Consider the following 288,358-nt stretch of genomic DNA (forward strand, 5'->3'; position numbering starts at 1 on the left):
AGGAGAGCGTGGAGGCCATGGAATTGGTCCGCCTCTACCAATCCATCGGTCACCGAATCTGTTGTTGAGAAGCGTACGAACACTTCGACTGAAATGTGCAGGAGTTCCATCGTGCATGAACCACATGTTGTGTCGTACTTGTAAAGGCACATGTTCTAGCAGCACAGGTAGAGTATCCCGTATGAAATCATGGTAACGTGCTCCATTGAGCGTAGGTGGAAGAACATGGGGCCCAATCCAGACGTCACCGACAATGCCTGCCCAAACGTTCACAGAAAATCTGTGTTGATGACGTGATTGCACGATTGCGTGCGGATTCTCGTCAGCCCACACATGTTGATTGTGAAAATTTAAAATTTGATCACGTTGGAATGAAGCCTCATCCGTAAAGAGAACATTTGCACTGAAATGAGAATTGACACATTGTTGGATGAACCATTCGCAGAAGTGTGCCCGTGGAGGCCAATCAGCTGCTGATAGTGCCTGTACACGCTGTACATGGTACGGAAACAACTGGTTCTCCCGTAGCACTCTCCATATAGTGACGTGGTCAACGTTACCTTGTACAGCATCAACTTCTCTGACGCTGACATTAGGGTTATCGTCAACTGCACGAAGAATTGCCTCGTCCATTGCAGGTGTCCTCGTCGTTCTAGGTCTTCCCCAGTCGCGAGTGATAGGCTGGAATGTTCCGTGCTCCCTAAGACGCCGATTAATTGCTTCGAACGTCTTCCTGTCGGGACACCTTCGTTCTGGAAATCTGTCTCGATACAAACGTACTGCGCCAGCCACGGCTATTGCCCCGTGCTAACCCATACATCAAATGGGCATCTGCCAACTCCGCATTTGTAAACAGTGCACTGACTGCAAAACCACGTTCGTGATGAACACTAACCTGTTGATGCTACGAACTGATGCTTGATGCTAGTACTGTAGAGCAATGAGTCGCATGTCAACACAAGCACCGAAATCAACATTACCTTCGTTCAATTGGGCCAACTGGCGGTGAATCGAGGAAGTACAGTACATACTGACGAAACTAAAATGAGCTCTAACATGGAAATTAAGCGTTTCCGACCACATGTCCACATAACATCTTTTCTTTATTTGTGTGTGAGAAATGTTTCCTGAAAGTTTGGCCATACCTTTTTGTAACACCCTGTATACACGAATAGCCTGCAAGCCACCTCATGGTGTGTGGCGAAGGATACTTCTGGTACCACTAACTATTCCCCTCCTCCTTGTTCCTCTCACGAATAGCTCGTGGGAGGCACGACTATCAGTAAGGCTCGTATTACACTATCAAATTCCTTTGTCAAAGACTTGATCAAAGCTGTGATCAAATAATCGTCAAATATACCAGGTGATCAAAAAGTCAGTATAAATTTGAAAACGTAATAAACCACGGAATAATGTAGATAGAGAGGTAAAAATTGACACACATGCTTGAAATGACATGGGGTTTTATTAGATAAAAAAAAAAACAAAGGTCACAAAACGTCCGACAGGTGGCGCTGGACAGCAAAACTGCTACCGTGACGGGTGAGAGGTACGCCGATATGTTACAGAATCGCATCATCCCCAGCCTGGCTGATAAACACCTGCTGGAACGTACGATGTTTATGCAGGATTGCGCTCCACCCCATATTGCTAGACGCGTGGAAGATCTCTCCCGCGCGTCGTTTGGTGATGATCGTGTGCTCAGCCGCCACTTTCGTCATGCTTGGCCTCCCAGGTCCCCAGACCTCAGTCCGTGCGATTAATGGCTTTGGGGTTACCTGAAGTCGCAAGTGTATCGTGATCGACCGACATCTAGAGGGATGCTGAAAGACAACATCCGACGCCAATGCCTCACCATAATTCTGGACGTGCTTTACAGTGCTGTTAACAACATTATTCCTCAACTACAGCTACTGTTGAGGAATGATGGTGGACATATTGAGCATTTCCTGTAAAGAACATCATCTTTGCTTTGTCTTACTTTGTTATGCTAATTATTGCTATTCTGATCAGATGAAGCGCCATCTCTCGGACATTTTCTAAACTTTTGTATTTTTTTTTTTTTTGCTTCTAATAAAACCCCATGTCATTACAAGCATGTGTGTCAATTTGTACCTCTCTATCTACATTATTCCGTGAGTTATTCAGTTTTCAAATTTATACTGACTTTCTGATCACCCGGTATTTGACAAAGATCTTTGACGTAGCGCTAAAACGGGGTATTACACTGCCATATTTTTCATCCAAGTTCAAGATGCCTGACAACAACAACTTGTTATTAACCGCAGCAGTTGCATGTACCACAATTGCACTGTGTGCACGTGTGGAAGAGAAGAAGCGGAAAAAAAAGGAAACGTACCCGGGTGAAGCTGTGGGTTTTACGACGACACAATAAAAGCATTCAACAAAACTTGTTATGTGAGCTTATAGCGGAGGGCGTCAAGTCGTACGTTAATTACTTAAGAATGAATGAGCATACATTTCTGTATGTGCACAGTGAAGTGTGTCCTCGTATCACAAAGTACAACACTCGCTCAAGAACAGCTATATCTGTAGAAGACAGGCTCACTGCAACACTCCGATTCCTTGCTACAGGAGAGAGTTAGGTTAGTTTAGGTTAAGTCAAAAAATGGGTCAAATGGCTCTGAGCACTATGGGACTTAACCTCTGAGGTCATCAATCCCCTAGAACTTCGAACTACTTAAACCTAACTAACCTAAGGATATCACACACATCCACGCCCTAGGCAGGATTCGAACCTGCGACCGTAGCGGTCACGCGGTTCCAGACTGTAGCGCCTAGAACCGCTCGGCTACCCCGGCCTGCTAGGTTAGGTCAGATTAGGTCAGGTCTCCAATCTTCTTAATCTACTTTTGTATTCAGGGTGCCTCACATTGTAAAGCTCCTCATTAGCTTCACGCGTCTCTCTTAATTTTGTAGTTGTCGATACACACCAATTGTATTTACCGGCAGTGCTTATAAAAGCACTACAGAACGCTGCAGCGATGCTAGCGGTCCACGTGGTAACATGTCGCATTGCAGTGAACAGAAGACAAGTGACTTCTTTGATCAAATCTACAGCATGGCCCTAGATTTGATCAAATATTTGACGACATTTGATAAAGTTCCCTATTACACCATCAAATTTCTTTAACAAAGATATTTGATAAAGATATTGGACAAAGAAATTTGATAGTGTAATACTGGCCTAAGCAGGTGTTTAGGTACAAGGAGTAGTGGGGGAGCAGGGGGGAGGGTAGGGGGTTCGAACCTCACTACCAAATCCAGTAATTTTATTTATTAGGTCTTAAGTCGCTCACGTTAACCCAGCAGCAGTCACGTTAATCTCTGTTATACTTTTGGTCGTGCCAGTGACAGCTGTCACCCATCATTGTTTTCAATGTTATTATAACAATGATGAAACAAATACGACATACATGTGCATAATAATATAGGATTGTGATATGTTGATAGCAGACCTCAAGGCTGCGAGGGGTGAAATGACCAAGTCTGTAGAGGATTTTCAGCAACAAGCTCTATTTACCAGACATCGAAAAAACAACACTGGTAATAGCACAGATACCGTGATATTACGACTCACTAATAGTTCAAATAACACGTAAACTCAAAAATTCATCTTTCAAGCAGTACGTGTAACGTTTAAGAATACATATTTTAATTTTAAACAACTGGCTGTGATTTCAGTAAGAGAATTATTTTAACTTGGAACTTGTGCTTTAGCTTGTCTTAAAACTTAGCTGCAAAATACAGTTTTCATTTTTCTTAAGAAAAAAAAAAGAAAAAAGAAACGAAAAGCTTTAACAAAAGACTTACACATATTCTACTTGTTCAGTGCCAATGAAGACCACACGGAAATAAGGGGTTAGTCAATTTTATAGATCTGTCAGGAAAGCAACTTTATTAAAGTTTAATCCGTTGCAGTTTCATTGGTGATTGAAATATGCTTTTGTAATTTTCACAGTACATTCAACGACTTTTTCTTTAGGTTTCCTTAAAAGTGGAAAAAAATATTATCCAAAATTGGAGCCTGTATGTCTTTTTATCTGAATGTCTGTTTTTTAATTTGTTTGTATAATGCACTAATTAGTTTGTCAAAGTCAGAATGTAATGTGATATTGGGATGATACTTAACTGTAAAACTTCCCTGCAACTCCGTTGACAAAGATCAATTCTAGAAATAATTCAAAAGCCAAGATCGCTCAAATACCGATTACTGGATAACCGGTTTCAGCACACTAAAGGTGCCATCATCGGATCTGAATGTAGGTTAACATTTATAAACTATTTGGACGTAACGATACATGAGGCAGACTAACTTATACAAAATCATTGTCTCAAAAATTAAGACAATGATTTTATATCAGCTGGTCTACCTCATATAATGTTATATCCAAATGGTTTATAATTGTTAATCTACATTCAGATCCGATGATGGCACCTTTAGTGTGCTGAAACCGGTTATCCAGTAAACGGTATTTGAGCGATCTTGGCTTTTGAATCAATTCTACAACAGAGTGATCGCACCACTACCCACTATGCGTTCACTGCAAAAGATCTGTTCATCTTTGAGTCTAGTCATTATTGTACAAGAAGTTCATGAGTGATCAGGTTTCAGAAACAATTCTGTTTATCAGTATTCTGTTTTTTTATTGAACTTATGTAAATTATAATGATTAATAAGCCCATGTCTCAACTTTTGTATCTTTAAATCACCTGGTGTACAACTACCAACAATTATTCAATAAACGTTTACAACACATACGGCAACGGCCTTGCCGCAGTGGATACACCGGTTCCCGTGCGATCACCGAAGTTAAGCGCTGTCGGGCGTGGCCGGCACTTGGATGGGTGACCATCCAGCCGCCATTAGCTGTTGCCATTTTTCGGGGTGCACTCAGCCTCGTGATGCCAATTGAGAAGCTACTCGACCGAATAGTAGCGGCTCCGGTCAAAGAAAACCATCACAACGACCGGGAGAGCGGTGTGCTGACCACACGCCCCTCCTACCCGCATCCTCAACTGAGGATGACACGGCGGTCGGATGGTCCCGATGGGCCACTTGTGGCCTGACGACGGAGTGCTTGCTTGCCTTACAACACATTCATTAAAAATATAGTTAATAGGGTGTAATGGCAGTTTGTTGTTGTTGTTGTGGTCTTCAGTCCTGAGACTGGTTTGATGCAGCTCTCCATGCTACTCTATCCTGTGCAAGCTTCTTCATCTCCCAGTACCTACTGCAACCTACATCCTTCTGAATCTGCTTAGTGTATTCATCGCTTGGTCTCCCTCTACGATTTTTACCCTCCACGCTGCCCTCCAATGCTAAATTTGTGATCGCTTGATGCCTCAAAACATGTCCTACCAACCGATCCCTTCTTCTAGTCAAGTTGTGCCACAAACTTCTCTTCTCCCCAATTCTGTTCAATACCTCCTCATTAGTTACGTGATCTACCCACCTTATCTTCAGCATTCTTCTGTAGCACCACATTTCGAAAGCTTCTATTCTCTTCTTGTCCAAACTGGTTATCGTCCATGTTTCACTTCCATACATGGCTACACTCCATACAAATACTTTCAGAAACGACTTCCTGACACTTAAATCTATACTCGATGTTAACAAATTTCTCATCTTCAGAAACGATTTCCTTGCCATTGCCAGTCTACATTTTATATCCTCTCTACTTCGACCATCATCAGTTATTTTACTCCCTAAATAGCAAAACTCCTTTACTACTTTAAGTGTCTCATTTCCTAATCTAATCCCCTCAGCATCACCCGATTTAATTTGACTACATTCCATTATCCTCGTTTTGCTTTTGTTGATGTTCATCTTATATCCTCCTTTCAAGACACTGTCCATTCCGTTCAACTGCTCTTCCAAGTCCTTTGCTGTCTCTGACAGAATTACAATGTCATCGGCGAACCTCAAAGTTTTTACTTCTTCTCCATGAATTTTAATACCTACTCCGAATTTTTCTTTTGTTTCCTTTACTGCTTGCTCAATATACAGATTGAATAACATCGGGGAGAGGCTACAACCCTGTCTCACTCCTTTCCCAACCACTGCTTCCCTTTCATGTCCCTCGACTCTTATAACTGCCATCTGGTTTCTGTACAAATTGTAAATAGCCTTTCGCTCCCTGTATTTTACCCCTGCCACCTTCAGAATTTGAAAGAGAGTATTCCAGTTAACGTTGTCAAAAGCTTTCTCTAAGTCTACAAATGCTAGAAACGTAGGTTTGCATTTTCTTAATCTTTCTTCTAAGATAAGTCGTAAGGTTAGTATTGCCTCACGTGTTCCAACATTTCTACGGAATCCAAACTGATTTTCCCCGAGGTCCGCTTCTACCAGTTTTTCCATTCGTCTGTAAAGAATTCGCGTTAGTATTTTGCAGCTGTGACTTATTAAACTGATAGTTCGGTAATTTTCACATCTGTCAACACCTGCTTTCTTTGGTATTGGAATTATTATATTCTTCTTGAAGTCTGTGGGTATTTCGCCTGTCTCATACATCTTGCTCACCAGATGGTAGAGTTTTGTCATGACTGGCTCTCCCAAGGCCATCAGTAGTTCTAATGGAATGTTGTCTACTCCCGGGGCCTTGTTTCGACTTAGGTCTTTCAGTGCTCTGTCAAACTCTTCACGCAGTATCTTATCTCCCATTTCATCTTCATCTACATCTTCTTCCATTTCCATAATATTGTCATCAAGTACATCGCCCTTGTATAAACCCTCTATATACTCCTTCCACCTTTCTGCCTTCTCTTCTTTGCTTAGAACTGGGTTTCCATCTGAGCTCTTGATATTCATACAAGTGGTTCTCTTCTCTCCAAAGGTCTCTTTAATTTTCCTGTAGGCAGTATCTATCTTACCCCTAGTGAGACAAGCCTCTACATCCTTACATTTGTCCTCTAGCCATCCCTGCTTAGCCATTTTGCACTTTCTGTCGATCTCATTTTTGAGACGTTTGTATTCCCTTTTGCCTGCTTCATTTACTGCATTTTTATATTTTCTCCTTTCATCAATTAAATTCAATATTTCTTCTGTTACCCAAGGATTTCTATTAGCCCTCGTCTTTTTACCTACTTGATCCTCTGCTGCCTTCACTACTTCATCCCTCAGAGCTACCCATTCTTCTTCTACTGTATTTCTTTCCCCCATTCCTGTCAATTGTTCCCTTATGCTCTACCTGAAACTCTCTACAACCTCTGTTTCTTTCAGTTTATTCAGGTCCCATCTCCTTAAATTCCCACCTTTTTGCAGTTTCTTCAGTTTCAATCTGCAGTTCATAACCAATAGATTGTGGTCAGAATCCACATCTGCCCCTGGAAATGTCTTACAATTTAAAACCTGGTTCCTAAATCTCTGTCTTACGATTATATAATCTATCTGATACCTATTAGTATCTCCAGGATTCTTCCAGGTATACAACCTTCTTTTATGATTCTTGAACCAAGTGTTAGCTATGATTAAGTTATGCTCTGTGCAGAATTCTACAAGGCGGCTTCCTCTTTCATTTCTTCCCCCCAATCCATATTCACCTACTATGTTTCCTTCTCTCCCTTTTCCTACTGACGAATTCCAGTCACCCATGACTATTAAATTTTCGTCTCCCTTCACTAACTGAATGATTTCTTTTATCTCGTCATACATTTCGTCAATTTCTTCATCATCTGCAGAGCTAGTTGGCATATAAACTTGTACTACTGTAGTAGGCATGGGCTTTGTGTCTATCTTGGCCACAATAATGCGTTCACTATGCTGTTTGTAGTAGCTAACCCGCACTCCTATTTTTTTATTCATTATTAAACCTACTCCTGCATTACCCCTATTTGATTTTGTATTTATAACCCTGTAATCACCTGACCAAAAGTCTTGTTCCTCCTGCCACCGAACTTCACTAATTCCCACTATATCTAACTTTAACCTATCCATTTCCCTTTTTAAATTTTCTAACCTACCTGCCCGATTAAGGGATCTGACATTCCACGCTCCGATCCGTAGAATGCCAGTTTTCTTTCTCCTGATAACGTCGTCCTCTTGTGTAGTCCCCGCCCGGAGATCCGAATGGGGGACTATTTTACCTCCGGAATATTTTACCAAAGAGGACGCCATCATCATTTAATCATACAATAAAGCTGCATGCCCTCGGGAAAAATTACGGCTGTAGTTTCCCCTTGCTTTCAGCCGTTCGCAGTACCAGCACAGCAAGGCCGTTTTGGTTAATGTTACAAGGCCAGATCAGTCAATCATCCAGACTGTTGCCCCTGCAACTACTGAAAAGGCTGCTGCCCCTCTTCAGGAACCACATGTTTGTCTGGCCTCTCAACAGATACCCCTCCGTTGTGGTTTGCACCTACGGTACGGCCATCTGTATCGCTGAGGCACGCAAGCCTCCCCACCAACGGCAAGGTCCATGGTTCATGGGGGAAGGTAATGTCAGTTATCAGCATAAATCACAGTTTGTATAGCCCACAGTCTTCATTTCTCACTTTTTGCTTGTTACAAACAAATAACACAAAACACGTTTGTAAAATCACTGTTGGATACTTTTCCTTGGTGATAGGTAGCAGTCCGGAAGCATTGGACATGCGATCTCTTATTAGCATGCTGTCTCAATTGGTTTGCAGTACCTGCTATTTCACACACTGATATGATCTAGTTTCATTTAATTACTGTGACTAATGTCTTTACTAGCCTACCTTCGTAACAGGGTGAAGGGAACAAAAACTCAAATTCTGCAAGTTCTGATTTCTCTTCCATTCGTCCAGCAGGAGCAGTAACAATTAATGTAATCCAAGATCCGTTGTAAGTGTCATGATGTATGATAAGCCTTGGATGGTGACGTTCTGTCTTCATCTCCTTAATAATTCGGGATGGGAATTGACATTTTGATCAGTATCTTGGTTGCAGGAAATCGGTCCAGTCACGTATCATTGAACCATCAACTTCAACAACTTGAAAAGGAGTAGGTTTCGCACGTGCGTCTTTAAATATATCTGTCCACTCCTTTGGGAGCTCATCTTTTGTTTTACATTCGATGAGGCCCATGTCTTTATCACTTTGCAGGTATGAATGTCCTCTTACGTGGACTGTTACACGAATTGATTCAAATTGCTTTCCATGTTGGAGACGATAATGGATGAACCCGAAAAGGGTGTAGTTTTTGTTTTGACCACCACATGAGTCACAGATGACTTCCAAACTTTTTATCTCAGGATCCAGTTACGAAGTAACATAATGATGAAGGACAGAAACTACTTCATTTCAACCTTTCTTCCCTGTGGTTTCAGAATGAACATAAAACACTGCATTACAGTCTGAGAGGCTATGTACATTAAATAGATATAGAGAAAGCTGTAGACAATGTTGGTGCTGTGTTTGGTCATGGAAGATTTCGTTGAAAATCTACACATATCGATTCTGTGTTTGTAAACTTTCTGCTTCTCTGTCGAGATTGCCTTTTACGCTGATAGAATGCATCACCTTTATGGCGGTTCAGTTCATATTCAATCTTCTCTCTTTTAATTGTATTTTGAACCTCTTATCTTTCCTTTCCATCCATTTCGTGTGTGAGCTTTGAAAGATACATAAAACTTATCACAAGTACTGCATGTATCACTTCGAGGGAAACCGAATGAGATGTTAAATTTTGTATTAAGTATTTTACGAAAAGTTTCATATGATACGGAACTAGTAGACTGTGTCTCTTGAAACATGTCAAACATCTTCTTGATGGTGAGTTCTTCAGGCAGATACAGTTTCTGTTTTTTATTTATGATGTGATGACTGGACCGTCCTTTAAATGACTTCATGTGAGGGCAGGTGTTTTGCTCTTTTTCTGTTGAAAGTTTATGAACTTGGTTTCTGTGTTTCCCTCGTTTATCAACTGGCGCCTTGCCTTCATTTTCTAAGGAATTTTTGATAGTTTCTGCTGTTTTCTTTGAAATACCATGCAGTGATATGAAGGCCTTTTGACAAACAGACAATTCTGTCATAATGAAATTAAAATCACTCAAAGTAGCTACTGTCTCATCTCTGCGAGGCCGTTGGCGTTGTACGTTGTCAACAGAAATCATTCCTGTCAGGTGACAACATTACTAATTTCAGTCCTTCAGCAAGTTGAAATTGGATATTAATGTAGACTTCTCTGTATCAGTTAGCAAATCAGTATAACTCTTCTTGCAATTACAATGCTCTCCTATTTCATGTGACATTGTTCTTAGCTTTTTAGATACTTTAGGTTGTCTACTGTAGCTCTGTCTTTTTCTAGACTCACCACTGCATCTTGATATTCCATCACCAGTTGAAACACTGACCTCAGTTGGATTTAACATGAAATTCAATTCTATCTACCACACCACAAAGCGCTGAAGTGATTGTCAAGGCTGCCCTGTGTAGCACAAATCATGGCACGAAATTTAGTTCCACCACAGCACAAAGCAAAGAAGCTAATGTCAAATCTGCCCCGTGTTAGATTCGACAATACATAGGAAAGGTCAACAATGACTTTGCGTTGAACAAAGTCAACAATGAGACTTCCATAAAAGCAGACAAAAAAATCAATACAGCTCAGAAATCCGCACCTGCTGGAATTCACCCTTTCTGTCCGTGTATTGGGCGGACTTGACCATTTTATCCGTGTATACCATATTTTAATCTGGCTATAATTCCGTGACTATATTCATCACATTCATTTAAGTTCACCCAACTGAAAGTACATCTGATGAACTTCATAATCATACCACTAACTCATTTTCGTGAGATTTGGACATAATCCCTTCTTTCCGTGTAGTCTTCAAATACTTCAGACAAAATTATTTGACATAGGACTAACAAGCCTAGCGGCTCCGAAAGGGGTTCACATACTTTCGATAGTTTAAAACGCCCAAACATGATTTACAAGCTACAGTTTTAAAATCAGAAAATAATTTTTTAAAGGTAGAATACATGCATCAGTTACAGTACTAAGTATTAATTAAAGTCCAGGGTCTTCTTCTTAGACTTTGAGGTTTGCCGATGACAACGTAATTCTGTCAGAGACAGCAAAGGACTTGGAAGAGCTGTTGAACAGAGTGTACAGGTCTTGAAAGGAGGACGAACATCAACAGAAGCAAAACGAGGATAATGGTAAGGATATAGAATGATCGTGTGGTATTGATGACCATACGGTTCCATCCAGGGAACTTCGGCTGCCGCGTTATGTTTTATGTCAGGTGACGCAACAATGGGCGACTTGCACGTCCGTGATGATGCAATACTGGTGAGAACAACGCAACACCCAGTCCAAGAGCGGAGAAAATCTCCAACCCAATCGAGGACCGAATCGAGGTTCACTGCATAGTAGGCAAACACGTTACCACTCGTCTAGGCTAGCCGACGAGGATAATGCAATGTTGTCTAATTAATTCAGGTGATGCTGAAGGAATTAGATTAGGAAACGAGACACTTAAAGTAGTAGATGAGTTTTGCTATTTGGGTAGCTCAATATTTGATGGTAGATGAAGTAGAGAGGATATAAAACGTAGGCTGGCAATGGCAAGAAAAAGCGCTTCTGAAGAACATAAATTTGCTAACATCGAGTATAGATCGAGGTGTCAGGAAGCATTTTCTGAAACTTTTTCTATGGAGTGTAGCCATGTGTGGACGTGAAACGTGTATGATAAACGGTTTAGACAAGAAGAGAATGGCAGATTTTGAAATGTCGAGCTACAGAAGAACGCTGAAGGAGGTACTAAATACAACTGGGGAGAAAAGAAATTTGTGGCACAACCTGATTAGAAGAAGGGATCGGTTGGTGGGACATATTCTGAGACATAAAGGGATCACCAATTAAGTACTGGAGGGAAACGACTGGGGAGGGGGAGGGGGAAATCGTAGTGGGAGACCAAGAGATGAATGCAGTAAGCAGATTCAGAAGGATGTAGGTTGTAGTAGTTACTCTAAGACGAAAAGGCTTGCACAGGACACAGTAACATGGACAGCTGCATCAAACCAGTCTCTGGACTGAAGACTGTAACAAAAACAACAACACATCGAAACTATTGCGTCTGAGATTACTAAGGCTGAAATTAAAAAAAAAAAAGATACATGGCTTAAACAACGTAGTGGCTACCAAAAACAAGACGGCCTTTACTGCTTTAGACTTCATTCGTAATGATGCTAACAGTGAGAAACTTAAGGCGCATCTATTTACCATGGCCTAAAACTCGGCTGTGTCCTAGGGACATTGACTAATCAATGAGCATGTGTTTGTTTACATGAGGGTTACACGACGAACACAATCCGTGGAGGACTCAAATGGTTTGTTACAATGATAACAAGAAAGGTGTTGCAGTACTTAGCGTGATTGAGATGGTGTTGTTTGTCCATTTTACCTGAAGTGATATTTCAAGGTGATTATTTTTTTTTATATTTTGGAAGAGTGAAGTGCTGTTAAATAATTGTGTTAATTTAATCACGCTAACCTTTCATAATGATGTGAGTAATTTTGGTATCATCCATTCGATATTAACTTTTACGGTATATTGATAATTTTTACTTATGGACCGTCTGACAGCAACTGAATAAAACACAATTTTAGTGCCATACGCATTTCGCCTTTATTTTCTGCAAGGCATCATCAGTGGCCTGGAATATGTACATACGTTAGCTATTTAATTTACATTTTGGCACTGTGCCTATAGGTTATAAACAGTTCTGGTGATTGGTATTTCCTATTAAGTAGTAATGTTTTGAACTGTACTTACAGGTTGCGTGGACAATTTCTTACATATTACGCTCCTGTTGCATTTTTGGTGTTGTTCTTCTTCTTATGAATGGCAATTTGCGGTTTTTTCCCACATACCACAGCACTATGAACTGAACGCTTGTTTCAAGGCAATGTTTTGGTTTCTGTTGCCGACTGTAAAATGTTTTACCAAAGATCGAATCTTATTGCCAAACTTTCGGGTGTAATTATTGAAGTGCGTTTATATATATATATATATATATATATATATATATATATATATATATATATATATATGTGTGTGTGTGTGTGTGTGTGTGTGTTTTGGTGTGATATAATATTTTGTGCTGTGTGTGTGTGTATGTGTGTGTGTGTGTGTTTTGGTGTGTTATAATTTTTTTGTGCTCTGTGTGTGTGTGTGGTTTTTTTTTGGCTGAGTGTGTGTGTGTCTGGATGGTGTGGAGAAGAGTTTTTTTTGTTTTATGTTATCATTTCCTTTATTACGTGTAGTAGGGAACCTGTGCTGATGTGTGTGTGTTCATTTATCACATGTTTGTTTTCTACTATGGATTTCTGGATGTGGAAGTTTCTTGCGTTTGTATAAGATGTTTGTCATGGTTGGTTATTCTCATTATTTTCATTTCTTGTTCCATGTTTGTAGGATGATGGTTATTGTGTTTTAAGTGCTCTGGTATGTGCTGTGGCACCGCAAGTTGGCATTCATAAGAAGAAGAACAACACCAAAAATGCAACAAGAGCGTAATATGTAAGAAATTGTCCACGCAACCTGTAAGTACAGTTCAAAACATTACTACTTAATAGGAAATACCAATCACCAGAACTGTTTATAGGCACAGTGACAAAAATGTAAATTAAATAGCTAACATATGTACATATTCTAGGCCACTGATGATGCCTTGCAGAAAATAAAGGCGAAACGCGTATGGCACTAAAATTGTGTTTTATTCAGTTGCTTTCAGACGGTCCATAAGTAAAAATTATCAGTATACCATAAAATTACACGCAACTGACGAAGACAGGTCCAAAAACTTCGAAGATTCGATATTAAATTTAGCGGGTTCCACTAATACCATATAAATATTCTGTTCTACTGGCCCTTTAAACCCATTAAAAATAACGGCTGTGCCACAAAAGACGAACTTGTTGCGAAAAAAAAAATTACTTTAATAGCGGAAATGCGACTTCAGAAACAAACATTGTGTTTGAGATAAGCCGAGGAACTAGCTGAAGAAGCATCACGTTTCTGGGGAAAAAGAAAAGAAAATCGGCATTGTGATTTTTAAGATATCTATAAAAAATGCCACATTTTAAAAGGCTAAGGGGCGTGAAGTGTAACTTCAGTCATATGAGAGTGATTTTTTTTCTTGAGTTTGCAACCCATGTCTCAATTATGTGTTGAATGTTTTCCAATTCGTTTCTTCCTCTACAGTTTCTACCCTCTACAGCTCCCTCTAGTCCCACGGAAATTATGAACGGATGTCCTACCATCCCGTCCCTTCTTCTTGTCAGTGTCTTCCACGTATTCCTTTCCTCGCCGATTTTGCGGAGAACCTCCACATTCCTTACCTTATCAATCCACCCGATTTTCAACATTATTTTGCAGTACCGCCTCTAAAATGCTTCGTTTTTCTTCTGTTCCGATTTTCCCATACAACCCCTGTGCTCCAAACGTACATTCTCTGAAATTTATTTCTCAAATTAAGGAGTATGATATCAGTAAACTTCTCTTTCCCTCTCGGTTAGCCGTGCGGAGATAAAAATCGAAAAAAATCGAAAAAAGTATGTTACACCAAAAAACACACACTACATTAAAAGGCACCAGGCAAAGTATGGCCAGAGCATAAAGGTCCGTACAACGAGTAAAAGAGCCACATGATGGACGGCGTAGCAAGGAACTGTCATGGACGATAAACAGGTCGAGCACACAATTAAAACCCACATCACTAGATGACACTGTATAACAGCACCAAAACACAACACTAACGTAGCACACTGGTAACGAATAAAAACCTGGGAGGATCTTCAGGGGGGGGGGACAAGGGAAATGGGGAGAAGGGGAAAGGAGGCGAGGAGGAGGGGAGAGAAAGGGCGATGAGGTGGGGGGCGCACAGAAGGAGGGCTTGGAAGGGAAGAGATGGGAGAGGAATACAGCCGAGGGGGTGCAGGGACTCAGGAAGGAAGGAGGAAAATACACACTGGGCGAAGGAGGGGAGAGGAAAAATGGGGGCCCTGGGGAAGGGGGAGAACAATGCCAGCTTACAGTTGGAAGGAAGGATATATGTCATGGTGAAGTTCATCATCTGGGAGGGTGAGGTGCTGAAAATTGCCCTGATGAAGTAGATAGAGGGTATGGAGGTGGAGAGAGGGAAGGATACAGCGATGCAGGTGTGGCAATGGGCTGGGGGAAAGGAGGAAGGAGGAATCCAGGGGATGGGGGGATCAAGCCTGCGTACAGTGAATAGGATGCGGAGATGTTGGAGGAAAAGGAGGAGGTGTGGGAAGGGGATAAGGTCACACAGGAACCATGTGGTGGAAGGAAGGCAGATACGGAAGGCAAGGCAGAGTGAATGGTGTTTGAGGATTTGGAGGGCCTTGCAAAAGTGGGTGGGTGCAGAGATCCAGGCAACGCTGGCATAACAGAGGATAGGACAGATGAGGGATTTGTAGGTGTGGAGGATGGTGGAAGGATTTAATCCCCATTCCAGCCAGACAGGAGTTTCAGGAGGCAGAGGTGGGAATGGGCTTTCTGCTGGATGGTCAGGAGGTGATGGGTCTAGGTGAGGTGACAGTCGAAGGTGAGGCCAAGGTGGGGATGAGCTGGATGGGACAACCATAAAGGGTGAGGTAGAAATCATGGAGACGGAAGGAGTGGGTGGTGTGGCCTATGATGATTGCCTGGGTTTTGGAGGGGTTGAGATGAAGGAACCACTGGTTATACCAAGTGGTGAACTGGTCAAGGTGGGTTTGGAGGGCGTGTTGGAACCATTGAAGGGTAGGATACAGAGCCAGGAAGACAGTGTCGTCAGCATACTGGAGAAGATGGACAGGTGGGGGTGACTTGGACATATCAGCCATATGCAAGAGATAAAGGAGAGGGCATAGGACAGAGCCCTGGGGGCCGCCACCAGTGGATAAAAGATAGGGGAGCTGGTGTTGTGGAGGGTGACATAGGAAGGACGGCACGAGAGGAAGGAAGCGACCAGACAGACAAAATTGATAGGCAGGGCTTAGGTTTGGAGTCTAAAGAGGAGACTGGGATGCCACACACGATCATAGGCAGTTTGGAGGTGGAGGGAAACAAAAATGGCTGAGTGACAGGAGTTAAGATGGAGGGAGAGAAGATGAATGAGGTTAAGGAGTTAGTCTTCAGCGGAGAAGGAGGGTCAGAAGCCACACTGGGTAAGGGGAAGGAGATGGTGTTGATTAAGGTGCTGATGGATACGACAGGAGATGATGGATTCCAAGACCTTACTGAAGACAGAGGTGAGGCAGATGGGATGATAGGAAGAGGTGGCGGAAGGAGGTTTGTTGGGTTTGAGGAATGAGAGGACAAGGGAAGCCTTCCACAGGTCAGGGTAGAAGCCAGTAGAGAGGATGACGTTGTTGAGGTGGGCAAGGACAGTCAGGAAGGAGAAGGAGCTTTCTCTAAGGTGGCGGTAGGTGACACAGTCGTGACCAGGGGCCATGTTGCGTTTGGACTGGAGGATAAGTTTAATGTCTTGTGCTGTGATTAGAGTGTTGATGGATGGGGGGCAACTGTCCCAAGTACTGCAGACTAGGAGAAAGTGGAGAAGCGACCGAGGTACCGTCACTTTCCATGATGGTGGGGAAAAGAGAATGATCAAAGTGGGCATCATCTGGGATGGAGAGGACCTCGGAAAGGTGGGAAGCGAAGTGGTTGGCCTTACTGAGGTTGTCAGGAAGGGGGCGGTCGTTATGGAGAAAGGGGTAGTGGGGAGCGGAATGGGAACCAGTAAGATCATGGAAGGCAGAGCAGTACTTGGAGGAGTTGATAGAGAGGATGGCGTTGAGTCTTGTGCAGGTCTGGCGCCAGTCCCGTGGTGACAATGAATATTGGCAACAACCAGTGCCAAAGCATTGGTAGCCACAACAAAATGTTATGAATCCAGTCAGCCAAATCAGTACCCACAATGGAGGGAGCCGAGTAGATCACCTCCAACTGTAGAATCACAAAATGTGAAAAATTGGAGGTATCCTCGGACCCGAAACAGGACTTAACAAAATCAACAACCTAATCGCGGTTACTGTAGGCCTTCGCCAGGAAACCTAGACCAAGACTGAAGGCAATAGAGCTATGCAAGAGAACATCAACATGATTCGCAGTCAGGATGGTACGAAAATCGAAGATGAACTGTATCAAGAATCTACCGTCGCTAATCGGGAAGAAAAAGAAAGTATTCAGGCAGGTGTCAATGGAACCATCAATGGTGCAGCAACCATTATCCTCCTCAACACAGGTTTGAGTGTGTCGGTGATGAATGCATAATTTTTCAGCAAGGTAACGCAAATAAAAAGACGCCGATTGTGCCTGTTACGAATTGCAAAGTTGTAGCAGCGCTGGGAAAGACGACACAAATACAAATTGTAAAGTACCAGACACAGGCTGAGGTTTCCTTTGGAAATGACAGCGTTGTATGCACGTTCCTATTAATGGAAAACTTATCAAAACCGGTGTTACTGGGCCCTGAGTTTTTACGGGACAGAGAGGCTGTAATAGATCTCGCCCGGGGAACATGTGTACTTAAGTACTGGCAGCAACTATAACGTTGAAGCTGAATCGGGAGTTCGGTGCGAGCCTTCCGCTGACAAGAGGGTTAGGCTATATGTTGGCAAGCAAAAATTATTGGTGTTAGAGTACGATCACGCAAAAAAGTGTCGTACTAACAATGATGCACCGAATAACATGAGTGACAAAGGGGCAACAATACAGGAAAACGTGAAAGAGGCATCTTGCATTGATGGTTGACAGGATGGACAATTAATAAAATTGCTATCCAAGTACCATGAAGCATTTATAGATAGACTAAGTATCATAAAAAGTTATGTTTATGATATGAAAGTCTATCCCCGTAAGATCTATTGTGGAGCTTCATACTCGGTCCCCTGAACAAAGAAAAATGAAGAATAAAGTAAATCCGAGAATGTAAGTCGCCAATCAGAACTCCACAAGGCGAAATTTAATAAAGGAAACTAACAAACAGGAATACTGTGTCGATGAATTGGTACTACTAAGAACGCATCCCACGGCGTCGCTAATCAAGAGGAAGAATAGCAAATGACAATTATTGTACGAAGGACCATATAAAATAATCTCAATCCCACATGACGGATGTAATGTACTAGAGGACGTCAGTACAAGGAACCTAAGGGGACTGTATTATCATAGAGAAATATTTGCAGTAGGAAAACACTGTTGTGTCTCTGCGAAGATAATGCTACGTCCAGTGTAAATGCACAATTGCATAAATGTAAATATGTAAATAGTAGTTACAGTGAAAATGTTATCATAAGTGATTTCGTGAATTTATATGTACTAGTCTGTAAGCCTACATGTCAGTAGGTATACTGTAGTATTAATGAAGTGTAAAGAGTAAATGAGTCCTGTGTCTATGAACCTCACCTATCAACCTCACACGTGACGGATGTTAGTTGCGAGTTGGTTCATGTGTTTGTCTGCATTTGCTCTGTTTGGAGCACTTTCTTTTTTGTGTACCGGTTTGGGAACGTTTTCCTTATTCGGTTGTATTTGCTATTAGCTATCGTGAGCCTTTGTACTTTTAGGTGAACCGAACATGTACATCTGTCCCATAATCTGGTAATAATTCTAACAAGAATATGAATGAATGAGTATAAATGAACTTAAATAAAAATGTATGCTATCAAATATGTAAATGTACTTGTATCTACACATTTCAGTGATGATCCTATGGTCAGAACAATGTAGAGGATTCCAAGAGCCATCATGTAATCTTTTTGGCAGTATATGAACTTTGTCATCATGCTCTTACAATATAGAACAATGTGAACATGAACAAAGATCATTACTTTATGAAGTGTCAATTGTACAGGAGATTGTCTGTCGTGTGGTTGATGAGACACTAGCAGTAATCAGGACAGTGAGGCGTGTCTTACAAGAACTGTGAAAGTCTAGTGGATGCGTGAAAAACTGTGTTTTCGTTTAAGGGAGAGATGAACAATGATTACAGCTGTGGTCAGTGAACATATGAACGGCCACAGGGTGTTAACGTTAGCAGCAACGACGCGGACGTTGAATAACTGTTAACAGCATAAAAATTGATATAAAATTCCAGACCTGTAATAAGCTGTTGCGAGTCATCTTTATCCTGTCAAATGTAATGAGACAGACTGTACTGCCAGCCGCGTGGCAACATTATAATGCAACGCTGGTTCCGCACGCAATAAACAGAGCACACGATGGACACCAGACTGAAAAACAGTACAGTTTCGTACATGTGCATAGCTAATTAAAGTTGACAGTGAATCACTACATTCAAATGAACAGTGTTAAAATGCAGAACATCGTCCGAAAACAAACTGTAGTAATCCGTGTGAATGAAAGTGAACCTGAAATTAACACTTCTTCCACAGGATGAATTTAATAATTACCTTGTTAGTGACACCCATTTTCGACATTTCATGTACCCACCTTGGACGAGAGGAACGGAGAACGAGGGAAGCAGGACCTGCTGCATTAATACTTCCAGGTGGCAACAGATCCGTGCGGCCGGCGGCAGCCGACGCTCCATCCACGCGGTAGGGGGCGCTCCAGTAGCGGTCTATAGCTGCCTTCGATCCAGCGGCTCGACACGGGCGCGGCTACACGACGTCGTCGGGGAATCGTCATACGAACTTCTGTTATTATGAACTACATGAACTTTTAATTTTCATGTTGATCCTCGTTGAAAGACTCTTTTGACCTCTGGTACAACTAAACACAAACATAAATACTTATGTTCAAAGTATTTTCTGTAGTAATCATGACAAGCTTGACACATAGGAGTAGGTAACTATTCTCTCGAAGCCCCTAGGACGGTTTTGTTCCCGGTTTTTCGGATCCAGGGAACCCAGATGGTGGGAGGGGGGGCGGGAGGGGATACGTTCATCCTGGAAGTCTCCGCCGCATTTTCCAAGATCTTGCGGTTACTGAAGTAATTTACACAATCACATCAACACTAATTGTGTCATGTGTCAGTGTTATATCTGAACATTTCCATAATGAAAACAGGGTGTTAAGGAGGTGAAACTGAACAATAAGCAATGTGGATATGGTGGTTTGATAAAAAAATTACAATACATCAATTAGTTTTTTTTTCGTAGCCCATAGGGCAATGTAATAACCACGCCTATGTTTTAGTCAAAATAATATTCACGACAGCATTGTATGTGGAATGGGACTGAACATTGACATATTCTCGTAATACTAATAAAAAACACTTCACCGTTAATAAAATAATAAATATTATTGTCAATGTCATAATTTAATATTTTGTAAAAATTTATATCTCAGACAATACCCATGTAAAAAGATAATGAAAATCTTTTGTTATCTATGATTTTGAGAAAAATCTTTCTTCTTGTTCAAACTGTTGTACTCATAGAATGTGATTGATGTCTCATAACACAGAGGTCTATAAAAATCTGTATTATGTTGCTAACCGATATTTGAAAACAGAGTTTATGTGTTATTGAATCTTCTTTGTTCAGAGTTTTATTTCATTGTAATTCTCGTTCTATATAAATGTTAAGTTCTTCGCTTAGCTACTAAAGAGCGCTGCCATTAGTGGTACTGATTTTGCCACCTCGAATAACAGTTCCATTAAATTTGATAAACGATCTGCCACTAGCAAAGAGTCTTTTAAACAAAGCACTGAAATTACTGAAAATCATTAATCTTATTTAGTTCAGATTACTTATCAGGCATTTTGCTTGTTTGCTGGTTATAAATGATTACTTTTGTGAATGAACGTAGTGACATTTACACTGCTTGACAGATAACATTCCTGCACGTTCCCATGTGGAGGTTTCTTTAACAAGATAACGTTCATTAGCTGGAAAAAGCAGTGATTAAATAAAACCTCATTTTACATTAATAATAAGTAACTAATTTTAATGTAATCTTGCTGAACTTGTTCAACACAACACATGCACAATTACATCATAAGTCACACGTCAAGAAACAATGTATGTTGATTTCATTTCCAAAGTTAATTGTTCAGGAAATTTGTGAGCTACAAAGAACTTCTTCCAGAAAGCAGATGTCACGTATTGTCGCTTCTTCTCTGTGATGTAGAGATGCACTGGTGCTTTAAAACAGTTTAGTAAAACGGGTTTAATAGAAAATGTTGATTTAAAACTGTTTAAACTGTAGAATTTGATGTTTGTGAAAAGAATAATAGTGTAAGAAGACATTATATATCTAGTTCATATTGTGTACTTAAAACTCAAAATTTACAGGTATTACGTAAAGTAATCATTTTAAATCCAAAGGCATTACTTAAAGGGTTTGCTCCCATGATTGCAGACAATAGCTATGCATTTGGACTAGAAGTATGCCAAAATTAATAGCACTCCGTTTGATCCTGAACAGAGAGATTACTTGATGTGCCAAATAACTTCACATATAAGCATTCAGTAGTTGACAGCACTTCCTCAGAATTTGAACAGAGAGATCACTAAAACAACAAACAAGTTCATAAAATTAAGACACAGTTTGCAATATCCAGATGAGCATGACACTGAGTCCTCATCAGACCAAAGAAAGTTACTTTCTTACAATCATTTATACATGCTCGATCCGAATTATACCTGGGGTTCCACTCCATTGAGACTGGTTTTTCTGTTCGTATTTGAGCCAACCTGTTTTGGACTTTCGTGTGATTCCAGCCATGAGTGGACCAGTTGCATTCTGCCCTAGCTGGGGTTAGTGGTAAGTTTTAAAATCCTGGATGCTAAACGTTTGTTTGTTTCCAGAATGAGATTTTCACTCTGCAGCGGAGTGTGCGCTGATATGAAACTTCCTGGCAGATTAAAACTGTGTGCCCGACCGAGACTCGAACTCGGGACCTTTGCCTTTCGCGGGCAAGTGCTCTACCAACTGAGCTACCGAAGCACGACTCACGCCCGGTACTGCCAGAAGTAAAGCTGTGAGTACCGGGCGTGAGTCGTGCTTCGGTGGCTCAGTTGGTAGAGCACTTGCCCGCGAAAGGCAAAGGTCCCGAGTTCGAGTCTCGGTCGGGCACATAGTTTTAATCTGCCAGGAAGTTTCGTTTGTTTGTTTGTTTGTTTGCGGCAACGTTCGTTGCTGCATGCACACTCCCAGCCACTAGTTTAATGGAGACATGTGATCAGCAACAGCCCTGACACAATCCTTCAGAAACAAAACAACATTAACTCGAAATTCCTACAGATTTGCCTGAATCAAGTTGAAGCAAATTATTTAGTGTTGCTACATAGTTCATTCCTTTTCTTTCCTCATTTACATGAAGAGCCCTTCTCCTATACTGTGGGTCCAGAATGTTTGTTCCTTGTTGATCATTTTGGGCGTACTTTCCTTTAGCGCTATCTCCACATTAGCTGAAATCACAGTAATAATCTCACATATCTCCAACAAAATGGTACTGTCTGCTTCTGATCACACTTTAGACTCACACATAGGGATCAATAACTTCAAAGCATCTTCCATTTTTTGCAGTGTCTCATACTCTAGTGTGGCTGTTTCCACAGTCTTGTCGAACAGCATAGTGGAAGAGATTAGCTTCCCTGTTGCTTAACCAGCTATCAAAATCTATTTCTTCAACAGCCCATCAGGAGATGGAAGTTTGAGTGTGACAGATGAAAAATGGCTCTAAGAATTATGGGACTTAACATCTGAGGTCATCAGTCCCCTATACTTAGAACTACTTAAACCTAACTAACCTAAGGGCATCACACACAGCCATGCCCGAGGCAGGATTCGAACCTGCGACCGTAGCAACAGCGCGATTTCGGACTGAAGCGCCTAGGACCGCTCGGCCACAGCGGCCGGCTGACAGAAACCACACTGCTGTTTTCTTTCCTCTTAGCCACCAATATTGCATTGTAAATATGGATATACTTCAGAGACTCAACTACCTTCTTAATTACACAGTTAAGTTTATGAAGCACTTCTAGAACAACAATATCTTCTATCTACAGATTCATGCTATGCAGCTTATTTTGACAATATGCAGATATTGACAGTTTAAAATCTTGCCTGAAGCCAGCATACTTTGAGAATTGTCTGTTAACAACAGCAATGAAATTTGGCCTCTCTCTTTGACAGTATCCACACGATATGGGAAGTTCCATTTTCTCTTCAGAATTAAATGATGATGAGGTCCCATATTCCGTGGAGCGTAGGGGACGATGCAGGAGACCCACACCGACGTACTAACCAAGGTCCTAGCGGAGATGGTTTGCCATTGCCTTCCTCCGACCATAATGGGGATGAATGATGATGATGAAGACGACACAACAACAGCCAGTCATCTCGAGGTAGGAAAAATCCCTGACCCCGCCGGGAATCGAGCCCAGGACCCCGTGCGAGGGAAGCGAGAATGCTACCGGAAGACCACGAGCTGCGGACTCTTCAGAATTAATTCTCATGTGAAGTACTAGATCTGGAATAGTTATTGCGAAACTAACCATCTTGTGGCCTGCAATATCTGTCCAGCTAGCCACAATTAATATGAGTTAATATGACTTCTTGATCTTTCACGTAACAGCTGGCTGCACGCATTGGTATTCAGTGGTGGAAAGAATCTTGGCAGTATTTGGATTCTAGCAGTGGAAGGAATACACCTGCTGTATACATATCTTTGTCAACTCCTCAATGTGGACAGTTATAGATGGAATGCCAGACGATGACATATCACACTGACAAATATTGTGAATGCTTACTCAAGAGTGTCACTTTGAAGCAATTGATTCCACTGTGTTGTCTGCAGTTATCATTGTTTTGACTACTCACTAGGGTAACATATTTGACTCTACTCAGATACATGGTTTTAAATATTTAATTTTAATCTAATACCTCATATCTGATAGAAAGTAAATACTGAACAAACCTAGCACATTTTTTTCCAATCTTTTCTTTCTGGCTTCCCATTTAACTCTCTCCAATGTGGAGCAAGTATTAAATTCTGATTTGCTGTCTTCTCACGAGAACAGTGATTGGCATATTTGGGTAGTTAAAATTGAATATCATGAGAGGTAAAGATTAAAAGGGTTTGATTGTGATTTAGTCATGACTATAAAATTATTTTAAAATTTCAGTTTGCCCTATTAGAATGAAGTTTTCACAGACAGTGTTTACTTCTGTTACAACTTATGGGCTGAGCGGTTACAGGTAAAGCCATCTAGATACAATGAAGTTTCATCCTAGTTTGCAGGAGACATTCTCACAGGTTAATCACCTTGTTGATTGTTTACAGAGTTTATGTAACCCTGAAAGTGGGCAACAGTATCCGACTTGGTCAGCCATTGCACTACTGTTATTTTGTGAGGTTTCAGTGTGCGTTTGTGCACAGCTGCATAAACAGATGCTACTGTCACTCTTTATCACAAGATGACTAGACATTATTAATTCACTTAATCATAAATTTCAGGTGTGAAAGTAGATTTTCAACTAGCATAGCAGTGAAAGCAAATTTAAGGAAGTCAATAAATTTGGAGCATTACTTGCACTGATACTGGCTATCAACTGGAAATAAAAAAAGGTGGAAACAACCAGCATCAAACATCTCATTGGCTCATTAGTTCTTGTCTACTTTAAAAATCGGCACAAAATTTGAATTTTTTACTGTCTTTTAGAAAACAGAAGTGTTAATAGACCTCTCCCCCCATTACTTTTACCACTAGAGTTTACAAAGGTACTCACTTTATTGGGTGTATTGGCTTATATCTGATCTCATTGAAGCATAATAATCTCAGAAAAATCTACATCTACATTTAAGTGATTACTCTGCTATTCACAATAAAGTGCCTGCAAGAGGGTTCAAGCTGTCTTCAAGCTGTCTCTCTACCGTTCCACTCTCGAACGGCACGCGGGAAAAACGAGAACTAAAATTTTTATGTGCGAGCCCTGATTTCTCTTATTTTATTGTGATGATCATTTCTCCCTGCGTAGGTGGGTGCCAACAGAATGTTTTCGCAATCGAAGGAAAAAAACTGGCGATTAAAATTTCATGAGAAGATCCCGTCGCAACGAAAAACGCCTTTGTTTCAATGATTGCTCTCCAATTCACATATCATGTCTGTGATACTATCTGCCCTATTTCGCGATAATACAAAACGAGCTCCCCTTCTTTGTACTTTTTCGATGTCTTCCGTCAGTCCCACCTGATGCGGATCCCACACCGCACAGCAGTACTCCAGAATAGGGCGGACAAGCGTAGTGTAAGCAGTCCCTTTAATAGATCTGTTGCACCTTCTATGTATTCTGCCAATGAATCGCAGTCTTTGGTTTGCTCTACCCACATTATTATCTATGTGATCGTTCCAATTTAGGTTATTTGTAATTGTAGTCCCTAAGTATTTATACGTCTACTCAGATTGTCTCATATGTCGTTAATATAGATCAGGAACAATAGAGGGCCTATAACACTTCCTTGTGGAACGCCGGATATTACTTCCGCATTACCCGATGACTTTCCGTCTATTACTACGAACTGTGACCTTCCTGACAGGAAATCACGAATCCAGTCGCACAACTGAGGCGATACTCCGTAGACACGCAGTTTGGTCAGAAGACGCTTGTGAGGAACTGTGTCGAAAGCCTTCTGGAAATCTAAAAATATGGAATCAATTTGACATCCCCTGTCGATAGCACTCATTACTTCATGAGGATAAAGAGCTAGTTGTGTTTCACACGAACGACATTTTCTGAAACTGTGCTGGCTATGTGTTAATAAATCGTTTTATCCCAGGTACTTCATAATGTTTGAATAAAGTATATGTTCCAGAACCCTACTGCAAATCGAAGTTAGTGATATTGGCCTGTAATTCAGCGGATTACTCCTACTTCCCTTTTTGAGTATTGGTGTAACTTGAGCAATTTTCCAGTCTTTAGGTACGGATCTTTCTGTGAGCGAGTGGTTGTATGTAATTGCTAAATATGGAGCTATTGTATTAGCATATTCTGAGAGGAACCTGACTGGTATACAGTCTGGACCGGAGGCCTTGCTTTATTAAGTGATTTAAGCTGCCTCGTTCTCATCTTGGCAGTTGTTCTTGACTGGAATTCAGAAATATTTACTTCGTCTTCTTTGGTGAAGGAGTTTCGGAAAACAATGCTTAATAACTCTGCTTTAGTGGCACTGTCATCAATGACTTCTTCGTTGTTATCGCGCAGTGAAGGTACTGATTGCGTCTTGCCACTGGTGTGCTTTATGTACGACCAGAATCTGCGTTTTCTGCCAGATTTCGAGACAGAATTTCGTTGTGGAAATTAAAAACATCTCGCATTGAAATACACGGCATATTTCGAACTTCTGTAAAACTTGCGTTCTTTTAAATCAGGCATGCTTTTTCGTTGCTTCTGCAACAACGATCTGACCCGTTTTGTGTACCATGGGGGATCAGTACCATCATTTATTAATTTATGTGGTATATATCTCTCAATTGCTGTCGATACTATCTCTTTGAAAACATTCCACAACTTTTCTATACTTACATGATCAGATCGGAAGGAGTGAAGACAGTCTCTAACAAAAGGCGGTAAGAGCATTTTTATCAGCTTTTTTAAATAGATATACTTTGCGTTTCTTTTTGATGGTTGTAGGTGTTGCGGTATTCAGCCTAGCAGCAACTGCCTTGTGGTCGCTAATCCCTGTATTCGTCACAACACCCACTATCTGTCCAGGATTATTTGTTGCTAAAAGGTCAAGTGTGCTTTCGCAACCATTTAAGCTTCGAGTGGACTCATGAACTAATTGTTCAAAATATTTTTCTGAGAAAGCATTCAGTACAATTTCGGATGACGTTTTATGCCTGCCGCCGGCTTTAAACGTATAATTTTTCCAGCATATCGAGGTTAGATTGAAGTCACCACCGACTATAATTGTATGAGCGAGGTACGCATTTGAAATGAGACTCTTTTCTTTGAACTGTTCAGTAACTATATCTTCTGAGTCGGGGGGCCGGTAAAACGATCCAATTAATAGTTTAGTCCGAGTGTCAGGTATAACCTCTACCCATACTATTTCGCACTAACTATCTACTTCAATTTCGCCTCAAGGCAAACTACCTCTGACAGCAATAAATACTCCACCACCAACTGTATTTAATCTATGCTTTCTGAACACTGTCAGATCTTTTCAAAAATCCTCTGTGAATGCCCAGACCTTGCGGGCCGAGAAACTTCCTCTGGACGATTGCATCCGGCTCAGAGACATCATCAGCCACAGATAATGCGCAAAACCTGTTCGTCAAACGAACCGGGGAGCCCCTTCGATCGGCCCCTCGGAGAGTTTTTCGCTGCCTGCCAGACTTTGGAATGATCTCCCACTCGACCAAAGGTGAGGGGTCAACCTCAGTGCAGGCAGTACCCGGGGTGGTCACAGCAGTGGACTGATTGAAGGACACGTGGGACGTGCTCAACATCCCTCTCATCCCCACGTTCGATCCCCTCCAGTGATGCCCCTTGGCAGCAGCCTCAAGGTGTGTGACAGAAGCCAAAGCAGCCTGGAGCTGTGAGCAAAGGGTCGCCAACTCAGCTCCCATCTGTACACAACAACCACAGTTCCTATCCATTACTGCAATCGCTCCTGTTTGAAGCTTGTAACAATATGCAACAAACGAACGGTGTACTCGCCTTATTAGCAGCTGGAAAACGAATTACTCTCTCACTGGCGGTCTAACCGACACTGAGCTGTTCTAACCAAACAAACAAAAGCCTGTACGATACGAGGGTCGACAGCAATGGCGGTACTGTACACTACTCTGTTATTGAATTTAAAGGTTGTGCCTAGTAAGCACTCAAACATGGAAGAAATTACAAAAATAAACTAGTAACTACCCAGATAACTGAAAATAAGTTGCTCCTGTTTGCGGCTCGTAAAAATATGTAGCAAGCGAATGTTGTACTCGCCTTATTAGTGGCAGGAAATAGCGGTGCGCTCTCACTGACAGTCCAACCAACACTGAGCTGTTCTAACCAACCAAACAGAAGCCTGTACGATACGAGGGTCGATACAACAGTCGATAGCAACGGCGGTACTGTGCACCACACTGTTATTCAAATAAAAGGTTGTGCCTAGTAAGCACTCAAACACACAAGAAATTACAAAAAATAAACTAGTAACTTCCCAGACAAGCTCGTACAAATATGTAACAAGCGAACAGTGTACTCGTCTTGTTACTAGCAGGCACTAGCAGTGCTCTCTCGCTGATGGTCTAACCGACACTGAGCTGTTCTAAGCAACCAAACAATGGTGGCCTCTAGTTTATCATCAAGTATGACCCAGCCACTCTCTCATTAATGGCAGGACGTGCATACACCTGCTCAATATACCACCACCTTCATCAAGTGCAGAATGGTAATAACACTGGCTGAAGTTAAACAAACCATAGCAGATGGTGGTGTTTCAAGTTTGTAACCACCCTCAGTCAGTTGTGATGACTTGGCAGATGAAGACAGTGAGGTCAATTGAAATACTTCAAATATCATGTGAGAAATTTTACCTCCAGTTGCTTTGAACTCAGGGTCTTATGTAGTCTGTCATATCTCTTTTGTGCCTCATCAAATAATGCATTTGTCCCTTCTAATGTAGGCTGACAGTACGAGTTTCAGAATCATTATCATTACAAGTTGAATTTTTGATATTTCCACACTTACATATCTGATCTATAGATTTTTTGAAATATCGTGTTTCAAAAGGGTATATCTTTCACATGTGTGTGTTACTTTTTATAATTAAGTTTAGGATTATAGTTTTCATTTATCTTTCATGCATGCTTAATATGCTCTCCACTATATGCATGGCCTACATTCAGATAATAGTCAATATAACATGTGATATTATCTGACATTAATTCTAACATGTACTATTCTCAGGTGTCTGCTCAGGTCCCATGCTAATTTCTCCATGATATTGCAATAAACACATTTGTTGCCATGTTCAGGTGGTCTCTGATGACTGCTGCTCTACTCATGTCTGCTTCCTACATATGTTTGCCATTATTTCCACTACACCACCCCCTCCCCCATTATCACTTCACTGCCAACACTGCCTGTGCATCTTCTGCATTGGATAGTAGGGGGTGGCAAAGCACGGCTGCTCACTCCCACCACCAAACCAGGACCACCCGCCATGGAGGATGCACAGACAAATGACAGGAGTGAAGTGATGGAGCATTAATAGCCATATTATGTAGGATGCAGACCCAAGTAAAGCAGCAGTCATCAAGGATCACCTGAACATGGTAACAAGTCTGTCTACCATAATATCATGTGACCCAGCAAACATCCAAGACTACAATAGTCATACTTGTTCCACAGTTTTGCAAGCACATCTGGAGTTTCTTCATTCACTCTGCAATGGATTGGTTCACTCAAAGATGTTTGAAGGGAAGACACAGAAATGGTCATTCAGAAAATCTCACAAAAAGTGACATGAGATCAGATGATCTTTTGCAATGCACATTGGTTAAGAACTAGCTGCATGAGATTGAGTCCAACCAGCAACCATACGAATTGGCAACATACAACTGCCTCCAAGCTAAAATTTTAGTTTTGATCCATAAGCTAGAATTTTCCCCAGTTATCTGTTTTAATTCCTGTAGATGGTCCATCCTGTGAAGTCAGATGACTGTCTCTGAAAGACACTGTGTTATCTGAATTTTAAATTGTTGACAAAAACGTTACTGACTTTTAGGAAAAAGGACTTTTGTGTAGTTCTGTAGATAAGGTCACAGTTCATGAAAGCAGAAAACATTTATCAGCTGGTGCAGTGCAACCAAGATAATCAAATACAGTAGAATTCCTCATTATGATCATTACCTATTTTACATTTTGCTGCAGTTTTCAGCAAGTAAACAAAATTGCATCACCCTTAGAAATTGAGTTGGCATTTTATCCTGAAAGTGATGTTCTTCTCTGTCTACAAGTTAAGCACAGTGATCAGAACAATCATCAGTTTTTCTGTGGCGAATATTTCAGAGATTTTCATGCATTTATCTAAGGACATATTATAAACATCCTTGAAACATGGAGTGTGGTGAATGTGTTCAATTTCTAGTGCCTAACGAAAATAAAAATTAGAAAGAACAGTAGTATCAAGGCAGTATTTCTGTTCATAAAAAATATAAAATGTTTCTGTAAAACATTTGGAGCAAATTAAAAATGTATGAATATATAAGACAGCTCAATGGAAAAGTATGTACATAAAAAATGAGATCATTTTATTTAAATAAATTAATAACCAAACTGCTACAACACAGTTTTCAGGTCTGACAAGGATACATAATATTTCACTGCTGGTTATGACATTCAACAAAAGATGCAACATATACACTGTTTACAATTTAGAAACATGATAACAATACAAACAAATAGTTTTTTTCTGTATACATCACAACAAATAGGAGAGTGGGCTGACAATAACACAGTGTGGAGAGATTGACAGCTAGACTATCTCAGGCTGATTTTTGTAGGTAATGTGGCTATAATGTGAACAGCAGTACACAAAAAGTAATAATTTTTATGTGTTTCTTCCTTGTAATTTGAATAATAACTTTTCCAGTACTTCAGGAAATTTCTGCTATTGAGAGTAGAGATTGTGTTGCTAATACTGTTTAGATATGCAGTACGTTTTCTTTTGGGATTCTTAGTTCATAGTGAGACATTGTCTTACAGACATGAAAAACTCATTAACCATCTACAATAGGCAATGTTGATAATGACATATATTGCTAACTATGTAGTAAGTCGTTACATTAAAAAGTCTACTTTTTACATTTATTTGTGTAAGTGTAAACACACAGTCCAATATGTCTTCCCTTTCTGAAGCCTTGTTGAGATTTGTGCATCAACAATAGCACTGATCTTTATTAATTACTTTTGCATATATTTTACAATAGGAATTTAGGAGTGTCATTCTCTTTAATTTTTACACAGTGACTTATAACTTTTCTTATAGTGGATATATTAAGGCTCCATTCCATTCTTCTGGTTAATATCCAGTCTGCCTATGTATTCATAAAGTTTGGAAGCCTCTGTAATAAATGGAGCCCTTGAACTTACAAGTGAATATAAATATCTAGAGTATCATCATGAGTATAAGAAAATCAAATACTGCTGAAATCATGGTTTCAAGATTTAGGCATTTCTTTGGTAAAATGCTATAAACATTTAATCAAGATGTTCAAAATGTATCTTTTCTCAAATTATGCAGAGTTATAGATCTCCTGTTACTGTTAACCAAGTAAGGTCAATTGAATCATCTAAAATAAGGTTTCTCTGCTATGTAGGAGGATAGTCATTACTAGAAAATGGATGCAGTACTCACATTAGACTGAAATTAAATGTGAAGTTATTTTCAGACGCTATAAAAAATACACAATGAATTGAGCAGTCATGTTCAGCACATGGAAGGCAGTAGACTCACTAAACTCGCTTTGCAATACAATCCCAGAGGTAAACAAAATATTAGCCATCCTTTTAAAAAGTTTGCATGAACACTTTTGAGGTACAACAGGCTAATAAGTTCAACCTTTGACGTAGATGAAACTATATAGGTGCTGAAACTTCCTGGCAGATTAAAACTGAGTGCTGGACCTAGATTCGAACTTTGAAACTTTGCTTTGCACAGACAAGTTCTCTATAGGTGCTTTTCATTGAATCTGTTTGGATGTGGGAGCTGGAAGCAGAATCTCTTTGTTTAGTGATTTGTAATGATGGGGTACGAAGATGCGTCACAGTTAAGGCAGAGAGGATCAAGTACTCAGAACGAGATGTAAGCATCGCCCCTGTCGCATGTACAACTATGTCCTCGATTTTCAATTTGCAAAGTACAGCACGAAAAAATGAAACACACCATTCACTGGTCACTGCTAATGGTAGAGTTCTGCTGCATAGAATATTCTTTGACTGCTAATGTTGAGATGTCAGCCAACAAAAACACTACTGAACTAAGTCTCCATAAAGTACTTCTCCCGATTCAGAAGTAGGGAGTGGCTGATCGTATTGACGTCAGAAAATAACTTACACATGCCGTCCTGCTCTAAGACCAATGCACAGCAAGAGTGGTACATTATCAGAAGAGAGTACATGTTCCCAGTTTCCTGCAGACGCAGTTCTGCTGAAGTGTGAATAACAGGTGCATCACAGTGTGCGATTTGAATTGTGCGGTAACAAGAATCATACTCCAAAGTTAAATTATGTGAACAAAATGTTTAAATTGCATATAGATTCAGAATGAAATTCTGGCAGTATATGGACCAAATGCATTGTTGTGTCCAGCAGTAGTGAAATGGTGCCAACAATTTGACCAAGGCTGCACAGACGTGAGTGGTGGTGATTGGGAAGTCCTCATCTTGCTCTATCTGATTTCCGTTTTGTCATACCTGTATCGTTGAGGAACTGAACGCCTGATAGTCATTTACAGAGGCTTGGTGACCATGATGAAAATATTGTCATGTATATGTGTCACTTTGAATTGTAATGCACCATTCAATAATAGTTACTTGCCATAATAGTGTGTGATTCACTTTTCGAAGTCCACTCATATGAGGAAAAAGTGCTCGTATAATACTTGTACGAGGTGTAGTTAAAGTTTTAACTGTCACCTCGAAAAATTAAAATTACATAATTATTTTTTTTGTTTTCTTGTAGATACATGTCTGCAGTCCTGGTATACATCAAAAACCCCGCGTCACAGAACCGCAGTGTGACGCCAGAAGACGCAAAACGTAATGGTACAGCCCACTGCTAACGTGGACTATAATGGTGTACGATATTCTAGTGACAGTGTTGTCACAAGTACAATACTCTGTTCCTTCGGACATGCATATGTGTCTGAAGGAAGACACACTGTGGCGGTTATGAAATACGTGAAACATTTGCAGTTGCGAATATGGACAACCGTCAGCTGTGTAATGGAATGACGACACTCAAAATTTGTGTCGAATCCGGATTTCTTTCAATTGAAATGTGTCCTCTGTACGGGAATATACATAATGGATGTTCTAGAGCAGGCTGTAGATACACGATTGATGACACGACGAAGTTTGAGACTGGCCGTGAATCGTATTCGGATAGCCTTATGGTAAGGTAGCCACTCGGGATAAATGAGAAATCCGGGTTCGGGTCTCCGTCCAGCACAAATTTCCATTGTTGTCATTCCATTACAAAGCTGATGATTGGCCACACTCCAACTGCGAATACATTTCATTTGTAATGGTATAGTTCGTTATAGGCAGCAGGGGAAAAGTTTCAGCTATGTCAGGCCAATCCAGATGGAACTACCCCATGACACGCCACTTAGTCAATGGGTTCTTCTCAGGCATGCTACACTGACGCTAGAATTTCAGTCCGTACAACGACATGGACATGTACCTACAAATAAATAAATCAAATGTTTTTTTATGTTTCCGATGTGGTGATAAAAGCTTTATGACTGTGGTAGTATGAACGTTAACTGAACGATATTGTGCGACAAAGGAGCGTATACGACGGCTGCACACAGATGGAATGAATTAATTGGTATACTTCCATAACTAGACGGCTGGACAGCCTGTTGGCAACGAAACGAAGAAGTGATCCAGCGAGGCCGGTACTGACCAGCAGTCGTGTCAGTAGCGCTTCAGTATGTCGACGACACGGTCGTTGAGGAGCCTGCGCTGGTCCCTGGCGATGAGGAAGTCGATGTGGGTGAAGTTGTCGTAAGGCACGCGGAACATCCCGATGCGCCGCGGCAGCAGCTCGTAGAAGCGCTGCACCTCCTGCAGACAAGCACACAGGAGTGAACACTGTAGAGACGGGCAAACTCGTTCATCCTTGGGAACTAGTTCACTAGTGGTCGCTCTTTTTTGGGAATCGTTCATTTTTACTCGTTCACCGTTCATTTGTGCTTGGCATATGCTTCTTATGAAAAACTGAAAATTAGTAGCATAGATGACATGATGGAAGGCGCCAAGAGGGGGCACTTGCCTCCCCCCTTGAGTACAGAGTTTTTATTCGTAACAGAATTCTCACACACTTGTAATTTTCGTGATTCTGCAAAACTTCTCGTTTAGTAAACTGTAGCGTTATGTGTCTGAATGCAATGAAATAACATAAGGTGGTGCACGAAAAACCGGCCCCGAGTACAGACTGCTCTCCAATTACGCACGATTTGTTTACCGCTACGAGCAGAAAAGATAAACATGTAATAATTAGGCAGTGAAGAAATAACAAATAAGCTAACGCAAACAACAAAAACAGATGACGATTGATGGGCGACAATGAGCAATCTGGTACTCGGGGCCGATTTTTCGTGCGGCACCCTGTACCACTGAAATAATATTGTGGAAGTTATCGCATTCTCTTTACAAAATGTGACACTAGACACTCAATTATGAAGCTCGGGGCCGCGCGGGATTAGCCGAGCGGTCTCAGGCGCTGAAGTCATGGACTGTGCGGCTGGTCCCGGCGGAGGTTCGAGTCCTCCCTCGAACATGGGTGTGTGTGTTTCTCCTTAGGATAATTTAGGTTAAGTAGTGTGTAAGCTTAGGGACTGATGAAAAAATGGTGCAAATGGCTCTGAGCACTATGGGACTTAACATCTGTGGTCATCAGTCCCCTAGAACTTAGATCTACTTAAACCTAACTAACCTAAGGACATCACACACATCCATGCCCGAAGCAGGATTCGAACCTGCGACCGTAGCGGTCGCGCGGTTCCGGACTGAGCGCCTAGAACCGCTAGACCACCGCGGCCGGCAGGGACTGATGACCTTAGCAGTTAAGTCCCATAAGATTTCACACACATTTTAACATTTTTTGAAGCGCGGGCTTCATTCGGTTGTTAAGTCGTTCTGCCTTCCATAACAATGAAAATGCTCTTTTAGCTTGGATAAAAAAAAAAGACGGAAAATGGCCACTCGTGTGTGCCGTGCCGACTTCCTTTGCATGAGTAATAACAAAAAAATCTTGCCTTTTTACAAGTATTTCTTCTGCATTTTATCGAAATAGTGAAGTAAACTCATATGTCGTTTTTTTATCTGAAAAGATGTATGAATTACATACCACGTACTTTACGTAATTATAAAATACATTTAAATTACCGATCATGGACGCTGAATAGAGTACGAAAATAACCAGAAGTTCAGAGTTCGAAAAAGGTTTGAAACAGATCTAGAATGGGCGTGCGCAGCGAACAAATGAACAACAACTCGATACTGAACTAAACTATGAGCAGTCGGCAATGGAACTGCGAAGAGTGGCCACGTGAAGAAGGACGAGTCCGCCCCAACGATTCCGAGACAGACGGGAATGGGACCGAGGCTGGAACGAGACCGGCCGACGTGCCGTTGCGGGCATGAGACCGACCGTTTCCAGTTGCTGGGAACTATCAGTAGAAAGCCGCGACCGAAGCGAACTATGAAATCCCGTTCCTTAGAATTCTTTCCTCGGTCGTTCCGTTCATCGTGATGAACCGTTCCTTTGCACCCGTTAGTTCGCGAACGACCAATCTCTAGTTAACAGTCTACACTACCAACTTCCATCTACGTCCAGAGTCACACCAAGAAACGTCTACTGTTCCGCTCACTGACTTCTTCTCACGTATGTGGGCATGAACATCCGTAGAAGTTTATCCTAGAGGGAGTCATTTTAAAACTGACATTTTTTACATAGTTCATCCGATGAACTCATGTGTCAAGAACTATAGGGTGTTTATAAAGTCACGTATTATGTTCCAACTAACCACATTATTATGGGCTACAAACAACATGAACATACATTGAGATATTTTAAATACATATTTAGTGCATTTGAGTGCGATGACCCTGCAAATGTAAACATAAATTCCATCTTTTCTGTATATCTGGAAACGTCCTTGCTTACATAGTTGGCGTTATTTGTTTCACAGCTGCAAAATGTGATTTTCCAATTGTTGAAGATTATTTATTTTACGTTTACATCAATAATCCGCAAACTAACTGACAGTGTGGGGCGGATGGTACTTCTGGTACGTATATGTTTCGAATAGCCATTCGCCTGGATGACTGTGTGTCGGAACTTGACTATTGACCTAGCGTAAAAACAAAAAAAAACGTGATTCAGCCGACCACGCATAACGTTTCCGTTGATCTACGGTCCGGTCTTGGTGCTTCCGAGCCCACTGCAATCGTAATTGACGATGTTTAAGTCAACACGGAAGATTTAGGGTCGCAGATTGTGAAGCCATATGTTCAACAATGTGCATTGGACGGTGTTCTCCTATGCTTATAACAGTTTCCACAACGAAACTTTGTCTCGAAACCTGGCAGAAAAACCAACGAGATTCCGGTCGTATGTGGAGTATGTTAGCGGCAAGAAACAATCAATGCCTTCTCTACGCGATAGCACTGGAGATACTACCGAAGACAGTGCTGACAAAGCAGAGTTACTAAACACAGCCTTCCGAAATGCCTTCACAAAAGAAGACGAAGTAATCATTCCAGAATTCGAATCGAGAACAGCTGCCAACATGAGTAACGTAGAACTAAATATCCTCGGAGTAGTGAAGCAACTTAAATCACTTCATAAAAGCAAGTCTTCTGGTCCACACTGTATACCAATTAGGTTCCTTTCGGAGTATGCTGGTGCATTAGCTCCATACTTAACAATCATATACAACCGTTCGCTCGACGAAAGATCCGTACCCAAAGACTGGAAAGTTGCACAGGTCACACCAATGTTCAAAAAAGGTAGCAGGAGTAATCCACTAAATTACAGGCCGATATTGTTAACGTCAATATGCAGCCTGATTTTGGAACATATATTGTGTTCGAATTTTATGAATTACGTCGAAGAAAACTGTCTATTGACACACAGTCAACATGGGTTCCTGTGAAACACAACTAGCTCTTTATTCACATGAAGTGTTGAGTGCTATTGACTAGGGATTTCAGATCGATTTCGTATTTCTGGATTTCAGGAAGGCTTTTGACACTGTACCACACAAGTGGCTTGTAGTGAAATTGAAAGATTATGGAATATCGTCTCAGTTGTGTGACTGGATTTGTGATTTATCGTCAAAGAGGTCACAGTTCGTAGTAACTGATGGAAAGTTATCGAGTAAAACACTTTCTGGCGTTCTTAAGCTAGTTTTATAGGCCCTTTGCTGTTCCTTATCTATATAAACGATTTGGGAGACAATCTCTGCAGCCGTCTTAGGTTGTTTGCAGATGACGCTATCGTTTATCGACTAATAAAGTCATCACATAATCAAAAAACTTGCAAAACAATTCAGAAAAGATATCTGAATGGTGCGAAAATTGGCAGTTGACCCTAAATAACGAAAAGTGTGGGGACATCCACATGAGTGCTAAAAGGAATCCATTAAACTTCCGGTACACGATAAATCAGTCTAATCTAAAACCCATAAATTCAAATAAATACCTAGGTATTAGAATTACGAACAACTTAAATTGGAAGGAACACATAGAAAATGCTGTGGGGAAGACTAACCAAGGACTGTGTTTTATTTTTTCTAAGGTACTTAGAAAATGTAACAGCCCTTGTAAGGAGACTGCCTACACTACGCTTGTCCGTCCTCTTTTAGAATACTGCTACGCGGTGTGGGATCTTTACCAGATAGTACTGACGGACTACAAGTTCAAAGAAAGGCAGCACGTTTTGTATTATCGCGAAACATGGGAGAGAGTGTCACAGAAATGATACAGGATTTGGGCTGGACAACATTAAAAGAAAGGCGTTTTTCGTTGCGACGAAATCTTCTCACGAAATTCCAATCACCAACTTTCTCCTCCGAATGTGAAAATATTTTGCTGACACCGACCTACATAGGGAGAAACGATCACCACGACAAAATAAGGGAAATCAGAGCTCGTACGGAAAGATATATGTGTTCGTCCTTTCCGCGCGCGCATAGGAGATTGGAATAATAGATAACTGTGAAGGCGGTTCGATGAACCCTCTGCCAGGCAGTTAAATGTGATTTGCAGAGTATCGATTTAGATGTAGATGCAGATGTAGAAACACTTATGCCTGTCCCAGCACTGTCAGATTTCCTGCTGGTCGTCACCCATCCTCATTTACAGAGCGGGAACCCAACAACCTCAACGTTGCGTTATTACGGGTGGACGTCCAGCAACTTGTGGTCAACTCGCAGTTTCATCGTCCTTCGACCATTTTCCTCTCACGACAATAGCACGAAAATAGTTGACCAGCTTCGCCTTTTCCGAGATGATTGCTGCAAGACGCTTGGCCATACAATTTGACCTTCGTCTAAGTCGTGTCTGTCAGTGGATTTTCCTTTCTGGGATCTGTATCGTCAGTAGAATAATTCCCCATTCATCTCTGCTCTGTTCGATTCTTTTCTTACAACGCCACGTGTTCGCTCTACTACCAGGCGGCTTTCAGTATTGTGGTAATATTTTGGCTCATCAGTGTAGTTTGGAAGTAAATTAATTTGATTTCTAAAAGATAAACATGTTTCATTAACATATGAAAAGTGCATCTTTACGTTATTCTTATGGATATGGTTTCCACCATTTTTGAGTTAATCATCTTATATTGCCTCCTCATACCATTAAACCAAACGCATCCAACAAGAAAAGGTAGAGGACATTCACAAAAAATACTTCGATTCATGTATCACTGAAAGTGAGCTAGATCGACAAATATACAAAATAAAATCCGTTAATTAATAATCTTCGAAGTGAACAAACGAGAAATAAACTCTAAAAGGCCACCTATGCAGCTTCGATGCAAACTACAATTCATTGTTTGCATTGTTTGCTTCCAAAATTTCATATCGGATCATGCTAACGGATTTATTGGATTAATTTCGTGCCTTCTCTTTCTTAATTTTGAGTGGCACAACTCAAGTTGAACAAAATGTTATATAAAAGCTGTATTCTTGGGTTGTTTGCGTGAAGTGTATCACAAGACCGGCATTCAATTAACTGGATGCAAGAAACCTTCCAAGACCATTTTCAAATTAGTCGTTAGGACTGTTTTCAGCAGCCTAGAGCTGAATCAGGCTGGTCTTTCTCTCCCCAATCATTTTGAGAAGTTATTGTGGAACCCTCCCAAATAGGTTGCAAAATTCGTAACAGTGTGACTACATGTTTTTCTGTCTTACACTTCTAGGAATTTCGGATTATTCTAGGTTCTGGAGTGGACCATGAAATTTTACACTTCTCTTTTCTAGCGGAGGAACTACTTTTTTTTCTTTCTTACTTTTTGATCCATAAATGAAACACATATGAGTACAACTACAGTATTAACACTAGAGTGCTAAATGCAGGAAATGTTATGTGGTTACTAAACCATCGTAAATTTCACTACTCCATATTTTATTCAAAGGAAGTCATAACTTCTAATTTATGCGCTAGCTAATGACAACTATAATGTCTCGAGTGGTACATCACATACAAAATAAGTACAAAATGTCCGGTTTTACACCCTAAACTGACAATTCCTGGCTGGAGAGAACCTCGAATTGGTACCAGTGAGCCGTGTGCGGATTGCTTTCATGCCGTTTGTTCTTTGGCATTTCGTCACATCGAGTGGCGTCTTGTTTCTTCCTTACTTGCTGGTTTGCCTCCTTGAGTGGCAGTAGCAGCGCTTATCGATACTAGTACTGTCGTCCTATCTTTGGTGTGACCGCTAGTATTTCCGGGTGGTGGTGTGTGTGGTGGTCAGTCAGTTGGGATGGAGCAGCGAGGAAGTCTCCGCGCCGCAGGGCCAGGCTAGGGACTGATGGCAGCGTGCACGCGCTGTTGGATCGTGAGGCGCTAGCTGCGAGAGCGACTAAGTTCGTTGCCCACTGAACCTGGACGCTGAAGCTGAGTGATCAGTTAACCTGTTATGAAACCTCAACTATTGTGACATCTCTTCATTCATTTGCGGGATGTTGCTCCTTCGGCTAGCAGCAACATATTGTGTGTTGAAGTTGGCGAGATCTTGCAGTCGTCTTCCTATATTGTGATTAATTGTTAAATTGACTGTTACTTGCCAGTGAAGTGCACCAGCGGTATTTTCTGCCCTGTGGCCGTTAACGACCCGGTTACATGCCCTGGTTGTTAGCATAGTTTTCCGGCAGCGTGCCTTTCCTCATCGTGTTGATGCTGTCAGGCACAGCGTGTAGCTCGACAGTTTTGCTCAGAGTGGTTATTGTTCCCTTGGCTGTTTTTAGACACCAATTTCTGAAAACGTAGTGCTGTTCGTATCCTCGTCCTCGGCCCATATTTTCCACAGTAGTGCCGTTGGCCAGACAGAAGGGAATTAGATAAACTGTTGGTCTGTCCTTGGGCCGTCCTTAGTTTGGGTTGCCATCTGATTATTTAACTTCAACTCTTGTCTGCCTGTCTCACCTCACCTTACGTTTGCGGTACCTTCTCAGGCCGACCCTTGGAACACTTCTGAACACCACCCGTTCTGTTGGATTTAGATTGTGATTTTCATTTTAGTTTGAAGTATTGTGCGAGGCCTTCAGCCGTGTATTAATTCAGTGCTTTTTAAATTTTACATAAAGACCTTCAGTGATGTTAAATTAAAATTTTGAAGATTGAGTTTATTTTTAAAAAATTTCTTTAAAAATTTTTCTATCTGAAATTGTTTGTAATCCAGCTCCTAAGCCATTGGTTGTTCGCTGTGTTATGTGTGGCTTCAGCCGAGGATTTACGTGAACCTCTTTTAATAAGGCCTTCAGCTGTGTATTCTTTAAATGAAAACTTTTTACATGAAGGAAGGGATTCATTTTAAATTGTTTGTCTGACTTGTCGTTCAGGCCTTCAGCCGCTGTTTCAAATTTGTTTGTGGCCTTCAGCCGTGCAATAAGTTAATATTTCTTTAATTAGGCTTTTGGCTGTTCTGTTGTAAGTTTAAAAGAAATTTCTTGGTTAGAAAAATTGTTTATTAATGTATTTCAATTATAGTTGCCCTTCAGACGTGTGGGCCTGCTAGGGTGGCCGAGCGGTTCTAGCTGCTACAGTCTGGAACCGCGCTACCGCTACGGTCGCAGGTTCGAATCCTGCCTCGGGCATGGATGTGTGTGATGTCCTTAGGTTAGTTAGGTTTAAGTAGTTCTAAGTTCTAGGGAACTGATGACAGAAGTTTAAGTCCCATAGGGCTCAGAGCCATCAGAAGTGTGGTGTAGGCCTTCAGCCACTAATTGTTTTCAGTTGCATGTTTTTTTTTAATTTTTACCTTCTATTTTTAACTGCTTTTGATTTCTAAGCCAGTCCTTCAGCCATTCTTCTCTTTGGTGTGGTTTTGGGCCTTCAGCCCAGAAAACATCTCAAGTTTTCTTTAACTAGGCCTTCAGCTGTATTGTCTAGTTGTGATCTATTAAAGCAATGTGTAAATAAGTGGTTCTTGGTAAAATAAAGTTGTGTGTTTGATTGTGCAGCTCACAGTAAGTGTTTACGGCCCCATCCACAATAGTAACGTTATCCTGTGCGCTCTCTTAGTACCTATCAACCAGATTTCAACCAGCTTCAATAGTAAATTTTACGTGGGTTTTGTAATCTGTCGTAAAATGGCAATGTGCTTCAGGGTCTACAAAAACCGATCTGCCGTGTGAGCTGCTGTTGTCTCTAAAGTGTGCAGCAGGGAGAGGTTCTGTGTGCAGACTGACCTTGAAGGTGAGAGCGTAGTCGTTGTCGGCGTAGAAGACGGCTACGGGCGTGGAGTCGTAGTAGCGTAGGTCGAAGCGGGGCGGCGAGCTCTGGTTGTAGAAGCGCACATTGCCCTCTGGCCCGTGGTCGAACGCGCGGAATTCGTCTGCAAAGCGAAAGGCTGTCTGCAGCTTCTGCATAAACCAGAGCCGAAGTACATAGAAGGGGGGCACAAGTAGGTGAAGGGAGTGGAACAGGGTTGTATTCAGCCTGTACATTGAGCAAGCATTAAAGGAAATCAACAAATTAATGTGCAGGTAGAAGCTTCGGAATAAAATAGATAGGAAGTGCGGGGAAGTTAAGGCGAAATGGCTGCAAGAAAAATGTGAAGAAATCGAGAAAGAAGTAATTGTCGGAAGGCCTGCTAAGCACATAGAAAAGTAAAAACGACCTTCTGTGAAATGAAAAGCAAGGATGGTAACGTTAAGACTGCAATGTCAACTCCGCTGTTAAATGCAGAGGAGAGAGCAGGTAGCTGGGAAGGGAAAAAATTAGACCTCTGTGAGGGGAAGACTTGTCTGATGAAATGGTTCAAATGGCTCTAAGCACTATGGGACTTTTCTGAGGTCATCAGTCCCCTAGAACTTAGAACTACTTAAACCTAAATAACCTAAGGACATCACACACATCCGTGTCCGAGGCAGGATTCGTACCTGCGACCGTAGCAGCAGCGCGGTTCCGGACTGAACCGCTTAGAACCGCTCGGCCACAGCGGCCGGCGCTCACATCATGCCGGTAACTGCCAAACGACGCCTCCTTATGCCGGAAGTCTTCGGCCTCCATTGCTGATGATTTCTTTCAGAATATAAGAGATGCGTGGTTTGAACCCCGTAGCGAGGACGTTTTGATTACTAATCAGAGTTTCTACCCCTAAACTACAGCTACCTTCGAGTGTCTTATAAACACAGAGATACAGACTAACTCTCTCCCTATACTGCCCTGCTGCAGAAAGACCCTACCTCCTCATGTGCCCCAGTTATAAAGGATGAAGTGTGGAGGAGGTGCCTGATCCTCCTTTTCCCATAGGGGTGGAAAGGAAAGATGGTTCAAATGGCTCTGAGCACTATGGGACTTAACTTCTGAGGTCATCAGTCCCCTAGAACTTACAGCTACTTAAACCTAACTAACCTAAGGACATCACACACATCCGTGCCCGAGGCAGGATTCGAATCTGCGACCGTAGTGGTCGCGTGGTTCCAGCCTGAAGCGTCTAGAACCTGCCTGATGGCGTGACAGAGAAGAAACAGCAGTCGGTATAAAAGAACTAGGGGATCCAGTAATAGAATCAGAATTTAAAAGAGCGTTGGAAGACCTACTATCAAATAAGGCAGAAGGGATAGGTAACATTCCATCGCAATTTCTAAAATCACCGGGGGAAATGGCAACAAAACGGCTATTACGTTGGTGTCTAGAATGTATGAGTGTGGCTATAAACCATCTGACTTTCGAAAAATATCATCCACACAATTCCGAAAATTGTAAGAGCTGACAAGTGGGAGAATTTTTGCACAATCAGTTTAAGAGCTCGTGCATCCAAGACGCCGACAAGAATAATATACAGAAGAACTGAAAGGAAAAATGAGGTTATGTTAGATGATGATCAGTTTGGGTTTAGGAAAGATAAAGACACCAGAGAGGCAGTACTGACATTGCTGTTGATAATGGAAGCAATACTTAAGAAAAAGGAAGATACATTCACGAACCAGGTGTTTTTTCTTCAGGCCGCGGCTGGCAGTGATTGAAGAAACTCTGACGACAAAATGGTACGTCACGTACATCGCAAGTCCTCATGCGTTGCCCCTCATGCGACAGTATCGTGGTGCCGTATTTCAACAGGACAATTCTCATTCACACACGGCACGCGTCTCTATGTATTGTCTGAATGATGCTGGGGTATTCCCGTGGCCAGCAAGCTCCCACTTTTGTCTCCGATGGAACATGTGTGGGACCACTTCGGACGTCAACTCCGTATCAGTTCCAGTGTGCATAACATCGAGGATTAGAGGTAATATTTGAGGGCCAGCTTCTCTAAGGAGAGGATACAGTAGAGCAGAGGGACTGCAACGTAATAGCGATTAGTGGTCCCATACTGTCAAGTTCTTTGAAAATCGGACTCGATTTCGTTATCAATGGAAAAATGTCACATACCCTCTCAATCCGTTTCATTTCATTTTTTCAGGGTGCTTGGTGTTTTTGTCAGACATTGTAGTTTCACCATGAAACTGTTGTGAATTGGCAGGAGCCAATTCACGGGGTTTGGAGGAAGCCGAAAGGCACGCGTTTAAGCTCACGCAGGCTGGCGTGAGATCTGGAACAGGTAAAGTAATTATACTATCAAGAAAAGTACGTAGCTGCTGGAATACTTAACTTTAATCCATAATTGGTGAACATCGGTCTGACTGTACATGCATCCCAAGATAAATAACAAATGATAATGGCGCCTTGCTAGGTCGTAGCAAATGAGGTAGCTGAAGGCTAGGCTAACTATCGTCTCGGCAAATGAGAGCGTAATTTGTCAGTGAACCATCGCTAGCAAAGGCGGCTGCACAACTGGGTCGAGTGCTAGGAAGTCTCTCTAGACCTGCCGTGTGGCGGCGCTCGGTCTGCAATCACTGATAGTGGCGACACGCGGGTCCGACGAATACTAACGGACCGCGGCCGATTTAAAGGCTACCACCTAGCAAGTGTGGTGTCTGGCGGTGACACCACAGAAACTGTTTACATTTTTAGTGTAAATAAACGATTCTATGAGGAGTGACACGCAGTACAATTTCCAGGGGAAGTAGTAAATTCCGTCAATTTAGACGGTCAGAATTGATACAGTTGGGCACCATCCTCCTAGGGAACAGCGCAATTAGGACTTGGCTTCGATGCCTACAACTAACTCTGTGGAGATAGGTTAGTGTGCGAACTGGTTCTAACAGAGATCGACGATGACACCCAGTGGTAAATGTCGGAAAGCCTATTAATCAACAAAAGAGCGCACCTGGAAAACGTATGCTGAAACACAGCAATAAAAAGTTGCCACCACAATCTACAAGCCCACTCAGACTGATAATAGGACTGAGAATCAGGTTCTTTTACTGTTTTGTAGCTTCTACTTTAAGTTGTAGTACAGAGAATATTGAATATTGTAGTTAGTTACATATTCCATAGATTACTCGAGTGTTTCTTTTATGGAAATAATTGATAAGTGCCACACACAAATCACAAGAGTAACACGAGGTCAAATTCGTGATGTCTTTTCACAAATGATGCGGTTATCTCAAACGAAGTACCGTCTGAAAAATGCCGCACAAATATTCAGTTTGAGCTTGATAAGATTTCAAAGTGATGTAAGGATTGCGAATTTACTGTAAATGTTCAGAAATGTAAAATTTCACACATCAAAAACGAAAACACGTAGTTCAAAAATGGTTCAAATGGCTCTGAGCATTATGGGACTTAACTGCTGAGGTCATCAGTCCCCTAGAACTTAGAACTACTTAAACCTAACTAACCTAAGGACATCACACGCATCCATGCCCGATGCAGGATTCGAACCTGCGACCGTAGCGCTCTTGCGGTTCCAGGCTGTAGCGCCTAAAACTGCTCGGCCACATCGGCCGGCGTACGTGATTAGTTTTAACATTAATGAACATATTTTTTTAGTCCTAGCCACGCGACTGCACTTCAAAACTAGGATGTTTCATACCTAGTACCAGTCTGTAAATGAAAATTCGTCCATGAAATAGAAGGACTGTCGAGAAGAAATGATTTTAGGTTAGATTTAAAACTTGCTTCGCTATCTCTCATATATTTTATGGCATTGGACAAAGGTAGTAATATATTCTAGGCATGGACCTCACTATTCTTCTCAAATTGTGATAGATTATTTATGATGAATTTCATTACCGAATGTTGGTGCTGTGATGGTGCAATTAAAACGCCTAATTCCTTGAAGAGATACCTGCATGAAGACAGTGGATGAGCACCACATATTACTCTTACTGCTCACTTTTGTGCAAACAATACTTTCCTCGTAAGTGATAAGGTACCCAACAAAATTATTCCGTAAGTGAAAAATATGAGGAGGGTAGATTCGTTTGTTTCCAAGACTAGTAACTACACGAAGATAAAAGTAGCTGATCTAATTGTTTCAGCAGCTCAAAAATATTCGTCTTTCATTTCAAGCTTTCATCAATGTGTACACACAAACGGTAGGAGCGTTGTACCCGGTTTATTGATTCCTGCTCATATGCTACATCAACTGTTGGCATAACTCTATTTGGGTTGTCCGGAACTGAATCTAGTGTGTGTTCTCAAAATTAAGGGATAGTCGTTTTTCAGGGATCTGCTTAATAATTCTTTAAAAACGTAGTTAACTATCTGCTCTGTTGCTTTTTCTCCAAAGGGATTTATTGTAACACTAGTATCATCTGCAAAAAGTACCAGTTCCGTGTGACGGATGTTAAGTGGAAGGTCGCCCAGACATATACACTGATGAGCCAAAACATTATGACCACCTACTTGAAAGCTTGTTTGTCCGTCTTTGGAACGAAATACATCACTGGTTTTGCGTATCAGGGATCTGAGTGTTTGTTGCTAGGTTTGTGGATGTATGTGCCATTAAATGTCTAAGCATAGATCATGTAATTCGCGTAAGTAATGGGCTGCTGATTTGGGTACGCAGTGATGGCACCCGATAGCGACCCAGGTGGGTTCCATACGATTTACATCAGGCGAATTTCGTCGCCGAGACATCAACGAGAGTTCACTGTAATGCTGCTCAAACCACTACAGCACGGTTCTGGCTCCGAGACACGGGCAGTTATACTGCTGAAAGTTGGCATAACCGTCGGGGAAGACATTAGGCATAAATGGATGCAGGTGATTTGCAGCTGTCAGCGTGTCTTCGACTATAATCACAGATCCCACGGAAGTGCAAGAGAATGTCTACTACAGCGTAATACTGCTTCCACTAGCCTACGTCACTGGCGCGCTGCACGTTTCGAGCCGCCGTTCACCTATATGACGGCGTTTGTGCAGACGACCATACATGCAGTGTAGCAAAAATGTGATTCACCCGAAGAGCCAATACGTTTCCATTGATCGACGGCGCATCTCGATGGTCCCGTGCCCACAGCAATCGTAATTGACGATGTCGTTGGGTCAACACAGTGGTGATCTGCTGTGGAGCTCCATGTTCAACAATGTACAATGAACGGTGTCCTACGAAACACTTGTGCGTGCACCAGCATTGTGCTCTTTCGGGAGAGATGCCACAGATCACCATCTACCCTACTTTACAGAGCAGACAAGCCTCCGAACCCCACGTTCCGTGAAGAATCGTGGACGTCCAACCATTTAGCACCTAGTGATAGTTTCACTGCCCTACCTCTTTACGAAGATGCTCACGACAGTAGCACGTGAACATTCGACCAGCTTCTCTGTTTTCAAGATACTCATTCACAGGCTGTGCATAATAATAATCTGGCCTTTGTTAATGTCGCTTATCTCGAGGAATTTCCCCATTTGCAGCCCATATATTCGCTATGGTAATCCCCTGTATGCGTCTGCTCCACTTACATCCTTCTGTTACGGCATCCGACGTCGTGGTAGGCAATGGTCATAATGTAGTGGATCATCAGTGTATGTGAATAGTAGTGAGCCCAAAATTCAGTTCCCTTCGTGATTTCTCTCTAGATATAAAAATTTTCTCCTCTTTCATGGCTTTCCAAGAAAAAACAAATTATTCTTTACAGTTCATACTTCTGCTTCCCTTTACGAACTGAAGATTTCTCGTTAAGTAAAATGTCGTGTGACTAGGGTCTCCCGTTAGGTAGACCGTTCGCCGGGTGCAAGTCTTTCGATTTGACGCCACTTCGGCAACTTGCGCGTCGATGGGGATGAAATGATGATGATTAGGACAGCACAACACCCAGTCCCTGAGCGGAGAAAATTTCCGATCCACGCGGGAATCGAACCCGGGCTCTCAGGTTTGACATTCTGTCAAGCTGACCACTCAGCTACCGGGGGCGGACATTTCTTGGTGAAGAGGATGCAGAATGTTGTAATTGAATGGGAAGCTGACAGATGTAAGAGTAACTTCAGGCCTGTCCCAGCGAAGTGTTACGGGACCCTTGATGTTTGTGTTATACAGGGTGTCCCAGCTATTTTGTCCACCCAAAATATCTCTGGAACAATAGCAGCTATTGGAAAACGACTTTCACCGGTATCAATGTAGGGCTGGGGCCCATGAATGTACATATTTGGAAACATTCTAAAACTAAAGCATATGTGTTTTTTAACACAAACTTATGTTTTTTTTTAAATGGACCTCCTATATTTTTTCTTCAGCAATCCACAGCATGACAAAGTACATACACAATGGCGTTGATTGCATCGCAATATTCCCATTACATCCCGAGATATTAAGACGCGAAGTTGACGCTTGAAACACCCGACATTCGCTACTAGCTCACGTCCTGAGGCTCAGGCGTGAACCCCATGCTGCCCGTAATCGCGATGTGATTGACATGCGTAATCACACTTCCATACTTATCAAGAGGTCCGAAACGAATAATACGGTCTGCTGCCATCCTGCATTAACGTTGTACATTCCAGCAGGTATTTATACCATAGGCTAGGGGTGATGCGGTTCTGTAACATATCTGTCTACCGCAACGTTAGTCACAAAGTTAACTTCACTTATCGTTAATCCGTTACTAAAAAGGTAATGCCGTTCAACGTTAAAACTTTACTTTACTGTAGATCTAGCGCAAGTGACAGTTAACCATTCACTCGTAACAGTAAAATTCATTGTGATGGTTTTAGTGAAACGAGCAAGTGGACTAAAAGTTTTACCGTTGTTTGGGTAAAAATGTTTTTATTTGGGAAGTTCAGGTAGGACATAGAAGATGAATGTAAACATGTTTAACCAATTACTTTTATTATCACATAATTATCAATGTTATGTTTATCTAATGCGTTAAATGACAAATTGTTGCAAACAAATGTTTCTTAACATCACTGGGTAAAATGGCCCTTTGTAGAATCTTCCACTGTGATACCAGCACTACATACTAAGCATAGCGTTCACATCTCCTGCTCAGAGTGATGCCCATTGGCTTGCATACATAGGGTCACTCTGCGGATGAAGGATGTCCTACTTCGTGCTACTGTTTCCTCTTTGATAGCTGTACAAACATCAATAATGCGTTGCTTCATGTCCTCCGGTGTTGTTGGTTCATGGTGGTAAACAGCACCCCTCACTGCTCCCCAAAGAAAATAATCCAGCGGTGTAAGGTCCAGAGATCAGGCAGGCCACCTAACTGGGCCACCTCGTCCAATCCACCTACGAGGGAACTTACGGTTCAGAAGTCGTCGTGCTCGTAAGGCGTTATGTGCAGCGCATCCGTCATGCTGATACCACATGACCATTCTCCGGTTCAGAGGTACGGTGTCCAAGAGAACAGGAAGATTGTGTCGTATAAATCTGGAGTATTGTCTGCCATTTTGGATGCCATTTATAAAGAAAGGTCCGATAATGGTATCTCCAATAATCCCACACCAAACATTAACTTTCCACGGACGTTGATGCTCTTCTTTACGGAGCCATTTTGGATTGTCTGCGGACCAATAATGCATATTCCTCATATTGACAATTCTTTTGTTGGAGAATGATGCCTCGTCGGCAAAAAGAACATCTGCAAAAAAATTTGGATTAGTCAGAAGTTTTTGCTGAGCCCACCGACAAAATGTTACCCTATTGCGGAAGTCATTTCCATTGCTGGTGTAAATGAACATGGTAAGGATGAAATTTATGACGTTTAAGAATACGCTGTGCACTTGATTTCGACACACCAACTTCACGTTCAATTTGACGTGTGCTGATTTGAGGGTTCACGGCTATGGTAGCGAGCACAGCAACTTCAGCACGTTCATCTGTGCGTGTTCTAGGACGATGTCGAGGTCTTGGATTTAAGCTTCCCGTTTCACGTAGACGAGATGTGAGACGACCAAACATCCGGCGCGAATGCGATGGCTTGTCAGGGAATCGTTTTCTGTACAGTCGTTCTGCCTGAACAGAATTTCGACCACCTACAACAGGGTACAGTACAGGTATGTAGAGTAGGGTAAAAAACAGACATATTAACTTAATAATCATAATGTTCGCTAACAGTTCTATTAACAAACAAGCAATCTCATAACGTATTTCCCGTCAACGTACATTCTCCCTAGATCAGCAGCATTCCTACCATATCTTCATGTGTGTACATTATACTGTACAGTATAAGTTCCACAACACAACGTTTATTTACAATGTGTACTACCTCCGTGCCGTCACTAGATTACTCTGATGCATGACTACACTGGCAAGCAGTGTACTGCATGCCAAAGCAACAACAAATGGGATGCTCGGAGGATGGTGGAGTACAGGAGTTTGCATGGGTCGCAAATCATAAACAAGGCGAAGTGGTAACTGTGGCAGTAGTGGGAACTACGTTGGACACTTGAGTAGGTAGAGCCAGGCCCTGCGCGACAGGCACAATGGGTCATATAACGCATTAGATAAACTTTATTTTGGGTGTGCAGGATAAATAAGACAACCTGACGGGTGTACACCGATCGGTACTGGTTCATACTGTGTACGTAGATACGTAAAACGTGCAAGAGGGAAACCATTATGTGCTTATGAGAGTTGATGGCAGCAGACCGTATTATTCGTTTCGGACCTCTTGATAAGTATGGAGGTGTGATTACACATGTCAATCACATCGCGATTACGGGCAGCATGGGGTTCACGCCTGAGCCTCAGGACGTGCGCTAGCAGCGCATGTCGGGTGTTTCAAGCGTCAACTTCGCGGCTCAATATCTCGGGATGTAATGGGAATATTGCGATGCAATCAACGCCATTGTGTATGTGCTTTGTCATGCTATGGATTGCTGAAGAAAAAATATAGGAGGTCCATTTAAAAAAACATAAGTTTGTGTTAAAAAACACATATGCTTTAGTTTTAGAATGTTTCCAAATATGTACATTCATGGGCCCCAGCCCTACATTGATACCGGTGAAAGTCGTTTTCCAATAGCTGTTATTGTTCCAGAGATATCTTGGGTGGACAAGATAGCTGGGACACCCTGTATATTAATAACTCGACGGACATTATCAGTAGTAATCTCATGCTTTCTGCAGATCACATAGCTATTTACAATAAGGCAGTGTGTGAAAATAGCTGCACGAGGACAAAGTTAAATTTTGATGAGATTTCCAAATAGTGCAAATATTGACAGATATCTTTAAACGATCAGAAATTTAAAAAAATGTGCAGTTAACAGAAAGCAAAATCGTAGTATCCTATAATCAAAATCTCAACGTATCGCAATTGGAACCAGTGGACTCATACTACCACTTGGGTGTAACAATTTGTAGGAATATGAAATGAAACCATCCAACAGATTCCATCATAGTAAATCGGATGGCAAACTTCGGTTCTTTGACATATTGGGAAAATGTATCCAAAGGAGATTACTTACAAAACTCTATTACGAGCCACCCTAGAGTATTGGAAATTTGTGACAAGTTCCTACGGGACCAAACTGCTGAGGTCATCGGTCCCTAGGCTTACACACTACTTAATCTAACTTAAACTAACTTACTCTAAGGACAAGACACACATACTCATGCCCGAGGGAGGACTCGAACCTCCGACTGTGGAAGCCGCGCGAACCGTGGCAAGGCGCCCTAGACCGCACGGCCCCTCGAGCATTGCTAAACTATGTGCGAGCCATACCAACTAGCTCTAACACAGTATGTGGAACGTGTACAAAGAAAGGCAGCGCGAATGCTCACATGTTTGAATCGTGGAAAGTGTCACGGATGCTCAAAAATCTAAACTGGCAGACACTTGGAAATGAACACCAAGTACGCAGCAAGAGGTACCTTTAAAGTTCCAGAAATCAGATTAAGTGAGGAATCTATAAACATACTACAGCCTCCTATTTTTCGCTTGTATAGGTAACGTTGGCTACCGCATGCACAAAGATGTTCAAGCACTCAGTCTTCCTGAGAGCCATACGCGAATGGTACTGGATGGAACTCTGATACACGCTACATTGAGAAGTACGCTCCCCTATGCACTTCCAAGTGGTTTGAAAATTTTTTATATAAATGCCGGTGTAAAGTGTGAATCCACCGACAAAGTCAGTAAGCAACTGTTTCTGTTTGATAACATGTATCTTGAATAAGTGGTGCAACATTTTATGTGCTGAAGATGATCGGTAACAACACGAAATCACTTCGTGATTGTGTTGGCGCATTTCTTTTTGTTTCTTTTTTTTTGGGGGGGGGAGGGGGGGCGCTTGGTGAGGGGTGTGACTTGAGTGTGACAGCTATTTTATGAACTCTGCTTAGCAAGTACATAACTCACCGGCCTTGTGATTCTGCACGAAGTGGATGACAGTACGTGTCGACGTGCCCGACAAGATGTGCGTCAGTATGGACGGCAGTCGATCCTATAGGAACAGAGAAATTGTTAGGTAAAGCATCATATGAACTTCTTAACTACTCAACCATGTAACCCATTTAGTTTGCTTTTGAATACATTTCAGTCTTACACGTTGTACATGAACTGCAATTTGCCACAATTCTCTTCTACAAAACAGGGACAAACGCTTTTTAGCAATTAAATATAGCGCACTGTCCATGAAATAAGTAACACAAATATATCTGGAATAGCTTCAATGTGAAATGCTTTACAATACATTAAAATTTATGTTTTGTTGTGTCAGAGACAACTGCACTTTTGTGATGACTGTACAGAATCAAGATATTAATATATGGAACGTACAGCATTCATAACAACTCACAATTGCGATATTATATTGGATGTCAAGAATAGCCCAAACTGAAACCAAATGTAACTTATTTCTGTCTTCACTCCAGTTAGTAAGAAGACTCTTTCTACGTTAGCATTGTGAGCAGGACGGGAGAAGTAAACTTGGACTGTTTTAAGCAAGTCGGATCAGTGCTCTTTTGACATAAAGCTTTGAAATAAAGGTACTCACTTTTCGTAATCGATAATTATTAATCGTAGTTTGAACAGATCTGGCGGGCCTTTAAATTGTGTTTCCTTGAGATCTATGTAAAGGGATTGCTTTTTAAAATACTAGGACGTTTACCCAGCCGGACGAGATATTATTTAAACCATTTAAAAGTCAGGCAGAAATCCGGATTTCTAGGACGTATGGCCACCTTAATTGTAATAATTTAGCCTGTGTTGTAGAAACATCACTACCTACAGAAGCGATGTGGTATTTATATAAGAAAGGAGACAGAACATCCGAAAAAATTCCAGAGGAATCTCCCTTTTTCCGGTAATTTATATAATTATTGATAAAGCTTTGAAGAACCGACTTGAGCCGCAAGTGGACCCTCAGACTGGTGAGTGTCAGATGGAGTTCAGAAAAGGGAGATCTTGTATTGAACAAATGTGGCACATTGAAACAATACTACACGTCAGACGATGCCGGAACAATTTAGTCACGTTTGTGGATTTCAAAAATGCTTACGATACTGCTGAGAGATAAAAGCTGTTCAATAGCCTGGAAAAATTAGAAGTTCCAAAGAAAGACCAAAGTCAACATCAAGGAAACCTTATCTGGAAGTACCAAAACAGTGAAATTCATTGGAGAAATATCAGACTCATTCGAAATTCACACGTGAGTCTGATAGGGAGACGGCTTATCGCCTTGTTCAACATGGTACTGGAAAAATTTCAGAACAGAGAAAACATGTCAAATGTATTCAGATAGGAAAAGCGAAAGGGGAAAGTCACGGTGAAATGCTTGACCTCTGCATATACCTGGCTATATTAATGAAGAACAAAGATGAAATCAAACTAGCAGTAGATAAACTACATAAGAATCTTCTGCAAATCTCCTGTAAAACCGTACTCCAAATTTCCTACCACCAAATCAGCCGGAAATCTCCGACTGAAAACACACTCTGGAAAAACGTGACAGGTCACTCACTTCAGGTACTTAGGAGAAACGATCTAACCCACGCGACTGAATAACATCCCCAAGAAAAAAATAGTATTCAAACTGCCAAAGGCGTAGAAACTGATAGGATTCGCTACAACAAAAACCAACATCTTATAATACTAAAGTACGAGACTGCAGCACAGCTCTTTTACAACAGACGTCGCATGCAGGAGAAACCACAGTAAGTAGAGTGATGACAAAAATCCATGACACAGAGAAACAAAAATGCAAAATTCTTAGAAAAATCTACGGTGCTGTCCTCCGAGATTTAACTTAAGAATTCTGTGGACACGTATACAACATCACATAAGAATTTAGGAAAAGTCGCCTACAGTTGTACGGAGACCTAAGTAGGATGGATGAAAACGGACTTGCTAACAAGCTTTTGAACAACGTTAATGCAAGGAAATTAAAGATCACTTGGATAAAGAAACACAACAAGACCTGCAACAACTGAAAATTGCCGGCCGGGGTGGCCAAGCGGTTCTAGGCGCTACAGTTTGGAACCGCGCGACCGCTACGGTCGCAGGTTCGACTCCTGCCTCGGGCATGGATATGTGTGTTGTCCTTAGGTTAGTTAGGTTTAAGTAGTTCTAAGTTCTAGGGGACTGATGACCTCAGAAGTTAAGTCCCATAGTGCTCAGAGCCATTTGAATTTTGAACTGAAAATTTCGGAAGAAGGAACTGAGGACAGAAAACAGTTGAGAAGCAAAACAAAAAACGAGGAAGTATAAAAAGGCTCAGCGAAAGAAATAGAAGACGAAAGGACGCGGTGAATTAATGAAGAGGTTTTGGGAAGAAAGAAAAAGAAGAAAAAGAAATCAAGCTGTAATTGGTTCAAGTTCACATGCTCTCCTAAAGGGGGATAACCAAGATGTATGGGATACAGAAAATCAAATTGTGTCTTAGATCTTTCTATTGTTTTCTCGATTTGTCTACATATGATGTCAGTTGATATATCTGCTAAATCTCCACGAAAGAGAGGGAATTCTGCAATCATACGATTCAAGGAACGCTGAATGTTTCTAAATAGTACAACGAGTAGTTATTGGTTCGCAGTCGTCTGAGATAGTTAGTAGGACGTGTAGCGTTGAAAATAGAGGAACTATGTTTCGAGTTGCTTTGAATACTTGCAGCTGGAAGTTTAGACAGCTACGCACGTGAGACTGGAACCGAAAACATCGTCTCTGGATAACCGGGAACGCGTATTTGTTGCTCTGTATAGCAACACTTTCCAAATGCGTAAAAATGCAAGATAATGTCTGCAACAAAGAGAAATATCCAGATGTAATCCGATTATAACGTTAGTGCTAAGCTCCTACAGATTATCATGTCATATAACCATCTGCCGGTAGTATTGGCAAAAGACGCGATACGTGATGAACTGGTAAAACAAATTTGTAGGTAAGGCTAAGGCTAATGGGAAACATAAATTTCTTCGAAAAGTTTTTGAAAACGATTCAATTTTCAAACATGGCGTATTATCGCACAAATTGCTGATGTGACAAATTGTTGATTAGCTATCCTGCGTTTGGAATCCTTATCACGAAGATATGATAGCATCAATCGAACGAATTCAGAGACGCTTTGCTAGAGTCACAGCAGGACAGTAGATCTTAGATGGAGGTGTAGTGGAGAATTGCTCAACTAATTTAAATTGGAAATTATACAAGAAAACTGACGGTTTACAAACTCTCTAGAGCAAATTTAGAGAAGAAACACCTGCATTGGCTCCATCGTATTCCTCGCTTATGAGCCACGACGATAACGTATGGAATACAGGCGCACGACGAGGAGTGTCGGCAGTCTGTTGCCGCTCTCTATACACGCGAATGGAACAGGACAGTCATGTTAATGTTGGCGTGAAATGGCTAGCAAAATACGTATGTAAATGTAAGCTCAGAACAGATAGTAAGAACAATTCGTTTTTAGGATTATATTTTTGAACATGGCCTCGCATGCACTACTGAAACGTGCACATCAAACATCGTTTCAGTACTTCGTCGCGCTTATATGAAACACGAATTGTTCACTTAACAATAATAACAAGGAACTCTTTGCTTCGATTATGGCGAAGAACATTCGGTTGGTTACTAAATATCAACAATAACTATACTGATTCTTTTATGTTTGTGCATGTAAACTGTACTTGCATCAAAAGTAATTACTTTGGTTGCATAAAAGCGAAGAATTTACGCGATCAACAAAGCTCTATTACATATAAGTGCAATTTACATTTCGTAAGGATATAAAATACGCAACGGACTAACACTGAACGATGTGCAGTTCTAATTATGTACAAAACAAACAACGAGAAGTCGTTGGCACCCAGTTTCGCTCTCACACATGCGTTTATGTTTCTTTCCCTTGCGATGCTACCTGTACTAATGAATTTGTTTTGGTAGGGCGTAACTCTACTCAGGATATATGCCAGAACACCCCCAGAAATTTTGTCAGTGTAGTTCACGTCCATAGTGAGTTACTGCTTGTGAGCGTAACTTAGTGGTAAACGAAGATGTGCCAAATAACATCTTCAGAAGCAGCGAAACAATATCGTGCCTATTAGCGAAAACTGGCGTTTAAATACATTTACATCAACATCTACATCCATACTCCGCAAGCCACCTTACGGTGTGTGGCGGAGGGTACCCTGAGCACCTCTATCGGTTCTCCCTTCTATTCCAGTCTCGTATTGTTCGTGGAAAGAAGGATTGTCGGTATGCCTCTGTGTGGGCTCTAATCTCTCTGATTTTATCCTCATGCTCTCTTCGCGAGATATACGTAGGAGGGAGCAATATACTGCTTGACTCTTCGGTGAAGGTATGTTCCCGAAATTTCAACAAAAGCCCGTCTCTCCTGCAGAGTCTTCCACTGGGGTTTATCTATCATCCCCGTAACGCTTTCGCGATTACTAAATGATCCTGTAACGAAGCGCGCTGCTCTCCGTTGGATCTTCTCTATTTCTTCTATCAACCCCATCTGGTACGGATCCCACACTGGTGTGTAATATTCAAGCAGTGGGCGAACAAGTGTACTGTAACCTACTTCCTTTGTTTTCGGATTGCATTTCCTTAAGATTCTTCCAATGAATCTCAGTCTGGCATCTGCTTTACCGACGATCAACTTTATATGATCATTCCATTTTAAATCACTCCTAATGCGTACTCCCAGATAATTTATGGAATTAACTGCTTCCAATTGCTGACCTGCTATTTTGTAGCTAAATGATAAGGGATCTATCTTTTGTGGACTGGCAAGACAGCCAATCCACGAGGACGGGAGGCCGAAGGGCACGCGTTTAAGCTCACGCAGGATGGCGTGAGGTCTGGAAAATGACAAGGAATTGAGACTAGCAAAAAAGGTACATTGCTGCTGGAATACTTAACTTTAATCCATAATTGGTGAACATCGGTCTGACGGTACATGCATCACAAGATAAATAGCAACTGATAATGGCGCCTTGCTAGGACGTAGCAAATGACGTCGCTGAAAGCTATGCTAACTATCGTCTCGGCAAATGAGAGCGTAATTTGTCAGTGAACCATCGCTAGCAAAGTCGGCTGTACTACTGGGGAGAGTGCTAGGAAGTCTCTCTAGACCTGCCGTGTGGCGACGCTCGGTCTGCAATCACTGATAGTGGCGACACGCGGGTCCGACGTATACTACCGGACCGCGGCCGATTTAAAGGCTACCACCTAGCAAGTGTGGTGTCTGGCGGTGACACCACACTATCTTTCTATGTATTCGCAGCACATTACACTTGTCTACATTGAGATTCAATTGCCATTCCCTTCACCATGCGTCAATTCGCTGCAAATCCTCCTGCATTTCAGTACAATTTTGCACTGTTACAACCTCTCGATATACCACAGCATCATCTGCAAAAAGCCTCAGTGAACTTCCGATCCATCCACAAGGTCATTTATGTATATTGTGAATAGCAACGGTACTATGACACTCCCTTGCGGCACACATGAAATCACTCTTACTTCGGAAGACTTCTCTCGATTGAGAATGACATGCTGCGTTCTGTTATCTAGGAACTCTTCAATCCAATCACACGATTGGTCTGATAGTCCATATGCAATTACTTTGTTCATTAAACGACTGTGGGGAGCTGTATCGAACGCCTCGCGGGAGTCAAGAAACACGGCATCCACCTGTGAATCCGTGTCTATGGCTCTCTGAGTCTCGTGGACGAATAGCGCGAGCCGGGTTTCACACGACCGTCTTTTTCGAAACCCATGCTGATTCCTACAGAGTAGATTTCTAGTCTCCAGAAAAGTCATTATACTCGAACATAATACGTCTTCCAAAATTCTACAACTGATCAACGTCAGAGACAGTGTGAATACCATCGCGTATGGAGAACTTAGATACTAAGGGCGGCGGTCACCTGGTCCAGTTGCGGCAGGTCGTGTCCCATGATGTAGGAGAAGAGGGCGACACAGTAGCTGTGCGTGGCGGCACGTGGCGAACAAAAAGACTCGAACAGGCGCGCCATGCTAGGCGTGCGGGGGAGCAGCTCGAACTTGTTCACTCTCTCCATCGCCATCTGGAACAGACACGACACAGGATAGCACACTCGCTAATAGCGCAAATAGTACTCCAATTCTAAATGGACGAGCGAAATTTTGAGAAAAGGAAAAGTGAAGGAAGGACTCAAGTTTAAGATTTAACGTCCCGCCTACAACGATGTCGTTACCTATGGATAGGGTGACCAGATGCAATTGTTTAAAAAGGAGGACAAACAGCATCAAAACGGAGGACAAAGGAAGAAAAAAGAGGACACACCCGTCAGCTTTGGACAAGTCATGTGACTGCCGGGAACCACCGGTAAAACTACACTCCTGGAAATGGAAAAAAGAACACATTGACACCGGTGTGTCAGACCCACCATACTTGCTCCGGACACTGCGAGAGGGCTGTACAAGCAATGATCACACGCATGGCACAGCGGACACACCAGGAACCGCGGTGTTGGCCGTCGAATGGCGCTAGCTGCGCAGCATTTGTGCACCGCCGCCGTCAGTGTCAGCCAGTTTGCCGTGGCATACGGAGCTCCATCGCAGTCTTTAACACTGGTAGCATGCCGCGACAGCGTGGACGTGAACCGTATGTGCAGTTGACGGACTTTGAGCGAGGGCGTATAGTGGGCATGCGGGAGGCCGGGTGGACGTACCGCCGAATTGCTCAACACGTGGGGCGTGAGGTCTCCACAGTACATCGATGTTGTCGCCAGTGGTCGGCGGAAGGTGCACGTGCCCGTCGACCTGGGACCGGACCGCAGCGACGCATGGATGCACGCCAAGACCGTAGGATCCTACGCAGTGCCGTAGGGGACCGCTCCGCCACTTCCCAGCAAATTAGGGACACTGTTGCTCCTGGGGTATCGGCGAGGACCATTCGCAACCGTCTCCATGAAGCTGGGCTACGGTCCCGCACACCGTTAGGCCGTCTTCCGCTCACGCACCAACATCGTGCAGCCCGCCTCCAGTGGTGTCGCGACAGGCGTGAATGGAGGGACGAATGGAGACGTGTCGTCTTCAGCGATGAGAGTCGCTTCTGCCTTGGTGCCAATGATGGTCGTATGCGTGTTTGGCGCCGTGCAGGTGAGCGCCACAATCAGGACTGCATACGACCGAGGCACACAGGGCCAACACCCGGCATCATGGTGTGGGGAGCGATCTCCTACACTGGCCGTACACCACTGGTGATCGTCGAGGGGACACTGAATAGTGTACGGTACATCCAAACCGTCATCGAACCCATCGTTCTACCATTCCTAGACCGGCAAGGGAACTTGCTGTTCCAACAGGACAATGCACGTCCGCATGTATCCCGTGCCACCCAACGTGCTCTAGAAGGTGTAAGTCAACTACCCTGGCCAGCAAGATCTCCGGATCTGTCCCCCATTGAGCATGTTTGGGACTGGATGAAGCGTCGTCTCACGCGGTCTGCACGTCCAGCACGAACGCTGGTCCAGCTGAGGCGCCAGGTGGAAATGGCATGGCAAGCCGTTCCACAGGACTACATCCAGCATCTCTACGATCGTCTCCATGGGAGAATAGCAGCCTGCATTGCTGCGAAAGGTGGATATACACTGTACTAGTGCCGACATTGTGCATGCCGTGTTGCCTGTGTCTATGTGCCTGTGGTTCTGTCAGTGTGATCATGTGATGTATCTGACCCCAGGAATGTGTCAATAAAGTTTCCCCTTCCTGGGACAATGAATTCACGGTGTTCTTATTTCAATTTCCAGGAGTGTAGTAGTTCATTGTTACTGATGGTCAGGTGGTTGTTAACTGAGCAATATAAAAAATTAAAGACATTGATTTTGGTGACAGTGTGGCGTCAATTGTTTTGTTATGTCAACAACACGGAATTGTTTACAAAGCAAAAAACGTAAGACCCTTCACCTCCCTTCAATCGAAGCACCCTACCAACATCTACAATTCAAGCATCAAATGATATGTAAACTGCACTTAAACCTTCCGAATACAAATAAATTGAATTACTATGAAACAATGAAATAAAACCATGACAGTTAATCTGTCGAGTTATTTCTTACCTTTATTGGCCACTGAGACGTACGTTCCAGCTCCACATATCTTACATTCCGCTTCAAATTCATTTCTCCCTTTCTTGAAAGCCGGATATTTGCAGGAAAGGACATCAGAAAATGTATACTTTCGTTTAGGCATAGCCAAAAATTTTACGTAACTCACTCGGTTAAAAATTACACTCACAAATCAAACGGGCACTACAGGAAGCCAATCCAATACAAAGCTAAGATACGAAACGAAAATTTCAAATAATCGATATTTGCATTCGCTTATAGGCCGATCAACGATAACATCGATGAACCTGGTGCCACCTACTAACACCGTCTTCGTGCGTGTTTATCGCGAAGGCTGTGCTAATAGTTAAAGTGTTTAAGAAAAGAGGAATAGAACGGGACGAATTGTAAATTTAACTGTAATAAGCTCAACTTTGCAAAAAAACCGGACACCGTAAAAATCCGCCCCGACCCCGGACAAAGAGGTAAACAGGAGGACATGTCCGGATTAATCCGAACATCTGGTCACCCTACCTATGGAGGACTATATCGGCTGTGCACTTCAGAAAAGAGTCTTTAATCGGTTAATAGTGTACTTTCAGGTGTTTCGCCGAGATGTTGTTTCCATTGAACCCCGAGGAGCACACCTTTAATCAGTCACAAAGAGAACACCAGAGAGATCACAATCTTTAATTCATTCATGCAAGCCGTGGAAAACCGAGATCTGGGCGGAAGACGGAGCTTCGAACCCCACTACACCCGTTAGTCAAGGAGTGACTCACCGAAGTGTGATACAGCCTCTCCAATTCTCTGTACATATGAACTACCTGACGGATAGGATGAGCAGCAACTTTTGACAGTTAGCTGGTGACGCTGTAGTGTGAGAATAAGTGTCGTCGTTGAGAGACTGTAGGAGGATATATGATGTCTCTTTGCAGTAATGATTGGCAGCTTGCTCCAAACATAGAAAAATGTAAGTTGATTCGGTTTGTTAGGAAAAACAGTCGTGCAGTGTTCGAATATAGGATAAGTGGTATGCTGCTTAAGTATCTTGGCGCAACGATGCAAAGCGATATGAAATGGGACGAGCACGTAAGGTCCGTTGTAGGGAAGGCGAATGCTCGACTTCAGTTTAATGGGAGAATTTTAGGAAAGTGGACATCGTCTGTCAAGGTTACCGCGTGCAGCACACCTGTGCGATGCATTATTGAGTACTGCTTGAGTGTTTGTGATCCCCAGCAAGTTGGATTAAAGGAAGCCAACGAAGAAATTCAGAGGTATGCTACTATTTATTACTGGAAGGTTCAATCAAAACACAAATAATACAGTCTTGGTTGTTTCATTAAGTGATAATTTGCAGTAGATCGCTGTTCCATCTAGAAACAAGTTATCTAAAATAATTATTGCGGAATCGCTCCGGAAACTCAAATGGGAATCCTTCCACAGAAGAAGGCGATCTTTTCGCGAAACAACTCAGTAGTCATTCTCCGACAGATAGAGGTTCCTACTCAATGGTCTGAAGATGTCCACAGTAGTGGTCGAAACCGGTCACGTTGATAAATAAATCGTGATAAAGACTGTTTTTAATAGTAAATATTTGTAAGACATTGATCACTGCCTTTCCCGTAATGTATTAAAAAGTAACTTTTGAGAGAATTAACAGAAATTTTACAAGAGCTTAGAAACGAACACTATTATTTATTGGATTGGTTATTAGCTTTCAAAAAGAAAGAGAATATAAAAAAGAATGTAATGCAATAGTAAACAATGATCATTCTGTTGGAAAAGACCGTTTAACTTGGATTAATTGTAATTCTAAAGTAAAAATATACACTAAATTTATTTGCCAATTATCGACTTCTGGAGTTAACAAACAACTTGCCAGTTATCGAGTCCTGGAGTTCACAAACTACTTGGTAACCATATTACAAATTTCTCAAATTGTCCAGACAGTAGGTTAAGGGAAATATTTGCTTCAAAGATAGTGAAAGAAAATTGAATTACAAGGCTAGAAGCAACAATCTATAACCATATTAATCCATATTTCCAAAAAGAACATGAATTCGATCCATTAACAGATTGTCATTTAGAGCCAATAACAAATAACTGCAAATATTTCGAGAAAGCTCCTTTTTATTCTCTTCCATTATCTAAAATGTGGCAAAAATTAACAGATACACTACAAAATAGTTATGGTCTTATTTACAATAAACTCTTGCAATATGTCTGTTGGGGTAGTAAAAATACGAAAAACTTAACAGGAATCCAAATAAAAACTGGAACAGACAACGAAAAAGAAGTAAAATTTGTTTGATCTGCTTTTGCTTTTAACTAGTTACCTATTAACTGTATAAAAAGCTCTTCCAAAATTTCTGGTAATTCTATTAAAAGTGTAGTTAATTTAATATCTCCTAATTCTGTTTTGTAAGAAATAGCAACCGGTTTTTATATTTTTATTTTATAATTTTTATGTCCTTATTAATAATTTGTTTAGTATCTTTAACTGTTTGTGTATTGGAATTTAATAAATATGGAATTTTTGCTTTAGCTCCAGGTTTTGCGAAATTAAATTTAGAAAATCTAGATATTTAAATACTGTTAAAACCACCATATGTTTCCTTTTTTACAAGAAATTTTCCATTTTTAATTACTGCTTTACAATCTATAAAATCTGTTATCTTTATAATAATATCATTCCAAATTGTTCAGTAATAGGCTTAAATTCTTTTAATTTATGATCTCCCTTTGTATACATCATATCGCCAATATTTGTAACAAAGTTATTATTATTAAAATTTTCTGTAAGTAAGTATAAGCCAAATCTCTCATTGGTTTGTTTTGCTTTATTTCCAAACAGTTCTCTTACAGAATATTTTGTTTGTTTGTAGCACACAATTTAATATCAGCTTCCATTTATAGAGGAAAAAATTTACTAGATCTGTGCAAAAGTAGCTAGAATTTAAAAAGGAAAAAAGTGGAAAAAATAAAAAGTACCCGAAACTCGGTAGCTGAAAGTAAAGTGAAGTGATTTTCTTACCTATTTGAGATTTAATGGATCTTACTGATAAACAGTAAAATTGATTAGATTTGTAAATTTTTAAATTAGAAAATGAGAATTTGTTTTTTCAGTATAGGCAGATGAGGTTTGATGGTTCTTACTTAAAAAGAATATAATTTATTGAGTTTGTAAATTTTCTAACGAGAAAATTCGAATTTAGTTTTTTCAGTCTAGGCAGATGAGGTTTGGTTGGTGGATACTGCGAAATTAAAATCTTGGTTTGCATTCTGGAATTTTTAATCCAATATGCCCTTTGGTCCATAACTCTCATCAATATATTACTAATGGGCGACTAGTTGTGAATCCTTTGGTAATAGGGAGACCATCATAACACTTTTTGAATTACAAGCCACATGTTGTGTGGACACACATCATGCGGTTGACCATTGCTGATTCCTTAGACTTTTAGGGGCAAGGTCATTGGGAGAATGAGGGTAACTTCTAATGCCGGAGGTCTTAGCCTGCTGTTCCTGATTTTCTGTTTGCAAAATTTAAGCAGTGGCGGGTTTCTAACCCTTTCCACCCTGAACACCTTTCTTTTTTTTTCTTGAAAATTGTGAATAAAGTTGAATTCTCTGTATACTTGGGCATAGTAGACACTGGGGAAAATAATAAAAAACTCTTCCATAAAAAATGTTGCGGGGAAACAACTAGCACCATCGTGAGGTTCAAAATGGCTCTCAACACTATGAGACTGAGGTCATCAGTCCCCTAGAACTTAGAACTACTTAAACCTAACTAACCTGAGAACATCACACAACAATGCCCGAGGCAGGATTCGAACCAAAGGACCATAGCAGTCGCGCGGTTTCCGACTGAAGCGCCTAGAAACGCTCGGCCAACGCGTCCGGCACAATCGTGAGGGTCAGGTTTTATTTCACAAAAAATATTCTCTGACTTCATGCTATTTGTCTGATATTATAAGTTACCTGAGGAACAGTTATGAATAAAAAATTAATCTTTCGTTACTTTTATTTATTAGTTATTATAAAAATGTTACATGGATTGCAAATCATATTCTGTGGCAAATAAATTAATAATATTTTTTTTTACTTATTCTGTAACACGAAGTCATGGTTCAGACTGCTTCACTTTTCGTGAAATAATTTGAAACGATCCTTTCCTTTTGTAAGATATAAGTACTGATTGCATTTTATGCACTTTGTCTTTATTCTGGAACTGCAGCGCTCATACTGACAGGTTCGTGGTGACAAAATATAATCCACTGTCGGCTGGTAATCATACCCATCATATCGCTTGTCCAAACCTGGTTTCGGAAGGGGGTTTGTAAATTTTGCCTTTGTGGAGGTACTTAACGTATTATCTAACGGTGTTTCAAACTCTTCTGCTCTCCTCTTTCTGTCTGCACATGACAGAAGAGCCTCAGTTAGAGACATTCTAAATTTCAACACAACCACAATGTTCTTTGTGGCAGTTTCGTTTTTACGACAGTGTTCTCTGTAGAGAAACCAGCAGTTCATCACTGAGAGGTCTATGAAATGTAGCAAGCACTTGAGTGTCCATTTTCTGGTTCTGAACCACGTTCGGTAACATTCAACCTGCTGGTCATGAATATCTACGCCACCCATATTGGTATTGTACTGCTGAATTACGAAAGGACAATCTACATCAAGATAGCGACCCTCCTGCTTACACCACCTTTGAACTTTACATTTTGGCTCAATGTCAGCACAAGTGGATGCTATCACGACCCTCTGACTGTCCTGCCACTAAGTAATTACTACAGCTTCATCTGCTCTAACATATGAATGACACTCTCCTCTTTTCATTCTTCCCTTTTTCAAATTAACATTCTTAATTCTGTTTACCATTATTGTGCCAGTAGCCTTAATTCCTTTCTCCTTAAGCTTTTCTAAGAGAGGAATTGTGGAAAAGTACCTATCAAAATAAACAAAACTTCCTGTGTTAGTCGTAAAATAACAGAAGGGCCTAATCCTAATGACTTATCACCCAGAAGTGTAGTAGCCCCCTGATAAATTTCAAAATCCAACACTATACCAGATGCTGTGGTCATGATAAAGCTTTTAAGACCAACAGGCCTTTTAACATATTGCTTCAGTTTGCAACGCCCAGTAAAAAGGGATCATTTGCTCATCAATACTGTAGTAGATAAAGCTACGAGGCAAACTGTGACATCTTCCTCTTACTGTGTCGATCACTGGCTGAACTTTCCACAGTCTATTAGTTTTAGCCTCTTCAGGTGGTTTTATAGTATCAACAAAGTGCACATTATTCCTGAGTGCAAGGAACCGGTCTCTAGACATAGTGTCACTAATAGCTGATAAAGAAATAGATTTCTTCCAGTAAATGGGTAGCCTAGGATACCTTATGCACCCTGTCTTTAAATTTATCCCAAAAAACACCTTCAGTTCATGAGCTGCAGTCCGTAGGGATTTCCTGTCTTTGAAACACTATACATACACTCCTGGAAATTGAAAAAAGAACACCGTGAATTCATTGTCCCAGGAAGGGGAAACTTTATTGACACATTCCTGGGGTCAGATACATCACATGATCACACTGACAGAACCACAGGCACATAGACACAGGCAACACGGCATGCACAATGTCGGCACTAGTACAGTGTATATCCACCTTTCGCAGCAATGCAGGCTGCTATTCTCCCATGGAGACGATCGTAGAGATGCTGGATGTAGTCCTGTGGAACGGCTTGCCATGCCATTTCCACCTGGCGCCTCAGTTGGACCAGCGTTCGTGCTGGACGTGCAGACCGCGTGAGACGACGCTTCATCCAGTCCCAAACATGCTCAATGGGGGACAGATCCGGAGATCTTGCTGGCCAGGGTAGTTGACTTACACCTTCTAGAGCACGTTGGGTGGCACGGGATACATGCGGACGTGCATTGTCCTGTTGGAACAGCAAGTTCCCTTGCCGGTCTAGGAATGGTAGAACGATGGGTTCGATGACGGTTTGGATGTACCGTGCACTATTCAGTGTCCCCTCGACGATCACCAGTGGTGTACGGCCAGTGTAGGAGATCGCTCCCCACACCATGATGCCGGGTGTTGGCCCTGTGTGCCTCGGTCGTATGCAGTCCTGATTGTGGCGCTCACCTGCACGGCGCCAAACACGCATACGACCATCATTGGCACCAAGGCAGAAGCGACTCTCATCGCTGAAGACGACACGTCTCCATTCGTCCCTCCATTCACGCCTGTCGCGACACCACTGGAGGCGGGCTGCATGATGTTGGGGCGTGAGCGGAAGACGGCCTAACGGTGTGCGGGACCGTAGCCCAGCTTCATGGAGACGGTTGCGAATGGTCCTCGCCGATACCCCAGGAGCAACAGTGTCCCTAATTTGCTGGGAAGTGGCGGTGCGGTCCCCTACGGCACTGCGTAGGATCCTACGGTCTTGGCGTGCATCCGTGCGTCGCTGCGGTCCGGTCCCAGGTCGACGGGCACGTGCACCTTCCGCCGACCACTGGCGACAACATCGATGTACTGTGGAGACCTCACGCCCCACGTGTTGAGCAATTCGGCGGTACGTCCACCCGGCCTCCCGCATGCCCACTATACGCCCTCGCTCAAAGTCCGTCAACTGCACATACGGTTCACGTCCACGCTGTCGCGGCATGCTACCAGTGTTAAAGACTGCGATGGAGCTCCGTATGCCACGGCAAACTGGCTGACACTGACGGCGGCGGTGCACAAATGCTGCGCAGCTAGCGCCATTCGACGGCCAACACCGCGGTTCCTGGTGTGTCCGCTGTGCCGTGCGTGTGATCATTGCTTGTACAGCCCTCTCGCAGTGTCCGGAGCAAGTATGGTGGGTCTGACACACCGGTGTCAATGTGTTCTTTTTTCCATTTCCAGGAGTGTATTTGTATATTTCGCTGCCTCTTCAAAAAACTTTTCACTGAAATATTCACCGAACTACTCATCAGGAGTTCCAGTTGATGAAGGACTCTAGAATTAAAAATAAGATATTTTAGTAAGAAAATGGGAATGATACACAAAATAGGTAACTCAGATCGCACCTCTTTGTCAGTGACCTCAACAGCACTGTAATTAATGTTTGGTGGATGAAACTTCTGAACAAAATTTGATCTCCGAAAAATCAGTGGTCTGACACCTTCTGTGAGACTGTGTGAACTCCTGCGCTCTTCAGGAACTTCCTCGGCACTCAAATCATCATCAGACGAGTCGTCTGCCTGCGGAATATTTCAAGGAGAAGGAACAAACTCGTCTTCATCTGAAGAAATGCCACTCAAATCCGAATCCTCTAATAGAGAACGGATTTGATTGTCTGATAAACCTGCATACAATAACAGGAATGTGCATAAAAACTTTTCCATTCAAAACTGTATGAAAAACAGTAATGTAGGGAGGCCAATGACACAATCAACAACACCCACTCCAGGATGAAGTTACGCAGTCAACACCTAACCCGCACAATCGTGCTAGCAAATCGCCGAAATAATTCAATTTAACTTAATCATGAGCTACTAACCAGGCGCCGACATAATGCTCACTTCTCGACCAACTTAAACAACATGTGCTGCAATCTGTTGGCGCCGAATGGCAACATAAACATGAGAAATGCGTAGCGCACAATCTGCACGATCGTTGCAGACCGGTTGGAAGCAAGTCAAGAGTTTCAGTTTGTAGTGAAAAAATAAAAACCGAACCCGCACGGTCGTGTGGGTTCGGGTGGAAACGGCTAACCTGGGACCGTGGATGTTTTGATTACTAGTCAAAGATGGGTAGCGTCATTTTTCTCGTCATTTGGCCTGCACGGGCATCACAGGACACCCCTTCAAGCTCATCGTTGAATACTTCACTCAGTTTTTGTACTACAGAGGTGTAGATCACAGGTGATCCACAAAAAATTAATATTGGATTAATTGACTCTTCTTTGGTTCTTAATAGAATGTTTCATACATTATGAATGAAAAACCGCATGGTACTCATGTGATGATCAACAATATTTATTAAGAATTTTCTGCACCGTTGTCCATGGAAAATTGTGATCGATAAAACTATAGTAAAATTATTTCAATAAAAACGGTCTTGATCACATGTAAGTTGTTTATTTGGTGACTGGTTTCAGTTTCTATATAAGACAACCATCAGATCCTTTTTTGTCTGTGAAAAAGAGTAATAAACATTATTATAGGTCAAAGGACTTGTATACAATACGAAGATTAAAATAATGTTAATGTGCCCTTGGTGACAGCAGAAGACTACTACTGCCGACACCAATGTTATATCATTCACACATTAATATTATTTTAGTCTGGGTATTGTATTCAAGACCTTTGACCCCTAAGAGTGTTTTACACTTTTTTTACCAAGAAAACTGGTCCGATGATGGTCTTATAAAACTGGATTTGTTGGAATAATTTTATTACAGTATTTGTTATTTTACAAACAGGTTTTCGTTTCGGCTTTTATACCACCATCAGGTCAAAGACAAATACGTGTGACTGTAAGAGTTTTCTGGTACTGAAGATTTTAAACTAGTGAATGTAAGCAGTATTATTTTTCAGAGATAATAGCTGTCAATATTTTATTTAGTGCTGAACTAGAGAAATTGTTTCACATGGTGACTATGAGGTGTGTTAATTACAGACTTTGATGAGTCTTTGGTATGCTGTAGAGGGACGTGTCCTGAGTACCTGGCTAGTGGCTTTTCATGCGGAGCCCCGTGGTTTCCGAGAAAATCTGTGTTGAAGTTTTATGTGTACCTCCTCTATCTGTAACGTTGGTTACATTTTGGCCGAGCGAGAGCAGTGCAGAGCCTAAGGTTCATTGCTAACCTGCAGGCAGCCCGTGAACTTTTTCCAATTTCATGCTACAGAATATATTAAATAATATATATCAAGCAAAATTATTCCAAAATAGTCATTTTCATATTAGTAATTTCATTAATAAATCAGTGATTATAGAACACTTCTTCAAATCTCTATGTCATTTGTGGTTAGTAGTTCAAATACAAAATATTTGGACAGTTTCAGAATGTTCTCAATGACGGAAGAAGTATTAGCAACTGCTGAAGGATTCCAGATGCTGGCGAAGGACTCATCCATAATTTTGATCTCGACTATATAATTAATTCCGATCAAAGCAGCCGCCAATACTAAACGCCGGACAATAGATCCCTCGTGGAACGAGGAGCAGAAACCTATTTGAACGCGATTAATCATTCCTTCACAGCACATAATACTATAACTGCGTCAGGGAAGATATTCCCTTAAGTTTTCTTATGTATGCAAGAACCATTCGGGATATTTGACAGGATTGTTCAAAGAATGTCGATCAATTGAGTCATAAATTAAGAAAATGTAATTATGACGTACACGAAGTCAGGAAAATTCACAAAAGTGCTGCAAGAAGAGTTTTAAAAATCTGTCATTCTTCTGTACATGGGACAATGTCTTTACATTACTGATTCATGGGAAGATCAGACTTACCACATACTTTACGATCTACTCTTTGTAGCGAAAAGACAAGCATCCACCTGCAGCATAAAAATTATCCCATCCAATAGTACTCCGCGTTGCCAAACGTGTGATGTTTATTTTTACAGGGAGGTTATAACTTCCACAAATTAAATTCAAAATGCTCCCGATATGTTAAAGACTGATAGAGAAATCACTTCAACGGAAGATTCTATAAAAATACAATCTTTATTCCTGCATGGATTTAGTGCACCTGCTTTTAGAGGATTGATCAGATATACGTGATTGGGTAAACATTTTTGGAAAGCAGTGATCAATTAATTGTTATATTTTGACTAAAGTTCAGTCTTGATCACGTCATGTATGTTTTAATGATACAGGTAACCGGTTTCGGTTCTTTCTACAAAACCATCATCAGACCTATGGCTCCTTAGGATGGTAGGCGGAGCTCTCCTCGCTGCTACGCAGTCAACTCAATGCGTAGCAGCGAGGAGAGCTCCGCCTACCATCCTAAGGAGCCATAGGTCTGATGATGGTTTTGTAGAAAGAACCGAAACCGGTTACCTGTATCATTAAAACATACATGACGTGATCAAGACTGAACATTAGTCAAAATATACGTGATTGGAATCGAAGCTAATCAAAGAAAGAACAATCTTTTTGAATTTAAGCGAACTGTCTTTCCCGGCATCGCATCTAAAAAATCCGTGTGTCTGCAAGGCACTAGTTATCATTAAATGTGCTTGGTGCTCCACAGACTTGTGTTTCCGTGGTTTCTGCGACAAATACCATCCAGAGTTCTGTTACAGCACGGCAAGCGATGCAAGTGTTAGCGAGTAAGACGATTCTGTAATCTGTGTAACACACGGAAACACACATTTGATGGGAGGCTGCTGTAATGACTGATTTATTTTTTAATTAAGTTACTAAAGCATAAATGACTATTTCTGATTAATTTTGCACAGCGTGTACTTTTTTATGATATTCTGTTTGGCCAAATTGGAAAAAGAGTACATGAGCGGAATTTGAATCCATTAGTCCAGTAAACTATGACAGGTCGTTCTACAAAGTCCTAACACTCACCTGACGCTCATCCGTGTTTAAGAGGTCAGTAGGTAGTCTTCCTGTGAATAAAAATCAATGTAATCCCATTTGTTTAGATAAAATAGTTGACGCATTTGTACTATCAGAAGGTTGTAATTTGTCAAATAATTTATTATTTAAAGTATCGCATAGATTATCTAAGTTAAACAGAAGTATATCGCATTTTACTGAAATAATTTCTTCCCTTTTAGTCCTAATCAAACATTAACGAATGTAATGTTCGAAAACCAATTGACATACCTTTTGCATGTACCTAGTTCAAAATTTCTGATTCGACAAAAATTTGAAGCCACGCGTCTTTAACTTTGTACCCGACAACGGAGTAACAACTGGAAAACAGTTTGTAAAATAATAAATATTGCAGAATATTACAACTATCATCATCAATCAACTGTGGATGAAGCCCGCGCAACAGGGAATTACATGCACTGAGCGAAAATAATAGTACATTGAGAACGGCTAGCTTCTAGCCGAAATCTAGAACTGCACAATAAAATTTAAAAAGGATGGCTGATGGCTGCAATCTATAATTTACAAATATTACAACTATATCATGTGGTTTTTCATTCATAAAAACTTATATAATTGAACTTGTTTTACCGATGATAAGCTACGATTCCTGTAATGCACTACTGGCCATTAAAATTGATACACCGCGAAGATGACGTGCTGCAGACGCGAAATTTAACCGACAGGAAGAAGATGCTGTGATATGCAAATGATTAGCTTTTCAGAGCATTCACACAAGGTTGGCGCCGATGGCGACACCTACAACGTGCTGACATGAGGAAAGTTTCCAACCGATTTCTCGTACACAAACAGCAGTTGACCGGCGTTGCCTGGTGAAACGTTGTTGTGATGCCTCATATAATGATGAGAAATGCGTACCATCACGTTTCCGACTTTGATAAAGTCGGATTGAAGCCTATCGCGATTGCGGTTTATCGTATCGTGACATTGCTGCTCGCGTTGGTCGAGGTCCAATGACTGTTAGCAGAATATGGCATCGGTGGGTTCAGGAGCGTAATGCGGAACGCCTTGCTGGATCCCGACGGCCAATCGAGATGACCGGCATCTTATCCGCATGGCTGTAACGGATCGTGCAGCCACGTCTCGATTTCTGAGTCAACAGATGGGGACGTTTGCAAGACAACAACCATCTGCACGAACAGTTCGACGACCTATGCAGCAGCATGGACTATCAGCTCGGAGACTATGGCTACGGTTACCCTTGACGCTGCATGACATACAGGAGCGCCTGCGATGGTGTACTCAACGACGACCATAGGTGTACTAATGGCAATACGTCATTTTTTCTGATGAATCCGGGTTCTGTTTACAGCATCATGATGGTCGCATCCGTGTTTGGCGACATCGCGGTGAACGCACATTGGAAGCGTGTATCCGTCATCGCCATACTGGCGTATCACCCGACGTGATGGTATGGGGTGCCATTGGTTACACGTCTCGGTCACCCCTTGTTCGCATTGACGGCACATTGAACAGTGGACGTTACATTTTAGATGTGTTACGACCCATGGCTCTACCCTTCATTCGATCCCTGCGAAACCCTACATTTCAGCAGGATAATGCACGACCGCATGTTGCAGGTCCTGTACGGGCCTTTCTGGATACAGAAAACGTTCGACTGCTGCCCTGGCTAGCACATTCTCCAGATCTCTCGCCAACTGAGCGAGCAACTGGCTCGTCACAATATGCCAGTCACTACTCCTGATGAACTGTGGTATCGTGGTGAAGCTACATGGGCAGAGGTGGTTGTTCTGGGTACTGATTTGTCAGGATCTATGCACCTAAATTGCGTGAAAATGTAATGACATGTCAGTTCTAGTATAATATATTTGTCCAATGAAAACCCATTTATCATCTGCATTTTTCTTGGTGTAGCAATTGTAATGGCCAGTAGTGTATAAGAACCAAAATACTTTCTAATACGCCAGTATGTTCTGTCAAAACGGAAAGCTACCTGATTTTGCCACTGTACGTCAGGACAGCTTCAATCCGTGTAGAGAGGCAGAAATAAGTGTGTTTCTTTGAGATTGCATCCAATATTTCTGAAACCCTCACTTGTTGATACACTGTTGTAGACGCTGCTGCTCAGCGTAGATGGCAGCTGCAGCTGCGACTCACCGCCACGCCCGGAAAGTACTCTAGCAGCAGGTGGCCGAAGGGTCGGCGCGGCGGAGCCAGGAAGACGGCGGGCGCCAGGCAGACCGCGGCGCGTACCGCCGTCGAGGAGTCCCCTCGGGCGAGGCCGTGTCCCGGCGGGGGAGCCCCGCGGCTGTGGAAAGGGGCTGGCGGGGAAGCCCCGCGCGGGCCCGACATGAGCACGGAGAGCGCCGCCGCGCCCATCGAGTGCGACACCACTAGCGGCGCGCCGGACCAGCGCGACAGGCGGCGCGCCGCGGCCAGCATAGCGGGCAGGTCGTGCTCGCCCATCTCCTGCCAGCTGCCGGCACAAGTGACGGCACTTCAGGATTAAGATATCGTGGGTTCTTGTTTAGCGAGAACAGGCTAAAGTCACTCAGGGGCAATAGAATATAGAACTCTGCTTGGCTTAAGTGGCTTTATAACACTTCAGAAATTGTTCATCTAATGTGGCCATATGTGATTCCAAGTAAGTTTTTTTTTCCTATATTGGATTTCGATTCTCCCCTAAGGTGGCGGGCTGGCAGCAGTTTAGTACGCCGCTCTTCAGCCTACAGAACTGTTAAAACATAAGAAGATAAGAAATAATAAAAACAGGTGATAAGATGTTAAACGGCAGAAAATTGTGGAAAGTTAAAACATAGAACTAATGGTGGGCGATGATAATAAAATGCACAGTTAGCAGACAGGGAAAAAGGAGACGGCGACAGTCTGGATTCTGTTCACAAGAGATATAAAAAATCACACCCTGCGACAGCATGATGTCCATTAGCAACACTTCAGAAAAGGCACAACACTAGACAATCACTGGGAACACTGCACTAAAAGGTTGGCACGAAGATGATACACCACAGGCAAGGGCAGATTGGAGGGGGGACCTGGACAGATGAGGGGAAAGAAAAAGGTTGGAGGAGAGGAAAATTGAAAAGCAGGGGGGGGGGGGGACAATGAAGAAAGAGGACTCAGAAGGGGTGAGCAGGGCAGACGCGAGAGGTACCGGGAAAGGCAGAGGAAGGAAATTGCAAAAGGGCTCAGGGGAGAGAAGGGAGGCAGAGAGAGGGTAGGCAGGGAAAAAACAGGATGGAGTGGGGGAGGGGGCAGGGGAAGAGGGAAAAAGGAGCCCAGGAAAAGGACAAAGGAAAGGAGGGGGTGAGGATCAGAGTTGATAGGAGTTATAAATGGAGGGAGAGAGGGCGTCATCCAGGAGGGGGAGTTGACAGAAGCCACCTTGGGAAAGGAGGTGAAGGGTGTAGAGATGGGGGGCAGGGGGGACACAACAGCAAAAGCGCAGCAAATGGCGGGGGTTGTAGACGAGAGGAGCTACCAGGGGCTTAGGGGTATCAAGGCGGCGGGAGGTGTAGAGTATGCGGATATGTTTGAGGAGTAGGAGCAGATGGGGGAAAGGAATCAGGTTGTAGAGGATCTGTGTGGGGGACGGTAGGCATACACGGAAGACGAGGCGGAGTGCGTGGTGCTCCAAGTAAGTCCTCGAACTTTGAGTTTCTTTCCTAGTAGACACAATGATGCATGCTCTTGAAAATCATCAGGAGGTGAATATGGTACATACGTATGTAGTGCGTTTCCGAAACAGCAGGCACCACATATACAGAGTGAACATTAATAAGACCGACAAACTGCAGGAGCGGATTCCTGAATAGAAATGGAGCAAAAAGGACCTGTAAACATGTGTCCAGAAACGCATCGCTGCCACGGTAGATGGCACTGACGAATGAAAGTTCCTCTGACCACGTGGCGTGTAAGTAGCCCCAGGTGACGATTATGAAGACTGATGATGCCAGTTCCAGTGTAGGTTGCTTCGTTGGTAAAGAGGTCTGATATCAGAAATCTCATAATTGTGACAGTCTGGTGCAAAAACCATAGAAAAAACCTTCCCATTGAGAGAAACCCGCTGCTGACAGTCCTTGCACTCGTTGCAGGTGATAGAGTTAGTAGCGGTTGTCATGCAGGGTGCACATAGTCGTACTTTGGCTTCAACCATGTTGGCAGGCCACTTGCCTAGAGCTTCTACTAGTGGTCATCTCAGTATCCTGTACAACCCGGTCTTCCCGATCTGATGTATGCACAGTCTGCCGCCTCACTGGACGTTCATCTTTCTGAAAGAGCCCAAAAAGCCCTAAAAGGTGTGGAGATGTTCTGTGATGTGGTTGGTGTCTGTGAGGGTACTTGTTTTGATATACACTATTGGCGATTAAAATTGCTACACCAAGAGGAAATGCAGGTGATAAACGGGTATTTATTGGACAAATATATTATACTAGAACTGACATGTGATTATATTTTCACGCAATTTGAGCGCATAGATCCTGAGATATCAGTACCCAGAACAACCACCTCTGGCCGTAATAACAGCCTTGATACGCCTGGGCATTGAGTCAAACAGAGCTTGGATGGTGTGTACAGGTATAGAAGCCCATGCAGCTTCAACACAATACCACAATTCATCAAGAGTAGTGACTGGCGTATTGTGACGAGCCAGTTGCTCGGCCACCATTGACCAGACGTTTTAAATTGGTGAGAGATCTGGAGAATGTGCTGGCCAGGGCAGCAACCGAACATTTTCTGTATCCAGAAAGGCCCGTACAGGACCGGCAACATGCGGTCGTGCATTATCCTGCTGAAATGTATGGTTTCGCAGGGATCGAATGAAGGGTAGAGTCACGGGTCGTAACACATCTGAAATCTAACGTCCATTGTTCAAAGTGCCGTCAATGCCAACAAGATGTGGCCGAGACGTGTAAACAATGGCACCCCATAACATCACGCCGGGTGATACACGCTTCCAATATGTGTTCGCCGCGATGTCGCCAAACACGGATGCGACCATCATGATCCTGTAAACAGAACCTGGATTCATCCGAAAAAATGACGTTTTGCCATTCGTGCACCCAGGTTCGTCGTTGAGTATACCATCCCAGGCGCTCCTCTCTGTCATGCAGCGTCAAAGGTAACCGTAGCCATGGTCTCCGAGCTGATAGTCCATGCTGCTGCAAATGTCGTCGAACTGTTCGTGCAGATGGTTGTTGTCTTGCAAACGTCCCCACCTGTTGGCTCGGGGATCGAGACGTGGCTGCACGATCCGTTACAGCCATGCGGATAAGATGCCTGTCATCTCGACTGCTAGTGACACGAGGCCGTTGGGATCCAGCACGGCGTTCCGTATTACCCTCCTGAACCCACCGATTCCATATTCTACTAACAGTCACTGGATCTCGACGAACGCGAGCAACAATGTCGCGATAAGATAAACCGCAATCGCTATAGGATACAATCCGACCTTTATCAAAGCCGGAAACGTGATGGTATGTATTTCTCCTCCTTACACGAGGCATCACAACAACGTTTCACCTGGCTAAGCCGGTCAACTGCTGTTTGTTTATGAGAAACCCATTGGAAACTTTCCTCATGTCAGCACGTTGTAGGTGTCGCCACCGGCGCCAACCTTGTGTGAATGCTCTGAAAAGCTAATCATTTGCATATCACAGCATCTTCTTCCTGTCGGTTAAATTTCGCGTCTGTAGCACGTCATCTTCGTGGTGTAGCAATTTTAATGGCCAGTAGTGTAACTCTGCTGCCTCGCGACCGTTTCCATCTGCTTGGCCACACACAAACACTATCTCCGCTTGAATACTAGACGATTCTGCGGCTTACAGTACCCTACGTCAATCACACAGCCAGCAACACAATGAAAACGCGGCACGTGGTCGAGGAACCTTCCTTCGTCAGCGCCATCTACCTTGGCTACGATGCATTTCCGAGCACATGTTCATAGGACCTTTTCTCCTCCATTTCGATTAAGGAATCTGTCCCTGTAGTTTGTCAGTTTTATTGGCGTTCACCCTGGCGACGGTCAATAATCTCTTCAGTGCAGATAAACACCAGGCTCCAACTCTTATGGAAATCGGTGACCTGCCTCGAATAATGAGAATAATGGGCAAGGGTCACTAAATTAGCCCTGTGTGGATAAGTTGAGAATTTGCGTCTGATGGAAGGCGTGCTAGGGTGGTCCGTGCAGTTGCAATAAACACTGTGTCCTGATGCTGGACGGAGCATCTGCCTAGTAAGAAGGAGACCCTGGCTCGAATCCTGGTCCAGCACAAATGTTCAACTTCCCCTTGATTTCAATCAATGCCTTCTCGCAGGCAACGTTTGTAGTGCCTTTGTGTGTTCAGTTTGGTAAATCCGAAGGTTGGTTTGAACACTAAGTACATAGTAAGGTCCTAGGATAGTGGAGGTGGCATGCTCTTACCTTCCTCCAATCTTTGGACTGCCTCACAGTGCTGGTTTTAGGGAAGCCTACTTTAAAGTCTGGAGCACAGCATTGTATGGTAGTGAAAGGTGGACTGTCGGAAGACCGGACCAAAAGAGAATCGAGGCATTTGAGATGTGGTGCTACAGGCGAATATTGAATATTAGGTGGACTGATAAGATAAGGAATCAGGAAGTTTACCGCAGAATCAGAGAGAAAAGGAATGTGTAGGAAACACTGACACGGAGAAGGGACAGGATGATAGGACACCTGTTAAGGCATCAGGGAATAATTTCCATGGTACTAAATAGAGCTGTAGAGGTCAAAAACTGTAGAGGAAGACAGATATTGGAGTACATCCTGCAAATAGCTGAGGACACAGGTTGCAAGTGATGCTCTGAGATGAAGAGGTTGGCACAGGAGAGAAATTCGTGGCGGGCTGCATTAGACTAGTCAAAAGACTGATGACGCAAAGAAAAAAAAAGGTTTACTCCGAAGCATGGCGCAAATCGACGAACAACCGTGCATGACGGCATGTTTCATTTTAACCAACGTTGCGAGGTATGAAAGAAGTGGTGAGTGGCTGATAAAAAACGTAGTATTTACTGGGTATCGTTCTCAGGATCTTCGGCTGTTCAGTCTGGCACCTAGCTATTGTGCCATAATTTGTTCATCGCTAATTGATGGGAATCCTTGGGGTAAAGACGACATAGTTTTTGTGAATTCCTGTTGGGAAAATTTAGAGGAGATTTATTAGACGAAGACAGTGTATGATGGCGCCATCAGGATGTGTTCTGATGTGACAAAAGCCTTGTCATACGTCCTAATATCCTGCCGAACCTCATTTCGCTTGGCATAGTGCAGCAGCTCGACGTGGAATGGACTCAACAAGTCGTTGCAAGGATCCTGTAGATATGTTGACCCATACTGCCACAATATCCGTCCATAACTACGACAGCGTTACCGGTGCAGGATTTTGTGTACGAACTGACCTCTAGATTATGTCCCATAAACGTTCGGTGGGATTCATGTTGGGCAATCTGGGCGGTCAGACCATTCGCTCGAACTTTGCAAAATGTTCTTCAAACAAATCGCGAACAATTGTGGTCCAGTGACATTACATCGATGTTTTGGAACATGAAATCCATGAATGGTTTCCAAGTAGATGAATATAACCATTTTCAGTCAATGGTGCTCAGTTGGACCAGAGGACCCAGTCAATTCCGTGAAAACACAGTTTACACCATTATGAAGCCACCGCCGGCTTGCACAGTACCTTGTTGACAATTTGGGTCTAAAGCTTCGTGGGGTCTGCGCCACACTGGAATCCTACCGCCATCTCTTACCAACTGAAATCGGGACTCATCTGACCAGGCCACGGTTTTCCAGTCGTCTAATGTCCAACCGATATTGTCAAGAACCTAGGTGAGGCTCCACAGGCTACTTCGTAATTTAGCAAAGGCACTCGCGTCTGTCGCTCGCTGCCGTAGCCCATTACGTCTCACATTGATTTCTGCGGTTATTTCAGGGAGTGTTGCTTATCTATTAGCACTGACGACTCAACGCAAACGCTGCTGCCCTCGGTCCTCAAGTGAAGGCCGTTGGCCACTGCGTTGTATGTGGTGAGAGGTAAAGGCCGAATTCTGGTATTCTCGGCATACTCTTGACACTGTGGCTTTTGGACTTTTGAATTTCTTAACGAACTCTGAAGTGGAATGTCCCATGCGTCTAGCTCCAACCACTAATCCGCGTTCAAAGTCTCTTAATTCCCGTTGGGTGGCCATAATCACTTCAGGGCACTGTTCTTTTATACCTTCAGCACACAATACGAGGCGCATTCAAGTTCTAAGGCCTCCGATTTTTTTTCTCCGGACTGGAAAGAGATAGAAACATGCGCATTGTTTTAAAATGAGGCTGCGTTCATTGTCAATACGTCCCAGAGATGGCAGCACCGTACGGCATATGGAATTTTACCGCCAGCGGCGAGAATGAGAACTGTTTTAAATACTTAAAATGGCGACGTTTTCCTTACTTGAACAGCGTGCAATCATTCGTTTTCTGAATTTGCATGGTGTGAAACCAATTGAAATTCATCGACAGTTGAAGGAGACATGTGGTGATGGAGTTATGGATGTGTCGAAAGTGCGTTCGTGGGTGCGACAGTTTAATGAAGGCAGAACATCGTGTGACAACAAACCGAAACAATCTCGGGCTCGCACAAGCTGGTCTGACTACATGATCGAGAAAGTGGAGATAATTGTTTTGGGGGATCGCCGAATGACTGTTGAACAGATCGCCTCCAGAGTTGGCATTTCTGTGGGTTCTGTGCACACAATCCTGCATGACGACCTGAAAATGCGAGAAGTGTCATCCAGGTGGGTGCCACGAATGCTGACGGACGACCACATGGCTGCCCGTGTGGCATGCTGAAAAGCAATGTTGACGCGCAGTGACAGCATGAATGGGACTTTCTTTTCGTCGGTTGTGACAATGGATGAGACGTGGATGCCATTTTTCAGTCCAGAAACAAAGCGCCAGTCAGCTCAATGGAAGCACACAGATTCACCACCACCAAAAATATTTCGGGTAACCGCCAGTGCTGAAAAAATGATGGTGTCCATGTTCTGGGACAGCGAGGGCATAATCCTTACCCATTGCGTTCCAAAGGGCACTACAGTAACAGGTGCATCCTACGAAAATGTTTTGAAGAACAAATTCCTTCCTGCACTGCAACAAAAACGTCCGGGAAGGGCTGCGCGTGTGCTGTTTCACCAAGACAACGCACCTGCACATCGAGCTAACGTTACGCAACAGTTTCTTCGTGATAACAACCTTGAAGTGATTCCTCATGCTCCATACTCACCTGACCTGGCTCCTAGTGACTTCTGGCTTTTTCCAACAATGAAAGACACTCTCCGTGGCCGCACATTCACCAGCCGTGCTGCTATTGCCTCAGCGATTTTCCACATGGAATCATGGCGTCAGCGTTGTGAAAAATGTGTACGTCTGCAGGGCGATTACGTCGAGAAGTAACGCCAGTTTCATCGATTTCGGGTGAGTAGTTAATTAGAAAAAAAATCGGAGGCCTTAGAACTTGAATTTACCTCGTACTACCGGCATCTGTTTAACTGCATACAGCTATCCCATGACTTTTGGCACCTCATTGTAAACCTCACGTAGTGATGATGAGAAAGAGATAAGAGAAAAAAGGGCACCTACTGAGTCGTGCCAACAGTCCATTTTCACTCACTCAGTGCAGGAATGTAATAGCAAAGGAAATCGTTGACATATTACGACATACTCTCCATCATACACTAAGTTGCAGAGCATATATGAAGGCGTGTTGAAAAGTAATGTCACCGAATTTTTTTATCCTCTTTTCAACATCAGTTATTACATGTCGTGTCTTTTTGGAGTTTACGCACGCTCAACGCTGAGATTATCAGCGCCGTTATTACATGTCATGCATATTTCTCAGTCGACTTTTCCGCTTCGCTGGCGCAAGCTGCAGCCCTCTGCCGGTAGAGGGCTCCGGATTGTAGCGTGTAAGAAAGCGTTGTGTAACGTAACTGTAACGACGCATGAGAGAGAGCTCAGAAAACTGAAAGCTCGAATTCGAAGAGTTCGTGTCCCCACGCGGAACAGCCTTACCTTCAGGACAACAATGCCAGACTGCAGAAGAACGCTGCCATGTCTGCAACAATCCGACACCTTCGGTTCACTGTCATCGATCATCCAATACAGTCCTGACTCGGCGCCATCGGATTCTCATATGTTAGCAAAACTCACAGGACTTCTTCAGGGATTTCAGTTCGATAGTGAGGAAGCGGTGTAAGCAGATATGAGGTTGTCGCTACGTCAATAAAGTAAAACATTCTACAGTGACGGTATTAACAACTGGTCTCCCGTTGGGAGGAATGTGTTCGTCGCCAGGGTGATTATGTTGAGAAACAAATATGTAAACATGAAGAATAAATATGTCTGTTTTATTTTTAAAAAATCTGAGAATTTTCGCATAAAAAATTGAGCGGAATTACTTTTCAACACGACCTCGTATATATAGGCACAGAGTTTAACATACTTCATCAGGATTTCTTGGACTACATCGTGTGTAGATTATCTTCGGAATATGTTAGTATATGAAAATATCCCGATACTAAAGCGGTAGTGAATAGGGCTATATGTGTTAAGTTTTGTGCAGTCATCTGGTATGGAAAATTATAGAGTTCATTTTCCAGTTCTTAGGGAAAACCCGGGTCTGTGCAGACAACGACCAGATCTGGCTGTGTTCACGACGATATGTTTTCTGAGACATCCCACCATAGGGATAGGGTGACAGCGATAAGGTCGGCAGAAGCCATTGTACAGTAGATAACGCATGGACCAACACAATGGACCCTCGAGGGAATGCTCTCGCCACACAGCCCGAAATTCGCATCATACAATCTTGATACAGACATTTAGTTGCAAAAAAAAAAGAAAAAAAAACCTTGGATAAGCCTGCATTTCTGGTACTAGCGTACATACCCAGTGTGTTGCGACACGGCTGTATCTGTCCAGTAGCATGTGTAGCACCAGCATTGGGGTAGGAGCAACTGCACAAAGAAGGAGCTCACATTCAAGGACTGCTTATTCGAACACTCAAAATATCATAAGAACTGAATAGAGTAACTTTCTGGAACAGGGCCCTTCCGGCATAAGTCCAACACTGACAGGCTGAAACAGTCTGAATGGTCCCATGTCATGTCCGTAGCTACCACGCAGACTTCCCAGCAAACGTCCTGAAGTTCCTCGGCGGTGACTCTCGCTGTAACTACCGCCCCTGCCTCACTGAAGACCTCCGCATCGGCATGCCGATTGGTTGCAATATCACTCGTAACTGACTGTCGCCAGTCGCGATGACGAGCTGCTCGCTAACTGGCTCGCCCAGCGAGATGATATCATCTAAGGTTTGACTGGCGCCTGAGAAGGGCTTGACAAAAGGAGTTTCCCTCGCCTGGAATGCCCTCTTGACACGGTCGTCGATGTCTCCCTTGCTGAATGGCCGCGCCTGGGAGATAGGCTGCTCGTGGCACAGCAGCGTGTGGAGGGATGTCGTCCGGCAGGCGTCGGGGAACGTAACGCCATGTAGTACCGTACCTATCCAAGCCGTATTTAGCGCCTGACGCAGAAACTGCACAGTCTTAGAGCCTCGAAAAAGGTACTAAAATCGTTGACAGACATCGCTGCTTTCCTGTCGCCCTCTGATCGCTTGCTTAAATCAGTGATATCAACTACTCTTTTCATTTTCAGAGGAATGAGATAATTCTCATTAGATGTATCATGTTTTCTGACAAAGATTATAAATCACATCGTCTGGCAGTCTGTGCACCATCCTTTGATCCGCTAAAAACTTTTCAGGTAACACAGTACTTCTGTGATGACTGTCAAGCAATGATATCATCCGTAAACACATTATAATTCACTTTATTTACTAATTAACGGGTGCACTATGGCCTCACACTCTGTTACAAACTGGAATCTTCCAGGTTTTCGATAAGTTACCTTCTAACATATCCATCCATACATATTATAAAGTCCAACGCGGCGTTTTTTTCTGTTTGTATGTGAAGGCTAATCTCGGGAACTACTGTAGAAATTTTGATACAGTTTCCACAAACAGAAACACTGAGTCACGAGAAAGGTTTGTGTGTATAACGTAATAGCTTTTCGGTATATACTAACGGCTATCCAGGTCGTTAGGTTCAGCCTGAAGCGGAGTAATCATGGAGAGTTGATTTCAGCGCCTTAATGGCTCAAGAGGTAGGACTAATATTGCAAGTTTTATAGTAACGACTGCCTGTAGTGTATGAGTGGTCTCATCATGCCATTTATGACAGCAGGAATTACCGGTTTTACGTAAAATTAGATTCACGCTGCGGCTTGGTCAAAGGTTAATAACAATATGCTGGAAAATAGGACGCTGATTACTTGGTTTTTCACTCAGTGACGATGGTCTTTATTCTGTTGGAAAGCCGACTCGTTAATGCGTAAAAGGTCTGCCAGAGCGGTTGCTGTACTATATCTACTCCAAATGTCCTTATGACCCTAGAGGTTCATCAAACTCAACCGGAAAGATTTGTCTTCATACACACACTCACTGGGCACATTTCATTGCGAAATTCGTGTATTGTGCCTTAAGTGTCTATTTCAAGTGTACGACTGATGAGTGCATGTAGAGTATAGTGTCGTGATTAGCTTTTTGCAAACGATGATTCAGAAGAAGGGGGAGCGGGTAACCCGAATAACACCAACAGGCAATTGAGCAAAGTGGCACAGTGGCACAGAACTGGTCTCGTATTTGTTATCCTCTATGTTTTGCCCTATAAGTTTTCGTTTTTCACGCAATGTTTTGACCCGTATTGAATACGAATGCAGTAGCTTTTAATCCCTGTTATTAGAATGAGAAAGAAAACTTGCGCATGATACTAGAGAATTACTAGAATAAGCCTACGTAACTGTAAGTGAACCTGCAGGTCACGAAAAATAGCACTATCATTCAACACGTTGAAAAAACAAACTCGGAGATCAATTTATGTATTATCATGATGAATGCCTCTGTAAAAGACGTCACACACTCTCTATGCGATGGTGTTCAACCTTTTGGCAACCGAGTACTGAAACACAATTTCACCACTGCTTATCAGGCAAGGTGAGGAGGATTGTAATAGTTATTAGATTTTGGATGCGTGGCTGCACGGTAATTCACACTCTTCGTTCGCTAATCAATGTAGTTCAACTGAAGTACCGAGTCTGTTAAAAATGCGGGATCGTCTAGAACACGGGTTTCCAGACTTTGCCACTGCGCACCTCCTCACAGTTTTAGAAATTTTGGGTACCATTATAGCTTGTCCATTTTTTTAACGGACCCGAAAAGGGGATGTGATGCTTTACTTCCTTTACAATTCCAAAACTAGCCAAGTTTGAGGCTTCTGCCAATTAAGCATGAGTGTTAGTAAAATTTGCCATGCATTTCCAATCCGTATTACGAAATGTAGATTTCCTTGGAAAAAAGTCAGTAGGTTTAAGGTTTAACAACTAACTCAGAGTGCTTAGAACTTGGATGCGGTTTTAATAAAGAAGGCTTCATGCCTTGATTTGAAAGTGTTTATAGGCGTATAAAGCATTGGGGAATTGAGTTATCACTGGTTTCTTTACTGGCCGTTACTGTAAAGCCAAACTGTAAGTACATTTCATCATACTCGCCGTTTTGTGTTTGTTTCGGTTTTTTAACTTCATCTTTGGAGGTAGAAGGGGTTTCCTTGCTGAACAGTCGCTTCACGATTAACTTAAAACAGAATCACTTATAAGCCATACAATCAAGTTGAACTTCACATCAGAATTATATTAGTCAAGAATCAGGTCGTTGATCAGGTCGTTGTAACACGCACACTTCGGTTCGAGACCCATCCTTTCTTCACATCACGATGCCATTTAATGTAATGCCTAACAAAGCAACAGTAATGACAATAAACCATTCACTACATAATGAATACAGAAGCGCTACACATTGGTACACCGCATACATTGGCAGCAGCTGCAAAGCGGCACTAAAACTTTCGAATAACCATCGTCAAGACCCAACCCAAATATCACCAACTACGAAACAAGATTAATCATTCCCAGTGAAGGCAGAGGAATGCAAAACAAGCATCCTGGGGTAAATCGATTTTCTTTGACAATACATACATCGAGCAATTCGAGCGAATATAAATGTCAGATGAAGCCCTTCTCTGGAAGATACGGGACACAGCCTACATAGAATAGCGCTGAGTTGCCTACAAGCCAGGCGCAATATTCTTAAGGTTATAGACTCCAGAAAGGGCGCCTAGGAGAAGGATTATGTTACGCATCCGTCTTACGTCATACAAATAGTTCCCAAGTGGGCAACCTGAATATAAGCAGACACACGGATACACTCAACGTGTGTCTCAAGACTCATCTACAGCTGCCACTAAGAAGAACCAACCTGGTCATAAGTGATGTTAGCCTTCGTTCACTGGTTTTGGAGCTATAGCAGCGTTCAACGACAGATCAGTACAAGTGAACAGTGAAATATATTTCCACGTACAAGCTTTACATTCCACTTAAGCATTGTAAGACATCTATCACTAAATTATTGTGAATTATTGCACATCTGTGGTGTCATCTAGTGACCATTTATTTTTACCATAGTTTTCGGCTAATCTTATTTGGTCCTGTGACACCACGAATCTACTGTGCTGTCATAGTAGGAGGAGAGGTGATACTCCTACGTGGCGCGTCCCAGGTGGCGGATAGGGAAGTCCTCACCGGTTTACTGGCGGACTTGAGTGAAATAAAATAGCTCTCGCGGACCAAACACACCCTCTGCGGTTAACAACCGTAGTTGTAAATCGGAGCTTGCTCCAACTAAGGTTGACAACCTTCGAAAGTCAAAAATGGAAAGGTCTTTTAGGAAAAAAATTTCACCGTCCTGCTCAAAAAGGCAAGAAAAGGCTACATCGGATTCGGTGGGTAGTAAACTAGAAGACAGCAACGAATCGGAGCGTTTGAAACCATTCAAATGCACACTAAAACACAAAAAGAAGATTAAACATGAGCAAATAAATTATATAGCAACACACAACATAAACTCACTACTTCAGACCGGAAAACTCAAGGAGCTCACAGATGAACTAAATAAACAAAAACAAAAAATTTTAATAACAGGGATCCAAGAAATGAAAAACACCACAGAGGACCCATTCGAATTACAAGGATACAGAATTTATAATGGGAAACCAGGACCTAGGGCAATGAAACAATGTCCCCAGTTTAGAACAGTGTATTTAGTAAACATAAAAATAATAGATTCAGTAACAGATTTCCAAGCAGTATCACCAAGAATTCGACTCTAAGCTTTAAAACAATGAATAAAACCTATAAAATGATAAATGCTCATGCCCCAACAAATGATAAAAATTGTCTAACAAAAACAAAGGAAGACGTAGATAAATTTTGGGACCTTCTAGAACAAACTGTGAACAGAGTAAATAAAAAGAATGTAAAAATCTTATTGGGAGATTTCAATGCTCAGTTGGGAAAAGAAATGAAATATAAAGATATAATTGGAAAATGGAGTCCACATAAATTTACAAACAAAAACGGTCAAAGACTTGTAGAACTCTGCAGAGAACACAACCTTATATCTAAATCAACATACTTTAAGAGGAAGCCAAGTAAACTTAAAACATGGAAACATCCAGACTGGAGGAAGGGCGAGTGGCAGCTAGACCATGTCTGTATGGACAAAAATGTTCATAAGGAGATCCACAATGTTAAAGTACTGAGAGGAGTAGACACAGGCTCGAACCATTATATGGTTAAAATTAAAATCACATTCACTCCATTAAAGAAGAGGACCGGAAAAACTAATAAAACAAAAAGGAGGTTTGACCCACATCAGCTAATTAAAAATGATAAGTACCAACAAATAACACAAACCATCAAATTAACAGATGATCTAGAACAACTAGTGCCTAATCTTAAAAAAGAAGCAGAGAATCTAGCTCCCTTGAACCCACGAAGGAAACATGCATGATGGACATCAGAATGTGACAAATTCCATGAAGATAGACACCGAGCATGGTTAAAGTTTCAAACACATAAAACTCAAGAAAATGCCATCATCCTAAAAAATGAAAGAAAAAAATTCACTCAAAATATTAGAAGAATCAAGAGAGGATTTCATAAAGATATTATAAACTCTATAGAAGGTAATTATCATAAAACCAACTCCAGGAACTACTACAAAATCTTTGGGAAACAACTACAACAGTATGAGGCCCCTACACTAATACTGAAAGATGAAGATGGAAGAATGACACACAGTAACAAGGAAAATGCAGAAATCATGGCAAAAGCATTTACAAACTTCTGAATTGCGAGAAACCCAAAGAACACTTACAAATCAACATAAATACCCCAATAAAAACCAAACCTAACAAACTAGACCCTCCAACTTTCCAAGAAGTAGAAAAAATTCTTAAAGAACAAAAAAATTATAAGGCATGTGGAGAAGATCAAGTTTTTGTTGAAATGCGGAAATATGCAAGTGACATAGTCAAGACCTCCTTATACATGGCTTTAACAAAAATTTAGGTAACAGAACGATTTCCCAAACATTGGACCACAGCTATCATCCACCCACTACACAAAAAGGGAGATAAGAGCAACCCAGACAACTACAGAGGAATCTCTCTCCTCGATTGCACATACAAAATTCTATCCAAGATCCTATATGAAAGAATCAAGGAGCAATTAGAACAGGAGTTAGGGGAATATAAGGGAGGTTTCAGACCATGGAGAAGCTGTGCAGAGCAGATAATTAGTTTAAAATTGATTATGGCATACTACAAGAAACGGAACAAACCTCTGGCAATGACATTTGTAGATTTTAAGAAGGCATATGACTGTCTCCACAGACCTTCAGTATTAAAAAATTTAATAAATCTAGGACTCCATCCAAAGCTAATTAAAATAATACAACTCACTCTAACCAACACCAAATCAAAAGTGAAGTTTAGAGGAGAAATTTCGGAACCATTCCTCATAAAAACAGGCTTAAGACAAGGTGACTGCCTATCACCATTACTGTTCAACTGTACACTGGAATACATAATGAGAGAATGGTACAAGGACAATCCAAAGAGGATAAGAATTGGAAGTGCAAAAGATGATATTAGCTTAAACTGCTTGGGATTCGTTGATGATCTTGCTCTCCTAGCCAACACCGTTCAAGAAGCCAGGCAACAAGTGAAATCACTACAAGAAATAGCAGAGAAAGTAGGCCTTAGAATATCATTTGAAAAAACGGAGATTATGCTAACTGATCCACCACTTGCAAACAAAATTACAATAGGGGAACAGGATATCAAAACTGTTGATAAATTTAAATATTTAGGTGAAATAATAACATATAATCTAAATGAGAAGCCATCATGGCAGAATAGAATAAAAAAAGTGAACTATGCAAATTACATTACCAAAACTACATACAACAAAAAAAGCCTATCTATAGATGGAAAATTAAAACACTATAAAACAGTTACACAACCAGAAATAACGTATGCAGCTGAAACTGTCTTCAAAACAACTAATACAGCAAAAATTGACAGAATACTAAAAATAGAAAGAAGAATAATTAGGACATGTATAAATAAACAGTATAAAATAAATGGACATTGGAGAATAGCATCAAATGAAACAGTATATAAGAAAATAGAACCAATCATGAGCACAATCAGGAAGAAACGGATCTCATTCTTTGGACATCTGATGAGAACTACAGAAAACAGAATTAGTAAAAAAATAATACAAAAATTGTGGAATAGCAAGAGTGACATTAAATGGATCACAGAAATTAAGGAAGATATAAAAGAACTTCAAATTACAGTAGATGACCTAAAAAACAAGACAGAGAAAACTAGAATACTGCAAGACCCGCAAACCAGACTACAAATGAAAATCAATAAAAGGAGTACAGGAAGAGTCGTCTCAGGTGAAGAAAGAAAGAAAATATCTGAAAGAATGAAGAAATATTGGGCAGAAAGAAGAGCAAAACACCTTTCATATAAGAATAGACTCTAATAATTATATTACCTAAATATCATATTAAGTTATTGTTGAACCAAATTGTATCCCTGTGTAACAACTTGTTTAGAACTTTGTATTTTTGACTAGAGTGGTCCAATGAAGGCCATAAAATAAATAATAATAATAATAATAATAAATGGTCCTGCGACAAATATGTACAGCTTATGTCCGAAGAGCATTCAGTAAGTAATACGAAACATTTTTTTCTCAAAACAGATTGGTTTTAAGAATGAAATTTTCACTCTACAGTGGAGTGTGCGCTGATTTGAAACTTCCTGGCACATTAAAACTGTGTGCCGGACCGAGGCTCGAACTCGCGACCTTTGCCATTCGCGGGCAAGTGCTCTACCAACTGAGTTACCCACGACTCACGCCCCATCCTCACAGCATTCTAGAAACATCCCCCAAGCTATGGCTAAACCATGTCTCCGCAATATCCTTTCTTCCAGGAGTGCTAGTTCTGCAGGGTTCGCAGGAGAGCTTCTGTGAAGTTTGGCAGGTAGGAGACGAGGTACTGGCGGAATTAAAACTGTGAGGACTGGGCGTGAGTCGTGCTTGGGTAGCTCAGTTGGTAGAGCACTTGCCCACGAAAGGTAAAAGTCCCGAGTTCGAGTCTCGGTCCGGCACACAGTTTTAATCTGCCAGGAAGTTTCAGATTGGTTTTATTGAGAGTTGCAATACAGTACGCTATTCACACTGGACTCGCATCCGTGTCCGGCCATCCTGATTTAGGTTTTTCCATGATTTCCCTAAATCGCTCCAGGCAAATGCCGGGATGGTTCCTTTGAAAGGGCACAGCCGACATCCTTCCCCATCCTTCCCTAATCCGGTGAGACCGATGAGCTCGCTGTCTGGTCTCCTCCCCCAAACAACCCAACCCAACTACGCTTCTCCCGACTCTTTTGGCTACAACATCCAATTTTTAACATAATACCCGTTCAATATGACGCCTTACGCCCCGTTACTGTAAGCGCTGTGTGCTCACATGGTACCATTCTGCAGGTCGACGTTGGTGCCAACGTCTTGCAGTACCAATAGCCAACTCGTCACCCACTTACTGCTTCCCAAGGAGTGCGTTCTTCATTGGTCCAAACATATGGAAGTCGGAACGTGCGAGATTGGGGATTAGGGCGGATGAGGGAGAACAGTTCAGTAAAGTTTTGTGAGCTCTTCTCGAGAGCGCAGACTTGTTTCAGGCCTAGCGTTGCCACGAAGAAGTTCGTACGCATACTTGCGGCGACGAACGCTCTGAAGTCGTTTCTTTAATTTCCTGAGCGTAGCATAACGCACTTCAGATTTGATCGTTGCACCATGGAGGACATCAACAGAATAAAACCTTCAGAGTTCCAGAAGACTGTCACCATGAACTTGCCGCCTGAGGCTGCGTCGTTGAACTTTTTCTTCGGAGGAGAGTTGGTGTGCCGCTACTCCTTGTGTTGCCGTTCAGTTTCCGGTTCGAGGTGATGAACCAGTGTTTCATCTTTTGTGACAATGTTCGACAAAAAATTGTGCTGATCAGCCCTGTAACGTGGAAGCGATTCTGCACAGGTGGTCCATCGTTGCTGTTTATGGTGTCCTGTTAGTCGGCGAGGAACCCAGCGTGGTCGGCCGCTGTGGCCGAGCGGTTCTTGGCGCTTCAGTTCGGAATCGTGTTACTGCTACGGTCGCAGGTTCTAATCCTGCCTCGGGCATGGGTGTGTGTGATGTCCTTAGGTTTAAGTAGATCTAAGTCTAGGGGACAGATGACCTCAGATGTTAAGTCCCATAGTGCTTATAGCCATTTGAACCATTTTGAACCCAGCAGGCACACACGTTTGAATACTGCATCTGGTGGACGGGTGTATTAGCGCTACCAACAGAAACGTCCAGTTGAGCAGCGAGGTGTTTGATTGTGATCCGTCGATCACCTCCAGTGAGAGTGTCTCCACAGTCCAACCTTGCAGGAGTCAGAGCTGTGTGCGGCCGGCCGGCACGCGGGAAGGCGGACAGGTTTGCGCGACCCTGTTCCTACGATGCCAGACGCGTCGCTCAACGACTCAGCCTGCTTTTGTTCACTGTCAGGCCTCCGTAGACATTCTGCAAGCGCCTATGAATAGCTGAAACCCTCTGATTTTAGCCAAAAGAAACGCAATGCCCATTCTTTGCTTGGAATCCACCTACATTACAAATGCCACTGTATCTATAAGACCGCGACCTATATGGGCTTCATGAAGATTGTAAGTGTATTGTCATCTTGCTGGCTTAGTTGTGGAGTATCTTTGCGGGCAGCCGCGTCTGTAGTGCGTCGAGCGCGGGACACGGTACTGTTACGTTGTGTAGTGTGTAGCCCTGCATGTGAGAGGTTTTTTTTAGTATTCAGGTTGAAGTGTTTGCTACAAGTGCTGTTACTGTAAAGTGATGAAATATGGAAGTGATTCAGAGGAAAGTGCGTCAAGAAGTAATGAAAAAGTGAGCAGTGCCGTCGATAACGTATTTGTGTATCCTCTCGTTGCGTGTCGCACAGTATCGATCATCCGCGCCGTGTTCGGTCTCCCAGAATGAACTGATGTGTATCAGTAGAAATTAGTTACCATAAAAGAGTGCAGTCAAGTGCCAGTGTCTTGTAACGAGCGTGAGGACGTGCGTTCGATCATCGTGCCTCCGCATTATCAACAATCAGCCGCGCCGCGACGGTTACGCGCACGCTCGTACGAGTGAGAACTGAGAACTGAAAAATTAACTTTACGAACAGTGTTATATCATTACTAGTGACAAGGAGGACTATTACCAGGTATCTGTAGGTGTGACGAGCGTAAGAACTTTCGTTCGATCATTCGGCTTCCGCATCTTCAACAATCACCCGCGTCCTGTCGGTTACGCGTACGCTCGTCTAAATGATATTTTGTGGATTGTTAATCATCCATTAATTGGGATAACACTTCTGAATTGGAACGCAAACAGTGCAACCTGCGATTTTCCTTTAATCGTCTCAGGATATAGTTGTTCATACTAGACGTCGAACAGTGTTGTGTTTTAACGTTGAGTGGCTCCCCTAAACCCTCTTGCATATTTCGATAAATAATTTCAGGCAAACCAGCAGCAGTGTGGAGCAGAACAGCGGGATTACCAGGTACGTGGTGTGGACAGGGCGCGCGGTCAAGAAAAGCAACCGTCACAAAACGAGAAGTCAGTTTAAAAGGTACCACCCCACCCATTCGTACTCCCTGGCGTGTTACAAGATGTAATGGCTGAAGCGGAAATATTCCATTATTTCCCACGACAAAATCCGCATTCTGTCAAGCGAAATTAGGAGAGATAAAAATGCGTTGTTGAAGTTACTGAATGACCCTCGTAGGCAGCAACAAAGCCATAACAGCAACCACTTTGGTGATAGGCGGTTCTCTTCCTGATACATTTATATGTTTGACGCTAAGGGCATTGGATGAATACGGCAAAAAACAATGAAACAATAAATGTGAGTTTGGTGCACCAAAGCCAGAACACTTCATAAAAGGAACAGCAACAGCAACCATCACCGCAACTACCTTGTCCAGCACAAAAATTCGTGATTTCTGTATTACTTCAACACTCACTGCCTGACTGGTACTGACTTGAAGTTGTTTTCCACCACCGTAAGTATTCGTTATGTTCGTATTCGAGACAGTGATCGTTACCTGAACCTCCAGAAGGCAGGATCGTCAGGAGACAGCGATTCGTGTCTTCTTGAGTAGAAGTTCCCTCTGAAGTTTGCCATGAAGACGTCGAAGCCTTCGTCCGCCAGGAGGTATCCTGTGAAGCATAAACGACGGTATTTTATATTACTAGTCGTTGCAATAAAAAATTAAATTACATAACTATATTTGAATTATTCCCTATTTCGTATTACTCCTTCCTCCTCATTTTGAGTCTTCACAGGAATATCTTTCCCATTGTGTTTTATAATGTTCTCAACATGAATTCTTGAAGTCTGTAGGTATAATAGACAACTAACCATTTACAATAAATGATTGTCTTCAAATATCCTTTAGCATGGTTTCGACGCATTTAAGCCTGTCTTCCTCAGTAGGACAACAAACGTCACATCAGAAATCAGTCAGTAAAGCTATTTCCACATGACCAGTGGCTGCAACGGTCTGTACGTCCATGTGTAAAAGTTAAGGCCCCGAGAATCAAGGGCTTGCCACATCAGTAAGACAAATCTCTTAAAATAACAGACCATGTTAATAGCTACGTGCCGACTGAGAGAGAGTGGAGAGCGTGGATACCAGGAAATCCTAGGGTTAACTTTTACATATGGACATACAGACCGTTATCGACACATGCCATGTGGAGATAGATTCACTGACTGATTGCGTACGTGAAGTTTGTTGTCATTCTGGGGAAGATGTATTCAAATCCGTCGAAACCATGGTAAAGGTTACTTGAAAACCACCAATTATTGCACCTGGTTGGCTGTCTGTTACACCTGCTGTTCTGTAACAGTTGCTGTAGTGCAGCCATGTTCAAAATCTTAAAGACTGCTAAATTTCTTAGTCTGTGACTTTGGACGCGCTGTACATTTTACAGTAATCCGTGACGGTATTAATTCATCGCTTGCAATTTTTCTATGTTTGTAGAGAATGCTGCTCTCCTTTATTATCTGCAACAAATTTCAGGACTAACAGTGATTTTAAATACGGATAACCATGCCCTATATTACATCTTTATGCCAGAGATGTGAAACTGCTGCTGTTGCTGATGACGTTAGGTGTTTTATAGCGATAAAAGACGTGGTCATCTACGAAACAACGAAAATAAAACAATAACATTTAAATCCAAGTGGTATCCTCACGCAAGTACTAAGAACACAACTCTGATAGTGCCAGAAATAGAAAACAATGCAGAATAACCAGATAAAATTAAGGAAAAAATATCAGGGCAGACACAATTAAAAGGTGACAGCTGACTGCGGCTGGGTGACTCCTTAGAAATAATGGGTAACCGAGTCATTCTGTGACACATTAAAACCTAGCTGTTGTTGTTGTTGCCTCCATGCTGATCTACTCTGTACAATCCTCTTCATATCCGAATAACTGTTGCGACTTATATCCTTCTAAATCTGCTTACCATGTTCATCTCTTGACCTTCCTCTACGATTTTGACCCCCACACTTCCCTTCAATATAATGCCTCCTCTTAACCGATGCCCTCTTCTAGTCAGACTGTGCCACAAATTTCTTTCCTCCGCATTTCTGTTCAGTACCTTCTCGTTAGTTATGTGAGCTACTCATCTAACCTTCCACATTTTTCTAAAGCACCACATGTCAAAATCTTCTATTCTGTTCCTGTGTAAACTGTTTATCTTCCATTTTTCACTTCCATAAACGGCTAAACTCCATATAAATACTTTCAAAAACGACTTCCTAACACTTCAGTCTACATTTCTAAGGGTTCACCCGACCACAGTCAACTGTCCGCTTTTAACTGTGTGTGTCCTGATATTTTTCCTTCATTTTATCTGGTTATTCTGCATTGTTTTGTGTGGCTTAGTATTCCTATTTCCCGCACTTTCATGGTTGTTTTCTGGCTCATCAGTAAAGGTTCTGTAATCTTTCATTAGAAGCTGCACAGATAAGGATATCATGGCACTGTAGCCTCCACGGAGTCTTCTTTCCATACTTTTCCTCCCACACTCCCAACCTCACTATTTTGTTAACTTAATTCTAGATTCAATTGATTTTATTTCACTGCTAAATTTTATTTGATATTTGCGTCAGCAGCTACAATCGGTCAGTACTGAAAAAAAGACATCAGGACCATAAGATACGCCTGTAAGATTCTACGGAGATTATGCGCATGAATTTGCTAGCAGCTGTTTATCGTCGGTCTCTGAAGCAACGAAGATTACCTAGTGACTATAGAAAAGCGCAGGTCATCGCCATTTTCAAAATGGTTCTTGGGACTGATACACATAATCTTACGCCTATATGCTGACGTAATCTGTTGTTGACGTTTATGGAGAAGGAAAAGCTCTTCCATAAATATCAAGCTCGATCCCGCAGACAGAGAAGGTGCAGGGACTGGCAGTTGACCACGAACGTAAATAAATGTAACATATTGCGAGTATGCGGCTGGTTCCGGCGGACGTTCGAGTCCTCCCTAGGGCATGGGTGTGTGTGTTTGTCCTTAGGATAATTTAGGTTAAGTAGTGTGTAAGGTTAGGGACTGATGACCTTAGCAGTTCAGTCCCATAAGATTTCACACACATTTGAACATTTTTTAACATTGCGAGTATACTGATGCCAAAACATTATAACCACCTGCTTAATAGTTTGTTTGTCCGTCTTTGGAACGAAATTCATCACTGATTCTGTGTATCTGGGATCCGACAGTTTTTAGTATTACATATCCATGCACAGGTCATGTAATTCGTGTAAATAAAGGGCCGCTGATCTGCATAAGCGGTGATGGCACCCGATAGCGACCACAGAATTTACATAATCCGAATTTGGTCGTCGAAACGTCAGCGTGAGATCACTATAATGCTCTTCAAACCGCTGTATCAGGGTTCTGGCTCCGAGACACGGACAGTTATACTGCTGAAAGGTGATATCGCTGTCTGGGAAGACATCAAGAACAAAGAGATGCCGGTGGTTCGCAGCTGGTAGCGCATCTGGGATTACTACCACAGATCCCATGCTAGCACAGGACAATGTTTCCCGTAGCATGTTACTGCTCCCACCAGCCCGCGTCAGTGGCGCACTGCTCGTTTCAAGCCGCCATTCACCTCGACGACGGCGTTTGTGGAGACGACCATCGTAGTGATCGACAGACGAATCCTGATGTTCGTGCGCTAATTGCAATAGTAACTGACGATGTCGTTAGGTCAACATGTGAAGCGGAGCTCCATATCACAACAATGTACGATGAACGCTGTGTCCCGAAACACTTGTGCGTGCACCGGGACTGTGCCCTTTCAGCAGAAATGCCACTGATCACCACTTATCCTTCTTTACAGGGCAGACAAGTCTCCGAAACCTCACATTCTGTGACGAGTCGTGGACGGCCAACCATTTAGCGCCTAGTGGTAGTTGTACCTCTTTCCGTAGATGCTCACGACAGTAGCACGTGAACATTCGACCAGCCTCGGCGTTTTCGAGAGACTCGTTCAGAGGCTCTGCATTATAATAATCTGCCCTTTGTCACAGTTGCTAATTTCAATGGATTTCCCCATTTGCAGCCCATATTTTCGTTAGGGTGATTGCCAGTCCGTGTCTGCTCCACATACATACTTTTGTTACCACGTCATGTGCCGCAACGGCACCGGGTGACATCGAATGTTGCGATGGGTAGTAGTCATAATGTTTTGGCTTATCAGTGTATATTCGATGTTGACAAATTTCCCTTCTTCAGAAACGATTTTCCTGACGTTACCAGCTTACATTTTATGTTCTTTCTACTACGGCCAACATCAGTTATTTTACTGCTCAAATAGCAAAACACATGTCCTACGTTAAGTGTCTCGTTTACTAAACTAATTCCCTTGGCAATACCTGATTTAATTTGACTACATTCCATTATTCTTACATAGTTTTTGTTGATATTCATTTTGCATCCTTCTTTCAAGATACTGTCCTTTCCGTTCAGCTCCTCCTTTGTTGACTCTGAGAGAATTACAGTGTCATTGGCAAACAGTTTTTATTTCTTCCTCCGGAACCGCATTTCCTTCTCAAGCTTTTCTTTGGTTTTCTTTAGCGTTTGCTCAATGTACAGATCGAATAACATCTGGGATAGACCATAACCCTGTCTCACTCCCTTTTCAACCACTGCTTACCTGTCATGCCCGTCTACTCTTATAACAGCTGTCTCGTTTCTGTACAGTTTGTAAATAACGTTTAGCTCCCTGTATTTTACCTCTGCTACCATCAGAATTTCTAAGAGTGTACAGTCAACATCGTCAAAAGCTTTCTGTCAGTCTACAAATGCTATAAACGTAGGTTTGCATTTCCTTAACCTATCGTCTAAGATAAGTCATACAGTCAGCATTGCCTCGTGTGTGCATACACTTCTCCGGAATCCAAGCCGATTAAAATATTACGCCAAGTATTTTGGGAAGAAGTCCAGACTTCACACAAAATCTTAAAACAGGAAAAACAGTCACCGCATTACCAGTTAAAATAGAGAGGAGTCCTTTAGAAGACCAATAGCTGCCCTCAGGTCATCACATAAAGCATTCTCAGTTAATATACGTCGGCTCGAATGCTGTATTTTACAGCTGTAACACACAGGGGGCTTCTCGTGACCTCAGAGAAAACCACGTGTCAATGGGAAACATCCCACTCTAAGCTATGGAAGGGCGATTTCTTCAGCTTGTCGTGGCCGAAAGGAGGTAAGCCACGGTAGCAGTAAATGTTTTGGGGAACGTAGCTTATCATTTCTCACATGCAGCCACTGAGCCTCTCAGCGACACATGGTCTTCTGGGTCACAAAAGTTGTAACAGCCTGCAGAGGGACTAGACAGCGAACAGGAGGTGGAAGGAAGCAAACCCCCCTAGCGGCCGCATCAGTGAGTTCGTTTTCGCGTATTTCTATATGCCCTGGAACCCAGTAGAAAATTACTTTCCTCTCCTGCCTTTGCAAGAGATGGAGAGTGTCCTACACTTCTTGTACCACCCGATCTGCTGGGTACATCTGACCAATAGCGAGGATGGCTCTTTGAAAATCTAAGCGGATAGGGATTTTCTTGCCATGACTCCGACTCATCTGCACCAGTGCCCTCAGGGTAGCAAACAGTTCAGAGTGATGTACTGAAAACTGCTCTGGGAGCCCTATCCTGAGGACAATGTAGGGGAACCCGACAGAGCAGTTGATAAAATCTAACTATTTACACTCATCACATCCGTATAAACAGTAGCAATATCTGGATGGCGATGTAAAAATTCGATAAAGTTAATTTTAAAAATATAGTCTGGAGTATAATTCTTCCCGTAAGCAGTAAATTAGGAAAGTAACCTGGGCCTCTTACGTATCCAGGGAGATCCCCTACTCCACCCCTGACTTTGGACCGTAATGCTCCTGACGTATAGTAATTCAAGGCTCCCCGCGCACAGATCCCATTTGGCAGTGTTGTCCATGGACAGTAACGGAACAGACTTAACAATGGCGGCTGTGGAACAGAGATGACTGCTAGCGATTTAGGAACGGACAAAGCCCTATATGTTTGGTGTACCACGAGGAGAAAACGTCGAATAGACAGCCAAGGTTCATCAGCCTCTGCACACAGGCTAGCAACAGGACTCGTGCGACAGGCCCCTGTTGACAGGCGAATCCAGTCGTGGTGAACCGCATCCTGATATTTGAGGCAAGGAGGCCTTGCTGATCCATAGGTCTGGCCTCCGTATTCAAGCTGGGGTCGCACAAAGGCTTTTAAAAGTTGTAACAGACGGGTCCTGTCGGCTCTCAAAGATCTATGACTGACGCAAGGTTATTTAAAGCCTTGAGTCGTCTCAGTTTTATTTCTTTAAGGTGTGGCAGCCATTTTAGCCTCTCATCAAAAGAGAGGACCAGATATTTCACCCTTTCCTTAACAGTGAGAGGTTTTAACCAGGTAAATTAGAAAGAGGGCGATTAAAATCAGCACAAATATTTCTCTCCAAACAGAATTTAATCCTGAGGAGTTCGATCTTTCCTCCAACCACCTAACTGTCAAATGCAATTGCCGAGTGGTCGTTGCAAAGTTGGAATATGCGGAGAAGATGGAGAAGTCGTCGACAAACAATGAACACAGTAGGGGACGCCGTACCGTGGACGTAATAATATCGATCGCATGCGCGAACGCTGCGACACTTAAAACACTCCCTAGAGATGAGAGCGTTACTTCACTGGTAGACGCTTTGCTTGCTATTTACAGTCGCATTAACGGTTTTGTCTTGGAAGCATCAACATCTACCACTCATCTCAGGGATTTTACTTCATGGGTGTTACAATCTGATTGACATTTGTAGCTGTGGCTCCGCAAAGGGGAAAGAACTTTACAGTTGCTTGTGCCTAAGGTTTCTTCTCCGTCTTAAAGGATTTATGAGAAGTGGATCTACCTACTTGTCTCACGACAAGAGAAATATATCAACAGTTGAGACAACTTTGAGTAACGTAGTTAGAGGCACCTACCCGATTGGGTAACGCCGACTTTCGTCCTGAAAAGAGCAACGATTAGCCGTTTTGACATTGCGAGATAACGAAATCGTTTGGGGAGGCATTATGATACACGATGCAACGTATCCGAGGTTTCCCAGTTATGAATCGGAATTTTGATTATGCTAACATCTTTAGTGTGATAAATAAACATGCTACAGAAAGTATCGACAGTAAAACTGAAACCACTGTATTTTATCGCAAGTAAAAAGCGGATTTATTACTGTACTAAAGGAAACATCCGACGTGATTTGAGAGGATGTATAATAAATCATATTCTTTAATTGATGCTGAGGGTGCCATACTACATTCATACGCGTGCATACTTCACTAACATTCCGCTTGCACTTAAAACAAAAAAACAAGAAGTACAACAACAATAATAAAACTCAGAATCACTATAATATAAAGATATAAGTGTGGTGGTTTTCTCACTAAACTTAAATAAATAATCATTTATAAGAAAATAATATAGAGCCTTGCTAAAAGTTAATTTTGTGCAAGAAGTTTAATTTTACCAGAGGACGTAAGATTAGGGCCACGTAATTGCTAACAGAATACTTCATCATTCAGACGAAATTATTTCACAGATTATCATCAGTTATTTCTGCATAATGAACACACACCTGACAACCATGTCATTTCAGGAAACTTCTCACGAAAAATTCTGTTAACCATCTGTAGCCAACTTTGCTTGTAGTGTATTTCATGGTAAAAACGCAGATTCTTACGTGTGGTTGTTCATGTGTCACGATTCCGCTGCAGTGACATGGAAAATATTGCTGATACTGGCAAAGTTCTCTCTCAACCTCGAGCACAACATTGAGATAAAAGAACAGTTTATATTTAGCTGGTTGTATATCAGTCGCAATAATTGTTATGTTCCAGTGTATTATCAAATTATATCACAGCAAATAAGTAAAAAAATAACCTCTTTTTAGTTATGAAATTTACATTTTTCATTACGGAAGGGTAATGCTGCTGAAACAGGCTGTAGGTTCTTATGTGCAGTCGGGAAAACTACTATAAATTTTACGAGAAGTTTAATAGCCACAAAAGAATGAAGAGAGGTAACTTTACAATCTATGAAGAATTTAGCTGTGGTTCTGAATATGTCTGTTGCCGGAGATTCTCAGTTTGAGGCAAATTGAGTATGAATTGACATACAGAGAGTTGCGCCTTTATATGTGTAGTAAAAATAAAAATAACAATACTTCGGATGAATAGTATTAAATTTTTCAGTCAATACTTCTTCTGATCTACAACGGACGCAGATGTACGCCTGCACAGAGCGGGAGTAAGGTGTGTGGTTGTGCCAAAGCATGTATCGGCGAAACTGGAAGGAAAATAAACTACGTATAATCATCTATGTTGTTCATTACTTCCCAGACTGTCTGTTCCTACATATTCCCTTTTTCCTGTATTCATTAACTTCTTTTGTTTTATCGAAGTTGTCTGTGTATTCTATATAGACTGTAGTTTCAATTGTTAAGGATTTCTTTTAACTGGTACTTGTATATCTGTCCATGTTTAACACCTCTTGTAATTGTCTCATCAAGTATTGTTTATATTTTACTTGGTTCATTTATTAATGCAAACTGTTACATAGCAACAGTTTTTAATATGATGTTAATGTTAAAATTCGGTACCGTCACACTCTCAAAGATTGCATTTACTGTATGTTCCCTCAAACTCCTCCATTTTCCCGCATTTATTTATTTCTGTTGACCTTACTGATATTGCTTGAATTCCTTGCATATTCTGTAGTTACATTGATAATTGTTTCTTCTTTTAATTGCTTTGTGTATCACTCTCCATGTTTTATACCTCCTGATGTAGCCTTGTCAAGTACTTATTTTATTAGTTTCGTTTATTAATAGAAACTGTTATGTAGGCATGCTGTTCCTATCTTTTGTGTTAGAGGTTTTCCTGTCTGCTCCATTTTTATTTACTTACTGTTCAATTTTTTACTTTTTCATTGCATTACCATCATACTGTCAAAGATGTTACTTACTGCATGTGTCTGCTTCATTCTAGACATATTACTTCTCTTCCAATTGTAACGTCTTTGGTGACAGTACTGAGTAAATGTCTGAAGATGGCCTTGTAAGTCGAAAACCAGTTAACACAATAAAAGTAATATTGTAGAACAAAAGCAAACTGATGCTTTTGATTTATTAAAATAAAATAATGCAGAAAGAGCATAAACTTCGCACACGTTTCAGAAAAAAATGTAAAATAAAAGTTAATGGAACATGGAAAATGAAGCAGTCTAAATATGTAACAATGAGTACAATTTCAGTAGAGATGACGACTATAGGCTTCCGTTTCCATGGCTACCCGCTATCAAGGAAGTAAACACACAGCCGCGGCAAGCGACAACATGAACAACTACCAGGAAAAAACCAAAGTTGGACAATAGCAATTATATTTTATTGTCTCCTTCCGGCAGTATCTGCCTTCAGTATTTACCCAATGATGACGCCTAACCATAGAGGGTGAAGATTTTTACCCACTAACTTGACTTCTCCGAAAAAGTTCAGTAAATAGCCTTTTGTAAGTCAGTGTGACACTATCTTTCGACAGTATTCAGCCATCTAGGGCCAGCAGTAGAACACTGAAGAAATTTCCAGCGAAGGAATCGAAACGTGGAGCGCTGACGAAATTTGAAGAGTAATACACTACTGGCCATTAAAATTGCTGAACCACGAAGATGAGGTGCTACAGACGCGAAATTTAACCAACAGGAAGAAGATGCTGTGATGTGCAAATGATTAGCTTTTCAGAGCATTCACACAAGGTTGGCGCCGATTTCTCATACACAAACAGCAGTTGACGGAGTCGCCTGGTGAAACGTTGTTGTGATGCCTCGTGTAAGGAGGAGAAATGCGCACCATCACGTTTCCGACTTTGATAAAGTTCGGATTGTAGCATATCGCGATTGCGGTTTATCGTATCGCGAAATTTCTGCTCGCGTTGGTCGAGATCCAATGACTGTTAGCAGAATATGGAATCGGTGCGTAATACGGAACGCCGTGCTGGATCCCAACGGCCTCGTATCACTAGCAGTCGAGATGACAGGCATCTTATCCGCATGGCTGTAACGGATAGTGCATCCAGTCTCAATCCCTGAGTCAACAGATGGGGACGTTTGCAAGACAACAACCATCTGCCCGAACAGTTAGACAACGTTTGCAGCAGCATGGACTATCAGCTCGGAGACCATGGCTGCGGTTACCCTTGACGCTGCATTACAGACAGGAGCGCCTGCGATGGTGTACTCAAGACGAACCCGGGTGCACGAATGGCAAAACGTCATTTTTTCGGATGAATCCAGGTTCTGTTTACAGCATCATGATGGTCGCATCCGTGTGTTGCGACATCGCGGTGAACGCACACTGGAAGCGTGTATTCGTCATCGCCATACTGGCGTATCACCCGGCGTGATGGTATGGAGTGCCATTGGTTACACGTCTCGGTCACCTCTTGTTCGCATTGACCGCACTTTGAACAGTGGATGTTACATTTCATGTGTGTTACAACCCTTCGCTCTAACCTTCATTCAGTCCCTGCGAAACCCTACATTTCAGCAGGATAATGCACGACCGCATGTTGCAGGTCCTGTACGGGCCTTTCTGAATACAGAAAATGTTCGACTGCTGCCCTGGCTAGCACATTCTCCAGATCTCTCACCAATTGAAAACGTCTGGTCAATGGTGGCCGAGCAACTGGCTCGTCACAGTACGCCAGTCACTACTCTTGATGAACTGTGGTATCGTGTTGAAGCTGCATGGGCAGCTGCACCTATACGCGCCATCCAAGCTCTGTTTGACTCAATGCCCAGGCGTATCAAGGCCGTTATTACGGCCAGAGGTGGTTGTTCTGGATACTGATTTCTCAGGATCTATGCACTCAAATTGCGTGAAAATGTAGTCACCTGTCAGTTCTAGTATAATACATTTGTCCAATGAATACCCGTTTATCATTTGCATTTCTTCTTGGTGTAGCAATTTTAATGGCCAGTAGTGTATAACGGGGCCTTATGATTTTACAACAATCTGTTCCCTTACACGTGTGGTTGAAAATGTCGAGCACCTTGATTTCGGCAAAGTGTACAGTGACGAACCATCAACTGTCTTACACGCTCAAGAACCCAAGGGGAATGGCATACTACTGCCGCGGCTGGGACAATCCTAGCAACGAAGTCCAACCTAGTATCCATCAAAATTTCGTGAACTGGACTCTTTACGTTATCTCAGGAGAAGCAGTCCATTAACGTCAGGTGTGGTGGCCAATATGGGCATAAACAGGACAACTGCGGCCAATCCATCGTTGTCCAAATCGTACACACATCGAGTGCAAATTGCGTTGGCGCCCTGTTGTTTTGCAATCATATAAGCTGACAAATTCTTAGCGGCACATCTTCTGCGACCTGAACCGCATTGTACAAGACTTCGTTCAGTTTATCCGGAAGTACGCAAGTCGAATTACATAATCATTGAAAATACCGCCCCAGACATTCACAGTAAAATGTTGTCGAACCAAGACACTACTGCGTGTACTTTTCGTCATCCCATATAACATTATTACCACTTTTGAACACGACCTCTCTTGAAAACATGCCCTCGCCAGAAAAAAAAAAACAGCACATCATCACCCTTCCAAGGACTAAGATTTATAGTAGCGTGTTCCAGTCTCTGCCATCCTTCCACCTCTTACAAACTTTCCCTAATTCTCTCTATACAGTCGGCCGATAATTGATTATTCTCTTGGCAATACATTTTTTGTAATTTAATAAATATGACCCTTCTGTTTCATTCTGTTCTCTTCTATCGTGACTTAACTGAAAAGATTTAAATCTGATCTCATTGTTTCATTCAGTATAATATCCGTTTTATTACAGTTCCTTACATATCTCATGAACTTGATACCTGATGCTTTTATACGTACATTTCCTATTTTGTTACTGCCTATTCATCGGAACCATATGCAAGTGCAGCTACAACCATAACTTTACAGAATTTCATCTATCTCTCCCTTTTTTTTCCTTCCCAAAGTTCTTCCAATTAAACATGGAGAGGTTAAGTTGCAAATAAAATTTTATTCGAACCCTCGACCTAATTTCTAAAATAATATTCTTCATAAGATGGAATGGCCGTTGATACATCACACGCTGATGAATAAACATTGAATACATCCAAACGGCTATTATCATATGAGACTTCCATCTTAAGAACAAAAAAATCACAAAAAATAGCTTAAGACTGTAGTAACATAGCTTTTCAGATGTGAAGATTAAATGCTAAGTGTAGTAGTCCATTGGCTTACGACTCTTGTCACCGTAAAAGTTGACTTACAGACCGTAAAGCACAGTGATTGCAGCAGTATGCATATGGCAAGTAGCAGAAGTGAATTTTTCCATAGATAGCTTGGAATTCATGAACCTCCATCCCAATGTCTTTGTGACAGTCAAAACTAATATCACATCCTAGATAACTGAAGTGGGATATTTGTTCTAAAAGTTTCTAATTTATCTTTGTATTATTTGCAGATATAGTTAAATTGTGGTATACTGCGTTATGGTTTAATATATACAGGGTGATTCAAAAAGAATACCACAACTTTAGGAATTTAAAACTCTGCAACGACAAAAGGCAGAGCTAAGCACTATCTGTCGGTGAATTAAGGGAGCTATAAAGTTTCATTTAGTTGTACATTTGTTCGCTTGAGGCGCTGTTGACTAGGCGTCACCGTCAGTTGATGCTAAGATGGCGACCGCTCAAGAGAAAGCTTTTTGTGTTATTGAGTACGGCAGAAGTAAATCGACGACAGTTGTTCAGCGTGCATTTCGAACGAAGTATGGTGTTAAACCTCCTGATAGGTGGTGTATTAAACGTTGGTATAAACAGTTTACAGAGAATGAGTGTTTGTGCAAAGGGAAAAGTTCTGGACAGCCGAGAACGTGTGATGAAAATGTAGCACGCAAGCCTCCAATAAGCCCTGATCTTACCCCCTGCGATTTTTTCTTATGGGGGTATGTTAAGGATATGGTGTTTCGGCCACCTCTCCCAGCCACCATTGATGATTTGAAACGAGAATTAACAGCAGCTATCCAAACTGTTACGCCTGATATGCTACAGAGAGTGTGGAACGAGTTGGAGTATCGGGTTGATACTGCTCGAGTGTCTGGAGGGGGCCATATTGAACATCTCTGAACTTGTTTTTGAGTGAAAAAAAACCTTTTTAAATACTCTTTGTAATGATGTATAACAGAAGGTTATATTATGTTTCTTTCATTAAATACACATTTTTAAAGTTGTGGTATTCTTTTTGAATCACCCTGTATAAAGCGCTTTCTAAATTATATTATGTTTCCTGTGTCATTATCAAAAAAATGGTTCAAATGGCTCTGAGCACTATGGGACTCAACTGCAGAGGTCATAAGTCCCCTAGAACTTAGAACTACTTAAACCTAACTAACCTAAGGACAACACACACATCCATGCCCGAGGCAGGATTCGAACCTGCGACCGTAGCGGTCGTGCGGTTCCAGACTGTAGCGCCAGAACCGCTCGGCCACCAGCGGCCGGCTGTCATTATCTGGTCGTCAGCATATAACAGCGTATTTAATGGTATGCTAGATCCTATTTTAATTCCTAACTGTGTTTAACGTTTTCACTTCATAACTAGGTCGTTAACATATAAATTAAATAAAGTTGGTGATAGACCCCAGCCTTGTTGAACACCTTGGTTTATTAAAAACAGACTTACAGAATCTATGGTACCGGTATTAATGAGGGGTTTAGGAAAACATTTAATTTCTAATATTTTCCGCAAAAGGGGCTTTATAAAAGGCCTGCTCATTATCAATAAATGCTAAATCCCGCATTTTTTCAATAATTTGTCTTTTACGTAGTACCACATAAGCTTTTTTTTAATTGTTGATTTTAATCTTTCCCAATCTTCCCCAGTATCGTGGGAAATAGGTAATGAGGTACAGGGGAAAGAAAGCTAAAGCTTCACTTTTGCCAGCAGCTTGCTCCTAGTTTACAGACATCACGTATTTTACTGTACTAGCAGTCCTGAGAGGTTGGATGTTTCGGAGGTGTGGTTTAGCCACAGCCTAGAGAATGGTTTCCAGAATGAACTTTTCTCCCATCTGTGGAGTGTGCACTGTTTTGAAACTTCCTTATATATTACCACTGTATGCCGGAGCGGGACACCAGAAGTATATCGTGCCTGGATAGCTCAGTATGTAAGAGCATTGCCATTGAAAGGCAAGGTTCTGGGTTTAAGCTGCACGAAATTTCAAGAGGTACTGGATATAGTAGGGAGAGAATAATTTTATACAACTTGACTAAAGGAACGGATAGGTGGATAGGTAAGATTCAGAGACATAAACAAATGCTAATTTCAATAATTCAGGAGAGTACAGGAGATAAAATTGTCCAGGGAATCCAAGATTAGAATTAAGTGAGCAAGTTCTAGTGGGCGTAAGTCGCAATAGTTACACAGAGATAAACATACTGGTAATAATTAGTCAACATAGTGGACAAAGAATGACATGTAATTCGAAGACTGAAAACTGTAGTAGTAGTAGTAAACTAAGGTCCTACACTATATCTGTCTTTGGAATGGACAGCAGTGGAGACTTTCAACATCACAGTTGGCATTTCATGTCGCCGGGCACAAGGTAACAGATGACGCCGAAAAAGAAGACGGTGTTACATGCTTGAACTGCTAATATGATGCCTGCGATGATCTCAGCGACGAGGGAACAAATGTAGTGGGGATCCCGTGCGGCCAGCGTGCGTCGTCTCCCGTACTGCACAGACGAAACGTGCCATTCTGAGTCACACTTTCCCTGCTGTCGAAATGCGGGCCAAGGCACGATGCGGCGACTAGCGTGTTTTCAAGGAAACGACACATTTCTTCCACTGTACTTCATACACAATTTTTCTCGCATAATATGGACGCTCCTAATAAATTATAACCGTTTAAGATGTAAAAGCACATTTTTCAACATACGGTAGTGCAACTGTATGCTTAAAAATTCGATCGTTTACATGTTCAGATGTTGTTCATGTTCTTGTTGTCTTTAGAACAAGGCCACCTGGCCACTGACGTGCTTCCGATGACAGTTGACGCGCTACAGTTGATCAAGTGACAAGGAAGCAATTACGTTTTCTTAACGAATCGAAATACAATCTTTGCATCATTTGGAAGCTACAGATAATGAGAGAGAAGTGATCAGAATGAGATTTTCACTCTGCAGCGGAGTGTGCGCTGATATGAAACTTCCTGGCAGATTAAAACTGTGTGCAGGACCGAGACTCGAACTCGGGACCTTTGCCTTTCGCGGGCAAGTGCTCTACCATCTGAGCTACCCAAGCACGACTCACGCCCCGTCCTCACAGCTTTACTTCCGCCAGTACCTCGTCTCCCGCCTTCCAAACTTTACAGAAGCTCTCCTGCGAACCTTGCGGGACTAGCACTCCTGAAAGAAAGGATATTGCGGAGACATGACTTAGCCACAGCTTGGGAATGTTTCGTGAATGAGATTGTCACTCTGCAGCGGAGTGTGCGCTGATATGAAACTTTCTGACAGATTAAAACTGTGCACACAGTTTTAATCTGCCAGGAAGTTTCAGAGAGAAGTGATATTACGCTCTCTTAAAAGAGACTGGGAATGTGTTTCATGTCAAGCTCAAAACTAGTACAAATTTATTTCATGATGTAACTAATTTCAGTGCCATTTTTCTAATGACACAAAATGGAAGAAAGCACAGAATGAGTTAAGCAGGGCCACAAATTATGCATGGAAATAATGACCATTGTTCTGGTACAGCAAAAATGGGCGCGATTTTTAGTCTTCTCGTCACATTAGATTAGAAAAAAATCTACACAATTCACAAACAAACAAAAAATCATTAACAGACACTGGAGAGAACTTTCACGCTTTGCCGGCCGGGGTGTCCGAGCGGTTCTAGGCGCTACAGACTGGAACCGCGGACCGCTACGGTCGCAGGTTCGAATCCTGCCTCGGGCATGGATGTGTGTGATGTCCTTAGGTTAGTTAGATTTAAGTATTTCTAAGTTCCAGGGGACTGATGACCTCATAAATTAAGTCCCATAGTGCTCAGAGCCTTTTTTTTTTCACGCTTTACATCCTGATACAGCAACTACATCTTTGCTGGCTCAATCTATGGATATGTAACCCAGAAATAACTCCCGATTTACTACAGCTGAACGCTTCTCACGTGTTGACAGGACCCTTCTCCCCGCCAGGACAGTGTCCTGCTTAAGTTGCTGTGCCTTTTATCAGATTTTACACAGTGAAAGCAGAGCAACGATGTGCTCCTCAGTTTGTTATCGAAGTCAATTCTGTCATGTTCGTTCGTGCGCTTAAAAAAGGGGAAACATCGCCTGAAATTAAGATATAACTCAAAAGATCTAAGATAACACTTTTTTAATCTCTTCTTAAGAGGATCATGGAAAATTTGATTGCAATCTGTTTTACCTTCTTTCTTCTTTTTTAAATAAATGTATGCAGATATTTTCTCCAAACAAGAAAAATTTTCATGAAAACAAGTTGAAATTCATGTACGATTTTGTAATACTTTTCATTTATACTAGGCGATTAATGGGTAGCGCTAAGGGAAAAAAATACCTATTCCATAAAGCCATAAGTGACGGAATTCCTTAGGAAGGTAGTCATGACGTTAGCAGTGAATTAGGCGGAGTACACATTTCATCCAAGGAAAGACAGTGACAGTTTAATTTTGTAGCATCTGACTAACGAAACTTCCTGGCTCATTCTGGATCTGATTAACGATAAATTAATAGTGCCTTTTGCTTATGGTTTTGTCATATAGAAAATTTTAGTATTTGACTAGCGTATGTAAGGGCTCTGATATTAAATTTTACCCTCTCTTTAACGAGATGTTGAATGTGTAAAGTCTGTAACTGAATTTTTTTCTTGTTTTATTTCCGAATATATTTTCAGTAATTTTATCTTGTAACTATAAATACTCAGAAATTATTTAATGAAATAAGATTTTATTTTCGTAATAAGAGGCGCACTTTCCTCATTAAACTGTTCCAATAAAGCTTAAATACCTGATATGTTTGTTAATACTGAGTTTTCTGTGTAGTTGTAATTCTGTGGAAAGTGCGTGAAAATTTTGTTACCAAGCAAGAGGAATTAATTGTGACTACGATTTTGTTGTCATCTAGAAAATAATTTTGAATATATTACTGCTCTACAAACAATGGAATTTTATTTTAGGAGAATAGTTTTCAATCCTCCCATTTGCAAACTGTTTCAATTTTTAACCAACTATTCACTGCGCTCATGTACAGAATTTAACTGTCGTAACTGGAAGTTGTGTAGCTCAAAAATGAAAATGTATTTTCCTGAGGAATCGATCTGAAAGCACTCGTGAAACGAGTGTCGCACAACTACACTGCGCAAACATGGCTACGACCCAACGGTTTCCAATTACAAGATATAGTTTTTTTATTGTTCCAATGATAGCGTAATATCCTTCCACAGTTTCATACAAATGTACCTGTTTGGTGTTTCTTGCCACAACAGTAATACCCACGCTTTCCTGATATGTGATTAGTAAAAGAAATGCCCGGAGACGATGGAGGGCATGTCATTTGAATTTAATTGTCCATTCGACGTCTGTGGCGGAAGAATTGTTTCTCGACTAAACCACCATTCTTCTCTAAAATGTGGCGACTGGACAGGAAAAAACAAAAAATAAATAAATATAAAAGCCACCTGCAATCAGACAAGGCGGAAGGGATATATAACACTCTTTCGGAATACCTCAAATCACTGGGAGAAGTGCCTAGTTAGAGAGCAGAACATATGAATTTGGAGAAAGGCCACCGGACTTTCGGATGACTATTAATCACCCAAAAACTAAAATCAAGACACTCTCATAGGAGTTCGCAGTTCTCGACTTGGAGAAAGAGTTAGATAACTTAAAAAGGCTTAGGACATTTGAAATCGTCAGAAGAATAGATTAAGTTATGGGGAAATATGGCTATTGTACAGTATGTACAGAATCAAGAGGGACTGATAAGAATGAAGAACAGAGAGAGAAATGCTGGGACAGAAAGTGCGTACGGAAAGCATGAAGACTTCCTCTTCAATTAAAAAGTGCATATCGAACAAAAACTGAAGGAATTAAAAGAAACGTTAAGAATACGGATAATAACTACAAGTGAAAAGATATCAGCGATAAGTTTCGCTAAAGAAATTGCTGTACTCAGAGAAAATGAGGAAAAATTTCAAAACAAATTGACGAGCACAGAATTTTGTTTTGAGAACAGCCAGAGAAAGAGAAATATCTTGAGGAGTAGCTGAAATAAGATAAGCGATAAACATAACACCAAAATTAATATCAAAAATTGATAATTACTTAGCAGACGAAGTGAAAGATCGAGGAGAAAGAGGTTTGCACAGAATAGACACTACAAACACATTAACTCAAAATTGACGAAGCAAGGTGTACGTAAGGAGCATAGACAAAAGATGTGCGGTTGTATCAGAAATTGACCTTCGTTTAAAAAGAATTCATGTCTGAGATTGTACATCTGTAAGTGGATCATGGAGTGTGGGAAAATTAGGAAACAGTAGAATCGAAATGTTTCAGGTGCAGCGTGGTTTGAATGAACATTAAGCGGACGTTTCGTCATTATCATCGTTTCCCTTCCAGGTATTTGGCCTCTTGACGTGTCACGGTTTCGTCGAGAAGTTCTCCTGCCGTCTTTTCATTGGTCGACCCAGCGATCTTACACTTTTAGGGTGTTAGTGTAGCATGAGATTTGGGATCCTCCTTGATCTCATTCGTTATGGACCTTTTCTGCAGTTGTTTTTGCAGTTTTGAACATAATGTGTGATAGGTTTCATTTGAAGTTCTTTTAACACATCTGCATTGCTTTTGTGATCACATTTGTCGTAACCAGGTGTTCGTCTCAAGAATTTCCTTTCACAGGCTGATAGTCTTTTCGCGTCAGTTACCTTTATTGTCCAGGGTTCAATTCCATAGTACAGCACTGTCGTGTTTCTGTACCAGGGAAGGTTTCATTACATTATTAATGACTCCCATTGTTTTCGCATACCTGGTAGATTTTTCATCTAGTTCTGTTTCTTACAGAAAGGATAGTTTATAGTTCAAATATGTGAATGTGTTAACTCCTTCTAGAATTTTATATTTCAAACAGACCGTGCTTTGTACCGGGTAATTTCCGCATACAGCCATAACTTTAGTCCTTTCGGTGTTAGTTTCCATGCTGTATTTCTCGGATATTGTCTGTAAATCTTGTACAGAAAGCTCAAAGTCATCCTCTGAAGGTGCTACGAGAACTAAATCAGCTGCAAAAAGTAAAATATCTAGCTTTGTGTTTCCACTGATTTGAATGAAGCCGTGTGGCATTTGTGTCCACTCTTGGATGATTTTATTCATACAAATAATAGACAACAGTGGTGAAATTGTGCTTCCTTGTTGTACTCCTCCATGTATTCTGCCTCGCTTTGATAAATTGATAAGACACGAAAAGAAGAGTTTCTCGTCAGAATCGGTGAGGAAAAGTACGTATGGACAACGCTATGGAGCAATATTGATAGGATGATGGGACATCAGTGAAGGCATCGGGGAATAGCTCCCGTGATACTCCAGGGAGCCGTAGAGTGCAAATTTGGAAAAAAAAATTGTGATGTATCCGACATACGACGTACAGGGTGTAACTAAATTCCCTTCACAGACATCGAGGACTTGAAGGGGAGGGGGCGGGGGCAAAACAATTATGTTTAACATAGGAACAAATGTCAGGAAATGTACTGTTTTCCCGCTACACGCAAATACCACAACAAACCTGACTCTCCAACGTCCATTCTTCGTCTGGGTCCACTCAGAGCTTGATATCATGACCGCCGAAATTATCCAAGGTACTGCACCTCCGTTTGTAATCATGAATCTTTGGTCCACCAGCATCCGCCGCAGCAATAACGCGCGACAGTAGATCTTTCTCGGAAGCCACATGGCTGTCGTACTTCAACGAGTTCATGTGACTCCAAAGGCAATAGACTAGCTGAGGAAACGTGCAGGCCGAACAATCGGGGCACCAATACCTGTCTACGGTTGCCAAAATCGTCCAAATAGTTTCTGACAGGACGTGAAAAATGAGGTGGTGCTTGAACCGCATGCTTTGATGGAGATGTAGCGGCACGTCTTCCAAGAGCCCTTGCAGTACGCGTTCAAAGAATCGCAATAACGTGACACCCATGAGTTCTGGCAGAACCAAACGTCCATCTAGGAATCCTGTCCAAACTTTCAGACCGTATCTGTTCTGAAACCCATGGGTCGCGCAGCGTGCAGGTTTGGATTAGCCTGAAAGTGATTGTCGTGGAAATTGAGAATACGTGAAAAAGATCCGCCTTGTGAACCATCTTCAGAAGTGGGCACGTGACAGCGTAGCTGCTGCTCCTACAGAGCACGCTACAGTTTGGCGATCCACATTTGGTGTGTTTCTGGTACTCTTCGTCCCGTCCTGTTCCACTGCATGGAGTACAGCCTCTTCAAATTCGGGTTTGCTGTGCTGCCGTGGCGAATTTACGTACTTGCCTCTCCGTGGCCTGCTGATACACCGTAGCAAAAAGGGAGTGCGAAGTAGTCTGGCGGTGCGAAAAACGGTCCGCATACAACTAACGAGCAGTAGTCCCACTGCACTGAGCTCCGGCGTACGAGTCCTCAACGTCTGTAATGGGAATTCAGTTACTCGCTGTGTAAAGGATGGTGTTGTGTGTGTGTATGTACACTACTGGCCATTAAAATTGCTACACCAAGAAGAAATGCAGATGATAAGCGGGTATTCATTGGACAAATATATTATACTAGAACTGACATGTGAATACATTTTCAGGCAATTTGGGTGCACAGTTCCTGAGAAATCAGTACCCAGAACAACCACCTCTGGCCGTAATAACGGCCTTGATACACCTGGGCATTGAGTCAAACAGAGCGTGGATGGCGTGTACAGGTACGGCTCCCCATGCAGCTTCAACACGATACCACAGTTCATCAAGATTAGTTACTGGCGTATTGTGACGAGCCAATTGTTCGGCCACCATTGACCAGACGTTTTCTATTGGTGAGAGATTTGGAGAATGTGCTGAGTAGGGCAGCAGTCGAACATTTTCTGCATCCAGAAAGGCCCGTACAGGACCTGCAACATGCGGTCGTGCATTATCCTGCTGAAATGTAGGGTTTCGCAGGGATCGGATGAAGGGTAGAGCTACGGGTCCTAACACATCTTAAATGTAACGTCCACTGTTCAGAGTGCCGTCAGTGCGAACAAGAGGTGACCGAGACGTGTAACCAATGGCACGCCATACCATCACGCCGGGTGATACGCCAGTATGGCGATGACGGATACACGCTTCGAATGTGCGTTCACCGCGATGTCGCCAAACACGGATGCGACCATCATGATGCTGTAAACAGAACCCGGATTCGTCCGAAAAAATTACGTTTTGCCATTAGTACACCCATGGTCGTCGTTGAGTACACCATCGCAGGCGCTCCTGTCTGTGATGCAGCATCAAGGGTAACCGCAGCCGTGGTCTCAAAGCTGATAGTCCATGCTGCTGCAAACGTCGTCGAACTATTCGTGCAGATGATTGTCGTCTTGCAAACGTCCCCATCTGTTGACTCAGAAATCGAGACGTGGCTGCACGATCCGTTACAGCCATGCGGATAAGATGCCTGTCATGTCGACTACTAGTGATACGAGGCGTTGGGATCCAGCACGGCGTTCCGTATTACCCTCCTGAACCCACCGATTCCATATTCTGCTAACAGTCATTGGATATCGACCAACGCGAGCAGCAACGTCGCGATACGATAAACCACAATCGCGATATGCTACAATCCGACCTTTATCAAAGTCGGAAACTTGATGGTACGCATTTCTCCTCCTTACACGAGGCATCACAACATCGTTTCACCAGGCAACGCCGGTCAAATGCTGTTTGTGTTTGAGAAGTTGGTTGGAAACTTTCCTGATGTCAGCACGTTGTAGGTGTCGCCACCGGCGCCAACCTTGAGTGAATGCACTGAAAAGCTAATCATTTGCATATCACAGCATCTTCTTCCTGTCGGTTAATTTTCGCGTCTGTAGCACGTCATCTTCGTGGTGTAGCAATTTTAATGGCCATTAGTGTATGTGTGTGTGTGTGTGTGTGTGTATTACTGTGACGTGAGATGCAGAGACTGGGAGTCGCGGTGTGGCGGCACTGACTGACCGAGCGCTTCGCCGCGTCCTGCTAGGATCCAGTTGTCGGAGGCGCCCAGGATGCCGTGCACCAGCAACACCGGCCCGCGGCGCGCGCCGGCCGACGGCTTGGGGGGCAGGCGGTGCAGCGCCAGCAGGTAGCCGTCACGCGTGCGCACCACGTGCTCCTCGCAGTGGTAGCCCGCCGTGGCCGCTAGCTCGCACTGCCAACACACCGCCGCGCTTCACTTCTCTGCCACACTACATCTGTTAATACATATGGTTTATTCCCTTACTGCACAGCATCACTGTAGCAAAGTCAAGTGTTTACATTGCATGTAATTACATCACCTGATATGTTTTAATCCACTAGAAATGTTTTGTGAAAGCCTTTGACTGTGAAAACTATAGGTTTATTGTCGCGTCCCGGCACAGCCTCACTATACCAGAATGAAGTAAGTGCGAACTGCGTAGCGCAATCGGGACGTTAACGACAATGGGTTCGTTATAAATTGCTGTCAATCATTATATCGGAGCTGAGAGGGAGAGAATCTCCTTGGTTTAAAGCAAGTAAGTTTCCTGAAAATAGGTTACAGAATTGGAATAGGCAGAAAAGATTGGTTAGTTTCCATCAAGTTTATTCTCACATATACCGGGTGACCAAAAAGTCAGTATAAATTTGAAAACTGAATAAATCACGGAATAATGTAGATAGAGAGGTACAAATTGACACACATGCTTGGAATGACATGGGGTTTTATTAGAACCAAAAAAATACAAAAGTTCAAAAAATGTCCGTCAGATGGCGCTTCATCTGATCAGAATAGCAATAATTAGAATAACAAAGTAAAACAAAGCAAAGATGATGTTCTTTACAGGAAATGGTCAATATGTCCACCATCATTCCTCAACAATAGCTATAGTCGAGGAATAATGATGTGAACAGCATTGTAAAGCATGTCCGGAGTTATGGTGAGGCATTGGCGACGGATGTTGTCTTTCAGCATCTCTCGAGATGTCGGTCGATCACGATACACTTGCGCTTCAGGTAATCCCAAAGCCAATAATCGCACGGACTGAGTTCTGGTGACCTGGGAGATCAAGCATGACGAAAGTGGCGGCTGAGCACACGATCATCACCAAACGACGCGCGCAAGAGATCCTTCACGCGTCTAGCAATATGGGGTGGAGAGCCATCCTGCATAAACATCGTACGTTCCAGCAGGTGTTTATCATCCAGGCTGGGGATGATGCGACTCTGTAACATATCGGCGTACCTCTCACCCGTCACGGTAGCAGTCACTGACGTTTTGCTGCCCAGCGCCATCTGTCGGACATTTTGTGAACTTTGTTTTTTTTTTTCGTTCTAATAAAACCCCATGTCATTCCAAGCATGTGTGTCAATTTTTACCTCTCTATCTACATTATTCTGTGGTGTATTAAGTTTTCAAATTTATACTGACTTTTTGATCACCCGGTACTTATGTGAGGTATTGGACCATAAACCCCTTAGTAAGATTCAGTCTATTTATTCGGACTTGCTACTTCAAAGCTAATTGCCTGTACATATAAGAAACAAATACAAAGCAATCACTTGTTCTTGGTTAGCTCTGAAATCTCTCTAAGTAATTGAGACAAAGACTGACCTCCTCTGTTCAACACCATTCCAATGAAACTGTAAAAATCATACTTGACCTGCAGTTCCTGAGTGTCCACCAGAATCTATCACCATCTTCTCGTAGTTGAAGTCTTCATCAGCTGTATCAGCTGCTATGCGCTTACTCGGCCCCGCTGGCATCTCGCTGCGGAATCTCCAAACTGCCAGCACTGGCTCTGAATCTACATCTGAATCTCTGCTTCTAGCTATTCCGCTGCCTGGCCTTTTATTTCGTTTCTCATGTAGTTGGGTCCACACAAGTTAATTTGTTTCACACGACCCTTTCATTTCTAAGTGATCGGATTGCATAAGAAACATTATTTCTCTACTAATAACCATTTGTGTGTGTGTGTGTGACTGGCGGTCAACGGCTCGATGAAACCATTCCGAGGTATTCACCGTCAATCACACTCGGTGATGGTACTAACATATCTCTCATCTATCCTATCTTCTTTTTATATTCTTCTTAAAAACAACAAAATTTTATTTATATTTCAACCTCAAATTACTGTTATTTTGAATCATTCTTTGTAAATGTTGTAGATAAAACAAAAGGAAAGAAAACTGTAAAAAGATGAAAAACGAAAATTGTAAGATGTACGAACTGTTTTAAACATCAGGTAACAGGTCTATAATTTGGAAATAAATAAATAAAATAAGAATGTCTACGGTTCCACACGACACTCTCGTTTCTAATTGGTCGGCTTCCGCAAGAATGCCTTCGGTTCCACACGACACTTTCGTTTCTAGCAGCACACAACTTAATTTGGTTCCACACGAGTCTTTTCCGCACGTGACTGATACTCTCTCTTGCTGTATTATCGCCCTGGTGTTTGCGTCTTCCATTGCGCAAGTTTGATTCATGCTGCTTCCTCTGGCAGGAAGTCAAACACTAAGTTATTTGATCAACAAGCCATACTTGGCAGCCTCCGCCGCTTATCTTGTTCCTACGTCCTGGTGGACTATTTCTTAATGTTGGCTGGCTGTTTGCCTATGGAGCCTGGACTCTTACTATGGTCACAAAAGCAAGAATAAAAATTAAAATTTTCTACGGTCACAACATTATTTATAAATAACTTTTCTGCTACCAGTCACGATTCTCTTTCATTTATAAACAGCCGGAAATGAAATTTAGTACCCTCCGAAAGGCGACGTTGATTTTAATCCGATGACGGCATATGTCAGCTGTGGACGTTCCAAAGTCGTCCGTCGACAGTGGCATGGACACCAGAGGGCCACGTGTGTCTACTCTTTAATAGTTAATGCTCACAGCCAGAAAGCTTAGTGTGGTGCAAATGTGTGAAGCATTTGCGCCACCATAACACAGAGACGCACTCATGCTGCCACCAGTGAACAGAGCGAATCTGAAAGGGGTCAGATTGTGGCCTTTCAAATGGCGGAATGGCCCTTTAAGAGAATTGCCGCACTTGTTGGATATGGCGAGTCAGTAGTGTAACGATGCTGGTATCAGTGGACACGTGAACATTCAGACGAGATTCAGGACAGCCATGGAGTAGAGATACCCAGCACAGACGTGTTTATACGAACTGCTGCGAACAGGTGGTTAGCAGTGAGACTACGGGCACGCATTCCTCTAGCCCGTCTTCCACTAACACCACAGCATCGACGTCACGGATCGACTGCAGCCGTCAGCAGCAGCTGGCCGAGAAACAAGCATCTGCAAGGAAGTAACCGATTTTGTGGCATTACACGAGTTCCTGTGCAGGAGCGAATTGTATAGTTTCATCTGTGTGCTTTAGTAGTTCCCTGAGTTTCTGCGTGTTAATTTAATATCTGATATACACAGTTCATGCATATTCGTTTGCGTAGGAAAGTAAACCGATTTTAATACACATTACAAGTTCCTAATCAGCAGAGAATTATTTAGCCTCACCTGTGTGGTTTGGTAGCTCAAATTTTGAATTTCTGCATTTTAATCTAATTTATTGAACACAGTTTTCGCATTTTCTTCCATGTCTACAGTACAGTTCCGTAGTGCGTGTCAATCGTCCTTGTTTGTCTGTGTAGTGCAGTTTTCCGCCGTCTTTAGTACGGATAGGGACTGTGATGGCTGTGTGGGGATGCGAGCTGAGTTGATCACACTTCACTCTCAGCTCCAGACTGTGATGGCTCCGGTTACACTGCTTTAAGCTGCAGTGGATGAGCGTCACTGTAGGGGGCCGGCCATACAGATTCAACGGACGTCCAGCACGTCTCAGTCAGCCGATTCGCTTGCACCAGCGACCAGTCCAGTTACTGCTCGCACTGAGGTTACCCACTCACCTGTGGTCGAGTGGAAGGTCGCCTTGGGGAGTGGCTGCCGGCTAAAGACTTGCCAGGGGGCCACACGTAAGACCTCCCAAGGTAGTCTGACAAACAGGTTCCGGGTGCTGTCTGTGGCTGACACTGTCCCTCAGCCAGATGCAGTCGCTTGTCCTGTTTCAGAGGGAACCTCTCAGCCTGCAAAATCCAGGCAATCACAGAGGGTGGGATAAGTTGGAAGCTCCATTATTAGGCACGTTATGGGGCCCCTTATGGACACAGCTGCCAAGAAGGGGAAGAAGGCCAATGTTTGAGTGCATACTTGGTGGAGCCATTCCAGACGTGGAAAGGGTCCTTCCGGATGCCATGTAGAGAACAGGGTACTGCCAACTGCAAGTGGTGGCTCACGTCGGTACCAATAATGTTTGTTGCTTTGGATCGAAAGAGATTATCTCTGATTTCAAGCGGCTAACAGAAGTGGTAAAAGCTGCCAGTCTTGCTTGCGAGATGAAAGCAGTGCTCACCATTTGCAGCACAGCCGACAGGACCGATTTTGGGGGTTTGGTACAGAGCCGACTGGATGGTCAGACTCAGAGGCTCAGACGGTTCTGCGATCATGTAGGCTGCAGGTTCCTGGACCTGCGCCATAGGGTGAGGAGTTCACTACATGCAGGAGGCGGCTACACTGGAATTAGGGGCCGTGTGGCGTGAATTGGAGGGGTTTTTAGGTTAGAGGGTCTCGGTGAAATACAAAAAGGCCTTCAGTCTCAAAGGGTGCAGGTCGATTATAGGAAGAACGTAGACACTGAAACCATCGATATAACAATTGTAAATTGTCTTAACCGTCTTGGGAGAGTACCAGAGCTCCAAGTGCTAATAGAAAGCACTAATACTCAAATCGTTATAGGTACTGAAAGCTGGCTAGAGCGGGAGACTAGTTCAGTAGAAAGCTTTTGCGAAGAACCTAACGATGTTCCGAAAAGATAAGCTGAACAAAGTTGGGGGTGGCGTGTTTGTTGCTATTAGAAGTAGCTTATCTTGTAGCGAAATTGAAGAAGATAATTCCTGGGCAATCGGAATTAAATAATAATTAGATCGTTTTACCGACCTCCAACTCAGATGATATAATTCTTGAAAGGTCTAAATAAAACTTGATCTAAGTTCAAACACGTACCCGACTCATACTACATATATAAAAAAAATTTTTCATCACCCCGGTTCCCAAAATTCTGAAAATAGACGTTGATTGTGGATATTGTATCACAGACACAGCCCCTTTGACTGTTCAGAGGTGTCACTAAACCCACCCAAAGATGTAAACGACCATGCATGAGCAGCGCCTATTAGACGGAAGGGGTCCAACAGCCGATCAGTTCCAGTCATTCCACCAGAAAGGTGGAACACGGCTCGTATTGGCTCTCAAATGGCTCTGAGTACTATGGGACTCAACTGCTGAGGTCATTAGTCCCCTAGAACTTAGAACTAGTTAAACCTAACTAACCTAAGGACATCACAAACATCCATGCCCGAGGCAGGATTCGAACCTGCGACCGTAGCGGTCTTGCGGTTCCAGACTGCAGCGCCTTTAACCGCGCGGCCACTTCGGCCGGCGGCTCGTATTGTCTGTAGTTCAACCATGCGTATACGGTCAATACCACGTCAGCAATGTTACTTTGTGCCAGGAAGGGCTCTCAACAAGGGATGTGACCAGGCGTCTCGGAGTGAACCGAAGCGATGTTGTTCGGACATGGAGGAGATACAGAGAGACAGGTACTGCCGACGAGATGCCTCGCTCAGACCGTCCAAGAGCTACTACTGCAGTGGATGATGGCTACCTACGGATTATGGCTCGGAGGAACCCTGACAGCAGCACCACCATGGTGAATAATGCTTTTCGTGCAGCCACAGGATATCGAGATATGACTCAAACTGTGCACAATAGGCTGCATGATGCGCAACTTCACTCCCAACGTCCATGGCGAGGTCAACCAAGACATCATGCACCGCGATAGAGATGGCCTCAACAACACGCCGAATGAACCGCTCGGGATTGGCATCACATTCTCTTCACCGATGAGTGTTGCGTATGCCTTCAACCTGATAATCGTCGGAGACTTGCTTGGAGGCAACCCGGTCAAGCTGAACGCCTTAGAAGCACCATCCAGCGAGTGCAGCAAGGTGGAGGTTCCCTGCTATTTTGGGGTGGCATTATGTGGAGCCGACGTACAACGCTGGTGGTCATGGAAGGCGCCGTAACGGCTGTACGATACGTGAATGCCATCCTCCGACCGATAGTGCAACCATATTGGCAGTATAATGGCGAGGCATTCGTCTTCATGGACGACAATTCGCGACCCCATCGTAGTCATCTTGTGAATTACTTCCTTCGGGATAATGACATCGCTAGACTAGAATGGCCAGCATGTTCTCCAGACCTGAACCCTATCGAACATGCCTAGGATAGATTGAAAAGGGCTGATTATGGACCACATGACCCACCAACCACTGTGAGGGTCTACGCTGAATCGCCGTTGAGGAGTGGGACAATCTGGACCAACAGTGCATTGATGATATTGTGAATAGTATACCACAACGAATACAGGCACGCATCAATACAAGAGGACGTCCTACTGGGTATTAGAGGTACCGGTGTGTACAACAATCTGTACCACCACCTCTGAAGTTCTCGCTGCATGGTGGTGCAACATGCAATTTGTGGTTTTCATGAACAGTAAAAAGGGCGGAAATGATGTTTATATTTATCTCTATTCCAATTTTCTGTACAGGTTCCGGAGCTCTCGGAACCCAGGTGATGCAAAAATTTTTTTGATGTGTGTTTTATAGTTGGTGATGACTTTTATGTACCTTCGATGTGTTGGCGAAAATACATGTTTAAACCCAGATGTACGCATAAAACATCATCCGAAATTGTGCTAAACGCATACTCTGGAAATTATTTTGAGCAGTTAGTTCATGAGCTCACGCGAATGGTACGTGATTGTGAAAACACACTTGACCTCTTAGCGAAAAATAATCTTGAGCTAATAATGAGCATCAAAATGGATACAGGGACTAGCGTACACAGGGTTGCCGTAGCGAGATTGAATATTCTAACCCCCAAATTCTACAAAACCTAACGATATATATATATATATATATATATATATATATATATATATATATATATATATATATATATATATTAAAAAGCACATAAAAAATTCACTTGACGCCTTCGTGAGAGACAATCTCCACTCCTTCCAAATTAATAATGTAAGTGTAGACCAGATGTGGCTTGAATCCAAAGAAATAGTATCGACAGCAATCTAGAGATTTATACCAAATAGATTAACAAACAACGAAGCTGGTCCCCCTTGGTATACAAAACGGGTCAGAACACTGTTGCAGAACCAACGAAAAAAGCATGTCACTGGTGATCTTTTACAGAAGATAGAAATTTAGCGCTGACATCAAAGCGAGATGGTTATAATAGTTTCCACAACGAAGCTTTATCTCGAAGCATGGCACAAAATCCAAAGAGATTCTGATCGTATGTAAAGTATCCTAGCGGCAAGACACACTCAATACCACCTCTACGCGATAACAATGGAAATACTATCAACGACAGTGCTGTGAAAGCAGAGTTACTAAACACAGCCTTTCCAAATTCCTTGACATATACAACAGCACGCTCGACGAAAGAGCCTTACCCAAAGACTGGAAAGTTGCACAGATCACACCAATCTACAAAAAAGGTAGTAGGAGTAATCCGCTAAGTTACAGGCCCATATCATTAACGTCGATATGCAGCAGGATTTTGGAACATACATTGTGTTCGAACATTATGAATTACATCGAAGAAAACGGTGCATTGACAGAAAGTCAACATGGATTTAGAAACATCGTTTCTTTGAAACGCAACTAGCTCTTTACACACATGAAGTGTTGTGTGCTATTGTCAAGGGAGTTCATATTGATTCCGTATTTCTAGATTTCCAAACGGCTTTTGACACTGTACGACACAGCGAAAATGGTTCAAATGGCTCTAAGCACTATGGGACTTAACATCTGAGGTCATCAGCCCTCTAGACGTAGAACTACTTAAACCTAACTAACCTAAGGACATCACACACATCCATGCCCGAGGCAGGATTCGAACCTGGGACCTGTGCAGCCGCGTGGTTCCGGACTGAAGCGCCTAGAACCGCTCGGCCACACGGCCGGCTACGACACAAGCGGCTTGTAGTGAAATTGCCTGCTTACGGAACATCGTCTTAGTTTTGTGAGTGGATTCGTGGTTTTCCTGTCAGAGAGGTCACAGGTCGTAGTAACTGGTGGAAAGTCACCGAGTATTTCTGGCGTTCCCCAAGGTAGTGTTATAAGCCCTCTGCTGTCCCTTATCTACATAAACAATTTAGGAGACAATCTGAGCAGCCATCTTAGTTTGTTTGTAGATGATCCTGTTATTTATCGTGTAGTAAACTCATCAGAAGATCAAAACAAAATGCAAAACGATTTCGAAAAGATATCAGAATGGTGCGAAATTTGGCAGTCAACCCTAAATAATGAAAAGTGTAAGGTCATCCACATGAGAGCTAAAAGAAATCCGTTAAACTTCGGTTACGCAATAAATTAGTCTAATCTATTTAAATAGGAAAGAACACATAGAGAATGTTTTAGGGAAGGCAAACAAAGAGACTGCGTTTTATTGACGGAATACTTAGAAGATGCAACACATCTACCAAACTGCCTACACTACGCTTGTCCGTCCTGTTTTGGAGTACTGCTGCGAGGTCTAGGATCCTTACCAGATAGGATTAACAGAGAGAAAGTTGAACGAAGAGTAGCACGTTTTCTATTATCGCTAAGTGGGGGAGACAGTGTCACGGACGTGATACAGTATTTGGGGTGGACACCATTAAAACAAAGGCGTTTATCGTTGCGGCGAAATCTTCTCACGAAATCACAATCAGCAACTTTCTCCTTTGGTGCCAAAATATTTTGTTCACGCTGAAATATGGAGAAATGATCATCATAATAAAATAAGGGGAATCAGAGCTCCCACGGAAGAATATATGTGTTCGTTTCCTCCGCGCGCTGTTCGAGAGTGGAATAGCAGAGAATTATTGGGAAGGTGGTTCGATGAACCATCTGCCAGTTACTTACGTGTGATTTGCAATGTAGATGTTGATGAAATGCGCGCCGTGGTTTTCAGCGATGAAAGCAGATTCTGCCCGCATGGAAGTGATCGTCGTTTGCGCGTACAACGTTGATCTGGAGAGCACTGTCTCGTAGAGTGCCTAGTCTAAGACACACTGGCCCCACCCAAATCCTTACTATCACTCTCTTTCACCTTTGGTGTTTCTGGAGGAGACGCAAACCAGCTTTCGGGACATGCAGAATGTTGTTAGACCCGTCCTTTTGCCGTTCTTGAAACAGGAAGGTGATGTGTTTTTCCAACAGGTTAATGCTTGCCCAACTAAACATGCTCTACAATACGTGCAGTAACTTCCCTCGCCAGCACGATATCCGTAATTGTCTCCAATCGAGCACGTGTGGGGCATGGTGGCAGGAGAATTGACTCGTGCTACTAGTCAACAAACAACGCTTACAGAACTCTCTGACACTATCTCCCCTGTTTCACGATAAACAAAACGAGCTGCCCTTCTTCGACCTTTTTCGATGTCCTCCGTTAATCCCACCTAATGCGGATCACACACCACACAGCAATATACCAGAAGAGGACGGACAAGCGTAGTGTAAGATGTCTCTTTAGTACACCTGTTACATTTTCTAAGTTTTCTGCCAATAAGTTGCAGTCTTTGTTTTTTTTTTTTCTTTCACCACAACATTACCGATGAGATCGCACCAGTTTAAGTTATTCGTAATTGTAATCCCTAAGTATTTAGTTAAGTTTACAGCCTTTAGATTTGTGTGATTTATCGTGTAACAGTCCGGCCCCGGTATCTGAGTGGTCGGCGTGACAGTCAATCCTCAGGTCCCGGGTTCGATTCCCGGCTGGGTCGGAGATTTTCACCGCTCAGGGATTGGGTGTTGTGTTGTCCTAATCATCGTCATTTCATCCCCATCGACACGCGGATCGCCGAAGTGGCGTCAGCTCGAAAGACCTGCACCAGGGGAACGGTCTACCCGACGGGAGGCCCTAGCCACACGACATTTCATTTCATCGTGTAACAGAATTTCAGCGGATTCCTTATAGTACTCATGGGGATGACTTCACACTTTTCATTATTTAAATTGCCATTTTTTTGCACCATGCAGATGTCTTGTCTAAATCATTTTACAATTCGTATTGCATCTGATGACTCTACAAGACCGTGAATGGCAGCATCGTCTGGATACAGTTTCCTAAATCGTTATGTCGATCAGGAACAGCAGATGGCATATAATGCTTCTTTGGGGAACGCCAGACATTACTTCTGTTTTACTTGATGACTTTCCGTCAGTTACCACGAACAGCGACCTTTCTGATAGGAAGTTATGAATCTAATCACACACTGAGACGATACTCCATAGGCACGCAATTTGATTAGAAGTCCCTTGTGAGGAACGGTGTCAAAAGCTTTCTGGAAGTCTAAAAATATGGAATCAATTTAACGTTGCCGGTCTATAGCACCCATTACGTGGTGAAAACAAAGAGCTGAATCCATGTTGGCTACTTATCAATAAATATTTTTCTTCGATTTGATTCATAATGTTCGACCGCAGTGTATGTTCCAAAATCCTACTGTTAGTCGACGTTAGTGCTACGGGTCTGTAGTTCAGCGGATTACGCCTATTTCCTTTCTTCGGTATGGGTGCGACGTCTGCAACTTTCCAGTCTTTGAGTAAGGATCTTTCTACGTGTGAACGATTGTATATGATTGTTAAGTGTAAAGCTACTGAAAAACAATCAATCATGTAAACAGGTTCAGAGCAAATTGCCTGAATACCTGTTTTAAATTTATCCGAATATGACTTTAACTAAACATAATTTGTGCACGGTTGTTGCCATTCGTTCTCAGAGTCATAGGCATCTCATTCACATCCCATTCGTTTACTACCGGCTGAAAACATTTACCTCCATGAGTCAAAACAGAAAACATAACTATTACTCAGCGTGGGTCCCAACGTTCTTCAACTTTTGTCGATGAATGGCTTGCTTTTCACTAAGGAATATTTTATTGTAGTTGCATTGCTCCAAATTATTATGCAGTGGTAAACAGAGTTAAAATATACAGAATAAGGCAACAGCAGATTCAACTCAACCTAGTGAGACATAGTCCCAAGTACGAAGAATGTGAAACTGAGTTTCTTGTTTAGTTTACGTGTTGTCTCGATTTTAGCTTGTCATCTCTCTGGATTCCAAGGAACATAACACATAATATTCCATTTATTATGCGGTCATGAAAATCTGTCTGGAACTGCGCAATAGGAGTCTTTGTGAGATGAAAATCTAAAATGTTTGATAGAGCTGTTTCCCTATTATGGCCGGCCGCGGTGGTCTAGAGGTTCTAGGCGCTCAGTTCGGAACCGCGGGACTACTACGGTCGCAGGTTCGAATCCTGCCTCGGGCATGGATGTGTGTGATGTCCTTAGGTTAGTTAGGTTTAAGTACTTCTAAGTTCTAGGGGACTGATGACCACAGATGTTAAGTCCCATAGTGCTCAGATCCATTTTGAACCCTATTATGTAGGCTGTGTAAATAATTAGTAAGCTCATCAGCGCAAATTCCGAGCAGTTGTTCCAAGTCACTGGCAGATCATTTATACAAGAGTAGACCCAATACCAAACCTTGTAGGACTCTCTGTTTTATACCTCCTTATTCAGAGTTTTGTTTTATTACAGTACTGCAGTTCGCCATTGAGACTTTCTGTTATGAAGGTAGCCTCCAACCACTCAAGAATGATCCTGTTAAATGTATAACATCGATCCAAGTCTGGAACAAAATACGCTCACAGCGTGTAGTGGTGTCATTAGAGGCTGCGAGAAAGTCTGACCCAGACGAGGAATTTACGAACTTACTTCTGTACTTACGACATAACCTGTTTTTATGCGTGCGTAATCTATCCTGCGAATACCTGGCTACTAAATGTTACATATTTTCTGAACTCTGTACCGAGCGACGTTGCTCGGTGGGTGAAAGCACTGAATTCACATATGGGAGGAGTGCGGTTCAAATCCCCGCCAGGACATCTCAATTTCGATTTTCCGTGACATCCAAAAATCGTTTAAGACGAAGGCTGGGATGTTTCCTTTTAAAGGGCACAGTCGATTTCCTTCCCCAATTCGAGCTTGTGCTAATAACCTAGTCTTTGACGGGGCGTTAAAACCTAATCTTCTTTTATCCGTTCCGAGCTCTGTCACCAATTGGACGCAGACGAGGAGCTGTTCAGTAAGTTTGCTAGTACGAGACTTTGTGGTAGATTATATTTTACAGCGGAGCACAGCTTTGCGGCTGTTGCGTGGCCCTCGCTGCCACTGGCCGCCCGCTTGCAGCATCCGCTGGAGCCTACGCAAGCGGGGCCCCCAGGTAAAGTGGCAGCCGCGGTAAGGCTCTGGTGGAGGTCGCCGCCCGGCTGTAAGAGACACGAGGCGAGCGAGCCGCAGTAGCAGGTGCAGAACTGCCGCTGCGGTCAAGGCCGGCCGCTTTGCTGAACATTCCGGCGGGCTGCTTTCTGAAAACTTCGGAGAAAATGACAAGGGCAGGCACGCGCCGAATCTCTCTGTCAGAGCCGTGTGGTTCAAGTTCGAGCGACGTGGCCGGTGCATTGGACTCGCTTTCTGAATATCCACCTCAAAGCTCTCATTTAATTGTTGTGGATTTATGGTTCTATGGCAAACCGTATAAATATTCTAGGTGCATCTGTCTCGTGAAAAACCGGTATCAACAGATGGCTGTCGCACTCGAAGAGCCATCTGGCGAAATATTCATCAAGCCATGGTCCGCACAATTTTGGTTCTTGTCAGTAGTCGACCAGATGATGGGGGGGGGGGGGGGGGTTATTTTCATCCATCCAAGATGCTGGCAAGAACAGTACACAGAGGAATGTAAAAGAAAGTTGAGGGTATCTTAGGTGATGATTACTTTGGCTTTAGCAAAGGTAAAAACATCAGAGAAGTACACTATGTGATCAAAAGTATCCGGACACTCCCAAAAACTTGCGTTTTTCATATTAGGTGCTTCGTGCTGCAACCTACTGACAGGTACTCCACGTCAGCGAGTCAGTATTCATTAGACATCGTGAGAAAGGAGAATGGGGCGCTCCACGAAACTCGTGGACTTCGAACGTGGTCAGTTGATTGGGTGTCACTTGTGTCATACATATGTACGCAAGATTTTCACATTCCTAAACATCCCTAGGTCAACTGCTTCCGATGTGATAGTGAAGTGGAAACGTTAAGGGACTCGTACAGCACAAAATCGTACAGGCCGACCTCGTCTGTTGACTGACAGAGACCGCCGACAGTTGAAGAGGGCCGTAATGCGTAATAGGCAGACATCTATCCAGACCATCACACAGGAATTCCAAACTGCATCAGGATCCACTGCAAGTACTACGACAGTTAGGCGGGGGGTAATAAAACGTGGATTTCATGGTCGAGCGGCTACTCATAAACCACACATCACGCCCGTAAATGCCAAACGACGCCTCCCTTGGTGTAAGGAGCGTAAACATTGGACGATTGTACAGTGGAAAAAGGTAGTGTGGAGTGACGAATCACGATACACAATGTGGCGATCCGACGGTGGGGTGTGGGTATGGCGAATGCCTGGTGAACGTCATCTGCCAAAGTGTGTAGTGCCAATAGTAAAATTCACAGGCTATGGTGTGATCGTGTTTCTCATATGCACGGCCTGTGGCGGAGTGGTTACACGACAATAACATCTCTGTAATGGACTGGCCTGCACAGAGTCCTGATCTGAATCCTATAGAACACCTCTGGGATGTTTTGTAACTCCAACTTCTTGCCAGGCCTCACCGACAGACATAGATACCTCTCCTCAGTACAGCACTCCCGTGAAGAATGGACTCCCATTCCCAAGAAACCTTCCAGTATCTGATTGAATGTATGCCTGCGAGAGTGGTAGCTGTCATCAAGGCTAAGGGTGGGCCAACACCATACTCAATTCCAGCATTACCGATGGATGGCGCCACGAAGTTGTAAGTCATTTTCAGCCAGGTGTCCGGATACTTTTGATCAAATAGTGTAGTTCTGGCGTTGTGCCTGATAATGTAAGCAAGACTGAAATAAAATCGAGACTCCTTTGTAAATTTCACTCTAGAAAGAGAATTCCAGGCTGTAAAATGATGTAGCATGACCGAACTTCTCAGGGAAATAGATGTACGCTACAGCGAAAGACGAGTATAATACAATAGGTACCCAGTCCAGTCACATTAATATTAACACTGCCTATGTTCGACGTCCACGTGCAATAACCACTCATAGAAACCAGGTGGCAGCACAAGCAGCGATGCGTACATAAAGCGTGTCGTGGGGACGCGACAACACTGCATTGTTTGTCGTAAATTGGAAACGAAGTGATTCGTCTGAGATCCAAAGATCCAAGGCTGGAAGCATTAACGAAACGGCTAAGTTTCTAAACAGTTCGCGTGCCACCTTGGTTAGAGCATACCGCGCAGAGGAAAATGGCGCTATCCAAAATCAGCGCCGAGACAACCGTGGTACACCACGGGCCATAGATGACAAGAGTGAAAGAAGGCTGCATGGGTGTGTACAGACGAATAGACATGCGGCAAATTACCGCCCACATGAACCAAGGGGCTGGCAGTAGTATCTCCTCAACGAGTATTCGGCGGATGTTACTGCATCAGTCCTCCGCAACAAGTGCCTGGTTCATGCAACCATGTTGACTGTTGTTCATCAGCGACGGAGGCTGGAATTTGCACTCCATTGCAGCAACTTGGCGTCCACACAATGGCGACCGGTGGCCGTTTCAGATGACAGATGCTCTTTGGCGTGTACAGCGTGGAAGGTCTGAAAGCAAATACCCTGCAACAATCGTCGGAACAAGGAGGAACCATTATGGTTTTGGGAATGTTTTTGTGGCCTGGATGATCTCGTCTTCTGATAGGCACAGTGAATCAACACAAGTATGCATCTATCCTTGGAGACCCTGTCCACTCCTACATGTAGTTTGTTTTTCCTCGGATGATGGCATCTACGAGCAGGACAACGCAGTGTAGCACACAGCTCACAGTATACGTGCGTGGTTCGGAGAGCACCAGGTTGAGTTAACCGTACAAAAAATGGTTCAAATGGCTCCGAGCTCTATGGGACTTAACATCTGAGGTTATCAGTCCCCTAGAACTTAGAACTACTTAAACGTAACTAATCTAAGGACATCACACACATCCACGCCGGAGACAGGATTCGAACCTGCGACCGTAGCGGTCGCGCGGTTCCAGACTGAAGCGCCTAGAACCACTCGGCCGGCTCTCTCAGTAGTCCGCGCTGCTAAAGGTAGTTATTCAGGGTTCTGACGGATATTCACATTAATGCCGCTGGACACTGTATGAGAATCAAGAAGAAAAGATAAGAATGCAAGACCAAGAGTGGAAAACTCTTATTCAAAAAGGTGTAAGATGGGGATTCAATATTTCTCCCCTAATGATTTTTCTGACGTTCCGTCAGCACGAGTGGCTGGCATTGTCATAAATCAGGATGTGTAAGAAGCAATGGAGAGTGAAACTTTGCCAGCCACTCGTGATCGCGAAACGTCAGAAAAATCATCAGACGAACGTCGGCAGAAGAACACGAGACACAAGCCAACAGGCAGTTTGTCAACAAGTGGCCACAAAAGCCTTAACAATTTTGTATTTCTCCCCTAATGTTCAAACTGTACCTTTAAGAAGGAATGACGGTAGGAAATGGTGAGTTCAAGAGTGTGATATGGATTGAGAGTAAATCGCAGGAAGACAAAAGTAGAAAGGAGTAGCAGAAATCAGATTACCTATCTAAAGTGGAAACCACGAAGTAGACGAAAGAGTTCTGCTACCTAGGAAATAAAATAACCCGTGACGGGCGAAGGAAAGACATGAAAAGCAGATCAGCACTGGCAAAGAAAGCGTTCCTGGCCTAAGGACGTCTGATAGAATCAAACATCGGCCTTAATCTGAGGAATAAATTTCTGGGAATGTTTCTTTGGAGCACAGCACTACATGGTAGTGAATCATGGGCAATGGGAGCCCTGTAACAGAAGACAATCGAAGCCTTTGAGAAGTGATGTTACAGAAGGTGGACTTATAAGAAAGGGAATGAGAAGGTTCTGTACAATAGACGAGAAAGGGTGTATATGGAAAACACTGACAAGAAGAAGGGTAGATTGATAAGAATGTGATAGGGTATGGGAGTAACGTCCGAGGTACTAGAGGGAGCTATAGAGCCTACAACCTGCAGGGGAAAAAGAAGCCTGGAACACATCCAGCAAATAATTGAGGACGTAGGGTGAAATGCTACTCTGAGATGAATTAGTGGCGGACGTCATTGAATCTGATGACTTTACCAATAAGATTAAAAAGCCATAATATTCGCGTATATTATGGCGATCAGGAACTGTAAGCCACAATTTTCCTTTCATTCGCGTGCAAATTCTTCTGGTTGCATCCACCACCGAATTAAGATCGATCTGCTTACGTACGGCAAAGCTCCAAAATTTTAAGCTATTAGTGACCTCGAGGACGTTGACGAAGATACAGCACACGGAAGAAATAGTTCTGGGAAATGTCACAGACTGTAATAAAAATCATGAAGATACGGTAGAAATACTGCGGCGAATGTGATCGCATGAAAGAACTGCAAAAAACATTCGGCACAACTGAGAAACGACAGATATTTGATGAAGTCTGCAGAGTTGAAATAAACATTCTAATAGCAAAGTAAAGTGTGGCGATGGTAGAAAACCACAAAACACGAGCAGCGACGGAAGAGAGAGGAAAAATGGGATATGCACCATGTTCTCTGTAGTTCCATGACTTGGGTGGGCTCATTTATGGATGAAAGTAACGAGGTCTACGTTGCTGATTCTTAATTTGAAGAAACCGACGGCGATTCCAACACACTGTGATTCTTTTGTTTCTTCATCCACATGGTAGGTCTGACGCCTTCACTGAGAAGCTACACCACTCAAGAATTTTAAAGATTAGGAGGAGATTGTGATTCTCCTCACATTCGTCTCGGACACGTTCGACGAAAGTACAGAAACTGTAGCAGAGATATTGGTACCAAGAGCCACTGTATCCCATTTTCTAGATCAGGAAGGTCCACTTGGTTTCCACACCCATGTCCCCCCCCCCCTCCTCGCCCCGCTACCCTGAAACTCAGGAAAATGTATTAAATGTTTCTGCGGGACATGAAGGGACTGTTTTACGGTCACATTCATGTAACATCTGGTATTGCCAGATCATTCAAAATACAAGTAATGTTTGCATGTTATTCAGTATTCCACTATATTTAGTAAAATAAGGTTGTATAATCCTAAAACATAATTGGGGTTGAAGTCGAAGAATGGACTACAGTCAATAGGCTTGGTGTTGTTAAGATTTATGCTTGGTTTCAGTCGTGAGAATAAAATCCCAAGCTTTGCCAACTTTTTAAATTTCTACTCTGTTAACTACCCCTTCCGAATTATAAGAGCATGTTCCTGAACTTTCTCTTATAGACTTTCTTCACCACCACAAAACCCTGTCTTGAGACGTCGTGTAAGAAAGTGCTATACGATTTTTTTCCATTATCGTCAATGAGACCAACGTGTCAACCTTTAACGAGGTTCCTACCCCAAGCACTAAAGGTATAAGTCAGTAACTCAGATTTTAGCAATATTTGATTAGAATGAACATGGTCACGCTCACGCTATAATACACACTGTTAAACATGACAGGCTGTTTACATCGCGAACTGTCTGAAAGATAATTAAACTGGTAAATAGTCCCCAATATACGAAGGGAGGAAGCCGAAATTTTGTTTCTGTTTCAAAATTTTGTTGACAGCGAACGAGCACCTTTATTACATTTCTTAAAGCGATTATTAGTGAATCTGTCAACAGTTGCAGTACTTAAATTTGGCGACTAGTTTCAAAACTTACGGGTTTGCAAGAAATTGCAAAACAATTTAGAAAAGACATCTGTATGGTGCTAAACTTGGCAATTGACCCAAAATAATGAAAAGTTTGAGGTCATTCAAATGAGTGCTAAATGGAATCCGCTAAATTTCAGTTACACGATAAATCAATCAAATCTAAAGGCCGTAAATTCCACTAAATACCTAGGAATTACAATTACGAACAACATAAACTGGAAAGAACACATAGAAAATGTTGGGAAGGCCAACCAAAACTGCGATTTATTGGCAGAATACTTAGAAGATGCAACAGATCTACTAAAGAGACTGTGCGGTTAAAGGCGCTGCAGTCTGGAACCGCAAGACCGCTACGGTCGCAGGTTCGAATCCTGCCTCGGGCATGGATGTTTGTGATGTCCTTAGGTTAGTTAGGTTTAACTAGTTCTAAGTTCTAGGGGACTAATGACCTCAGCAGTTGAGTCCCATAGTGCTCAGAGCCATTTTACTAAAGAGACTGCCCACACTACGCTTGTCCGCCCTTTTTTTGGAGAAATGCTGCCCGGTGTGGGTCCTTGCCAGATAGGATTAACGGAGTACATTTAGAAAGTTCACAGAAGAGATTTACGTATTTTTTAAAAAAAATGAGCAACAGGGTAGAGAGTGTCACGTACAGTCGTGGACAAAACGAGCGAGACCCCTCGCCTTTTCTTTATGCTGACCCGCACGGCTTTAAAGTCTGCTACACAGCATAACAGGCAAGGCGACGAAGTGCTACCAACATACTATGCACAGGCGTGAAATTGACAAACTATCTGAATTTTTTTAAACTGTTTTCAATAATTTGTAAGACTATATCAATGCTGATTAGTGTGTTAAATACAACACGTAAATATAAGACAGAACTGAAAGAAGAAACGCTAATTGGTATGAACTGTACCAAAAAAAATAATGAATTTCAACTTATCGAGATAAAATAACTGTTTTAGTAAGACAAAGAACCCCAGATTGTTACGAATTAGCAAAATATTATCCGCATTCGGCCGCGAAACGGTCTGTGTCAACGTTCAGACCAGTCATACTGGATTACTGTCGCTGACGTACCATGAAAGTGTGCAAATTTAGCAATGCGTGAAGATTCATAACGAAATTCAGTTAAAAATCTTTCAGTGCCACATTTAAGTCAATTCCATTATTGACAGAAGCGGAAAAAGTAGGCAGTAACATGTATGAAATTCTACAAGAGTGTCATATTGACATCCACAGGGCGCCAGTACAGAATAAAGGTAGCGATAAAACGTATTGGGGGCGCGAGAATTTCTTAAAATTGCTTTGCTGATGTTCTACCTGCCTCCATCGAGATTAGAACCGAAAACAAACCAGACCTTCCTTTCACTACGCTAGCAGACAACCCCGGCAAACGGCCCTCTATTATTACCCCAGAAATGAATAAGCCGGCAATTTCGCAATGAAAATGGCAAAATGATCTGCAGTTTCTGTTGCATAGAGCTTTCTGGACTCAAAAACATGAATTTTCTTCCTTTATGTCACCGCTTATGTGACAATCATTCGGGATGTTTATCGAAATAACAAAATACAGTTATTAGAGAGTAAATTTAGTAGGATAATTCTGCACCACCCCAGGAAATAAATGGCTACATAGCTGCCAAACGTATTCTACACTGTTTCTAATTCTCCACTAGACTCGCCACAGCCAGAAAACGTTAATTAGCCGAAGTGTTTCTTAAGCTAGCTAGCAATGGGAATGTTCGCACTTCTAAAACGCGGTGGCATTAATACTGGGATGTGAATTACCACGTGTATAGGCAAATGGATTCTATTTGCATTCCTGTAAACGTGATTTAGATCGAAAGCGTAGCTACGATTAATATGCTGATGTATCGACTGCAACTAGAACATTTCGAATAAAGAGTAGGGGGTGTTATTTATGCGGCCCTCATCTTCAGTAGCTGTCGTAGCTGTTTTCGTTGTTCGGATTTCGACACCTAAACCGGTAAAAGCGGAACCGTACTAGTCTCACTTTCTTGACCGTCTATCGGTCTACCCAACCCTTAAAACCAGTTTACCTCCAGAACGGGTAGACATAATAAGTGGAAATGTATCGCACTTCTTGCGGTAACCCGTCCCTTGGTGGTGCAAACAAGTGAGCTTCTATGTCAACGCAGTCTAAAGATACGGCCGTTTATGTAAAGAAAATTTACGCGAAAGGTCAAAAAATGGGTTCAAGAACTATGCGACCAAACTGCTTATGTCATCAGCCCCTAGAACTAGAACTACTTACACCTAGCTAGCCTAAGGACATCACAGACATCTATGCCCGAAGTAGGATTCCACCCTGCGACTGAAGCAGCCGTGAGGTTCGTGACTGAAGCGCCTGGAACTGCTCTGCCACCGCACCCGGCGAAACCCTATTCACCTCATGTATAATGATAAAATATGCTGTCTAGTGAGGATAAACTGTATTCGCCAGCAACTCAGATCGTTTGATCACAGAACTTTTACGAAGCTACATTCAAAGTTTGTTCGAAGTCGTCTGCAATACCCATTTATAAACACCCTAGGAACGTCGTATGCGATATCCACTTCTGAAGACGCTGGCAGATACTGCAGTACCATCACAAGTAGGTAAGAATTTATTATTATTGGTCCATGCATGACACTTTATTTCAATATCAATTTAACGCGCCTCGGTGTTCGTATATGGCTGAAGCTAATGAACAAAAAGTAAATAAACAGCAAGCAACTTCGATGTTCAAAGCAAATGAAAGTCACATGTCGCAATTACAACATAATTTCGTTGTTACATCTACATGACTACATCAACAGGATTTCTTTGCAATCCAGACTTACGTGCTTGGCAGAAGGTTCGGACTATTTCTCTACCGTCAATACAGTGTGTGGGAAAAGGATTACTTAAATCTTTTCTTGCGAGCCTTGAATATCATTATTACTATGGTTTCTTCCTGTGTAAGTTCCCGAGGAAATAATGTTTTGGCATTGAGAACAGATGTTGGTGATTGAAATTTCGTGAAAAGATCTCGCAGCAACGAAAAACGCTTCATGAATGTTACCCCAACTCGATTGTCAAATCTGGCACTCTCTCTCCCCTATTTCGTGACATTACAAATCGTGCTACCGTTCCTTGGACGTTTTTGCGTGCACAGTCAATCACGTCTGTCAAGGATATTATAGCAGTGGACGGACAAACGTAGTGTAGGCAGTGTTTTCAGTTTGCCTGTTGCGTATTCTTAGTGTGCGGCCAATAAAACGCAGTCATTCGTTTGCCTTCCCCACAAAAGTGTGTTTTCGATCGTTCCAGTTTAAGTTTTACTGGGTACTGAGATGAACTGACAGTGATTTGACTTGTGTTTTGTCATGTAACCGAAAGTTAATTATTGTTATTGGTCGCAGCTTTCGTGTTTAATGTATTCCTCATTCAACAGAGTACACTCCTCGTACACCACACATAACTATTTCAAAGTATTAAATTGTCACTGATGTTACCAAGTTGCAGTGGTCACCTTAACTTGCCGTTTTGAAACAAAGGAAAATATTATAGCGAAATGTAGCAACTAAGAAGCTGAGTATCCAAATAAACAAACATTTCCGGTTTAAGTAGTTGCAGTAGGTCTACTACACAGTGACGTAAATTAGGAGCAAAGTCCATTAGTAGATTGTTATCAGGAAAACCAGAACTCATAATGCAAAGTGCCACTACAAGAAAGAAAATTTCCAAACATGTCAATGAGTAGTCAAGGAAAGTGGACGCATTCTGTCTACTGAATTCCAACGCACGCCACTTACGAGGGGACACGCCAAATGTCATACCCCGATCTTGCTGAAACTTCGCTCAGTGAGAGAGGGGACAAAATAAGCGAACACGTGTCTCGGCTTATCTGCTTACACTCTACCGCTTCTGAGAAAACGACGGTCAAAGCGTTCAATGCGCTGTTGCTATAGTGTAGATACCTCTTAGCGGGTAAGGATTCAACTGAAGCGGTGGCTCTGCGGCTACCATAGCAACTTCGGAACTTTGCGCTGCGAGTTCGAAACCCCGTTTTTCCTTTTTTCCCCCTCACTCTCTGAATTATCTACGAATGTTTATTCTAATTGATGTTGAAACACTGTTGTCGTTATTCGTCAGTTAATTTACTGTGTAAAGAAATAAGTTAAAAAGGGAACACACAGTGAGTGGTGGGGCGATCACTCTGTTGTAGAAATAATTCAGAAGCCAAGATCGCTTAAATACTGTCTACTGGATAACCGGTTTCAAGGTATGCCATCATCGGATCTGAATGTAGATTAACATTTATAAACCATTTGGATATAACGATACATGAGGCAGACCAGATGATGTTAGATCAGCTTGTCTCATTCGTTTATTATTTTTATAATTCATTAATTACACATAAAGTTAATTGGCGAATAATGACAACATTATTTCAACATAAATTAGAAAAAAAACATTCGTAGATAATTCTGATAGAGAGGCACGAAAATAATAATAATAAAAAAAACAATATGGCCTCGAACACGGGAATCAAAGTTAAGAAGGAACGACGGTAGCCACTGAGCCACCGCTTCAATTGCGTTCTCGGCTGCAGAAGGTATCTACACTATAGCAACAGCGCGTTGATAACTTTGACCGTCGTTTTCTCGGAAACGGTCGAGTGTCTGCAGATAAGTCGAAACACATGTTCGCTTATTTTGTCCTCTCCTTCACTGAGCAAAGTTTCCGGACAATCAGCCTATGACACCTGGCGAGTTCCCCTCGTTAGTCGAGTCGCTTCTTACGCCCGGCGAGAATTATGTATGCCTCAGAGTAAACTGCGCCACTTGGAAACACGGCGAGCGGGGATAAACACGTTTTCCTTCTTATAAGGCAACCTTCTACAGCTAAAATTCACGAAGTGCTCTTCAGGTTGCCTCAGATATTTCAGAAATGTTTCTTGCGTTAGGCCTGCCGCATATGCAAAACGTAAACATTTCATTTCATGTAATATTTATCAGGATAAGACATGACAAGAGTGGACCAGTCCCTTCTGAGATAAATTACAGATTCTAAGTTGCTCCACTATGTAATGCCACGGGTACGGGCTTGCGATCTCTCGTTTATGCCATCGATTTCCGTGTTACACATACTTGGCCACTGCGTTGTGGCTGCCATCGTGGAGGAGGCAGCTGTTTCCTGCTAGCGCTGTTTCCGCAGCAGATATTAACCGCGACGAATCATTCAGTCAACGCTAAATGGTCCATCTAGCTGAGGCAGACAAGGGTGCTATAATAGCACTCCATGCAGAGGGATCTTCAAATGGCTATGTAGCAAGAACTATGGGTCTTCACGAGTCGACGGTAGCCAGGTGGGTCAGACGAAAGGAAGAGAGTGGTAACCTGAATGGGAGGCCTCATGGCCGTCGCCGTAAAACAACAGCAGCTCAGGATCAGCAGATACGCCGTTTCAGTGAGAACCACCCATTTGTCAACGCACGACAAATTCAGCAAACGTCGGGTCTCGTCACTAGTCGTCTAAGGGAAGGTGGACTGAGAGCAAGAAGCGCTGCTGTGAAAGAGACATTGACTGTTTCCCACAGAGAAGCTCGCCTTGCTTTTGCTGCTGAAAATGTCGACAAACCTCTCCAGTTTTGGAGGCGAGTGAGTTTCACGGACGAAAAAGTTTTCTCTACGGCATCAACCGCAAAAGTACTTGTTTACCGGCCTAAAGGTGCTAGGTATAATCGAAAATATATTTACAGTTGCCGAAGGAGTGGCAGGGAGTCGGTAACGGTATGGGCATGGATATCGGCCGAAGGGTGTGGGCTCCTGTGAGAAGTGGAAGGAAGATTCTATGCGCGCAGTTACATACCAATTCTGGAGAACGTGATGTTGCCTTCTGTGACAGCAAGATTTGGCGATGGTCAGATCATGTTCCAACAAGATCGCTCACCTATTCATATGGCACCTGTGGTTAAGAAGTGGTTCGACGACCATAGTAATATTACTGTAACGGAATGGCCAGCTAAAGGAGCTGACATGAATCCCATTGAGAATATTTGGACAGAAATGGTCAGAGTAGTACGAGAAAAGGGGCAGTCACCGTCGACTCGCCGACAGCTTTCTGATGTGATTCATGACGCTTGGAATGAGTTACTTGAATATCCTAGTTATGTGGCTCGAGTTGTGGGCTCAATGCCCAACAGACCAAGCTGTTGTGGAAGCCGAAGGAGGTTATACGCGATACTAAGCAGCATCAGCAGAGGTGTTTTTCTTTTTTCAGCCCTTCACCAATCAGCTGCAACAGCTGTTTCAAGTTTTTTTTTTCAGACGTATATTTTATATAATTTCAAGGAATCGCAGAAAGTGGAATGTGGACAAACAAATTAATTCACAGCAAGATATGTAATATTTAATTTGATAAGAGAAGAAATACTCACCTTATATATTCATGCAGTCTCTAAAAATTACATGGCACACGTGTATATGCAAGAAGGGTACAAAACAATTCAGCGCAAAGGAAAAATATTGAGCAGAAGCTCGCCGATGAAGGCGTAATTGGAGAACAAAGGTTGGGCTAGAAGGAGAGGTAAGGAGGCCCGAAAAAGCAGAGAAAAATCAAATACCCTGAGTCGTTGTCGCAGCAGAGGGCGGTTGGTATATGCGATTCGGAGCAACAGCAGAAGAATAGTTTTATTTACTGATTTTTGAGGCTTTATTTTGTGACGGCTAAACAGTGCTGCATCATGAGACCCACTATTTGTCCACATGTGGCTAAACATCAGAGGTGTAAAAAATTTTGGGAGGTTGCGAAGTTCTCTGGAAGAGTAACGTGTTTTAAACAAGAAGATGATTTTTAGTTCATTTCATTTTAACCATTCACACTATGCTTTGACATTCTAATCTTTGATTTCATTTTATTATTATGTATCTTTTCTTCGGTGAAAGTCAACGGTAGTAAGTTTCAAGATATGTAGAATAACTGGAAGTTTTTAATTTGTGGAATAGCGTATTTAACAGTTAATATTTTCAACAAATCTTTAGTTACAGGACATATTAAGAAGCAAGTCAAAAATGGCATTGTGGAAAGATCAGGTTGGTCTCTAAAGGGTAGCGACGGTAAAATAGCAAATACGAAACTATGGGTAATAACTATTGTTAATGGCGAGGAGCCATAATCGATATGCCACTACTCTGTAATTGTATTTCTGAAGTTTATCGTCAATCCTAGGACTGAAACCGATACTCTGTTTTACGTAAAGAATATAACCTTCAAAATTTATTTAGCAACGCAGAATATTAAATCATAGTTTATTGATCAGGAACCTAATCCAACTGCCTTTAATTTTATTCTCGCGGATGACATTGAGACAGTAAATAACAACAGAAATAACAAAACTCTCAGAATCAATATAGAGAATTCAAGTGTCCAGTGAATTCAAAAGTTTGCTATAATAGCGAATAATTGCTTTTACTGACTCCTTCATGCTTACGTTTCCTGTCAGACAATGTTTGAAACTAGGACTAGCAAGGTAAACAATTTTTCCACAAATTGTGAAATTGGAAGTCGGAGAACCAGTTACATAAATTACGATGACGACAAACGTTTTTCAAGTAAACTGATCACAGGAGGCATCCAACGCATTTATCGTGTGTTACATGCACAGTATGTAAACTGGCAACGCCACCAACACACAATACCACTAACAAGGGAACATCCCCATCGCACCCCCACAGATTTAATTATAAGTTGGCACAGTGGATAGGCCTTGAAAAACTGAACACAGATCAATCGAGAAATAAGGAAGAAGTTGTGTGGAACTGTGATAAAAATAAGCAAATTATACAAACTGAGTAGTCCATGCGCAAGATAGGCAACAACAAGGATACGGTGAGCTCAGCAGCGCCCTGATCCCGTGGTTAGCGTGAGCAGCTGCGGAACGAAAGGTCCTTGGTTCAAGTCTTCCCTCGAGTGAAAAGTGTAATTTTTTATTTTCAGACAACTATTATCTGTCCGTCCGTTCGTCCGATGCGAGGTAACTGCGCCGTAGTATGATGACGCTACACCTAAAGAAACATCGAATCACATGACGTAAGTCGACTACAGCGCACGGAAAAGAGAGTATTCCTGCTAACGAGGCTCCCTGGCTGGCAGTTGACTGTTCGCTACTTTGGACGAGAGTGCATTAAATACGTGGGATGCATTCCGTGGGCAATATGAATCCAGCAAATATAGCTCGCGACTTCAATAACAATGCCAATGAATATTTTCCGAACTGTAAGGCATCGGAGTGTTCCTTAAGGGATCGAACGATTGTCGAACATTTGTATGATTATTTCCTACATTTGCTGATAAACGGTACGTGTGGTGATGATTGTCTGAAAATAAAAAATTAAACTCTTCACTCAAGGGAAGACTTGAACCAAGGACCCCTCGTTCCGCAGCTGCTCACGCTAACCACGCGACAACGGCGCTACCGAGCTCACACTCTCCTTGATGTTGATTATCTTGCACATGGACTACTCAGTTTGTATATTTTGCTTTTTTTTTCATAGTTTCACACAACTTCTTCCTGTTCAGTTTTTCAAGGCCTATCCACTGTGCCAACTTATAACTAAATCTGAGAAGGGTGCGATGGGGAGGTTCCCTTGTTAGCTATAAACCAACTGTAGCAAAACGGAGCATCCTCGTTATCCATGTGATGGATAAGACGACTAATTCTCAACATAAATGTCAATGTAAGCATTAATTTCTGTTGGAACGTGCTTACTGGACCAAATAACATACATTTCCCACGTCTTCAATGCGAATCATGTAGCAAATGTAATTTAAAGGACATAAAAAGATCGAGTGAATTTACTAACATAATTATGAACCACTCACGAACGTAAATCGATGGTCACATAGTTGTCAAAAGTATTCTATAGTATCGCCATTGTCCATTAGACTAGCAGCAGGAAGAAAACGTTCGCTCAGCTGTGCTGAGACATCTTGCACTGACGAAGCTCGAGCTTCGAAGACGCCACAGCATCGTCTGCCACCATTTCATGGGAAACGAAATATCTCAAGTATACAGTCTTAGACATAAAAACTAACCGCCAGCCGGCCGCCTCAGAGACTAAGTCCGAGTCGTTCACTTAACGTGGCCAATAAAACACAATCTGGCAACACTGTTAGATGCGGAAATCTTAGGAGGAAGTGTTGTCTACTTCCGAGATGTTCTCGGATTGTGTGAGCCCTTGGTCTAGTGGTGCCCGAACGGTAGCTCAGTGTGTTCGGTCAGAGGGCTATCTGCCCTCTAACAATAAAAAAAAAATTAAAAAAAAAGCTGGTTTAATGGATCAACAACGAACTGAAACGGGTGTCTTTCGACGTCCGCCCCGAGCAGATACAACGAACGAAAACGAACAAATTGATATGAACTTTGTGCATTCTAAACTTATGGTCGCCTGTTTGCGTCCAACTGTTTTTTTTTTTTTTTTAACCGCATTTCGGTCTAAAGTTATGAGTCTGATTGAGCATCGAAGATAATTCGCATAAAATTCTACTCACCAGCAATAACAAGTATTCCAGAAACAACTCCGCAGGACAGCTCGCGGCTGCGTCGCGATCATAACAGCTTACGCTCGAGCGTTTCCTCGCGCTGCAGCGGCTACCGGCCACCGGCCAGACGCCACCCGCCACCTGAAATTCGGCGCCGCCCATGTGAACGCGGCACCTCGCTGTCAGTGTATGTATGAACTGTCATTTTCAAATTTGAAGTTCTAGTTATCATCTTGCAGTTAAGCACTGGATTTTGCATACGTGAAAATCATGAACTACAGTTAAGCATTGTAAAATTGAGGCGCAAGTGGAAAGAGGTGTAACATCTGCAACACAACGTTTACTTTTGGTATAACAGAGGGGTGAATGCAGAGGAGGCAGCTAGAGAGATTTGAACTGTGTTTGGAGCGAGTGATTTTGGGGAAAATACGCCAGAAAAAGATATTCGTGTATCAACAAAGATCGTTCTGGCGTGAATGATTTTCCACATTAAGGAAGTCTCGACTACTGATATATGTGATAGATTACCATTTTACCATCATGCGACATTTGCATTCAACAGGCAAAGTTCAGAAGTCTGGTGTAGGAGTACTGCATGCTCAAATTCGAAACAACAAAAATCAACGGAGTGACTATTATTGAACATCATCAGGTCGCACATCGAGCATTCCTATGCAGTTCTGTTACTGGTGACGTGTCATGATGCCTTTATCGTTAACTTCCTAAGAAGAAATGAAAGGGGGAGCCCCACCAAAAGAAGTAAACTCGAGGAAAGAGTAGTGTGAACATAATATTTTACATCTGATAAATCCAAAAGTGTGTTTTGGGCTACGAATTCTGCCCCTAGGGTGTGTGCAACACAGCTGGAATTTGTTGCCAACAACTGAGACACTTTTCGGTATCAGTGTAAGAAAATCGAGGAACAAAACTACATCACCTGTGCTACTGCATGATAACGCACTATGTTGATTTGAGAAACAAAACTATCCAGGAGATCGATAGGAATGTCGTCTCTCAGGCACTTGTATTGATAGGGAAGTCCTCTCTCAAGAACTTGTCCCTCTCGTCATATATTTGTAAAATTTTACCTTTCCCGCTCTTGATCGACCAACCATCAAGGCAATTCATTTCTAGACGAAAATACTCTTATAACTACTCTGGTTTAATGACATCGTTAGAACCAGTAGATTTCTACAGGCGTAGAATTTGTAAACAACTTTAGCATTGTCAGATCGTTTTAGATATCGTGAAAGAAAATTCTGCTGCTGATTAATTTCTCCTTGATAATCACTGTTGCGTTTAGTAAACTAATGGAAAATGCAATTAAAATACTCACTGTACTATTACAAATTAAATTCAGCTTACTACAGAAACATCACGAAGGCAGTCTAACTTAATGAAGCATTAAGTGTCTGTGAGACGATTGAGCCTATGTTAACACGAATTAGTAGGATATTACCGACTTTTGACTTCGAAAAGATCTTTATTTATTTCATTTCCTCTACCATTCGTAAGTATTATGAAAATGTGACATATCATAGATAAAATTATGTATTAACAACAACAAAAAGTATGTCGGTAGAAAACAAAAATGGCATTATGAATTTGGCAGTACCGTAAGGTACTAAGGGTTACTGAAAGAAGCAAGACGAATTTTGCTCTAGCGTTGTCTTACGATTTCCTTATTGAGATTTTGTCTGCCTGCTTGTAGCTGTGCTACAAAAGAATGAAAAGTCTGGCTTTCAGCGAGTCTCGAAAGGCGTACGAAAGCAGCTTGCACCTGGCAGCTAAGCATGTTACCTGGGAAGTGGTTTTTTCCTAAAGTGGGAAGACATCCTTTTGTGGTTGAATTGTTGGCAAATTGTCAGTCAGACGCGTGCTGTTGGTCTAAGCGTTTCGGTGTGTAGAATTTGTACCAATGATTTTTCTACAGGTTTTTTTCTGTCCCAAATAGAGAGTTGAAGTCTCCCATTAGTATTTTCACGTCATCTTGGTGAATTTTGCTCATAGTATTTTCGAGTGTGTTCCAGAATTTTTCGGCATTTTCGGTGTTTTTCTTATTTTCGATGTCGTTGGGGACACGTGCATTGATGAGTGTTTATTTTTTCCAGGGGCTCTGAATGAGCATAGTCGTAAGTCGCTTGTTGATGGGCCAGCTGCGGTAGCCGAACGGTTCTAGGCGCTTCAGTCCGGAACCGCGCGACTGCTACTGTCACAGGTCTGAATCCAGCCTCGGTCATGGATGTGTGTGATGTCCTTAGGTTAGTTAGGTTTAAGTAGTTCTAAGTTCTAGGGGACTGATGACCTCCGCTGTTAGGTCCCATAGTGCTCAGAGCCATTTGAACCTTTTGATTGTTGATGGGTGTGATTTCTTTGACAGAGTTGATGATAGATCTGTGTTCGAGAAATGCAATGCCGAAGACTGGTACGCCTTTCGCTACCTTTAGTTGTATTTTGCTCTTGAAGATGCAATGGTTTCCCTAATGCAAGATTTCATTGTCAGTTAGTCGTGGTTCTTAAAGAGCAAGGATGAGAATTTTTTGTCGGTCGATTTCTTTTGTGAGATTATTTAGTTTTCGTGTTTGGATCAATGTATCGATGTTTACTTTACCGGACAGGACCAGAGGGTGTTGAGGCCTTTGAAAAATATTTTCAGCCAAGCTCATTGAGCTAACAGACGCTGACCAGAGTAACGGTGATTTTCACTCAGACGTGTCTGGATTTTGGGTTCAACGGACTGAGTAGCCGTTCAGGATTGTGTTAGTATTTGGTTCACCCCCCTGTATTTGATTTACTCGGTACCACCCATATGGGGGAGGGTTTCCCCTATCCGCCACACGCGATTATTATTATTATTATTATTATTGTTATTATTGTCATTATGTCATCAGCAAATCCGATATGGTGTATCTTCCCACCACTGAAATAGACGTGTATTGTTCGACTCAGTATTTCCATCACATAAATGTGGGTTATAATTACGTTACATCGTTGCTAGTAGACATATTTCTCAATTTTTCGTAGACAGTTGCTACGTTACTCCATCATAGGAATTTATGTGCGCAGCATTGTTGCAATACAGACGTTCAAATTATCCGATTTCTGTAATTTGATTTCGATACCAGATCGTTCTAATCGGATTTAGCCAGGCAGTCTTAATGTGGAAATCCGACTACGACTCTCATCATATGATAGACGGGGTAAACCACATTCTTAATCGGACTGTTGAATATAGATCACTTATCTATGACAGGGCCTGAATTCTTAAACACTGTAGAAAATAATAATCCAATGTGCTTATTACAAATACGTTATTTAAATATAAATATATGAACTAACGAGATAACACTCAATTTACAGGAGCAGAGCCCCATCCATCATAGCAAAGCAGTGCGAGATTGGTTTCAGGGCCAAGAGAGGGTAAAGCTGTTGCCGTTTGTTCCACGATCACCAAACATCAACCAGATAGAGAATATGTGCCATGTGGATCTACAAAAGCAAGCGACCTTTGGACAAAATAGAAAACATATGTTGGGAAGTAAACCATCACGCTACACTGTCGACGGCTTAATGAAATCAACTCCCCTACGCCTTCGAGAAATCTTACGTAATGGTCGTGGGTGGGTTGGTTACTAAAAGTATAAAAATATGTTCAAATGTGTGTGAAATCTTATGGGACTTGACTGCTAAGGCCATCAGTACCTAAGCTTACATACTACTTAACCTAAATTATACTAAGGACAAACACACACACCCATGCCCAGGGGGGGACTCGAACCTCCGCCGGGATCAGCCACGCAGCCCATGACTGCAGCGCCCAGACCGCTCGGCTAATCCCGCGCGGCTACTAAAAGTATACTCGTCCACAAAACCCATGTGGACAGTTATCTGATAATCGGTCAAGCTTTGCTTTGTCGCAGCTCTTTAGCATACAAGTCCATTTACTTTCTGTCTCCTCCTTGCAATTCTTGCAATGCAAGGTAATTGAAAAAACTCATCCACTCGACGCCAACTGAGGAACTGACTGGTGCATATGTTGTTCAACACACAGTAGTTGTCACCCTCACTGGAATCAATGATTGTGTGTGTGTGTGTGTGTGTGTGTGTGTGTGTGTGTGTGTGTGTGTGTTTTCGTGTTTATGCACAATCTGAATCAATACTATTAACATTAGAGAGACAACCAACAATAAATATTGAATCAGATATGACTGTAAAGTATTTTAATGCGATGGGAAGTTACAAACTGAATTTTCACCCAACCCACGTCCTGCAGATTACGTTAAGTAAGATGTATTAACTCCATAGTATCGTTAGCAGAGGCAGTGCGCTCTTCTTGTCGAGGTTCGCGACACGTGCAGTGATCGGCAGTGCCCAATGCCGCCGCGATTTGTTTATGCTGGCTGAGCGTGGACACTGCAGCAGACGCTTCGCCATAAACAGAAAGAAATCACCTTGGCTCTGACTGCAGTGAGCGGATATCACTGCCTGCGTGTTCTTATAGTAACCTTATAGGAACCTTCTCACGAAGGAATGTGAGGTGATACCAAAATGTATCCAACATAGAAAAATTAACTGCAGCGTTTTCATGTATGCAGTAGTAGCACACAAGGAAATATTATGTCCTGGAAGCGTATATTTCATTTCCTCTTCTCATATTAACGCCCTTGTTTTAGCATGAAGTGAGAAAATAAACACGAAAAACTAAAGTTCCTGAGAAGCATATGAGTCATTTCCTCTTCTCATATCATAACTGTTGTTTTAGTATGAGGTAAAAAAATAAAGAGTTTAGGGTTCTGAAACATAATATGACACCAGATTCTTATCGTAGGCGCTATCGGAAACGCAAAAAGCAGGGAGCTATCCATTCTTTTGTCCAAAAGTCTGTTTCCTTTCATGCATTACTCACGCTAGGATATTCTTATTTAAGGATTTGTGGGCATCAAGTCCTTCAGCAGAACAAGCCTTATGTTATTGTGCTATTACGGTATGGAAAAAATGCAACAAAGACGAGTTCCGCTGGAGCAGTGAGGCTATTTGCACATGTCTGTATTCAGCAATGACTGCCAGCTGCCACAGAATCCTTGTGGCAGGCAACACAACTGTGCGTGCACTTCATACTTCATTCAGTAAGTCGTCAGGAAATGGATGGAAACGACAAATTAACGTTCCTTTCCGAGTCGTATTCAATCCAGAATGAGGTGTTATTAAGGTAGTTGAACGTTCTAGCAATTACACTTCTATAATTCCCATATGAGTATTCCGATAGCCAAAAGAACCCGTTAGTGTGAAACCATCTGGAACTGCATTAACCTCAAACTGCAAGAGCTTGGGACAATACGTGGACTCTTCTCTTCGCTAGGTGATCTATTACTGATATTTAGGATCTCTCCGTCCTAGGCGTAATGGAAATGGAACTTCAGAGGCGCTTTCCGCTTTTCTTGGCAAACATGAGAAACTTGTAATCACTGCGAGTTACAACTGCGTGATGATAATGGTTCAGGTCGTCAGTAGTGTGGTGGTGTTATGCTGTCAAACTGCAACGTTAATGGTGGCACACAAAATTTAGCGCTGACTACCTACTTAAGTAAAGATAGTGTTGTGGCGTCGTCGCTTGTCTTTATTTGGCCTCAGCTTGAGTAATCCGATTTAACGAACATAGTACTACATCCGCGGGCTGCTAATGATACAGTATGACTATAGAGATCATCTTGCGGGAATTACATTAATTCAGCAATGAATTGCTTAAAAAAAATTACCCTTAGCTATGCAGCTGGAATGACTCACTACACAGGTACTCTACGTTAAACTTTGTTAAGTGATCAGTTCGCTGCAGTCCTGCTTCTACTGTTTGTAAATACTTGTATACTTCAAAAACGGTTCAAATGGCTCACAGCGCTGTGGGACTTAACGTCTGAGGTCATCAGTCCACTAGAACTTAGAACTACTTAAACCTAACTAACCTAAGGTCATCAGACACATCCATGCCCGAGACTGGAGTCTAACCTGAGACCGTAGCTGTCGCGCGGTTCCAGACTGTAGCGCCTAGAACCGCTCGGCCACCCTGGCCGGCATACTGGTATACTGACCATTCGTTATTTGACTGAATATGAACTACAATCTAATTCGCATGTATACGACATGGGTTAGCGCCGGCACAAAGGTATGACTAGGGATTGGATGCCGTTGGAGTCCCGTTATTTTGATGGCAAGACAAATGTTCGCAAATCACCTCTATTGCCTCAAAAAACAATTGCATCTTAAATATCGAGGGACCGATGGCCACACTGTCACAGCGTGTTGAAATACAGCAACGACGGCAGTTGAAAATTTGTGACCGACTGAGCTTCGAACCTAGACCTCCTGCTTACTAGACAGACGTGCTGACCACTGCACTATTATTTGTTTAAAAAGTTTGAGAAGACTTTCAGCACCAGCTAGGCGGGGGCAAAGAGGGCAGGGGTCGAAAATCCGAGGCCTGGCCACAATGCCTCCCCCATACCTGTCACTGAGCAGCTGCATTATTCACATGTATTCCATGTGTGCATTCATATATTCCTTTAAATTGAAGAACAGAACTGAAGTAGTAATTAAGGTAAAATAAATTACAGATTGTCGCCTCCAATGGCGTGCGTTCCTTGTGGAACATAACTTATAACATTGAACAGGGTGACGGAAAAATAAATAGCAAACATTCATTCAGAAATATATTCACAATTTAAGTTATTATGCACTGGATGTATATGAGGCCTGCAAGGAAGCCATATATTTGTCAACAAATGGAAGAAGTTTCGGAGCCGGAGTGGTTTTGCCAAATTAGAACAGTTCTGAAGTTAGAACCAACGTAAAAGAATATTCCAGGAATAAAAAAAGTGAAAGAATATTATTCTGCTTCTAATCAATAAAATTGTCCACCTCTTTGTAGCCCACATAAAGCAATAGATAAAAAAAATTTTAAACCATTCCTTATATTTGTTATTCTTCTTCAGCTTAAAATGTTCTTCTGCAATATAAAACATGCACTCTTCTAAGTTTTGTTTATTACGACGTAAAACACAAACTGTCCCAGAAGCCACGAATAACTGTTATTCTTTGCGGACGGGTAACATTTCCAGTCGGGCTGTAAAGCTTCAGTTATAGGTATATGACTATCTGCGGTTCTGTTGATAGTGCTAATTTCTTCCTAGTCCAGTTCGAAATTCTGATTCTATTTTCACATAAGCAGGTGTGCGTTACAGTTTCTACAAGCCCACATTTGTCGCAGTATAGAGATGGTCTCAATTTTATTTTTCATAATCGTTCGGCTGTGGGTATGGTTTCGTCTACAACGTCGCACCGTACGGCACTGACTCTAGTTGGTATAATTTTATTGTTCATATTTTTCCAGACGTTCCTCCAATTTTTTGTAGGTTAATTTACCGGAATTGGTTTGTGTAGACGATGTCTGGTAACATAATCATAGACGGTTCTAGTGTTGGTTTGTGCTGGTAGACGTCTTATACAGCTCCAGTCGCCATAGTACTTTCGGACGTAATCTATGCTGGCGTGCTACATTACCAGGAGCGTTCCTGTCCCCAGGCTCTAACGAGAGGAACAGAAGTTTCGTGATGCCTGTCTTAATGGCGTGTATTAGTTTAAAAGCACGTCTTTAATTCCAAGTCCTCTGTTTTGCCTCTGCAAAGTCGCCGTGTGACAGGTTAAAGGCGAAGTCTACAAAGAAAAAGTAAACCCAAAAGCCGATTTGATCGTTCGGATTATGAATAGTGCAGCCCCCATAAAAGAACGCAAAGACGACCTAAGAGGAGCTACACGTGGTGTTATCTAGAGAAGTCAAATGTGCATTGAAGTTGGTGGCGGAATTTTTGAAAATCAACTTTGAACGTTCTCATTTGCCTTTGATTTGAGTGTGTTAGGGTTACGTACTATCAGCTGTATCTCTGTCCTCAATAAAAAGTGGACCCATTTATATGGAAGTTTTTTATGCAATTCGTCTGTACTACCACCTGCTAAAATATCTACTATTCCTCCCGAAACACCCTGCCTATGGAGATATGTGTGGTGTCTGTTCTTTCGGACATGTCCGAAAGAAAATGCTTCATGGCATTCTGCCACGACCTTCGATCTAGTTACAGGGGCTGATAGAGATTTCAGAGCTGCTTGGCTGTCTGAATAAAAGTAGATGCTACGATTTTTGTAGGCTCTACTCTAATTCTCCTCCGTGCACATGCTGATAGAAGATGTCATGTAATACTGTGGCCGTCTTCCCTAAAGAGATTCTAGGCAGTACACCGGACCCAGTACTTTCATCTGTTTTCGACCTGTCAGTAAACCACTATATTATGTCTACTGCACGGTGTAGTGGTTCGTTCTTCCACTGCTCCCTGCTTCCAAGTGTTACATGGCAAGGTTTATTGAAACAGCTAGAAGTTATTGTATAGTTAGTCGGCATTTCCCCAACCATCGCCATACTGATTTGGGATTCCGTATATTCTAACTATATCCAGCTATTTACAATTTATAGCCTTTATGTCCCTGCCGCTGCCTCCATTTTAAGCCACAGGTGTAAGGCGGGCATGTCTAGCGTAATATCAATCACAGGAGTGGATGTCCTGCTAATTCCATCTGTTTGTGAAAGCAGATCAGTCTCTGCACCTTGCCAGACTCCCTAGCAGCCACCTTCTGTTCGACTTTGTTCATATTATAGGCCTATAAATTATCAATGGTCTTTTTGCAGAGGTGTATATCCAGTAAGTATTGGGTTTCGACCCCAGTTTACCCTACAGCAGCTTCTAGTGCTTATAAGATTGTCTTTCGCAGTGGAACACATTCTTTATGTGAGGTGTTCATAATATTTTTTCCATCCAGGGCTACCTCTAGATACACTGCAACCCAGCTATATGTATGTTCGATAAAAATTGGACACATGTTATATGTCACTGTTTCAACAATTTTTTCTATACTACCATTTCCTACAATATTTACTATTTCTCCTGAAACATCCTATATAACTAATTGGGTCTCGGCGGCTCATCTATAGTTTTCAGTGCTAGACGCACGACATCGTCCGAACCCACGCGGGAATACAGTGTAGGGGCGAGCGAGTGAAATAATGGCCGGGGGGCTTGGTCCCATAAGTTCTTGTCACAAATTTACAAAATTTTAAATCCAAAATACTGTATCTCGGTTCTTACAGTAGTGCAATAGGTGCGCACTGGTTAGATGTAACTGCCGGCCTGAGTGGCCGAGCGCTTCTAGGCGCCACAGTTTGGAACCGCGCGACCGCTGCGGTCGCAGGTTCGAATCCTGCCTCGGGAATGGATGTGTGTGATGTCCTTAGGTTAGTTAGGTTTAAGTAGTTCTACGTTCTAGGGGACTGATGACCACAGCAGTTAAGTCCCATAGCGCTCAGAGCCATTTGAATCATTTTTTTTGTTAGATGTAACTGAAGAGAGACTCTAACTCGGATTGTGATTAAGGGCGAATCCCAAGCGCATGGCCACGAACAATTGGGAGCGGAAACTTAATGTCATCAGAACCTTGTTGAAGGCCCATGACATGCGATCGTTAGACTGGCTGCAGAAAGTTCAGTTTATAAATACACACATACTTAGCAAAATTTATCATGTCGCAGCAGTCTTACCGATACTGCAGGTCACAGCACATTAAATATTAGCTGTAGCCTCTTGGTATGAGTGGAAAAAAAATCTTCAAAGTATCCTGTCACACGGCGACTTTGCAGAGGCAAAACAGAGGACTTGGAATTAAAGACGTGCTTTTAAACTAATACACGCCATTAAGACAGGCATCACGAAACTTCTGTTCCTCTCGTTAGAGCCTGGGGACAGGAACGCTCCTGGTAATGTAGCACGCCAGCATAGATTACGTCCGAAAGTACTATGGTGACTGGAGCTGTATAAGACGTCTACCAGCACAAACCAACACTAGAACCGTCTATGATTATGTTACCAGACATCGTCTACACAAACCAATTCCGGTAAATTAACCTACAAAAAATTGGAGGAACGTCTGGAAAAATATGAACAATAAAATTATACCAACTAGAGTCAGTGCCGTACGGTGCGACGTTGTAGACGAAACCATACCCACAGCCGAACGATTATGAAAAATAAAATTGAGACCATCTCTATACTGCGACAAATGTGGGCTTGTAGAAACTGTAACGCACACCTTCTTATGTGAAAATAGAATCAGAATTTCGAACTGGACTAGGAAGAAATTAGCACTATCAACAGAACCGCAGAAAGTCATATACCTATAACTGAAGCTTTACAGCCCGACTGGAAATGTTACCCGTCCGCAAAGAATAACAGTTATTCGTGGCTTCTGGGACAGTTTGTGTTTTACGTCGTAATAAACAAAACTTAGAAGAGTGCATGTTTTATATTGCAGAAGAACATTTTAAGCTGAAGAAGAATAACAAATATAAGGAATGGTTTAAATTTTTTTTTATCTATTGCTTTATGTGGGCTACAAAGAGGTGGACAATTTTATTGATTAGAAGCAGAATAATATTCTTTCACTTTTTTTATTCCTGGAATATTCTTTTACGTTGGTTCTAACTTCAGAACTGTTCTAATTTGGCAAAACCACTCCGGCTCCGAAACTTCTTCCATTTGTTGACAAATATATGGCTTCCTTACAGGCCTCATATACATCCAGTGCATAATAACTTAAATTGTGAATATATTTCTGAATGAATGTTTGCTATTTATTTTTCCGTCACCCTGTTCAATGTTATAAGTTATGTTCCACAAGGAACGCACGCCATTGGAGGCGACAATCTGAAATTTATTTTACCTTAATTACTACTTCAGTTCTGTTCTTCAATTTAAAGGAATATATGAATGCACACATGGAATACATGTGAATAATGCAGCTGCTCAGTGACAGGTATTGGGGGAGGCATTGTGGCCAGGCCTCGGATTTTCGACCCCTGCCCTCTTTGCCCCCGCCTAGCTGGTGCTGAAAGTCTTCTCAAACTTTTTAAACAAATAATAGTGCAGTGGTCAGCACGTCTGTCTAGTAAGCAGGAGGTCTAGGTTCGAAGCTCAGTCGGTCACAAATTTTCAACTGCCGTCGTTGCTGTATTTCAACACGCTGTGACAGTGTGGCCATCGGTCCCTCGATATTTAAGATGCAATTGTTTTTTGAGGCAATAGAGGTGATTTGCGAACATTTGTCTTGCCATCAAAATAACGGGACTCCAACGGCATCCAATCCCTAGTCATACCTTTGTGCCGGCGCTAACCCATGTCGTATACATGCGAATTAGATTGTAGTTCATATTCAGTCAAATAACGAATGGTCAGTATACAAGTATGCCGGCCAGGGTGGCCGAGCGGTTCTAGGCGCTACAGTCTGGAACCGCGCGACAGCTACGGTCTCAGGTTAGACTCCAGTCTCGGGCATGGATGTGTCTGATGACCTTAGGTTAGTTAGGTTTAAGTAGTTCTAAGTTCTAGTGGACTGATGACCTCAGACGTTAAGTCCCACAGCGCTGTGAGCCATTTGAACCGTTTTTGAAGTATACAAGTATTTACAAACAGTAGAAGCAGGACTGCAGCGAACTGATCACTTAACAAAGTTTAACGTAGAGTACCTGTGTAGTGAGTCATTCCAGCTGCATAGCTAAGGGTAATTTTTTTTAAGCAATTCATTGCTGAATTAATGTAATTCCCGCAAGATGATCTCTATAGTCATACTGTATCATTAGCAGCCCGCGGATGTAGTACTATGTTCGTTAAATCGGATTACTCAAGCTGAGGCCAAATAAAGACAAGCGACGACGCCACAACACTATCTTTACTTAAGTAGGTAGTCAGCGCTAAATTTTGTGTGCCACCATTAACGTTGCAGTTTGACAGCATAACACCACCACACTACTGACGACCTGAACCATTATCATCACGCAGTTGTAACTCGCAGTGATTACAAGTTTCTCATGTTTGCCAAGAAAAGCGGAAAGCGCCTCTGAAGTTCCATTTCCATTACGCCTAGGACGGAGAGATCCTAAATATCAGTAATAGATCACCTAGCGAAGAGAAGAGTCCACGTATTGTCCCAAGCTCTTGCAGTTTGAGGTTAATGCAGTTCCAGATGGTTTCACACTAACGGGTTCTTTTGGCTATCGGAATACTCATATGGGAATTATAGAAGTGTAATTGCTAGAACGTTCAACTACCTTAATAACACCTCATTCTGGATTGAATACGACTCGGAAAGGAACGTTAATTTGTCGTTTCCATCCATTTCCTGACGACTTACTGAATGAAGTATGAAGTGCACGCACAGTTGTGTTGCCTGCCACAAGGATTCTGTGGCAGCTGGCAGTCATTGCTGAATACAGACATGTGCAAATAGCCTCACTGCTCCAGCGGAACTCGTCTTTGTTGCATTTTTTCCATACCGTAATAGCACAATAACATAAGGCTTGTTCTGCTGAAGGACTTGATGCCCACAAATCCTTAAATAAGAATATCCTAGCGTGAGTAATGCATGAAAGGAAACAGACTTTTGGACAAAAGAATGGATAGCTCCCTGCTTTTTGCGTTTCCGATAGCGCCTACGATAAGAATCTGGTGTCATATTATGTTTCAGAACCCTAAACTCTTTATTTTTTTACCTCATACTAAAACAACAGTTATGATATGAGAAGAGGAAATGACTCATATGCTTCTCAGGAACTTTAGTTTTTCGTGTTTATTTTCTCACTTCATGCTAAAACAAGGGCGTTAATATGAGAAGAGGAAATGAAATATACGCTTCCAGGACATAATATTTCCTTGTGTGCTACTACTGCATACATGAAAACGCTGCAGTTAATTTTTCTATGTTGGATACATTTTGGTATCACCTCACATTCCTTCGTGAGAAGGTTCCTATAAGGTTACTATAAGAACACGCAGGCAGTGATATCCGCTCACTGCAGTCAGAGCCAAGGTGATTTCTTTCTGTTTATGGCGAAGCGTCTGCTGCAGTGTCCACGCTCAGCCAGCATAAACAAATCGCGGCGGCATTGGGCACTGCCGATCACTGCACGTGTCGCGAACCTCGACAAGAAGAGCGCACTGCCTCTGCTAACGATACTATGGAGTTAATACATCTTACTTAACGTAATCTGCAGGACGTGGGTTGGGTGAAAATTCAGTTTGTAACTTCCCATCGCATTAAAATACTTTACAGTCATATCTGATTCAATATTTATTGTTGGTTGTCTCTCTAATGTTAATAGTATTGATTCAGATTGTGCATAAACACGAAAACACACACACACACACACACACACAATCATTGATTCCAGTGAGGGTGACAACTACTGTGTGTTGAACAACATATGCACCAGTCAGTTCCTCAGTTGGCGTCGAGTGGATGAGTTTTTTCAATTACCTTGCATTGCAAGAATTGCAAGGAGGAGACAGAAAGTAAATGGACTTGTATGCTAATGAGCTGCGACAAAGCAAAGCTTGACCGATTATCAGATAACTGTCCACATGGGTTTTGTGGACGAGTATACTTTTAGTAGCCGCGCGGGATTAGCCGAGCGGTCTGGGCGCTGCAGTCATGGGCTGCGTGGCTGATCCCGGCGGAGGTTCGAGTCCTCCCTCGGGCATGGGTGTGTGTGTTTGTCCTTAGTATAATTTAGGTTAAGTAGTATGTAAGCTTAGGTACTGATGACCTTAGCAGTCAAGTCCCATAAGATTTCACACACATTTGAACATATTTTTATACTTTTAGTAACCAACCCACCCACGACCATTACGTAAGATTTCTCGAAGGCGTAGGGGAGTTGATTTCATTAAGCCGTCGACAGTGTAGCGTGATGGTTTACTTCCCAACATATGTTTTCTATTTTGTCCAAAGGTCGCTTGCTTTTGTAGATCCACATGGCACATATTCTCTATCTGGTTGATGTTTGGTGATCGTGGAACAAACGGCAACAGCTTTACCCTCTCTTGGCCCTGAAACCAATCTCGCACTGCTTTGCTATGATGGATGGGGCTCTGCTCCTGTAAATTAAGTGTTATCTCGTTAGTTCATATATTTATATTTAAATAACGTATTTGTAATAAGCACATTGGATTATTATTTTCTACAGTGTTTAAGAATTCAGGCCCTGTCATAGATAAGTGATCTATATTCAACAGTCCGATTAAGAATGTGGTTTACCCCGTCTATCATATGATGAGAGTCGTAGTCGGATTTCCACATTAAGACTGCCTGGCTAAATCCGATTAGAACGATCTGGTATCGAAATCAAATTACAGAAATCGGATAATTTGAACGTCTGTATTGCAACAATGCTGCGCACATAAATTCCTATGATGGAGTAACGTAGCAACTGTCTACGAAAAATTGAGAAATATGTCTACTAGCAACAATGTAACGTAATTATAACCCACATTTATGTGATGGAAATACTGAGTCGAACAATACACGTCTATTTCAGTGGTGGGAAGATACACCATATCGGATTTGCTGATGACATAATGACAATAATAATAATAATAATAATAATAATAATCGCGTGTGGCGGACAGGGGAAACCCTCCCCCATATGGGTGGTACCGAGGTAATCAAATACAGGGGGGTGAACCAAATACTAACACAATCCTGAACGGCTACTCAATCCGTAGAACCCAAAATCCAGACACGTCTGAGTGAAAATCACCGTTGCTCTGGCCAGCGTCTGTTAGCTCAATGAGCTTGGCTGAAAATATTTGCTTTCAAAGGCTTCAACACCCTCTGGTCCTGTCCGGTAAAGTAAACATCGATACATTGATTCAAACACGAAAACTAAATAATCTCACAAAAGAAATCGACCGACAAAAAATTCTCATCCTTGCTCTTTAAGAACCACGACTAACTGACAATGAAATCTTGCATTAGGGAAACCATTGCATCTTCAAGAGCAAAATACAACTAAAGGTAGCGAAAGGCGTACCAGTCTTCGGCATTGCATTTCTCGAACACAGATCTATCATCAACTCTGTCAAAGAAATCACACCCATCAACAATCAAAAGGTTCAAATGGCTCTGAGCACTATGGGACCTAACAGCGGAGGTCATCAAAAATGGTTCAAATGGCTCTGAGCACTATGGGACTTAACATCTATGGTCATCAGTCCCCTAGAACTTAGAACTACTTAAACCTAACTAACCTAAGGACATCACACAACACCCAGCCATCACGAGGCAGAGAAAATCCCTGACCCCGCCGGGAATCGAACCCGGGAACCCGGGCGTGGGAAGCGAGAACGCTACCGCACGACCACGAGATGCGGGCAGGAGGTCATCAGTCCCCTAGAACTTAGAAGTACTTAAACCTAACTAACCTAAAGACATCACACACATCCATGACCGAGGCTGGATTCGGACCTGTGACAGTAGCAGTCGCGCGGTTCCGGACTGAAGCGCCTAGAACCGTTCGGCCACCGCAGCCGGCCCATCAACAAGCGACTTACGATTATGCTCATCAGAGCCCCAGAAAAAATAAACACTGACTAACAATTTGCCAACAATTCAACCACAAAAGGATGTCTTCCCACTTTAGGAAAAAACCACTTCCCAGGTAACATGCTAAGCTGCCAGGTGCAAGCTGCTTTCGTACGCCTTTCGAGACTCGCTGAAAGCCAGACTTTTCATTCTTTTGTAGCACAGCTACAAGCAGGCAGACAAAATCTCAATAAGGAAATCGTAAGACAACGCTAGAGCAAAATTCGTCTTGCTTCTTTCAGTAACCCTTAGTACCTTACGGTACTGCCAAATTCATAATGCCATTTTTGTTTTCTACCGACATATTTTTTGTTGTTGTTAATATATAATTTTATCTATGAAATGTTACATTTTCATAATACTTACGAATGGTACAGGAAATGAAATAAATAAAGATCTTTTCGAAGTTAAAAGCCGGTAATATCCTACTAATTCGTGTTAACATAGGCTCAATCGTCTCACAGACACTTAATGCTTCATTAAGTTAGACTGCCGTCGTGATGTTTCTGTAGTAAGCTAAATTTAATTTGTAATAGTACAGTGAGTATTTTAATTGCATTTTCCATTAGTTTACTAAACGCAACAGTGATTATCAAAGAGAAATTAATCAGCAGCAGAATTCTCTTTCACGATATCTAAAACGATCTGACAATGCTAAAGTTGTTTACAAATTCTACGCCTGTAGAAACCTACTGGTTCTAACGATGTCATTAAACCAGAGTAGTTATAAGAGTATTTTCGTCTAGAAATGAATTGCCTTGATGGTTGATCGATCAAGAGCGGGAAAGGTAAAATTTTACAAATATATGACGAGAGGGACAAGTTCTTGAGAGAGGACTTCCCTATCAATACAAGTGCCTGAGAGACGACTTTCCTATCAATCTCCTGGATAGTTTTGTTTCTCAAATCAACATAGTGCGTTATCATGCAGTAGCACAGGTGATGTAGTTTTGTTCCTCGATTTTCTTACACTGATACCGAAAAGTGTCTCAGTTGTTGGCAACAAATTCCAGCTGTGTTGCACACACCCTGGGGGCAGAATTCGTATCCCAAAACACACTTTTGGATTTATCAGATGTAAAATATTATGTTCACACTACTCTTTCCTCGAGTTTACTTCTTTTGGTGGGGCTCCCCCTTTCATTTCTTCTTAGGAAGTTAACGATAAAGGCATCATGACACGTCACCAGTAACAGAACTGCATAGGAATGCTCGATGTGCAACCTGAGGACGTTCAATAATAGTCACTCCGTTGATTTTTGTTGTTTCGAATTTGAGCATGCAGTACTCCTACACCAGACTTCTGAACTTTGCCTGTTGAATGCAAATGTCGCATGATGGTAAAATGGTAATCTATCACATATATCAGTAGTCGAGACTTCCTTAATGTGGAAAATCATTCACGCCAGAACGATCTTTGTTGATACACGAATATCTTTTTCTGGCGTATTTTTCCCAAAAGCACTCGCTCCAAACACAGTTCAAATATCTCTAGCTGCCTCCTCTGCATTCACCCCTCTGTTATACCAAAAGTAAACGTTGTGTTGCAGATGGTACACCTCTTTCCACTTGCGACCCAATTTTACAATGCTTAACTGTAGTTCATGATTTTCAAGTATGCAAAATCCAGTGCTTAACTGCAAGATGATAACTAGAACTTCAAATTCGAAAATGACAGTTGATATATACACTGAGAGCGTGGCGCGCGTTCAAATGGGCGGCGCCGGATTTCAGGCGGCGGGTGGCGTCTGGCCGGTGGCCGGTAGCCGCTGCAGCGCGGGGAAACGCTCGAGCGTAAGCTGTTATGATCGCGACGCAGCCGCGAGCTGTCCTGCGGAGTTGTTTCTGGAATACTTGTTATTGCTGGTGGGTAGAATGTTATGCGAATTATCTTCGATGCTCAATCAGACTCATAACTTTAGACCGAAATGCGGTAAAAAAAAAAAAAAAAAGAGCAGTTGGACGCAAACAGGCGACCATAAGTTTAGAATGCACAAAGTTCATATCAATTTGTTCGTTTTCGTTCGTTGTATCTGCTCGGGGCGGACGTCGAAAGACACCCGTTTCAGTTCGTTGTTGATCCATTAAACCAGCTTTTTTTTTTTTTTTTTATTGTTAGAGGGCAGCTAGCCCTCTGACCGAACACACTGAACTACCGTTCGGGCACCACTAGACCAAGGGCTCACACAATCCGAGAACATCTCGGAAGTAGACAACACTTCCTCCTAAGACTTCCGCGTCTAACAGTGTTGCCAGATTGTGTTTTATTGGCCACGTTAAGTGAACGACTCGGACTTAGTCTCTGTGGCGGCCGACCGGCGGTCAGTTTTTATGTCTAAAACTGTACGCCAATGTGTTTCTTTCACATATCTGTGTGGCGCTAAAGTGTGGTTATGGATAATAGGTATGCTCAGATTGCGAATCTTAAATCATAAATAAAGAGAGGGAAATGAATTAGGCGTCCTTCGTCTTCCGTAACATCTAATATATTTTAGTTATTCTATCTTAAATGAACTGCGCAGAAAATCATTCACCAGAACTAAATAACTTGTTAGCAACATCAGATGATATTAACAGCTCGCCGGCGCGGGTTAGCCGTGCTTTCAACGGCGTCATTCCGCGGACCGCACGGCTGCTTGCGCCGTCAGTTCGAATCCTTCCCCGGGCATCGATGTGTGTTAGGTTACTTTGATTTAAGTAGTTCTAGGTCTAGGGGCTGATGACCTAAGCAGTTTGGTCGCATAGTTCTTGAACCCATTTTTTGACCTTTCGCGTAAATTTTCTTTACATAAACGGCCGTATCTTTAGATTGCGTTGACGTAGAAGGGTTCCATTTTTACCGGTTTAGGTGTCGAAATCCTAACAACGAAAACAGCTACGGCAGCTACTGAAGATGAGGGCCGCATAAATAACACCTACTCTTTATTCGAAATGTTCTACTTGCAGTCGATACATCACCGTATTAATCGTAGCTACGCTTTCGATCTAAATCACGTTTACAGGAATGCAAATAGAATCCATTTGCCTATACACGTGGTAATTCACATCACAGTATTAATGCCACCGTGTTTTAGAAGTGCGAACATTCCCATTGCTAGCTAGCTTAAGAAACACTTCGGCTAATTAACGTTTTCTGGCTGTGGCGAGTCCAGTGGAGAATTAGAAACAGTGTAGAATACGTTTGACAGCTATGTAGCCGTTTATTTCCTGGGGTGGTCCAGAATTATCCTACTAAATTTACTCTCTAATAACAGTATTTTGTTATTTCGATAAACATCCCGAATGATAGTCACGTAAGCGGTGACATAAAGGAAGAAAATTCATGTTTTTGAGTCCAGAAAGCTCTATGCAACAGAAACTGCAGATCATTTTGCCATGTTCATTGCGAAATTGCCGGCTTATTCATGTCTGGGGTAATAATAGAGGGCTCTTTGCCGGGGTTGTCTGCTAGCGTAGTGAAAGGAAGGTCTGGTTTGTTTTCGGTTCTAATCTCGATGGAGGCAGGTAGAATATCAGCAAAGCAATTTTAAGAAATTCTCGCGCCCCCAATACGTTTTATCGCTACCTTTATTCTGTACTGGCGCCCTGTGGATGTCAATATGACACTCTTGTAGAATTTCATACATGTTACTGCCTACTTTTTCCGCTTCTGTCAATAACGAAATTGACTTAAGTTTGGCGTTGAATGATTTTTAACTGAATTTCGTTATGAATCTTCACGCATAGCTAAATTTGCACACTTTCATGGTAAGTCAGCAACAGTAATCCAGTATGACTGGTCTGAACGTTAACACAGACCGTTTCGCGGCCGAATGCTGATAAAATTTTGCTCATGCGTAACAATCTGGGGTTCTTTGTCTTACTAAAACAGTTATGTTATGTCGATAAGTTGAAATTCATTTTTATTGATACAGTTCATACCAATCAGCGTTTCTTCTTTCAGTTCTGTCTTATATTTACGTGTTGTATTTAACACACTAATCAGCATTGATATAGTCTTACAAATTATTGAAAACAGTTTAAAAAAATTCAGATAGTTTGTCAATTTCACGCCTGTGCATAGTATGTTGGTAGCACTTCGTCGCCTTGCCTGTTATGCTGTGTAGCAGACTTTAAAGCCGTGCGGGTCAGCATAAAGAAAAGGCGAGGGGTCTCGCTCGTTTTGTCCACGACTGTACATGATACAGGATTTGAGGTAGACACCACTGAAACGAAGGCGTTGCTCCGGGGTCCTCCCACGAAATTTCAATCACCAACTTTCTCTTCCGCATGCGAAAATATTGTTTTGACTCCGACCTACATAGGGAGAAACGATCATCATTATAAAATAAGTGAAATCAGAGCTCGTACAGAAAAATATACGAGCGTTTTGAGACAGGAACTTCGTATGTGTACTCCTGTCTATAATTTTGTTGAAAAATTCTAACTCATAATTTCGCAGCTGTAAACATTAACAGTTCTTGCGTTCATCATACGAATATTTACGCCCTTTGTTGGCTCAGCGTGTATAGTTCACGGTTGTCACGTACTGCCATATACAAGGCTGCCTAAATACAGATTTCGAAACAAAGCAATTACCGCAAGCTACCGTAACTAACTGGCTAGCCTTCCCGCGACATTAACTGGACGACAGGCCAGATTAGCTAGAGCAGGCCGCTGCTGCGCCCGCCCACATGCGGAGCTCCGTGTTTCAGAATGCAGCTGCGGGTACCAGCTTGTCCCGCTTCTTCGGGTCAATGCCGGACGTTGGCGCGTAACTTATCCTGTAACTGGACGTCAACGCTCGTAGCTCGCATGTAAACGTCTGCTGGCCGATATTACAAAACAAATAAAAGAGGATAGAAACAGAAACAGTACTATTGCATTCCCGAGCAACCATCGCTAGACACATTCTACACTTGGTAACGTTTATAAGGCTGCTGGAAACTGTTAGGTAAGAACTTCGTTCAGAAACAATCGAATCACAGGTCTCGGGTCATCCGTTAAACTTTATGCAGACGCATATGTATTACCGTTATGATAGGCGCCGCGTGGATTGCCACATCACTATTTGCAATACATACACTACTGGCCATTAAAACTGTTACACCAAGAAGAAATGCAGATGGAAAACGGGCATCCATTGGACAAATATATTACACTACAACTGACATGTGATTATATTTTCACGCAATTTGGGTGCATATATCCTGAGAAATCAGCACCCACCTGGGTAGCCGAGAGCGCTAACGCGCTGCTTCCTGGACTCGGGTAGGCGCGTCGGCCCCGGATCGAATCCGCCCGGCGGATTAACGACGAGGGTTGTGTGCCGGCCAGCCTGGATGTGGTTTTAGGCGGTTTTTCACATCCTGCTGGTCCCCACATTCCGCCTCAGTTACATGCGCCGCAGACATTTGAAACACATTCGCAGTATTTCACGATTTACACTAGAAGCAGACAGTTGGGGTACACTGATTACGTCCTCGGGTACGGGGTGGCGGCAGGAAGGTCATCCGCCCACCCCTAAAATTAACCTTGCCAAATCCGTTCTAATCACGCCGACCCTGCGATCGCTGCGGGACGGTGGCGTAAGCAAAAGAAAAAAAGAAAAGAAAGATCCTGAGAAATCAGTACCCAGAACAACCAACTCTAGTCGTAATAACGGCCTTGATACGCCTGGGCATGAGTCAAACAGAGCTTGGATGGAGCGTACAGGTACAGCTACCCATGCAGCTTCAACACGATACCACAGTTCATCAAGAGTAGTGACTGGCATATTGTGACGAGCCAGTTGCTCGGCCACCATTGACTAGACGCTTTCAAATGGTCAGAGATCTGGAGAATGTGCTGGCCAGGGCAGCAGTCGAACATTTTCTGTATCTAGAAAGGCCCGTACAGGACCTGTAACGTGCGGTCGTGCATTGTCCTGCTGAAATGTAGGGTTTCGCAGGGATCGAATGAAGAGTAGAACCACGGCTCGTAACACATCTGAAATGTAACGTCCACTGTTCAAAGTGCCGTCAATGCGAACAAGAGGTGACCGAGGCGTGTAACCAATGGCACCCCATACCATCACGCCGGGTGATACACCAGTATGGCGATGACGAATACACGTTTCCAATGTGCGTTCACCGCGATGTCGCCAAACACGGATGCGACCATCTTGATCCAGTAAACAGAACCTGGATTCATCCAAAAAAATGACGTTTTGCTATTCGTGCACCCAGTTTCGTCGTTGAGTACACCATCGCAGGCGCTCCTGTCTGTGATGCAGTGTCAAGGGTAACCGAAGCCATGTTCTCCGAGCTGATAGTCCATGCTGCTGCAAACGTCGTCGAACTGTTCGTGCAGATGGTTGTTGTCTTGCAAACGTCCCCATCTGTTGACTCAGGGATCGATACATGGCTGCACGATCCGTTACAGCCATGCGGATAAGATGCCTGTCATCTCGACTGTTAGTGATACGAGGCCGTTGGAATCCAGCACGGCGTTCCGTAATACCCTCGTGAAACCACCGATTCCATATTCTGCCAACAGTCATTGGACCACGACCAACGCGAGCAGCAATGTCGTTATACAATAAACCGCAATAGTGATAGGCTACAATCCGACCTTTATCAAAGTCGGAAACATAATGGTACGCATTTCTCCTCCTTACACGAGGCATCACAACAACGTTTCACCAGGCAACGCCGGTCAACTGCTGTTTGTGTATGAGAAATCGGTTGGAAACTTTCCTCATGTCAGCATGTTGTAGGTGTCGCCACCGGCGCCAGCCTTGTGTGAATGCTCTGAAAAACTAATTGCATATCACAGCATCTTTTTCCTGTCGGTTAAATCTTCGTGGTGTAGCAGTTTTAATGGCCAGTGGTGTAATATTAGAAAACAAGATCGCTTGCTGTGAAATAGTTTATTTCATGCCCAGTTTCGACTTTAACTAGCTGTCATCCTCAGATTCTCACTTGTACAATGTACGGATATATTACAGATATCTATAATTACTATATGTAGGTGTTACAGGTGCATGATGGTAGGCTCATATCCAGAGCAAGAGAGATTATGACGTTGTGTAATTGACAGCCATTAAATCACATCTTTGATACAACGTTGGCACGTCACGTACTATAACAGTTATAAAGTCCGAACTAAAATAAAAAGAAAACTGGATTAGATGAATTCATGTGAAAAATTAGAATCCGTGGGTGGTACTCTCGTAAGCTAAACAACCTAACAACCAACTACCTGTGGTTGTGGGGGAGGAACCGAGGAAGGGGGCAGGTAGAAAATAGATTTAAAAGAACAACTGACACAATATCACTACAGACAGGAACAATGTTCCAGCAAAGTTCCAACTGAAAGATAAACATTGACATAGTTCAAAATATAATACAAGTTGTCCATAAAAGGACGTAGGGCAATAGAGATAGAGGTATACATAATGGCAGGTTATTCAAATGTTCAATTTTGTGTGAAATCTTATGGGACTTAACTGCTAAGGTCATCAGTCCCTAAGCTTACACACTACTTAACCTAAATTATCCTAAGGACGAATACACACATCCATGCCCGAGGGAGGACTCGAAACTCCGCCGGGAGCAGCCGCACAATCCATAACTGCAGCGCCTAAGACCGCTCGGCTAATCCCGCGCGGCAATAGAGGTTATTGCGTTACGTATTTGACAGCTAGTAAATCGAAACAAATGAACGTTGTTTAATATTGAACACGTGTTTAGATACATCTTATGAACATGATGTAGTACAACAGCTATAAAAGTAGTCTTACAAAACGGCTGTATAACATTGGATTCATGAGAATATTATAAACGGTGGATGTACAATGTCCAGTACTCTTTGCCTACTGAACATGCTCAAATTATGTCTAATAGATCAGTGGCAGATGCTCCTCTTATAAAATGTCTCTAATTTGTGCCATAGACAATGTTCTTACTGCTACTCAAATCCTCAGACCCCAATTACATACTGTACGAATATCTACTAAATGAGCATTCAGATATTCAGAAGAGAATTTTTGTCAACAGTGATCAATATCTCAAACGATCCGTAACTTCCGTGAGACGTAATATTTGCTCACAATCGCTTTGCAGATTTTGAATGATATTGCATCGCTAGTACAGTCAGGCCCCGTTCAAAAGTGCCGTGGATTTTGTACAAGCGCCTCATGGGAATCTTAGCAATTTGCATTCGATATCTATAATCAAAGTGACGTAAGACTCCGAAGAAATAAACCAATTTTGAATGCCACAGATCAGATGTCATTACTTTTCCTATTTATTATTTGCTAAGGGAAATAAGGGACTGCCACATATATTTTCCAGGTTTTTTACTGCGCTTGATCATATTCCAGAGTCTTTTAATAATATCTGCTGCGGCGACGTTGCGAAATTGCTGTCTGCACTGCACAACACAGTTAAAGAGTCACTTTTTCGAAACTGTAATAATCTCCCGTTACGACGTGTAAGTTCGAAATTTAGCTGAAAGGTGACTGTAGCCTTCTGCCGTATTGATGCAAAAGCGTGGCGCCCAGCGGCGTCAGCCTCGGGCACGGCGGCGTTTCAAACAGGAAGGTGTCGACAAATGCGACAAAAACGCCAGAGCTCAGTTCATGTGAAGTGTAAGGTGGGTTAATGATGACGCGTTGGCACCAAATTTCGTCACAATGCTGCCCAACGCCACCGTGGAAGTGTCACACGATGGGAAGGTCGCCACAGCCCCTATTACCAACATTTCGTATTTTCTTTTCATACCTCTGTGATGGAGATCAGAACCACCTCGCCCAACGTTGAAATCACTCGATCGTCTTATGGGTGGCCGAGTAAAACATCTCAGACCTACCGCCGCTCAGAATCTGCATGAAAATGCCTTATGGGATGACACAAAGTGCATCAATGAAATAACCCCTTTCCTTGCGGCGTTCGGTCCCACCCGTTTTAGGGTCGAAAACGACGGACTAATGTTCTTGGTAACTTCGGACACAGCTAACAGCCACCCCTGACCCCAATCATGGGCCAGCAACCCCAACGAACATGATCATATCTGTTTGGAGTGCAGTGCGACCAAAACTTTTTGCTCTGGTGTACTAGGGACCGATCAAAACAATTCGACGAAATCTGAACGCTGTCTAATGCTGCAACGAGTGCTTACAGTTTTTCAGCCTTCCAGTGATCAAGATAGAGAAACAGGTGAATAAAATGCAAAATTGTCCCTATAAGACCACCCAGTTTGGCAACACCATTGCCGCCACCTGCCCACCTTTGTTGAACTTAAAAAGTGTGCGTGTACAATGACAACTGTGACAGAGTCCAATGCGCCTGGAGGCAGGCAACACGTTGACAGCCTGTGATTCCACATGCTTGCTGCAGGCGCCCAGACACATCATGGATTGTCTCTGAGTAGGTACATTTTTAAAGTGCTCAGCAAAGGTGGGCAGTTAGCTCAGAGGGTGTTACCAAACAAGGTAGTCTTAGATGGGTACTTTGCCATTTAATTCACTCATGTGTCATTGTCGCACCATCTCATTATCACGCCACATCAGAACGCAAAACTGGGTAGCTGAAAAAGCAGATCACGTTCAAATTTTGTCGAATGGTCTTGAGCGGTTCCTAGCGGTTACACCCTGTACGCTAGAACAAAAATTGTTGCCGCATTACACTCCAAAGCGGTCAGATCACTTTCAACGGGTTTGTAGGCCATGATGTTTGTAGAGAATGGTTGAATCATCCGGGAAGAGGGAGGGGGGGGGGTCGGCGGGGGAGACTGTCAAGAATGTCGTCCTGTTGCTCATCGTACTGTGAACTGTTGTTTTCGACCGTGAAATGTGTGGGAATCAACGCCCGAAGGAAAGGGGTAGTTTTACTGAAGCACTTTACGCCGTGCCCTGAGGCCTTTTCATGTTGATTATGAGTGGCCGTGGGTCTGAAATGTGTTCCTCGGGCACCTATAACAAAACCTGTGAGTTCAACGCTGGGCGTCGTGGTCCTGACTTCCATCGTAGAGGCTTCAAAAGAAAGAGTGAAATGTCGGTAGGAGCAGGTTCAAGGACCTTCGCATCGCATGGTACGTCCACCGTGGCGTTGGGAAGAATTGTTATGAAATCTGATGCCAATATACCTTCAATAACTTTTTTACACCTCACATGATCTTCTGAGTTATGGCCTTTATTTCGTATGTTTCGACACATAACTGAAGAGACACAGAGCCCAAGTGTGGGGTCACAGGGCACTACCTTTTGCACCATTACAGAGGAAGTTTATAGGCATCTTTGAGCCAAAAATAAAACTTCTACTTCACAATGGCACACAAATAAGGGGTTTCACAAAAGTAACCCTCAGTTGTATTGCACAGTACAGTAAGCCAGTGTAAAAGTGTTCCAAAAATCATCGAATTTGGTTCAGTAATTTATTATTGTTCATTATTTCTACCATTTTCATTTATTTCCTCTTCGTAATTGGCAGACCCACAACAATACTTTCCCTTCCAAGTCTTTACTTTGGCGTTACAGGAAAAAGTAGTGAGACTAAAATATCATTCGCATATAAGCGGTTTCAGTGTCAGAAGTTTGTAGTTTTGCTGTTGTTTTTGGGGTGCACGGATGCTCAACGTCAAGGTTGCCAGCGCGTCGTCAGAGGCCACCGTGGGTGACTTGCTATTGTGGCTACTTTAAAATCGGCACAATGGTTCGAAAAACGTGTAATGTGCAGGAAATAATTCAGACCGTCACATCCGCAATGTGAGCAAAATAAATCTGCCCGGAAAATATTTACGCTCTTAAGGAACACTGCAGAAGATGCTTAAACTACTACCATTCACATTGTTGCGCAAACTATAAAACACGTGTAGCAGCTCTGGCTCAGGAATAGAAGCAACACCATTTCCAGTGTCCTCCTTTTTTAGCTCTTACGGTGTGTGAGGATTTTTTCAGTACACCTGACCATTTAAGTTCCCACACAGGTAAAAATCGCAGTGAGAACAGGCGGTCAGCGTGGCCACAGTGTTGCTCTCTCTCGGCTGCTTGTACTTTGCTCACTGAAAACCTCATGCATTCGTGACAAGACTGCCATGGAAGTGTATGCTATGGAAGTCTGCAGGCTTTCGTGGCAGTTGTCACTAAAGTTAAAATCTTCTGGCTGTTAAGCCGCGTCATATTTCCTTCTAAAATAATCGACGTTTCGACTCCTCTGCTGGGATCTTCTTCAGGGTGTTTCGGTGTCCACTGTTGCTAGAACACTGAATAAGATCCCAGCAGAGGGATCGAAACGTCGATTGTTTCAGGAGGAAATATGACGCGGCCTAACAACCCAGAAGATGAAACTTCCTGGAAGATTAAAACTGTGTGCCCGACCGAGACTCGAACTCGGGACCTTTGCCTCTCGCGGGCAAGTGCTCTACCAACTGAGCTACCGAAGCACGACTCACGCCCGGTACTCACAGCTTTACTTCTGCCAGTACCTCGTCTCCTACCTTCCAAACTTTACAGAAGCTCTCCTGCGTACCTTGCAGAACTAGCACTCCTGAAAGAAAGGATATTGCGGAGACATGGCTTAGCCACAGCCTGGGGGATGTTTTCAGAATGAGATTTTCACTCTGAAGCTGAGTGTGCGCTGATATGAAACTTCCTGTCAGATTAAAACTGTGTCCCGACCGAGACTCGAACTCGGGACCTTTGCCTTTCGCGGGCAAGTGCTCTACCAACTGAGCTACCGAAGCACGATTCACGCCGGGTACTCACAGCTTTACTTCTGCCAGTACCTCGTCTCCTACCTTCCAAACTTTACAGAAGCTCTCCTGCGTACCTTGCAGAACTAGCACTCCTGAAAGAAAGGATATTGCGGAGACATGGCTTAGCCACAGCCTGGGGGATGTTTCCAGAATGAGATTTTCACTCTGCAGAGGAGTGTGTGCTGATATGAAACTTCCTGGCAGATTAAAACTGTGTGCCCGACCGAGACTCGAACTCGGGACCTTTGCCTTCCGCGGGCAAGTGCTCTTATCAAATGAGCTACCGAAGCACGACTCACGCCCGGTACTCACAGCTTTACTTCTGCCAGTATCTCGTCTCCTACCTTCCAAACTTTACAGAAGCTCTCCTGCGGACCATGCAGAACTAGCACTCCTGAAAGAAAGGATATTGCGGAGACATGGCTTAGCCACAGCCTGGGGGATGTTTCCAGAATGAGATTTTCACTCTGCAGCGGAGTGTGTGCTGATATGAAACTTCCTGGCAGATTAAAACTGTGTGTCCGACCGAGACTCGAACTCGGGACCTTTGCCTTCCGCGGGCAAGTGCTCTTATCAAATGAGCTACCGAAGCACGACTCACGCCCGGTACTCACAGCTTTACTTCTGCCAGTATCTCGTCTCCTACCTTCCAAACTTTACAGAAGCTCTCCTGCGGACCATGCAGAACTAGCACTCCTGAAAGAAAGGATATTGCGGAGACATGGCTTAGCCATCGCCTGGGGGATATTTCCAGAATGAAATTTTCACTCTGCAGCGGAGTGTGCGCTGACATGAAACTTCCTGGCAGATTAAAACTGTGTGCCCGACCGAGACTCGAACTCTGGACCTTTGCCTTTTGCGGGCAAGTGCTCTACCAACTGAGCTACCGAAGCACTACTCACGCACGGTACTCACAGCTTTACTTCTGCCAGTATCTCGTCTCCTACCTTCCAAACTTTACAGAAGCTCTCCTGCGGACCTTGCAGAACTAGCACTCCTGAAAGAAAGGATATTGCGGAGACATGGCTTAGCCACAGCCTGGGGGTGCTAGTTCTGCAAGGTTCGCAGGAGAGCTTCTGTAAAGTTTGGAAGGTAGGAGACGAGATACTGGCAGAAGTAAAGCTGTGAGTACCCGGCGTGAATCGTGCTTCGGTAGCTCAGTTGGTAGAGCACTTGCCCGCGAAAGGCAAAGGTCCCGAGTTCGAGTCTCGGTCGGGACACAGTTTTAATCTGACAGGAAGTTTCATATCAGCGCACACTCAGCTTCAGAGTGAAAATCTCATTCTGAAAACATCCCCCAGGCTGTGGCTAAGCCATGTCTCCGCAATATCCTTTCTTTCAGGAGTGCTAGTTCTGCATGGTCCGCAGGAGAGCTTCTGTAAAGTTTGGAAGGTAGGAGACGAGGTACTGGCAGAAGTAAAGCTGTGAGTACCGGGCGTGAGTCGTGCTTCGGTAGCTCAGTTGGTAGAGCACTTGCCCGCGAGAGGCAAAAGTCCCGAGTTCGAGTCTCGGTCGGGCACACAGTTTTAATCTGCCAGGAAGTTTCATGTCAGCGCACACTCCGCTGCAGAGTGAAAATTTCATTCTGAACCCAGAAGATTTTAACAGAAGTGTATGCTGTTACGCCACCATGCTGAAAATATCCACACAGTCGTTTGTCTTCTGTGAGATGATCCACATACGTATTAAACGTTTTATGGACATGTTGCTGTTGTTGTCGTCGTCGTAGTCTTCATCTGGAAGAGTCGTTTTATACAGCTCTCCATGCTAGACTCTCCTGAGCAAACCTCTTCATCTCTGCGTAACTACCCCAACTCACATTCATCGCGAACTGCTTGCTGTTTCAACTCTTTATACCCCCTCTATAATTTTTACCGCCCACACTCCCTTCCTTTACCAAATTGACAATTCCTTTATGCCTCATGGTGTGTCCTATCAACGGATCCCGTCTGTTATTTGAGTTGAGCCATTCATTTCATTTTTCCTCTGCAGTTCGATTGTACACCTCCTCATCTATTATATTATTTGCTCTTCCCATCTTTCTTATACACCGGCACATTACAAGATGTTGTATTCGCTCCCTGTCTGATCTCTTATCATCCGCGTTTCACTTTTGCACAAGACTACTCTCCAGACAAATAACTTACCCTCTGAAAAGACTTCCTGAACCTTAGTTGTATATTAGAAGTTAACAAATTTCTCTTCTTCAGATATGCATTTCTTGCTATTACCAGTCTACATTTTACATCTTCTCTAATTCAGCCATCATCAGTAATTCTGCTGCCCAAACAGCAAAACTCGTATACTATTTTTAGTGTCTCATTTCCTAATCTAATTCCCTCGGCAATGCCGATTTAATTCGACTACATTCCATTACCCCTGTTTTATATTTTTTTTATATTCGTCTAATAACCCCCTTTCAAGACGCAGCTGCTCTTCCATTTCCCTTGTGGTCTCTGACAGAATTACAATTCATCGGTCAATCTCAAAGTTTTTATTTCTTCTACCTGAACTTTAATTCTTGTTTCGAATTTTTCCTTGCTTTCCATCAAAGCTCGGTCAGTGTAAAGAGTGACGAAATCAAATGATCGGTTGGCACTGATTGCCGGGAGTCCTTATTTGGGGAAGTCCTTCCAGTTGACGTTACATTGGGTGATTTCCGTGCCGAGGATAATGAAATAATGACGACCACAATACATCACTCAGTCCCGAAGCGGATAAAATCTCTAACCCGGCCGAGAATGGAACCGGGACTGCTGCATGGCAGTCAGACTCACTGTCTACTCAACTAAGGTGGGTGACTACAGAATAATTAACATCTGAGATAGGTTACAGTCCTGTCGCATTCCTTTCCCAACTATGCCTTCCGTTTCGTTTCCATCGACTCTTTACAACTGCGCTCTGGTTTCTGCACACGTTGTAAATAACCTTTTGCTTCCTGTATTTTATCACTATTACCTTCAAAATTTCAAGCCAGTCGACATTATACAAAAGCTTTTTCTAGCTCTATAAACGCTATAAACTTATTTTTGCCTTTCCTCAACCCATGTTCTATGATAAGTCGTAGCGTCAGTATTGCATTGCGTGTTCCTATACATCTATCGAAAGCCAACTGATGCATGGTCGGACTCCATCAGTTTTATCCATAGTTTCTGTAAACAATTTACTTTCAACCATGACTTGTTAAAATGATGATCAGTACTAAAATACCTATCAGCGCCTGACTTTTTTGGAATTGGAATAATTACATTCTTCCTAAGGTCTCAGACTATTTCGCCTGTCTCGTACTTTTATCACATCAAGTTGGATAACTCTTTTTTTTTTAATCTTATGGTGCTTAACTGCTAAGGTCATCAGTCCCTAAGCTTACGCACTACTTAATCTAAATCATCCTAAGGACAAACACGCACACCCATGCCCGAGGGAGGACTCGAACCTCCACCGGAACCAGCCGCACAGTCCATGGCTGCAGCGCCTTAGACCGCTCGGCTAATCCCGCGCGGCAGGATAGCTCTGTCAAGGCTGACTCTCCTAAGGATCTCAGTAACTCTGGGGCATTACCGCCTACTCCAACGGCATAATTTCCACTTTAGTTCTTCAGTGCTCTGTGCTTTGTGAAGGAGGAATGTTGCTTTCAAACAAGCCTTGATGTCACAACCTCCTTCGTAATTTTTTTTCTGGGCTTTTATAGAGTTTCGTGTAGGTTATTATCTTTTGTTTGCCTTCCATACACAACTCTGACCCCATTAATGCTCAAGCTGAGTTCTCTGCTTCTGTCTTCATACATTCTTTAATTTTATAGTTCGCTTTTCCGAACACATTATTAATTTAGTTGTGCTAGCTTTCTACAGCGCTGGTAAAACAACGATATCGTCTGTAGCAGCTCCAAAGATTGATTGGAACTTCATTATTTTCCATCCATTTACAAAATAGAAAACTGAGAACGCTTAACAGTATCCGGTGCTTTTGAAAGTTTATTGAGTCAGCCGTCACAAACAGTTTCAGGTCGGGGGATCGCCAATGGGGCACACATGCGATTTGCAAAATTCCTTCATAATTTTCCCTGTCTTTGCGAGTATGTCTCCAATCTTGCGCATTCTTCCAGAGAAATTTCTTCACGTGAAATGGCAGTCATGCTCTTCAACAGACGAGAGCACAACTTTTACAACAATAATCTCTGCTGATTCGACACCAACGTTGACATTTTTAGGGTCCATTTGTGCTATAATACTGATCATACTGTGGAAGAGACGGTTATATACATGATATATTTTGTTTGGTAATAACACAAAGACCATCGAATAGATGTTTTTTTCATTTTTTGAACGTCTAAAATCTACCTTAATATTATATATTTGCGAAAATTGCTTGTTACAACGTTTGAAGGTCCCATCCATAAAGTCTCTTTTACTGTTTAGAGCCTTCTGTCCTGCTTCCCAGTAGTCACTAAAAATGAAACTGATGCTTCCATTCATATTTAGTACCCCCGCCCGAATAGCAACCTCTTGTCGTGGTTGTGGTACTTTCTGATTTCAGTAAGCTTTGACACGGCGGTTGTGGAACGTCCTGTTCGTTGCTTGCCCTTCTGGCATTTCAGCGACATAGTAATATCCTCGATCGTACAGTTCACTTGGTTTAAAGGAATACATTTTAGAAACCTCTCATCGTCTTGTGCCTCTCCTTCGCCTGATTCCGTCTTCTAGGCAAGCGTCATACGGAGGTGCTCATTATTGCTCGTTGGAACAAGCACCTTACGGCCTTTAGCCTTAAAAAATCTTCGCCAGAACGTTAATTTTAGTGTTCAACATTACAGTCTCGTCTACTTTACTTCTTTTCGTAATATTCAGTATACCTGCACAATATAACTTCGTAGTGGCTAGATGGCTTACCGTGAACGATCGTCGACACTTCCATATCTATCTTATAAGAACACACACAAGTCGCACGAACTGAAGATCACGAAAGCTACAATCGAATTAATGGTGATTGTTCAAGTGGTCATTCACTGGGGTGCACGTGGGAGTGCAGTTACAACGTGACTCAGAGGCGACATTTCCGATGGACAATGACTCTCGGGGTACATGAAGGTCGTGACTTTGCGAGCATGTAGTTTCCTGGAATCCTGGACGCAGGTTTCACATATTTTTGAATTGGTGCTAATCTCAATGTAGGTAGTTTTATTTATCCTCAAGAGTCTAGTTCTTTTCAGTCACCAAGCGAGGTGGCGCTGTGGCTACCACACTAGACTTGCGTTCTGCAGGAGATAGGTTCAAACCCCCCTCCGGCCACCCAGATTTCTTTCACCTGCCCAGCGGGAAATTAGTCTCCCAGCGGTGAAACAGTCTAACGAAAAACCGTCTTTCCGTAGGATGCCCCACCACGAAACATTTCCGAAAAATAGATAAACAGTTAAAAGCAACAGACATTCCCCATCATTTTATACTACGAGGTGTTTTGTATTCAAATTGATTCATAGAGAACAGTCCAATTTCAATAAATTTCGTTCTGTGCGTATCTACTCCAATTTTTGTAATGACTGTCCAGTCCGCTACATTAAGCAAACGGGACATAGTTTCTTAATTCGGTTTAAGGGACATTTGAGCCTCAAGGCTTCTAAATCTGCGCTTACCACTCATCTGCGTGAAACTGGATATACTGTTCCCGATGGAGCCACTAATTTGAGGATCTTATGTAATTGTAACAAATCCAGTATCCTTAACGTTCTGGAGGAGGCCCATATTTTGCATTCCTTAAAACGATTTCCCGAACATATCCTGAATGGCCAGTTGGAACCGAAGACATCGTGGCATTGTCTCAAATTTCGATTGCCTGTGCCATTCCGTCTCCTCCCCCCCCCCCCAACCTCCTTGGTATCGTTTTTCTCCTTTTTTTGCTTTCATACTGATCCTCGCAGTTTATGAGCTCTTTGTCAGATCACCACTGTATTTGCACTTCCTATGTCTAGTATTAATTTATGACTACGGAGCGGTTACGTGTCTCCATTTAATTGTTCCTTATTACAGTTTTACCCATTTTAGGGTCACTCTGTAATCTTTTTGTAGTACTACTGTTTTATAAAATGAAGTTTTTGTACGATACTTTTTTAATTTTATCGTAGCGGCTTTTACAATGCGCCCTGCAATTCCCCTTTACGTATTTGTTTTGTTACTCAACGTTTCTGTCCTCTTTAATTTATTTTGTAGTGATTCCTAGCCTTCGGTTGGTAGGTAGTTGAGTTTCTTCCGTCTCCATCATTACACCATCTAGTGGTGTATTTCCACACTTTCTGTTCGACGCTTCTGTCGGCTAGTTTCAATAACACTACGTCAGCTGGGCTATTTGGAGGCCTTGGCTTCCTACTTCAGGCGCAATCACGTCTCCACCATGTGAGTTTTGTTGTCATTAGTTGAGTTTTTATCACTGCGGTGTACTTCCTTCCTGGTGGAATGACTGGAACTGATCGGCTGTCGGACCCCCTCCGTCTAATAGGCGGTGCTCATGCATGGTTGTTTACATCTTTGGATGGGTTTAGTAACATCTCTGAATAGTCAAAGGGATTGTGTCTGTGATACAATATCCACAATCAACGGCTATCTTCAGTAGTTCTGGGAACCGGCGTGATGAAAAATTTTTTTTGATGTGCGTATTTCGGAGTGGTTACCAAACAGGAAAGTTCTGTCCTGTAGTACACCATCCCCACATCTTTAACTGTTTGCCAAATATATATCCCAATGTAATGGTAATGTCGCTTGGCTCCTATCCTCGCGCTTGGTTTTCAACTTAAAGCAACTTCAACGCCTTGCGCATTAGTGTCACTGCCTATTTACACTTAGTTTCACAGCTGGGCTCACTCCCGACTGGAAAACTTTCCAAACTATTCTTACACAAAAAAATTTGATTTGCCCACCTGATATCGAAATGCGCATAATAATTTACAGCAGTATACCTTTTCTGCTCATCTCACTAGAAGCACGTAGCTTTTACTCTTAAATAGCCATTGTTTTACTATCGATTTCATGTATTCTTCTTTCATTGTGTAATTTTAAACACGTGCTACGTAATGCATGCAACAGGGCGGAAAGATTAAAAGTCCCACTAATGAGTACGGCACAAAGAGTGACGCCATGATAAATATCACGGACAGTTTATATGCTTTTACTTAGTTCATCTTCTGACGACGACAAAACAGGCGACGTACACACATATAAAATCCTGTGTTATGCATCCTTGTAACAGACACGAACGTCACAAGAATAAATGAATACAGATCGTATCCCGTAAACAACCCGTATTCATTTATTTCCAGATTTGGGATGCAATTAGGAAGATGTTGTGCGACTCAGTTATTTGGAGACATGGTAAAACCTTTTAACTCCTTCGTGGACGTTAAGTAGGTACTTGTTTGCTGGTCCCCGATTAATGAATAAAAGAATCAAGTTGGAACATTTGTGAAAGAAAAGGGCATGGAGACGTACTAGAGTCACGGTGTTAACACCTGGCATTAAAGATAATTACACTACTGGCCATTCAAACTGCTACACCAAGAAGAAATGAAGATGATAAACGGGTATGCATTGGACAAATATATTATACTAAAACTGACATGTGATTACAGTTTCACGCAATTTGGGTGCATACACCCTGAGAAATAAATACGCAGAACAACCACCTCTGACCGTAATAACGGCCCTGATACGCCTGGGCATTGAGTCAAACAGAGCTCCGATGGCGTGTACAGGTACTGCTGCCCATGCAGCTTGAACACGATACCGCAGTTCACCAAGAGTAGTGACTGGCGTACTGTGACGAGCCAGTTGCTCGGCCACCATTGACCAGACGTTTTTAATTGGTGAGAGATCTGGAGAATGTGCTGGCCAGGGCAGCAGGACCTGCAACATGCGGTCGTGCATTATCCTGCTGAAATGTAGGGTTTCGCAGGGATCGAATGAACGGTAGAGCCACGGGTTGTAACACATCTGAAATATAACGTCCACTGTTCAAAGTGCCGTCAATGCGAACAAGAGGTGACCGAGACGTGTAACCAATGGCGCCCCATACCATCACGCCGGGTGATACACCAGTATGGCGATGACGAATACACGCTTCCAATGCGCGTTCACCGCGATGTCGCCAAACACGGATGCGACCATCACGATGCTGTAAACAGAACATGGATTCATCCGAAAAAATGACGTTTTGCCATTCGTGCACCCAGGTTCGTCGTTGAGTACACCATCGCAGGCGCCCCTGTCTGTGATGTAGCATCAAGGGTAACCGCAGCCATGGTCTCCGAGCTGATAGTCCATGCTGCTGCAAACGTCGTCGAACTGTTCGTGCAGATGGTTGTTGTCTTGCAAACGTCCCCATCTCTTGACTCAGCGATCGAGACGTGGCTGCACGATCCGTTACAGCCATGCGGATAAGATGCCTGTCATCTCGACTACTAGTGATACGATGCCGTTGGGATCCAGCACGGCGTTCCATATTACCCTCCTGAACCCACCGATTCCACATTCTGCTAACAGTTATTGGATCTCGACCAACGCGAGCAGCAATGTCGCGATACGATAAACCTCAATCGCGATAGGATACAATCCGACCTTTATCAAAGTCGGAAACGTGACGGTACGCATTTCTCCTCCTTACACGAGGCATCACAACAACGTTTCACCAGGCAACGCCGGTCAACTGCTGTTTGTGTATGAGAAATCGGTTGGAAACTTTGCTCATGTCAGCACGTTGTAGGTGTCGCCACCTGCGCCAACCTTGTGTGAATGCTTTGAAAATCTAATCGTTTGCATATCACAGCATCTTCTTCCTGTCGGTTAGATTTCGCGTCTGTAGCATGTCATCTATGTGGTGTAGCAATTTTAATGGCCAGTTGTGTATTCGGACCTGAAAAAAGTAACAGAATGGCTGACGCACATGATCGGGATGAATGCAGCTATTACGATACAGATGCTTGTTTGGTGAAACTCACTTTGTAATACCAGAAGGGGGTATGGATCATTAGTTTTGGTTGCATCGGAAAGGAAATGTACATTTTCCGTCTGCGTGAGATCAGTCTCAAGTACCACACTTAACAAACACAAGGGAAATGCTGAACTTACTGCAGGTATTTGAAATTCACAAGTAGCTGAGATACAATTCTCACTGGCGTTACGAGGTCAAACACAACTCTCCTCTTTTCTGCTAAACGTGACCAAATTGTCGAAAGATCTCTCCACAATTTGCACACAATCTCGGTATCCTCGTCCAGTATCTGTCTTCCTCTCTGTTTATATTTACTTGTTTTTTCGTGAAACTTCGGTTTTCAACGACATGTTACAGCCGACACATGACTTATTTTTATTGACTTTTTAAGCAAGACTTGTGCGGCAGTAACTGATTGCGTCGTGGTGATCAACCTCCGTATGCTTCACACTATTGCATTATAGCACTTTTGTGCAGAACATGATAACTGAGACATATCTTCTGGCGACTGTAGTAACGTTTTCTGTGCTCACTTTTCACTCTTATGCCGTGAAGTAACTCACGTACAAGCTGTGGCACTAACGATGCTTGCGATCGAAAAAGGAGTCTGAGCACACATTCTGCATAGCGCCGGTACTCGCTAATTCGACATATAGATTTCATCAACGCATGATGAGTTTAATAGTGGTAGTGGATCCCAGGGCCGGCCGGTGTGACCGTGCGGTTCTAGGCACTTCAGTCTGGAACCGCGTGACCGCTACGGTCGCAGGTTCGAATCCTGCCTCGGGCATGGATGTGTGTGCTGTCCTTAGGTTAGTTAGGTTTAAGTAGTTCTAAGTTCTAGGGGACTGATGACCATAGATGTTAAGTCCCATAGTGCTCAGAGCCATTTGAACCATTTTTTTTTATCCCAGGTCTCGGGTCCCAGAGCTGAAATAGTGCAGTTACTCATAGAGTTCCAGTATGAGCTGTAATTATCGTATGGCAGCGCAACATGGTAGACATTCAAATGCGTCAATGAGGAACCGATCTAAGTTGGAAAAAAAATTAGTTCCAATTTTGGCCACCAGGTGCAAATCTGACGCTGTGATTGCAGGAAAGACGAGTGGAATTGTTTCCATATGAAATGGTTTAGGGATGGGACGTGGACAGAGAAGGTCAAACAAGTGAGAAAAGCATAATGTTGATTATAATATTAACCGGCGTTTACACAATTTGTTCAATATGAGCACTGGAGACGTCGAAGAAGTGATGCATAGAGCCAGATTTGGACCTGGTGGCCAAAATTGTAACTAATGTTTTTCAAGCCGTAATCGGTTCCACTATAACACATTATCACATCAACCAAGTTTCGCCGCCATACGATTATTATAGCTCACAGTGGACCTCACTTTAATTACAACCACCCGGTATGTGCAACGTAAATGCTGATAAACAAAACGTTTTCATAGCTCAAAATCTATTTCGTAAACATTTGATAGAGGTCGTTTATGACTGTCATCAGACACTGTTCCCAAGCTGCTTTTGGATATACTTCACAAAAATTAGAGAGTAGGGAACTTTTTTTTTTTGTAACAGGAAGGATATTTACGCTTTACGACTACTTGACGAATCGCATGAAGCACGTGATGATCTACACATTGCAGAAATGAAATCTGTCGAAACACTAACAGTTTCCGATAATCCGTCACACCAGCTGGAACCGCCTCCTCAACATGGGTCAAGAATCATTCCTCACCTCCATTGGTGCAGTGCTGCAGGGCACAGAGATACCCTTGAATAGATAAACACCGGCATTAGAAGCAAGAAGCATGGGGACGGTAGCTTTGGGACAGAATGGAGAGGATGAAAAGTCGACGCCAGCACACAGCCTACTCGTCTCGAATAGCACCAACGGGGCCGAAGAGTTTAACGTCTGCATCCCACGGCCGGATCATCGTTAATAGTGTCATATGCGGTGTGAAGGGATTTTATATGGCATCGAATGGTGTCCTTGATGTGTCTGGCATTATCTCCCACCAGTGAACGGTGCAGTGGGCTACTGTCAGGCAATTTGCATCCCTATATTGGCTTACATCACCACGAAAACACCTTACATTGGCCAATCGCTATGAACAGTACGACAGTTATATTTCACAAGCTGCGACATTGTTGCGAATAAAGCAGTGACCTGTATATAAAATAAGTTTCCTTTGATATACGTCTATGGTTACAAACGTTTTGTTAACAGATTACCGGTTTCGGTCTATAATGACCATTAACAGATCTGTAGCAAAAAATGGGAAAAACATAAATACACTCGCAGACTGTTTACGGCTTAAAAAAAATACATACACCATAATGAAAGGTACTACTGACAAATACACTCCTGGAAATGGAAAAAAGAACACATTGACACCGGTGTGTCAGACCCACCATACTTGCTCCGGACACTGCGAGAGGGCTGTACAAGCAATGATCACACGCACGGCACAGCGGACACACCAGGACCCGCGGTGTTGGCCGTCGAATGGCGCTAGCTGCGCAGCATTTGTGCACCGCCGCCGTCAGTGTCAGCCAGTTTGCCGTGGCATACGGAGCTCCATCGCAGTCTTTAACACTGGTAGCATGCCGCGACAGCGTGGACGTGAACCGTATGTGCAGTTGACGGACTTTGAGCGAGGGTGTATAGTGGGCATGCGGGAGGCCGGGTGGACGTACCGCCGAATTGCTCAACACGTGGGGCGTGAGGTCTCCACAGTACATCGATGTTGTCGCCAGTGGTCGGCGGAAGGTGCACGTGCCCGTCGACCTGGGACCGGACCGCAGCGACGCACGGATGCACGCCAAGACCGTAGGATCCTACGCAGTGCCGTAGGGGACCGCACCGCCACTTCCCAGCAAATTAGGGACACTGTTGCTCCTGGGGTATCGGCGAGGACCATTCGCAACCGTCTCCATGAATGTGGGCTACGGTCCCGCACACCGTTAGGCCGTTTTCCGCTCACGCCCCAACATCGTGCAGCCCGCCTCCAGTGGTGTCGCGACAGGCGTGAATGGAGGGACGAATGGAGACGTGTCGTCTTCAGCGATGAGAGTCGCTTCTGCCTTGGTGCCAATGATGGTCGTATGCGTGTTTGGCGCCGTGCAGGTGAGCGCCACAATCAGGACTGCATACGACCGAGGCACACAGGGCCAACACCCGGCATCATGGTGTGGGGAGCGATCTCCTACACTGGCCGTACACCACTGGTGATCGTCGAGGGGACACTGAATAGTGCACGGTACATCCAAACCGTCATCGAACCCATCGTTCTACCATTCCTAGACCGGCAAGGGAACTTGCTGTTCCAACAGGACAATGCACGTCCGCATGTATCCCGTGCCACCAACGTGCTCTAGAAGGTGTAAGTCAACTACCCTGGCCAGCAAGATCTCCGGATCTGTCCCCCATTGAGCATGTTTGGGACTGGATGAAGCGTCGTCTCACGCGGTCTGCACGTCCAGCACGAACGCTGGTCCAACTGAGGCGCCAGGTGGAAATGGCATGGCAAGCCGTTCCACAGGACTACATCCAGCATCTCTACGATCGTCTCCATGGGAGAATAGCAGCCTGCATTGCTGCGAAAGGTGGATATACACTGTACTAGTACCGACATTGTGCATGCTCTGTTGCCTGTGTCTATGTGCCTGTGGTTCTGTCAGTGTGATCATGTGATGTATCTCACCCCAGGAATGTGTCAATAAAGTTTCCCCTTCCTGGGAAAATGAATTCACGGTGTTCTTATTTCAATTTCCAGGAGTGTATATGCATTTTTGCGCTTTAAGTAAGAAGAGACATACCTGTTTTATAAAAAAAAGTTTTAGTTGTTTTTATAAAACACGTATGCCTCTTCATACTTAAAGCGCACAAATGGTTATATTTGTACAGTAGTACTTTTCATTATCGTCTATGTACTGTTTTTAAGCTGTAGACAGTCTGCGAGTGTATTTATCTTTCTCCAATTTTTTGCTACAGATCTGATGATGGTCATTATAGACCGAAACCGGTAATCTGTTAACAAAAAGTTTGTGACCATAGACGTAAATTAAAGGAAACTTATCGACAGTCATGTGATGAACACTCCAGGGACATGAGAGTGCTTGTGGTATGGTTTCATTACGTTATGGAATCCATGCCTTGGCTTATCGTTGCTGTTATCAGGCCGAAAGGGGGTGCTCATGGTGCTGCGCTAGTATCCCTACACTACTTTCACCTTAGCCTTAAGTGTTTTACAAAGAAAGGTGGTCTATTACGATCACGTTCTAGTAAGTGGAAAAAGTTGTTGTAAGGCGCATGAAGAAGGACCAAACACAGATACACTGACGGAAAAAGTCGCAGCACCAAAAAGCAGTTGTGCTACGTAAACTAAAGTTGGTAGGCGTGTTTCTACTTCTGAAAGATGACGTCGGTTCCAATTTCGCGTCAGCCGCATAAGAGTAACGCTATGAGAATGCAAATGAGGTTTGCTTTAAACACGCGCAGCAACGGTCGTGAGTGTTATTTGACTTTGAAATTGGACTTGGAGTGTTGATGTTAGTCATGAATGCCTTTAGGCGACAAAGATGCCATTACCAACACCTAACGGAGTTTGAACGACGTCGTGTGGCAGAGCTACGAGAAGCTGGATGTTCCTTCTGCGATACTGCAGAAAGACTTGGCAGAAATGCAGCTGCTGGCAGCGGTGGTCACGAGAATGTACGGGCGCAAGAAGACCGTGTTCAGGACTTTCACATGGGATTATCGAGAGGGACGACCAACGTGTTCAGCCGACGGCTCTGGCGCATCGCACTGCATTGGCAGAAGCTATAAGATCAGCAGTTGGCACCACAGTGACATAACGAACTGTTACAAATCGGTTACATCAAGGACAGCTCCGAGCCAGGCGTCCTGTAGCGCTCATTCCACTGACCGCAAACCAACGCCAATTTCGACTTTAGTGGTGTCAAGCGACAGGTCGCTGGAGGGCATGGTTGAGGCCTGTTGTATCTTCTGATGAAGGCTGGTTCTGCCTCTGTACCAGTGATGCCCATGTACTGGCTAGAAGGACGCTAGTTGAGGGCCTGCAATCGAACTGTCTGCGTGCTAGACACGCTGGATCTACACCTGGAGTTACGGTCTGGGGTATGATTTCGTATGACAGCAGGAGCAATCTCGTGGTTATCCCAAGCACCCTGACTGTGAATTTGTGCGTGAATCTAGAGATTCGACCTTCCATTCATGAACAGCATTATAGGTGGTGCTTTCCAACAGGACAACGCTCACCCAGATACCGCTCTTCTAACCCAAAACACTCTGTTGAGGATCGACGTGTTGCCTTGGCCTGCTCGATCACCAGATTTGTGTCCGATCGAGCGCTTATGGGACGTCGTCGGCCGACAACACCAGCGTTATCCACAAACTGCATTAACCGTCTTGGTATTAACCAACCAAGAGCAATAGGCAAGGCACTCCATCCGGCACCTGTGCACATCCGGCACATGCACGGTTGCATGGTTGCATTCAATATTCTGGCCGTTACACCGGTTATTAACGTACCAGCATTACATATTTGGAATGCCTTATATCGCGCTAACATTAACCTGTGACTTCGCAATGCTAATCGCTTAAATATGTTACCTAAACAAATGTACGAGGTGTGGCTAGAAAAAAACCGGACTAGTACTGGTGAAACAATAAAACGAATGCAATAAGGCTGAAAGTCGCGTGGCCTGTCACGTGACTCTCGCTCCGCCTACTGCTCGAGTTTCATCTGCCTCCTGCACTCAGTCTGCCTGTGGCGTCTGTTTTAAGTAGTTGACGTTTTGTCTATGCGTCGGAAAATGTTGAGTGTGCAGAAAGAACAGCGTGTTAACATCAAATTTTGTTTCAAACTAGGAAAATCTGCAAGTGAAACGTTTGTAATGTTACAACAAGTGTACGGCGATGATTGTTTATCGCGAACACAAGTGTTTGAGTGGTTTAAACGATTTAAAGATGGCCGCGAAGACACCAGTGATGACACTCGCACTGGCAGACCATTGTCAGCAAAAACTGATGCAAACATTGAAAAAATCGGTAAACTTGTTCGACAAGATCGCCGTTTAACAATCAGAGCAGTGTCTGAGTTAACAGGAGTTGACAAGGAAAGTGTTAGGCAGATTCTTCATGAAAGTTTCAACATGAACAAAGTGTGTTCAAAAATGGTTCCAAAGTGTCTCACAATTGAACAGAAGGAACGCCGAAGAATGATTTGTTCTGACATCCTTTAAAACATTGAAAGTGATCCCACCTTCTTACAAAATGTTATTACTTGCGATAAATCGTGGTTTTTTACTTACGATCCCGAAACTAAACGCCAATCGATGCATTGGAAAACTCCTGGTTCTCCACGACAAAAAAAAGCACGAATGTCAAAATCGAAATTCAAGGCAATAATGATTGTTTTTTTTTGACATCAAAGGGATTGTGCACATTGATTGGGTACCAGAGGGACAAACAGTGAATCAGCATTACTACATTAGCGTCCTGGCTACCCTACGTGAGCGAGTACGGAGAAAACGGAACGATTTGTGGAGAAAAAAGTCATGGATCCTTCACCAAGACAATGCCCCAGCTCACAGTGCGTTGTCAGTGAAGACGTTTTTGGCAAAACACAAGATTCCCATCTTAGATCATCCACCCTACTCACCTGATTTGGCCCCCTGTGACTTTTTTCTTTTCCCTAAAGTCAAGTCAGCTTTGAAAGGAACTAGATTTGAGACTGTTGAAGCAGTAAAAGAAAAAGCGACGGAGGTAATGTATGGACTTAACGAAAATGATCTGCAGCATTGCTATGAACAGTGGAAAATTCGTATGGAGCGGTGTAGAGACCGAGGAGGAGAGTACATTGAAGGAGATAACATGAAATTGTAAATAATTGTAAATAAATGTTTTTTCCAGCATCAGTCCGGTTTTTTTCTAGCCGCACCTCGTATGCACGAAATTTCATTGCTCTGCATTAACTGCATTTTGGTGCGGCGATTTTTTTTTTCCGTCAGTATACTTGCAGGGAATGCCGAATAACTCAGCCTCACGGCCGCACGCCTAGGTCGAGGCTCTCGGAGACCTTCACGGGCAAGGCCGATGGCAACAAAAAATTCGAATTCACGTAAGACCTTGACGAGTAAGGAGAGGACGGTGGAATCAAGTGCTGCATTTGGAAGAGATCAAGTTAAATGTGCCCGTCTCCGAACGACGACCACGTGAACAAGTTAAATGTGTCGCCATTCCAAGGACACTCGTACAAGGGAATGAAACGCTGTCAAACTGGTGATGAAACTTTTTTGGTTAGCATTGGTATAACGGTTTTCAAACACCAGAGATTGCGGCTAACTCCAGGTTTGTTGGAGAAATTAATTCTGAAAGCTTTTCTCGACTTTATAACGATTCTGAAGGTGCGTTTAGATGTGCCATATTTTACTGCAATATTTGACTGCAATATTGCAGCAATGTGGCTGCAATATACGGCAATTACACAGCAACCATTTAAATACAAAACATCTATTGTATGAACTGTCAAAAAATTACAATAAATACTCACAGTATCATACGAAAATATTACGCCATACTGTATGGCTCTGAGCACGATGGGGCTTTGTAACTTCTGAGGTCATCGGTCCCCTAGAACTTAGAACTACTTACACCTAACTAACCCAAGGACATCACACACACCCATTCCCGAGGCAGGATTCGAACCTGCGACCGTAGCGGTCGGGCGGTTCCAGACTGTAGCGTCTAGAACCGCTCGGCCACCCTGGCCGGCGCCATAGTGTGTAAAACAGCACAAAATCGATGGGAAATGGATATTTTAGAATATCACTTGAAATATAACGAGAACAGTCACCAAATACAATCACACCAGATGTTTTATATACACTCCTGGAAATTGAAATAAGAACACCGTGAATTCATTGTCCCAGGAAGGGGAAACTTTATTGACACATTCCTGGGGTCAGATACATCACATGATCACACTGACAGAACCACAGGCACATAGACACAGGCAACAGAGCATGCACAATGTCGGCACTAGTACAGTGTATATCCACCTTTCGCAGCAATGCAGGCTGCTATTCTCCCATGGAGACGATCGTAGAGATGCTGGATGTAGTCCTGTGGAACGGCTTGCCATGCCATTTCCACCTGGCGCCTCAGTTGGACCAGCGTTCGTGCTGGACGTGCAGACCGCGTGACACGACGCTTCATCCAGTCCCAAACATGCTCAATGGGGGACAGATCCGGAGATCTTGCTGGCCAGGATAGTTGACTTACACCTTCTAGAGCACGTTGGGTGGCACGGGATACATGCGGATGTGCATTGTCCTGTTGGAACAGCAAGTTCCCTTGCCGGTCTAGGAATGGTAGAACGATGGGTTCGATGACGGTTTGGATGTACCGTGCACTATTCAGTGTCCCCTCGACGATCACCAGTGGTGTACGGCCAGTGTAGGAGATCGCTCCCCACACCATGATGCCGGGTGTTGGCCCTGTGTGCCTCGGTCGTATGCAGTCCTGATTGTGGCACTCACCTGCACGGCGCCAAACACGCATACGACCATCATTGGCACCAAGGCAGAAGCGACTCTAATCGCCGAAGACGACACGTCTCCATTCGTCCCTCCATTCACGCCTGTCGCGACACCACTGGAGGCGGGCTGCACGATGTTGGGGCGTGAGCGGAAGACGGCCTAACGGTGTGCGGCACCGTAGCCCAGCTTCATGGAGACGGTTGCGAATGGTCCTCGCCGATACCCCAGGAGCAACAGTGTCCCTAATTTGCTGGGAAGTGGCGGTGCGGTCCCCTACGGCACTGCGTAGGATCCTACGGTCTTGGCGTGCATCCGTGCGTCGCTGCGGTCCGGTCCCAGGTCGACGGGCACGTGCACCTTCCGCCGACCACTGGCGACAACATCGATGTACTGTGGAGACCTCACGCCCCACGTGTTGAGCAATTCGGCGGTACGTCCACCGGCCTCCCGCATGCCCACTATACGCCCTCGCTCAAAGTCCGTCAACTGCACATACGGTTCACGTCCACGCTGTCGCGGCATGCTACCAGTGTTAAAGACTGCGATGGAGCTCCGTATGCCACGGCAAACTGGCTGACACTGACGGCGGCGGTGCACAAATGCTGCGCAGCTAGCGCCATTCGACGGCCAACACCGCGGTTCCTGTTGTGTCCGCTGTGCCGTGCGTGTGATCATTGCTTGTACAGCCCTCTCGCAGTGTCCGGAGCAAGTATGGTGGGTCTGACACACCGGTGTCAATGTGTTCTTTTTTCCATTTCCAGGAGTGTATGTCAGGACAATTCGCAGACGTAATTGAAAATGGAAATCTCTCGAAACAGCTGTTGTAATAATCAATAAATGTTTTAAACAATGATACTGGAACGTTACTTACAAGGTCTTCCGTTTTCTTTACAGTCCCACACAGTGGAATTGTGTTTTATTCTAGAAAATATTTAAAAATGAAAAAAACTACAGATATTCTACTGTATTTTTTATACTGTTAATCTGTTTTCGCTGAGCGAGATCACCGCCACACAAACGACTATGGGCTATGGTTATCAAACTTAATATGACATTAGAAAACATGTACGGAATACGTGCAGGTTCAAATGGTTCAAATGGCTCTGAGCACTATGGGACTCAACTGCTGTGGTCATCAGTCCCCTAGAACTTAGAACTACTTAAACCTAACTAACCTAAGGACATCACACACATCCACGCCCGAGGCAGGATTCGAACCTGCGACCGTAGCAGTCGCACGGTTCCGGACTGCGCGCCTAGAACCGCGAGACCACCGCGGCCGGCAATACGTGCAGGGAAGAAGCTATAGTTGTTTATGATAACAGTAACAAAGAACCTCAAAACTAACACAGAACTACATGTACGGAATTCTCAGGTGGCACAAATCATATTATACTTACAAGTCACAAACTACGTCTCAGTGTCAAAATATGGTTCGGGTTACAAATATCACGAGTGTTTCATGAGGAGTGACACACACACCTATACTCGTAGAACATTTAAACAGCAGGATATTTCGAAATTTAATACAGTTATAGCAGAAGCCTGAAGTGGTACGCGATGTTTAGTGAACTCAAGTGTGAACCCATGGCAGGAAGACGACTATAATTTCGCGGAACACTATTGAGAAAATTAAGAGAACCGACATTTGAAGCTGACTGCAGAACGATTATATTGCCACCAACATAAATTTCGCGTAAGGGTCTCGAATAAAAGAGAAACTAGAGTTCGTATGGTGGCGTATAGTCAGTCGCTTTTCCCTCGCTCTGTTTGCGTGTGGAACAGGGAAGCAAATGATTATTAGTGGTACAAGGTACGATCAGCCACGCACCGTACTATTGCAGATGCAGGCGTAAATTTAGATGTAGAAGGTAAATGCAAGGCTGTGGTTTGGGCAGTATATTGTGTTACTGAAGGTACAGGTTTCTTGCGTGCTGCTGTAGGCAGACATACGTATGCGAATGGTCGGACAATAGACACCTGTAGTTCGGCGGTGAGAGACGATGACAGACGCTTGAATGGGGAAAGATAGATGCGGCGCATAGGAAAATTAAAGAGACCTTTGGGAAAACAGAAGCATCTCTATCAATATTAAGAGCACATATGACAAGCCTGCACGAAGCAAATACAAGAAGTATGAATGTTGCAAGGAATGCATAGAGGGGAAAGATTTCAAGAAAATGTTACAGAAAGAGATGAAGAAATTACTAAAGACAGATGCAAGATATGATACTACGAGGGGCATTTGATAGAGTTGTGAAACAAGTCCCTCAAAGTAGATTAATTATTGGCTCTGAGCACTATGGGACTTAACATCTGTGGTCATCAGTCCCCTAGAACTTAGAACTACTTAAACCTAACTAACCTAAGGACATCACACACATCCATGTCCGAGGCAGGATTCGAACCTGCGACCGTAGCAGTCGCGCGGTTCCGGACTGCGCGCCTAGAACCGCTAGACCACCGCGGCTGGCGTAGATTAATTATTCCAATCTTTGGAAGAGCCAGTCATAACATCATAACAAAGCTATTTCACTTGGTATGCATGCCAGTCAGACTGGAGAACTCCTCTCAGGCTTCAAGCAGAATGGAACAGTTCTTATTCCAAGGAAGGCAGGTGCGGACAGGTGGCAATACTACCGAACATTCAGTTTAATAAGTTATGGTTGCAAAATACTGAAATGAATTATTCACAGGAGAATGGAAAAATTGGTGGAAGCCGATCTCGGGGAAAATCAGCTTGAATTATAGAGAAATGTACGGCCGGCCGTTGTGGCCGAGTGGTTCTAGGCGCTTCAGTCCGGAACGGCGCGACTGCTACGGTCGCAGGTTCGAATCCTGCCCCGGACATGGGCTGAAATCTATCCCTGATTAATCTGTAACTTGAGAAGGCAGTAAAGGCAAACCAGAGGACATTTGGAAACGGAATTAGAGTTCAAGGAGAAGAAATAAAAGTTTTTCTGTTTGCCAATAATACTGAAATTCTGCCAGAGACATGGAAGGACGTGGAAGAGTAGTTGAATAGAATAGATAGTGTCTTGAGGCTATAAAATGAGTACCAACAAAGGGAAAGGATAATGAAATGCAATCGCATTAAATCAGGTGCTGATAGAATTAGATAGAAAATGAGAAACTAAAAGTAATGGATGAGTTTAGCTTTCTGGGTAACAAAATACCTGACGATGGCCGCAGAAGAAAGTGTTTGAGTCATAAGCCGTCTGACTGGTTTGATGCGGCCCGCCACGAATTGCTTGACTGCGCCAACCTCTTCATTTCAGAGTAGCGCTTGGTCCTTGCGTCCTCAGTTATTTGTTGGATGTATTTCAATCTATGTCTTCCCCTATGAGCTTTTAACCTCTACAGTTCCATTTATTATCATAGAGGTTATTCCCTGATGCGTGAATTCATGTCCTGTCATCTTATCCCTTCTTCTTGTCATTGTTTTCCACAAGTTCCTTTCTTCTCCGATTCTGCGGAGAACCTCCTCATTCCTTACCTTAACAGTCCACTTAATTTTCAGCATTCTTCTGTAGCACCACATCTTAAGGGCTTCGATTCTGTTCTGCTTTTTGCTGCAGAATAATGTTGAAAATTATCTGCGTCGAATAACTAATAAGGACGTATTGAATCAATTGGTGATACATGGAAGCTCAGTTTGACTAAAGGAAGGGGCAGATTGATAGAAGAACCCCAAGGCATCTAGGAGTCGTTAGTCCGGTAATGGAAGGAAGTGTTTGCGGGTGGATGGAGGGAGGGCCGGACTAAAACTGTGTCGGGAATCTGTCCTGCATACAGTAAATATGGTTCAAATGGCTCTGAGCACTATGGGACTTAATATCTGTGGTCATCTGTCCCCTAGATCTACGTAAACGTAACTAACCTAAGGACATCACACACATCCATGCCCGAGGCAGGATTCGAACCTGCGACCGTAGCGGTCACGCGGTTCCAGACTGAAGCGCCCAGAACCGCACGGCCACACCGTCCGGCTGCATACAGTAATCAGATTCAATTTTACGTAGGTTGTTCTGGTTATACAGGATGAAGAGGCTTGCACAGGATAGGCTAGCATGGACATCACTGCGGTTTTCGGGCTGAAGACCACAGCAAGCAATAAATGAAACTGAGTATGTGTATTTTACGGGTGTATGGGAATTGGGGAGAGATGGCTGGAGTGTTAGGTTACGTTTTTGCGATAAGAGGAGAGCCGGCCGCGGTGGTCTAGCGGTTCTGGCGCTGCAGTCCGGAACCGCGGGAGTGCTACGGTCGCAGGTTCGAATCCTGCCTCGGGCATGGGTGTGTGTGATGTCCTTAGGTTAGTTAGGTTTAAGTAGTTCTAAGTTCTAGGGGACTTATGACCTAAGATGTTGAGTCCCCTAGTGCTCAGAGCCATTTTTGATAAGAGGAGAGTTACATTTTATTTATAGTGTTGGCTATTTATTAGTTTCACTTCATTCCTATACGTTCTGCTGCTTCCAGTTCTTTACTGAGTGTTGTATATGAGGTTAATCAAGTGGCTGTGGACAGCCCACAACACGTGGTCAGCAAATACATCACGCACTTCGTGTCCTACTTATGTGTACATATTTTGCATTCGTTTTCGATAACATGTTTTGCAATTTCTCACACATTGTGCGCCATTTTTCACTTGGAGTAGCTCATCATAACTGTAATTATGTGCCCGTGAAATTCATGATAGAAGCCGGTGTAGTGCTCGTGTCAGCGCCGTTTCAATAGATTTTTTTTTATCAAATAAATGTTTTTGATAATGATGTAGATATAAGTTGGTGGCCTCCTACGGAAAGGACCTTTACAATTCTCCTGCGATGCTCTTGAAATGCAATGGAACGAGAAGACGGTTTTAGTGCGGCCCGGGTTTCTCCGGTGAAACATTTTCCACGATCTGTTATTTAAATCGCACACTTCTTCAGACGTCATATGTCGGACAACAGCAGATCGTTGCCTTCCGAAGCCTTTCGCAACGGGGCTATTAAGTATGTCCCGCTCTTCTGTAAACGAGCCTCTAGTCTCAAAAGCGTGTGCGTTACTCGAACAGTTGAGAACGGACATTCGACTGTTTTATCGCACATATTAGTTGTTGAAACCTCATGCCTGTCCACTTTATGCAATAGCAAAGCGTCACAAAGCATCGTACATTCTTCTAGCAATAGTTGTTTCTTTTGTCAACTTATGTAACATCAAAACGCAGAAAGATCATTCGCGCCTTTAATTTAGCTCTGAAAACTGTATATTAAACGTATAATGTTCACAAGTTAACCTGCTTACTAGATCAGGAGTACATTCATACTGTTTCAGGTTATGTGACGCAGTGGCTGTGGGAAGACTTAAAATGTATTGCTTCCAGAATGTTACATGCTGTATACAAGGGGATATATAGAACAATTAAATATGTATTCTATGAATAAATGTTCGTCAACTACGTGTATTACGAATCTTTTTTACTGTCATATATGTTTAGGAGTGAAAGCTCGATTTTCTGAGTTTTTAAGTTTCAGCTGAAGATTTTCGTTAGTACCTGGTGAAGGGCTCACACACGAGGAACGTTATGTAGTTAAATAAAAGAAATGGTTCCTGGTGAACAATAAACTAGAACACTATCCGTAGGTTATAAAACTGTTCAAATGTGTGTGAAATCTTATGGGACTTAACTGCTAAGGTCATCAGTCCCTAAGCTTACACACTACGTAACCTAAATTATCCGAAGGACAAACACGCATACCCATGCCCGAGGGAGGACTCGAATCTCCGCCGGGATCAGCCGCACAGAGTTACAAATAGCTAGATTTTGCAAGAATCTGCTTCCTCTTAAACTATGCCAAGACTCATCCATGTCACTAGAACTTCACAGTTCGCCACAGGTAGGCGAACGTCACAGTTCGCCACATGTAGGCCAAAGAGACAGGAACATTGCGCTGAAATTTAGTAAATACATTTAATCTTCAGCAACGGATTAAAATATCCGTAGTAGCCAGTTTGCTTGTAACTATACACACTGCTGACATTGTTAAAAACCTACACAAGGACATTATATAACACTACACTGAGTTGACGAAAGTCGCGGGACAGCGATATGCACATGGCGGTAGTGCCCCGCAAACAAGGTGTAAAAGGACAGTGCAATGTCGGACCTGTCATTTGTTCTCAGGTGATTCAAATGAAAAGGTTACCGATTTGATTATGGTCGCAGGACGGAAATTAACAGACTTCGAACGCGAAACTGTAGTTGGAGCTAGAAGCGTGGGACATTCCATTTAGGAAATCGTTAGGGAATTCAATATTACGAGATTCACAGTGTCAAGAGTGTAACGAGAGTACCAAATGCCAAGCATAACCTCTCACCATGGATAACACAGTGGCCGACGGTTTTCGCTTAACGACCGCGAGCGGTGGCGTTTGCGTGGAGTTGTCGGTGTTAACAGACAAGCAACACTGTGTGAAAGCACCGCATAAGTCGATGAGGGACGTACGATGAACGTATCCATTAGGACCTTGGGACTAAATTTGGCATTAATGGACTATGGCACCAGAGGACTGACACGAGTGCCTTTGCTAACAGCATGACCTTGCATGTAGCGCCTCTCCTGGGCCAGTGACCATATCGGTTGGATTCTAGACGACTGGAAAACCTTGGTGTGGTCAGATAAGTACCGATTTCAGTTGGTAAGAGCTGATGATAGGGTTCGATTGAGGTACAGATCCCAAGAAGCCAAGGACCCAAATTGGTTATACTGTATTTAGCTGCTTGGAGACCATTTGTAGCCGCTCATGGACATCGTATACCCGAACAACGATGGAATTTTTGTGGATGAAAATGCGCCATGTCACCCGGCCAAAACGTTCTCGATTGGTTTGAAGAACATTGTGGACAATTCGAGTGAATGATTTGGCTACCCTGACCGCCCGACATGAACAGCACGGAACGTTTATGGGACACAACCTAGAGGTCAATCTAGAGAGTCGTGCTTGCGTAGCTCAGTTGATAGAGCACTTGCCCGCGGAAGACAAAGGTCACGACCTCGTGTCTCGGTCCGGCACACAGTTTTAATCTGCCAGGAAGTTTCATATCAGCGCACACTCCGCTGCAGAGTGAAAATCTCATTCTGGAATCTAGAGGTCAACTCGCGCATCGGCAACACTTTCGCAAGTATGGGCGACCTTAGAGGCAGCCTGGCTCAGTATTACTGCAGGGGACTTCCAACGACTTGTTGAGTCCATGCCACGTAGAGTTGTTGCACTACGTCGGGTGAAAGGAGGTCCGACACGATATTAGGAGTATCCCATGACTTTTGTCACCTCAGTGGAAAGCCACCAGATCGGTCAATCAGGAACATCTAGAATTTTTTTCACAAAATTGTTCAATCACATCACATGCAGAAATAATAAAAAGAAAACTGTAGCTCTCAATAGTTGTAAGAATTGTTGGCTTAAAGAATTCTACCTACAGAAGGCTCTTCTTTCATACTTTTCTTAACTTACTTCCAAAAATCAACTCATTGCCATTTTTTGTAGACACTTTCATAAGAAACCTTCATTACGTCGTTTCTTTATGATTACTCATAGCTATAAGAAAATTTTGATAGCTTGTTCAGGAATCGTGTATCCAGAGTTAGCTATATCTTTATACAACTACTTTGAGTTAAATGTCTGAGACTTTAAAAAAACTATGTGGCCAATGTTTTGATATATCTCACTATTGTCGCGAAAATGTCAAATAACATAGTGAAATTTAATGGTGGTCTATCAGTGAAGAAGATTGTCACCAAATCCCGGTATTTTACAGCGTTGTAGTTTGACTTCCACTTGGACTCACGTGTTCTTTCTATTTATTTAACAATATAACCTCCCTCCTGTATGAGTCATAACATGCCATGACGAAAACCTCGTAATGAAACTAGAATATTTATATAACTGACACAATTAGTTTTAGAAGGTGTATTGGCCCGAGAGCTAAATTTGACAAGAACTACATAGAAAGTATTGTATCTTAATCGATTAATGGATATCCATTCAGTGTCTTTTTGGGTAGCATATGTCACTGGTGCAAGCTACATATATATTTCAAAATCATTAATATGAATCTGAAAGTCACAGTTTCAATTTAACAATGTGAAATTGTATCAATTTTATAACTGATTCCAGGGTATTCAACAAGTTATTCAGAAGTAGTATTTTTATTACTAATAATACAGCAATAGTGTTACGTTGACACTGAAAATTAAAACACTGAAGTAGGAAAAAAAACGAATTAAAAGTAGGAAGAAAATCGTGAGTGCAACAAAATACCAAACTACTGCTTCTCAAAGTGGAGAAACGGAAATAAACTTCAAAAAGACTACGGTATTTGCTTTCGAGACAATGCTCAATCTGTTATTTAGTCTTATAACAAACAGTCAGTGCTAAAATTATACAACAGTACTGTTGTGTGGGTGAACAATTTCAGCAACAAAAACTGACATGCGTCAACAAGTAAATCAGTGAATACGAAATATGATCAAAGTGAAGAAAAAATATTTAAATCTGTCGGTATAATGATGTACCAAAGAAACGTAGACTTTAGAACATAATTCCTATACACGCTCAATTTCCTCATTATATCTTCGCAGAAAGCTTCTAGGCAACATAATAAAAGCTAATATATTAACCGGAAAAAAGGCAAGTCACTATCCATGCCAAAAACTCCATTCGTTTCAACTAGTTTACCATTTTAAGCTCCGATTTCCGTTAGATTAGCGTACAGTACGACTATAAGTAAATCACAACGGAAAACATTCCGAGGTTTAATATAATGTCTAGACCCCAGAAGGGGCAACTGCTCCTTCTTGCCAGCCTTGCGGACGTCTGTGTCATTGTCGATATCGAGTACTGTGTTTATGTTTCTCCTCATACGCTACCAGTATTACTGTCAATATGATGACGTGCTGCCAGCATTTTGATGATGAAAAGTTCACTGAAGATCTTCCCTGCACCGAGACTATTTTGAGCCTTTGGATGGAAAACAGGAATAACTTTTACCGAAATCACCTCGGATTGTTACTTCTCTACTCTCCAATAATCTCTAGGCGGAGACAAGAGTACGTGGTGTTGCACAGCTTTGAAATATGGAAAGGTCTTTTCGCACAGTTCTTTCCTAAGCGTTACGCATTTCAAAATTTCGTTATCAGACTGAAGGTATAGAATAAAGCGTACAAGGAGATTAACGAATCCAGTATGCACATAATAACATAATTATGTAACTTAGTAATCCATACAGAGAATTTTAAGTATAACATTGAACGTACATTTAAATCAAACTTTAGTAAAAAAAATAAAACCTCATCAGAGTGAGAACATGGGCTGAATATAATACAGACCTCATCTCATAAAGGCGTATTTGAAAGTGGCGTTATCTATTCGAACAGAAGCGGTGTCAAACTGACTGCAGCTATTGAGGTACCTAAGAAGTAAACAAACGCTGGTAGGTGGCACTGTCATTGGCCACAGAAATGAAGAATAACTTTACAAAGAACTATACATTGCGATGAACTATACAACACCGTTAACAACTTGAAAAAGAAACAATTATGCTACTTTTATGGAAGAGAAACTCAAATATTGACAGTAGGTGAAATTCACATAGCATGAAATATGCGTCGTTAGGTGGCATCGTGAATAACGTTACAGAGGTAGTCGTTAGTCAATTATCAAAACTGGTTGTTTCAATGTAAAGAAACAAAATGTAAGCTGTGAAAGGTAAAGACTACAGTCATCATACAATAAAATTTTATTCAAATATCACCGAATGTACTCATATTACAAAAGTAGAACACGTAATAAAAGACGTGCAACATAATCATTTAGGTGATCCTAGATTAGTGGCAACAACTTGGAATAAAAGGAAACCGTTACTACAATTGAAAGGATTTTTGTTTTTTAAAAGAACTTCTACATCTACATCTACAAGAATACTCTGAAAACAACATTTTAGTGCCTGGCAGAGGGTTCACCGAACCACTTTCACAATAATTCTCTGTTATTTCAATCTCGTACAGCGCTCGGAAAAAACTAACACGTATATCTTTCCATGCGAGCTCTGATTTCCCTTATTTTATTATGGTGGTCATTTCTCATGGTATAGTATCCTTTCTTCATGGTACAGTATTAGATTGTAATAACAGGCCAGCTTTTATCACTTTACAACCTTCATTAACATAATTGCTGCAAGAGTATGACCAACAGTAGTCATACTACAATAGTCAAACATACAATGGATTACATGCAAAAGAACTTTTTAAGTAAGCCTAAATAAGTGGTAACAATTTGAAGTGAAATCATAGACAACGAAAGTATCAAATATATGTATATGAGATTAAATCCGTATTATATTCAGCCTATGTGCTCAGTTTCGTGAGCTTTTTACTAATGTTTGATACAAATGCAAGTGCGATATTAACTGAAAATTCTGGATATGGATTACTAAGATGGCTACTTCCGTTATTTTGTACATATCGTTAACTTCACTATACACCTTATTCCACAGCTTCTGTCTGGTGATGATGATGATGTTTGGTTTGTGGGGCGCAGAACTGCGCCGTCATCAGCGCCCGTACAATGTCCCAATTTTTACATAGTCCAACTTTTTCACAACCCAATCTAGCCACTGACACGAATGATGATGATGAAATGATGAGGACAACACAAACACCCAGTTCCTGGGCAGAGAAAATCCGCAACCCTGCCGGGAATCGAACCCGGGACCCTGTGACCCCGAGGCAGTAACGCTAGCCACTAGACCACGAGCTGCGGACCTTCCGTCCGGTGATGGAATTTTTAAACGCGTGAATTTCTAAAGAATTGTGCAGTTCTTTCCATATTTCAAAGTTGTGCCAAATCTGAATGGTCGTCTTTAGATTAGATTAGATTAATTATTCATTCCATAGACCCATAAAAGAGGGAATCCTCCTGGGTGTGGATCATGTCAGATAAATACATTACAAAAATGTAATTAGAAAAACTTGAGTTTCATTAATTTTAGTGACCGTCAGTCAATATGTACATGAATTAAATTTAAACTTCTAATATTTACAGGTTTAATACTTACATCTGCTTTCATTAAGTCCATCATTCAGACATTTGCTAGTTTCTTGGCTATTACAACCAACTATTGTCAAAAATTAAAGTAAATTAGTCATTTCAGTGATCCTCAGTTAAGAACAGTCAGATTATGCACAAGATTTAAAATTAAACTTCCACTATTTACAGACTTACATCTGCTTTCCATACATCCATCATTCACACAGCAGGTAGGTACTTGGCTGTTACAACCAAGTATTGTCAAAAATTGAAGTACAATAAATTTTCATTAAAATGGTCTACTGCACTTGTTGAGAAACTCACGGATGGAGTAGAAGGAGTTGGCCACCAAAAATTCTTTTAAATTATGTTTAAAGTGTGCCTTGTCTGAAACTAAACTCTTAATGGTTGCTGGTAACTTATTGAAAATATGCGTTGCTGAATACTGGACTCCTTTCTGGGCAAGAGTAAGTGATTTTAAATCTTTATGTATAGTATTCTTATTCCTAGTATTGATACTGTGTACTAAGCAGTTAGTTGGAAAAAGAGATGTATTATTTACAACAAACTTCATTAAGGAATAAATATACTGAGAAGCTGTTGATAATATCCCCAATTCTTTGAATAGGTTTCGACATGATGTTCTTGGATTTACACTACGCATTTCTCTCATTATACGCTTTTGTATTCTAAAAAATTTTTCTCTGTTTGTGCAGTTACCCCAAAATATGATACCATATGACATAATGGAGTGAAAATAAGCAAAATATTCCAGTTTTTTTATATTTGTATCTGCTATATCTGACTTCATTTGCATTGCAAACACAGACTTGTTTAGGCGCTTTAGCAGTTCGTTAGTATGTTGCTCCCAACTGAATTTATTATAAAATTGTAATCCCAAAAATTTTACACTCTCAACTTCTCCTATTTCCATGTCATCATATTTCATACACACACCAGAAGGAAAGCTCTTGGAAGTTCTGAACTGCATATTGTGGTTTTTTTTTAAGTTTAATGACAGTGAATTGGCTATGAACCACTTATTAATGCCAGTAAAAATTTTATTAGCTGCCCTTTCTAAATTTATATTTGATTTACTATTTATTGCAATGTTTTTATCATCTACAAATAAGACAAACGTGGCATCTGGTAATGTAACAGATGACAGGTCATTAATATACACAAGAAACAGTAGTGGACCTAGTATGGAACCTTGGAGAACACCACATGTAATTTCTTCCCAGTCAGATGATGTCTGATTGCCTACTGCTGAAGTGTTACGTAATGACACCCTTTGTTTTCTATTAGAGACACCACTTTGCAGCACTATCAGTGGCGCCATAATATTTTAATTTACTTGATTCACACAGCCAAATGCCTTTGACAGCTCACAGAATATGCCACTTGCCTCTAATTTGTTGTCCAATGAATTAAGGACATTTTCGCTGTAAGTGTAAATAGCTTTCTCAATAACAGAACCCTTAAGAAACCCAAACTCTGACAGTATGTTATTTTCACTAAGGTGCTTAAGTAGACGCTTGAACATAACCTTTCCCTGCAATGGATGTATTTCCCATCAAGTAATGGAGTACGGAGTGTGGCGTGGCTCACCGTCGTCCTGAAGATGTCAGCGTCGTACGAGAAGACGTAGGCGCCGGCAGTCGCCGCCATCATGACCAGCGACAACGCCGCGCCGGCGGTCGCACTGCGCGGGCCTTCCATTGCTACTCGCGCCGCGCCGTCCGGCGACCCACACATATAGCGAGCTGTCTCGTGGTCCAGTAGCGACTTACTGGGTGGGGGGTGGGGGGGTGGGGGGGTGAAGGCCGCACGCAGCCGTGGCCCAGTGCCTCGGCCCGCAAGGTCGCGAGCGACGACCCGTCTGCGGGGGGCGGGGGGGGGGGGGGGGGGGAGGGGGTAGAGGGGGGCGGGCCGTGGCGCCCCAACAGTGCCACCCGCCTCCAGTTATGACACGTGTTGTTGTTGTGGTCTTCAGTCCTGAGACTGGTTTGATGCAGCTCTCCATGCTACTCTATCCTGTGCAAGCTTCTTCATCTCCCAGTACCTACTGCAACCTACATCCTTCTGAATCTGCTTCGTGTATTCATCTCTTGGTCTCCCCCTACGATTTTTACCCTCCACGCTGCCCTCCAATACTAAATTGGTGATCCCTTGATGCCTCAGAACATGTCCTACCAACCGATCCCTTCTTCTGGTCAAGTTGTGCCACAAACTCCTCTTCTCCCCAATCCTATTCAGTACCTCCTCATTAGTTATGTGATCTACCCATCTAATCTTCAGCATTCTTCTGTAGCACCACATTTCGAAAGCTTCTATTCTCTTCTTGTCCAAACTATTTACCGTCCATGTTTCACTTCCATACATGGCTACACTCCACACAAATACTTTCAGAAATGACTTCCTGACACTTAAATCTATACTCGATGTTAACAAATTTCTCTTCATAAGAAACGCTTTCCTTGCCATTGCCAGTCTACATTTTATATCCTCTCTACTTCGACCATCATCACTTATTTTGCTCCCCAAATAGCAAAACTCCTTTACTACTTTAAGTGTCTCATTTCCTAATCTAATACCCTCAACATCACCCGACTTAATTCGACTACATTCCATTATCCTCGTTTTGCTTTTGTTGATGTTCATCTTATATCCTCCCTTCAAGACACCATCCATTCCGTTCAACTGCTCTTCCAAGTCCTTTGCTGTCTCTGACAGAATTACAATGTCATCGGCAAACCTCAAAGTTTTTATTTCTTCTCCATGGATTTTAATACCTACTCCGAATTTTTCTTTTGTTTCCTTTACTGCTTGCTCAATATACAGATTGAATAACATCGGGGAGAGACTACAACCCTGTCTTACTCCCTTCCCAAACACTGCTTCCCTTTCATGTCCCTCGACTCTTATAACTGCCATCTGGTTTCTGTACAAATTGTAAATAGCCTTTCGCTCCCTGTATTTTACCCCTGCCACCTTTAGAATTTGAAAGAGAGTATTCCAGTTAACATTGTCAAAAGCTTTCTCTAAGTCTACAAATGCTAGAAACGTAGGTCTGCCTTTCCTTAATCTTTCTTCTAAGATAAGTCGTAAGGTCAGTATTGCTTCACGGTGGTGGGAGGGGGGGGAGAGGGGGGGGGGGCCGTGGCGCCCCAACAGTGCCATCCGCTCCAGTTATGACACAGCACGTCGTTTATCCCTGGAGCTCGCTGCTGCTGGGGGAGGAGGAACGGTTTGGCCGACCTCACACTGGACAAGTTAGCTGACGTCGACGTGGAGCTGTACGAGTTTTGTGACGTCACTGCCTGTCATTTCACACCGGGGGGGCATTGCCTAGCATGAAACTGTAATATTATTGGATTTCAGTTACTTTGCATGTGAGATATTTGTCATTAAAGAAAAGGACAGCCAACGAGCTGTAGTTCGTAAAGATACTATCGAGGGAACCTCCCCATCACACCCCCCTCTGATTTAGTTGTAAGTTGACACAGTGGATAGGCCTTGAAAAACTGAATACAGATCAATCGAGAAAACAGGAAGAAGTAGTGTGGAAGTATGAAAAAAATAAGCAAATATACAAACTGAGTAGTCCATGTGCAAGATAGGCAACATCAAAGAGCGTCTGCGCTCAGGAGCGCCGTGGTCCCGTGATTAGCGTGAGCACCTGCGGGACGAGACGTCCTTGGTTCAAGTCTTCCCTCGAGTGACAAGTTTAATTTTTTTATTTTCAGACAATTATTATCTGTCCGTCCGTCCGTCCGATGCGATGTAAAAACATATGTTTTGACGGAACACAGGGAAAATTGTTCGACTGTGAAACTGTTGCAGTCATTTGTTGCAGTTTGTGTGACAAACTCTTATGTTTTCATCACTTTTTTCGGAGTGATTGTCACATCCACAAGAAAAACTAAATCGGGCAAGGTAGAAGGATCTTTTTACCCATTCGCCAAGTGTACAAGTACGGTGGGCCGACAACATATTCCTGTCATGTGACGCACATGCCGTCACCAGTGTCGTATAGAATATATCAGACGTATTTTCCTGTGGAGGAATTGGTTGACCTATGACCTTGCGATCAAATGTTTTCGGTTCCCATTGGAGAGGCACGTCCTTTCGTCTACTAATCGCACGGTTTTGCGGTGACGTCGCAAAACACAGACACTAAGTTTATTACAGTGAACAGAGACGTCAATGAACGAACGGACAGATCATAACTTTGCGAAAATAGAGAACGTAAACTTTCCACTCCAGGGAAGACCTGAACTACGGACCTCTCGTTCCGCAGCTGCTCACGCTAACCACGGGACCACGGCGCTCCTGAGCTCAGACGCTCCTTGATGTTGCCTATCTTGCCGATGGACTACTCAGTTTGTATATTTTGCTTATTCTTTTCATACTTCCACACAACTTCTTCCTGTTTTCTCGATTGATCTGTGTTCAGTTTTTCAAGGCCTATCCACTGTGCCAGCTTATAACTAAACCTGAGGGGGACGCGATGGGGAAGTTCCCTTGTAAGCATCACAGCGCGAGAGTAAAGAGATGAAATATTTTTGTTTAATGTGCGTATATACCAAAACGCGCGTCCAGCGTTTAAATACTCTAAGTAAACACTATGACCCGCTGGGCGCAGATATTTAAAATCACTGCCCCAGCGCTTGAGAGCAAGAAGCTGCGAAACAGAAGAAAGAACAATCTATCTTTTGTTAAGAAATATTCTAGAGACTTCATTATGCCTTATACTTATGGTCGGCGACATGTTAAGACGTACTACATAGCATTGCTACATGTTGTATTTTTATTTTGTGTAAAAACTATGTGAAACGACGAACAAACGTTTCTGTAACTCCCGTGTAGATACAATGTACTTACGCACACGCCAGGACATTTAATTTTAAGAAGGAACGGACTGACAAAGCAGCGATTATTGGACTGCACCATTACAAAAGAAATATCAGATGTAATTCATGCATTTATTGTGTATTTGTCAATGTGTAGTAGTTTAAAGCCAATTTATTCAAAATATTTTACGATGCAGTAATTTTCTTCTTATTCTTTTCTTTCACTAACCAAAAATGTTCAAATTGTATATCAGCTTTGTTACAGGTTCGCTATTGATCGTGGTGTCTCGATTGTATTTGGGAGACCACTAATGTGTTCAACTTCCGATCTCTTAATCTTTCTCTTACGAAATTCAACTAATTTGCTTTCATTTCCATTTTTATATTCAAATAGGTCGCTTAGATATTTTCATCGAAAAATCTGATTGCGTGAAAGCAATCCGCGTCAAAAGGTCAATTATTCGCGTAATCAATCCGTACGTCTCCTGAACACAATCGAGAACCGACGCATCGGTGATCAATTAATAATCTCTCTCTCTCTCTCTCTCTCTTTTAAAGTCGTACTAAAAAACGGCTAGACAGGATAGCCGTAAATACGCAATCCAGCGTTAGGTTGCATTTTGTCAATAAATATTACCAACCAACAATTACAACATCACTATTATTAATAAGCAAGTTCCTAACGCCAAGGGATCAAAGAGAAATTTGGAGACTTCGTACTGGATTTTATCATTTTCGACTAAATCCCGTACTTTCTGAGTTTTGTATTATAAATTAACTTCTATGAATATATGCTGATTGAAAGCAACAGCACATTGAGGTCCTTTCGAAAACGTGTCGTTATTGGTACAATCTTTTGTAATAAAGTGACAGGAAACGTTATATTGGTGGTTTAAGAATTGTCGTATTTACATATTTTTATATTACAACTTCTGTATTATCAAAGAGTGCCGTTTCAAGGCAACGGCACATTGAAAATTCATAAATTCATCAGACTCCTTACTCTTGATGGGTTTTATCGAATTAAATATCACTTTATATCACCGGTTAAAATTTTCAGATCATAATATAAAATACAATGTCATTTATTCTCAAATTTTGAGTAGCGTGTTGGTGAGATGAGCTCGGTTACCAAGCTGTTAACATCTTGTTGCATCCAATTTCTTTTTTTATTCACTTTTGCGTTTTCCAAAGGGTTCTCTCTCTCTCTCTCTGTGTGTGTGTCTAAATGTCTATCTATCTATCTATCTATCTATCTATCTATCTATCTGTGTATCTCTTTCTCTCTCACTCACAGAAGCGAGTTTGTCCGCTTTTGTGACCTTTCGTAAGCTGATGTCCTTACTGACTGGTCATGGAATTTTCATTTTTGTCTGAAAACACGTTCATGCTGAAGTTCTTGTTTACATATACTAAAGACATAACTATGTGACTAGCATGTTGATAAGGGAGGAAATTCGTGTTTTAATAGGGCTAATGTAGGAAATTTATGTGTTTCTATTTTCCTAAACAACCTCCATGGCTTGTGAGCCGGTTACAGCCAATAGGTGCCGCTGGAGAGCTTAGGGCTGCTGTTCCAAATCGCGTTAACCACTGTGTGCGTTTGACATGGTCGCTAGGTTCAGCTGAATTTGTCGTCCACGTACACATCAAAGTCAGCTGCCTTGTCTTGTGTGAGGACGGCTTTGCACCGGACAAATTTCATGTTCCGACCTTCCTGCTCACTCTGAGGAGTCATAATTCAGTACCAATGAACCGTACAGTGCCTTGATATGAACTTGGAAGTGTGGTATAATCCTTTTGTCTGTGTAGCTAAGCAACCACCTCCTTCTCATCCCACCAGTGGCCATGCGCCCTATCCACCCCGCCGACCTAAAGATGTTCTGAATGATTTCGCTCTCAGTCATGACCACTGATAACTGCAGGTTGGCCATCCAAGGAGAAGGACTGTTAGTCATACGGCACGCGGATACATGAACTGACTTTGACTTTGAGCAGGTATATGATTCTTCATTCTATCAAATCGCATTCCCAAGTAGCTCTATATAATTTAATGTTTACGAGAAACAGAGGAAGATTGTTTGAACACTCATAAGCAGGTAACATTTGTCTCATTAAAGAGCCTCAGATCAGGAATAGCGAAACATGAAATCAGGTAGAATGCAAATCTCAGCCGAGAAAGAATGCAGCAACGTACGTAGCTCGGTTTTAAGTTTTGCTGCCTCAGACCAGTTCTATAAAAGAATATAAATAAAACTGAAACAACACTGTCCACAGGGGTTAAACTAAAACAGCAAATAATTAAACTGAACTTACATAAATCCTAATTGCCAAATATATAAATTACAAACAGGATTCAAATCCAATAGACAGGAACGAATCAACAAACCTGGAATAGCTGTGGTACAAACAATTTAAGCGACGTAAATTGCCTATGTTGAAACCAGTAAACTCTTTAAATAAAATCAATGTTAACTCAAATCTAAAGCCATACAACATACGTAGTTGAAAGAAAACTATGGCACAGTGGATAGCTCTGAATAACTGTTCACACAGTCTACACACTATGGTGCACATCAAAGAAATCCTTCAAGTGCCGATAACTGCAGCTCACTAATCCCACTTTGCCCATGATTTCTTTAGCCACAAGTATCAAAAAATGGCTTAAATGGCTCTAATCACTATGGGACTTAACATCTGAGGTCATAAGTCCACTAGACTTACAACTACTTAAACCTACATAACCTAAGGACATCACACACATCCATGGCCGAGTCAGGATTCGAACCTACGACCGCAGCAGCAGCGCGGTTCCGGACTGAAGCGCCTAGAACCGCTCGGCCACAGCTGCCGGCCCACTAGTATCAGACAAAGCCGCCAAGACCATTTTCACCAAATCCAAGCCTATTCTGATCTGGTGTGTTTACTGGTGTTAACTGATACGTTAGCCAAATGTTCATTCAGGCTTCATGTACAATTCTGGAAATGTTATTAATTAAAATGTTTTCTGTCCTAGTAGCACATCAATTCATAATGTGCTTTATCGAGTTTGCTAACCTTTCCCCGACAGCTGTGCCAAAGTATGCATTCAACACAATACTGAATACATCTCTCCATCCCCCTGTCTGTTTCCACCTTTTCCTCCCTCTGTCTGTCCACCTCAACTGCCTGCTCCCTGATCTCTCTGACTCTTCATCTCCTCCTCCTTCTCTGTCCATATCCTCCACCCTTGTCTCTGACCATATCTTCCTCCCCTTCCCTCTGATCATATTGTACTTCCCATCTCTCTTTCCATCTGCACTTCCCCTCTTCTTCCACCTGCCCACCATCACTTTACACAAACCGCCTGCCTCAGGCATGTCCTCCTCCTCCCTTCTCTCTGTCAATTTCCTCCTCCCCCTTACTCTTCTTTTTCATCTCCTCCTCTATACATCTCAATCTGTCCACAGCCATGATCATTGGCATGTGTAGCCTCTGCAGCACAATTCAATACAGCAAGCCACTACTACTCCCAAATATGTCTGTCATGCAGGGCAAGCTACCTTCGAGAGGCTTGAAAACCATTCATTTGCCCTTGATGTACAGGCTTCCATGCAAAACAGATCGATAAAGGAGGCCAATACCACTCCAACAAAATACCCCTGTCATGCAGAGCAGCCTACATGTCATGGTCTGGAAAAACGTTTTTTGCCCCTGACATGTAGGCCACCCCGCAAAGTATATTGAGTTGGCAAGCCAATAACGTTTCTACACAACACACCTGCTGTGCATGGCAGCCTGCACCAAGGGCAGGGAAAAATCCATTTTCGCCCATATCTCTGCTCATATTGGAGTTGGGATGTTCAAACTCCAAACTGCTGATACTCGTGAGGCCTGGTTTTCGTGTGACAAATTTGGTTGAAATCGATTCAGTGGTTTGTGGAGCGATCCCAGACATAAACACATACACTGCTTAACATTAACATTAAAAAAAGAACAATGTGACATAAGTGACACTGAGACAAATAATTTAATATAAGACACATGTGACAGCAAACGTTGGGAAGTAGTCCACAGGTGGGTGACAAATGTTGAACATGTGATGTCATCAGATGACATACCTCACTGCAGGTGCAGCTGTTGGGCTTGTTGATCCTATCCTCGCTGGTAGGGGACAGTTCTACACATTGCCCACCTAATCTTGTATTACTACTACCACAAGAACTACCGTATCACATGGGATAATACAAGTATGAAAACTGAGTACCCTGGGCTATACAATTACTAAACATGCAGTGAGGTAAGACATCTGGTGAAATGACATATTCAACATTTGTCTTCCTCTTTTGAGGTATTTCCTGGTGTTTGCAGCTCCATGTGTCTTACATTAAATTACCTGTCTCAGGGTCACCTATATTACTTTGGAAATTTTTAACGTTAATAAGGCTTACTCTGTATAAAAAATTTTGAGACAGAACTGAGTGAGGTCCAGCTCCACACGAGGTCACAATCTGAAATCTCAAATTCATAACGCTTAAATTTTAAATTCTATTTTTTACAGGTGTTTTTGGATTATATCCATTTGTATTTCTCAAACTTCACCTGTAAAAGAAATGTTCGTAATAACGCTTTGCGCTACTTGTTAAATACAATTAACCGATTTTTCTCAGTGAGGTGCTATGTACGTATTTTGTGCCTGACATCTAACTACTCCTAGCTCCTCGCTTGCTAGCGAGTTCAAGTACTGCTAGTAGCCATAGTTTTATCAATCCACAGATTACGGGAGATTTCTTGCATAAGAAGTCACATTCATTCAGTCAGCGGCCTTGTCGCAGAGGGCGGAGGAGCAGATAGAGGTTCAGGACACTATCTTGCCCTTGAGGTGGCAAACTGCGCCCAATGAAGGAAGAATCAGCAACCATCAACAGCACGTGGACGCAGAAGGCAATGGAAATCACTACATTAAAGACATGTAATGTGTATCGACAGGACATGTGGCCTTTAATTAAAAATGTTCTGGACTAGTCCCCCAATCGGATTTCTGGGAGAGGACTGCCAAGGGGCAGGTGACCGTGAGAAAAAGAATGAATAACCAACGAAAGGATAACGTTGTACGGGTCAGGGCGAGGCATATCAGAAGTTTGAACATGGTAGGGATGCTAGAAAATCTGAAACTGGGTATGCTAAGGCTCAATCTAGCTGAAGTGATGTCAGTGGGGTGCAATGGAAAGAAGACCAGAATTTCAGGTCGGACGAGTATAGGGTAATATCAATAGCAGCACAAAATTGTATAGCCAGAGTAGGATTAGTTATGAGTAGGAAGGTAGGGCAGAGAGTGAGTTACTGAGTTCACTGATAGATTAGTTCTCATCAGCTTCGACTGCAAATCAACACTGACAACAATAGCTCATGTATACATGCCGAAGTCGCAACCAGAAGATGAGAGAAACTGATGAAAAGATAGCGAAAATCTGATAGTCATTGGGGATTTGAATGCGGTTGAAGGAGAAGGAGTAGAGAAAAGGGTTCCGGGAGAATATAGGCTTGGTAATAGAAACGAGAGAGGAGAAAGACTAAGTTCTGCAATAAAAATTAGTAAGAAATAGCGAATACTATGTTCAAGAAGCGCAAGATTAGAAGGTACACTTGGAAGTGGCCGGAAGATATGGGAAGATTTCAATTATATTACGTCATGGTCAGGCAGAGATTCCTAAATCAGATATTGGGTTAAAAGTCACACCTAAGAGCAGATACAGAATTAGATCGGAATTTAGTAATAGTGAAAAGTAGGCTGAAATTTAAGAGACTAGTCAGAAAGAATCAGTGCGCAAAGAAGTGGGATACGAAAGTACCAAGAAATGAAGAGATATGTTTGCCGTTCTCTAGGGCTAGAGACAGTGCAATAACGAATAGCTCAATAGGCAGCAAAGCTGAAAATGAATGGACATTTCCAAATAGGGAAAAGGCAAAAGTTGGAAAGAAAACCGTAGGTACAAGAAAAATAACTGCGAAAAAAACATGGGTATCAGAATAAATACTTCAGCTGATCGACGAAAGAAGAAAAAAAATGTTCAGGGACATTCAGGAACAGAGAAATACAAGTCGCTTAGAAACGAAATAAACACGAAGTGCATTAAAGCTAAAAAGAAATCGAAAAAGAAATTATTGTCTAAAGGACGGGTTAAGCATATAGGGAAGTGAAAACAACACTCAGTGAAATTAAAAGCAAGAGCGGTAACATTAAGTTCAGTGACAATTCCACTGTTAAATGCGGAGGAGTGAGCGGCTAGGTGGAAAGAATACATTGAAGGCCTCTATGAGTGGGAAAACTTGTCTGATGTGATAGAAGAAGAAATAGTAGTCATATAGAAGAGGTAGGGGATCCAGTAACAGAATAAGAATTTAAAAGAGCTTTGGAAGACTTAAGATCGAATAAGACAGAAGGAATAAATTACATACCATCGGAATTTCTATATCATTGGGGGAAGTGGCAACATAACGACTATTCGCGTTGGTGTGTAGAACAGATGATAGGCGATATGCCAGGTGACTTTCGGAAAAACATCTTCCACACGATTGTAAAGATTTCAGGAGTACAAATACGAGAATTATCGCACAATCGCAATCACAAATGAAAGAAATGTTCAAGAGTGGAATTAAAATTGAAGGTGAAAGGAAATAATGATAAGATTCACTGATGACATTGCTATTCTTAGTGGCAGTGAAGAAGAATTACGGAACATGCTGAATGGAATGAACAGTCTAATGACCGCAGAGTATGGATTTAGAATAAATCGAAGAAAGACGAAAGTAATCAGAAATAGCAGAAATGAGACAAACTGAACATCAGGACTGACGATCACGAAGTGGACGAACTTCTCGAATTCTGCTACCTGGACAGCAAAACAACCCATGACGGATGGAACATGGAGGTCATAAAAAGTAGACTAGCACTGGTAAAAGGGGCATTCCTAGAAAAGAGAAATCTACTTACTAGCATCAAACATGCGCCTTGAGAAAAAAATTTTGTACGTTTGGAGCGCAGAGATGTACGGTAATGAAACATGGGCTGTGGGAAAATCGAAAAAGAATTTAATCGAAGCACTTGAGATATGGTGCTACAGAAAAACTTAACTTTGTGTTCTGCCTTACGGCAGGTCTTGTCATGGGGAAGCCTCGTCAGAGGTCCACCGCATGAGAGTCTAGAGAAGTGATTCCAGTGGTGGTTTCCCCTTGCCTTCCACTGTTGATGATGAGATGATAATGAGGACAACACAACATCAGTCCCTTAGTGGAGAAAATCTCCGACCCAGCCGGGAACCGAACCCAGGCCCCTTGGCGTGACAGCCCGCCACGCTGACCACTCAGCTATCGCGGCAGACGGTGCTGCAGAAGAATGTTCAATATTAGGTGGAATGATAAGGTAAGGAATAAGGAGGTTCTCCAGAGAATCAACGAGGAAAGGAATATATGGAAAACAGTGACAATAAGAAGGGACTGGATGGTAGTGCATCTGTTAAGACAACATGGTATAACTCCCATGCTACTAGAGGATCTGTAGAGGGTAAAAACTGTAGAGGAAGACACACATTGGCATACATTCAGCAACTAATTGAGGACGTATTTTGCATGTGCTACAGTGAGATGAAGAGATGGACACCTGACAGGAATACACGATGGCCCGCATCAGACCAGTCAGAAGACTGATCAAAGAAAAAAAGTTAAAGAAATATGTAGTGGGACGAACAGAAATGACACTTTTATTCATCGTCATCATCATTACTGTTATGCCAAAAGCCAGGTTTTCACATGGTAGTTCTCCAGGCTGTCCGGTCTTCTACCATGCTCTTCAGGTCCGCATAATTTCCTCTTCCCTTTACGTCGCCTATCATCTCGTATCTCCTTCTTCCTTTCGGTCTTCTCCCACAAAAAAATGGTTCAAATGGCTCTGAGCACTATGGGACTTAACATCTGAGGTCATCACTCCCCTAGAACTTCGAACTACTTAAACCTAACTAACCTAAGGACATCACACACATCCATGACCGCGGCAGGATTCGAACCTGCGACAGTAGCGGCCGCGCGGTTCCAGACTAGAACCGCTCGGCCACACCGGCCGGCCTTCTCCCACAAACCAGTCCTTCCAAACCATCTGCTAACAAGCACTCCCTTCATAATGAATGTCCAAGCCAGTTCCTTCTCCTTTCTCTTGTAACCTTCAGCAGACATCTCTCACCAACCCTTTCCAATACTCTTTCATTACTCATTCTTTCTATCCAGCTTATACTCTCCATTCTCCTCCACATCCACATCTCAAATATTTCTAACCTTTCTTCACACTCTCGTCTAAGCGTCCATGTTTCTGCTCCATATAATGCCACACTCCAGACCGAAAATTTGCCAAGCCTTTTCCATTGACCTTTATCTAATTTGCCACATGACAGTCTCCTCTTTCTGTTGTATGCCTCCTTCGCTATGGCAATTCGTGTTTTCACCTCCTGGTGACATCTCAAGTCTTCAGTTATTGTGCTTCCAAGATATTTGCATGCAATTACTTGGCTAATGGTAGATTGTCCTATTTTAATATTGGACAGTCTGCGTCTTGTACTGAGGACCATACTCTTTATATTTTTGCTGTGTTTATTTTCATCCCATATTCCACACAAGCTTCATTCAGATCTTTCAGCATATTATTCACTGTCCGCTCACTTTCTGCCACTAATACCATGTCATCAGCAAATCTTATACATTCTATTTTCTTTCCACCAATACATATTCCTCTTTCCCCATCTAAGCCTTTCACAATAATCTCTTCAAGATGTGCATTAAACAACAGTGGGGAAAGGCAACAACTTTGTCTAACACCTCGTCAAATTCTACTTCCTTCATTTCCAATCCTTATCCTTACTTTCTGGTCTAAATATAGATTCTGTATCAGTCGTCTCTCTTTCCAATCTATTCTTTTCCTCTCCAAAATATCCATCAGCTTGTTCCACTGAAATCTATAAAAACAGCAAAGATTTCTCTACCTTTTTCCATATATCTTTCCCCAGACCAATAGCATCTCTTGTTCCTTTTCCTCTTCTAAATCCGAACTGCTCCTCTGCAATCCCTCTATCCAGCTTGCCATATAGCCTTCTGTTCAACACCCTCAGCAACACTTTCGATTCATGAGAAATTAGACTGATGGTCCTACGCTCTTCACATTTTTTAGTCTTCCTCTTTTTCTCTATTAGTACCATAACTGTTCCAAGGAAGTCCTCAGGCCATTCCACGTTGTCATATATCTCAGTACAGAGGTAGATTATTTCTTTTCTTGCCTTGTTTCCCAGACTCTTCAATAGTTCTGCTGGCAAATCATCGATTTCATATGCCTTTCTATTCTTCATCTCCTTCAGCGCCTTTTCTACTTCTTCCAAGATGGTGAATCCCTTTCCATCTTCAGGCACATATTGCTCCTCTTCAACCTTAATTTCGCTTTGTATTTCATCCCCCTTATACAGACATTCAGTATATTCTTGCCATCTGTTCAAAACCTCCTGCGGTTCTTCTGCTAGAGTACCATCCGCTCTTTCTGTTTCCAAGTTATTCTTCTTTCTTTTGCGTTCAAAACCTGTCTCACTAACCAGTCTATACATCATTTCATACCTTCCTTCTTTCTCCATTTTCTCTATTTCATCGTATTTCTGTTTCATCCATTTTTCCCTTGCTTCTTCAGTTTGTCTTCTTAATTCATTATTCAGTTTCCTGTACCTCTTTTTGCCTTCTTCACTTTCTACATTTTTTCCACTTTCACAGCTCTTTAATCTTTTTCAACATGTTTTCTGTTATCCATTCTTTCCTGGTTCTTTGGGATACTCTAATTCCTAGTACTTCTTAGGCAGAGTCCATGAGTCCTTCCCTCATTTTTATCCATTTATCATTAACACTTCCATCAACACTACCTCTTTCCCATTTTTCCATATATCTGTTTTCCAAATCTGATGCCTTTCTTACGTCTTTGAGTCTTTCTATGTTTAGTCTTTCTTTTGCTTTACCTGTCCAGACCTTTTTCAATTTTACTTGTATTTCTCCCACTGCTAGGTTGTGATCTGAATTTATATTCACTCCAGGATAAGCTTTGGCATTCTTCAAACAGTTCCTAAACCATTTTTTGAATCAGGATGTAGTCCAACTGATATCTTCCCCTGTTCTAAGTTGATATCCATGTGAAATGTCTCCTTTTGTGGTGTTCAAATAATGTGCTACCCACTGTTAATGAATTTTCTTTACAGAAACTAATTAGTCGTTCACCTCTCTCACTTCTTATTCCTAATCCAAATTTTCGTATTGTATCTTCATTCCTTCCTTCACGCACCACTGCATGCCAGTCCCCCATGCTGATAAAGCAGGCATTTCTATCTTCTTTCTCGATGATAACTTGTATTTTCTCATAATATTCTTCCACTTCCTCATCTCTATGCTGGCTGGTTGGCATATATACCCGTATTAACACTAAATCTTTTGAACTACCCTTCACTCGTATCATCATCAGTCTTCCATAAATATATTATACCTTCATTACCTTATTTTTCACCTTTTGCCCTATCACTATTCCTACTCCACCACTCTTGATTTCCCCTGAGTAAAAGAGCTTATAATCTCCACTTTCTATCTCCCATTTCTCTCCCCATCTCATTTCACACCAACCAAGGGCCTTCACTCGTATCATCATCAGTCTTCTCTCAAGATATTGTACCTTCATTACCTTATTTTTCAGCTTTTGCCCTATCACTATTCCTACTTCGTTTTCACCACTCTTGATTTGCCCTGAGTAAAAGAGCTTATAATCTCCACTTTCTATCTCCCCATTCTCTTCCCATCTAATTTCACACAAACCAAGGGCATCTAATCTGTTCCTTTTCATCGCCTGTTTTGGATTCTCTAGCTTTGCTGCTTGCAGTGGTTTCCTCACATTCCATGTCCCTATCCTTATCTTTCCTTCCTTCATTGTCCCTTTCTTCCTTTAAAATATATCTACTCTCAATCTGTTCCGCTCCCAGAGATCTGTATGAGGGGAAGTTTTATCTCCGGAATCTTTCACATCGAGAGACATTGCCTTTTATTCAAAGGAAATAATTACACCGAAGTCCCCATGGTTCATGATGGTCCTCGAGACATTACAAGACGCAGGCCATGGTTCCCAACAGAGTGTGTGATCCCCACGGACTGCAGTGCAGTGGCAGAGCGGTTCTAGGCGCTACAGTCTGGAACCGCGCGACCGCTACGGTCGCAGGTTGGAATCCTGCCTCGGGCATGGATGTGTGTGATGTCCTTAGGTTAGTTCGGTTTAAGTAGTTATAAGATAAGGTGGGTAGATCACGTAACTAATGAGGAGGTATTGAATAGGATTGGGGAGAAGAGAAGTTTGTGGCACAACTTGACTAGAAGAAGGGATCGGTTGGTAGGACATGTTTTGAGGCATCAAGGGATCACAAATTTAGCATTGGAGGGCAGCGTGGAGGGTAAAAATCGTAGAGGGAGACCAAGAGATCAATAGACTAAGCAGATTCAGAAGGATGTAGATTGCAGTAGGTACTGGGAGATGAAGAAGCTTGCACAGGATAGAGTAGCATGGAGAGCTGCATCAAACCAGTCTCAGGACTGAAGACCACAACAACAACAACAAGTTCTAGGGGACAGATGACCTCAGAAGTTCAGTGCCATAGCGCTCAGAGCCATTTGAACTGCAGTGCATGCTCTATAACGTGCTCTCAAGCTGGCTGCAAGGTTGGTAATGGATTCTTCAGAGAGGGCGTTCGATTCCTCCATCAGCACGGTTGACAACTGCTGGATGGTCGGTGGTGCATGTGGTTGTGTTTCAATGCGTCTCCCCAACGCATCCATCAGGTGCTCGATGGGATTTAAGTCGTTGGAACGAATAGATGAGCCTAATATCGTCTCGTTCCAAGAGCTCCTGTTAATTATCATCCATAAAAATGATGTCAGGGTCGAATGCACCACTGAAAAGACCCACATGCGAAGGAGTACAGTGGCACAATAACATTGACCAGTGAGTGCACCCTATTCAAAAATTTGGAGTTGAATACGCCCATGTAACAATAAACCTCCACACACCATAGCAACAATCATGTTCGACAATGTTCCTGGGTGCATCAAGTGTTCCCACCACTCGCAGTATCAGTGTACTTAGAGCACTGTCGAACACGGTCGTTTTGGTGGTCCTGGTGTTACGGTGTACGGAGACGTAATGTTGCGTGACCTCCGGTACACTCACCTGTCAGCGTTATTGTACATCTTCCAATGTGCGTCTTTGCAGTGGTGCATTCGGCCATGACTTCGTTTTTCTGGATGGCAATTGACAGGTGCCGTTGAAACGAGAAAATATTCGGTGAATGAGCTGAGCTGCACGTTCCCACGACTTACAAAATCCCATCTAGCACGTGTGGCGTGCTTTTGGAGAGACGATTGCAGCACTTCCTCATGCATCAACGGCCATCCAGCATTTGTCAACCGTGCTGGTAGAAGAACGGCGCACACTACCACAAGAACTCCTTATCACGCATGTGGTCAGCACGGGTGGGTGTTGCTCGACATGCAATGCCGTCTGTTGTGATCACACATCCTATTAAGACCCATGTTCCACCTTTTGTATGTCCAGTGTAATTATTCTTTTTAACTAAGTCATTTCTGTTCGTCTCATAGCATGCTTCTTTTTTCTGTGCTATACTGTACCAGTTTCATAGAGCTGTGTTATTTGGCAGTGACAAGAGATGCGAAAATTACTTTCGTCCGTAAATTTTGCACACTAATGAATGTTAACGTGTTCACACTATTATTATTATTATTATCGTATGCATCAATTACAGTAATAAACATTTAGCAAAACAAAGAAGTATATATAAAAATGAACATGTGAAATTATATACAGTACACCAGTTTTAAAACGGCTCAGACTACACTCGGATGTTGATGGACTCGATCCAGGGGAGTGCCTCGTGGGATGCTTGATGGAGCTTCTCAGTGCCACCAGGAAGGCGTCTGATCGGACATTCATTCACAATGTGGCTCATTGTTTGGGTGTCACCACAGTCACACACACTGTCACTTGAAAAGCCCCACTTGTGCATGTTGTATTTGACCTACCCTCTTCAGTCCGATATCTGTTTAACTGCACCGACACCTCCCTTGGTTGGTGGAAGCGTGGAACTGGATTGTCTACAAGTTCGTGGTTTCGGGTTCTTGTAGCTTGCCACTCACGCTTCCACTGTGCGTCCTGGTCGAATCCTGTGGATAACATTTGGACTCTCATTACATATGCTGGTCTTCTAGATTTGAGGTGTTTCCTGGGCAGTGATAGGAAATCGTCATGAAGAGGGATAGAGTTGTTTTCATAAACTTCCTGACAGAGGTTGTAAAGAGCAGCCTTTCGACGGAGGTGTGGTGGACAGATGTTTGAAAGCACTGGTAGCCAGCAAGTAGGTGTAGACCGGACTGTACCACTAATTAATCTCATAACTGAGTTCAGTTGGACGTCTACGTTCACTACGTGGGCGCTTCGGAACCAAACTGGTGCACAGTATTCTGTTGCAGAGTTTACCAGTGCAAGGGATGCTCCTGGAGGACTGATGTGATTGCTCCCCATGTACTGCCTGCCAGCTTTCTGACAAGGTTCACTCGTGTTTGTATCTTCTTCGCCAAGTTGGAAAGGTGTTTTTTTTATGTTAAAGTTCTGCCCAGAATGGCTCCCAGGTATTTTGGGCTTTCGTTGTATCTGACTGTGCCAAGAGGGCCGAACTGTGGACTGATCTTTGCTGATGAAAGGCGATTAGAGAGGCGGAACATCCTTACCTCGGTTTTAGAAACGTTTGGTCTCAGTCGCCATGTCTCAAAATACTCATAAAGTTTAGTAAGGCTGTTCGTTAGGTGTTCTTCACATTCAGAAAGGTCATCACTCTGATATGAAATTGCCAGGTCATCTGCATATTGAAATTTTCAGCAGGTCAAATTCGGCAGGTCAGCTGTGTAGAGGTTGAATAACACTGGAGCAAGAACAGAGCCCTGAGGAAATTGTCATTGAGTACATGCCATCTGCTTTTCTCTTCTCCATGATGTACTTTAAACCGCCTATTGCTTAGCATGTTACCTAAGAGGTTGCTTAGAGTTTTGCAAGGTATTGCTCTCAAAAATTTTAATAATAGGTCCTCGTGCCACACCCTGTCATAAGTTGCTGATAGGTCAATAAAAACTACTCCAGTTTTAAGTTTCTTTTGGTATCCAGATTCTATGTGAGTAGTCAAGGAGAGCACTTCACTTCAGCTGGCAATAAGTACTCATTCCCTTAAATTCTGTGTTAGTTACGAAGTCCATACAGTTACCATCTACACTGTTGTCCAAAATTAAGTCAATAAACTGCTATTTCACCGTGCTGTGTCTAATTCACGGTATAATCCTACAAAATGTCAACAGATATCCGTACAATCGTGTTCTGCACGGAAGATGGCATTCCGGTCAATGGGCAACCGCGTCGACGATCAGATGGGGTAATGTTTGCCAGGTAGACACACATCCCGAAAACCAGGGCAGGGCTGACCACCTGTGATATCAAAAAGAGAGGATCGTTATTTGGCCGTAAGGGCACGACGGTACCGCCTTAGCACTGTTGCATTAATTGTAATAACAATGTTCCTCAGTGCTATTCGGCAATGCATTTGAATCGGCAATATTCGCATTTTGAAAAGCAGGAAATGTGTGTTGACTTATTTGAGAAAACGGTGAGGACGCAAAACCTGAATCTACAGTATTTGCAATATTGTGTTCTGTCATTTCGGATTCCTGAGGCGAGCTGTTGCCGACCGATCGATCGATAATGCTTCCCTGTTCACTGATTGTTTCACTGCCTACACCATTATTTGCAGCCCGCTCCATTTCCCTATGCACAATTACCAAATTACTACTTTGAAGCCGGCCGGTGTGGCCGTGCGGTTAAAGGCGCTTCAGTCTGGAACCGCGTGACCGCTACGGTCGCAGGTTCGAATCCTGCCTCGGGCATGGATGTGTGTGATGTCCTTAGGTTAGTTAGGTTTAATTAGTTCTAAGTTCTAGGCGACTGATGACCTCAGAAGTTGAGTCGCATAGTGCTCAGAGCCATTTGAACCATTTGAACTACTTTGAGCATTAGTTAATTCATTACACAGTGGCGCTAACACACTGCTTTCGTCTTCACTGTCATTTCTCAGTTTACTTTGGATCCTAGTATTACGTTTTTCACACGCCATTATTGTCACAATATTTCACACGACAATACAGAAAAGCACAATTTGAAGAGCAAAATAAGAAAACAAATTAACATAGCATTGAAAATAATATTTCGTTAATTGCAAGCGCAGCTGAGAAATACTTGGTGCAAATCTACATGCATGCCACAACTGTTTTACTGTACAACAATGAAAAACTACAACTACAAAGGAAATTCTCTCTACAATTACGCGCTAGCAATAAACAAAGGCTGCACTAATTGCACAAACTACAAGAAAAAAAAAACAGAAGATTCCAGTGAGGTATCCTCGGCTAAGGGTCGACATATGAAACGTCCCCTTAGAAAAATTATACATGACTGTGCTTAAACTGACACACAATAATTTTTTTTAGCGCAACGCAATCTGACTTTCAGTAATCCCTACAAGAGAATGGCCCTGACTAAATTAACCTATACGTTTCACAAATCACTTACCTCACAAAAATCTTCGTTACTCGAACTACTGCAATACAGCGAGCGCCACTACTGCCAGCTAAATAAAAGATTCAAACTACTGAAGGCACTAACTACTGATAGGCATAGTTAGCAAATGAAATATTTTGATAGAGAAAAAAACAATGTATTTACCTTACTAGTGTTCAAAAGTCATAATATATATAGCAGTTCATGACATCCAGTCTTACAAATTTCAAAACTCAGCCATTTCTCTCCCCACATCCATCACTGCTGGCGGCTCACCTCCAACTGCGCAACGCTACTCGCTGTTAACATCCAGCTGCCCAACCCTACAATGGCCAACAATAATGCAAACCAGCCACAGACTTCACACAGCACAGCAAGTGATCTTCAGAGCGCTACGTGGCGTTACCAATATAAGAACCTAAACAGCCTACTTACAAGTTGACACATTACATTTTACTTCGCGCAGACTCCCGTGTGGTGGATATAGGAATAGACATTCTGGCTTTGAGAAGCAACTGAAAGAACTGAAAGCAAATAAATCGCCAGGTCTGGATGGATCCAAATTCGGTTTTATAGAGAATACTCTTCGGCATTGGACCCTTACTTAGTTTGCATTTCTCGTGACTCTCTCTCTCTCTCTCTCTCTCTCAGCTATTGAGAAGAAAGTACACACGACTCCCGTACGAAAGGAGGGTAAAGGAATGGACCCCGCAATATACGGAAAAATATCCTTAACATTAGTCTCCTGCAGAATTCTTAAAGATATCGTAAATTCTCGGGAATTTTAAAATTGTTTCTTTCGTAATTTTTTGGCTGAATTTTCCAGTTTGTAATCAATATACTAATTTTTTTTTATAAAGACGAAATGTAACTACACCTGTACTATTCTGCATTCGTGTCCAAAAGAAGAGCTACCAATAAACCGCTAAGTATCTTACGCCAGTGGAAAGAGTGCACAAGAAATATCTAAATGGTGTCTGCAGCTCGTGGTCTTGCGGTAGCGTTCTCACTGCCTGCGAACGGGGTCCCGGGTTCGATTCCCGGCGGGGTTAAGTTTTCTTTGCCTCGTGATGACTGGGTGTTGTGTGTCCTTCGTCATCATTTCATCATCACTGACTCGCAAGTCGCCGAAGTGGCGTCAACTAAAAAGGACTTGCAATACGGCGCCCGAACTTCCCCGTATGGGATCTCCCGGCCAACAATGCCATACGATCATTCCATGGTAGACAAAAAAATCTGATTTGCAGGGTGGACAGCACAGTCCAAATGTGCCGTAGATGTCTCGGAGTCAATGTGGAGTGTTATCAACCGTGATTCAAGTGGACGGATATGACATTAATTGTTAACTATCGCTGTAACCTAAACGACCGTGACACTTTTTTCCAATGGAAATATGAAACTGTGTCAGGTGCGCATGATATTTTGCATGCGGGTAATGCGCTGTCAGTTATGGAGCGTGTACATTCGCACTGAAGGTAAGACAGCACTAGAAACAGCATGTCTACACAGTGATGAACCAGTTACGACCACCAGCTTGATAGCGTACCGCTCCAGCCCTGCTTGACACAGATTTCACAAGTACTTGGTTTTGTATCCGGATGTACCGGGTGATCAAAAAGTCAGTATAAATTTGAAAAATTAATAAACCACGGAATAATGTAGATAGAGAGGTAAAAATTGACACATATGCTTGCAATGACATGGGATTTTATTAGAACCAAAAACAAAACAAAGTTCACAAAATGTCCGACAGGTGGCGCTGGACAGCAAAACGTCAGTGACTGCGCATGACAATCGTGTATAAAAGGAGCTGTAATGAGAGAGAGAATCAGACGCGCCAGCAGTCGCAGCATGTTGACGTTACCTGAAAAGGCGCTTTTAGTGAAGATGTATTTTCAGAATGGGGAATGTGCTAGTTCAGCGTTACGATCCTATCGCCATAGGAAGGAGATTCGAACGGGTAAAAGTCCGTTGACAAATGCAGCTGTTGCGAGAATGATTTCGAAGTTCGAAGCCACGGAGTCTTTGGACGATAGATCCCGTAGTGGCCGACCGAGCACAAGGCGTAATGCTGCTGAGACAGTTCAGGAAGAAATAGAGACTGTAGCGGGTTCGTCTATGCACGGGGAAGTCAGCGCTCGTGCAGTCGCACGTCGCACCTGCATTCCATACACTACTCAAACTACCAAATCCATCGGCTTCATGAACTATTACCTGGCGATTTAGTGAAGCGGAGGGCATTGGCGGTGTGGACGTTTCAAAAGATGGCGGAAGATGACGATTGGTTGAGTAACGTGTTGTGGACCGACGAAGCTCATTTCGCGCTCCGAGGGTCTGTCAACACCCACAACTGCAGAATTTGGGCTACCGAAAATCCTAGAACTGTCGTGGAAACTACACTGCACGACGAGAAAGTCACGGTCTGGGTTGGATTTACCACATCTACCGTTATCGGGCCTTTTTTCTTCGAGGAAATGTGTGATTGTGGTTTTGTAACTGCTACCGTGACGGATGAGAGGTACGCTGATATGTTACAGAATCGCATCATCCCCAGCCTGGCTGATAAACACCTGCTCGAACCTGCGATGTTTATGCAGGACGGCGCTCCACCCCATATTGCTAGACGCGTGAAAGATCTCTTGCGCGCGTCGTTTGGTGACGATCGTGTGCTCAGCCGCCACTTTCGTCATGCTTGGCCTCCCAGGTCCCCAGACCTCAGTCCGTGCGATTATTGGCTTTGGGGTTACCTGAAGTCGCAAGTGTATCGTGATCGACCGACATCTCTAGGGATGCTGAAAGACAACATCCGACGCCAATGCTTCACCATAACTCCGGACATGCTTTACAGTGCTGTTCACAACATTATTCCTCGACTACGGCTATTGTTGAGGAATGGTGATGGACATATTGAGCATTTCCTGTAAAGAACATCATCTTTGCTTTGTCTTACTTTGTTATGCTAATTATTGCTATTCTGATCAGATGAAGCGCCATCTGTCGGACATTTTTTGAACTTTTTTATGTTTTTGGTTCTAACAAGACCCCATGTCATTCCAAGCATGTGTGTCAATTTGTACCTCTCTATCTACATTATTCCGTGATTTATTCATTTTTCAAATTTATACTTTTTTGATCACCCGGTATGTAGCACCAGATCTCTCCGCACAGGCCACTAATTCGCGCAAGTTACGGGCACGTGGTTTGTGAGTGCGGAGCTGGTGATTAATAGGGGCCAAAATGTCTTCAATCAGCTTTATATCAGGCGGACTTAGCGGCCAAGACGTCAACGTGAGATCACTATTTTCCTCCTGGAAGATGGCATCGCCACCGAGGGATTCATTAAACGCGCATGTGATCCGCAGTACGGTTCACGTAATTCACAGCTGCCATGGTGTCTTCGATTCCATTCGAAGGAAGCCGTGGAGCCGTATGTCAAACAACGTGCCCTGAACACATTGCTCCGAAAAACTTTTTCCTGTACCAGAAGTGTCCGTCCTACTGTATTACTGCCTGCTTCGCCCTGCGGGTGTGGTGCGGTGCATGTTTTCAGGAGCCGTTGGCCTGGATGGCGGCATATCTGGACACGACTATCGACCTAACGTAACAAGAAACTTGATTCATCCGACCAGCAGACACCTTTCCAATGATCCACTGAACCAATCTCGGTGATCCCGTGCCCACTGTCGTCGTAATTGACCATTTCGTTGGGTCAATACGGGAATATGAAGGGCTCATCTGCTACGGAGCGCTGCACAATGTTATTCGAAACACTTGTACCTGTACCAGCTCTGTCATCAAATCTGACAGAGATCGACGAGCATCCTACCTTACGTAGCAGGCAAATCTCTAAGCCTTAAGATGTAGCGTGTATCTCGAATACCTCGGCATTTACTTGTGCTATTACTCTCCTTCGACCACTTTCCACTGACGCTCATAGCAGCTGTGTGTGAACAGTCAGCCAACGTCGATGACTCGGGTTGCATTTCCTTGCCTAGGTGTTGGACCACAGCAATGTATTCTTTGTCAAAGTCGCTTATGTCTGTGCATTTCCCCGTTTGCAGCACGTATTGATGCTAAAATGACTACCCGTTACGTCTTTGCTCTGCTTATACACTTTCCTTACAGCGTTACGTGGCCACCTCGCCACCAGGCTGCGGTGGGCACCGGCTATGATGTTTTGGCTCCTCTATTTTTAAACATATCGGGCTTTTTACCAAATTAACTTGAAAGAGTGCAGATATATAAAACTTTTAATACAATCCAACGTTGGCTCACTGTATTATACATTTAAAGGCGTGATTTAAGACTACCCCATAGAAAAACACCGCAAAATACACTACTGGCCATTAAAATTGCTACACCACGAAGGTGACGTGAAATTTAACCGACAGGAAGAAGATGCTGTGATATGCAAATGATTAGCTTTCCAGAGCATTCACACAAGGTTGGCGCCGGTGGCGACACCTACAACGTGCTGACAGGAGGAAAGTTTCCAACCCATTTCTCATACACAAACAGCAGTTGACCGGCGTTGCCTGGTGAAACGTTGTTGTGATGCCTCGTGTAAGGAGGAGAAATGCTTTCCATCACGTTTCCGACTTTGATAAAGGTCGGATTGTAGGCTATCGTGATTGCGCTTTATCGTATCGCGACACTGGTGCTCGCGTTGGTTGAGATCCAATGACTGTTAGCAGAATATGGAATCGGTGGTTTCAGGAGGGTAAAACGGAACGCCGTGCTGGATCCAGACGGCCTCGTATCACTAGCAGTCGAGATGACAGGCATCTTATCCGCATGGCTGTAACGGATCGTGCAGCCACGTCTCGATCCCTGAGTCAGCAGATGGGGTCGTTTGCAAGACAACAGCCATCTGCACGAACAGTTCGACGACTTTTGCAGCAGCATGGACTATCAGCTCGGAGGCCATGGCTGCGGTTACACTTGACGCTGCATCACAGACAGGGGCGCCTGCGATGGTGTACTCAACGACGAACCTGGGCGCACGAATGGCAAAACGTTAGTTTTTCGGATGAATCCAGGTTCTGTTTACAGCATCATGATGGTCGAATCCGTGTTTGGGGACATCGCGGTGAACGCACATTGGAAGCGTGTCTTCGTCATTGCCATACTGGCGTATAACCCGGCGTGATGGTATGGGGTGTCATTGGTTACACGTCTCGGTCACCTCTTGTTCGCATTGACGGCACTTTGAACAGTCGACGCTACATTTCAGATGTGTTACGACCCGTGGCTCTACCCTTCATTCGATCCCTGCGAAACCCTACATTTCAGCAGGATAATGCACGACCGCATATTGCAGGTCCTGTACGGGCCTTTCTGGATACAGAAAATGTTCGACTGCTGCCCTGGCCAGAGCATTCTCCAGATCTCTCACCAACTGTAATCGTCTGGTCAATGATGGCAGAACAACTTGCTCGTCACAATACGCCAGTCACTACTCTTGATGAACTGTGGTATCGTGTTCAAGCTGCATGGGCAGCTGTACCTGTACACGCCATCCAAGTTCTGTTTGACTCAGTGCCCAGGCGTATCAAGGCCATTATTACGGCCAGAGGTGGTTGGTTGTTCCGGGTACAGATTTCTCAGGATCTATGCACCCAGATGGCGTTAAAATGTAATCACATGTCAGTTCTAGTATAATACCCGTTTATCACTGCATTTCTTCTTGGTGTAGCAATTTTAATGGCCAGTAGTGTATTATATTCTAATAAGCCCTACCTTCCAGTTAAGACATATTTTACTTTATTTTGTGTATCCTTACTGACAAGACCATTCGTCCTCTGGCAAAAATGACATGTTTTCTGGATCTTAAAATCTGGCTTTTAAAATCAGAATTCTGCAAAACACAAAGAATTTCCTTTTCATGTTGACCCAGATATGTTTCGACGCCTACTTGTCATCTTCTGTGGATTTAAATATATTGTACAGAGTCCGTAGCTGTTTTTCTAGCTTAAGATTAAAAACCATAAAAATACTTTTTAATTTGTTTTGATTGCTCACCTGAAATTACATTAATGTGAAGGTGGATTTGACGGGCCTGCTTACACTTAGCCTTTTTGTGGTTTTAGGGTTATATCATCTGCTGAGTAGTCAGGATAATTTGCTTAGTGAGTAAACGTTTTTCTGAGGATAGTAGTGTTGTATGTCTTGTACTTACTTTTTCCATCCTGTGTTCTATCATTCGTTTGTGTTGCTGTTTGTAATTACCTACACATATTTTTTACACATTTCACGTTGTAACACACATTTTCATACATGCAACGAGATTTATGAGTAAACTTTTGTCGATTTTGCACTGAGAGATACTATGTTATGGCAGCCGCCTGTCCACCTCCCTAGCTAACTGGTCAGCGCGGCAGAGTCCCCTGCGAGCGGCCCGGGTTGCATTTCCGGCCGGCTCGGAGATTTTCTCCGCTCGGGGACGGTATTTTGTGTTGTTTTTTATCATCACTTCGTCTTCATCGACACGCAAGTCGTGGCGTCAGCTGAAAGGGCTTGCATCTGGTGGCCGGACTGCCCGCAGGTGGAGCTTCCGGCTTAGCAGCACGCAATATCTTTTTGTAAAGGCCCACTTGTTGCTTGTTTTGTTTTTGTCCACTGTGAAGCTAATTTTGCTGTTTTGGTGCAAAATTTCGTGGTGCGTCTGCTAGGACAGAAATTTATGATTTTTGTGTTTGTGTGTGTGTGTGTGTGTGTGTGTGTGTCTGTGTGTGTGTGAGAGAGAGAGAGAGAGAGAGAGAGAGACAGAAAGGAATTGAGGAACAGGTGTTCTACACAAACGAAAATGTGATATACTTGTTTACTTCAAGGAAGTGTCTTTGTACAGTTCATTAGGAACTGCAAACTGTATTTAACAGGTTCAAATGGCTCTGAGCACTATGGGACTTAACATCTGAGGTCATCAGTCCCCTAGAACTTAAACCTAACTAACCTAAGGACATTACATAACACCCAGTCATCACGAGGCAGAGAAAATCCCTGACCCCGCCAGGAATCGAACCCGGGAACCCGGGCGCGGGAAGCGAGAACGCTACCGCACGACCACGAACTGTGGACTGTTTCGTTGAACAGTGCTTTGTATTCACTCAAAACTCTCTTTCCTTGTGTTACTCTTTTTTGGATGTGGTAGTTCTCCTCTAGTGTCAGCTTTTGCTAGCGGTATTGTATTCTCTGAGCCTCTTGAGATCGGTTTCTACATTGTTTGGGTTGTAGTTTTCATCTGTGAGATGATCTGCAGAAGCGAACTATCGGTTTTAAAGGCTCGAGGTGCTTAGTTTTTTTTTTTTTTTTTTGTCTGTATTCTGACTGGTTTGAAGCGGCCCGCCACGAATTTTTCTCCTGTGCCAACCTCTTCATTTCAGAGTAGCACTTGCAACCAACGTCGTCAATTATTTATTTAATGATTTCCAGTCCCTGTCTTCCTTTACTGTTTTTACCCTCTACAGCTCTCTCTAGTACCGTAGAAGTTATTCCGTGATGTCTTATCGGATGTTCTCCTTCTTAGCGTTTTCCATACATTCTTTTCCTCGCCGATTCTCCGGAGAAACTCCTCATTCCTCATCAGTCCACCTAAACTCTTCTGTAGCCTCACATCCGAAACGCTTCGATTCTATTGTTTTCCGGTATTCCCGCAGTCCATGTTTTACTACCACATAAATCTGCGCTCCAAACGTACGTTTCTTCTTCGAATTAAGGCCTGTGTTTGATATTTCGCTTTGCCATGAATGACGTTTTTGCCAGTGTTAGTCGGCTTCTTTTGTCCTGCTTGCTCCGTGTGTCATGGCTTATTATTTCACTGCCGCGGCACCAATTTTGATGTTAAGTTTCTCGCTGTTCCCATTTCTGCTGCTTCTCATTACTCTCGTCTTTCCTCGATTTACTCTCAATCCATATTCTGTATTCATTAGACTACTAATAACATTCAACACGTCCTGTAAATTTTCATCAGTTTCACTGAGGGTGGGAATGTTATCAGCGAAGCTCGTCACTGATTTCCCTTCGCCTTGAATTTTAATTCCACTATTGAACCTTTCTTTCATTTGTAATTGCTATTGTGCGATAATTCTCATACATGCAGAAGATGCCATGACATATGTGCGTTCATATGGCTGCCACGATTTTTTCATCACATTTAAATGTAATACAGCATAAGACAAGATAAAAGACCTTCTATTGCCCGGCCAGCGTCCATCCGATCGACACGAATATTCAAGCAAAAACCCACTATATTGATGGACTTAATTATGAAGCATCACAGTTATGGTGAAACTCGCTGTTGGGTGTGTGACACTGCCGCGCGGGATTAGCCGGGTGGTCTAAGGCGCTGTATTCATGGACTGTGCGGCTGGTCCCGGCGGAGGTTCGAGTCCTCCCTCGGGCATGGGTGTGTGTGTTTGTCCTTAGGATAATTTAGGTTAAGTAGTGTGTAAGCTTAGGACTGATGACCTTAGCAGTTAGGTCCCATAAGATTTCACACACATTTGAACATTTTTTTGTGTGACACTGAGCGACATAAGAGAGGACTTCCACATGCTCATATTATCACATGGCTCAAAACGAAATACACGCCGTTCAAACTGTTAACGTCATTTGGACAGAAATTCCTACTCCTGAAGAAGATCCAATGCGATTCGATACTGTGACGAAAAACATGATGTATGCACCATGCGGAGCAATAAATCCAAAATGTCCTTGCATGATAAGTAACAAATGCACAAAAAAGTATCCCAGAATCTATTAAAAAACTAGAAACCCGCCTCGATTGTGAAAATAGCAGCTAGTGTTAACCTAGGTTTCGGTGTAGATAATTACATCTTCTTCAGAACAATAAAACCCACAAGTGCCTAAGAAGACCTTTGTCAATGATTAAATGAACACCATAGCTATACATTTATAAACGAAAAAAGGCAAACACAAACAATACATAGATACGAAGTTGTACTGTTTGTGTTTGCCTTTTTTTCGTTTATAAATGTATAGCTATGGTGTTCTTTTAATCATTGACAAATGTCTTCTTAGGCACTTGTGGGTTTTATTGTTCTGAAGAAGATGTAATTATCTACACCGAAACCTAGGTTAACACTAGCTGCTATTTTCGCAGTCGAGGCGGGTTTCTAGTTTTTTAATGTATTAACCAACGATTGCTGACGCGCTGCGATGTTGTAGGTTCTTAAATCCCAGAATCTTAGCTCATGAAACATGCACTGGTGATGACGGATGGCCGTAATGCAAAAGCCGAAAACCAGAAGATGGAGGTCAGACAACAATAATCAAAACGAAAAATGTTGATGTTGAAATAGACAACATATAAATTGTGCCATATTCTCCTCCGTTATCGAAAACATTTAAAGGTCATATCAACGTCGAATATTGCCATTACATCAAACCGATCAAATAGACATGCAAATAAGTCAACGATATAGCAGTCGTATCGATGGACCTGATGCGCGCAACGATTAAGTGAGTCAGATTCAAACAGGTCGAAATATCAGCATCAACGAGGCTGTTTGGCGTATTTTGAGTTTCCTAATTCACAGTTGCCATCCCAATATTGTTCATCTTAGTGTTCATCTTGAAAATGGACAAAGAGTCCATTTCGCGGCAGACACTGCACAAAATGTTGTTGCTGAACCAGCACGCACAACACTTACAGCATTTTTTTGTGCTTTTGCCAAGACATTATTGTACGCAGAAGCCCCATAGTACTGCGCATCCAAGAAACTCCAACGACGTAAGGAAGGCACAGGTGTTGAAGACTACAAAAATCCGTATTCGTCTGACGCATATGTCCTCATTTATAAATTACATTCAAATAATGTTGAGTGTTATTATTTGGGAAAGCTGTTTGTTAATGTCAAATGACCTATTTCATTCGCAAATATAAGAACGATTGATGGCACAGAACGCCAGAAGTACAGAAAAGCTTTCCAGAATCTTCATTTGCTTGAAAATGAACGACACTGGGAAACAAAATTGTTGGACGTATGTGTTAGCTGTCATCCGCGACAAATTCGAACATTATGCACTATCGCAGACACACGTTCGCCATGCAACACGACAGATTTGAGTGAAGTATTTTGCACCGTGTTCGTACTGTTAGGAATGACAATTCCATCGGTTTTTCAGACTGTATTTTCAATCATGGTCTGATCGAAAACGAGGACATGTGCATAACCATCAATAACAAAGAACTGATTTATCTTGCACTGCGCCAGAACGCTCTGCACGTGACCTTTTATGATCGCGATTTAGTGAGAGAACAGCAGTACAATATTAATGATTTGCGTGCATTTGTTGAAGAAATCGAACAACTTCTGCTTGTTGTTGTTGTTGTGGTCTTCAGTCCTGAGACTGGTTTGATGCAGCTCTCCATGCTACTCTATCCTGTGCAATCTTCTTCATCTCCCAGTACCTACTGCAGCCTACATCCTTCTGAATCTGCTTAGTGTATTCATCTCTTGGTCTACCCCTACGATTTTTACCCTCCACACTGACCTCCAATGCTAAATTTGTGATCCCTTGATGCCTCAAAACATGTCCTACCAACCGATCCCTTCTTCTAGTCAAGTTGTGCCACAAACTTCTCTTCTCCCCAATCCTATTCAATACCTCCTCATTAGTTACGTGATCTACCCACCTTATCTTCAGCATTCTTCTGTAGCACCATATTTCGAAAGCTTCTATTCTCTTCTTGTCCAAACTAGTTATCGTCCATGTTTCACTTCCATACATGGCTACACTCCATACAAATACTTTCAGAAACGACTTCCTGACACTTAAATCTATACCCGATGTTAACAAATTTCTCTTCTTCAGAAACACTTTCCTTGCCATTGCCAGTCTACATTTTATATCCTCTCTACTTCGACCATCACCAGTTATTTTACTCCCTAAATAGCAAAACTCCTTTACTACTTTAAGTGTCTCATTTCCTAATCTAATCCCCTCAGCATCACCCGATTTAATTTGACTACATTCCATTATCCTCGTTTTGCTTTTGTTGATGTTCATCTTATATCCTCCTTTCAAGACACTGTCCATTCCGTTCAACTGCTCTTCCAAGTCCTTTGCTGTCTCTGACAGAATTACAATGTCATCGGCGAACCTCAAAGTTTTTACTTCTTCTCCATGAATTTTAATACCTACTCCGAATTTTTCTTTTGTTTCTTTTACTGCTTGCTCAATATACAGATTGAATAACATCGGGGAGCGGCTACAACCCTGTCTGACTCCTTTCCCAACCACTGCTTCCCTTTCATGCCCCTCGACTCTTATAACTGCCATCTGGTTTCTGTACAAATTGTAAATAGCCTTTCGCTCCCTGTATTTTACCCCTGCCACCTTCAGAATTTGAAAGAGAGTATTCCACTTAACATTGTCAAAAGCTTTCTCTAATCCGTGAAATCTTCTCGGGTGATCAGCCGAGTAAAGGCGTCGTCTTCTCGCAACGTTTCGAAGGGTTTCGTACCCATCATCTTCGCTTGAAGATGATGGGTACGAAACCCTTCGAAACGTTGCGAGAAGACGACTCCTTTACTCGGCTGATCACCCGAGAAGATTTCACGAATGGAATACGCCGAGAAAGTCTCAAATCACATTTAGCTTTCTCTAAGTCTACAAATGCTAGAAACGTAGGTTTGCCTTTTCTTAATCTTTCTTCTAAGATAAGTCGTAAGGTTAGTATTGCCTCACGTCTTCCAACATTTCTACGGAATCCAAACTGATCTTCCCCGAGGTCCGCTCCTACCAATTTTTCCATTCGTCTGTAAAGAATTCGCGTTAGTATTTTGCAGCTGTGACTTATTAAACTGATAGTTCGGTAATTTTCACATCTGTCAACACCTGCTTTCTTTGGTATTGGAATTATTATATTCTTCTTGAAGTCTGAGGGTATTTCGCCTGTCTCATACATCTTGCTCAACAGATGGTAGAGTTTTGTCATGACTGGCTCTCCCAAGGCCATCAGTAGTTCTAATGGAATGTTGTCTACTCCCGGGGCCTTGTTTCGACTCAGGTCTTTCAGTGCTCTGTCAAACTCTTCACGCAGTATCTTATCTCCCATTTCGTGTTCGTCTACATCCTCTTCCATTTCCATAATATTGTCCTCAAGTACATCGCCCTTGTATAAACCCTCTATATACTCCTTCCACCTTTCTGCCTTCCCTTCTTTGCTTAGAACTGGGTTGCCATCTGAGCTCTTGATATTCATACAAGTGGTTCTCTTCTCTCCAAAAGTCTCTTTAATTTTCCTGTAGGCAGTATCTATCTTACCCCTAGTGAGACAAGTCTCTATATCCTTACATTTGTCCTCTAGCCATCCCTGGTTAGCCATTTTGCACTTCCTGTCGATCTCATTTTTGAGACGTTTGTATTCCTTTTTGCCTGCTTCATTCACTGCATTTTTATATTTTCTCCTTTCATCAATTAAATTCAATATTTCTTCTGTTACCCAAGGATTTCTACTAGCCCTCGTCTTTTTACCTACTTGATCGCCTGCTGCCTTCACTACTTCATCCCTCAGAGCTACCCATTCTTCTTCTACTGTATTTCTTTCCCCCATTCCTGTCAATTGTTCCCTTATGCTCTCCCTGAAACTCTCTACAACCTCTGGTTCTTTCAGTTTATCCAGGTCCCATCTCCTTAAATTCCCACCTTTTTGCAGTTTCTTCAGTTTCAATCTGCAGTTCATAACCAATAGATTGTGGTCAGAATCCACATCTGCCCCTGGAAATGTCTTACAATTTAAAACCTGGTTCCTAAATCTCTGTCTTACCATTATATAATCTATCTGATACCTTTTAGTATCTCCAGGATTCTTCCAGGTATACAACCTTCTTTTATGATTCTTGAACCAAGTGTTAGCTATGATTAAGTTATGCTCTGTGCAAAATTCTACAAGGCGGCTTCCTCTTCCATTTCTTCCCCCCAATCCATATTCTCCTACTATGTTTCCTTCTCTCCCTTTTCCTACTGACGAATTCCAGTCACCCATGACTATTAAATTTTCGTCTCCCTTCACCACCTGAATAATTTCTTTTATCTTGTCATACATTTCTTCAATTGCTTCATCATCTGCAGACCTAGTTGGCATATAAACTTGTACTACTGTAGTAGGCATGGGCTTTGTGTCTATCTTGGCCACAATAATGCGTTCACTATGCTGTTTGTAGTAGGTAACCCGCACTCCTATTTTTTTATTCATTATGAAACCTACTCTTGCATTACCCCTATTTGATTTTGTATTTATAACCCTGTATTCACCTGACCAAAAGTCTTGTTCCTCCTGCCACCGAACCTCACTAATTCCCACTATATCTAACTTTAACCTATCCATTTCCCTTTTTAAATTTTCTAACCTACCTGCCCGATTAAGGGATCTGACATTCCACGCTCCGATCCGTAGAACGCCAGTTTTCTTTCTCCTGATAATGACGTCCCCTTGAGTAGTCCCCGCCCGGAGATCCGAATGGGGGACTATTTTACCTCCGGAATATTTTACCCAAGAGGAAACCATCATCATTTAATCATACAGTAAAGCTGCATGTCCTCGGGAGAAATTACGGCTGTAGTTTCCCCTTGCTTTCAGCCGTTCGCAGTACCAGCACAGCAAGGCCGTTTTGGTTAATTTTACAAGGCCAGATCAGTCAATCATCCAGACTGTTGCCCCTGCAACTACTGAAAAGGCTGCTGTCCCTCTTCAGGAACCACATGTTTGTCTGGCCTCTCAACAGATACCCCTCCGTTGTGGTTGCACCTACGGTACGGCCATCTGTATCGCTGAGGCACGCAAGCCTCCCCACCGACGGCAAGGTCCATGGTTCATGGGGGGGGGGGGGGGGGGAACTTCTGCTTACGGAACAAAAATTGGCCTACGACACAATTAAAAATGTCTTGTCGAACGGCAGAGGTGGTCTGTTCTTCCATGATCCGCCTGACGGCGCTGGGAAAACGTTCCTCATAAGTTTGATACTGCCTCACATTCGATTTCAAAATGTGTAAGTAGGCTGTCCTGTGTTGGCAGCACTGTGTAGCGCTTTGCATTGGATCTGACTGCGCTTTCTTTGTAAGAGACTCTGTGGCTGTTTGGACTCATTCTTCGAAGTTTATCGCCAGCAGTGTTGGGCAGTTGGAAGTTAGTCGCCAGCAGTGATGGAAGTACTGTTGGGCATTCGGAGGTGAACAGCCAGCAGTGATGGATGTTAAATGTGAGAAGTTAGCATTGATGGAGGGTAGAGGTCTGAAGCGTTAGCGTAGACTAACGATCTGTAAATTTTCGACTTGGAGACTGAATATTATTCGTGACTATATACCTCTGTACTAGATGTCAATGACGATTTAGATTCGTGTGTAAACTGGATGTCACACTATTAAGGTAAAAAATACATTATTTGGTTTGCAACAAAGTCTTTCCTTTGATAACAACATGCCTATTAGCAGTTAGTGGCTTTAGTAGTTAGAATCTTTTATTTAGCTGGCAGTATTGACGCTCGCTGTATTGCAGTAGTTCGCGTAATGGAGATTTTTTTGAGGTAAGTGCTTAATGTATAGGCGATTGTTTAAGACTTATTTTTAGTCAGGGCCATTCTTATGAATTAATTATTTGAAGTCAGGTTGTAATTTTTTTGAGCAGCCATATTGCGTTGCGCTAGAATATTGTGGGTTAGTGTTGACATGATAAGAAAAAAAAAAGAAAGTAGGCTCTGTACGTTCAGTTTTACTTAGCTGTTTCAGAATCAAATAACGTAGAAGTTTCATCTTCTCAGTCATTCTGCAAATTAAGTACAGACACACTCATTTAAGTAAAGAAGTTTAATGCTGTTGCTTGATCAGGTATTACGGCTACATTATTAGATGGTGGACGAAGAGCGCATTCGGCTTTCAAATTGCCATTGGATATGCATTTCTCGGAATCTCCAAGATGTAACGTTTCAAAAGGGTCATTGCAAAAGAATATGGCATAGCTAAAGTTATGAAACTTTACAAGCTCGTTGTCTGGGACGACCGCACCAGGGCTCATAAGAAATCTCTTGAAAAGCTTGATCGAACTCAAAGATTTACGATCAAATGCACAACCGTTCGGTGGTGCTCTCATACTTATTATCTGGTGACTTTATAAAAACTCTTCCGGTGATAGCTACATCAACACCAGCTGATGAGTCAATGCTTGCCTCAAACCATCACATCTTTGGAGACATATGAGAAGAAGTTACGTTAAACACTGGTATGCGCGTACATTTGCAGCGCTATGAGTCGGCAGCCACATTTTCAAAACAGCTGTTGAAAACTGGTGAAGGAAAAGTACCAGTCAATGCTATCACAAAACGTATTTCATTTCCATTGAACTTTTGCGTCACTGTGCCACCCACAACTCATTCACAAAGCTTTTCCGCAAATTGTCATCAGTTACAAAAATCATAAATGGCTTTGCGAATGTACTTTCTTGGCAGCAAAAATGTAATGAACGATGCCCTATGAGAAAAAAACTGTAGGCGATTCTGTTACCTGCAAATCGATTGACGGCGTCAAATTTGTTAATTCTCCAATCGAGTTTTTAAATTTGTTGGAGCTTTCAGGTGTGCACCGCACAAATTGTCTCTCAGGGTCGTCGTGCAATTACTCTCTTCTGGGTCATTAATCCACCTCGATTGTGTAGTGGAACCAGACTCGCCGTGAAGAAACTCATGCTGAATGTTATTGAGGCAACTGTTCTTGACGGAAAGTCGAAAGATGTGCTCATTCCACGCATTCCAATCATTTCCACCGACATGCCATCTGATTTCAAACGACTGCATTCCTCATTCGACTTGTATTCTCGACAACCGCCAACAAGGCACAAGCTCAATCACTTCCGGTGTGTGAACTGGATCTACATGATCCATGTTCTTCACTTGGACAGTTGTATATTGCATGCTCACGAGTAGGACAGACAGGAGCTTTGTTTGTTTTGCTGAAAAGGGGAAAAAAATATTGTCTCCCACAATGCACTTGAAGAATAAAGTCAACGAAATAAAATGAATATCATTTACATTTCTCCTTCATACATAATTCACTTTCAACAAATGTATTCAATCGTTCCTAATTAAAAAAGATAACTCTTTCAAGTTTCAAACGATGTTTCTACTATAATTTCTACTGCGGCAGCAACGCGGTGGGTAACAGCCAGTCCTCAATAAAAACGGTCTGGAGTTTACAACAGCTTGGGATCCGGCCTTCGGTTGGTTGAAGCACGCGCAGTGACCTTGCAACCAAAACAGGAGCTTACATGCAACTGCTCTGAGCACCAGTGACGTCACAGGTCGTACCGATGCTGTATGAGAACTGCATCAGCAGGCATACGACAGCCACCTCTTGACAATGGCCGAGGATCACTCGCTCTGAAGCTCGTGGATTTTGAACCACTCGACACATCTGGAAGATCGAGAGAACTTTATCAGTATATATCGCCTTGAAACCATGCATTCGTATATTAAATTTTACACGTCATACACACACATACATAATGCAGGGTGTTTATAAATGAATATCGGGGTTTTAACGATTTACAATATTTATTATATTAAACTTAGAGTTATGAATGATATGTCAAATGAAAGAGCAACTGAAACAGCTTTACCAAGAACCTTACCAATGTTCAATGTGAGCACCATTTGTCACACGGCACACATCAAGTCTATAGCCGAGTTCTTCCCAAACGTTGATAAGTGTGTTTTCAGTGATTGTAGCAAAAGGTGCTTCAATCCGGTTTCTTAATTCAGGGAGGTTTGCTGGTAGTGGAGGCACGTTGAAAGGTGGCTACACTGAGCCACAGCGCCAGAGATCGCGCTAGAGAGTATTGTTCCGCCGCCTCCACTGGCAGTGATTATTGAGATGTCGTAGTAGTCAGTGCTTGGGGAGAGCTCGTGGTAGTCAGTGCTTGTTAAGAACTCGTAGCAGAGAGTGTTTGTTGAGATGTGCTAGTAGGGAGTGCTTGCTGAGATGTGATACTGAAAAGTTCTTGTTGAGATGTGGTAATAGCGAGTCGGTGTGGAGATATATTGTAATGATTAGAGTGATTTTGGTCAATATATGAAGGTAACGAAACTTGATTTATTTTTCATTGTTTAATGTCGTAAGTAATGCTTCATTACAGGTTCAGTCAACAAAGCATCTGGCTTGTGTTCTTGGAGTAGAGTGTAATTCTGGTTCTCTTGAGTAATTATGGTATTTTTATTTTCTTTAATTAATTCAGTATAAATGATATTTAAAAATTCTTGTGTTATTGAAGAAGAACCGTGCCAGATGCGTACGTTGAATCACACTTCCACACACAGAACAGTTATACTTGTGCTTTGGTTTCGTAGGTTTTATAGTTGCTGGTGACTTAATTAATTAATTGTGTTAATGAAAATTTCCATTTCATTCTTTGTTGTTGTTCTATGCAGTCAGATTGCGTAATAATACTAGTCAGGGCCAACCGTTTACGAGACTGCGTAAACGGACACACAGCTACCAAATCAAAAAATTAAAATTATTTGCATTCTATTATAATTAAGCCCCCATGCAACGTACACACGATCCTTGATGAAGCCCCAAAGGAAAAAATCGCATGGCGTTAGGTCGGGTGAACGTGGAGGCCATGCAAAGCCTGTCATTGGGCCCCTTGCGTTTGGGAGGAACTCGGCTGTAGACCTGATGTGTGCCGTGTGACAAATGGTGCTCACATTGAACATTTGTAAGGTTCTTGGTAAAACTGTTTGAGTTGATCTTTCATTTGACATATTATTTATAACTGTAAGTTTAATGTAATAAATATTATAAAGCGTTAAAACCCCGATATTCATTTATAAGCTCCCTGTATCTTGGTATCACACACATGAGTAGGTAAGTACTGCGTATGTGTGTTTATAGCTTGCAAAATGCCATGGATATCACAACGCAGTGCAATCACCACAAGTGTCTAGCCCCACATGCGTGTGTGTGGGAGTGTGTGTGTGTGTATTTACATAATAGACACACACACACACAGAATTAAGTAATTTCAGGCATAGAAAGAACAATTTCAAATCGTAATTTTGGCTTGAACAATTTATCTACTTTAAGGTGTAAGTGGTTGCAGATGACGAACTGTGGAACAAAACAGCCACTGTAGAAACACAACACATCAGATAAACCACACCATGTGGTAAAAAGGTACGAACTTATAATGTATGTGTTTTTTTTTTCAAATATCTGTAATTACGATTTAAAAACTAAGTTACATGTATACAAACAGTAAAGAACATTCTTTGTCTTTAACAGATGAGAAATAATAGCCCACTGAAGATGCTGCAACTGCAGTGAGACATGTTTGGGTTAAAAAACAAAATTGTGTTTGCTTAAGTGGGGCCCTATCCAAAAACATACGTATTGTTAACGAAACACGGAAAAAAGAGCTTCAACCCCAAGATGATTGTATATTATATTCAAATAAATTGCCAACGGGGACATGCCAGTCATCTACGTTACACAGCCTATTAGTAAAATACACCGACGAAAAAAAATATCAACACCAAAAAATAATTAATGTAGAGTAATGAAATTTCGAGAATACAGTTGCCTGAGTAACCCATTCTAGTGATTAACAGTACAAGATAATAGGTTAATGTAAGCGAGAGATAAGCCATATCAAACGTGAAATGCTGGTACATCACTAACCGGAGTAACGCCAGAATGTTGAATGTAAGCACGGAAACGTGCATGAATTGTGTTGTACAGGTGCCGGATGTCAGTTTGTGGGATGGAGTTCCTTGCCTGCTGCACTTTGTCGGTCAATGCAGGGACGTTTAATGCTGTTTGTGGATGATGCTTGACTTGTCGTCCAATGATGTCCCATACGTGCTCGATTGGAGACAGATCGGGTGCTCGAGCAGCCCAAGACAATATGTTGACACTCTGTAGAACATGTTTGGTTACAACAGCGGTATGTGGGCGAGCGTTGTCCTCTTGGGAAACGACCCCTAGGATGCTGTTGATGAAAGGCGCCGGCCGCTGTGGCCGAGCGGTTCTAGGCGCTTCAGTCCGCAATCGCGCGACCGCTACGCTCGTAGGTTCGAGTCCTACGTCGGGCATGGATGTGTGTGATGTCCTTAGGTTTAAGTAGTTCTAAGTTCTAGGGGACTGATGACCTCAGATGTTAGGTCCCATAGTGCTCAGAGCCATTTTTTGTTAGATGTGCAGAGAAATTTATGATGCACTTAACACTGCGAAAAAAGTTACCTGCCACGAGAAACTAGTAACTTAGAAATCGCGCGAAGTGGGATACTTTTTCCCGAAAATACGGCAATGAAATAAATCAAATCTGTTGGGGGAAGAACTATATTGGTAACGCTGCTCACACTCGACTCTTCACTAGCAATGACTTTAACACTATTACGGACGTTACCCACTTCTCCATAGTTTTGTCAAACTCATTCAGGTTCAGATTATTCGTGTTTATGGGATCAATATTAACAATTGATCTTCCGCAGTTAAATACTTAATCACAAACCAAAAACTTGATCATCAAGGCAAAGTAGAAAGTATACAAATATTTGAAGTTTATTCGCTGTTGCAGACATGGACGACTATCAGCTGTATAATGGAATGACGACAGTGAAAATTTGTGCCGCACCGGGACTCGAACCCGAATTTTCCGCTTATCTCGAGCGGTCCTTTCCGATTTATTTATTTATTTATTTATTTTTGTTTTTGCATTCTGTTTGTTATTGTTCGTTGTATTTGGTCGTAGCGGACATCACAAGACGTCCGTTGAAGCTCGTTGTTGATCCCTCCACTCAGTTTTTTTTAATTACTGAGACCAGCCAGTTCTTTGACCGAACACGCTGAACTACTGTACCGGCACCATTTGTCTACCCGAGCACGACGTATGGCCATACCAAAACTTCCATATGTACTCAACCGTGTGTCTACGAACTGTACTCTTCTATCCATTATGTTTATTACCATACATAGGAAACGTTTTACTTGAAAGTCGATTGATAGATGTCGGCGGATAAATGCGACACTGCAGTATCTTTGTTATTCCGCTCTACGATGCAAAGAATATTATACGAGGGTGAGTCAAATGAAAACCTTAAATATGTAATAACAAATCGAAATTTCGCGCCGTTATCCTATAAGTTGGTAAGCGTGCTACAAACAGCGTGCAGAATGGCCTGTAGGTGGCAGCATAGTGCAGGAGCACACATTCCGTCGCAGTATCAGCATAAAGATGACTTGCACCAGGGAAGAACTGCGTTCTGTTATTCGGTTTTTGTGTATTGAAGGTGTGAAACCTATTGAAATTCATCGACGAATGAAGGTTCAGTACGGTGATGCATGTTTGCCACAGCAGCAAGTCTACAAATGGAGTAGGAAGTTCGCAAATGGTGTGACTTCAGTGGAAGATGCTCCTCGTCTAGGTCAGGCACAACGAGTTGTGACTCCACAGAACATTTCAGAAGTTGAAGCCATAGTGAAGGAAAACCGCCGAGTGACACTGAATGACATTGCAGCATGTTTACAGATTAGTCATGGGTCAGCACATACATTGTGTATGATGTGCTCCAGTTTCACAAAGTGTCTGCAGGATGGGTGCCACGGCAGCTGACTTATAAAATGAGAGAACGACGTGTTGATGCTTGTGAAGAACTTCTTCGGCGCTTTGAACGAGAAGGTGATGACTTCCTTGCAAGAATCGTTACTGGGGACGAAACCTGGGTTCACTTCCACCAACCGAAAACGAAGAGAGCGAGCAAGGAATGGCGCCATTTCTCATCACCAAAACCCAATGAAGTTTCGAACAGAACCATCAGCAGGGAAGGTTATGCTGACTCTCTTTTGGGACGAAAAAGGCGTCATTTTGGAGCATTACATGCCTAGAGGGACCACTGTCACCAGTGCATCATACACAGATCTCCTAAAAAATCATCTGCGGCCTGCAATCAAATCAGAGCGACGTGGATTGCCGTCAGCAGGTGTCCTTTTGCAACACGACAATGCAAGGCTCCACTCTCCCCGTACAACAGTTGCAAAAATCACAGACCTGCATTTTGAGTGTCTTCTTCATCCACCATACTCACCAGACCTTGCCCCAAGTGATTTCCATATGTTTAGATCACTCAAAGACGCAATGGGAGGAAAGAAGTTCCGTTCTGATGAAGAGGTACGCCAAGCGGTGCATGAGTGGTTGCGCGGTCTACCGAAAGAATTCTTTTCTAAAGGAAGTTATGCACATTGTAAGCGCTGGAGGAATTGCATTGAGCGTGGGGGAGATTATGTTGAAAAGTGATACAGCTTTGTACCACTTCTGCATAATAAATAAATATTTAAGGTTTTCATTTGGCTCACCCTCGTATGTACGATATGTCTCAGCTAATTAAAACCCAACACGAATTACTAGATTAATAAAAAATGCCTGTAACTATCGTGTTGCACTATACGTAGGTGAGCAATTCGAACAGGTGTTGAAAGCAACTACGTGCTATCTGCAGTGGGACCTTCCAGGAGACCTGTAAGTTAATTACACTGTGAGACCACCCAAAGCAAATCAGTAGCTGAGTGAAGATCTCTGTCATTGATCAATGATAAATAGAAACAGACATTAGCTGTGACAGGACGTTACGGCCCGTCAGCACTGCAACGCCAGAGTATAGCAGGGCATACCCGAAGTACTTTAACGGCGCGGTGATAATAGCACTCAGGGACCGCTGGGTGAAAGGAAGCTGTGTACACAGCGAGTGATAATTATTTATGAGGTGTTGCCTTAACGTCCTCAAGAAACAAACTCTGCCATTAGCGAGGTACGAGTACCGTAGGCACGGCAGCGACCAAGTGACCATAACCTTACAAGGCCGTCAAAATAAACATACGGTTTAGAGACCTCGAAAGCCGCTGTACTGAGGATACGAATATCTTTCCAGTATTCGTGCGATGATGTTATAACGGGAGTTTCTGGCCGAAGTTGGATACTGTATTTCTCATAATTATGCTTATTACCGGCCCAAGAACGTCGACGATCAGTCTACAACCTAATGAATATACCAGTAATAGGATAGCCAGTTGGATAACTCTAAGAAACGAGTAAAATAAATATCGCTGGTTTATCACAGAAATCCTTTCAACATACTTCCTTATCTGCATCTACATCTACATGATTTACCTGCCATTCACAATTAAATGTAGGTCTCCTACATTCCACTCTTGAACAGTGTGCGGGAAAAACAAACACTTAAGTCTTTCCATACGACACGGACGTCTCTTATTATGATAATCAGTATGTCCATGTAGGAGAGCGCCACGAAAATACACACATCAAAAAAAGTTTTGCGTCACCCCAGTTCCCAGAACTCCTGAAGATAGACGTTGACTGTGGATATTGTATCACAGACACAGTCCCTTTGACTGTTCAGAGATGTCACTAAACCCGCCCAAACATGTAAACAATCATGCATGAGCAGCGTCTATTAGACGGAGGGGTTCCGACACACGACCAGTTCCAGTCGTTCCACCAGGAAGGAGGTACACGGCTCGTGTTGTCTGTAGTTAAACCATACCCATACGGTCAATACCGCGGTTCGACCGCGTCCGCATTGTTACTTTGTGCCAGGAAGGGCTCTCAACAAGGGAAGTGCCCAGGCGTCTTGGAGTGAACCAAAGCGATGTTGTTCGGACATGGAGGAGATACAGAGAGACAGGAACTGTCGATGACATGCCTCGCTCACGCCGCCCATCTACTGCAGTAGATGACTGCTACCTACGGATTATGGCTCGGAGGAACCCTGACAGCAACGCCACCATGTTCAATAATGCTTTTCGTGCAGCCACAGAACGTCGTGTTACGACTCAAACTGAGCGCAATAGGCTGCAAGATGGACAACTTCATTCCCGACGTCCATGGCGAGGTCCATCTTTGCAACCACATCATGCAGCGCGGTAGAGGTGGGCCCAACAACATGCCGAATGGGCCGCTCTGGATTGACTTCACGTTCTCTTCACCGATGAGTGTCGCATATGCCTTCAACCAGAGTATCGTCGGAGACGTGTTTGGAGGCAAACCGGTCAGGCTAAACACCTTAGACACACTGTCCAGCGAGTGCAGCAAGGTGGAGGTTCCCTGCTGTTTTGGGGTGGCATTATGTGGGGCCGACGTACGCAGCTGGTGGTCATGGAAGGCGCAGTAACGGCTGTACGATACGTGAATGCCATCCCCCAACCGATAGTGCAACCATATCGGCAGCATATTGGCGAGGCATTCGTCTTCGTGGACGACAATTCGCGCCCTCATCGTGTACATCTTGTGAATGGCTCCATTCAGGATAACGGCATCGCTCAACTAGAGTGGCCAGCATATTCTCCAGACATGAACACTATCGAACATGCCTGGGATAAATTGAAAAGGGCTGTTTATGGACAACGTGACCCACCAATCATTCTGTGGGATCTACGCCGAATCGCTGTTGATGAGTGGGACAATCTGGACCAACAGTGCCGTGATGAACTTGTGCATAGTATGCACAGGCATGCATCATTGCAAGAGGACGTGCAACTGGGTATTAGAGGTACCGGTGTTTACAGTAATCTGGACCACCACCTCTGAAGGTCTCGCTGTATGGTGGTACAACATGCAATGTTTGGTTTTTAGGAGCAATAAAAAGGGGGGAACTGTTTTACGTTGATCTCTATTCCTATTTTCTGTACAGATTCCGGAACTCTTGGAACCGAGGTGATGCAAAACATTTTTTGGTGTGTGTATTTTCACACTCTGAGGAAAAGTTAATGATTGAATTTTCTAGAGAAGGACTTGTCGCAGAGAGAAGCGCCTTTTTTTAGCGACTGCCACGCCAATTTGTGTATCCGTGGCACTTGTTCCACTGTTCCGCGATGATACTTAACAATGTCTCCTTCTTTGAACTTTTTCGATGTCTTCTATCTGATGTGGGTCCCACATCGCACAGCAATACTCCAAATAGGGCGGACAAGCTTAGTGTAAGCAGCCTCTCTAACATACCTGTTATATTTTCTACATTTTCTGTCAATAAATCGCAGTCTTTGGTTTGATTTCCCCTCAATCTGAGTAATCGTTTCAATTTAAGTTAATCCTAACTGTAATTCCTAATTATTTAGTTGAGTTTACAACATTTACAGTTAAGTGATTTAACGTGTAACTGAAATTTAGCGTATTGTTTTTAGCGTTTTGTCATATGAATGACTTCACACATTTCATGATTTAGAGTCAATAACCACTTTTTGCACCATACATTGACCTTTTCTAAGTCATTTTGCAATTCCTTTTGACCGTCTGCTGACTTTAAATGACGGTAAATAGCAGAATCATCTGCAAACAGTCTAAGAGGATTGCCCAGACTGCATCAAAAATCATTTATGTCGATCAAGAACAGCAGAGGGCCTGTAACACTCCCTCGGGGATTGCCAGATATTACTTCAGCTTTAGTCAATGACTTACCGTCAGTTTCTACAAACTGTGAACTCAAATAGAGACATTCCATATAGAGGTTCAGCTATACAAACACTTTCGGAGCACTTAAGCTCTAAGGCTAAACGTAAGTTTCATCCTAAGACACGTAGTTCCTCTAAATTCAGAAAACACAAACGTCGTCGGAAAATCATTTTAACTGTCGACGCAAATACCGTCAGCCAACAAAGAATCGCGTCCACTGACACTGGTCAATATGCGAAGTAAGGATTTTGCGGTGTGCCCTTACAATAACATATCGTAGTGTCTCTTGCCGCCGCGCCGGATTAGCCGAGCGGTCTCAGGCGCTGCAGTCATGGACTGTGCGGCTGGCCCCGGCGGAGGTTCGAGTCCTCCCTCGGGCATGGGTGTGTGTGTTTGTCCTTAGGATAATTTAGGTTAAGTAGTGTGTAAGCTTAGCGACTGATGACCGTAGCAGTTACGTCCCATAAGATTTCACACACATTTGAACATTTGTTTCTTGCCGCGCCAATTCGTACTAGTGCGTTTCAACAATCAGCCTCTCTGTATCAAAAATTGGTTAAAATGGCTCTAAGCACTATGGTACTTAACATCTGAGGTCATCAGTCTCCTAGACTTACAACTACTTAAACCTAACTAACCTAAGGTTCAAAATGGTTCAAATGGCTCTGAGCACTATGGGACTCAACTGCTGTGGTCATAAGTCCCCTAGAACCTAACTAACCTAAGGACAGGACACAACACCCAGCCATCACGAGGCAGAGAAAATCCCTGACCCCGCCGGGAATCGAACCCGGGAACCCGGGCGTGGGAAGCGAAACTAACCTAAGGACACCACACACACCCATGCCCGAGGCAGGATTCGAACCTGCGACCGTAGCAGCAGCGCGGTTCCGGACTGAAGTGCCTAGAACCGCCCGGCCACATTGGCCGGCTGATAGTCAAGAAGAGCTGTCTTTCAGCTTATAAAGGCACATTTGCACGCCGAGCGTGAGTTTCCGCGGAAACGCGAGATATTAATTAAATAAATAATCTGTGACAAATAAATAAAGCCTATGGCACACAACTGCAGCGCTATGTCGCTGATAAAACAAAAAAGGAATTACGTTACTCTTATGTTTGATTAAGAGGAGAGAGCTCTGGTAGAAGTGGTGCGAGAAGCACGTATTTTATTTTATTGTCTGGCACACCGCCATATTTTCATGTTATAGAAGAATACTGCGAGTTGCAACCACACTAGGCACTCGATTCTGAAAAGACTTTATATTTATAAAAGTAAGTAGGATTATGAACTGTAGGCTATTTCATTGAATATATCTGATTTAACTAACTGTGTAACTTTTTTATGTTTAGTAGACAATCACCTCTGTACGACGTATTGGCATGGCTGGCAAATCATTGTAATATTGAGATTAGATTATGAGTCCGTACCTACCGCAGCAGTCTTTGGAAACGATTTAATTACGAAGTCCGATTATTTCAGTTTTATTTCACGGTCAACTACGAGTAACATTGCCATTACCAAATAGCCATTGTCAAGCGTCTGATTTCGAATAATTAAACGTCCAAGTTCCAGATAAGCAAAAATGAATTACAACCAATCACAATCATATACATCATAAAACAGTAAATAATTGAAATATTTTATTTATTATATATTTTATTTTATTTATTTTATATTGGCGACTGCGTGTCGGACTTGTTATTTTGTCATTTGTTACGTTGTTCTTTTTGTTTCATGTCAAAAATCAACTTTCTGGACCTGGACGTGAATGTATGAGAGATAACAAAAATCTGAAGATATTTTCCAATTCTAAAATTTTGCCGGAAGACGCAATGAAACTTCCAGCAAAATAAGGTAAGACGCAGCATCTTTGCATTAGCAGGCTTGACCAGACGTATAATTCAGTGTATTAGCTTTTCAGTAAATTCTGTAGTGTTTCTTTCGCGCATAACAGTTTTCAGTAATAAATTCCATTCTCAGTACTTTTCCCTAAACAATAACGTATGCAACATTACCAATACACGAGTGTACAATATGGCCGACTTCTGTACGATATGATGTAACATGGCCAGCAGCCATTACCAATAATCTCAAACTCAGTTTATATTTTTAAATTAACGAACAGCCATTGTTGCTACGAGCGATTCATGCTCAACTGCATTTTATTTTAGAATCAGTGTCAAATATTTTCTTGAAACATATATCACGTGTGGCATGGTAATAACTAGAAATCAATACGCAAAAATGGAACAGCAAAGACGTACTATTCAGACACAATCGGACTCGGACGAGAGACAAATGTTGGAAAATGACTTTACGACAGCAACCGGTAGTGACGATTTATCAAACATTGACGCAGGTGTTGACGGAAATTTTGACAATAGGCCGTCCACTACAAAAATTTCAAAGTCTCAGTCAGAGCCCATGTTAATACATGACGTCACGTCTAATGACGCGGCGGGGGCACAGACCTTGCAAACGGTAAACATTGCCGAAATGCTACAAATGTTAATGAAACAGAACGCGGAGAACATGGCAACCTTAAAGACACAGCTAAAGACACAAAATGACGAAATTAAATCTGATCTCATAGCAATCAAGACAGGTAATGACACTTTATGTAAACGTGTGGAACTTATAGACGCCACACTGACCAAACAGATGAATGAACTCAGTACTAAATTTTCCCAGCTTAATACGAGACAAGAAAAGACTACAACTGACGTAGCACTTTTACAGACACAAGTAAAAAACCTTAATGTCACGTGTGAAGTTCTTACTGAACAAATTCAAACATATCCTTTAGTACACGACAACCTTGAAAGACGAATTACTGACGTGCAGAATAAATTTGACAATGTTGAACAACACCTGACTGACATCTTACAATCTGATGCCACAGCTCATTTTCAAAACATTAATAAAAAATTTCATGATTGGGTAGTGAACAAAGACAAACATTTTGATAGATGCTTACGTGAAAATTTACCAACAATTGTGCACGACTCCGTAGCGGAATACATGACTAATAACAAACAGCTGATCAGTGATGCAGTACAATCCGTCACTGCACCCATGAGAGAATTCACCGATCGACCACAGACTGAATGTAACGAAAATATCAGTCAGAATGTACAGTTCAGGAACCAATATACATTTGAGTATGACACACACATACCGCACACGACAAACACACAAGAACAAAACACACCACGACTACAATACATACCACGATGTGCAAACACAAACACAAGCTATCATCATGGTATACCACAGCAACATTATCGTAATTACTCGCCAGCTGAACATAGCAGTAATTACAGTGGAATAAATCCATATCACAATGCGAAGGAAGAAGAAAGCTTAATGAAACACAGGCAATTTCAGATTTTTATCCCAGAAAAACGAACCATTCATCCGGTGATTTTTCTTAAATCTTTTAGTAACGCATTTCCACGCACTTGGAGTGACCGGAAAAAGATTTCATATATTGTCGGTTACATCCAAGGCGATGCAGCTGTCTGGGCATACAGTCAAGCTGACGTATGTACCCCGTACAGTGAGTTTGAGCGTGCTTTTCTGAACAAATTCTGGTCGCAATCCGTCCAGGAGCGACTCAGAAGACAAATTCTAGAACCTGAAATTTTTAACAGTAAAAATGGCAACTTACGCAGATATTTTGAAAAATACTTGAACATGGGACACTTTTTAGACGAACCAGTCGCAACACGCGATATACTCCGTGCGTTGAAGGCCAAATTGCCTTTCAACATTAAAGAAAAACTCCTACATATCCCGGATGACGATTCAGATTATTTCTTAACAGCTTTAGATTCGGTTGACATGTTACTTGAAGATCAGCGCTTCGCGCGGCAAAACAGCAGCCACAATGTTTACACTAGTGGAATGCAAAACATGCAGGCTTGCCAACTCAATTCTGGCGCGCCCACAGTTGGATACGCGGTACAGCAAAAACAGCAAACTCACATGCCGTCTCAATACGGAAATCAAAATCAACACGCGTATTCCAATACAAACAATAGTTACAACAGTAATAACACTTCATGCGGCAATCCATACAAAAGGCACCGCGGTAATAACTACAACGGTAACAACGGATACAAAGGGAACGACAAAAGCACAAACAGAAATAGAAATAATAATAACTACGAGCCAAGACAGCGTCAAGGCTGGACTCGTAAAAAAATTGGAGCATACCTTACGACCGACAGGTAAGTTATAATGCGCAACAGCAACAACAACCGCAAAAGTTTGGAGATCACAATAGGCAATATCCGAATGTGAATATAATAGAAATGACACCTGATACACAACCTCAATCTGTGTCAGTACCTAGTACAAATGCTAATCCAACAAACTAGAAACAGTCACTTCTATGCCCCAGGTCGTGGCTGAAGAATTCTTGGGGGGCGACTTCAATGTTAATCAGTTATTTGACACCACAGTTGAACATCAGAATAATGATATGCCGAATAATTCTAAACAAAAATTACCTGTTTTATTTATAAGATACAACCACAATAACAATATATCAGATGAACTTTTGCAAGACAGTACACAATGTCGTTCAAACACAAATGAAATTGTTTTAGCATCTACTACTGGTGTAGTAGGTGGGATTCCAACTACTATTATCCTAGATACAGGTGCAGCTGTGAGCGTTTTGTCTTTTAATTTCTATAAAAAGATGTGTGAATTGGAACCTGTGCCTGAGTTTCCTGCCCAAAACTGTAAAATAACTACTGCACTAGGTAATAAGTCATGTAGGGTTACGAAGCAAGTTTTTGTAAACATTAAAATAGGTAATGGAACCGTACAATGGCCATTCCTGGTTGTACAAAACCTTGTGACAAATTGCATATTAGGAATAGATATTATGAGCGAGAAGGACTGCATTATAGACTTCTCCGAAGGTAAATGTATTTTAAAGGATAAAGGCAGTGTAATTATTATTGATTTGGACAGGAGAACTCTAAAGCATGACAAACACTGTACAGGGTACAAGGTTCAGTTAGTACTTGACAATGACTTTCAAGACATGCAAACACACTCATCTGACACAGAGCTAATGGACTTGAAAACATTACTTGATCATAAGATAAATGAAGCTACAGCTCTCAGTGCACATGAACGTATAGAACTACAGGAAGTGTTATCCAAATATTTACAAGTTTTTACCAAACGAATAGGTGTTATCAATACATATGTGTACAAGATTGAAGTTAAGCCTCACAAGATCTTCTACCACAAGACATATAACGTACCGTTAACTCAACGACCTGCTGTGTGGCAAGAATTAAAACAAATGTTAGACTGGAAGGTCATTGAACCATCCACCTCACCTTACTGTAGTCCTCTACTTGTTGTCAAAAAAATCAAATGGAAGCATTAGGTTAGTGTTAGACGCACGAGCAATTAATGAAATAATTTTACCAGTTCACACAAAACCCGAAAATTTAGAAGAGCAATTACAGAAATTTCTAGATGCAAAATATTTTTCCACAATAGATCTCGCTAATTCATTTTGGCAGGTGGGTATCACTCCTGATTCTCGGAAATATACTGCATTTATGTTCGGGAGGCGAACCTATCAGTTTTGTGTTCTACCTTTCGGACTGAATGTCAGTTCTGGGGTATTCATTACAGCCCTGGATACCGTGCTTGGCGACGATTTAGTTGAGACAGTCACACACTATGTAGATGATATACTGATAGCTACACAGTCTTGGAATGAACACGTTGACACACTTCAAAGAATTTTAGAAAAATTTGCACAAGCTGGAGTCACAGCCAATCTTAGAAAATCAAAGTTTGGTTGCAGTGAGATAAAATATTTAGGACATATCATTAATTCACAGGGCATACGTCCTGATCCCAGTAAATTAGATGCTATCAGAAACTTTCCTAGTCCACGAACTAAAAAACAGTTAAAATCATTCCTTGGGCTATGTTCATTTTTCAGACGTTTTTTACCACAACCACTTTTGAACAGTAAACATCTGCTAAATCTACTCAGAAAGAATCAAGTTTGGATCTGGTCGGAACAGTGCCAGAATGACTTTAATACAATTAAACATGCCTTAGTGAATGCAAACTTATTGAGCCATCCAGATTTCGATTTAGATTTTTGTATGACTTGTGACGCTTCACGCACTGGCTTGGGATGTTGCTTATTTCAAGTTGTAAAGAATAAAGAAAAGGAACAGATAAGAATTATTGGGTTTGCGAGTCGTACTTTATCTGAATGTGAGCGTACATACTCCACTACTGAGTTAGAAACACTTTCCATAGTATGGGCATTCAAGAAATTCAATTACTATTTATTTGGAAAACATACAGTAATTTACACTGACCACCAGGCCCTGACATTTTTGTTAACTTGTACATCCTAGACTATCACGATGGGCAGTTACACTTCAGAACTACTCTTTTGAAATTAAATACATAAGAGGTAAGGACAACACCATTGCAGACACTTTGTCTAGACTTCCACAAGGTATGAATGATACCAACAGTGACTTGGAAAATGTAAATGACTACAGGATTCTCTTAATGCAAGATAAGCAGTATCACCAATATTATATTGATATATGCAGAAACATGGCTGAATTACAAAAATCTGATCCTCACTGGTATAAGATAATAACATTACTGGTAGAAAAACACAATCATCCTTTGACTAAGTATTACAAGTTACACAATGATGTGTTGTTTTATCGCCGACATCCAAATGCTACTAACTGGTGTGTATGCATTCCCAAAGAGTCTGAACGTAATCTTATTTGGCACACACACTTAGTTTGGGGTCATTATGGGACGAAAAAGTGTTTAGCGAAGCTCAGCACATACTGTTATTTTAGCAATATGAGAAGAAAAATTTACAGGTAACTGAAAACATGTGTCATATGTCAAAAATCAAAACCTCAGAATTTATCCACAAAAACAGATTTACATTCTATTTTACCCAGTAAACCCCTGGAAATTCTGTGTACTGACATCAGTGGACCGCATCCAACAAGCTCTGGAGGCGTCAAATATATCTTAGCTTTTTACGATATATTTTCTAAACATGTAAAACTTTATGCTTTAAAATCCGCCACTGCAAATGCTATAATACGAAGATTCTCAAGTGATTACCTGACGCACGTGGGAAAACCAAAAGCAATTGTCAGATAATGCAGCATACTACTCTGGGTACAAATGGAGAAATTTCTTGAAGGACAATAACATTAAAAGTATATTTATTTCGAGGTTTAGTCCACAATGTAACGCGACTGAGAGACTTTTCCGAGAATTAAACCGATTCATGAGGACCTATATTTCATCAAAACATACTAATTGGGTGTCCTACCTAAGTCTTTTTGAAGACGTACACAATAACTTAAATATTTACGATACAAATTACACACCTAACGAGATCATGTTCAATTGCAAACAGAACGATCAGTGGATAGAACCATTACCTAAGTTGTCAGACAAGGAAATCACACCAGAACAGAAAATAAAAGAAGTTTTGACTACGCTGACACATCACGCACAGATACGAAACAAACATCACAGAAACACAATAAAAAGAAAACAAAAATTCGAGGTAGGAATGCTTGTACTACTTCGTACTCATCATAAATCTGTAGCACTAAAACGACGCAACGCTAAGTGGCGTCTGCTATATGAAGGATCTTATATAATCATTAACATACCGCATCCTGGTGCGTATCTGTTACAACATCGTAGAACTAACAAAATTATTGGGCTATACGCACACCGAGATCTTAGAGCATTTCATGCTGAATAATGTCAAAGTCATACCCATCAAAACATTGCTAAGCAACTCGAAAAACTCTGTTGCTACAACACAGATAATAAGTAGTATAGAAATTTTCATTTCAGCGGTTCCAGTGACGCAGTTGAAGACAGAAGAACTTTTCTTTCAACGCCGCGGCACCACCGAGAAGACTGAATATTAAAGTAAAATTTATGTTTACGTAGCAGTGAATGATATATTAATTTTTCACGGAACATTTGTTACTGTAGGTACCACTGACTTGGTATGACACCTGACGAACCGACAGACGTCATCTGTGAAGCGATCTTTTACTTCGAAAAATAGATTAGACGCACATCTCTCAACACGAAAAGCATCTATCAGTAGTCAAGGCCACACAGACACTATACACACACGCACAAAACGCGAGGAATCAAACATTTTCTCTCTCTTACTATTTTGAATATTTATTGAGTAGTGAAAATGCCTGGTCTTGCCTACTGATGTAATGAATGTTGTGTCTAACCTATTTTAATTTCAGATGACAACACAAAATAAACATCGATAAAATCCCAGCAAAACTGATAAAGAGGACGTAAATATCTGCAATTCATGTAATCAAATGTGACACAATGTAATAACCCATAGCTATGTAATAATGATGTAAACATGTTTATGTGCAACTGTATTATGTTTATGCTAAGAGAATATGTGACGTGTGTATGTATGATTACTTATGTTTTTTTTCTTTCAATGATGTATAATGTAACTGTTACTATGTAAAAATTTGAACAAAACGAGTGCCAAAAGGACATTGCATAGTGAACCACTGTTCACGGACATTAACGAACATTACTAACTCTGCAACTACGCAGAAACCTATGTGAAAGAAACGGTTAATGCCATTCATTATGCATCGTACCTATGTAAACGCGATGAACGATTTCTTTGGTTAATAACTACGAACATTTAGGTGAGCTATATTCAGCAAAAAACTGAAAATGTGAAGTGCATAATTCGTGCATCGTCTAGTGACATTACTACAGTACCAAACTTCAAGATGTTAACTGGATTAAATGGACACAAAGTGCCTGTCCAGAAAACAACACGACGGGTGGAAGAATTTTGGTTGGAACTTCAGGGAATGAAATGTTCTCGAAATGTGACGGACACTCTTACCTGGACTGTCCAAGGTTCGACGCCAGCTATGTGCCGTCCGAGGTTCTGCAACCAAGCTTCCACGGAATGTAAAAAAAAAAAAAAAAAAAAAACAAACTGCATATGGACCAATTACTCGACGGGTCACGTCTGATCTGTAATAAACAATGCTTTTTGTCACAACGAACTGCATAACAATGACTATAATGGAAATGGGAAATGGACACGCTTATGTATTAATCACGTTGTTATACAACGATGTTACTGTGATCAAAAAAAAAACTTTACCACGACGACACTAACCTGTAAAAAATTTTTGTGCAGCAGGTGAATATGAACTGAAATAACGACACGATGTGTATAGGTCAACGCATCTGAAACATACGGACATTTTTCTTTGAAGTATTTCAAAACAATACTATGTAACTAAGAACATTCAACAATCTAAGTTGTATTGTGATATAACAAATACTGTAAATTTAAAACTAAGTTACCTGTCATAGAATGTAGTCATCACATGTAATCTTGGTTGAATATTTTCTTTGTGCAACGATTAAGAAACGCGCGCACACGAACAATAAGAACTGCAATACTGTGCCGCGTGATCTAACTGTACGATATAACGGCAGTGCCGGAGTCACACAGACGCTTCTGCGCATGCGCGCACTCTATCTGCCAACATAAGAACTTTTACGGCGCACGCGCGTCATTCAAACTTTGTATATAATGAGTATAATGTGTGTAATGTAAGTCATGTAAATAGTTGTAGATAACTTAGATTTTCTTGTGCCTTTAGGTGAATTGCTCGCCTGCAGGTGTGTCCTTTCGCCTCGCAATTCAGGGGGCAATATAAAGGCACATTTGCACGCCGAGCGTGAGTTTCCGCGGAAACGCGAGATATTAATTAAATAAATAATCTGTGACAAATAAATAAAGCCTATGGCACACAACTGCAGCGCTATGTCGCTGATAAAACAAAAAAGGATTACGTTACTCTTATGTTTGATTAAGAGGAGAGAGCTCTGGTAGAAGTGGTGCGAGAAGCACGTATTTTATTTTATTGTCTGGCACACCGCCATATTTTCATGTTATAGAAGAATACTGCGAGTTGCAACCACACTAGGCACTCGATTCTGAAAAGACTTTATATTTATAAAAGTAAGTAGGATTATGAACTGTAGGCTATTTCATTGAATATATCTGATTTAACTAACTGTGTAACTTTTTTATGTTTAGTAGACAATCACCTCTGTACGACGTATTGGCATGGCTGGCAAATCATTGTAATATTGAGATTAGATTATGAGTCCGTACCTACCGCAGCAGTCTTTGGAAACGATTTAATTACGAAGTCCGATTATTTCAGTTTTATTTCACGGTCAACTACGAGTAACATTGCCATTACCAAATAGCCATTGTCAAGCGTCTGATTCCGAATAATTAAACGTCCAAGTTCCAGATAAGCAAAAATTAATTACAACCAATCACAATCATATACATCATAAAATAGTAAATAATTGAAATATTTTATTTATTATATATTTTATTTTATTTATTTTATAAGCTGACGTACTATATAAAGCCAGTTTTCTTTTCCCTAACAATATCATGCTTCAAATTGCTCTGAGCAATATGGGACTTAACTTCTGAGGTCATTAGTCCCCTAGAACTTAGAACTACTTAAACCTAACTAAGGACATCACACACATCCATGCCCTAGGCAGGATTCGAACATGCGACCGTAGCGGTCGCGCGGTTCCAGGCTGTAGCGCCTAGAACCGCTAATAATATCATCCTCCCAAATATTTCCTACCTGGAAATCAGAATATTAGACTACATTACGTCCAGAATTTTAACTCAACAGGATACCACTATCAGTAAATCATAGAGAAGGGCTGCATGTCATTAGGAAAGAGTAGTCCCACTGATGGCTTTAATCTGACAGGATAAACTGTAAAGGGAGTAGAATGCTGCAACTTTGTCACGTTTGCACTCACTGACAATGTTGAGTTACAACTTAATACTTGCATGCAATACCAGGACAGTATTAGATTACCACAGTCATTGTATGAGCTCCTACCTCGCAACTGAGCTCGCATTACTACTTAAAATTCTGACAGACATCCGGAAATTAATATTTCATGCTAAAAAGTTTCCCGTTCGATTGTATTACCCAACAACGCTCAGAAATAGATTAGAAATGTCATAGGTGGCGGCTCTCTATCCCGTTTTCTCGCAAACACCAGTAGGAAACTCAGGGCCATCTGCCAGCTGATGCGTTCACGTGACTTCGCCTGATGCAGACTAATTTCAAATAAACTCAAGGAATATTCATATATGAAAGCAATTGGTATGTAAATATCACTCACCTCGTAGCATAAACATGCTAATTAAATTGTAGGTGATGGATTTTCTCACTTCACCTGAAAATATCTTCACAAACATCTCTTTATCGAACGACGGCGTCTGAATTTGCTGTCAAACATTGTCAAGGTGTACGCTTGCTAAGACATGTTAGTATTTTTTTCTGTCAACTGTTGCCATTTTTGCTCCTTGAAGTAATCGAATATGGTATAAGAAATATTTCAGCAATTGTCAAAAATAATGCAAAAAATTTGTAATGGCAGCTTTCGCTATGTTGTATACAGAGAGTTCACATACAGTTACCGACGTAATATGCTACTGTGTACTTTGAAATACCAGTAAGGCGCGGACATTGCATAAGGATGATTAGGACCACTGTTGCAACGTGGCAGCCGCTGTCTATCGAGTCACAAGCAGTATTCTAGACGCCGTTAACGAGATCTGGTGCTGTGCTCAGCAATCGATTATTTCTAGTAAGGATTGCGAATAACAGTCAGTAAACGAGTAATCGTTAATAAATACATGCGGTAACGTTAATGTTTGTGTCGAAAGGTGTGATGAAAAGAATCATCGTGTATAACGAACCGATGGGTGATAATCGAACCTGAAATGTGCGACCATATTCTAAATCGCGATCAATTTTGCTGTAAATGATCCATCCCAATTCAAGATGAGCTGCAAGCTGGTGCTCAAAGACCGGAGTAACACCTATTTTCATTCGTTCTCAACAGATAGGCATGTCAGTATTGTTGTGTCATCTGAGGAAATGTTGTTGGTTAGTTACGCGTTTGAATTATCCATTTATCCGAAACTGTTGGAAGGAATTGAGGCATTTATGGCGTGAAAACGTCAAACTACAGACACGGCTAATTAAACTGATTGAGCCACATTTGCCTTATCTGGGATCTAAATTACGGAATCTTCACTCTTGCACCGCCGTATTGCGAAATAATAAGCAAAGAGGCCTGCTCTTTGATTACAGAAAAGACGACCGCTTTAGTATGTGAAAAGAAGCTCCGGAAAGTAATTTATCCGAACTCATAGAAACATTATAGAAATGGTTTAATTTCAACAGGTTCTGCAGCATCATTGGACACATCCAAGTTAGGTTTTGCTGTGCTTTCCAATTGCTTGCCAAATATACCACGTAGGCTGGTAGTAAGTGAAGTTCCTATACACCATGAAGTGCTTCTTCAAAGGAAGTAGATGAGAGTATGTACACATTGTAATAAACAACTCACTTAACATTGAAGACATAAATAAAATTTCTTATAAATATGGTTAGTTTCCCAATTTGTTCCTGCATTTACTCGCCGTCTTCGTCAGATCTGTCCGCCAGCTGACAGAAACACCAAACACTTTTTTTTTCTTTTTTTTTATGTCATCGATCATCTGACTAGTTTGATGCGGCCCGCAACGAATGCCTCCCCTATGCCATCCCTTTCATCTCGCATTACCAATTACAACCTATGTTTCCTGGAACGTTTTCAGTCTCTGACTTCCACTACAGTTTTTGCCATCCACAACTCCCTACAGTACCATGGAAGTTATTCCCTGATGACTTAACAGAAGTCATATCATCCTTGTCCCTTCTTCTTTGCAGTATTTTCCCTATATTCCTTACCTCGCCAATAATGCGGAGACCCACCTTATCTTATCAGTTCCTAATCTTATCACTTCAGCCAATTTTCAACATTCATCTGCAGCATCACGTCTCAAACGCTTCAATTATTTTGCGGTTTTTACATAGTCCATGATTCACTACCATACAACGACGTGTTCCAAATGTATTTTCTCAGAAATTTCTTTCAGTTAAGTCCTATATTTGATACTAGCAGATTACTCTTTGTCAGGACTGCTACTTTTTCTCCAGTGCTAGTCTGCTTTTCATGTCCTCCTTGCTTCGTCCGTCATGGATTGTTTTCCTTCTAAGGTAGCAGAATTCCTTATCTTCGTGTGCTTCGTGAGCGCCAATTTTGATGTTAAGCTTCTCACTATTTTCATCTCTGCTTCTTCTGATTACTTTCGGATTTCTTCGGTTTACACACAGTTCATATTCTGTTTTCATTAGACTGTTTATTCCATTCAGTAGATTCTTTAATTCTTATTCACCTTCACTGAGGACAGCAATATCGTCAGCGAATCTTATCACTGATATTCGTTCATCCTCCATTTTAATCCCACCTTCGAACGTTTCTTTTATTACCGTCATTACTTCTTCGATGTATATATTGAAAATTAGGGGCGAAAGACTGCATCCCTATCTTACACCGTTTTTAATCCTAGCAGTTCGTTCTTAATCTTTTATTCTTATTTTTCTCCCTTGGTTCCAGTGCATATTGTATATTACCTGTCTTCCCCCATACCTTACTGCCCTTTTTCTCAGAATTTCGAATATCTTGCACAACTTTACATTCTCGAACGCTTTTTCCAGGTCTACAAATCCAATGAAAATATCTTTACTGTGCTTGTCTTGCTTCCATTACCAAGTGCAATGACAGAACTGCTTCTCTGGTGATCTTACCTTTCCATAATCGAAACTACTCGTCATCTAACACATCAACTGTTTTCTTTCTCAATGCGGCCTGATAGTGTCTAATGTGCTGTGCTTGTCTGCTCACCACCCTTCTCCCTCGGTGTACTCGCTGAATATATTGATATTTTTGTGAGGAATTCGTGAAGTTCATACCATAGTCTGGCTCTGAAACCTATTATGTCCCAACTCCTCAGAGAACACCTTCAGGATGATAGTTTTGCTTCCTCAGTAGCAAGACTCCATTCAGCAAGAGCCTCTAGATATTTCACCCTTTGTCCTTTTCTTCTTGCGAAGTTGAACAGTCTTTTTACCTGGTTTCTTTGCAGTTCAAGACTATTTTTCCACCAAGACTCACGTCTTGGTGCTTGCACAGTTTTATAAGCATGAGGCTGTGATGGTAGATGGCATTCCATTTACTATTTCCTCTAAACCTAGTGGATTTCTTCTCAAGGCTTGACTTAAGAGAAGTGTGATTTTAGGTCTTTCCTGTACGAGTCCCAACCTGTTAGTTCAAGGGCTGCTACATCCCATGGTCTGTTTAACACCCAATTCAACACGAAACACAATAAAGATGTAGTCAGATAAGGATGAGTCCACCTTTTTATGCCAGTATTGGCCATAAGTACCAATTAAAATGGCTCCAAAAGTTGTCAGTTACGTCTCACCTTCTTATGTTTTGAAGGTAGATTCCTTACACCACTTCAAGGTCTCTAGATTGCTCTCCGATAGGTATTCAGGCAGTTACTCTCCTCTTCTGTTGGTGTCGCTGCTTTACCACGCCACGTTGAGAGAATTGGTATCACAGCCAACCAGCGGTTGTTCGCTCAGCTGCCTGCCTGTTTCCTCTTTCCTGGGAAGTAGTAGTATTATCCTCGTAAGGAAGATAAGCTGAGGCTACAAATTCTCTCTTGCACTTTCCTCATGCGTTTTCATTCTTATGGTCACTAAGTCCCTGAAAGAGAACGTCACCATCGGCAATGGATGGAATTCCATACTCAACATAAATGCATGTTTTAGATTTCAAACCAGATTATCTCCAGTTCCCCGGAGGTCCGATAAATAGAGTTCTTGCATTAAGACGAAGTCCACTTCCTGTCTTTCCAGAAGCAGCTGCTGCCCCCTAACTGTGCTACAGGTTTATCTGCGATACGCGATACCTTCTAACAATACCACCACATGCAAAGTAGGTTAGAAATCAGATTAATAATGTTGCTCACGCAGCATATGTTCGCTTTATCGGGCAACAACAAAGTTATTGACGGTGGATGGTATCGTCAGAATGGAAATAATGAAGTCACTGAAAAAAAGTCATTAATTTTGGCACTTATATTGACTGGATTCCCACGTAGATTTCGTCCAAGTTGTTATGGCTCATCTTGTTAATTTTAGGGTGATTCCACTTTGACTGCTAGAAGGTCCAGATCTGTATTTTAGCAATATTTGAAGACCTAACAAATGTGTTTTTCAGGAAATTCTTAATGATCAAACAATCCCAGATCGGAACAATGGTATGGTAGAAATAATTTTTGACTTGGTGTTCACGATCCACATTTTTATTAAACTTCTTGTAAATTCACATATACTTCTTCTTAATTGTCACATCATCAAGAAAACAGTTTTGTATCAATCTTCATATATTTAATTTCCACTTTAACCAAACACAAGACTTGACTGTTCTTTTACAAAGCGAAATAACAACTTAACTTCTGCAAAGTGAAACAAAGACTGCTCTGTGGGCATTCGCGCCAAAACGGTTACAAACAAGTCAAAGATTATGACAGTCTCACAGAAATGAATACACACAAGAACCATATCACTGTAATATATCGATACATCGGAGTACCTATACATTAATAAAACCAAATGTGAATGTTGTCACAAAATGTGTCTGTTACTTCGCAGAAAAGTAGTACGATATTACTGGTATCGAGAACTGGGGTTGGAGAGCCGTAATGGTCACGTAAATAAAGAACCATTACAACTTCCAGCAGGTAGATTGTCGCGGTTGTCGCTTCTGATATCGTTGCTCACTCTGCCGGGAATCTGCATGAATCCCACGTAAAACTTTAGCTGCTGCTCTGGCGTTACGCCGAACCTGTGTTACATGCTTTGCCATACTCAGTTAAAAATTCCTGGAGTGCGACGAATTTGGCCAAATCTTTTTTGATACGCTCCCTCAGAATATCTACATTAGGTACACGAGTTGAATACTTCAAGAATTTCACTGTCTTCATTAGTAAAAATCTGTAGGATTCAAATCTGGCGATCGCGATCCCCCGCGAACAATCCATAGACCTGGAAACCGGTTATCGAGATAATGTCTAAAGTTTACAGTAACGTGATATGGAACACTATCGTGCCTAAACCAAATCCGTTGCATGACGTGTAGAGGTACAGTGTCAAGTAAATGAAGCGCCTCATTTTTGACACGCCGAGGATACGTTCGTCCATCAAGTTGTTGCGGCTATTAGTAGGGATCAATGAGACGATCATGGATGATTCTGCCGCACATGTTAATGCTGACCTAAAGAGAATCAGACACGGCAAAAAAAAAAAAAAACGCCAAGACCATCTGTAAATAAGAATGTACTTAAAAATACACATTTAAGTTGCGTAGCATAGCCTACGATAGCTACTAGAAATTTTTTTCGTAGTTCACAAAGCAAGGGAATTGAACTTTTGTATTGCTTCGGTTTTAGAAACACATCTTCACATTTATGACTCCCATTAAGGCATTCTTTTCTTTTCCTGCAAAGAATCTTGTGATATTTCTGGACTATCATTTACATATCATTTACACTGGACTGAACACACAACTGCAGTTTGCAAGAGAGTGTCGGCCTTACTTCATTCACTGCATAAATGTAACAAAGGTTTTCCTTTCGAGCTGAAAATGAAGTTCGTAGACACACTAACATTCTCCATACTCTACTACGGGGATGCCATTCTCCAAGGAATATCGTATCAACGCTCACGCAGGCTGGAACTGGCGATGAATGATTCTGCACGATACATTTGTGATGGACGCTTTTTCGGCCGTATCACACTAGCCTAAGAACGATTATCATAGCCACGTGCCGTTAAGCACAGAGACTGCCGTACTCTATGTTCACTCTATCGTCTTCATCATTACACTCCCTCTTATATGTCTTCATCTCTTGCACTACTGTCTCAACAGTACAAGAGAAATACACGTTCACAAGGAAGCAAAGATCTCTCTGTACCAGAACATAGCACTACCACGCTTTCGAAATTTATTTCCTGTATCAAGAACCCTACTTGGTACAATCTTCCACAAGAGAATTAAATTCCTTCTAAACTTCAAAAAGGCAGCTAATGGTTACGTTCTGTCACAACAGCCATCTCTGCTACGTTCTGTGCAGCTCATTTTCGTCAGTCCCCCAAATACAGAAGTTTTCGCTACCTCTTGTCGGCAGATTTCTTTGTTTGCATTCTATTATTTCCTAACAGCCACTGTCACTAGAAGTTCAATCTTCTCGTCTTCTGTTATCCGTTCCAGTCGCAGGTTCGAATCCTGCCGCGGGCATGGATGTGTGTGATGTCCTTAGTTTAGTTGGGTTTAATTAGTTCTAAGTTCTAGGCGACTGATGACCTGAGAAGTTAAGTCCCATAGTGCTCAGAGCCATTTGAACCAACCATTTTTTTCTGTTATCCATCCCACTTCTGAATAACACTAAAAGTGGCTTTAAATGTGCTAGACTAACGTATATCATTCTCAATACTCTTTGCTGTTATTATTATTATTATTATTTGTTAGTGTCATTTATTATTATTAGTTATTATTATTATTGTTGTTATTATTCGAAAGCTTTATAATATCATTGGTATGTGTTGCTCCACCTCAGATGTAAGAGAGGGCCTTAAGTTCATAACCAGGTCAGCTAAATAAGCAAAGATAAATAAATTTATGAACACCTTCTGTGTCTAAACTTGCCGTCTTTCACGGAAATGCGAAAATTAAGTTGTTTGATAAGTATAAATAGTAATCGATCGTATTGTAATAAAGAGAGACGTCAACCAATTATAATAAAAAACTGACGATCCTTTAATTCCAGTCTGAATTTGTTCTTATTCTCAAGTTAGCAAACGTCTGCGTTCCTGCGATTCTGTCAGTGATGGGAAGTTTTGATATATTTCATTTAGATACATTGTGAATAGTCCGATGACACTTTCATGGGGTACGCCTACAGTTAGCTTACGTCTGAAGATATTTCCTGGTTAAAATGATGTTTAATAAACATCTAAGTTGACGCCCGGAGTGGCCGAGCGATTCTACGCGCTACATTCTGAAACCGCGCGACCGCTACGTTCGCGGGTTCGAAACCTGCCTCGGGCATGGATGTGTGTGATGTCCTTAGGTTAATTAGGTTTACGTAGTTCTAAGTTCGAGGGGACTGATGACCTTAGAAGTTGAGCCCCATGGTGCTCAGAGCCATTTGAACCATTTAAACATATAAGATCGAAACCACCATGCTAAGAATATCGTGCATTATGATGTGCGGTCCCCTACTCATTTTATTTTTACAAACAGACATCTTTACACAAACGCCAGTATGATCACTAATCTTTGTGGCGTGACCTGCAGATAACGGCGATGCAGTCTTCTGCTGATCCCAGGGATCGGTCACAACAATGCATTGTCGCCTGAAGTTGCGTGTGCCGTTGCTTAGCATTACTGTCGAGTTCGTATCGATACTTTCGTGTGCTGAATAGTTCTGTGCTGTGATTTAGTGAGGAAAAAGTATATCAATCGTATTTGTACTGGTTATCTGTACGGTTTCGACACACCAGAAGATCAGGTGTTAAAGACTCTTACCTAGCTTGGCAGCTTTGTAAAAAGCTACGCCGCATCTTTGTGCGAGGAGGTGACTACCGTATTGCTTCACGAGGTATGGGCCTTAATTGATCTCGTAACGTGACATAATTATGTAATTACAATCTGCATAATGCAGATGCTATTATTTGACTTTAGACGTACAGGATAATTACTGTTAGAGTGATGCTACGTTGCAGAATGTGATGTGAGGTCGGGATACGTGGTTAGTAACAGGATTATCTCTGATAGACAAACGCGTAGCTTGCATTTACAGCTCTGGACTTACTATTAATTTGAACGTTATTTGAAAACTCAGTTGCTTATTGGGTATGTGAAGATGTGTATGTGTTGGTTTCGTGTAGCCTTAGATAGGTAGTTTTATGAAATAAAAAGGAGATTTGATCTGGCCCCTTTCAAACATATCGTCCTGGTATTTCATAATCGCTTCGCGATTGCATGGCGTTGCCTGGATATGTATTTATTCCCGTCTTACATTAGTTGGCTCCTCCTTCACCCCCCCCCCCCCTCTCTCAGTAAACCTCCTCCACACCCCAATCTCTTTGGCTCTCCACTTTCCCCTCCCTCTGTCCATCTTTCTCCTACCACTCTCTCTATCCATCTACTTCTCCCCCCATCTGGCCGTTTACTCCTTCCTACTCTGTCCCCTCCCTCCATCCAGTTCCATCTCCTCCTGTATCTCTCTTTATCTGTCTTCTTTGCCCCCTCTCTCTGTATATCTCCTCCATACCCCACTCTCTTTCCATCCCCTCCTGTCGTTTCTGTGTCCATTTGCTCCCACCCCACACTCTGTTTTCCCCCTCTGTCCATCTGCTCCTCACCCTTCTGTCCATCTGGTCTTTGCACTCTGTTCATCTCATGCTCTCCCCTTTCAATTCCATCTCCTCCTCCATCTCCTCCTTCCTCTCGCTGTCCATCTCTTCCTCCCTCCTCTCTCTATCTGCTCTCCTTTCTCCTCTTTTGTTTCTCTGTCCAACTCTCTCTCCCCCTCCTCCACTTCTCTTTCTCTTTCTCTCATCCTCTCTCCCTGTCCATCTCCTTCTCACCCATTCTCTCTCCACACAATCAGCCCCATCTCAATAAGATGTTGGTGGTTCTTACACCACAGTATTTCTTTCCAGATTGTAACTAATGTGTGTACCAAACATGGGGCTTAGGATAGGCTTTTTACCCGTGTCTTCGAAAGAGAGTACTCGTGTGAAAAGTATTTAACATATACTCTTGTATATAGCAATTCACACGTTTTTGTACCCATATTTGAGCTTTAACTCTAGGAAATTTCGTAATGCACTTTCTTTTTCAGAAAGCTGAATGTCTATGGCGTCATATATCTAGTACTATGTGTTGTGCAATGGTTTTACTGTCCAGGTGCCTCCAGTGTTATTCGTGACTTCTGTCTGCGAAATGTATTGCGAATAAAGCTAGTAGTAAATAAGTAATTAATTTCAATGTCAAGCACAATGCTTCAGCTATTCACACATCTCAGCGTTTTTCTCCAAAACTATATACTGCACAATGTTACAATTTTGCTGATAAAGTCAGTGTTATATGTAAATACTGTCTCCAAAATGTGTCGCCAATATAGTTAATAGTAAAGAAGTAATTAATTGAAACGTTATACTTCATGCAGCAGTTTTACTACACGAACAACGAAAACGTAGTAAGCGATAAACTTTTTTTCCTTTCATGTCTGTGTGAGATTTCTCAGTGAAGAAAGGTTTCGTAAAGGTTCGAAACTATGTGTAAAATTTGCTGCAAGTGAGTAGTTCCCTCATTCTCTAGCACTGGATGACTGAAGAATGGATACTCGCGCGTCGTGGGCTACACTTCTACTTCACACCCACTCCTTTGATAGTAGGTGCTTCTTGCGGCTAGAGTGATTCTCTCCAGACAGCAGCTTAGATGTGTACCGAGTTTGGTTGAAGTCTGTTCAATTGTTACGAGGAGATGCGGAACACACGTACATACACACATATGGCTATACTTATATCCATTTTTGTAAGATCTATGAATTTTATTTACAGTATACCTGCTCTGTTTTAAATTGCATTTTATTGACTGTCTTTTATGATCCTCCGTTTGCCAAAGTTTGTAGTTTTTCATATTGTTAAGTATTGAGCAATGTTTGTCGGTACAGCTTGATTTTACACTCCTGGAAAATGAAATAAGAACACCGTGAATTCATTGTCCCAGGAAGGGGAAACTTTATTGACACATTCCTGGGGTCAGATACATCACATGATCACACTGACAGAACCATAGGCACATAGACACAGGCAACAGAGCATGCACAATGTCGGCACTAGTACAGTGTATATCCACTTTTCGCAGCAATGCAGGCTGCTATTCTCCCATGGAGACGATCGTAGAGATGCTGGATGTAGTCCTGTGGAACGGCTTGCCATGCCATTTCCACCTGGCGCCTCAGTTGGACCAGCGTTCGTGCTGGACGTGCAGATCGCGTGAGAGGACGCTTCATCCAGTCCCAAACATGCTCAATGGGGGACAGATCCGGAGATCTTGCTGGCCAGGGTAGTTGACTTACACCTTCTAGAGCACGTTGGGTGGCACGGGATACATGCGGACGTGCATTATCCTGTTGGAACAGCAAGTTCCCTTGCCGGTCTAGGAATGGTAGAACGATGGGTTCGATGACGGTTTGGATGTACCGTGCACTATTCAGTGTCCCCTCGACGATCACCAGTGGTGTACGGCCAGTGTAGGAGATCGCTCCCCACACCTTGATGCCGGGTGTTGGCCCTGTGTGCCTCGGTCGTATGCAGTCCTGATTGTGGCGCTCACCTGCACGGCGCCAAACACGCATACGACCATCATTGGCACCAAGGCAGAAGCGACTCTCATCGCTGAAGACGACACGTCTCCATTCGTCCCTCCATTCACGCCTGTCGCGACACCACTGGAGGCGGGCTGCACGATGTTGGGGCGTGAGCGGAAGACGGCCTAACGGTGTGCGGGACCGTAGCCCAGCTTCATGGAGACGGTTGCGAATGGTCCTCGCCGATACCCCAGGAGCAACAGTGTCCCTAATTTGGTGGGAAGTGGCGGTGCGGTCCCCTACGGCACTGCGTAGGATCCTACGGTCTTGGCGTGCATCCGTGCGTCGCTGCGGTCCGGTCCCAGGTCGACGGGCACGTGCACCTTCCGCCGACCACTGGCGACAACATCGATGTACTGTGGAGACCTCACGCCCCACGTGTTGAGCAATTCGGCGCTACGTCCACCCGGCCTCCCGCATGCCCACTATACGCCCTCGCTCAAAGTCCGTCAACTGCACATACGGTTCACGTCCACGCTGTCGCGGCATGCTACCAGTGTTAAAGACTGCGATGGAGCTCCGTATGCCAAGGCAAACTGGCTGACACTGACGGCGGCGGTGCACAAATGCTGCGCAGCTAGCGCCATTCGACGGCCAACACCGCGGTTCCTGGTGTGTCCGCTGTGCCGTGCGTGTGATCATTGCTTGTACAGCCCTCTCGCAGTGTCCGGAGCAAGTATGTTGGGTCTGACACACCGGTGTCAATGTGTTCTTTTGTCCATTTCCAGGAGTGTAGAATTACACTATAGCCAAACTCGTCTCTATTTAATTCTAGGGCGCTGATGACATAGTAGTTTAGCGCCATACTACCTAAATAAAGGTTATGATATGATGTCCGCGTAATCAAGATAGAGATTATAACGTCATACCTCCGGACTTATTCTGAAGTGTAAATGATCCAACAGCTTTCATTATAGATTTTGTACGTCGGGAAAAAAAACTTTCACAGTTATAGTGGAAAATTCTATGCAGAATACGAACAAAAAAGATAAATCGAAGTGAGTAACGCAAAATAAGTTTTACTCTAAAGCGTAAGTCGAGCAACGATACACAGTTACGAATACGAATGTTAATAGCAACGTTAAACTCTACATTAAGCTAACTGGCGTCGTCTGATTTCTGTCTTAACCAGTAGGTGACAAGTGGAACGCACTTCCGTAACTACGTTATTAACACTCCAGCTAACTTCAAAGAAGCAGGTGCAGCAGTCAGACGTGTAAGATCCTCCATACACTACAATGAGACAGGCTGGTAATTCAACAAAATCTTAGAAAACTGGGAAGATGCTATTTATCTGACATACTGTAAAGATTAAAACGAATTAGTTCAGACATCGGTGACAGTGCAAAAATGAAAAACGCTAAGGGCATTACAACTGAAATACGCATCGAAAATTGACGTCACAGCAGCCTTTACCACTACGGCACGATTCAAAACGGACTGCTAGTACTGCATATTCCCCTTGAGCCGTTTCACGTTGCCAGAATGGCCAACACCTGTTTCCCTCTTTGATTACTCATGGATGTGTTTTGTGATCATTACTTCGTCGTGATGCTGTGATTTTCAGCTGTCTAAAATCGGAAACTGTTGCCAGCTGCACAGATCAGTATAGGGTAGATTTGGCGACGGGAAAAAAGGGGTTACTGCTCTTCTCGAATAACCAAAGCGCAGTTGTGCAGTGTCGTTAACTAGGAAAACCATTTGTCGCTCAACGACCAGTTCAGTACATTTCATTCTTTTCACATTACATGTCATCTTCACATTGCTAAAATTAATTATTATGTCTCTCGTGCAATTCTTTCACGCAGTTGAAGTTGTCAGTGCACCTGGAATTACGGTCGAATTTATTTGCTACATGATTCAGGGAGTAAGGGGGGAAGGAGTGACGCCTGGCTTTGGTATGCTGAGTCCAGCACAGGCGTTGCCATCGATGGTGTCCCATGTACCGCGCAGGAGAGGGGAGGGACACGCCTGGCATTGGTGTGCTGAGAGCTACAGAGGCGTCGCCACTGATGTGTCACGTGTACTGAGGAGGCATTCCCCTGGAAATTACTGCACAGTTAACTGATCAGCAATTTCACACCACTGCCAGCACGTTATCACAGACACTGATAATTTGAAGCAATTTTCAGTTGTTGCAGCCGTACAAATGTCCCGAGAGTGGAAACACACACACACACACACACACACACACACACACATCCCACCTACATCTGCATCTATACACGTACGCCTCAACCCACCGTACGGTGATTGGTGGAGAATACTGCCTACCACTACTAGTCATTACGTTTCTTGTTCCACTCGAAAACAGAGTGTGGGAAAAATGGCTGCCTGTAATCCTCCGTACGAGTCTTAATTTTTTTCATATTATAATCGTGGTTCTTACTCGAAATGTATGTTGGCGTCAATAGAATGGATCTGCAATCGACCTCAAATGACGCTTCTCGAAATTTCCACTATGGTGGCTCACGAAAAGAGCGTCGTCTTCCTCCAGGTATTCCCTTTAGAGTTCACGTAGCGTCTCGATAATACTTGGGCTCTGATCAAACCTACCAGTAACAAATCTAGCAGCGCGCCCCTCAAATGCTTTGATGTCTCTCTTTAAGCCAAAGTGGTGCGGATCCCACACGCTCCAGCAGTACTCAAGAGTGGTATAAAAATGGTTCAAATAGCTATGAGCACTATGGGACATCTGAGGTCATCAGTCCCCTAGACTTAGAACTACTTAAACCTGACTAACCTAAGGACATCACACACGTCCATGCCCGAGGCAGGATTCAAACCTGCGACCGTAGCGGTCGCGCGGTTCCAGAGTGAAGCGCCTAGAACCGCTCGGCCACGGTGACCGGCTGAGTGTTATATGTTCTCTATACCGTTCCCTTTACACGTGAGCTACACTTTCCCACAACTCTCCCAATAAAACGAATTCGAACATTTGTCTACCCCGACACCAACTAGAAGTCCTTATTCCATTTCATATGACTTTGCAACATTAAACATGTTGTGTCTATTTCATACAGCATAGACACCATGAGGTAGCTAGGTGCACGCTAAACTAACGCAGACGGGCTTGAAGTTCTGGAACATGAGACTTATTAATGAATAAGAGGAAAAGTACGTAGATGCGTTTAATACTTATCTTTATTCTCTTGTTGGAATACATCTCTCTTGAATATTAGTACGCTATTAGCACTGATACAATTGGCGCCTTGCTAGGTAGTAGCTATGGACTAAACTGAAGGCTATTCTATCTGTCTCTCGGCAAATGAGAGGAACGCTTCGTACGTCTGGTCGCAAGCTATGTAGTCCGTACAACTGGGGCGAGGTCTAGTCCGTGTCTTGTGACCTGCCATGTGGTGGCGCTAGGATTGCGATTACACAGTGGCGACACGCGGGTCCGACATGTACTACAGGACCGCGGCCGATTTAAGTTACCACCTAGCAAGTGTGGTGTCTAGCGGTGACACCACAAAACATACATAATTAATCGATGTGGCTGTATCAGCAGCAATCGGTATTGTAATTCTAAACTGTCGAAGCTGCGTTGGTAAAGTACCGGAACTTCAAGCGCTGATAGAAAGCACCGAAGCTGAAATCCTTATAGGTACAGAGAGCTGGCTTAAGCCAGAGATAAATTCTGCCGAAATTTTTACAGAGGTACAGACGGTGTTTAGGAAGGATAGATTGCATGCAACCGGTGGTGGAGTGTTTGTCGCTGTTAGTAGTAGTTTATCCTGTAGTGAAGTAGAAGTGGATAGTTCCTGTGAATTATTATGGGTGGAGGTTACACTCAACAACCGAGCTGGGTTAATAATTGGCTCCTTTTACCGACCTCCCGACTCAGCAGCGTTAGTGGCAGAACAACTGAGAGAAAATTTGGAATACATTTCGCATAAATTTCCTCAGCATGTTATAGTCTTAGGTGGAGATTTCAATTTACCAGATATAGACTGGGACACTCAGATGTTTAGGACGGGTGGTAGGGACAGAGCATCGAGTGACATTATACTGAGTGCACTATCTGAAAATTACCTCGAGCGATTAAACAGAGAACCGACTCGTGGAGATAACATCTTGGACCTACTGATAACAAACAGACCCGAACTTTTCGACTCTGTAAGTGCAGAACAGGGAATCAGTGATCATAAAGCCGTTGTAGCATCCCTGAATATGGAAGTTAATAGGAATATAAAAAAAGGGAGGAAGGTTTATCTGTTTAGCAAGAGTAATAGAAGGCAGATTTCAGACCACCTAACAGATCAAAACGAAAATTTCTGTTCCGACACTGACAATGTTGAGTGTTTATGGAAAAAGTTCAAGGCAATCGTAAAATGCGTTTTAGACAGGTACGTGCCGAGTAAAACTGAGGGACGGGAAAATCCCACCGTGGTACAACAACAAAGTTAGGAAACTACTGCGAAAGCAAAGAGAGCTTCACTCCAAGTTTAAACGCAGCCAAAACCTCTCAGACAAACAGAAGCTAAGCGATGTCAAAGTTAGCGTAAGGAGGGCTATGCGAGAAGCGTTCAGTGAATTCGAAGGTAAAATTCTATGTACAGACTTGACAGAAAATCCTAGGAAGTTCTGGTCTTACGTTAAATCAGTAAGTGGCTCGAAACAGCATATCCAGACACTCCGGGATGATGATGGCATTGAAACAGAGGATGACACGCGTAAAGCTGAAATACTAAACACCTTTTTCCAAAGCTGTTTCACAGAGGAAGACCGCACTGCAGTTCCTTCTCTAAATCCTCGCACAAACGAAAAAATGGCTGACATCGAAATGAGTGTCCAAGGAATAGAAAGGCAACTGGAATCACTCAACAGAGGAAAGTCCACTGGACCTGACGGGATACCAATTCGATTCTACACAGAGTACGCGAAAGAACTTGCCCCCCTTCTAACAGCCGTGTACCGCAAGTCTCTAGAGGAACGGAGGGTTCCAAATGATTGGAAAAGAGCACAGGTAGTCCCAGTCTTCAAGAAGGGTCGTCGAGCAGATGCGCAAAACTATAGACCTATATCTCTGACGTCGATCTGTTGTAGAATTTTAGAACATGTTTTTTGCTCGAGTATCATGTCGTTTTTGGAAACCCAGAATCTACTATGTAGGAATCAACATGGATTCCGGAAACAGCGACCGTGTGAGACCCAACTCGCGTTATTTGTTCATGAGACCCAGAAAATATTAGATACAGGCTCCCAGGTAGATGCTATTTTTCTTGACTTCCGGAAGGCGTTCGATACAGTTCCGCACTGTCGCCTGATAAACAAAGTAAGAGCCTACGGAATATCAGACCAGCTGTGTGGCTGGATTGAAGATTTTTTAGCAAACAGAACACAGCATGTTGTTATCAATGGAGAGACGTCTACAGACGTTAAAGTAACCACTGGCGTGCCACAGGGGAGTGTTATGGGACCATTGCTTTTCACAATATATATAAATGACCTAGTAGATAGTGTCGGATGTTCCATGCGGCTTTTCGCGGATGATGCTGTAGTATACAGAGAAGTTGCAGCATTAGAAAATTGTAGCGAAATGCAGGAAGATCTGCAGCGGATAGGCACTTGGTGCAGGGAGTGGCAACTGTCCCTTAACATAGACAAATGTAATGTATTGCGAATACATAGAAAGAAGGATCCTTTATTGTATGATTATATGATAGCGGAACAAACACTGGTAGCAGTTACTTCTGTAAAATATCTGGGAGTATGCGTGCGGAACGATTTGAAGTGGAATGATCATATAAAATTAATTGCTGTTAAGGCGGGTACCAGGTTGAGATTCATTGGGAGAGTGCTTAGAAAATGTAGTCCATCAACAAAGGAGGTGGCTTACAAAACACTCGTTCGACCTATACTTGAGTATTGCTCATCAGTGTGGGATCCGTGCCAGATCGGGTTGACGGAGGAGATAGAGAAGATCCAAAGAAGAGCGGCGCGTTTCGTCACAGGGTTATTTGGTAACCGTGATAGCGTTACGGAGATGTTTAATAAACTCAAGTGGCAGACTCTGCAAGAGAGGCGCTCTGCATCGCGGTGTAGCTTGCTCGTCAGGTTTCGAGAGGGTACGTTTCTGGATGAGGTATCGAGTATATTGCTTCCCCCTACTTATATCTCCCGAGGAGATCACGAATGTAAAATTAGAGAGATTAGAGCGCGCACGGAGGCTTTCAGACAGTCTTTCTTCCCGCGAACCATACGCGACTGGAACAGGAAAGGGAGGTAATGACAGTGGCACGTAAAGTGCCCTCCGCCACACACCGTTGGGTGGCTTGCGGAGTATGAATGTAGATGTAGATGTAGACTACTAACGGTGTAGTCGAACGTTACAGGATTGTTTTTCCTACTCTTACTCATTAACTTACGCATTTCTACATTTATAGCAAGCTGACATTCATCATACCAACTAGAATTCCCGTCAAGGTCATCTTGTATCCTCCTTCATTCACTCAACGACGACACCCTTCTGTGCGCCACAGCATCATCAGAAAACAGTAGTAAACTGCTGTTCACCTTGCGTCAGATCATTTAAGTGTATAGACAATAAGATCGGTTATATCACACTTCCCTCTGGCACTCCTGACGATACCCTTGATTCAGACGAACACTCGCCGTCGAGGACAATGACTTGGATTCTACACTGAAGCGCCAAAGAAACTGATATAGGAATGCGTATTCAAATACAGAGATATATTTAAATAGGTATAATAAGGCGGTGCGGTCGGCACGACTATATAAGACAGCAAGAGTCTGGCACATGTGTTAGATCGGTTACTGCTGCTACAATGGCATGTTATCAAGATTTAAGTGAGTTTCAACATGGTCTTATATCCAGTACACGAGGGATGGGACACAGTACCTCCGAGCTAGCGATGAAGTGGGGATTTTCCCGTACAACCATTTCACGAGTGTACCGTCAAAATCAGGAATCCGATAAAACATCACATCTCTGATATTGTGGTGGCCGGAAAAAGACCCTGCAGGAACGGGACCAACGATGACTGAAGAGAATCGTTCAACGTGACAGAAGTGTAACCAATCCGCAAATTTTTGCAGATTGCTGGGCCATCAACAAATGTCAGCGTGCGAGCCATTCAACGAAACATCTTCGATATTGGCTTTCGGAGCCGAAGGCCCACTCGTGTACCCTTGATGACTGCACGACACAAAGTTTTACGCTTCGCCTGGGCCCGTCAGTACCGACATTGAACTGTTGATGACTGGAAACATGCTACCTCGTCGGAGGAGTCTCGTTTCAAATTGAATCGAGCGGATGGACGTGAACGGGTATGGAGACAACCTCATGAATCCATGGACCAAGCATGTCAGCAGGCTCTGTAACGTTGTGGGGCGTGTGCAGCTGGAATGATATGGGACCCCTGATACGTCTAGATGCGACTCTGACAGTTGAAACGTACGTAAGCATCCTGTCTGATTACCTGCATCCATTCATGCCCGTTGTGCATTGAGACGGACGCGGACAATTCCAGCAGGACAATGCGACACCCTAAACGTCCAAAATTGATACAAAGTCGCTCCAAGAACTCTATTCTGAGTTTCAACACTTCCACTGGTCACCAAACTCCATAGACATGAACATTATTGAGCAAATCTAGCTTGCCTTGCAACGTGATGTTCAGAAAAGATCTCCACCACAGCGTACTTGTACGGATTTATGGACAGGTCTGTAGGATTCGTGGTGTCAGTTCCCTCCAGCACTACTTCAGACATTCGTCGAGTCCACGCCACGTCGTGTTGCAGCACTTCTGCGTGGTCGCGGGGGCCCTACACGATGTTAGGCAGGTGAACCGGTTTCTTTGGCTCTGCAGCGTATTACTAAACGAGTTGAGGAGTCACTCACATCTGCGAACCTAATCCTTATGCTCGGACCATCGGCAACAGTCTGCAGTGGGGTACCGTGTCAAACGCTTTTCGGAAATCTAGGAAATATGGAATCTGGCTGTTGCCCTCTATCCATGGTAGGATATCATGTGAGAACAGGTAAAGCTGAGTTTCACGCGAGCCATACTTTTTAAATCCGTGCTGTTCTGTGACAGAATCTTTTCTGTGACAATGAAATTTACTGCGTTCAAATTCAGAATGTGTTCAATAACTGTGCATCGAACTGAAGGTAATGATATTGGTCTGTAATTGTGCGGAGCGGTTCTTTTACCTCTCTTATGTACAGTAGGGGAATTAGGCAACTGTGTTATTAGGATAACTGTTACGTTCATATACGCTTAGAGAGCCATAAAAGAACATGTAACAAAAAGAAACGGAAGGGCTTCATCTCAAAAATTCAGAATCGGCGTCTAGATGGATGATTGTGTCAGTTTCAGAACGCTCAACGTCATAAATATCAGCACTCTTGCAGAGAATGAACCAAACTGTTAGTGTATACAAATATCAGTATGTTAGAAGTGATAATGAAAACCACGCAATGAAACGTGTATATCTATATGCACGTTCCTGATGTTTCCTTAAGCTTGGATGACACTATAATACAGTCTTGGTAGCTAAAACGTGAATTAACAGAAAAATGCGTGCTAAAGTAATTCCCTACTGCAAGTGACAATACTCTTCTTTTAAAATTTGAGGGTATTTCATTGCTAAAACAGTCTCACATTGGAAACTGCTTTAGTAGTCTATTTATAGTAAACGTATATAGAAACGGACGGTTAAAGAAGCATAAAAGTTTATGCGAATGACTTTATTGAATGATTTTTTTGCAATTTTTATGAAGACCGAATTCAGCAATAGTGCTCCGAAACATTTATCTCAGCTTCTGTTATTCAAGTAATCAACCTCCTCTATAGTTGACTGTTCCCAACTGGTTTGCAGAATTTCGTCGTTGTCGTGCTTCCGTCAGCGGTAAGTGGCGTGAAGGTTGATAAAAATCGGATAGCGTTCCAGAAACACACCCATGTTCAACAAAAAAAAGACTAAAGCGTACTAGCATGTGGCTTACAATGACATAGAGACATACACAAGAGCACAGGACATTCGTTTTTGTCTCGACATTTAGCCATAGAAAAGATCTGCTTCTGATGGATAGCACACAATTTGATCGATGGTCACCAACAGTCTTAACTGGTGTAAAGATTTGGTCAAAAAATTGGACCGATGACATGCAGAATCTACATTCAACATGCTAACAAGAGACACAACTTAGATATACTCGTACGAACAGGAAACTAAGCAACAATCAACTGTTTGGAAGTGCCAAGGCGATCTGAAAACAACACTTCGAAGAACAAAGAAAATGAGGGCATGTTTATATGCCTAAATTGGAAATGTCGTGAGCACGGATACATAGGACCGAAACACAGATAATGCTGAATGGTGCACATCAATTTCTTTTCCTCAAGTAATTGATAATATCAGGAGACTTTGTTTCGATGAGAAAGCTATGAGTTGCATATCATCGAATTGATCTTCTACTGCTCGCATTCAGTTTATTTACAGCTTAACGACTTCTTTATGTCCAGTTAAAACAAACAAATCGTGGATCAGCATCTATTTTCAACACTCCCAAGAATCGCATATATCGTCCCAAAAGCAAGCTTCTGAGGTTACAATATCAGAGCGGAAAAAATGTTTCTGCGGCTGGTTAGAACACATTTGATGTGTATGCGTTTTAAAGGCAGGTATTTTGAAGAATAGTGAAAAGGTCTACACCTAATTTTTTCCTTTTTTTAAAAAAAAAAACTTGGAATGCAGCCCTTGTAGAATGAGTAAACTATGTAATTCAGAAAAGCGTGCGTCATCTTGACTTGAATGAGCATTATACACTAGGTGGATGAAACAGTATAAATTTGGTCATTTTCTCATTGAAATCTCAGTAGAGGAGCTTATTTTGTGTTATACGACAAAAGGACTATAACAACAGCTACTCCAAACCAACCAGATTCTACTATCGCTATTCTCTTACGAACACCTGATATGGCCGCGGACATCACTTTTAGTGTCTTTAAAGAAGGTGTGTGATCTGATCACGCACCAATACTGATATCTATTAGAAGTCATTTTTTTTTCATTTAATATGTAGGGGACTAATGAAACCTGATGGCAATGTATATACTAAAAATAAAGTTAACGTCGACCTTCATAAATTTAAAGAAACCGAAGATGTCATGGTATACGGTAAAAGTAAACTTCATTAACAAGGCCACAGCCTAATCTATTGATCAAAATAAACCGTTAATCTCAGGAAAAATAAGAAAGCGAAAGCGAAAGTGTTTTGGTGCTTCAGTGACTGCGTATACCTTAAAAATCGAATTTAAGAACTAAACGGAAGGAAATAGAACATGGCTTTCTACACCATATAAAGCTGTTAGGAATACTAGACTATAAAACAAGAAAACTAGAAGAAAAGTAGAAGTAAGTAAGAAAGTGTTTTGGTGGGGGAGTGAAAAATGGTTCAAATGGCTTTGAGCACTATGCGACTTAATTTCTGAGGTCATCAGTCGCCTAGAACTTATAACTAATTAAACCTTACTAACCTAAGGACATCACACACATCCATGGCCGAGACAGGATTCGAACCTGCCACCGTAGCGGTCGCTCGGCTCCAGGCTGTAGCGCCTAGCGCCTAGAACCACGCGGGGGGGGGGGGGGGGGGGGGAGTGACTGCGTAGACCTTAAAGAAAAGAATTTAAGTGCTAAACGGTAGGAAATAGAACAAGACTCTCTCTACTATGTAAAGCTGCTAGGAATACTAGACCATAAAACAAGAAAACTGGAAGAAACGTAGCAGTACGTATATATGTGAAGCAAACCGAATAATCGGAATTATGAAAGTAATGAAGCCACTGGATTCGCCACCTTGAGGACAAATGCGGAGATACTTAGTGAAATGATGCTGACTTTGCCATCCAGGAAGAACGAAAAGAAGAAAAAGAAGATGCATTTTTGGAGACATTCATTCGGATCTGGTTTAATAAATCGATGTCTTTAGGTGAGAGTCCCGCCTGTGACAATATTCGTTACTGAATGTAAGGACATAATTCTGATAGTGGAAGGCATTTTCTACCTAGTGCGATGACCAAAGTGACGTTAACATTCCTCCTCTGGAAATCGAATGTATTGTGGCGGTAAGGAAATCGAATAAGTCTTATATGATTGCGAAATCATACTGTTCAATATCTCTCGCTCTTGTCGCTGCAGGTAAGCCAATGGAAACAACGGTCACAGACGTGGCTCGAAAACGATTCTAAGCTTCATAAGGCACAGTTCGATTTATTTATGGAGGAGCATAGCCACAGTGAATGCGCAGTTTAACTACAGCTATATTTAATTGGTTTACTAAAGGTTAAGTTCACTAAATATGTAGTCAGCATCTCTGTGAATGTGAATATTGTCCTGCACATGATAATGTTAACTGTGCATGTAGAAAAGATGCAACAGTACGGGTTACCAACTAATTACTTCAAAGTAGTGATGAGACGACTGACCAAGAAAAACACCATCGTCAACAACATCGAGGATTGAACCATCACTCATCTGCTCCTCCCTCAGGTACATTAGTCTGTCAAGTTTTTCCCGCCCACCCGATGTTCCCTCATCTTGTTTTGCCTGCTCTGCAGTTACTTTGGTATTCTGCCATCTTGTATTCTTGTTACATACTCCCTCTGTATGAATGTCTGTAGTAAGGAGAAGGAGCACCGAGCAGAATTGTGATATCAAATTTGTGAGCAAATTAACTAAATTGATCAATTAATCATCCTGACGAAATCTCATAAACCCCCCCCCCCTTCGGTGACATAATTTTTTTTTATTCAATTGGCACATGGGTCCCTGACACCTCTCACACAGCCCTTCCCTGTTCTTCACCTACGCTATTGGCGGGAATTCCGAACTTTGGTGGGAATTTCTTTGTCCTGGGTTTGTGATAGCGTCCAGCCCCACCACCAACGCCAGTATTGGTGGCAAAAAAAAATGGTGGTGCCCTTTCTGGGACATAAACCCCCATACCTTCTGGACTGAGAATCAAAGGGCACCAGCCAACACATGGAAACTGTCTAGCTGTGGGGGAGGAATGTTAGGTTAATGTACTTCTATTTATTTTGTTTCGGAAACTTAAGATCGGTCCCAATTACATGTTTAATCATAAACATTGGTCATAATTACACAACTATATGCATAAAGCTACACAAGGAGAGCCTAAAATCACAATACAGCTCAAAAAGTAATGCCATACAACTGGTGTTATTCTGCTGGGAAAAACTAGTGGCAAACGTAATTAAACTTTGTCTTTCACCTACAAGCCGTCAAGAAGAAAGGCTGGAGAGGAAGGCATTGTCTTTATTTTTTCTGGCGACAAGCGCGAATTGTGCTCAACTGACGAGATGCTGGAGTCGGACAGAAAGGAGTATAGTAAAAGTGTTACCTGTAAGCATACAGCTGAGGACTGTATCTATCGCTTTTTGACGTAAGAGTTCATTACAGATGCCTCCCAATGCATTTCTCGACAGTCCCACCCCAGGTAACTGAAGCCTATACAAGCTATCACAAAAATCCTTCACTGTTGTAATTACACATCGACATTGTCGTGAAAAAAAAAACAGTTCTCATAAACAATGGGTCATAATGCACACATGTACTGGGAAAATCGTCATCCCAAAACGTTGCTAATGGGCAGCAGTTGAACGTGCATTCTCTTCGATGTATGGCCGGGCACTAGCGAAATTATAGGCACTCCTACTCTACCCCATTCCTCCCCTTCTATCCTTGCCTCCCTCCCTCCACCTATGGTGGGTACACGACTTTTTCAAACAGTTAACTTCTACCGTGCAGCTTTTCTACGGCCCACACCATCCGCACGAGGTCGCTGGCCACACCCGGTCTACCTTGAGGCGACGGTCCAAGCATCAACCCTTCGCCAACACAAAAGCCAACTAAACAATATTAGATAAATGAGGGGCACAACAAGCTCACCTTGTTTGTTCGTCTAAAACATAGTGGCTCCACACACGCTGCCCCCGGTCGGGGCGCAGCTGTGTCGGCGACCTCACACGTACTGGACCATCCACACACCGCACCCGCAAGTGCTTGCTGTTCTGAATGTGAAAACGCTTCAGTGTAACAACTGTATTTTAGAAAGGAAAATCGCGATGATAACAGATGTCCTGTTTCGACTTGTTGTGTACATAGTTCTGCGTAGTCAGCGCGTACACAACTTTCCCACTAGAGCCGACCCGGCTAAGCACAACAGCAAAGGTGCAGCGCTCGTCGGTCTCCACACTACGAGATGGCGCTGCCATAGAGACGGACCAAATTCTGCTTCCGCCGATCCGCCTATTAATATGTAACGCACCCAATGAGGTTGCTGCTAACGTGGCATTTCTATCGTCTGACCTAACGGCAGAAGATAAACACGCCACAATAAGACCACGAGACATGTTGCTGACATTCGCCTTCTTCGTTTGAGCGACACGTCAAATAATCTGATGGTGTGTGTACTGATGGTCTTACAGTATGCACACCACACGACGAAAATAGGTGCAATCCATTTTCTTTGAGTTTGATGAGCAAAATCGGTATAGGTTATACATTCGATTGCAGGATACATTTCGTTTCCATTATTTTGTGACATCCAACGAAGTGGACAAAAACTACAGCACCCCCGTCGATTACAGATGACCAGACTGCAGAGTCCTATAAATGTCCACCTTGTGTAAAATCGGGGAAAAAACTTCCTCTATTTTGCTGCAAAAACTACCGATCACCGCAGAATGTCCCTTTTATTTCGAAACCGTTATCGGAGTAAAGAAAGAGCGAGAATTTAATCTCCTAAGAAAAAATCTCTATGTTAACCAATTTCTTTCAACTTGATGGACAAACCGCACAACCTGAGTGGGTCTGTATCGTTCAGACACGTGAAATAACATTTCACGCCATTTGGTCACATATTGGAAACTACACAATCATTTTACATTCGACAACAAGAAGCAATAATTCAAGTTTTGTACACCATAGCAGGTCCCGTTCTACCATTGCGATGCTATAAACAGCTGACATTTACGAAACAAATCGTGAAAGCCTGTCTTCTAATAGAACCTCCTATAACATTTTACTGCGTCTCTATATTCCAATACATCGGAAGGAAATACTGTCTGCGTGCTTACATTTCACATTTTCACTCCATAGCTCTTGTCTACCGACCAGGCTGTAAAGTTTCTATCATAAAGCAGAAACTTATGTTTAGTTTTGTGAGCAGTTTGATCATCACAACCTGTTCCACGCAATCTACTCACATTTTCGGAATATACCATCATTTCTAGGTTCCACAATGAGCTATAATTCAAGTGCTTTCTATTTTCTAATGAGACGTTATGAAATATACTGAAGAATAACAGCCGGCCGGTGTGGCCGTGCGGTTCTAGGCGCTTCAGTCTGGAACCGCGTGACCGCTACGGTCACAGGTTCGAATCCTGCCTCGGGCATGAATGTGTGTGATGTCCTTAGGTTGGTTAGGTTTAAGTTGTTCTAAGTTCTAGGGGACTGATGACCACAGATGTTGAGTCCCATAGTGCTTAGAGTCATTTGAACCAATTTTTGAAGAATAACAAAGGACTAGCGGTAACACCTATTTTTAAACATGCAGTCATAACGAAAATATTATAAACTGTCATGATTGCACGTGAACAGATACAGCAGTTTTTTGTTAGCTTTATGAGTAGAGTCGGTGTGTTTTGAGAGAACTATCTGCATCCAAACTTTAACCTGTTATACCACTTCTTGTAATAGAACCTCATATAAGATTTTACCACGTCTCTTTCTTCTGGTATGTCGAAAAACAAATACCGTCTGCGTGATTACATCGAGCGTATTGCATATAAACATATCACTGAAGATGAAGAGATAGAGAAAATATATGAAGATACTGGAAGTTTAATACAGTACTTAAAGAGAGATGAAAACCTGAGCCTCATAGGGGACTCGAATGCAGTTGTAGGGGGAGTAAAAGAAAAGGTTACAGGAGAATGTGGGCTTGGGGCAAAGAATAAGAGGGGAGAAAGACTAATTGAGTTCTGTAATAAAGTTCAGCTATTAATAGCGGATACTCTGTTCAAGAATCACATGAGGAGGTGGTATACTTGGAAGAGGTCAGGTGATATGGGAATATTTCAGTTAGATTACATCATGGTCAGATAGAAGTTGTGACCGCTCAATGTCAACAATACGATCACGACGACACCCCTCGATCGACGTCAGCACTCGTGGTGTCACTCGCCTTCATACATGGCAGTGGACGTTTGAAAATTCGTGACGCTAGCTCAATGGTCGTCAATTGATTTAAATGTTATTCCCGGCTGACTCTTAATTCAATTTCTGCCACGGGGGTGAGGAGAAAGAACACATCTTGGTGATACCAGCATTATGCGTATTTAGATGTTTGATTAATCTGAATGGTTTGCAATGTTCCAGCGATTCTATTCGAACTCTATGCTGATGTACCGACAAGGACCATTTTCGCAGATAAACATGCAAGTACAAAATGTATGTTCAGTTTCTCAATATAGTTCCTCGCACTCACACATTTTACATCCGCTGTAAGAACAATTTCATGCATTTACATTTTTGGTGTCCCACAATATTGGTTGGCTAAATATTATGACGATACGTTGTATACAACTTCCACAGATATTGTTTATCATGTAATTAAGCCAAAATCGTGGATAAAATTGAAATGTAGTTTGTTTATTAACACTTTTCTTTTCACTAACTAAATATGAAATATGACTCGGGATTGGATGCCTCGTGATGACTGGGTGTTGTGTGATGTCCTTAGGTTAGTTAGGTTTAAGTAGCTCTAAGTTCTAGGGGACTGATGACCATAGATGTTAAGTCCCATAGTGCTCAGAGCCATTTGAACCATCGGGATTGGAGGTGATGATCCTATCCTTCTTATCAATATCAGAATGGTCGATATCGTGTTCTGAATAACGCGTGTCATATAAAGTCCAAATATCGGCACGACCCAGACTCTCAATTCGGCACTTAAATTTCTATTCTTCGCTCTCGAAATGTTCGATGTGATTGTCTTTCACACGCAGAGTTCAATTTAACAGTGTATGCACTGTTTGTAGTATTTTAGGTCCCCGTTAATTAATATCTGGTAGTTAATAAGCGAACTATTTTTTATGCTGGCGTGTTGTTTGTATCAGTTACCCCCGCAACAGTCCAAGGATAAGATTCTCTTAATGTTCCGCGCACACGCGTTTCACAATTTTATAAAATGCAGAATTACTTAAACTATAGCTTTCCGTTGTGTACAACTTTCGTGGGTTCCACAACCATAATAGTTTCCCAAAAGTATTTTTCCCAGCTAACACAAAGATCGAATTATGTTGTCGGAATCATTTTCACTTCCCCCGACGATAAACGTCTCTGATCACTTCGTCACACGTAATGTATTTTAAACGTGCTTGAAGAATCTTTGCCTCGTGATGACTGGGTGTTGTGTGCTGTCCTTAGGTTAGTTAGGTTTAAGTAGTTCTAAGTTCTAGGGGACTGATGACCATAGCTGTTAAGTCCCATAGTGCTCAGAGCCATTTGAACCATTTTGAAGAATCATTAAATAATTTTCTTAACGAATTTCGCAGTCGCGTACTACTTTTTCATCGACTAGCCCGATCGCGATAACAGAAGGTAGAGCGTTCAATAATGTGTTACATGTTCTTTTATATCTATTAATAAACAAACGCGCCCCTATATCGTTCTGTCCCGCTTAGTCCTTGCTTCTTTGCTTTTTATTACTTTTCATTATATTGCTTCTTAGTAATACTGTGCAGTTATTAAAGTTTCGTATTACTTTCCCCTTTTTAATACTTCCAAAATAAAGTCTATTTATCCCCGATTTTAATTAATATGATGCTAATTGACACACCTGCCCGCGAAGTACCGTTATAAGGTTCCGAAATCAGGTACTGGATTTTACAAGGCCTATCCAGGAGCAGAAATAGACTCAGATCACAATCTAGCAGTGATGAAGAGTAGACTGGATTTTAAGAGTTTTATGAGGAAGAATCAACATGCAAAGAAGTGGAATACGGAATCACTAAGCAATAATGAGATACGTTTAAACTTCTCTAAGGCTATAGATATAGCAATAAGGCATACTCAATAGGCAATGCAGTTGAAGAGAAATGGATACCTCTAGAAAGGGCAATCACAGAAGTTAGAAAGAAAAACATAGGTAAAATTTAGGTAGCTGCAAAGAAACCATGGGCAACAGAAGAAGTGCATCAGTTGATCGATGAGAGAAGAAAGTACAAAAATGTATGGGGCAATTCAGGATTACATAAATACACGTCGCTGAGGAATGAAATAAATAGGAAATGCACGGAAGCTAAGACGAAATGGCAGCATGAAAAATGCGAAGAAATCGAAAAAGAAATCATTGTTTGAGGGATTGACTCAGCATATAGGAAAGCCAAAATAACCTTCAGAAAAATTAAAAGCAAGGGTGCTAACATTAAGAGTGCAATTGAAATTCCGCTGTTAAATATAGGCGAGAGAGCTGATAGGAAAAAGGAGTACATTGAACGTCTATGACTGTCAAAATTTGTCTGATGCGATAGAAAAATAAACAGCAGTCGATTTAGGCAGCCAATAGTTTGATCATTTTCGTAAATAAAAAAGTGTTTGTTTCGTAAACAACTCACCTTACCTTCGACATTCTACATTTACATCTACATGGATATTCTGCAAATCATATTTAAGTGCCTGGCAGAGGGTTCATCGTACCACCTTCACAATCCTCTATTATTCCAATCTCGTATAGTACGCGGAAAGAACGAAGACCTATATTTTTCCGTACGACCTCTGATTTCCCTTAGTTTATCATGGTAATCGTTTCTCCTTATGTAGGTCGGAGCCAACATAATATTTTCGCATTCGGAGGAGAAAGTTGGTGATTGGGATTTCGTGAGAAGATTCCGTCGCAACGAAAAACGCCTTTCTTTTAATTATGTCCAGCCCAAATCCTGTATCATTTCTGTGACATTCTCTCACATATTTCGTGATAATGCAAAACGTGATGCCCTACTATGAGCTTTTTCGATGTACTACGTCAGTTCTGTCTGGTAAGGATCCCACACCGCGCAGCAGTATTCTAAAAGAGAACGGATAAGCGTAATGTAGGCAGTCTCCTTAGTAGATCTGTTACCTTTTCTGCGTGATCTGCCAATAAAACGCAGTCTTTCGTGGGCCTTTCCCACATTTTCTATGTGTTCCTTCCAATTTAAGTTGTTCGTAATTGTAATTCCTAGGTATTTAGTTGAATTTACAGCCTTTACATTTGACTGATTTATCGTGTAACCGAAGTTTAAAGAATTACTTTTAGCACTCACATGAATGACCGCACACTTTTCGTTATTTAGGGCGCACTGCCAATTTTCGCACCATTTAGATATGTTTTGTAAACCGTTTTGCAATTTGTTTTGATCTTGTGATGACTTTATTAGTCGATAAACGACAGCGTCATCTGCAAGCAACCTACGACGGCTGCTCAGATTGTCTCCCAAATCGTTTATATAGATAAGGCACAGCAAAGAGCTTATAACGCTACCTTGGGGCATGCCAGAAATGACTTTTGTTTTACTCGACGACTTTCCGTCAAATACTACATTGTCTTTAGTGAGTGATAGACCCATGGTTCAGCGGTACTCCAGCTTTTACATCCCATCGGAAAAACAGATTCTGTCAAACCAATTCTAAGCACAGTTTTTGCGCTTTCGCCACTGTTACCGCTGATGTGTGGCATGGTGCATTCCCTGGTGAAAGAGCACTTTTTTGCATGCCAGCCTTGATCTTTTTTCAGCCAACGCAACTTTCAGACGATCCAACAATGAAGCACAATAGAGTCCAGTTGTGGTTCTGCCTATTTCCAAGTAATTATGAGAATTATTTCTTGGGAATTTCAAAAAACCATGGCCATCACTTTACCAGCTGACAAAATGGCCCTTGCCTCCTTCGGTGGACTTTCACCAGCCTTTGACCATTGTTTTTGACTGCCGGTTTGACTCTGATGTGTAATCATGGATCCATACTTCATGAACAGTCACAAATCGGTGCAAAAGTCTTCCGGACTGAGATTAAACACCGCCGGACTTTGAATGAAATGTTGTGCTAGATATGCTTTTGATAGACCCATTTCTCCACGCGATAAATTCTGCACTCGTCCGTTTGAGATGGCTACAGTCTCAGCAGGTTCAATAACGTTTATTTGGCGGACTTACATTACCATATCATGAATTAGGCCAGTAGTTTCCTTTGTGGTGACACTTCAGTTGGACGACAAGAGCGTGCTTCGTATTCGGCGTTTGTTCAATTACGTTTAAATTCATTACTCTAAAACTAAATAGTCCTCACTGATGGATCAGAATCGGCCTGAAATTCGTCCAGTTCTGTTTTGATTTGTGGGGCAGTCCAACCATTCAAAATGAAAATATTTAGTAAGAGCACGAAACTCGGTTTCCTCCATTTTCAATCGCTGTCGACACATTAACCATTTCAGAAGGCTGTCAACAATGAACTGTACGCTGTACATTAATAAAATTCCTTATATTATTCATGGAGTAATCAAGCTTACCAACCTTGAAGTTGCAACAAAAATGTGCCATTTCTTCATGGAAATTCAGCAGATTTATGAAACCACCCTCGTAGATTACAGCCACTTGACGCTACTATGTCGGTTCATAAATTTGCATGTAACTATTACAGCAGCTTACGCACGCTAAAAGTGTTCAGTAGACAAACTGGCGGCTTCCTCTGAACACTGTCTTACGCACTACTTAATACGAAGTGCGGAGTTACTGTCATTCAGTTCTAGAGAACATTTATGCTAGGTTTTTATTCCCTGCTGTCAAACCCCAAATGCTTATTATTCTCTGGAAGTAGACAGAATTTTCCTTTCTTACTCTACCGTTAAGTGTCTATGAAATATATTTAAACTTTTTCACATTAATTAGAAGTCGCCTACTAATTTTTTTTTCATGAGCAGTTATTATCTACACTCATTACTTACACCGCCGATACATATCTTAACCTAGGCTTTCTTGTTGTGATCTGGTTTGATGCTCTTCTCTTTACTATTCCGTCATGTGCAAGCTTCTTCTCAGCATAACTACTGCAAACTGTAAGTAGTTACCTATAAACTTCCGTTTGAGGGCGTTACGGCAGCGTACATGCAACGTAGCGCGATTCCGATGCGGTTATATAAGCACCAACATTCAGACAAGGGATTAGTATGGCACTTGTGTCTTTCTGTCAAGCTTTCGGTAAATGCGGAATCGTGAACTACGGCGACTTTATTCCCAAATGTGTCACAACAGGACCAACATGCTGCTATTCTCTTCTTGGCTACCGAAGGACAAACACTGGTAGACATCAAACGGAGAATGAAGAAAGTGTATTGCCGAATACCGCCGTTGTGGAAAGCTGCCCCAAGTTCATCGCTGGTCACGATTCGACACAAGACGCCGATCGATCCGGAAGGTCAGCGTCATCCGTTACGGACAGCAACAACTGAGAGACGGCACACGAGACATCGTCCTGGTCTCTCACCATATAATTATGACGGTGTCGGTCGTTTAGAAAAGACGTTGAAGGGTCGACGATTTCTGTTGGACAACGATATGCAGCAGGCAGTTACGGGCTTCTCCGCGCAGGAGGACGCGGTGTCTTACCAAATGGCTGTCTTCAACTTGGTGCCTTGGTGGGATGATTGACTCAATGCTTACGGCGATTTTGCGTGATCGACATACCGATTCTGGACTGTACAGCCTTCGAACTGGAACTTTTTGGTCGCATTTAATACATCACTTCGAACCTGCTTACTCTAGTCAAGCCTTGTCTCCCTCTACAATTTCAACCCCCCCCCTCTCCCCCCGCCCCCGAATACCTCTTCACTTCCCTCTATACCAAACGGACAAATCCTTCATATCTCAAGGTGTTTCCTTTAAACTATCGCTTTCGATCTCACAGAACGAAAAAAAAAGTATTTCGATCTTCAGCAGTGTAGGAACAGCCTGATTCCATATTTGGTCACCATTTTTCGTGCCAAAAAGGCTGTTTGTTTTGCACAAATCGGAACTCGGTCTTCTGCAGTGTCGCTAGGTTGTAAATTAGAGACTGTAACTCAGCCTGACTCGACCTGCGAAATTTTGTTGTTACAATGAACCCAGTTCAAGGCGACATATTGTACGATCAGCGTTAGTAAAACGCAGATATTCGACATCACATTGATCCGAGTTCATTACTTGTGCTAATCATAGATCGACTGCTTTACAAAATCCGGCAATAAAACTTACATGCGACATAATACCTCAAGTTTCATATATTTCGTAACGCTGTGGAGTGTGTTTCAGCAAAGGAGGAATAGGCACGAACTGCATGCAGTCGTTTGGACAACACTAGTGAATGTTAAATTTCCACATACATGACGTGCGGGATATTGCCGTAACGTTTATTTACGTCCAAGTTACTGACAATTAAAGCGATATTTTTTCCTGCAGATGTTCCGGCGTCTTGTGAAGGTTTTCTGTTGCGGTGTTGGAGGAGAAGAACCTGAAGACGCAGTCCAGGTGGAGGTGAGTCACGTCCTATTACACTGCTCATATGAGGAGAAATAAAATAGTAAGGAGTGATAAATATGAATTCGATGTTTCGAGTCTCTTGAGTAATGCCTAAGGTATGACATCTGAAGTCACTTAACGAACTGAAGTGTCGAAAAGTAAAGTAAGGCTTTACCTATGAATATCCAGACGACAAAACGCTGGGCCTGGAGACAGGAAATGATCGAGTTAGGCAACCAGTGGCAGAGTTGTAAGATGGGCAGTGCCATTAGTGAAAGTTTCTTCCGGTTCTGCCGATGGTAGAGAGCGGTGTCGATTGTCAGATTGTTTTGCGGCTTGTCGGCTACTCCTAGACCTGGGGAAGTGTATAATAAGTGACTAGGATGCGTCGCATGTCCTTCTGTTCTTCATTCTTATAAATATTGTACCATACCACTTACCAGTGTTTTTAGCAGACGATATTAAAATTTCTTTTAAAGGACGCAACGAAACAGATATATAACAGAAGGTCTCAGTGACAAGAAAACATGAGAAAATATGGTTTTGTGGCAACTGTACAAGATATGGCTGTATAACCACGCGACTGATGTTCTCACAGAGTAACTACACGTGCGCCAAAGGTTAACGACTAACAGCTGCGAAGCCTGAAGTATTCTCAGTCGAATGAGGAAATCTCTGGTGTATGTAGACCAATCGGTGTGGCTGTGGCATTCGTTTTTGCAACAATTGATTTTGTTTTGCCAGAAAACTGGTAAGTGTAATAACTACTAACTGCAGAAAGTTTCACATGAAACTTGAAAGAACAGGTACTGAAATCAACATTTTCCTAAAGCATCTGTATGGCGAAGACTGTTTACCGCGTACGCGAATTTTTGAGTGGTTCAACATGACCGAAAATACTCACAACCGGGTGCCCTACAACATCAGAAACGGATAAAAATATCGAAAAAGTAAGTAATCTGATTCGATCTGAGAGTCGTTTGAGTATTCAATCGATTGTTGAAACTGTAGGTATTGAGAAGGAATGAGTAAGGCAACTTCAGATAACCACTTTAACATGAGAAAAGTGTGTGCGAAAATGGTGCCGAAAATACTCACGATCCATCAAAAAAAGCTCGCGGAACTGTTTGTACCGACGCTTTCAATACCACTGGAAATGATCCTGATTTCTTGGAAAGAGTGATAACATGCAATGAATCTTAGTTTTTCACTTACGCTCCAGAAACATAGGGCCAAATCATGCACTGGAAGGGCCCAACTTCACCAAGAGCGAAAAAAGTTCGAATGAGCAAATCAAGATTCAAAGCAAAGGAGGTTCTTATTTTCGATATTCATGCAATATTTCCTTGCGAAAATATTAAAGCAACCCGAACTGTTGAAGAATAAGGCATCACGACGACACAGAGGCTCATACCGCATTTTATTTTAAGAGGTTTCTAGCGAAGAACAGAATCCCAGTGTTAGACTACCCACCTTGTTCGCCTTACATAGCACCTATGTGCCTATTATTTATTCCTCAAGGTTTGTTTTGGTTGGCAACAGGTTCAGTCTACAATTTAGATCGTAAGGCCGCAGTCGCGATGATGACGGAGTAAGATGCATAAGAAGACGGACGACAACTGACCGCCATCATGTTGCCTACGACCAGAACATTCTCGCCAGAACCGCTGTCGGAAATAATGTAGTGACTATATTCCTGCCAAGACTGCGTGCAACGTTATTAACAAACGACATCGTTCAGACTCAGTGAGCTGTTGATAACGGCGTCTTTGTCGCTTTAAAGGCATCCTTGATCAATTCACCACGTCCAATCTCATGACCCGTTATAGCGTTTATTTAAGGCAACACTGATCTGCATCCTCATAGTAATGCCACTAGCTCCACTCTTAAGCGACTGGCGTGAAATTTGAATAGCCATCGTCTTTCAGAAGTACAAACACGCCTACGACCTTTCCTTTATGTCCATAATTCCTTCTAAAGGTAGTAATTTTTTCTTCTGTCAGTGTATATACATCTCTCTCTCTGTCTCTCTCTCTCTCTCTCTCTCTGCGTGTATCTGTGAGCGTGTGCGTGCGCGCGCGGGTGGGTGTATGTTGGTGACTGTAGTACGTACCATTCTCCTATATCAGAAAAATATAGTATTTAAACTTAAACTCATATTTAACGCATTGCTTGCAGATGTAACTATCTTGGCACCAACTGATAAAATTGCCCTTGACAGCTTTTAAAGATGTTGAGAAAAACTGATTTCATATGTCAATAATTCAGCGAAGTTAATGTTGAAACTTACGTTATAGCTCAATAACTTCATGCACTCAGCTGTCTAACAACTAATATCGCTACACCAGAATTAACAGTTACTTGCGACAGAGACAGGAAAAAGGTTAGACCATAGAAGCCGTTTGATCGAGGCGTAAGACGGAAAGGTGAAAA

General features: G+C 42.4%; 1 protein-coding gene and 2 non-coding genes across 3 annotated transcripts; 1 reads left to right on the top strand and 2 right to left on the bottom strand.

The window, feature by feature from the left end:
• Nucleotides 1-32,592: 32,592 nt before the first annotated feature.
• On the bottom strand, nucleotides 32,593-199,529 carry LOC126260351 (lipase 3-like). The gene is made up of 7 exons (XM_049957677.1): nucleotides 199,383-199,529; nucleotides 114,413-114,605; nucleotides 92,599-92,713; nucleotides 73,006-73,324; nucleotides 58,087-58,245; nucleotides 52,076-52,160; nucleotides 32,593-33,773 (listed from the first exon to the last, which is right to left on the bottom strand). Exons 1-7 carry the CDS (start codon nucleotides 199,527-199,529, stop codon nucleotides 33,466-33,468), a joined length of 1,326 nt encoding a protein of 441 aa, XP_049813634.1. The 3' UTR covers nucleotides 32,593-33,465.
• Trnas-cga (transfer RNA serine (anticodon CGA)) lies at nucleotides 169,075-169,148 on the bottom strand. Its single transcript has one exon. It is a non-coding gene; the product is annotated as a tRNA-Ser (tRNA).
• Nucleotides 170,307-170,380, top strand: Trnas-cga (transfer RNA serine (anticodon CGA)). Its single transcript has one exon. It is a non-coding gene; the product is annotated as a tRNA-Ser (tRNA).
• Nucleotides 199,530-288,358: the final 88,829 nt, after the last annotated feature.

The sequence above is a fragment of the Schistocerca nitens genome, chromosome 5 (genome assembly GCF_023898315.1).
Source record: "Schistocerca nitens isolate TAMUIC-IGC-003100 chromosome 5, iqSchNite1.1, whole genome shotgun sequence".
In the NCBI taxonomy this organism is placed as follows: domain Eukaryota; kingdom Metazoa; phylum Arthropoda; class Insecta; order Orthoptera; family Acrididae; genus Schistocerca; species Schistocerca nitens.

Excerpts from the sequence above, each read along its gene's own strand:
- LOC126260351 (XM_049957677.1), bottom strand. The coding sequence starts at position 199,529 with ATGTGTGGGTCGCCGGACGGCGCGGCGCGAGTAGCAATGGAAGGCCCG. Across the intron at positions 92,714-114,412 it reads AGGACGCGGCGAAGCGCTCG|GATACCTCCTGGCGGACGAA; the intron begins GTCAGTCAGTGC and ends TATGCTTCACAG. Across the intron at positions 73,325-92,598 it reads CCTGCCTTCTGGAGGTTCAG|CTGGCAGGAGATGGGCGAGC; the intron begins GTAACGATCACT and ends TTGTGCCGGCAG.